Genomic DNA, 288,358 nt, shown 5'->3' on the forward strand with positions numbered 1-288,358 from the left:
CCAAAACGTTATTCTTGAGTAATCGTTACATATCGTAACTTCCAAGATCCCAAGAAATTCATCATACATTCCTACCACCTTATAATTCCGACATACTAAATATCTGACTCAGCAAATATCCGACTTAGCACATATCCGACTTACTACATATCGGACTTAGCAACATTCATCCTGAGAGAACTATGCCTTCAACATGCCACCCACTAATTTTTTACATAGTGCCCAAAGGGTCCTCTACACAAATAATAGCAGGTTTGGGTAGCGCATCATTATCATATGATGTTTGATGGTGGTGAAACTTTGCTAGAAGGTCCACAAGGCTTGTACTAGACCGCTCACAAAGTTTCACAGCCATCGGATACCAGATGTGCATGACGGTGTGTTGCCACCCGATATTTTTTCACATAGTGCCTAAAGTGTCCCCTATGCAAAATTAGCAGGTTTAGGTGGGGCGTCATTATCATATGGCATTCTATGGTGGTGAAACTTTGCAAGTGGGTCCACGAGGATCCTACCCCAGCCTCACAAAGTTTCACAACCATCGGACGTAAGATGGGTGGGACATATTGCCACCTGCTATTTTTTCACATAGTGCCCAAGGGGTCCCCTATGCAAAAAATAGCCGGTTTCGGTTGGGCATCATTATTATACGATGTCCAATGGTGGTGAAACTTTGCGAGTGGGTCCATGGGGCTCCCACCCCTCCACTCACAAATTTTAACCACCATCAGACGCCGTAAAAAAACTATCATACTGTAGTGTCAATATCCTTAGAGACAACAAATGGCGAGAGATTTACAGAAAGCATACTCATTGTAACATACCTCCAAGATTAACCAAGTTATGATTAAAGATAATCCTAAACTATGGATGCCATAGATTTTAGTAATGAATTCCAGTAGGTTTTTAGTGGTTTTTTCAGCAGTAAAGATTCAAAGTGTTAAAATTAAGTAAAAATTCAAGATTGAGTTTTGAATTAGTTAGTATACTCAAAGGAAGCCTTTAAGTGTGTAGATGGACATGCAAATCGAAATTTGATAAAAAAGTAAAACGTTACCTATTTTTGGAGTCAGCTTACTGATTTTGGCAATTCTGCTCGCGTAGGGTTGTAGACCGCATGCGTTTTGGTAATTGTAAGTACCCACACGACTAGTATCTAATAACTTTGGTAATTGTAAGTACCCACATGACTAGTATCTAATAACTTTGTGTGAAGTTATACCTATTGCAGATTGCAGCCCTGAAAGCAGATTTGAGGCTTGCCAAATATACAAAATAGCTATTTCACAACTTTTGGAGAGTAGACATGGATTCCCAATCAATCAAGAGATCAGCAAATATTTCAGGGAAGTACACAAATACTCTTTCTAGTATTTTGCTTTAAATTCTTTTGAGATTAAATAAAGATATCGATATTACGTGTGTATATGGGAGAATCTGAGTCGATGTATGGCATGTTTAACCATGGCAAAGATAGGTAAACACCGCAAGAAGAGGAGAGGGTTGGATTTCCAACCAATAACTATTGTTGATTACCTTAGTCCGACTCATAGAATAAACACTTTTGGAGTTAAAGAATTAGAAGATATAATATTTGACTAGTTTGTTACTAGATTTTAGGTATAACCTTCATTAGGGGTTGTTTTACAAAGCATTTATCTTTCCGTGTGTTTAGAATCAGATTTTGACATAAAAACAAAAGTTTTAGATGACAAAAAACTCTACAAGAGTGTATGAGATGTTAGAAAGTCAAATCTCTTTCATTTTCGAGTGCAAAGCGGGGCACTTGGCTGTTTTTGACAATTTTATGTGAAAACACAACTTTGGCCATTTTGAACGCTCTCAAAAGGATCTTAGAACTCATTGTTAGAGAGCCATTAGAGAGAGATATTTTATAGAGCATTACAAGTCCTAAAACTCTATAGTTTTGGCTTTTCTCTAATTTCAAATAGATTGGAAGATATTACTCTCCCAAAAAGAGATTGGTTATTAGGATTTGCCTTAGAAATTGCTGTCAAGATTGACTATCTTTTCTATATAGACCAGATGGACTAACGCGTAAGCATAGTTAAGACTTAGTTATAGTGACTAAAGATGACGTCGCTCGTTAGAACATGATAATTGATTATGTTAAAAACAAGGACTTCCATGTGACTTAAAAGATAAAGAGAAGTTAAAGACTATTAATTATACTTGAAATTGATTTTGATTGATTTGAATATGCATGTCTTGAAATATTATGGACTAGAAATGAGTGTGAGATATAATGCCTCAAGAGCTATCTAGTTTCTTATTTGAAATTAAGACGAGTTTAGGAGACCTGCTAAACTCTAGCATATACATGACTAGCTTAATATATAAAATCGTTTATCCAAGATAAGATCTATCGAAGATATGAATGAAAGAGAGCATAATACTGAGAGAAAATAATGTTATAATATTGAGAGTCTATTAGATGCAGTGATTATTGAGTATGTTGATTTCATCCAAGAGATAGGTAAGAAATGAAGAATCAAGTTATGAGCTTTTATATCAAGTAAAGATCTTAGACAAGCAAGTCCTTTGTTCCAAGGCTACTTGAAGAAATCTCAAGACGAAGACATATGGATATTTATAGTTTTCTTAAAAGTCAAAAGCATACGACTTCTCAAGTACTATATTAAGTATAATAGCCGAGTAAGAAAAATTATTTCTCAAGGTCTAATGATTGAGGATAAAATGCTTTTATCTTCGAGAATGACAATTTCTTAATGGGGAGAGAATGTAATATACCTCCGAGATTAAGCAAGTTATGATTAAAGATAATCCTAAGTTCTGGATGCTACAAATTTCAGTAATGAATTCCAGCAGGTTTTTAGCAGTTTTTCAGAGCATGCAAAAATTCTAAGTGTTGAAATTAAGTGAAAATTCAAGATTGATTTTTCAATTAGTTAGTGTGCTCAAAGAAAGACCTTAGTGTGTAGATGGACATGCAAATCGAAATTTGATAAAAAAGTAAAACGTGACCTATTTTTGGAGTCCACTGACCACTGACTTTCACATACCACTGATTTTGGCAATTCCGTTCGCGTAAGGTTGTAGACCACACACGTTTCGGTAATTCATGATCATAGCCACATAAGGCTTGAATAAAAACATAGATACATAAAGAAGATGAAAATTTAATCTTAGATCCAAGAAATTATCCATACATGATGGTAGCCACATGAGGCTTGAAAAAGAAACATAGTTGCATAAACCAAAACTATACATGACGAAAAACTACAAGCAAAAAGACTCGAAGTAGTCATCACTCTCTGAGTCATCTTGTCCACCTTATGCCTACACAAATTGAAGATATATATAAATAAAAATAGAAAGTATCATAAAGGTCGAAACATGTTTTGTAAATAAAAATAAAAAGTATTACATGCATTGGTGTTCTCCTTGCTCGATCGTATTGTTCTCGTCAGAGATGATCCCTTCATCCTAAAGGTAATCCCATGTATCTCCTCTACTGTGATGAATGATGTGTTCTCCTTGCATTGGTGTTCTCCTTGCTCGATTGTATTGTTCTCGTCAGAGATGATCCCTTCATCCTAAAGGTAATCCCATGTATCTCCTCTACTGTGATGAATGATGGTAGCCAGTCTCTTCTGGGGTAGGATCTCTACCCTCAATGTCACGCTACATCACAAGACAAACATTATAACACAACTCAAATAGAGAGAATACAAAGAAAAGACATGAAGTTGCACTATACATACAAACTCGGCCTCCCATGATGCACGACCTCCAGATCCGATATGCATTGATCCTTATCCCTCCATTTGTATTCGTGGCGCTTCTCTTTGTTGCTAGTTCACTACTCTTTCTAGGAGCTCCTTCTTGGCTTTCTTCCACTCGCCCCTATGAGCAGTAGATGGCTTGTCATCCATTTTGATCGGCATCTATTCAAGCTTTTTCCTCCTTTGCATGTCTCCTTACTAGAGACCTCCTATTCTTAAGTATGTCTTTGATTTTGTTCTGTGCCCATCTACTGTTAAACCTTTGGTTATGAGGATTATTATACTTCTTGGTGGATAGCTTTAATGCAATCATCCACTAGGCTCTTCCTTTGTTACTTAAAATGTATAAAGCAGTACTTATAGTGTGCAAAAACTACTTGGCGCAACCACCTCTTCCCACGAGAGTCATCAACTATGCCACCCACATATGTGATATCATAATATGATATATCACCATGATGTGGTGGTGACTCTAAAGAACTATCCCCACCCCCAAAGTACTGCCCTAGGCATCCTCTATCTCCGCTACCTCCACTCTCAGTGCTAGTGCGGCGTGAGGTACGAAAGCCACTATCTCCATGACTACCCTCCGTATACGACGATGGCTGCCACTCTCATGAGAGCCATGATGACTGTGAGGTGTCACATCTCCTAAAGGTGCAAGTGTAGGAGATGCTGTAGCACTAATTGGGATAAGGGGTGAATGTAAAGGCAGGTGAAGTGCCTAGCAAGGGTAAAGTGCTCGGGCAAGGTACTCTAAAGGGGTGCCTGCTACGTAGGCTGCCAACTGCTCGGGGGTGGGAGTATAGCCAAAGATGCCCTCTACCTCCCTAGCAAATCGTCGTTGACACTCGATGAGAGCCTCAACCTGTGGGTCTGTGGGACAAGAGGACGAGGACGCATGCCACATCTATATAAACAAAGAAAATATTTTAAAAATATTATGAAATGAAGACTTCCCGGCTCTTTAAGTCAATTGACCCCGAGAATCATCTCATTCTTCAAAACACAAAAAATAAACAAATATTAAGAAAGCATGTAAGCCGTTATGCAAGCCGGAAATCATCTCATTCCCGGTACTATATGCGTTATGAAAAAAGCCATGCATAAATCTTATGCATAAGGCCTTAAGCATGAGGCCTTATGCATAAAGCACTATGCATAAGGCCTTAAGCATAAAGCTATGCATGAGGCCTTATGCATAAAGCTACGCATGAGGTCTTAAAGCTATGCATGAGGCCTTATGCATAAAGCTATACATGAGGCCTTAAGTATGAGGCTTATGCATAAAGCTACGCATGAGGCCTTATGCATGAAGTTTATGCATGAGGCTTATGCATAAAGTACTATGCATGAGGCCTTAAGCATGATGCCTTAAGCATAAAACTATGCATGAGACCTTATGCATAAAGCTTATGCATAAAGCTATGTATGAGGCCTTTAGCATGAGGCTTTAAGCATAAACCTATGCATAAGGCCTTATGCAGAAAGCTTGTGCATAAGGCCTTAAGTATGCATAAAGCTTATGCGCAAACCTATAAAGCATTATGCATAAAGCTTATGCGCAAACCTATAAATCCCTAGCACCTAAGGGTGCAATAATAATAGAGGAAAGAGAGAAAAGATATGAAAGCACTTACCTCTTTTTTGTGATGTTGAAAGAGAGGATTAGAGGACCTACAAAACCAACAAAAGAGTGAGAAAAAGATTAGTAAAGCTTATGCATAAAGCGATTCATGAGGCATTATGTTTAAAGTACTATGCATAAGCTTAAAGTACTATGCCTTAAGCATAAAGCTTATGCATAAGGCCTTGAGCATAAATCTTATGCATAAAGCTTAAAGTATAAGGCTTATGCATAAAGCTTATGCATAAGGCCTTGAGCATAAATCTTATGCATAAAGCTTAAAGTATAAGGCTTATGCATAAAGCTTATGCATAAGGCCTTGAGCATAAATCTTATGCATAAGGCTTATGCATAAAGCTTAAAGTATATAGCTTATGCATAAAGCTTAAAGTATAAGGTTTATGCATAAAGCTTATGTAGCATAAGGCTTATGCATAAAGCTTATGCATGAGACCTTATGCATAAAGCTATGCCCTTAAGCATAAAACTATGTATGTGGCCTTATGCATGAGAGCTTATGCATAAAGATTCTTATGCATAAAGCTTATGTATAAGGCTTATGCGCAAACCTACAAAACAAATCCCTAGCACCCAAGGGTGCAATAATAATAGAGAAAAGAGAGAAAAGATATGAAAGCACTTATCTCTTTTTCGTGATGTTGAAAGAGAGGATTAGAGGATGTAAAAATCAACAAAAAGGTAAGCAAAAGATTAGTAAAGCTTATGCATAAGGCATTATATTTAAAGTACTATGCATAAGCTTAAAGTACTATGTCTTAAGCATAAATCTTAAGGCAAAAGTCGTTAAGCATAAAGCTTATGCATAAGCCTTATGCATAAGGCTTATGTATAAAGCTATGCATGAGGCCTTAAGCATAAAACTATGCATGAGGCCTTATGCATAAAGCTTATACATGAGGCCTTATGTATAAGGATTATGCATAAAGCTTATGCATAAGGCTTATGCACAAACCTACAAAATAAATCCCCAGCAGCATCAAGGGTGCAATAATAATAGAGAAAAGAGAGAAAAGATATGAAAGCACTTACCTTTTTTTCGTGATGTTGAAAGAGAGGATTAGAGGACCTACGCAACCAACAAAAGATTAGTAAAGCTTATGCATAAAGTGTTGCATGAGGCATTATTTTTAAAGTACTATGCATAAGGCATAAAGTACTAAAGCATAAAGCATAAAGCTTAAGCATAAGGCCTTAAGCATAAAGCATAAAGCTTATGCATAAAGCTATGTATGAGGTCTCAGGCATAAAGATATGCATGAGGCCTTATGCATTAAGCTTAGAATGAAGCTTTTGCATAAGGTATAAAGCTTATGCATAAAGCCTAAAGCTTAAGCATAAGGCCTTAAGCATAAAGCATAAAGCTTATACATAAGGCTTATGCATAAAGCTATGCATAAAGCATAAAGCTTATGTTTAAGGCTTATGCATAATGCTTATGCATGAGGCCTTATGCATAAAGCTATTAATAATTATGCATGAGGCCTTAAGCATAAAACTATGCATAAGCCCTTATGTATGAGAGCTTATGCATATATAAGGCTTATGTGCAAACCTACAAAACAAATCCCCACCACCCAAGGGTGTAATAATAATAGAGGGACTGCATCTATAAGCACGTAACTAGCGCTTATAGATGTGTTTATAGACGCTAGTATAGACACAGCCATACTGTATGCATCTATAAGAGCATCTAATTTCAAAGGAACTAGATGTGCTTATAAACGTGTTTATAGACACGAGTAAAAACGCCCTCGTAACTTGCACGTCTATGCTTGCTTTATGTTGTAGTGGCAACAACCACATGACACCTTTTTGATACATTATTCATGCAATCTTATAGACCTCTACTATTGCACAACATACACTTGGGAACAATATGGAAGCATGCTCATCTATATTCTCAGCTATTGTCCTTTTCTATGAAGCACTACATAGAGAAAACATTTTCTAATTCTTTATGATTGCCTCATCAATTTGAGAATGAGAACATATATGAAGCACTACTACATATTAGCCTAATACCGGGGCTTGTACCGGCGCTATTTAACGGGGTCTAAAAAAGCCTCGTCATCGGTATAAGCGCCGGTATAAGCGCCGGAACCGTAGCGTCGGTATAAGTGTCGGGTATTATTACCGGCGCATATAACGGCGCCTATACCGACGCTCACCGGGGGTAATACCGACGGTTAAACCGGCATCTATACCGTTTTATATACCGACGGATAAACCGGCCTCTATACCGGATTATATACCGAGGTGTAAATCGGCGTCTATACCAATGTATATACCGACTGTGGTACCGGGGCATATACCGACGCTGTAGCAGAAATTTTTTTTTGGGCAGAATAGTGCTGCCTGGCTGTTGCCTAGCTGCCTGCAATGAGCAGGATCAACAACAGCAAACAGACAGCACCATTCTGTCTACAATAGAGCACAAAAACAACCGTGCTCGTTTGCATATTTTCCTGATCGATAAACAAGAAATTAAATTAAACATTAATACTCAAGAATGTTTTGATCATATTTCATTAGTTTGAAGGTCATCTTACATCATGGTAATGCCTCCCAATTGACGGTCTCTCCTTCTTCTTCAAGCATCTCAAACAAGGCCACAAGGCCATGTTTGTGAGCGTACTTCTCCTCTCGCCTACTTGGTGGGCGATTCATGGCCAACTCCTGCACACACGATTAACAATTATAACTTTTAGAAATCAACATTTAGCCCACATACATACATTTAAATAAATAAAATTGCTACAAACACTTACGAATTCATGGCGCATGGTTTCGTAACCACTACTCCCGAGATGAGAAGCCCCTACTGTTTGGAGTCTTGCCCTTGCCGCCTCTCTTTGTTGTTGAAACCTGTATGGTGTCTCGGTGAGCTCCTGAGCAATGGCTGCCCACTCCCTGTCATCTAGCCAAACAGGTTTCTCCTTCCCCTCTCTGAATGCGTCCCTCGCCTCTGACCTACGATGCCCCATCAAAATGCGAGCTGTATACTGTATCCACTCATTAGAGACGACATTCATAGGGTCAGATGGCTGGAACTCTTGCTTTATCTTTGTGTTTATATAATTTTTCTTCCCCTTGTCTTGCTGATCCCATTTAGTCATGACAGAGTCATGAAACTGTATAGTGCACAATTGTCGAATGCGTGTCTTCATTGCCTTCCCTGCACTATCCATTATTGGTGCCCCATCCCTAATTGTGTAAATCTTGCTGTTGTCATGGTCATGTGCACCCCAGGGAGTGGAAGGTGACCCTATGGGTGTGCTATCAACAGATGAGAGCGAAGGACGACGCTCACGTGGTGGTGGTGTCACAGCATCTGTGGCACTACCACCACAACAACCTCCCCCTGAAGACCTACTACGTGAGCGCCGTCTATGTGAAGAGGTGGTAGATCGAGCTGTAAGAGGAGTGGAAGGCTGTGTGGTATGAGGTGTGGGAGCTGCTGTCATACCCACGGGTGTGGGAACTGGCATCGGGAAGCCAGATGGTGAGGCAGATGTCCCTGCTCCAGAACCCCAATAACTCTGAGCCATGGCTCTCTGCTCTAGAGTCATGGACGAAAGAAAACCATATAACTGCTGGGGACTCATGCCCTGCGGTGTAGGATTAAATGAGAAATCTGGACTGTAGTCGTAGGGCGGTGAGTCACCCATGGCCTGTTGGACAAAAAACCATATGACAAACTTGTACGGAATGAAAATTACACGGTAAACAATGAATGAAAGAACCATAAGATAAACATTAACAATGATAAACAACATTGGTAAAACTATATCAACTTGCTCCTACAGTAGTGATTATGATGGTAAACATTAACAATGGTAAACAATGAATGGACCTTCAATGTCATAAAACCATTACAAATATGTCATAACTATTTGCATAATCATTAAGATACATCATTTTAAAAATCATTATCTATTCTATCATCCTCATTAAGATCAGTAGCCCCAAAGAGATCTATGTCTATGTACATTTCAGCATCCTCATCATTAAAAGTCCCTTGATTAAGGATGTCTTCATCATCTATGTCTTCTTCCTCAACTTGTTTTTCAGCTTCCTTGGTTTGCACCTCTTCATTTGGATCTTGCTCTAGTTGCTCCTCTTCATTTGCTTGCTCCTCTTCATTGTTGATATCGGCTTGTTCTTGCTGCTCTCCATTACCCTGTGCATCCACATCACCTTGTTGTAGCTCAAATTCACAGGCGAGAATTCACAGGCGCAATGTTATCAAGATGCGGCTGCACACTTGCTTGGTTGTACGATTGAAACCGTAAATTTTGCAAGCGCTCCATTGGAAATATGCCAGCGTCATGAACATGCTCGTTGCAAATCCTTCGTTTTCGAAAGATTTGGTACTTACATCGCATGCATGGACACGCTATTCTCTCTTCAAGATTGAGAGGCTCCATCTAGCAGGATAACATGTATATGCAGCTCATTAAACACAAATCAGCTTATCTCCTCTCCATACAAAATTAAATAGAATTTGAACAAGGATGGAGAGAGAAGCTATCTCTATTCATAAATAGCTGTTTATAAAGGCCTTATGCAATAATCTAAATGCATATTATAAGTATAAGCTTGCATAATAAGGCTGCAAGACTTATGCATAAGCTCTATGCATAAGCCTTATGCATAAGTCTTATGCATAAGCCATATCCATAAGCTCTATGCATAAGCCATATGCATAAGTCTTATGCACACGCTCTATGCATAAGCCATATGCATAAGCTATATGCATAAGCCATATGCATAAGTCTTATGCACACACTCTATGCATAAGTCTTATGCATAAGCCATATGCACACGCTCTATGCACAAGTCTTATGCATAAGCCATAAGCTCGGACCTAATCCCAAAAACCCTAGGACTGAATTACGGTTTTGTAAGTCTTATGCACACGCTCTATGCATAAGCCTTATGCATAAGTCTTATGCATAAGCCATATGCATAAGCTCTATGCATAAGCCATATGCATAAGTCTTATGCACACGCTCTATGCATAAGTCTTATGCATAAGCCATATGCACACGCTCTATGCACAAGTCTTATGCATAAGCCATAAGCTCGGACCTAATCCCAAAAACCCTAGGTCTGAATTACGGTTTTGTAAATTCCGCCAGAGTCTCCTTTGTAATTGGAACCAAATCTCAAATGAAAATGCAACTTCTTAAAACTTGTACGCAATACTCTTTGTATCCCACAATGTCATGAAATATCATATGCATTTGCAATATCCACACAATATGACGGAAAAGGGGCCCCATTGCCCAAATGCATCCACAAAGTCGATGGTGAGGATTGTTGAGGACGCGCGTTGAAGCTTGCCGATCTCCCGGCCAAGCTCTTCTCACCCCTTCACCGAGTTTTCCTCCAAGGTGAAGGTTGAGGCCATTTCTTCACATCGGTGTACCTAATCCCCCTTCGTACCGCTTTACCAAGCAATCACGGCACAAAGAGTTCAAGCCATTCTCCCCTTGGCCTCTCCAACCAATGCCAAGGTACCCTCACACATTGCTAGATTCTATAGAAACTTGAAGTGGTTGCAATGGTGAGTGTAGGTACAAAATGATGTGGATAATATCAAATGATAGAACAAGTTTGTTGGCTTACAAGTATTGAGCATGACTCATGCCCTTTTACAATTTAGAACCCATCAAAAAAGCATGGACTCATGCCTCAATCCATCATCCAAATGCTCCAACACAAACCAACAATTCACAATGCCCTCACCATGGCATTTGCATAAGCATTTGTTAACCACAATCAAGGCATTTGCAATTGCATTTCAACAATCCCTTTCACATAAGCCTTATGCACATGCTCTATGCAATTACGCTCTATGCATAAGCCTTATGCACACGCTCTATGCATAAGCCTTATGCATAAGCTCTATGCATAAGCCATATGCATAAGTCTACCTGCGTACGCTCTATGCATAAGCCATATGCATAAGTCATATGCATAAGTCTTATGCATACGCTCTATGCATAAGTCTTATGCATACGCTCTATGCAAGACTTATGCATAAGCTCTATGCTATATGCCTTATGCACTATTATGCTAACCCTTAATCCCTTTCACATAAGCCTTATGCACATGCTCTATGCAATTACGCTCTATGCATAAGCCTTATGCACACGCTCTATGCATAAGCCTTATGCATAAGCTCTATGCATAAGCCATATGCATAAGCCATATGCATAAGTCTACCTGCGTACGCTCTATGCATAAGCCATATGCATAAGTCATATGCATAAGTCTTATGCATACGCTCTATGCATAAGTCTTATGCATACGCTCTATGCAAGACTTATGCATAAGCTCTATGCTATATGCCTTATGCACTATTATGCTAACCCTTAATCCCTTTCACATAAGCCTTATGCACACGCTCTATGCAATTACGCTCTATGCATAAGCCTTATGCACACGCTCTATGCATAAGCCTTATGCATAAGCTCTATGCATAAGCCATATGCATAAGTCTTATGCGTACGCTCTATGCATAAGCCATATGCATAAACTCTATGCATAAGTCATATGCATAAGTCTTATGCATACGCTCTATGCAAGACTTATGCATAAGCTCTATGCTATATGCCTTATGCACTATGCTAACCCTTAATCCCATCACCCAATGGTGTAATAAACATGATCTTGTTTTACGTACATGGATAATAGATCTTACCTTGATAACATATATAAACTCTATGAATAAAGAGAATACCTTATGCATAGAAAAACAGAGCATAAGACTTATATGTTATATGTATAAGAGAGTAAAAACATTCAAAAAGCTTTCAACAAGAAGGCTACGCAAGCTCTATGTACAATGTCCATGCAAGCTTTCAAGAAACCTATGCATAGAGATTTTATAAGCTTGTAAGAAACCCATGCATAGAGATTTTATAAGCTTGCAAACTCTATGCATAAAGCCTATGCATAGAGCTTATGCATAGAGATTTCACAAGCTCACAAGCTCTATGAATAGAGCTTATGCATAACGCTTGCAAGAAGGCTATGCATAGAGATTGCAAGCTTATTATAGGTTTTATGCATAGATATTAAATTAATCCTATGTGTAAGCTTACAAGAACCCAAAACTAACCCTAAACCATAAAACAGGGATGCAAAAATTCATAGAAAATAGCATAAACAAGAAAAATCGAAAGAGGATCTACCTCTTTTTTGCAAAGCTGAAGGAGAGGATTGGTGAAAGATTGGTGAGGTGAAAGAGCTGCAAAACAAAATATTAAACAAACTAATTAGTAAATTAAACACAAGAAAAAGAACTAATACAAAACCCTAAAATCTTTATGCATGCATTAGGAGATCTATGCATACATAGAGAGCTCTCAACATGCATAGAGAGCCAAAAAAACACAAAACCCTAAACGTCCTAATTCTTAAATTAAAAACTAAAAGCAATTGCAATAACATGTTAGGAGAAGGAGAAGAGGAGAAAAGAAGAAAGAAGGAGAAAAGAGGAGAGCGGAAAAAAGAGGAGAGAGAGAGAAAGAGAAGAGGGAGAGAAAGCACCTTCTTCGCTTGTGCTTGCGCTTCCTCTGCAAAAAAACCAGAAAATAGGCTCTCGGCTGTGAAAAACTTACGAGCGCCGGTATATGCTATGGAATATGCGTCGGAATATACATCGGTATATGCTACGGAATATGCGTCGGTATAGGCGTTGGAATAAGCGTCGGTATAGGCGTCGGTATACGCGACGGGACACGAAAATTTAAAAAAACCCCGCCATGCTTGTCTCCTCCAACATGACGACGGACATACCGACGTTCGACATTTGCGTCGGTATTTTAGCGTCGGTATGTCCTCAAGCTCTTGTAGTGAAGGGCAAAATATGTGCGATATGGAGGATGTTTAACTAACGTCAAGGAATAAGCTCCACTCTACAAGAGGAAGAAGCCATAGCCACATCCATAACGGTGTAACTAAAGGAAATTTAAAATCAAAAACATCTTAGGCACGGCTATATACACGATTTTACACGTGGGTAGGAGCATGCGATTGGAGCCGTGTCATGAAATAGCTATTGGTTTAGCCATGATGTAGTCTACTTTAAAAAATGGGACAAGGGCCATAATGGGAAGAAACAGATACTCTTCTCTCCCATTCTACCCTCGTCTCTTTTTTAAACCAATTAACACATGAAGAATACACTAACAACATATTTAAAAAAATTTAATAAAAATAAGTGTTATTCAAGAACACAAACATATATTGAGAGTCCACAATCCCTTATACATAAAATGAAAAAAAACATATTGCTTCTATTGTGAATAAATGAAGCATATACAAGGTGTTTCAAAATAGTGTAATTAAAAAAAGAAGCAGAAGATCTACTGGCATATACAAGGTGTTTCAAAATAGTGTATTAAAAACAAGACATAAGATCTACTATAGCGGGTTTATGTTCTCCTTTGGGAGTGGTGTTCTTACATGGAGCAACCAAAAGAAATGAATGGTTGCCTTATCGATGAGCATAGAGATAGAGTACAAGGCTGTTGTGATGGTAGTATGTGAGGTAGCTTTGTCATGTAAGGTACTTGGAGATTTGGGGCTGCAAGTGGACAAGCAGGTCATCATCTATCATGATAATCTTAGTAGCATAGAGTTGGCCAAGAGCCCAGTGTTTCATGCACGGACCAAACATATAGAGGTCCATTATCACTTTATCATACAGAACGTACTGAGACAAGAGTTGTTCATCTCATTTATGTTAGCATAAAGGAGCAGATGGTTGACATTTTCACCAAGGCCTTAGGAGCAGAGAAGCTTCACAGATTTTGCACTATGCTTGGAGTTTTGGAGATGGAGTTGAGCTTAAGGAGGAGTGTTGAGATGTCAAGCTCAACCTCGAGGGGTTCACCTTTAAGCAATCACCTAGACCTCTACTATTGCACAACATACACTTGGGAACAGTATGGAAGCATGCTCATCTATATTCTCAGCTATTGTCCTGATCTATGAAAAGCACTACATAAAGAAACCGCTTTTCATAGAGAAACTACATAGATTAAGAAAGAGAGAGCCGGATTGGGAGAGAGAAATCAAGAGAGAGAGAGAGAGAGAGAGAGAGAGAGAGAGAGAGAGAGAGAGAGAGAGAGGGATGGAGGGAGGGAGAGGGAAATTGAGAGAGACAAAGAGATTGAGAGAGAGAGAGAGAGAGAGAGAGAGAGGAAGATTGGTGGCAGCAACGGTGGTGGTGGTAGCGGCACTGCATCTTTGATATTTTGGCCTATTTCCAATAGGTATTTAATGATTTAATGATTATTGTGAACAGCCCCATACACATGCTATAACTACTGTGACTAATGATTTAAATGCTAGATTAATCCTTGGATAATGCTTGAATACCTTTGCTTAATGTCATAATTCTCTTGAATCAAACATTGAGAGACAAATACACGAGTGAGAAATACATAGGTGACATATTAATGACATGATATAGTTACATAGGCTCCATAATTTCATCAATCAAGTATATCCTCAATACATGCTTCTAAAGCATCCTCCTCCAGTACATCCCACTTTTGACATGGACCGAAGACATAAGAAGCCTCTTTCCTAGATATTAGCGAGAGGTTGCTATGCACATACACTAGTTCCTCAACTTTCTTATGATCTAGTCGATTGCGATTAACTAAATGAATAAATACATAAGTAGAATATTTGCGCTCACAAGCTTAGGCACTCGACACCTGAGACAACAACCGAATGGCCAATCTTAGTAGCGAATGTGAAGCATCTGTGCCATGATTCTCTCACCATGCAATAGGAGACATTGTCTGCATAGGGTCTACACTGTAACCAAAGTCCCCCTTGAATCCAATAAAATCAGACAACTGTTCATTATATTTTGACTTCAGAGCAAGATCTTTACCCACCCTATCCAATGTCTTTCTTCAGCCTCTTGTCACATCCTTGTCAGTATGCGGCCTCTTTGAAAACCATCTTGGATTGAAAAGGAAAGATATTGCATGAAGAGTTGAATGCAGCATTTCCCACCTTTCTTACGCAAGTGCTCGGATATCCTCATAATGAGAATCCCCCTCTTTCTCTTCTTTCAATACCTCCCTGATCTTGTCCATCATCTGATCAATGCCTTCATACACAACACCCATGCATGGCTCATCTTTCTCGACCATGCAAAGCATGGCCATAACTAGCCCCAAAACCTTTACATACTTCTCCACATTGGCCCAAAATTCATCTCACAAGATCCTATTTTCAATAACCTTGGCTGGCTCATTAAGGGCCTTCCAAGCATCCCACTGAAACCGGCCTTCAGTAAGAACCAAAGTGCGGTAGACTACTCTTGCAGTAACACAGCTATAAATCAACAAATAAAATACACAAAAGGGAGCTAGATAGCTCCTACAAGAAAACGACACTTGTTGGCCCCAAACCTTGGCACCTCTTTTGGTATTTATTTATTTACATTCAAGGAAGAGTCCAACTGTGAGTAGGCCAAACATGGCTGAAAGTAATTACATGCCCAAGATGTTCACACCTATGATCCTCTCAACATAGAAGTCCCACATATTCTTGTGCTAGTTAAAATACACAAACCTACATCCCTTTAACCAAGAAAATACATTCATGAGGCCTCAAACAACGTAGCTGAATTTCCCTTACTCGCTACCAAAGATCAAGCTGTGACATGATCCCACAAACTTGTCCAAAAGTGTCTTAGGTTGCCATGTTTCTGTCCTCTTGAGCTACAAATCCTTCCTCTCACAAAAAGGACCAAGAGAAGTACTCTTTAACATCCCATGAGCCAGAAGTAGCTATGAGCCCCAAACGTTTGGAGTCTCCATAGCCTTTATCACCATCCTCCACTACTAGCAATGAGAGAGAGAGAAGGAAGTTTATTCAGGCCTGCGCCTCCTCTGGTCGCTTGCAATCCTCCTATCACTACAAGGAAAAGCAACCATAGGCATGTTTATAGACATGTTTTGACAATGTGCTTTAAAATGTTACGAATGCATCTATAATCATGTCTACAGACACGCGTCTATATGCACGTCTATATGCGCATCTATAAGCGCATTTATACTAATATAAACGAGCTTATAGATGCGCATATAGACGCCTTTATAGCCTCTGTTATAGATGCACTCTGGAATTTTAAAAAAAAATCCAGAGAGCTGCTTGTGCAAATGTACAGCTACATTTTCTACACATGTAGCTGCATTTTCTGCACAGGCAACTCTCTGGTTTAAGGTTTTGCTTACTTGTACATAGACAAATCAAGATCAGCAAAGATATCAACATAAAAACTTAAATTAAAGATAGATATGCACAAAAAGATTTGTGAACACACTTCGAATATTGATTAAAGAAGATGAGAAATTACATTTTATATCCAAAAATTTCTCCATAGATGATCGTAGCCACATAAGGCTTGAATAAAAACATAGATACATAAAGAAGATGAAAAAATTAATCTTATATCCAAGAAATTGTCCATACATGATGGTAGCCACATGAGGCGAAAAAGAAACATAGTTGCATAAACCAAAACTATACATGAAGAAAAACTACAAGGAAAACTACTCGGAGGAGTCATCACTCTCTGAGTCATCTTGTCCTCCTTCTTGTCCACCCTGTGCCTACACAAAGTGAAGATATATATAAATAACAATAGAAAGTATTATAAAGGTCGAAACATGTTTTGTAAATAAAAATAAAAAGTATTACCTGCATTGGTGTTCTACTTGCTCGATTGTATTGTTTGTCAGAGATGATCCCTTCATCGTGAAGGTAATCCCATGTATCTCCTCTATTATGATGATGATAGTAGCCAGTCTCTGCTGGGGTAGGATCTCTACCCACAATGTCACTCTACATCACAAGACGATGATAGTAGCCAGTCTCTGCTGGGGTAGGATCTCTACCAACAATGTCACACTACATCACAAGACAAACATTATAACACAACTCAAATAGAGAGAATACAAAGAAAAGACATAAAGTTGCACTCTACATACAAACTCGGTCTCTCATGATGCATGACCTCCAGATCCGAAGTGCGACAATCCATATCGCTCCATTTGTATTCGTTGCGCTTCTCTTTGTTGCTGGTTCACTACTCCTTCTAGGAGCTTCTTCTAGGCTTTCTTCCACTCGCTCGTATGAGCAATAGATGTCTTGTCGTGTCCATTTTGACTAGCATCTAACTAAGAATACAGAAGGCGGTGTGAGACTTGTGTGAAAGGATCCTTAATTATGAATACTTCCACTGCATGTTACACTATCTGAGCCTCATTAATACACTTCGGCTTTCAATCTTAACCTTGAGCCGTAACTTCTTTGGTAGTAACACACAATCTACCATGCATCAACAAAAAGCCATCCCTGAGAGTATAATGATCATGCCGGTGACCCTCTGATCATAGATCCTTGCAAAGTCCTCATCCCATGTATACTACTCTTTCATATCATCAAGCTCATGATGGTATATACTGCTCTTTCATCTCAGATGCATTCCTTCAATGCGTGTAGGTTAAGAACTAGTGCATATTCATGGCAAGCTACATTGATAGTTATAAATAGAGTTCAATTAAGAACTAGTGCATATTCATGGCAAGCTACATTGAGAATTTTGGTTACATTGATAGTTATAAATAGAGTTCAATTAAGTTTACTTGTGTTTGATTCCTCTCTCACTACGGAATATGGGTGTAGTTCTTCCACTTCCTTGTGTACCCATGGCGGATCCCGAGGGAAGGCAGGCGCCGCTTTTGATAGCTATTGAGATGATATTACCATCATTAGGCCACTCGAGGAAGGAGATCGAGGAGGATTTGGCAGAGTATGCACAGTTAAGTACATTCGAGTTGGAGGCGACAGTAGGTCGCCTCACAATTATAGTACGTCTAGTCCAGCCTGCTGGTGAGGGTACATCAAGTCACCACGCATAGGGAGCTGGATCAGGACATGAGACAGCTCGTGATTTTGGCAAGTATCTTTTGTTTCTTCACCATTTAAAATTTTAGTCACTTATTTTGTAGAGCTACACATGATGGTACCATTGCACCACACACAGAGCCTTGTATTACTATGTAGAATTAGCACAATTAGGTGACTTTCAATGTTTGATTATATTAAGTGGTACGAGTAAGATATGATGTAACATACCTCCAAGATTAACCAAGTTATGATTAAAGATAATCCTAAGTTATGGATGCTACAGATTTCAGTAATGAATTCCAACAGGTTTTGAGTGGTTTTTCAGGAGTAAAGATTCTAAGTGTTAAAATTAAGTAAAAATTCAAGATTGAGTTTTCAATTAGTTAGTATACTTAAAGGAAGCCTTTAAGTGTTTAGATGGACATGTAAATCAAAATTTGATAAAAAAGTAAAACATGGCCTATTTTGGAGTCGAGTTTTACATAGAGCTGATTTTGGCGATGCCGCCTACGTTGGGTTATAGACCGCACGCGTTTTGGTAATTTTAAGTATCCACATGACTAGTATCTGATAACTGTGCTCGAAGTTATACCTATTGCAAATGGCAGCCCTGACAGTAGATCTAAGAGGCTTGCCAAATCTACAAACAGCTCTTCCATAACTTTTGGAGATAGACATGGATTCCAAATCAATCAAGACATCAGCAAATATATCACGGAAGTACACAAATACTCTTTCTAGTATTAACCATGGCAAAGATGGATAAACACCGTGGAGAGGAGGAGAGGGGGGATTTTCGGCCAAGAACTATTGTTGATTGCCTTAGTCCGACTCTTAGAATAAACAACTTTGGAGTTAAATAATTAGAAGATATAATATTTGACTAGTTTATAACCAGATTTTTGGTATAACTTTCATTAGGGCTTTTTTTATGAAGTATTTATCTTTCCGAGTGTTCAGAATCAGATTTTGACATAAAAACAAAAGTTTAAGATGAGATAAAACTCTACAAGAGTGTATGAGATGTTAGAAAGTCAAATCTCTTTCTTCATTTTGAGTTGGTTGAGTGCAAAGCGGGGCACTTGGCTGTTTTTGACAATTTTATGCTAAAAACACAACTTTGGCCATTTTGAATGCTCTCAAAAGGACCTTAGAACTCATTTTTAGAGAGACATTAGAGATATATATTTTATAGAATATTAGAAGTCCTAACACTCTGTAGTTTTGACTTTTCTCTAATTTCAAATAGATTGGAAGATATTACCGTCCCAAAGAGACTAGTTATTAGGCTTTGCCTTAGAAATTGCTATCAAGATTGACCATCTTATCTATATAGACTAGATGGCTAACGCGTAAGCATAGTTAAGACTTAGTTATGGTGACTAGAGATGACCTCACAATTAGAACATGATAATTGATTATGTTAAAAACAAGGACTCCCATGTGCCTTAAAAGATAAAGACAAGTTAAACACTGTTTATATTTAAATCTTGTTTTATACTTGAAATTGATTTTGATTAATTTGAATATGCATGCCTTGAAAGATTATGGACTAGAGATGAGTGTGAGATGATATGTATGTGTTATGATTGCTTTGTTTTGAGATAAGTGCTTTATATGCACGCATATGACTAATTGATATGCATGTGTATGATGAGACTCGACATGAGATTTTGAGATTCGGGCTAGCCGTCCTTAGACAAGGAATGGCAGACAAAGAATGTGATTTATGCCCTCAAGGAGCCATTTGGTAGAACCCATAGTGGACAAAATTTACTAGAGGCATACCCGAGATAGCCGCGATGTCCAGTGTGGAGGTTGGGTGGACGGGCATCGGAGAAAGCCCTAGATTGACTGGATTTTGGTCATTATGACTAACCATGTTGTCAAGCATGGTGATGATGATAGAATCTTTGAGATAGACACATACATGGTGATTGATTGAGATGCTATGTTTTAATTGATAGAGATTTCTATTATGTGAATGTTTGTTTGAGATTCTACAATTCTTTGCTCATGTGATAAGAATCTTGGAAATGGCATGCATGCTTATTTTGCTATTTAAGAAGGTTGATTTGATTGTGTTGGTATGTGGAAATAGTACGATTAAGTGATTTTAATCTTTTCTTAGAGTAAGTTGTACGATAAGATATGGCTAGATTCAGGACTGTCACTTTTATGCCGATTACATGTATAGGGTAACAGAGAATTTTGGTGAGAAATGCCTCTACTATTTCACCTTCTCATCAAGTTTATTTTGTTAAAGCTCACTTTTTCATGAGATAAAAGGATAGGCTTCACCTTGAACTTCCAAAGCAGATACCTAACCACATTTAACTTTTGATCAATAGCAAATGGTGGGGGGAAAGGTCAAGTAGAAAATTGAGGGGAGGATGCTAGGAATTTGGAAGCATTTTAGATCTTTTTACATACGTATAAGACAACAAGCTTTTTTGTGAAGCCTTAACTAGGAAGTCTTTTGCAAAATATTTGATGATTTATATAGCTTTTACAAAATCTGACCAATGATATAGCATTGGATGTTAATGTAGGCTTTGCGTTCTTGACCAGATAGTTAAGTGGTTTAATAATATTCTAAAAATTTTGATTTATAAGGTCTGCTTCATCCATTGTTGGGGACAATCAAAGGAGTTTGGCAAAGACTGGATTGTATTTCTGAAGGAAATATTTTAGGTCCATCTCACTTCTTAAAGATTGAATGTTAATTGAGTTTAAGCACAACACAAGAGTTGACACAAGTAGATTTACCATCAATTAAAGGTTGTAGCCTAATCCCTAGTTCTTGTTTGCAAGTGTCTCCTTGTTATGTGTAGTTATCTATCAATTATTGCATAATGGTGCCTAGTAAGGGTGACCATTTTTTAAGAAAAACAAGTTCCAACTTTAGAATCTTATTACATTTTTCAACCCATAGTAGTAGTCTCGCTTGATGGTAGCCTTCAAGATAGATCTCACCCAATAGTGCTCTATCCTCCTCACCCTTATTTTTGTTCAATCTTTCTCATCACAAAATGTGTTGCTCTTCCATGGTTAATGTAGTTAAGATTAGGAAAGTTTACTTGAACATTTTATGCACTCAGCTTTAAAACATAGTGAGTGATAAGGAAGCGTAGGCCTTTGTATCACACGAGAAATATTTGAATTAAGACTACCTAAATAGTCCTTATAATATATTTAGTAGGAGATTTAATGATCTAACTAGTCCTTATAATGTATTTGGTAGGAGGAGGTCTAACTAGTCCTCCATAATAATATTTTTGTGACACACACAAATGATAATTATCATCCTCGCAAATGGATTCTAACTAGTTCATTCGCTCATCTTTCTCATCATTTCCATTCTAAAATGGGTGCCAAATTCCTTTAAAAGTGCCATTCTTGGTAAGCTCTCAACTTTGTAAGCTTTCACATTAAGGGTTAGAGCACACGAAAATGAAAATAAACTCAATTCTTAAGTTGTATTGTGATGAATTGTTGCCAAAATCTATATAGGATTCCATGTGATCTTCTAGAGCTTTTTGGTAGCTCTCTCTAATCAATGTATTGAGCACTTTCAAGTTTGATGATAAACTCATTATCAAGGCTATAATCAAAGCATCACATCTATGTGCACACTGTATATGCAATAACTCTAGGCACATTAATAACTAGTAAAACATGAAAATGTATTGTGTGGCCCAAATTTATGGAGATAAAAAGAGCCTAGGATTTGCAAATTGAGAAAGTAAATTCTATAAATCAAAATGAATCAAATATTGTGGGTCCATTGCATTTTAAAAACTTATTCCTTTTCAAATTAAAAGTTTGACCATACATAAGAAATTTGCTCCTTGAAGAGGAAATATTATAGGTATGTTTCACTTCTTAAAGTTTGCACGTTGAAGTGATATATCATTGGCTCGTTGTATTTCTAGCACTATAGGTTTTTGTCTTTGAGTGTAAGCATGACACACTTGTTAATTTACCATCTATGAAAGGTTATATTCTATCATCAAAGTAAACCCACAAGTCATGGTTGGTTATGCTGCGTGAGATAAAAAAAACCTAAATAACATAGGAAAGACTTTTTGCCTGAATTTTCTTAGATAAAAGAGAAATGCTACCTAAAAATTTTACAAGGCATTTTGTAGTGTTTCCTCTTGCCACCATGATATCATCTTGTATGAAAATGATGCCCCACCCAAACCAACTATTTTTTGCATAGGGGACACCTTGGGCACTATGTAAGAATATGTTCGTGGAAGAATATGTTCTTCAAAGGAAACGTTTTTGTATCCTTCCTTAATCTAGTTGTCCTAAGAAGAAGCTTATGTAGTGGTTGAAATTTGAATTTAAAGAAATAACATTGTTAGGGTGGCCTATTAGAATCAGCAATAAATGACACATTGCTTTCACGATCCATGGATGGAGATCTAGCTGAGTTTGAGACCATACACTCTTCTTTTCTAAGTCATTAACAAGGACCCTTTCTAGTTGAGCAATTAGTGTAGGAGACTCAAATAATTGGAGCAACATGCTCAAGAGGTCCTTCAATCTTATGTTAAACGTCTTGGTTCAAGGAACGATTATGTTTGTGGGCATAAGGGGGGCACGATGGGGGGGGGAGGAAGGGCAGCACATGGAAGGGTGATGTGGATGATAAGAAGTTGGAAAATTTGAATTTATTTGATTAATTTGGGAGTTTATGGGAGTTCATTTTAGTGCACTAGAATAGTTAAGGTTTATTGCAATCAACACACACACACACACACACACACACACACATCTAGGCAAGCAATGACTACACTAAGAAGAGACAGAAAGAGAGTCCTTCTACTACTTCTATGTAAGAAAGAGACTAGCGACAATCGAGGGATCAAGCCATGTACTCCTTTGCGTGATTTAGATCCTTGCAGTGCTATGAGGATTAAATGATAACAATTGAGAAGGTGAGAACATTTCTAAACCACTAGTCGTGGTACTTGGTAGTTTACAAGATTTGATAAAAAGTCTATAAATAAAACCTCCATTTTGCCAAAAAAATGTCTTTATGTTGAGCATGTAAACATTACTATGGTTTCAATGAACTAGGCACATTTTAGGAATGGCTACAAATTAACTTAGTGAAGACTTTGCAAAATATTTTTTAATTTGAATGAAATTGTGTATGGTAAAGTGTCAAGAAGAAGTTGAAAAGTAAGAGAGAAATGAAATTGCCCGTGATGATGGGGGCTCTAAATTCATAAAAACAATGAAGGCACAATCATAACGACATATAAAGAACGAAAATCTTGTACTAAGGTAGATTAACGATGGCAAAAAACCTATTCCACAATTGTTAGTCTCCTTTACATTAGTGGGCCAAGCTTTGTTCTAGCTTATCTCTAGGTGAATGCTTCATTGTTTTCCTCCATTTTTCCCCTTTAGCCCCACAACTTCGAACTTTGTTTTCATGGTCTTGTGTTTTCCTTTAGTGGAAGATGTGGATGCTTGGACCAAAGGTCTCGATCCCCCCTCCCTAGAGGTTTTCCCATTTTTCATCTCAGATATGAGCTAGGATAATTCTTGTTGAGCATGTGCTATATATTTTTCTAATTTCAAGTTTCTACGGGACAACATTTCAAGTTGACCTTGCAAATCATTATGAGGAATGACTTCAAGGAGAAGAATTGGTACGATTGACTTATTATCCTCATGTGTTCCGCTCAACTTGGGTATTCTATCCATGGTGGCTAAAAAATGCATCATCAAATCATTCTTCCAACAAATATATATCATAAAAGGTTAGTTTGATAAAAGGGTCCTCAAATTCCAAGCCCTTCATTAGGCACACACTACGAGGATAAAGCGTCGTGCTACATTTCATAGTTTTGGATGCTCCACATGGTGATGACTCCAACTTTATAAATTAACCTTCATGATTGTGTCCTTCTTCCAAAGGTAAACATAGTAAATTCCCTAGTAGTGGATCATATGCTGTTATCTCATCAATGGCCGACCCAAAATCACATTGTATGGTGTTGCCATGCTGAAGTCCACAATTGCAAATATATGATCAAACTTCAACCAGAAAGTTGTGAGCTTGTTAATGTGCATGGTTCCTTTGTATTGTGATATATAGCCATCAGCTAACTTGATCTTGAGAATTATCTCACTTAGCTATGGAGAGCACCATTATTCCCATTGTGCTTTTGTAGTTGCACTGACACCAACACCACCACCAAGAATGGAAGTAAAACATACTATCCCTAATTTCAGAGGTAGAGTAGTGTTAAGCTCTCACCTTAAAAGTACTTGCCAAGCTTCTTGATAGGTACATCCTTGAATAATAAATGGGAATTCAATTTGTTCTCTTCTCCCTCAAAATCTGAATCAAATTTGTCCTCTTCTCCGTCAAAATCTGAATCAAATTTGTCTTCAAAAGTTACGATGCTCTGAGTCTAACCAATTTTTGATATAACATTATGATCTCGTCCTAGGAAAATAGTGGTAGGGGCGGAATGATTGCATGCATCCCTATATTCACCATAGATTGATGATAATATTTATCAATGTCGGTTATTTAATTTGTTATTATCTATTTTGCAAGGATACACAAGATCCCCCTGATGATCAGCCATCTAGAGAGGTGCAACATAGAGAGAGGTATGAAAATTGATTAACTTTGTTTTGTATTTGTTAATATTTAGGGATTCTCTTAGTATAATTTTTAATTGCATACGATATACATTGTAGTTCTAGTGTACATGGTTCTCGTCGCACCATGGAGACTCTACAGATCGTACCCGCTCCTCTGGTAGACACACCTCCAAGATGCACCTATATAGGTTACCTACACGTAGAGTGCATCATTGGACAATGGTAGCATCATGGCATCAGGGGGAGACATAGTCTTTCGTCATTGGATGAGAGGTCTTGTAGATCTCTACATGCCATGTATACACATATTATGGGCGTAAGTGAATTTGACTTGTTCTCTTTAGATGATGATAGTATTTTTTGTAATGTGATTAATAAACATAGTTTATGTTTAAATTCTAGCGATTAGGATGAGACAACAAAGAAATACGTGATCACCCAGTTGGAAAGAGAGTTTGGAGTGGGATGGAGCTGCAAGGGGCCCCTTTCAGAGATTACTATGTCATTGAGACAGCGACGCAATAATGCATGGTAAGATAATACTATTTTTTGGTTGGATATAGACATATACATATTTGGTGATTATATAATGTTTGTGGTTGAAAACGTATGGAAAAAAACTCTGGCCCTAGAATAGTATTGTACCTTTTTTGTATGTAGATATTTGAGCAAACTTTGGTCGAGTAAACTTTGCATGTAGTTTTCCCATTCATCTGTGCAAATTGTATCAAAACAACAGAGTCTATGGGGAATTAAACCCCAATACATAGCCAATACGGCTAGATCACCAAGAGACTCACAGACCCTAAGGTCCATGTTAGTAAATTTCTCAATAAAAAGAAAACATATATAAAAACACTTGAAATATCAGTTACCAACTTGTTAGATGTCATATCAAATTAAGGTTGCATTAGATGCCAACCTATTGAATTAAATCTTAAAGATAATTTTGAAGTCATTATATCATCCAAACATGATATTTGTTATCAATTAAAAGTTAATTCATAGAAACTTTTACCTTGGTTTCAAGGACTGTTCTCTGTAGGCAAGTCAACGAACAAGACAAAGTCATCGTTGTCTCATGTGGCTTCTTGTACTTCCTATATTGTGAGCTCTATGTCAGATTGGATAGGCATAGATATTACTGGCTCTAAGCCACTGTTCAATATATCTACATCTCTCTCATGCTCTTTGGATATATCTTCTTATTCGTATCCTTCTTTAGATTCATCTTGTTCATTTTCTTCTTCTACCTGATCTTCCTCGTCGTGTGATATTACATGTGCCTCCACTCTAGAATTTGCACTTGAATTCAGAGTTACTACAATATCTGACAATGAGAAGGTAGTGTCATCAAAAATTTGTTGACCACATGGATTCACATGCACTATCTGCCACCGTGGATTCCAATTTGGATCCTTGAAAAACAATGTTTGTTGACAGTGCTCTGGATGAACATAGGGTTATTTGGTGTTAAAAAACATGTGCATTCTTTTCTCATGGTAGCATCTCTATCTTTATATTAAGGTGCTAACATCCATCGCACCTCTTTATGAATTCCATAAATTCCCCAAACACAGTTGGCCCCACCATAAACCAACTTGTAGAATCTTATGATGCTTCTCCAGCAAAGTGCCCTCCCACAATTCCCTCCCATAATTATGCAATGTGCTTCCTCTAGAATAGAGAGAAATTTTTTCCCTCTTGTACAACATCTTAGCACATTATCCTTCCCAATTTATACAAATGTCCTACTATTAATTGATACAGTGCTGCCAACTTAATACGTCATCGCATCTTATCCTTGTTTTATCATTTTGAAATCTATAAGCGAGATACCCTAATTGTTTTTTGGCTCCATTCAAGCACCAAGTCTATCTTGAATAATGTTGTAGCTTGTAGTTCATTATCAACACCTATGGCGGGTTCTCTCTATTGGGAATCGTTAACATACAATCTACTAATACTTGTTGTTTTCCCTACCTTATTATGCATAAAATCAAACTCCATCAATAGAAGAAACCATCTAATGATTTGACTAGTTATACATGGTTTGTTGATAAGGTATACCAAGGCTTGATGATCTATTAAGAACACACATTCATTGGCTAGAAGGTAATGCCTACGCTTCTTAACTGCATAAACTATTACCAATCCCTCATGCTCTAAAGTAATGTAGTTAATTTCTAATTTGTTCAACTATCTACTTGTAAAGCACACTTGGGTTGTGAGACCCTTGCCCCCTCTGCGCATCGAACTCTGGAGTGCTGGTAGCGGAAGTAGCAACCTTGCATGTAGGGTAGAGCTTCCCACTCGGGGCCTCGCCCACGAATGTCCGAAAGAGACTAATCCAACGGTTCTTCCAAAACCAAACCTTACAAAAAACTTTCCTCACCCAGAAAGCATAGGTGATTCCTCTAGGAAAATATTCTAACGTAGTCAAGGGCCTTATCTATCCTTTGTTTTCTGACCATATCCATGGGTCACATGGCCGAATCAAGGAGAAACTTGCACTTGGTTCATACAAATCATCACTTTTTTTCCCTTAAGCGAGGCACAGCCCCATTGAATCTTTCCCATAGAACAAGAATCTTCCTGGGACTTACTTTGACTATCGTAACTTAAACCTAACTGAATTTTGTTATAGAAATCCACCGATCCAGCCTACGGCCCATGGGTTTTAGCCAACCGCCCAACCACTGTATTGGTGGGATCCCTTTTTATAAAAAATAGGGGATTTGTGGGCATGAGCACTCGTCCTGATATTCTGTTTGTAACAAATCTGTTAGGATAATACTTGTCCTCTCCATCTACAAGACATTGGTCTCAAGCTAAACGTGTTTTGAAGTACTTGAAGGGCACTGCAGATTTCGAACTTGTATATCACCGTCAGAAGAAGATATATCTTCATCAACTTCTCTTAATCTTTTGGGTTATTCAGATGCTCATTAGGCAAGCTCTAACCTCTCCATGCAATCCACCAATGGTAATTGCTTCTTTATCAATGGCTATTTGGTATCTTGGGCTAGCAAGAAACAACGCTGTATTACAGTTTCTACTACAGAGTCTGAATATGTAGCTGCATCTTTAGCAGCTCATGAAGTGGTTTGGCTTTGATAATTTCTTGTTGCTTGATATTGGTCATTCTCCTTCCTCAAACACTCCTCTTAGATGTGACAACCAAAGTGCTATTAGTCTAGCCAAGGACTATGTACAACATAGCAAGTCCAAGCATATTACAGTTCATTATCACTATGTTCGACATGAAGTAAGGAAAGGAGAAATAATGGTAGAACATTGTCCAACTGATCAAATGATTATAGACATTCTCACAAAGGACTCCATGAAGCTTGGTTTACACTTTTGCGATCAGAACTTGGAGTTGCGGCGGCCTCTCTTTTTGGAGATAAGCACACCTCACGTCATGTCAATTTTGTCTAGACTTATACATAGCCTATAGACTTTAGGACACTTCACACATTACTTCACATCATGCACATTTATTCTTTGTACTTTGTATATAGAAGCACATTGCACATGGACTTTAAGGTGGCATTGTACATTTATATGTAGGAGCTCGGGTTTTTCCCTTATGCTCCCAAGGGTTTTTTTACTTGCAACTAGAGACCTTTATTTGAGTGGGGGTGTTGGAGCTATATATAGCTAGCCCTAACTCACTCTAGGTCTTGCCTATATATATGTGACTTGTGACTAATATGATTCATTCTTGTGGAGCGTATGTGGTGTCTCTTGTCTCGTCTCTCTCTCTCTCTCAACATGTTTAAGACCTTTGAAATAAATTCCAATGTTATGAATTTAAAGGTAAATAATGCTAACCTTTGACAACAAACGTGAGTTTTGAATTTAAAGGTAAATAATGCTACTTCCTTTGAAAATGAATCTGAGTTTTGAATTTGTTATCAAAATTCAGAACATTGCATCCTAGAGTAGGGTTTTCTTGAGCTTTTTATTATGCATAGGGAAAACCATTTAAGGTATGGGTGGCATAGCAAACGTTTAAGTTTCTATTGAAGATGGTGATTTGATTGATGTCAACAAGAAATCACTTCAACTTCAAAAGCTACTATTTTTAGCCAAAGAAGAGGCCATTTCTAATATGATGGATGTTGTGCGTTGCGCTTGCAAAAAATGTCCCATGTATGGGAACCACTTCACTAATTGTAAGCTATTATTGCTGGAGTGGGAACCACTTCAATTTAACACAACATCAGGGCCCGTTCCGTTTTAAAAGTCTATTGTTGTGCAACAAAAGCAAAGAATAATTTATGTATTCTTTTGGAGTCGAAGCACCTCACTAGAACATAGTGATTCATGCTCAATTTGCCATTACACTAGTAAACATGTATGCCAAATATAGTGCACTTGTTGAGGCACACTTTATAATTACACATAAATACCATGTCGTGGAAAACTTTAAGAATAATCTACTTGTATATATATTTATATCATGTTTATATTAATACACATTGACGTATGTGTAGTTGTGTATGCGCACAAAACTTGTTTTAGTCCAAGATAGAGTGGACAAAGTATTGCCATTGGCAACTTGTTTTCATTTTTTGTTATTTATTTATTTGGGGGAAGACCTTCTATAGCATTTGTGAACCACAGAAAAGACCAATCAATAGATCAAAAAAGAGAGGATTGGGTCTTAGCGTGCAAAAAAATAAGCATGGATGATGGTACCAGTCTCCATAGCACATCAAAGGTGTGAGGGATGGGCTTGACAAGACCCAAGTTGTGAGGGCTTGATGCATATGCAATCAAGCATGTGATATATCGAGAAAAAAAATTGAAGACTAAATGTTGATCGGTAAAAGGGTCGGGTGGTATAAGGGTCGACTATAAGTTGAAGGCCAAATTCAATCTGAGATACACACTAGCGAGAATGGGTGCTTGGTGGGTGCTGAGCAGGTGGCCGCAGAAGAAGAGGAACCCTTCCAGGATGGATTGCACCTCAACTGGTGACGTACATTATTTCTCTCTCATAATTTCATTGGTGTTTTACCCTCAGGCTCACTTGTTGCAGGCCATGGACAATGCCTGCAGGTCCGGTTCCAGGACGCGTTTGAAACCAAACAATGATCTCTATCTATCTGATTTTGCCTTGTAGATGAAAGTTTTTTTTTGCCATTTTTAATCTACCTTAGTACAAGCCTTTCGTTCTTTATCTGTCTCTATGATTGCGTCTTCATTGTTAATGATTTAGAGCCTCCGTCATCACGGACACTTTTTTTTTCTCATAATTACTTACTTTTCAACTCCTCCTTGACCCTTTAGCATACACAATTTCTTTCAAATTCTAAAAAATCTTGAGTGCTCAGTCTTCACTACATTAGTTTGTTAGCTGTTCCTAAAATGTGTGTAGCTCATCGGAATCATAGTGATATTTACATGCTCAACATAAAGACATTCAACACTCAACACTCAACACTCCATATACAAGATAAGAGTACACATAATATGAAAGGTACTCAACCAATACATATAAGGGCTCTCTATAGTGTGAACCCAACTAAATGAGCTGGCACTATAACTATGCCAGTCTCTAGAATGGCTGTCACATAGCCTGTCATCCCACTGGCCGCATCACCCAAGATCTCACCAACCATGCCAGTGGTGTAAGTGTGGGCCCTATCCCCCAGGCGGGTCATCAATGTCCACTGCCTCACTAGATCAGCTCGATATCTCAACACTCCCCCTCGAGCTCAACTCCATCTCATGTACACCAAGCGAAGCCCTGAATCTGCAAAGCTTCTCTGTACCCAATGCTTTGGTGAAGATGTCAGCTACGTGATCCTGTGTGCTGACATATACAAGGTCAAGGTCTCCTGCCAAGACCTTCTCTCTGACATATACAAGGTCTCCTGCCAAGACCTTCTCTCTGACAAAATGGTAGTGGACCTCTATATGCTTACGAGCATGAAAAACTGGGTACCTAGCCAACAGTATACTACTAATGTTGCCACAGAAACTGACAACTTGTCTATCCATTGATAGACCCAAATCTGCAAGTAGCTTTCTCAACCAAGCTACCTCACATGCTGCCATAGTAGCTCCTCTGTACTCGGCCTCTGTACTAGATAGAGTAACCGTAGGCTGCTTCTTGCTGCTCCAAGTCACAGCAGCACTCCCCAAAGAAAACATGAAGCCACTAGTAGATCTTCTATCTGAGATACTACTAGCCCAATCAGCATCTGTGTATCCATGTATACATATCTCTGTCCCAGTGTCATAGAATAGTCCACAATGCAAAGTACACCTCACATACCTCAGTACGCGTCTGAATGCATCCAAATGCAATTTCCGTGAAACCTGCATAAACTGACTCACCAACCCAACAGCATAGCTCAAATCTCGTCTGGTGATCGTCATGTAGATCAAGCTTCCTACTATGCACCTATACATAGTAGGATCCTCTAAGATCTCTCCTGAATCTGCACTCAACTTGCCATTCTGATCCAATGGCACGGAAATAGGCTTACAGCCTGTCATACCATACTTGGACAACATGTCCAAGCCATACTGTCTCTGCAGTAATCCAATACCATGTGGTGACCTAATCACCTCAATGCCCAAGAAATATCTGAGCTCCCCCAAATCCTTCATCTCGAACTTCTGTCTAAGCAAGATCTTTACATCAAAGATCTCTGCATCATGGTCCCCCGTAATGATCAAGTCATCTACATAGATAACAACAAGCACAACCCCTCTATCACCATGTCTCACATACAACGAGAAATCTGCATTGGCTACATGAAAGCCAATAGTGACAAGATATTCAAAAATCTTGTCAGACCATGCTCTTGGTGCTTGTTTTAAGCCATACAAGGCTTTCTTCAACCTGCAAACATGCTCGGGGTGACTCACATCCTCATAACCAGGTGGCTGCAGCATATACACCTCTTCTTGCAAATCCCCATGCAAGAATGCATTCTTTACATCCATCTGATGTAAGGACCATTGCTTTGACGCAGCTACTACTATCACAACTCTCACTGTTGCTATCTTGGCAACTGGGCTGAAAGTTTTCTCATAATCAATGCCATATGTCTGCGCATACCCTTTGGCTACCAATCTAGCCTTGTACCTGTTTATGCTTCCGTCACTGTTATGTTTTACTTTGTACACCCACTTGCATCCAATGGCTTTCTTGCCTTCAGGCAATTGCACTAAATCCCAAGTTTCATTTCCATATAGTGCATCCATCTCCTCATCCATAGCTTTCTCTCAACACACATTTCCAACAGCCTCATGAATGCATGTGGGCTCTACAACCTGCACAACCTTTGCCATATATGCATAGTGATGTGCCACATAACCATCATAGGTAAACCTCTGCACAGGGTTTTTCACTCTCCCAGATCTTTGTAGCTTTTCATTCATGGCTTCCATAGCCTTCTTTACACCAGGTGTTCTCATAGATGGGATCCCAAGCTCCTCATCAAGGCTCATATCTGAGCCACTAGACTCTCCATCAACATGAGAATGCCCTGCAGAAATGTCAGGCATACCAAGGGGCTCAACCACTTTCTCTTTTCCTTTACGTGATGTACTAATCACATTTGCAAGACTGGTATTATGACGCAACCTGCCACTCCATGGTCTATCAACAAACCCACTAGATGAGGACTCTCCTCGTCCACTCAAAGACTGTGATTTTTGCTAACCTGCATTCTGTGCAACCACACTTCCACTCACATCAGCCCCAATAGCTTCTTTTTTAGCAGCATACCAGCTACTCATCTCATCAAAGACAACATCCCTGCTTACCCTCAACTCACATGTAGCAGGGTTATAACACCTGTATCCCTTTTGCTCAAGGGAATATCCAATAAACACACAATTTTTAGCTTTTGGAACCAGTTTAGTTCTCAGCTCATTTGGCACATGCACATATGCAATGAATCCAAAAACTTTCAGATGAGACAAATCAAGTTTTCTACCAGTAAACCTCTCCTCTGGAGTTACATCATGTATGGCTACAGTTGGAGTCCTGTTCATGATGTATACTGCTGTAGAAATAGCCTCAGCCCAATAGCTATGCAGTATATTTTTTCTCTTCCATCAATGCTCGCGCAATCTCAGCAATGTGCCTATTTTTTTGCTCAGCAACTCCATTTTGCTGCGGAGTGTATCTGCATGTAAACTATCTCTGAATACCATTCTTCTTCAAAAATTCAGAGAACTCATTGGAAAAGTACTCTCCCCCTCCATCTGACCTTAGGCACTTTACATATTTCCCTGTTTGCTTTTCAACCAAAACTCTGAAATTCTGAAAGTGAGTGAACACCTCACTCTTCTCCTTCATGAAATATACCCACTCTCCTTGTGTGGTCATCAATGAATGTCACATAATACTTGCAGCCTCCCATAGACATGGTCTTCGTAGGACCCCATACATCTGAATGCACAACATCTAGTGCATTTCTACTCACATATCTGTTACATGGAAATACATGCTTTGCTTGCTTTCCAAATTGGCATGCTTCACATACTCTCTGCATACCTTCCACTTTAAACTTTGGTAGCCCTGTCACAATTCCTTTAGTCTGCATAGACTTCATTCGCTGCACATTCACATGTCCAATTCTTTTATGCCAAATGTCTATGTCTGCAACAATTCCTGAACCATTTGCAAACATCGCAGCACTCATTTCAAGCATGTCTACATTCAACGTAAACATTCTTCCCACTCTGTTGCCTTTTGCAACCAACCTGCACTTGTCTTTAAAGTCTTCAACATAAAAACCATCAGGGTTAAACCGAACCTGCAAACCCTGCTCAATCATTTGGCCAACTGAAACCAGATTCTTTGTTATGTTCGGAACGTGAAGTACATCTACAAGGTACTTCACTTTGCCATCCTGCATAGACAATGGCAGATCTCCAACATGGGCAATTGGATGAGCAGTGTCGTCCCCTGTTTCCACAAAACCTGGTCATTCAAGGTTTTTAATCTCCTTGAACCACTCCCCATGACTTGTCATGTGGTTCGAAGCACTTGAATCCACATACCATACATCATCTTTTTGTGCTGCTTCAACATTTTCAGACATGGCATTCACGACATGTTGCATAACAAACAACCTTTCATTATCCTCATTGTTTCTACTTGAGGATGCATAGTTGTTCTGCTGCACTTTTTCATTTTGCATGTCAGCCTGCTTCTTATAACATTCTACCTGCACATGTCCACGCTTACCACAATAAAAGCATTCACGTGTATCATTATATTACCTTTGCCAATTTCCACATCCTCTTTGACTCCCCCTACCTCTGAATTTGCCTCTTCCACCTTTGTGTTGTGGATGTTGTTGTTGTGTATTCTGGGACTGTTGTTGCTGCTGCTGCTGGCCTTAATTCTGATTACCTATTCGGCCACCTCCTTGACCGCGTCCACCACGGCCTCCTCTACCTCGTCGTCTACGTGAACTTATGTAGAAGGCCTGTTGCTCTGAATTGTTTTTGTTTTGTGAAGACTGTTGTTCTTCACCCAAGCTCTTCTCTTCTATAATCAACATAGACACCAAATCTGTAAACTTGGGAATGTTTTCCTGAGTTTGAATAGACGTCTTGAACGCCTTGTATTGTGGCCCAAGACCACATAGACAGACTTCCACCTTATCATCATCATCTACTGACACACCAATAGATGCAAGGGATTCCACAATACCCTTTATCTTCAATGCATAGTCATTCATAGACATGCTCTTTTTCTCCATAGTATGAAGTTCATTCTTCAACTGTATCTTACGTGCCTTGGTATTTGTTTCATAGAGTTTTACCAAGGTGTCCCACGCCTCCTTGGGGGACTTGGCATCCTGAATGTGCCCAATCATAGTGTCCTGTATACTAATGGAGAGCCAATACATAACTTTCCTGGCTCCTTGGTTCCAATCTTTAAACTCTTTCACATCTGCAGCAGTCGGATTTATGTCCGGTATCTCCGGTGCCTCTTCATGCTCACCTTCTATGTAGTCCCAATAGCCCTTTCCCATCAGGAAATTCGTCAACCTGAACCTCCAAGCATGGAAGTTGTTCTTATCAAGCTTCTCAGCCACAATCTGGGTTATGCCATCATTGGACATCTTGCCAGACACACAATTTTACTAGAAACAACACTCTGGTTTGTCCTGCACAAACTGTCGTATTTTCTGTAGCGGTACTGTAGTACTCTCAAATGTCACAAGCAGTGACTTCAATATGCATACACACACCCAATGGTAACTTTTTACCTCTTTGCAGCACACACTGTGTCTGCACAAAGCCAATCTGTCTTCTTGCAGTTCTTAAAACAGAGTTCTACAGAGAATCGATGACTTACCCGCAGTGCTCGAAATCGCCTGCTTTCTGAAAAATGGAGGTCCAGACAAGCCCGAAACGCATTTTTGGCCTAGAATATTTTGTCTTGATAGGACAACAAATTTTCCCTATAGCTTTACTCCCACGAAGAAAGCTCCTCAATCAGAGATCGTTTGCCGGTGCCTCCCATAGAGCTCCCGACAAGGGTGTAGTCACCAACACAAATAGGAAGAGTAGTTGAAGCTCTTACCCTCGTATCGCTTCCTGTGGTTCTCTTCCTTGCAGCTCAGCCCTTAGCATGAACCAGGCTCTGATACCATGAAGAAAGGATGCAGGGGGGAAGAGAGCTTGAGCTCTTGCAAGCACACACACACTCACAAAACCCTAATAGAGAACACACAAGGTGAGAGGCCAAAAATCTTCTTCTTCTTCACTCATTACTCAACACTCCATATACAAGATAAGAGTACACATAATAAGAAAGGTACTCAACCAATACATACAAGGGTTCTCTATAGTGTGAACCCAACTAAATGAGCTGGCGCTATAACTATGCCAGTCTCTAGAATGGCTGTCACACAGCCTATCATCCCATTGGCCGCATATCACCCAAGATCTCACCAACCATGTCAGTGGTGTAAGTGTGGGGCCTATCCCCCAGGCGGGTCATCAGTGTCCACCGCCTCACTAGATGAGCTCGATATCTCAACAGGTCATATATCACAACCCAGTGGAACCGTGCAAATTAACAGGCTCACAACTTGTTGGTTGAAGTTTGATCATATATTTCCAACTGTGGACTTCAACAAGCCAACAACATAGAATATGATCTTGGATCAGCCATTTATAAGATAATTGTGTATGATCCATGACTGGGGAATGAACTATGTGTACCTTTGAAACAATGGCACAGCCATGAAGGTTAATTTCAAAAATGCGAGTCATCACCATGTGTCTAAGCATCCTATTGATAATGGAGTATCCAAAACTACCGAGTGTATCACCGAGCTTAATCCTCATAGTGTGTTTCTAATGGAGGGTTTGAAATCTGAGGACTCTTCCATCAAACTAGCCTTTGATGATATAAATTTTCTAGAACAATGCTTTGATGATGCATTTGTTAGCCACCATGGATACGATACCCGAAGGTGAGTGGATCACGTGAGGATAATAAGTAAATTGCACCAGTTCTTCTCCTTGAAGTCATACATCATAATGATTTGTAGGGTCAAATTAAATTATTGTCACGTAAAAACTTGAAATTATAAAAGTATATAGAACATGATCAACAAACGTTAGCCTAGTTCATATCTGAGATGAAAAATTAGAAAACCTCTAGGGAGGGGGAATCTTAACCTTTGGTCCAATCTTGCACATGTTTAACTAAAGGAAAACACAAGACCATGGAAACAAAGTTGGAAGTTGTGGCCTCAACGGGTCACTATGTATAAACTCTATATATCACGTGCATTCAAGTCCTATTTGTAGAGCCCCTTATCTGTCAATTTCTCATGAATAAATCACATCCTTTTTCTATTCAACCTATGAATATCCCCTTTAAAGGGTACCCTTATGTATGTTAAAAATTATGCAAAAAAGGAATTTAAAAAACATGTTCTCTTGAACCCACGTGCTATGCTTACATATTAATGAGTGACCCCCCCGAGGTTGTGGCTATAGAGGAAAAAATGGAAAAAAACTGCAAAGCCTTCACTTAAGAGATAAGCTAGGACAAAGTTTCGCCAACTAATGTAAATGATACTAAAAAGTGTGGAATAGAATTGGACACTAAACTTGAGAAATCTCAACATAAAGACATTTATATTTTGTTAAAAGTATGTTTCATTCATAGAACTTTTATCAAATCTTGCGGACTCCCAAGTATCATGACTAGTGGATTAGAACGTTCTCACAATTGTCATGATTTAATCCATATAGCACTGCAAGTGCTACATCATGCAAGGAGTACATGGATTGATCCCTCGATTGCTATTCTCTTTCTTACACATTAGTAGTAGAAGGACTCTCTCTCTCTCTCTCTCTTCTTAGTGTGGTCATTCCTTACCTAGATATGTGTATGTGTGTTGATTGCAGTAAATCTTAACTGTTCTAGTGCACTAAAATGAACTCCCAAAATAATTAAACAAATTGGAATTTTCCAATTTCGTATCATTCACATTATTCACCTATGTGCTGCCCTTTCTCCCCCACACCTCCCCATTGTGCCCCCCTCATGCCCACAAACATATTCATCCCTCAAACCAAGAAGTTCAACATAATATTAAAGGACCTCCTAAACATGTTTGCTCCAGTTATTTTAGTCTCTCACCCTCACTCCTCAGCTAGAAAATGTCCATGCTGACTTAGAAAAAAAGAGTGTAAGGTCTCAAGATGAGCTAGATCCCCATCGATGGATCCTAGAAGCAAAACCCAAACCATTAATGGAACCTATTCCCTTTGGGACCTATAAATGAATCAACACGTGTGAGTGAGAGTTAGAGATATCATGAACGCCAAGTTATCTCACAAGACCAGTTCTTTATCTTCCAATGTTGGCTCTGGTGGTGTAATATCTATAGCTATGACTACTATGAGAATGTCTCTAGATTGTAGATGAAGACATCAAAACAAATTTATAGGGATGCATGCAATCATCCCCTATCACTATTTCCCTAGGAGAATTCCTAGGATGAGATCATCAATATGTTTGGCACAATATTAAAAACTGGTTAGACTCGGAGCATCCTAACTTTTGAAGACAAATTTGATTCAAATTTTGAGGGAGAAGAGGACAAATTGAATCCCCATTTATTATTCAAGGATGTACCTATCCAACAAGCTTGGCAAGTACTTTGAAGGTGAGGAGCTTAACACTACTCTACCTTTGAAATTAGGGAGGGTATGTTTTACTTCCATTCTTAATGGTGGTGTTGGTGTTAGTACAAATACAAAAGCACAATGGGAATGATGGGACTCTCCATAGCTAAGTGAGATAACTCTCAAGATCAAGTGAGCTGATGGCTATATATCACAATACAAAGGAGCCATGCACATTAACAAGATCACAACTTTCTGGTTGAATTTTGATCATATATTTACAATTGTGGACTTCAGGACGGCAACACCACACAATATGATTTTGGGTCGGCCATTTATGAGATAAAAACATATGATCCACAACTAGGGAATTAACTATGTTTACCTTCGGAAGAAGGCCCTCACAGTGTGTACCTCTTCTGATATATATTTTCCAGAAGAATGATTTGATGATGCATTTGTTAGCCACCATGGATATGATACCCAAGTTGAGTGGAACACATGAGGATAATAAGTCAATTGCACCAATTGGTCTCCTTGAAGTGATACCTCATAAATGATTTGCAGGGTCAAATTGAAATGTTGTCACACAGAAACTTGAAATTAGAAAAGCATGTAGCACATGCTCAACAAGCATTATCCTAGCTCATATCTGAGATGAAAAATGGGAAAACCTCTAAGGAGGGGGGCATTAGGGCCAAAAACGGCTAGAAAAGGGCTCTTTGTTAATCTAAGGATTAAGAAATTGTCCAATTGTGAATTGACACGTATACAAAAGTATGGCATTCTTGTCTCCTCTAAATGTCTTCTTAACGGTTCTATTTTAGTGGCGAATGACTAAAACGGCTTAATTTAGACGTTTACGATGGCTAACATTAAAGTTTGGGTCCAAAATAGTGACATCTTGTTCCATTTTATATTTCAAAAAATCAAGCAGGAAGATACGAAATCCTCTTTTCAGGCTCTGAAAACAACGCTATTAATGACAAATCACCAAATTTTTTCAAACTTCTACTTTCCACCTTCCCTCCATTTTGGTATGGCTCATTCCCTTTTCCACCTTCCCTCCATTTTGGCATATGGTTTATTCTCCTTTCTTTGCATTTTCGAAAGACTCACTATTTTTCTCTCATTTATGAGCTTCTATGGCGTCCTCACGTCGTCCTTCTCATAATATAACTTCTTGTGATTTTCATAACACCAGAGAAGATGGTGTTTAGAAACCCATGTCTTTTCGTGTGAATGATTGGGTAACAATGCTTCCCTCTTGCAAAGGTGCCCACAGGGTGAAAAGAACAAAGCGAAATGAAGTGAAATCCCATTGGAAAGGTCGTGTTCTTGCCTTCAAAGTGACCGACAATGGCTGGCTTGCAAAAGTTCAACATGTCTACATGGCCAAAGAAATGGTGTTGAACTTGGATGAACATCCAATTCTCCATTCTTACTGTAATTCAACAAAACTTTATCTATTTGATACAACACAATATTTCTCCTTCTGATATATTTGTTGTTTGTTTAATTTCAGTTATCTTTCTGTCAACAGCTGTGGAGTGGCAGCCTGTTGAGAGCTTAAGTGGCACATTCAAAGCAATTCACAAGGAGATTGCAGATGTCATGTATGCAGACAAACCACCTTCATTTTACAAATCAGTGGATTTATTTGTGTATTTTGCAGAATACAGGGTTCCATCAAGAGAAGGTGTTCATGGAGAATTATATGACATACCTATTCCCACATTAATGTCACTGGAATGGGAAGTTCCTGATCCAAATACCATAACAAGCTTCAAATCCAAAATCAAAGATGATATTCTTAAAGCTATGTCTCCTGGAAGGATTTCAAGAAGGATAAAAATTCAATGGTTCTTGCCTATACATGTCTTTGTGGCATGTTTCAATACAATGGAATTGGAGAGGACAAGAACGATGTGGCTTAATAGAAGACTATCTCTGACTGATCTGGACACTGTACTTGGAGAAGGATGGAGTACCAAGGAAACTTTTCATATGGGGGACAATATCAGTTGTAGAGTAAGCCCAAATTCTTTGTCTATCTCATACCAACTATGTCGCCAATCCCTAGTTTTGGGCTATGACTATAGGAGATGGAAAAGCAAGCTTGGTAGTTGGGTCCCTTTAGATTCTGAAGAGAATTGTCCAAAGTTTGAATTTAACATCATAGTCCATCCATTCATAGATCCCAGGAAACTCATAGTAACATCAAACTGGCGACTACAACATGTAAGGGAGTCGCTTGAGTTTTTGGACGAAATATCACCAGAATATAGATTCAAAGTAGATGATATTGTTGTCAGTACAAGGATGGAGAGTGTAACCTCATGCATCACATGTCTCCCCCCAAAAAAAGTTGTATTTGAGCCACTTGCAAGGGTAAGTTTGTATAGCTGAAAAGAATTTCTCCAATAATGTAATCAATATATTCTGCTAAATTTCGTCTTGACTTCTTCACAAAAATGGTCAACATATTGTTCGCAACACAGAACAAGGTTTAACAGTTGAATATCAAATTATTGATACTCAATTTAAGTACAGAATATTGTCCCAAAAAGGGTGTGTTCATATGGATTAAATGAACAAAACAAAAGCCAATTTGTGGAATCACTCAACAAAATCAACTTTCCTTTTGGCATGAGATGACCCTGCATCTTTAGAGAATCTTTCTCTCTTCTATTTGCTTCGATCAAATTTTGCTGATTGAGGTTCAAGTTCTAGAGTTTTCAGCTCTTGAGGTGTTGGAGAGGAAGACTTTAGAGTGAATTCCTCAAATGGTGGTAAGTTGGGCTCTTCTATGAGATCTTTAGGTGTTGGCGAGGGAGATTTGGCAGTGGGGTCTGGTTTTGGAGAAGGTTCTTTAGAGGCTGGCCTTGGAGACTTGGCAGTCTTCTTGGGGAACATGAAAAATAAATTTAATGGAGAGCCAACATTTCCCCTCTTACTATCTTTGTTGGATAAATGACGCTTCTGAATTTTAAATTTCACTGGTGAGTGAAACGTAAGACCTTTAGTAGCACTCTTCTCTTTGACAGGGGTCTTCTCTTTGATAGGTGTCTTCTCTTGGGCTGGAGAAGAGCTCTTCTCTTTGGCACGAGGACTAGGGGTCTTCTCTTTGATAGGAGTCTTCTCTTGAGTTGGTGAAGAGCTCATCTCTTTGGCAGGAGGGCTAGGGGTCTTCTCTTTAGCAAGAGGGCTAGGGCTCTTCTCTTTAGCAGGAGGGCTAGGGCTCTTCTCTTTAGCAGGAGGGCTAGGGCTAGGGCTCTTCTCTTTAGCAGGAGGGATAGGGCTCTTCTCTGTAGCCTGAGGGATCTTTCCTTTAGAATGGGTCTTCTCTTTAGCAAGAGGGCTAGGGGTCTTCTCTTTAGCAAGAGGGCTAGGGCTCTTCTCTGTAGCCTGAGGGATCTTTCCTTTAGAATGGGTCCTCTTTAGAATGGCTCTTTTTTCCCTTGGAAGATCTGCTCTTAGTAGGGCTCTTCTTTCTTTTCTTCTTCTCTTTGGCAGAGGTCTTTTCCTTTTTGGATGAGCCATCCTTGACATTGCTTTCCTTCTCCTCCCTTTTCCTTTTCTTTGAAGTTGTATCCTTGGCTCCTTTATTAGGTGGAAAGGGGGAATCAGGATCATATGGATTGATGGATCTGTTCAAAACCATGGACACTGCCGTACCCAACTTACCCAAGAATCTGGATATTCATGCAACTTAGACAAAAGAAAATAAGAAAATAAGAAAATAGGTCACTAAATGTATTCACTAAATCAATCAATGGTTTTCATTCATGAACTTATAGTAAGTGTTGTCATTCTAAATCTTGACTCGAGATATCTCCAAGCATTAGCAAGCACCATCCATCCACAAGATGTTGAGTCTTTCTGCAAAGGAACTTCCTGATTGTAGTACTTAAAATCTTCAAGTTTGTAGTCTACATAGGTAGAACCTAGAAAACTCAAGATAAGTTTGGCAGCACTGCAAGCATAAAATATTGAGGGTCAACCAAATAATTGAAAACATACAAAATATTGTTCTAGAACATAAACCATGGAAAAGTTGATTCTTACATTTTACTTCTCCCATGAATGGATGCTAAAGAATTCATAAAGATTACATCTCTATCCAATAGATTGAAGATAATAAGACTCCAATGGCCTCTGTGATAAGATGAATACTGCAATTAGTTGTAAATAGTGTAATGTCTATTATAGGCAAAAGATAATTGAGTGTGAGTCTTACACTTCAACATAAGGGTATACAATGTAATTGCAGGTAAGCATATCAAAGTTTTTGAGAAAACTTGCAAGATCCCCTTGCCTATTGAAAAGGCACTGTGTAACAAGGGGATCAAGAATGGTCACTTGCATAGCCATTGAGTCATGAAGATCCCTCATAAGACATCTGGAGACATAAACAAAACATGTCAACAAAATATGGAATCTGAGAAATTCATCAAGAAAGCAAAAGCAAATCCACACAAACCTCAGACAGATGAAGAGGATTGTGTCAGATATCTCAATATTGTGATTCACAAGCATACTTGTGTCTTCAGGGGCAATGTCACAATAAACCTCATCCTCTCCATGCATGGACACATCTACTATCATTTGACCTGTCACATTCTGATAAAGCTTTGAATTGGATGCATGGAGAATTTCAGCTTACTGAGAAAGAATGTCATCCTCTGTAATCTTCTCCTGCTCTCTCTCTTTCTCAACTTCTTCTTTGATATCCTGAGCTTTTCTTGTACCATAAGTATGAGAAATATCTTCAATAACAACTGATTGTTTGGGTTGCCTTGCTGGAGGGATATTAAGAATTTCAAAAGCTCTCATATCTTGACTTGGAATGGGATCCAAAGCTTTGTCAAACTTATATCTAAGTCTGGACACAAGCACAAAATCTTTGCTCATAAGAGTGATCCTATGAGCAAATGCAGCAGCAATGTATCTATCATTCATAAAGTCGATTAAAAAATCTTCAGCAGCCTCTTGAAGACACATAAGGGCATGCGACTCCCATCGGACTTTATCAAGATTTGTGTTTCTCATTTTGCCAACTAACCTTTCTGATATGTCCCTGACAACCCGAGTAAATGGCAGTCGAGGGATGAGAAGACTAGTAGATTTCTGTGCTGCTCTAATCTCTCTTAAGGACTGATAGTTTAATCTCTTTCTTGCTGTCGCCCTCGCACGAGGCTTTGGAAGAGGCTTTTCTTGTTTTTCAAAGCTTACTGGCTTTTTGGAAGGTCCTGGTTTGTCCTCAGCTTTTTCAGTCTCCAAAGGTGGGTAGACTTTCCTTGCAGTCTGTTTTGTCCTCGCCATTGAAGTTAAAAAAAAGAGACCCGATGGAGGTGATTTGTGTAATAAGATAAAAAAAATAAAGTGGCTTGAACGAAGCGATAGAGCGGATCCGAAGGTCTTGGAAAGGGATAATCGCGTGATTCAGGAAATTACAAATGAAGGCTTCCAACTGTTCAGGAAATAAGCAATCGCTCAGCCAAGTGAAAAAGGAGGCCCGAACGAAGCGATGAGGCAAATCCAAAAATGTCGGATAAGCTTAATCGCTTGATTCGGGCAATCAAGATAAAGACGGAACGAAGCGATTGAAGGAATCCAAATGTAGTGGAAAGGTGCAATTGCTTGGTTTAAGCCTGATTCGGTCTGGCCAAGTGATAGGGGATGAGATCAACCGCCTGATATGGGTAAGAAATGTAAAAGTAGTTTTCGGAAAATAAGGTGGATTGATCTCGCTTGATACCGTGTCGGTGAAAAATAAGGTGGATTGATCTCGCTTGATACCGTGTCGGTGAAAAATAGAAATATTTTCAACAAAATTAACTTTTTATACCTCGAATCTGTCGTACAAAGGACCATTGGATACACGTGTCATGTAATCATTTTTGCCACGTGGCATAAACGGTCACTATTTAAGGTGTTTTTATCACGCTACAAATATTCTTAAAAACTCTCTTTCTATTTTTTTCCCGCTTTTGGACCACTTATTTTCGTCTAGTCAAGCTGTGCACTATAGTGTCTTCCTAGCCCTATTTTGCAAAACTCTATATTTTTTTGGGACCTTGGAATTGCCAAAGCCGGTACCAAGCGATAGAGGAATTCCAAAACTTTTGGACCATTCATTTTCGCTTCGTTCGGGCTCATCAGAATTATTCCAGCGTTTTTTTCAAATATCTCAATGAGTAAAAGTGTTGCGGGTCGACATGAACTTGTTGAAGAAAGCCCAAGTGAAAGACTCTTGAATGCTATTTTGCAAGATGGTCATGATATGAAGATATACGTAGATGCAGTGGAGATATTCAATCCAAGGTTTTCTCTTTCAGATGTTTTGTGGAAGCTTAAGGACATTCTTGAAGAGGAGTACAAACAATTTGAAATGGCAATTGAAGCTCATTGTTTTCATATCGGAGACAATGATTTTTGTCACCTTACCGATTTTACACAGCTGTCAGTGGAGAAAGCCAAAGTTACAAAGAGGTTCAGTAGATTTTCAAATAGAATCTCTTTCACATGCCCTTCATCCATTTCTTGTCCAATCCATAAAAAGCATTGCAACCTTGTCCCCAAGGATGTCTCCTTTCTTTTCTTCCTATTTTTGAAAGCAGAAATACAAGATAAAGAGCAACAACCAGAAATTGATGCAGAGAATGAGGAAGAAAACTTAAATGTCACCACAGTCTCAAAGCTAGAGAAAAGTGAGATTTTAGAAGAGGAAGAAATTGATGTTCAAGCTGAGGAGAGAGAAAGTGCCAATCTTTATGTTGCAAAATTTAGGGCTTTCACTATTACTGAAGAGCCCTCAGAGGAAGCAAGCATATCTGAATCCTCTGTTACTGTTCCAAACCTTCCTTTCTTCTATATCAATGAGAAAGATTTTATTCCTTTGTCCTATCTTCAATGTCTCTTCAATATCAGGGAAGACTACTGTATTGCAGCAATTTTAGAAGCTTGTGAGGTGACCAAAGACTTTATTGATATAGAAGTAGAGTCAAAGGAAGAGTTTTTGGCACTTGATTTGCAAACATCTAACCACTCATTTATCCCTGCTACTACTGATGCACTTGCCTTGTGCCTTAAAAAAGTGGATGAGGGGAAACCTTCCCTTAGAGATGAGGATTTTGAGAACAGGCTTATTGAGTTAGGTATTGAGTCTTTTGGCAGAGATTTCAAGCTTCAGGCAGATTCTGATAAAGTGGAAAGGGTTGGCTCATGCAACTTGATGAAAGACAAAGTAGTAATTGAGGATGAGTTGCAGAAGGTAGCTTCCATTTAATCTTTTGTAAAATGTTATTGTGATTGTAATTTTTTTAAAGTGAGGTTTTTGTCTTGCAGATTGAATTGCTTGATAAGGATGATTTTCTAGGAAGAGCTAGAGGCAGCAGAGTGAAAGCTACAGACACTAGGTCAAGAAGGCCTTCATCTGCTCTCATGCACTACTTACCTAAATTGGAAAAGGCTGTGTTCTGTGCATTCCACATGAACTTCTCTGAAGATGCTAAGTTGCCAATATTTGCCTTGAAGGTGTTGTCAAGGTTCATGGGATACACTCCCCTTCAAATAAATGCTAACAAGGTTTTGCTTCTAGAGAGAGCTGCTGCTCTTAGAATCTTTGGATATGCTGCAGGTTTCAATGCCTCAAGAGCAGGATACTTTCTTTGCTACTCTAGCTATGCAGCTGAGGAGTCAGATATCAATCTTCTTGGAGGTTATAGAAGGAGAAAATTTTTGAGATACAGAGGTGACATGCCAAATAGTCCCAAGAGAATCAAAAACTAATGTACACAATATTTTGCAAGGACTAATTATATTTCAGCAAATATTTTGTAAGAGGTACACATGTGTTAGTAAATCATTAGTCTCTGTCTTGAGGTGTTTGTGTAGTTTCAGATTGCCGGGTCTTTGATCTCATCCTTTGTAATTGCCTCCTGTAGAACCAATTGAATAATTCTTTAAGTGCATTGCTTCTTCTTTGACCACCTCCTCTTCTGGTACATCTAAAAAAGGAAGTTCTCGCTTGATAGTGAGACTTTTCCATTCCTTGTCCATGTTGCAAGGGGTCCTTCTGTAGCAAAATATGGTCCATGCAAATAAAGAATATGCTACAAAGACAATTTTTTGTTAGTAAATTTAAGAAATTACACTTTAATTTTCACTGTTTTGATAAGTCTAAACACTCACCAAGTAATAAGTTATGTCTTTTTCTCCCCAGGCATCTATGATAGCTTTGATCAAAAGCTTTATTGCTTTTTTGAAATCATCTGCATAAGTATTTAAACCAACTTGTTGTCTAAGGACTTTGAAAAAATTGTCGAGTTTTTTCCAAACTTCCATACGTTTGTTGGCTACATCTGGTCTACTTTTGACATTTGTGGTGATGACACATAGCTGTTTCCAGCAGTTCCACATTGCATTGACTTGTTTGGTGTCATGGTTGCTCAAAAATCTTCTCTCTTTTGCTCCTCCCATTGAAACATCTTGTAGAACATCACCTGTACCTCCAGAAAGAACAGGATCTTTTTTAAGATGCACTTCCCCACCATGGAAACCCATTTGAGAGAGCAAGGCTTCGCATTTTTCTATGCACTCATCTGCAAGTTTAGTCGGCTTAATAGAATATGCATAGTCTAGATGAAGTCTGAGCAGTTTGTCCAAGATTCTTATCTCTGCATGCAATGTACATATATGCACATTTTTTAAATGTATTGGTAGAATTGGATCCCATATTTTAATAGAAGTTGGATAATCGACAACATTCACATTATTTCTGGATGATGGTTTTCCAATCTCATTTTTTGCAAGCCATTCTCTTGTCCATGTGCTTGCCATGCAATAAAGACATGGATATTTGGTATTTGCTCCTCCACATACACCAAACATACACTTCAACGCCTTGAGGTCGGCACTCAAATGCCATTCCACAATGAAATCACCTATGTTGTCTACATGAAGGTGTTCACCTGTATTTTGGCTCTAAATAACTGAAGGAATGTCTGTTTGTGAGAAGAGCCACTTTAATGTTTCATAACTCTCTACTGGTATATGAGCTGATCCAATCCACCATAGCTCCATTTCTGATTGAGTTTTGTGGTATGGAGAATCAAGCTTACCTTGACTATAGTCCAATGCTTTATTCATTAGGGATATAGATATTCTTTCCATTTTTTGACATTTTTGGATTTGAGCTTCATCTAATTTTAAAACAAATACAAGTTTTCCTTTCACAATCTATTTCTCTTATGTTGTAATATCTCACCATAAAAGATTGGACTTTTCTAATGTTCATCCAAATATTATTATAAACGTTGTATTCAAAAGACGATTTTTTTTTGTCTCTCATATGGCATTGTTCCCGCAATATGGAAATACTCTCCGAAATGTTTAGAAATTTCCTCATTTAACAGAGTTCTATATTTTCCAACGTTGTGAGGTCTAGGCAACCCAAAAGCTTTGATTTTGTAATACTTAAGGACCCTGAACCAGGTTTTAGAGATGGCTCTGTATCCCTTTCTACTCACTCCCACTGTGTCACAAACTTCTTGCATTTGGGAACGCTGGACTAATAAGTCCATATCTTTTAGTAGATGTTGAAAGACTAGTTTTTTTTGAGTTTGATTTTCAGGAAGTTTCAAAAGTTTCAAGATATCTGACCTATTCATAAGCTCATTCAAAAATCTTACCCTTTCCTGAGCATTAGACATGTCAAATCCTAGAAGGTTAGTAACATGATCTCTTACAAGTTTTAACCTTTTTTTTCTTTGTCCAGATCTCTCTGTTAAGTTAACTACATCCCGCATTCGTTTTACTCGTGCTCTTAACCCTATTGGAGTTTCTTTTAAGGTTTTCAATTGATCATTTTTTTGTTTCAAAGACACTATTTTGTTTTCAAGTTCTATAATTTTTGTTGCATTTAAAGATGAAGTATTTTGAAGATATGTAATATATTCTGCATAATTAATATGTGATTGAGATAGTCTTGAACTATAACCAAGTAAGCCATCCACCCCATCACCAACAAATCTAATCAAATCATGTGGTGTGTGAAAAGAAGGATACCTTCCTGTTCTGGGATCCGGTGGATATAGACTTCCATCTGTCCATAGGTCAATATGCTTCTTTCCTTCGTTGCGAAGATGTTGAGCTTCATTCGCACATGAAAGGGATCTTTGGTAGACACTCCGTGTAGTTGCATACTCTTGGTTGAGCTTGATATTCAAATGAAACTTACGATTAGATGTATAACTCATTACTAACAAAGCTAAAAATATTAGCAGAGCTATTAGAACATGAGAGACACAGAAGAATGAGAATGAGGTGTAGCTTGTGAAATTCTTAGAGAAGCAGAGGAGTGAAATTTTTTTGGAGAATGGATGAGAGCGCGTTTGGAGGGAATGGTTATTTTGCCGCGAAGTCACTAAAAGAGGACAAATTTCGAGACGAGCCATTAAAGAGTAGCATGAAAACGATATATTTTTTTAGATTTTAAAATATGTACTTAAATACGTGTTCAATCAGATAGATACGCTTTAAATATCCAAAACAGCCAAATTTGGAGCCAATTTTGACCGTCAACATTCTACTAATTAGCAAGTTAGCGAAATTCCTTACACAGCCCATTTTGAGACGTTTTTGGCCCTAATGGATTAGAACCTTTGGTCCAAGCTGATGCTTTGCCTTTAGCCTTGCTAATGAACTTATCATTAAATTTGAAAAAGCTGTACATGTTGAGGAGAGAGGTGCCGACTACGTAGAAGAGTTCACTGGCGCGCGGATGGGTGTGGGGGGTGTTTTGGGCGGCGGAGATGCCCAGGTAGATGCCCAGGCCGGTCAGTGCCGGGAAGGCGTCCGCGAAGGCCTTGATGGGCTTGAAGGCGTCGGCGACCGCGTTGGGCCCCCCACGGAAGCCCGTGAAGGTGAAGAAGTGGCCATCCAACATACTAGCGTTCATCCAACATGCACTGAGAAGTCCGTGGTTGGCTCCGGGTTGCTAGCGCCTACCATCTGGGATCTCTACCCTCAACATCACGCTACATCACAAGACAAACATTATAACACAACTCAAATGGAGAGAATGCAAAGAAAAGACATTGAGGCAGTCCGAGGCGGGCAACAAGAAGAGCGGCCTCTAAGCACTCCTCAAGGCTCCCGTGTTACTCAATGGGCTTGGGGCACAATGCAACACAAACATAAGAACCCCAAAACCACACACCCAACAAGAAAAGGGGCACCACCTAGTTATGTGTGTGAACTAGGACACCAAAGATCTTTCCTTGTAGCCAATCAATACAAGTTAACCATATACATCAATCAAAAGACACACACACTCTCAACAAACACTCATAACATATGGTATTATGTGTGGAGGAGACTAGCATAACACAAATAGATGCACACCAAACTTGGAGAAGAACTTAGAGAGACAATATAAGCTTGATTTTATTGTCGCTATGCACTTGGTCTTAAGGTTACGGGAGCCCTCTCACCATACAACCCTCTTACCATGAATTGAAAGGCAACAAATAAAAAACAAGCCCTCAAGCCTCCAAGCATAAAATCACACCACAAAATTCAAAGATCAAATTTACCTTAAATCAAAATCGGACCGCTTCGCGACATAAACTTTGGAGATGTAGGGGTCCAAGATTTTGTACACAATTGCACCCAAACTACTAATCTTATTGATGCACAAAGGCAAGATACAATTATGATAGGGAGTATGGCATCACTCAAGCCCTCACAATGACATAACTAGCTTCAAGCTTCAAGATTCACTATCTCCTTACACACTAGAGTTAGGAGTGGTGTACAATGTGTGTAATCTCTCTTTTTCAAGGAATGGAAGGGGCTCTATTTATAGGTTTGAGAAGCCACAATTAGGATTAAGCCTAATCAATCTTATTATGGGAAATCATAGATTATGGATTTTTTATTTTGAAATGAGAGTGGGCCTCTTCTTATCCCTTGAGTCACATGGATGTGGGCTCAAGGTGAGAGAATTATTGAAGATGAGAGGAGAGTGTGATGTAGAGGTTTGAGCAAATAACTTGTAGTAATGCCTACTCCAAAAGTAGTAGAGTGGGTGCTTATTTACAAATGTTAGTGGTTAGTAGTTAGTAATCACTATAAAAGGTTAGTAATACAATGTACAACATGAGTGTGAGGAGTAAAGATTTGGAAAGATCCTTTGTGTGGTTGAAAGCTCGAAGAAGCTTGGGTTCTCCCATGTGTAGATCTTTAAGTTAACCGCCGGTCTCCTTCTTGCATTTGAGGCCACAAAGGTTGATTGAGGTGAAGAACATGGGGGTTTTATTAGATGGAAACCTATATTTGCAGAGGTTAATATGGTACATTCATGCTTAATTTTATGTATTTTTTGAGATTGGAAAAAATAATTTAGTAATATGGGAGTAGTAGGGAGAAAAATGGAGATGAGGTATGGGTGTAGAGTAGATATGAGAGCAAATGGAGAGGAAAGGAGAGGGCAAAGGTGGAGAGGGTAAGAGAGGACATGAAGTTTGCAGGTTTGATGGAGTGAGAAAGGAATGAGTAAGTATGTAGGTGATGAATGTGTAAGGGAGGTGAGAAGAGTCTAGGTGTACCTTGCCAAAAAGTGGGCAGACTGGGGTCCAATAAAAAATTCATATCTCACCGCCATTAGCTCCAAAAACTCTCAAAAAAATTGAGCATATTCCTGAGCTCCCGATCTAACTTTTGTCTTTTGATGACCAGTCCAAATTCGGAGTGGAGGCGGGCGCAAAAAATTCAGCAGAATCATGTATTTTCTGAATTTTTAAAATCTTTGTGTGGGTCCCCATTGGTGGAATTTCTTGATAGCTCCAAGAGTGAGCCCCCCAATACATCATACCCTGACCTTAGAGACTCAAGTGTATGTGGACACTTACATGGAGGAGATTTTTTCCATTTTATAAAGGATTTACATAATAAGAAAAAACAAACTAGTATTTAACTAGTCAACATATCATGACAATATGGTTATTATGATAGGAAAATAAATAAAGAGATCTAATTGTGAATAAAATATATAAAAATAATTGATATATAAAAAATTATTTAATAAAAATATATAAAATATTTAATAGTAAAAAATATATACAAAAATACTAAACTATGGAAGTCAAAAGGGAGGGAGACCCTCATTATTTTAGGGTAGATGAGAGAATAAAAGATGAAATAGTCTAAGGGAAAAAGTGATTTGGGTAGTAGGCTTTCTACATGGTGTGGATAGAAATGTGAGGGCATAGGATTTACTTATGTATGGTGAAGTTGAAGCATATGTACAATGATGGTCCAAAAGTATTATGAAGAAATAATAATAATAATAATAATAAATAAAATATACTTAGGTTTTATAATACACACACCTAATGAAGTATTTACATATTTGAGAAAATAGAGACCCCCATATTTAGGCCCTTATATGAAATGAAATATTTACACAAAATGGGCCATAATAATTTTATTTATTTTTGATGAGTAGCTAGCGAATTTTTTTTATATAATAAAAATATATAGAAGATATGGGTAAAGTCCCTAACGCACACACACCTATTTACAGAGTGAAAAGGTATTTATGACAAAGAGTTTATGTGATTTTCCTTGGCCGAGGTAGCTCCTTATGGTAATGTGGATAGCCGAAAAATGGCTATCATTTAGCCCTCCCCCTAGATGATGGTATATTCATGTACCATCATAATGTAGGCCTTCTAAAGCAAGTGGTGTAATGTGGTTCTCTTGTCCATCTTTCTTCTGTTCCTTGTGTTTTGCACCACATCCATTACTCAAACCACATAACTTACATGCCCTTTTATCTCCTTTTTGTGGTTGCTTTTGTAAGTCTGTCGGTAGAATGCGACTCAAGTATGGCTTGAGTCTGTAGCCATTAACCCTCTTAGAATGTTCTTTGCCATCCAAATCCATGAGCTGATAATAGCTAGAGTTGAAAACCTTCTTGACAATGTATGGTCCCTGCCATCTAGTTTCAAACTTGGCATCAAACCGATTATCAAGTCGATTGTCATACCTTAGCACAAGATCTCCTTCTTTGATGCCCTTGTCTTTCAAAGTTGCATTGAACTTCTCTGCTGCTTGCATGGCTTTTCTTCTATAACACTCGTATGCAGCTTCTCTTTTCCACTCTAGCTCAACTAAAGTGAGAAGTTGATCTACCCATGCATCTTGATCTCCTAGTCCACCTTTTCCATGTAGCCGCATTGTTGGAATGTTGAGCTCAATAGGCTGCAATGCTTCTTGACCATAAACCAAGTGAAAGGGCGTAAACCCCATTGCTTCTCGGTAGGTAGTCCGGTATGCCCATAGTGCTCCATCAAGAAACTCGTTCCAAAGCTTCGTCTTGTTCTCCACCATCTTCCTTATAATTCCTGTAATGACACCATTAGCCTTCTCTACTAACCCATTTGATTGGGGATAGTAGGGTGTGCTACGACAATGTGAAATATGAAGCTCTTCACAAACTTCGGTGAGCAAACCTTTTCTAAAACCTGGACCATTGTCACAAACAATCTCCAAGGGTGTGCCAAATCTGCAACATATATGAGTATAAACAAATCTGCTTACAGTCTTTTCATTCACCCTTGCCACACTTTGAGCCTCCACCCACCTAGTCATGTAGTCTATGGCCACTAAGATGTACAATTTTCCATTTTTAGTCCTAGGTAGTGGACCCATAGCATCAATGCCCCATTTTTCAAATGGACCACTTGCAATGACTAATTGGCGTGGACCATGTAGCTACCTCTTATTACCATTGACTTGGCAGTTATGACAGCTCCTACACCAATGTTGGACATCCACATGTAAGCTTGGCCAAACATACCCAGCAAGCAAAATCTTTTTCACAGTTAGTTCTTGAGCAAAATGGCCACCACATGCTTCTTCATGCAAACCCTCTAAAATGGCTGGAATCTCCTTGGTTATTGGTGCTCTTCTGCACACTTGATCTTTTCCTTTTTGGTAGAGGGCACCTTCTAAGAACAAGAAAGAACTTGCCCTCTTCATGAGCCTCCTCTTTTGTGCCCTTGTGAAGTCTTGTGGGAATTCACCTTCCAAGATGTAGCTCACTATGGGAGCCAGTGCCTCCATTCCTTGGTACCGTGGTTGCTTAATAGCCGCTGCAGCCAAGACTACTACTTGCATTTCCTTCTGAACACAGGCAACAACTTGTTGTGCAAGTAGATCAGCATCCTCATTTTGTTTCCTAGGAATATGATACAATTGCACCTCCTCAAATTGATTAAACAGCCTACGAATAGCATGAACCTTTTGCCTTAATCTTTCATTCTTGCATGCCCAAATGCCTAAAATTTGCCTTACAATAAGAAGTGCATCCCCTTTTACCAAGAGACGTTGTATCCCTTGATTGATGCACACTTTCAAACCATGAAGTAGTATGTCGTACTCTGCTTCATTGTTGCTAGTAGAACTTGGCAAGTTGACCTTCTCCTTCATAACCACCTCTCCATTTGGGTTGAGCAGCACCAGCCCTCCCCCTACTTTACCTGTGGCTTTTCTAAAAGCTCCATCAAAGAACAAGGTGAATGCATTAGGTATAGTTTTGGGTGGTGGCAATGGTAGGGTCTTTACTTCAGGCACCTTAATCTCCTTTTCATGCACTCTATAAGTGAGAATCCCTGCCAATTGTGCACGCACACTATCTTCTACCTTGAAAGAGTATTGGAATTCTTGCAATTCCATAACCCACTTTGTGATTCTAGCACTGATAGTCATTTGAGAAGACACCCAAGAAAACAAATTTTCTGTAGTGAGAATTACAAAAGGTTTTGGTAACAAGTAGGATCTAAATTTTCTCACCGCAAAGATGAGAGCAAGCATCATGAGTTCCGCCTCTGTGTAGCCTTTCTCCAAGACATTCATGACCCTACTAACAAAGTAGATGGGTCGCATCCTAGTACTGTGGGGATCTTGCTGTAACAAAACTGCACCCACTGTTTCCTTTCCAACACTAGAGCTAACAAAGAAAGTGTACTCCCAATGAGGAGGCATGAGTGTTGGTAGCTCTGACAAAATGACTTTAATGTTACAAAAGTACTCCTCAAGCTCATTAGACCATGCAAACTCTACTTGTTGAGTCAATTTTTGCAAGGGGTGAAGTAACTCTGAGGCTAAGTGAATGAAGTGTGACATGTACTTCACCTTTTGAATGAATGAGGTGGCCTCCTTGAGACTCGTTGGAGATGGTAGGTTGATAAGAGCCTTTGCCTTTGTAGGATCCACCTCAATGCCTTTGGAAGAAACCTTATGACCAAGCAAGATTACTTCATCCTCACCAATATGACATTTGTCGGGATTGAGTTGGCCCCCCATGTCATAGAGTTTCTTCAAGCCTTCTTCCACCCTCTGCACATGTAATGACTTAGAGCTATAGATGCAAAAATCATCTATGAACACTCTAATGGATTTCCCAAAGAATGCTTGAAACACCATGTTCATGAAACGTTGAAATGTCGCTGGAGCATTGGTTAAACCAAACGGCATGACTCTGAAAGCATAACAACCCCAAGGAGTGATGAAGGTTGTTTTCAATTGATCCTCCAATGCAATCCCAATTTGAAAGTAACCCGAGTAGCCATCACATATTGTATACTTCTCATGACCTGCTACCTCATTTAGAATCTCATCTTGAAATGGGAGAGGAAAGTGGTGCCTTTTTGTCGCCTCATTGGACGATAGTCCACACACACCCTCCATTTGCCGTTCTTCTTGGGAGTGACCACGACGGGAGAGACCCACTCTGAATTTTCTACAGGATATATGAATCCTGCTACTAGAAGCTTCCTCACCTCTTTGAGTAGTGCTTGCTCCTTGATGACTCCTAGTCTTCGTAGCTTTTGTGCCTTAGGTTTGGCTTCTGGCTTTAGCTCAATCTTGTGTTGAATGGCCTCTACTCCACGCACATCTGTGTAATCTTTAGCAAAAAACCTAGGAAATTTCCTTAGTACACATTTAAACTCCTCTCCTTCCTCCAATGTAAGCGTTTTTGAGAGCATAGCATCAAACATTTCTTCATCATGCACAATTTGGTCTTCTTGAGAGCCTACCTCCTCCAAACCTTGACAGGGTGTCTCTTTGTCTTTTGCTCTGAATCTTACCCCCATGACTTCAATGGAAGACTCCTCTTCCATAGTGCTACTGCTGCTTTCTTCCTTTGAGGCGTCATCGGTCCAATCCTCCTCTGTTTCGCCTTGAGAAGATTCTTCATTTATCTCCTCTTGTCGTTGCTCCTTCATGTCAAAGATAATCTTCTTACGATTTTCATTCGTGCAAATTAACTTTCCATTTTCCCAATCCTGCAAAGCTCGCATTCTCATTAGCCATGGTCTACCTAGGATAAATGGATAACCACTTCCCTTGGTAGACATAACATAAAAATCAACAACCTTCTTAATGCCAAAAACTTCCACAGAAACATTCTTACAAATCCCAAGACACTTTGCTTTGCTATTGTTTGCCGTTTTCACCTTAATTTCAGGTGTTTCATGAATATGCATGCCTAGTTTTTGCATAAGGTCCTCTGTCATGATGCAAATTTGTGCACCCCCATCTACTAGACCCTTCTTAACTAGCCTTCCCTTGATGTAGCAATCTAATATAGGTGTAATGTCCTCATCCATCTCGGCTTGTGAAATTTTTACAACAGGCACATTCTCTTTTGTTTTTCTCCTAGTGCTCACGGCCTTTGTTAATTCCCTCCTAACTTGTGGACATAAGGCTAGAAATTGAGGCCACGAGATATCAGGACCCTTACCTCTCATATCTTCCAAAAGGTTGTATGGAGCCATACCATGTCCGAGGGGGAAATCTTGGAGGTTTATACGACGTCGTCTCCTCTTGACTTCCTTGTTTTCCTTCACTTTCTTTCCTCGTCCATGGTCACTTTGTGATGCCACACCCTCCTTTTCCTTCTCTTTTCCACGCCCTCGTTTGACACCATTTGCTTCAATGTCTACCTCCTTGGTCTTTGTTACCTCTACCACATGTACATTTGGGTCCGGCAAAGGTGGCATTCCTTCCACTCCTCGTGGAGGTGGTCTTGTTGCATTGGGCCTTTGCAAAATCATCGGTTGTTGTTGACTAGTGCCTTCACCTGCATTCATCACTGGATAATTCATGTTAGGCTTCCCTGGCTCCCCACGAGGCCAAGGACAATTATACATCCCATGCCCTGACTCTCCGCAATTCCAACATTGCAAGAGTCGCCTAGGTCATTGCTCTCGTTCTTCAACCCTTTTAGCTTGGCCCTTCTGTTCCACAGCTTGTGCAAAGTGGATAGACAAGTTATTTAAAGACTCATTTAACTTTTCTATCACCTCGACTGTGACCTCAGGTAATTCTCTACGAGTGCAAGACTGTACCTCTTCCCTAGGCTTTGAGTCATCAAAGATAAAGCCCCCCCCAAGCATACACCCAAGCATACACCTCATCTTTCGGAGTTTCTTGGTAGCCCTAGCCTCAGAAGCATCAAATGTTGTGGGCTCTCCTGACTCTACTTGCAGTTTTAGTGATGGGTACATCCCTGCAATAAATCTCTCCTTCTTCAAGAATTCAGCACCATCTCCAGGGTTAGGAAGACTACGCAACCAAAGAGTCCAAAGACGTAAGAATTCTTGCTTATAACTCAAGTAGTCCTCTAGATCCTTTTTCTTATGAGCAACTATTTCTTGCCATAGCTTTTGTGTGTTCAAAGGAGTGAAGTAATTGTCTCTAAAAAGTTGCATGACCCCCTTGTAATCTACTCGTGCGGGTGCAGGTAGAGATTGAAACCAAGTGGAAGCATCTCTTCGTATGACCAACTCAAACATGTCTAAGCATTCTTGGTCTCCTACCACTCTCTTTATGTGGAGTGCCATTCTAAAGTTTGATAAGAATAACTCGGCATCCTCGCCGGGCTCTCCAAAGAATAAGGGATAGCCACTCATTTGCCTAGTGGTATCCATGCTTGAGAAGAAGGAAGCACAAATATGATTGCACAAAGGTCTTCCTTCACTCTCTTTCTCTCTCACTCCTTTTTTCTTTTTTCTTTTTCTTTTTTTTTTCTTTTTCAAAGTAGAATGAAAATGTAGACGTCAAAGCTTATGTCATAACGAATCAAAGGCAAAATAAATGGATTAACTGAGGCATTAATGGCTGCTACTTGCCTAGGTCCAAACATACGACGAATGACACGCTGAAATTGTAACTTACTACCAACAACTATGTGTATTTCTTGCCTAGCATAAGAGATTGGCCTACGGTATAAGTCTTCTTGATTCATAAAACTAAACTAAAACAAGATGAAAATATGCACATCAAAGGAAATGGTGTAATCTACAATGGGAAGTATGACAGGATTAGGTGATGCTAAAATCTCACTTAGTCTTTCTGGACCAAAAAGAAGAACCATGCGTTGTTGGTAGAAAATTTTTCTATCAATGCAAACATTCACTCTAATGGAGTGCACCCAATGAAACTGGTTGAATTGAATCCCAAGAGGATTAGGAGGAGGTGGATTGTTCATGAAAGATCACACAAAAGTACCACTTTCCTTCTTAAAATATGATACCCAACAAGCAAACAAGGAAATTTATGTGTTAGAGAGATCGATGTACCTTAAATACCCGTTTAAAACCTGCTCCCTCCTCAGTGGGGGCACCAAAATTGAGGCAGTCCGGGGCGGGCAACAAGAAGAGCGGCCTCTAAGCACTCCTCAAGGCTCCCGTGTTGCTCAATGGGCTTGGGGCACAATGCAACACAAATATAAGAACCCCAAAACCACACACCCAACAAGAAAAGGGGCACCACCTAGTTATGTGTGTGAACTAGGACACCAAAGATCTTTCCTTGTAGCCAATCAATACAAGTTAACCATATACATCAATCAAAAGACACACACACTCTCAACAAACACTCATAACATATGGTATTATGTGTGGAGGAGACTAGCATAACACAAATAGATGCACACCAAACTTGGAGAAGAACTTCGAGAGACAATATAAGCTTGATTTTATTGTCGCTATGCACTTGGTCTTAAGGTTACGGGAGCCCTCTCACCATACAACCCTCTTACCATGAATTGAAAGGCAACAAATAAAAAACAAGCCCTCAAGCCTCCAAGCATAAAATCACACCACAAAATTCAAAGATCAAATTTACCTTAAATCAAAATCGGACCGCTTCGCGACATAAACTTTGGAGATGTAGGAGTCCAAGATTTTGTACACAATTGCACCCAAACTACTAATCTTATTGATGCACAAAGGCAAGATACAATTATGATAGGGAGTATGGCATCACTCAAGCCCTCACAATGACATAACTAGCTTCAAGCTTCAAGATTCACTATCTCCTTACACACTAGAGTTAGGAGTGGTGTACAATGTGTGTAATCTCTCTTTTTCAAGGAATGGAAGGGGCTCTATTTATAGGTTTGAGAAGCCACAATTAGGATTAAGCCTAATCAATCTTATTATGAGAAATCATAGATTATGGATTTTTTATTTTGAAATGAGAGTGGGCCTCTTCTTATCCCTTGAGTCACATGGATGTGGGCTCAAGGTGAGAGAATTATTGAAGATGAGAGGAGAGTGTGATGTAGAGGTTTGAGCAAATAACTTGTAGTAATGCCTACTCCAAAAGTAGTAGAGTGGGTGCTTATTTACAAATGTTAATGGTTAGTAGTTAGTAATCACTATAAAAGGTTAGTAATACAATGTACAACATGAGTGTGAGGAGTAAAGATTTGGAAAGATCCCTTGTGTGGTTGAAAGCTCGAAGAAGCTTGGGTTCTCCCATGTGTAGATCTTTAAGTTAACCGCCGGTCTCCTTCTTGCATTTGAGGCCACAAAGGTTGATTGAGGTGAAGAACATGGGGGTTTTTGTAGATGGAAACCCATATTTGCAGAGGTTATATATGGTACATTCATGCTTAATTTTATGTATTTTTTGAGATTGGAAAAAATAATTTAGTAATATGGGAGTAGTAGGGAGAAAAATGGAGATGAGGTATGGGTGTAGAGTAGATATGAGAGCAAATGGAGAGGAAAGGAGAGGGCAAAGGTGGAGAGGGTAAGAGAGGACATGAAGTTTTCAGGTTTGATGGAGTGAGAAAGGAATGAGTAAGTATGTAGATGATGAATGTGTAAGGGAGGTGAGAAGAGTCTAGGTGTACCTTGCCAAAAAGTGGGCAGACTGGGGTCCAATAAAAAATTCATATCTCACTGCCATTAGCTCCAAAAACTCTCAAAAAAATTGAGCATATTCCTGAGCTCCCGATCTAACTTTTGTCTTTTTATGACCAGTCCAAATTCGGAGTGGAGGCGGGCGCAAAAAATTCAGCAGAATCATGTATTTTCTGAATTTTTAAAATCTTTGTGTGGGTCCCCATTGGTGGAATTTCTTGATAGCTCCAAGAGTGAGCCCCCCAATACATCATACCCTGACCTTAGAGACTCAAGTGTATGTGGACACTTGCATGGAGGAGATTTTTTCCATTTTATAAAGGATTTACATAATAAGAAAAAACAAACTAGTATTTAACTACTCAACATATCATGACAATATGGTTATTATGATAGGAAAATAAATAAAGAGATCTAATTGTGAATAAAATATATAAAAATAATTGATATATAAAAAAGTATTTAATAAAAATATATAAAATATTTAATAGTAAAAAATATATACAAAAATACTAAACTATGGAAGTCAAAAGGGAGGGAGACCCTCATTATTTTAGGGTAGATGAGAGAATAAAAGATGAAATAGTCTAAGGGAAAAAGTGATTTGGGTAGTAGGCTTTCTACATGGTGTGGATAGAAATGTGAGGGCATAGGATTTACTTATGTATGGTGAAGTTGAAGCATATGTACAATGATGGTCCAAAAGTATTATGAAGAAATAATAATAATAATAATAATAAATAAAATATACTTAGGTTTTGTAATACACACACCTAATGAAGTATTTACATATTTGAGAAAATAGAGACCCCCATATTTAGGCCCTTATATGAAATGAAATATTTACACAAAATGGGCCATAATAATTTTATTTATTTTTGATGAGTAGCTAGCGAATTTTTTTTATATAATAAAAATATATAGAAGATATGGGTAAAGTCCCTAACGCACACACGCCTATTTACAAAGTGAAAAGGTATTTATGACAAAGAGTTTATGTGATTTTCCTTGGCCGAGGTAGCTCCTTATGGTAATGTGGATAGCCGAAAAATGGCTATCAACATGAAGTTGCACTATACATACAAACTCGGCCTCCCATGATGCAGGACCTCCAGATCCGATGTGCGTTGATCCCTATCGCTCCATTTGTATTTGCGGCGCTTCTCTTTGTTGCTGGTTCACTACTCTCTCTAGGAGCTCCTTCTTGGCTTTCTTCCACTCGCCCCTATGAGCAGTAGATGGCTTGCCATCCATTTTGATCGGCATCTATTCGAGCTTTTTCCTCCTTTGCATGTCTCCTTACTAGAGACCTCCTATTCTTAAGTATGTCTTTGATTTTGTTTTGCACCCATCTACTATTAAACCTTTGGTTGTGAGGATTATTATACTTCTTGATGGAGAGCTTTAATGCAATCATCCACTAGGCTCTTCCTTTTTTACTTAAAATGTATAAAGCAGTACTTATTATAGTGTGCAAAAACTACTTGGCGCAAGTAGTTTACCACCTCCTTCCCACGAGAGTCATCAACTATGCTGCCCACATATGTGATATCATAATATGATATATCACCATGATGTGGTGGTGACTAACTATCCCCACCCCCAAAGCACTGCCCTAGGCATCCTCTATCTCCTCTACCTCCACTCTCAGTGCTAGTGCGGCGTGAGGTACTGTAAGATTCCTCCCCAGTCTCTCAAGATATCCAGCATCTTTTCCTATAATCAATTCCCTCTTCAGAATTATAAGAGATCTCATCTCTGCCTGTTTTGTCATAGAGAGAGAAAATATTCTAGAGAGAGAATATTCAGATTTTTAATATTTTTGGATAGAAAATTATCTCATTTTATTAAAATAAGTTCCTCTGAAACAGAAATTCAAAAAAAACTTCCAATGTGCAATTGGAATTAATTGAAAATGGGTATAAAGGACCTTAGCCTAAGGGTCTAGATTTTCAGAAATTTTTGGATTATGGTCCAATTAAGGTTCCTATGGGCCAATAGCATCAATCCATGTGTGGGGAGGAGATAAATCCAATTTTTGTAAAAGAAGTTACCCAAAAATGAGTAAATGCTCACATAAGGTGAAGAGTTGAATATGTACAAGGTTTATTAATAAGAAACTATGAGTAATTTTAATAATGTGAGATATTTTGGGTATAATGATTTCATTTTGACACATATGTAAGGAAGGGGAGTCACTTCAATGCTCACATAAGGTGAAGAGTTGAAAATGTACAAGGTTTATTAGTAAGAAACTATGAGTGATATTAAAAATATGAGATATTTTGGGTATCCAAAAATGAGTAAATGCTCACATAAGATGAAGAGTTGAAAATGTACAAGGGTTTATTAGTAAAAAACTATGAGCAATATTAAAAATATGAGATATTTTGGATATCCAAAAATGAGTAAATGCTCACATAAGATGAAGAGTTAAAAATGTACAACGTTTATTAGTAAAAAACTATGAGCAATATTAAAAATATGAGATATTTTGGGTATAATCATTCCATTTTGACACATATGTAAGGAAGGGGAGTCCATTAAAGGAGGTGCATATTTCACATGCTTGAATGAGTTTTAAACTCATAAATAATGAGATATTTTATCTCTCCTCTCTCCTAATTCAAGTCTAGTTGCAAAAAGTTAGCTCAACTGACCTAAAAATGGTCAAAAATTGACCAAACTGATTTGGAAAATACTAGAATCAGTTTGTTGGTTAGGAGCTCACTTTTTCCTATAAATAGAGTCCTTCTCCTTTGTTGGAACTTTACAATGTTTAATGCATTGTTACTCTACTCCACCCAAGTCAAGAACTATGAATTTCTTAATAATTCATTAGTTTTTGACATTTCCCTCTTCCAAAGATTGGTGGCCACTCTTGTCCAAACAAGAGTTGAACCCTCAAACCATCAAGCCAAAGGAAAGCTATCAAAGTCATTTTAGTAAGTTGGTGATTCTTCGTTCTTTTAATTATTTTATGGTTTTTTATGGTTTAAATGGTTTCTATGCTTTATGTCTTCTCTATAATGTTAGGCCTCATTACAAAAGGCATTCCCCTCTCTTCTCTAACAAAACCAACCATTCTCTATCCTAGGTGAAGGGTTAAGTGATTAATGTCAAATTTTTATAATGTTTATCTCAATTAAGTGGAAAAAAAATGTTTACTTTAGGATAATTTCAATATTGGTGTACTTTAATTAGTTTTAAAGACATAGAAAATTGAAAAATGGTCAACCATACAAAGGAGGTTATGGCGAAATTTTTAGAATTTAGAAAAAGAAAATTTATTTTTTATTATAAAAAAGTTACTTTTAGCATGATTTAATTTCATGCATAGAGGTATGCATAAGAGATGAATATTTTATTATAAAAGTGTTACTTTCAGCATAATTGAATTTCATGCATAGAGGTATGCATAAGAGATGAATATTTTATTATAAAAGTGTTACTTTTAGCATAATTGAATTTCATGCATAGAGGTATGCATGAGATTACTATTTTATTATAAAAGTGTTACTTTTAGCATAATTGAATTTCATGCATAGAGGTATGCATAAGAGATGATTATTTTATTATAAAAGTGTTACTTTTAGCATAATTGAATTTCATGCATAGAGGTATGCATAAGAGATGAATATTTTATTATAAAAGTGTTACTTTTAGCATAATTGAATTTCATGCATAGAGGTATGCATAAGAGATGATTATTTTATTATAAAAGTGTTACTTTTAGCATAATTAAATTTCATGCATAGAGGTATGCATAAGAGATGAATATTTTATTATAAAAGTGTTACTTTTAACATAATTGAATTTCATGCATAGAGGTATGCATAAGAGATGATTATCTTATTATAAAAGTGTTACTTTTAGCATAATTGAATTTCATGCATAGAGGTATGCATAAAAGATATGGGAAGTGATAAGATCCATATGAGATGAGTTAGGATGTGATAAGATGAGTTAAGAAGTGACAGGATGTGTATGGGATGAGGTAAGAAGTGTATGTGATGGGATAAGATGTATATGGGTTGTGATAGGGTGAGAATATGGATGTGAATGTGAATGTGGATGTATGGATATGAATGAGGATGTGGATGTAGATGCATGGATGTAGAGGTGGATGTATGCATGTAGATGTAGATGTATGGATGTGAATGTGAATGTGGATGTGGATGTATGCATGGAGATGTGGATGTATGCATGTAGATGTAGATGTATGGATGTGAATGTGAATGTGGATGTGGATGTATGTATGGAGATGTGGATGTATGCATGTAGATGTAGATATATAGATGTGGATGTGAATGTGGAGGTGGATGTATGCATGTAGATGTAGATGTATAGATGTGGATGTGAATGTGGAGGTGGATGTATGCATGTAGATGTAGATTTATGGATGTGAATGTGAATGTGGATGTGGATGTATGCATGGAGATGTGGATGTATGCATGTTGATGTAGATGTATGAATGAGGATGTGGATGTATGCATGTAGATGTGAATGTACGCATATAGATGTGGATGTATGGATGTGAATGTGCATGTAGATGTGGATGTATGGATGAGGATGCATGAATGTGCATGTAGATGTGGATGTATGGATGAGGATGCATGAATGTGCATGTAGATGTGGATGTGAAAATAGATGCATCGATGTAGATGTGGATGTATGGATGAGGATGCATGAATGTGCATGTAGATGTGGATGTGAAAATAGATGCATCGATGTAGATGTGGATGTATGGATGTGAATGTGGATGTGGATGTGGATGTATGGATGTGAATGTGGATGTGGATGTGGAAATATGTATGGATGTGAATATATGATATGTGATGTGAAGGAATATGAAGTGATGAGTTGGAAAATGATGTGATGGGATGAGTACACATATAAATGGAATGTGGAATAAGTAATGTGGATTGATGAGGAATAATGTGGAAAAATGAGAGTTAATATAGAAACTGTATTTGTAAACTGTTTGTAAATGCTGTTTGTAAATGGCTGTTTTATGTTAAGAATGCTGGGGAAGCATTTTGACCGTCTTGTGATGATTAAGGTCGTGGAGACCCTGATAAAGTTACAACTGCTGACGAAGAGTCAATGGAGGACGTCTCGTGTAGCAAAGTCGGCCGAGGTCTTGACCAGCCTCGGTTCGATTAAAATGGTGAGCTTCCGGTACGGTGGATGAGGGACCAAGGAAGCGGCCTATGAGTGAAGCGCTAGGTAACTTGCGAAGGATCCTAGAGGGTGCTGACCATACGGTGCTCGGGCTCTGGGTCACATAGGATACCCACGCGTGCGTCGAGGAAGATATTGGAACAAGGAGTAAGAGATATTTTGTGAAACCGGGCATGGATCTGGTTGATTGACCTTGCTGGTCTTCAATGGATGAGTCCATGGCTCTTTATATGGATCTGTTGGTTGATCTTGCTGATCTTCAACGAGAGTCCATCTTGATTTTTATAAGTGATTATATTGCCGAGTATTATGGGCTAGGAACTATTGAAAAGGCCCCTGAGTGGACAGGTGGTGAGCGTTCTAGTTGCCAATGATGCCATAGATACTCTGATGAAGGAATGATGGGAAATTCAGAATCAACCGGATAATTTGGAAGATTGTGATCAGTGGTACTATGGTTTCATTAAAGGATTGTTTTAAAGTTAGCTGATGCTAAGAAAAAGGCAATTTCATATTGGGTGTGTAAGTGGTGTGGCTAGTTTTATGTTTGCATGAACTTCCGGCTAGGGAGCCTTGGAACTCTTTTCCTTGGTACCCGGGACGAAACCTAACCAAATTCCAAATTGGATCCCATCACTACAGTGGTTGGGCAGTTGGCTAACCCATGGGATCGGATGGGGTTAGGCTAGACTGATGGATCCGTAAATCGAGACTCAATTTTTATTATTACGATAGATGAAGTAAATCCCGGATAGTAATTGTTCTATGGATAGGAATCAATGGCTGTGCCTCTTGATGGGGAAAAAAGCGTTGATCCCAATGATCCAAGTGCAAGTTTCTTCCTTGATCTGACCGAGTATCTTATAAGTGCAGTCGGATCAGTTTGATCAGTAATGGTCTTGACTACGTTAGAGAAAAAAGTTATCCTGGTGGAATCGTCCGTGCTTTCCGGATAAAGGAAGTTTCCGGGTTCGGTTTTGGAAAAACCAACAGATTAGTCTCCTATCCGGATATCCGTGGATGAGGCCCCGAGTGTGGGACCCTGCCCTGCACAAGAAGTGCTACTTCCGCTGCTAGTACCCCGAATCCGTTGCGCGGTGGGGACAGGGATCTCACAGTTGGTATCAGAGCCATTAAAGATCAACTGAGAAGATAAATATGTCAAAACTTTATCAAGAAACACAAAAAGGTTGTAATTGTGTGATATAATTCATACAATTTGATATTCAAACTGAAATTCGTAATTTGGTATTTGGTCTTCAGATGGAAGTACCGCAATTATATAGAATCCCTGACTTACTTGAGGCCTAGACATGATGGTATTTATCTTATAATTCCAAGGGCCGTGACTACCCGTATATACCGAGAGTATAACTGCAGCTCTTTACTGACAATATATACGAGTAAATCTAAGACTTTAAATTATAAGTGTTAATGCTATCCAGATGATGATTTCGAATGTGGTTGATATGATTTTTAATTCTGTTTGAGAATTGATGAATTGATTTGGATTTTGATTGAAAAATGATGATTTCTGAAATTTAGTTGAGATATAATAACCTGAGCGAAACCACAATGAGGATGAATGGGACGAGTCCCTGTGATGATATTCATAACTAGAATGATGATAATGATTTCAGCAAATCACTATGAGATTAGTGGGTTGTGCTGTCAAATTGTTACTGTTAACACTTGACCGGTAGATCAAGTTAAGTGATGACAAATTGAGAACTTACTTGACTGAAATTCCCGTGGAGGAATGTTCAGAAGGAAATTTTTTGGTCTAATGGACCATTATCATGTTAAAGATATGAATGATATGATCTGAATGAATTGTTATTTAATGATGAGTTCTATATAAGGGATATTTATCCCGCTATTCTGTTGGGTTGACCAGAATATAAGGAACCCCATAATAAAATTGGATCTTAAGAAAAAGAGTTGTCCTCTACCTTGCGAGATGTGGGATCCCTGTTCCCCACCGAGCAACGGATTCGGGGTACTAGCAGCGGAAGTAGGACTTCTCGCGCGAGACAGGGGTCCCATATTCGGGGCCTCGTCCACGGATATCCGGACAAGAGACTAATCCGTCGGTTTTTCAAAAACCGAACCCGAAAAAACTTCCCTTACCCGGAAAGCATGGGCGATTCCACCAGGATAACTCTTTACTCTAACGTAGTCAAGATCATTACTGATCAAACCAATCCGACTGCACCTCTAACGGTACTTGGTCAGATCAAGGAAGAAACTTGCACTTGGATCATTGGGATCAACGCTTTTTTTCCCCATCAAGAGGCACAGCCGTTGATTCCTATCCATAGAACAATTTACTATCCGGGATTTACTTCATCTATCGTAATAATAGAATTTAAATCTCGATTTACGGATCCATCAATCCAGCCTAACCCCATCCGATCCCATGGGTTAGCCAACCGCCCAACCACTGTAGTGATGAGATCCAATTTGGAATTTGGTTAGGTTTTGTCCCGGGTACCAAGGAAAAGAGTTCCAAGGCCCCCTAGCCGGAATTTCATGCAAACATAAAACTAGCCACACCACTTACACACCCAATATGAAATTGCCTTTTTCTTAGCATCAGCTAACTTTAAAACAATCCTTTAATGAAACCATAGTACCACTGATCACAATCTTCCAATTTATCCAGTTGATTCATAATTTCCCATCATTCCTTCATCAGAGTATCTATGGCATCATTGGCAACTAGAACGCTCACCACCTGTCCACACAGGGGACTTTTCAATAGTTCCTAGCCCATAATACTCGGCAATATAATCACTTATAAAAATCAAGATGGACTCTCGTTGAAGATCAGCAAGATCAACCAACAGATCCATATAAAGAGCCATGGACTCATCCATTGAAGACCAGCAAGGTCAATCAACCAGATCCATGCCCGGTTTCACAAAACAACTCTTACTCCTTGTTCCAATATCTTCCTCGATGCACGCGTGGGTATCCTGGGTGACCCAGAGCCCGAGCACCGTATGGTCAGCACCCTCTAGGATCCTTCGCAGGTGACCTAGCGCTTCACTCATAGGCCGCTTCCTTGGTCCCTCATTCACCGTACCGGAAGCTCACCATTTAAATCGAACCGAGGCTGGTCAAGACCTCGGTCGACCTTGCTACGCGAGACGTCCTCCATTGACTCTCCGTCAGCAGTTGCAACTTTAACAGTTAGGTCTTCATGACCTTAATCCACAAGATGGTCAAAATGCTTCCCCAGCATTCTTGACATAAAACAGTCATTTACAAACAGTCACAAAATACAGTTTCTAAATCGAACTCTCGTCTTTCCACATTATCCCTCCTTAGTCCACATTACTTATTCCACATTCCATTCAATGTGTACTCATTCTCATCCATTTCCTCATATCGACGACACATTAATTCACATACACATTCACATTCACATCCATACATCCACATTTACATGCATACATCCATTTTCACATCCTCATTTATACATCCACATCCCATATCCACATTCATACATACACATCCATATCCACATCCATACATCCACATCCATATCCACATTCACATCCATACATCCACATTCACATCCATACATCCATATCTACATGTATACCTCCATTTTCACATCCTCATTTATACATCCATATCCCATATCTACATTCATACATACACATCCATACATCCACATCCACATCCACATTCATATTCACATCCATATATCCACCTTTACATGCATACATCCATTATCACGTCCTCATTCATACATCCACATCCACATTCATATCCATATATCCACATCTACATGCATACATCCATTATCACGTCCTCATTCATACATCCACATCCACATTCCCATTCACATCTATACATCCACATTCACATACATCCATATCCACATTCCCATTCACATCTATACATCCACATCTACATCCACATACATACATACATCCACATACATACATACATACATCCACATCCACATTCCCATTCACATCCATACATCCACATCTACATCCACATTCCCATTCACATCTATACATCCACATCTACATCCACATTCACATCTATGCATATACATCTTCATGCATACATCCATTTTCACATTCATACATCCATACTCCCATCTCCACATCCACACATCCACATACATACATACATTTCCACATTCCCATTCATATAACCCCATATGCCTTCACATCTAATCTTTTACATCACATCCATTCTTGCCCTATCACAACCCATATACATCTTATCCTATCACATACACTTCTTACCTCATCCCATACACATCTTATCACATCTTAATTCATCTTATCACCTCTTATCACCTCTTATACACATCTTATCACCTCTTATACACCTCTTATCACATCCTATCACATCTCATATCTATTTATAGAATACAAGAGAATTCTTATATTTGATATAAGATTTCTTTACACATTTACTTATCCATAAATTCCATTTAAGGAGATTAATACTTCCGAAGTAAAATCAATCTTTTATGCATCTTCCTATGCATAAATTTATTTTAAATGAAAATGACACTTTTGAATTAAAATTCAATCTTTTATGCATCTTCCTATGCATAAATTCAATTTAGATGAGAATGATACTTTTGAATTAAAAATCAATTTTTTATGCATCTTCTTATGCATAAATTCAATTTAGTAGGAATTACACTTTTAGAATAAAAGAATTTCTCTTATGCATCTAAGTTATGCATAAAATCCATTTATGAGAAAAATCACACTTTTAGTATAAAAAGAATATCTTTTATGCATACCTCTATGCATGAAATCCAATATGATAAAAGTAACACTCTTACAATAAAATAATCAGCTTTTTATGCATACCTCTATGCATGAAATTCAATTATGATAAAAGTCACACTTTTATAATAAAATAATCAACCTTTATGCATAGCTCTATGCATGAAATTCAATATAATAAAAGACACACTTTTATAATAAAATAATCAACTTTTATGCATACCTTTATGCATGAAATTCAAATATGATAAAAGTAACACTTTTGATATAAAAAAATTATCTTTTATGCATACTTCTATGCATGAAAATTAAAAATGATAAAAGTAACACTTTTGATATAAAAAGTTTTCCTTTATACATACTTCTATGCATGAAAATTAAAAATGATAAAAGTAACACTTTTAATATAAAAAAATTATCTTTTATGCATACTTCTATGCATGAAAATTAAAAATGATAAAAGTAACACTTTTGATATAAAAAATTTTCCTTTATACATACTTCTATGCATGAAAATTAAAAATGATAAAAGTAACACTTTTAATATAAAAAATTTATCTTTTATGCATACTTCTATGCATGAAAATCAATTATGCATAATATAAAAATCAATTTCTCTATGATTACAATGAATATCTTTCAATTAATCTAGGATGATAATTCCTAGAATATGGTAGGAAGTCCTCTTTTTATGCTTTGAATGAAATTATTTTATGCATAATTTTTATAAAAATTTTGCCATAGCTCCGCTGCTATGACTGATAAATCTCAATTTTTCTAAGGGATAAAGCTTATCATTAAGAAAATAATTAAAATGATCTCTAATTGGATTATCAATCCATAATGGATTGAATCATTAATATACATAAACTAAAAGCATAGAAAAAAGCCATTAATTTGGCCTCAAGCATAGCTTAATCTTGGGTTAAGAAAAAGCTTTGTGAAAAGCTTGATTTGGATTGAGAATGGGTCATGAGTATGACCATTTCTTAAGTGAGAGAGAGAAATTACATAAAAACCATAAACATAAATGAAAATTAACTTCAATAGTATTTATTAAATTATGTAACTCTTCACTACTATTCAACAATTAACTTTAATAGCATTTAAAAAACCATACCAATTAAGCTTCTCAAGCTTGAGAGGGGTTGAGAAGAGAGAAACATTGAGAAATTATAGAAAAGATTAATATTCACTAATTACCTTACAAATTGCTTGATTCTTTGTTCACGGTAGAGGCCCCCAACCAATCAATTGGTTAAGTATGTTGATGGAGCCACTAATGGGGATTGAAGAAAGAGGGAAGCTCCAAAAACTAGTGAATTATTAAATGAATTCACAGTTCTTGGCTTAGGTGGAGTAGAGTAACGATGCATAAACACTATATATTTTTCAACAAGGGGGAGGCTTCTATTTATAGGAAAAATTGAGCTCCTAACCAAACAAACTGATTCTAGAATTTTCCAAATCAGTTTGGTCAATGTTTGACCATTTTTAGGTCAGTCAAGCTAACTTTTTGGAACTAGACTTGAATGAGGAGAGAGGAGAGATGAAATATCTCAATTTTTATGAGTTTAAAACTCATTCAAGCATGTGAAATATGCACCTCCTTTAAAGAACTCCCCTTCCTTACATATGTGTCATAATGGAATCATTATACCCAAAATATCTCATATTTTTAATATTGCTCATAGTTTTTTACTAATAAACCTTGTACATTTTCAACTCTTCATTATGTGAAATATGCACCTCCTTTAAAGAACTCCCCTTCCTTACATATGTGTCATAATGGAATCATTTTAATATTGCTCATAGTTTTTTACTAATAAACCTTGTACATTTTCAACTCTTCATCTTATGTGAGCATTTACTCATTTTTGGATACCCAAAATATCTCATATTTTTAATATTGCTCATAATTTTTTACTAATAAACCTTGTACATTTTCAACTCTTCACCTTATGTGAGCATTTACTCATTTTTGGGTATCTTCTTTTTACAAATTGGATTTATCTCCTCCCTACACATGGATTGATGCTATTGGCCCATAGGAACCTTAATTGGACCATAGTCTAAAGATTTCTGAAAATCTAGACCCTTAGACTAAGGTTCTTTATACCTATTTCCAATTAATTCCAATTGCACATTGAAAATTTCTTTTTGAATTTCTGTTTCAGGGGAACTCATCTGAATTATAAGAGATATTTTTCTATCCAAAAATATTCAAAATCTGAATATTCTCTCTCTAGAATAATTTTTCTCTCTCTAGGCTAAAATAGTTAGCAACAAGGTCTTTATATCTCTGAAGAGGGCTGATTACAGGGGAAGATAGTAGACATCAAAAAGGGGTTGGGGGAGGAATCTTACATTCTACCCCACTTAAAAAACGCGAGATGTCCTCATCTCGCAGTTGGAGTATGATTTCTTTCATCATCTTCTTCTTCTTCAATCACATTCAACTTTACGCCTTGGAAGTGAACGGTCGATTTTTCCCTGGTATTCTACTGGAGTATGGATGACTTGAGAATTGTCGGTTAAGCCCTTGGCTTTTCAATTGCAGTAAAGATCTGCCCTTCTTTCCTCTTCTACTTCTTCTGAAATTGTGACTGCTCTGGCTGCTGCAGTCTGAGGTGGAATTCTTTCTCTTTGGTTGCCCCTGTTCTGGAAAGGAGTTCTGAGGTTACTCTAGGTAGAGGCAGACGGTTGATTTGGAGTTCTTCTGGGGTTACCCTGGCTTGGGTGAGACGGACCCTGATTAGACTGGTATGAAGGAATTGGTCTCTAAATTCGGGGTCCTAGACTTCCCTGTCCCCTTGACATGGCAGGAGTTGGGCAGTCTTTTAACCGATGACCAAAACCTTGGCATCCAAAACACCGGTTCTCACTTCTGGGCTCATTGTTTTGCATCCTTAAAATAGATGGTCCTCCTAAGAAAGTATTTTGGGGGAAGGATCTTCCTTCACTTTGGAGTCTTCCTGCATCTTGATTCTGAATCAGTCCTTGCTGCCTCTTTGGAGGTGGAAAGTTTGAAGTACCTTCCTGGGCTTGGAATCTTTTAAAGTTAGAGGGTGCAGGTTTTGGCGGGACCTTTACTACAAAGGCTTTGGCAAAATCCTTTGCCATTTTTACTGCTTCAGCCATGGACACTGGTTTGGCATTTTTGACCAGTGTGTCCAAAGGTTCATTCATTGCCCGAATGAACCTGGCCATGAGCTGTTCTTCATCTAGAGGTGGTGAATATTTGAGTAGAAGAGCAAAGGCCTGGTGATATTCTTCAATGGTTTTGTTCTCCTGCTTTAGTTCTAAAAATTCGTTCATTTTGGTTTCCAAAAATCCAGGGGGACAAAATCTCTTTCTCAAATAGGTTTTTAGGTCATTCCAAGATTGGGTATTTCTATTTAGACGGTTGGTGTCACAGTGGTTCCTCCATGCTACCCTGGTTGTTTCCACTATTTTCAACCGGCCAAGAGCTATTTTGCTCAGCTCATTATAACCTGTGACGTCAAAATACTCTTCCATGGCTTCCACCCATTTCTCCACAGTCTCACCCAGGTTCTCCCCTTCTCCTTTGAAGGGTCCTGGTTGAGTCCTATGAAGAGCCTTGTGAACATCAGGATCAAGTTCGTTATCTTCAGTGAGTGACAGGGTCTGGCTGCTGCTGACGGCTACAATTTCCTCGTCTCATGATTCTGTCAAAAATTTATATATTAGAGAGAGAATAGTTATAAGATTAGAGAGGAGATTCTTATTTTTGAATACCTCAAAAACTGGAAGAATTCTTACATTCTACCCCACTTTAAAAAAAAGCGCGAGATGTCCTCATCTCATAGGAAGAGAACAACTCTTTTTCTTACGACCCAATTTATTCTGGGGTTCCTTACATTCTGGTCAACCAAACAGAATACCTTCTGAACATTCCTCCACGGAAATTTTAGTTAAGCAAGTTCTCAATTTGTCATCCCTTAACTTGATCTACCGGTCAAGTGTTAACAGTAGCAATCTGACAGCACAACCCACTAATCTCATAGTGATTTGCTGAAATCATTATCATCATTCCAGTTATGAATATCATCACTGGGACTCGTCCCATTCATCCTCATTGTGGTTTCGCTCAGCTTATTACATTTCAACTAAATTTCGGAAATCATCATTTTTCAATCAGAATCCAAATCAATTCATCGATTCTCAAACAGAATTAAAAATCATATCAACCACATTCGAATTCATCATCTAGATAGCATTAACGCTTATAATTTCAAGTCTTAGATTTACTTCTATATACTATCAGTAAAGAGCTGCAGTATACTCTCGGTATATACGGTAGTCAAGGCCCTTGGAATTATAAGGTAAATACCATCATGTCTAGGCCTCAAGCAAGTCAGGATTCTATATAATTGCGGTACTTCCATTTGAAGACACAATCACTAAATTATGAATTTTCAGATTGAATATCAATTTGTATGAATTATATCACACAATTACAACCTTTTTGATTCTTGATAAATTTTTGATATATTTGGCTTCTCGGTTGATCCTTATTAACCAAAAAGCTTTGATACCAACTGTGAGATCCCTGTTCCCACCGAGCAACGGATTCGGGGTACTAGCAGCGGAAGTAGCACTTCTCGCGCGAGACAGGGGTTCCACATTCGGGGCCTCGTCCACGGATATCCGGACAAGAGACTAATCCATCGGTTTTTCAAAAACCGAACCCGAAAAAACTTCCCTTACCCGGAAAGCATGGGCGATTCCACCAGGATAACTCTTTACTCTAACGTAGTCAAGATCATTACTGATCAAACCGATCCGACTGCACCTCTAACGGTACTTGGTCAGATCAAGGAAGAAACTTGCACTTGGATCATTGGGATCAACGCTTTTTTTCCCCATCAAGAGGCACAGCCGTTGATTCCTATCCATAGAACAATTTACTATCCGGGATTTACTTCATCTATCGTAATAATAGAATTTAAATCTCGATTTACGGATCCATCAATCCAGCCTAACCCATCCGATCCCATGGGTTAACCAACCGCCCAACCACTGTAGTGATGAGATCCAATTTGGAATTTGGTTAGGTTTTGTCCCGGGTACCAAGGAAAAGAGTTCCAAGGCCCCCTAGCCGGAATTTCATGCAAACATAAAACTAGCCACACCACTTACACACCCAATATGAAATTGCCTTTTTCTTAGCATCAGCTAACTTTAAAACAATCCTTTAATGAAACCATAGGACCACTGATCACAATCTTCCAATTTATCCAGTTGATTCATAATTTCCCATCATTCCTTCATCAGAGTATCTATGGCATCATTGGCAACTAGAACGCTCACCACCTGTCCACACAGGGGCCTTTTCAATAGTTCCTAGCCCATAATACTCGGCAATATAATCACTTATAAAAATCAAGATGGACTCTCGTTGAAGATCAGCAAGATCAACCAACAGATCCATATAAAGAGCCATGGACTCATCCATTGAAGACCAGCAAGGTCAATCAACCAGATCCATGCCCGGTTTCACAAAACAACTCTTACTCCTTGTTCCAATATCTTCCTCGACGCACGCGTGGGTATCCTGGGTGACCCAGAGCCCGAGCACCGTATGGTCAGCACCCTCTAGGATCCTTCGCAGGTGACCTAGCGCTTCACTCATAGGCCGCTTCCTTGGTCCCTCATCCACCGTACCGGAAGCTCACCATTTAAATCGAACCGAGGCTGGTCAAGACCTCGGTCGACCTTGCTACGCGAGACGTCCTCCATTGACTCTCCGTCAGCAGTTGCAACTTTAACAGTTAGGTCTTCATGACCTTAATCCACAAGATGGTCAAAATGCTTCCCCAGCATTCTTGACATAAAACAGTCATTTACAAACAGTCACAAAATACAGTTTCTAAATCGAACTCTCGTCTTTCCACATTATCCCTCCTTAGTCCACATTACTTATTCCACATTCCATTCAATGTGTACTCATTCTCATCCATTTCCTCATATCGACGACACATTAATTCACATACACATTCACATTCACATCCATACATCCACATTTACATGCATACATCCATTTTCACATCCTCATTTATACATCCACATCCCATATCCACATTCATACATACACATCCATATCCACATCCATACATCCACATCCATATCCACATTCACATCCATACATCCACATTCACATCCATACATCCATATCTACATGTATACCTCCATTTTCACATCCTCATTTATACATCCATATCCCATATCTACATTCATACATACACATCCATATCGACATCCATACATCCACATCCACATCCACATTCATATTCACATCCATATATCCACCTTTACATGCATACATCCATTATCACGTCCTCATTCATACATCCACATCCACATTCATATCCATATATCCACATCTACATGCATACATCCATTATCACGTCCTCATTCATACATCCACATCCACATTCCCATTCACATCTATACATCCACATCTACATCCACATTCACATACATCCATATCCACATTCCCATTCACATCTATACATCCACATCTACATCCACATACATACATACATCCACATACATACATACATACATCCACATCCACATTCCCATTCACATCCATACATCCACATCTACATCCACATTCCCATTCACATCTATACATCCACATCTACATCCACATTCACATCTATGCATATACATCTTCATGCATACATCCATTTTCACATTCATACATCCATACTCCCATCTCCACATCCACACATCCATATATATACATCCATTTCCACATTCCCATTCATATAACCCCATATGCCTTCACATCTAATCTTTTACATCACATCCATTCTTGCCCTATCACAACCCATATACATCTTATCCCATCACATACACTTCTTACCTCATCCCATACACATCTTATCACATCTTAATTCATCTTATCACCTCTTATCACCTCTTATACACATCTTATCACCTCTTATACACCTCTTATCACATCCTATCACATCTCATATCTATTTATAGAATACAAGAGAATTCTTATATTTGATATAAGATTTCTTTACACATTTACTTATCCATAAATTCCATTTAAGGAGATTAATACTTCCGAAGTAAAATCAATCTTTTATGCATCTTCCTATGCATAAATTCATTTTAAATGAAAATGACACTTTTGAATTAAAATTCAATCTTTTATGCATCTTCCTATGCATAAATTCAATTTAGATGAGAATGACACTTTTGAATTAAAAATCAATTTTTTATGCATCTTCTTATGCATAAATTCAATTTAGTAGGAATTACACTTTTAGAATAAAAGAATTTCTCTTATGCATCTAAGTTATGCATAAAATCCATTTATGAGAAAAAAAAGAATATCTTTTATGCATACCTCTATGCATGAAATCCAATATGATAAAAGTAACACTCTTACAATAAAATAATCAGCTTTTTATGCATACCTCTATGCATGAAATTCAATTATGATAAAAGTCACACTTTTATAATAAAATAATCAACCTTTATGCATAGCTCTATGCATGAAATTCAATATAATAAAAGACACACTTTTATAATAAAATAATCAACTTTTATGCATACCTTTATGCATGAAATTCAAATATGATAAAAGTAACACTTTTGATATAAAAAAATTATCTTTTATGCATACTTCTATGCATGAAAATTAAAAATGATAAAAGTAACACTTTTGATATAAAAAATTTTCCTTTATACATACTTCTATGCATGAAAATTAAAAATGATAAAAGTAACACTTTTAATATAAAAAAATTATCTTTTATGCATACTTCTATGCATGAAAATTAAAAATGATAAAAGTAACACTTTTGATATAAAAAATTTTCCTTTATACATACTTCTATGCATGAAAATTAAAAATGATAAAAGTAACACTTTTAATATAAAAAAATTATCTTTTATGCATACTTCTATGCATGAAAATCAATTATGCATAATATAAAAATCAATTTCTCTATGATTACAATGAATATCTTTCAATTAATCTAGGATGATAATTCCTAGAATATGGTAGGAAGTACTCTTTTTATGCTTTGAATGAAATTATTTTATGAATAATTTTTATAAAAATTTTGCCATAGCTTCGCTGCTATGAGACTGATAAATCTCAATTTTTCTAAGGGATAAAGCTTATCATTAAGAAAATAATTAAAATGATCTCTAATTGGATTATCAATCCATAATGGATTGAATCATTAATATACATAAACTAAAAGCATAGAAAAAAGCCATTAATTTGGCCTCAAGCATAGCTTAATCTTGGATTAAGGAAAAGCTTTATGAAAAGCTTGATTTGGATTGAGAATGGGTCATGAGTATGACCATTTCTTGAGTGAGAGAGAGAAATTACATAAAAACCATAAACATAAATGAAAATTAACTTCAATAGTATTTATTAAATTATGTAACTCTTCACTACTATTCAACAATTAACTTTAATAGCATTTAAAAAACCATACCAATTAAGCTTCTCAAGCTTGAGAGGGGTTGAGAAGAGAGAAACATTGAGAAATTATAGAAAAGATCAATATTCACTAATTACCTTACAAATTGCTTGATTCTTTGTTCACGGTAGAGGCCCCCAACCAATCAATTGGTTAAGTATGTTGATGGAGCCACTAATGGGGATTGAAGAAAGAGGGAAGCTCCAAAAACTAGTGAATTATTAAATGAATTCACAGTTCTTGGCTTAGGTGGAGTAGAGTAACGATGCATAAACACTATATATTTTTCAACAAGGGGGAGGCTTCTATTTATAGGAAAAATTGAGCTCCTAACCAAACAAACTGATTCTAGAATTTTCCAAATCAGTTTGGTCAATTATTGACCATTTTTAGGTCAGTCAAGCTAGCTTTTTGGAACTAGACTTGAATGAGGAGAGAGAAGAGATGAAATATCTCAATTTTTATGAGTTTAAAACTCATTCAAGCATGTGAAATATGCACCTCCTTTAAAGAACTCCCCTTCCTTACATATGTGTCATAATGGAATCATTATACCCAAAATATCTCATATTTTTAATATTGCTCATAGTTTTTTACTAATAAACCTTGTACATTTTCAACTCTTCATTATGTGAAATATGCACCTCCTTTAAAGAACTCCCCTTCCTTACATATGTGTCATAATGGAATCATTTTAATATTGCTCATAGTTTTTTACTAATAAACCTTGTACATTTTCAACTCTTCATCTTATGTGAAATATGCACCTCCTTTAAAGAACTCCCCTTCCTTACATATGTGTCATAATGGAATCATTTTAATATTGCTCATAGTTTTTTACTAATAAACCTTGTACATTTTCAACTCTTCATCTTATGTGAAATATGCACCTCCTTTAAAGAACTCCCCTTCCTTACATATGTGTCATAATGGAATCATTTTAATATTTCTCATAGTTTTTTACTAATAAACCTTGTACATTTTCAACTCTTCATCTTATGTGAGCATTTACTCATTTTTGGATACCCAAAATATCTCATATTTTTAATATTGCTCATAATTTTTTACTAATAAACCTTGTACATTTTCAACTCTTCACCTTATGTGAGCATTTACTCATTTTTGGGTATCTTCTTTTTACAAATTGGATTTATCTCCTCCCTACACATGGATTGATGCTATTGGCCCATAGGAACCTTAATTGGACCATAGTCTAAAGATTTCTGAAAATCTAGACCCTTAGACTAAGGTTCTTTATACCTATTTCCAATTAATTCCAATTGCACATTGGAAATTTCTTTTTGAATTTCTGTTTCAGGGAAACTCATCTGAATTATAAGATATATTTTTCTATCCAAAAATATTCAAAATCTGAATATTCTCTCTCTAGAATAATTTTTCTCTCTCTAGGCTAAAATAGTTAGCAACAAGGTCTTTATATTTCTGAAGAGGGTTGATTACAGGGGAAGATAGTAGACATCAAAAAGGGGTTGGGGGAGGAATCTTACACGAGATGAGGACATCTCGCACTTTTTTAAGTGGGGTAGAATGTAAGATTCCTCCCCAGCCTTCGAGGTATTCAGGAGTAAGAATCTCCCTTTTTGATCTTATAATTATTCCGTCTCTAAAATAAAAGAAAGATTCTGTTTAAAAAAGGAAGACCCTTTCCCTAGAATACTTCTTAGGAGTCCCACCTATTTTAAGGATTCAGAACAATGAGTTCAGAAGTGAAAATTGGTGTTTTGAATACCAAGGTTTTGGTCTTCATTCGAGTACGGCCCAAAAGAAGTTCTTTATCTCTTGGGGAGTATAAGAAGTTATCCCCCAGTTATTGTGAGCCTTATCTCAATTCAAAGAAAGTAAGTGACTTAGCCAACGAGCTTCTTTTACCTCCTCATCTCAAAGTTCATAATGTATTTCATGTAAGCCTTCTATAGAAATATGTGCCAAACCCAAATCATGGAACGACAGTAAAACTTCAGTTGCAAGATACCATTGGCTTCTAGGTTATGCTAGCTCCTTCCTTTATATAAGTCATAACTTTTACTTATCGCTCACAGTAATCTTACTTCCATCGGTCCCCTTTCTTTCTTAATCTCCTTCATGGCTTGGCAGCAGGAATTGGTTTTATCCATGATGATTTCTCACCTTCAAGACGCAAGCGAGTCAGTAAAGAAGAATTTTATAGAACTGTATGAGCGCTCACTTTTCCCTCACTTGGGAACTTCTGTAGCTCAGACCAAATGGCGGACCTGTTCGAGACATCACTAGGGTAACACTGTGGGGTCAGCAGCACTTTCGTAACAATGTCCGCTTGGCCATGGTTATTGAAGCTTTGGGTTTGGGTCCCCGATACTACTGCGTGATGAGATCAAGGCATGGTGGATTTTCTGAGCGGGTCTTCTTACTAGCGTGCTTTCTTCCTCACCAAAAGATATGACTTTATCCCATTTTTGGCTTGCCTCTCAGAGTTCCTTTTAATAGGTCACCTCATACCAATGAGATAGGTACTGCAATAACCAGCCGAATTATTCCCATAGATGAGTTACCTTATACGTGTGCAGCTTGTGAGTGTTGCTTTTGTGACCATATGATGGACGGGCTTATGGAATTGTAAAAAGTTCTTCTATCTTGCTGCATATGTTCCAAGAGTGAATAAAGTTGAAATCTTTGTTCTTGTCTTAAGTCTTGCTCTCTTTAGGACTTCTCTTGGTGGTTAATCTTAATTAAAATTTTCTCTCAGTGCATCTTACGAAATTACCCTAGTTTGCGAGATGAGGGCGTCTCGCGTTTTTCAAGTGGGAGAGAATGTAAGATTCCTCCCCATTCTCTTAAGATATCCAGCATCTTTCCTTATAATCAATTCCCTCTTCAGAATTATAAGAGATCTCGTCTCTGCCTGTTTTGTCATAGAGAGAGAAAATATTCTAGAGAGAGAATATTCAGATTTTTAATATTTTTGGATAGAAAAGTATCTCATCTTATTAAAATAATTTTCCTTGAAACATAAATTCAAAAAGAACTTCCAATGTGCAATTGGAATTAATTAGAAATGGGTATAAAGGACCTTAGCCTAAGGGTCTAGATTTTCAGAAATTTTTGGATTATGGTCCAATTAAGGTTCCTATGGGCCAATAGCATGGTCCAATTAAGGTTCCTATGGGCCAATAGCATGGTCCAATTAAGGTTCCTATGGGCCAATAGCATCAATCCATGTGTGGAGATTATGGTCCAATTAAGGTTCCTATGGGCCAATAGCATCAATCCATGTGTGGGGAGGAGATAAATCCAATTTTTGTAAAAGAAGTTACCCAAAAATGAGTAAATTCTCACATAAGGTGAAGAGTTGAATATGTACAAGGTTTATTAATAAGAAACTATGAGTAATTTTAATAATGTGAGATATTTTGGGTATAATGATTTCATTTTGACACATATGTAAGGAAGGGGAGTCCCTTCAATGCTCACATAAGGTGAAGAGTTGAAAATGTACAAGGTTTATTAGTAAGAAACTGAGTGATATTAAAAATATGAGATATTTTGGGTATCCAAAAATGAGTAAATGCTCACATAAGATGAAGAGTTGAAAATGTACAAGGTTTATTAGTAAAAAACTATGAGCAATATTAAAAATATAAGATATTTTGGATATCCAAAAATGAGTAAATGCTCACATAAGATGAAGAGTTGAAAATGTACAAGGTTTATTAGTAAAAAACTATGAGCAATATTAAAAATATGAGATATTTTGGGTATAATCATTCCATTTTGATACATATGTAAGGAAGGGGAGTCCATTAAAGGAGGTGCATATTTCACATGCTCGAATGAGTTTTAAACTCATAAATAATGAGATATTTTATCTCTCCTCTCTCCTAATTCAAGTCTAGTTACCTAAAAGTTAGCTCAACTGACCTAAAAATGGTTAAAAATTGACCAAACTGATTTGGAAAATTCTAGAATCAGTTTGTTGGTTAGGAGCTAACTTTTTCCTATAAATAGAGGCCTTCTCCTTTGTTGGAACTTTACAATGTTTAATGCATTGTTACTCTACTCCACCCAAGCCAAGAACTATGAATTTCTTAATAATTCATTAGTTTTTGACATTTCCCTCTTCCAAAGATTGGTGGCCACTCTTGTTCAAACAAGAGTTGAACCCTCAAACCATCAAGCCAAAGGAAAGCTATCAAAGTCATTTTAGTAAGTTGGTGATTCTTCGTTCTTTCAATTATTTTATGGATTTTCATGGTTTAAATGGTTTCTATGCTTTATGTCTTCTCTATAATGTTAGGCCTCATTACAAAAGGCATTCCCCTCTCTTCTCTAACAAAACCAACCATTCTCTATCCTAGGTGAAGGGTTAAGTGATTAATGTCAAATTTTTATAATGTTTATCTCAATTAAGTGGAAAAAAAAATGTTTACTTTAGGATAATTTCAATATTGGTGTACTTTAATTAGTTTTAAAGACGTAGAAAAATAAAAAATGGTCAACCATTCAAAGGAGGTTATGGCGAAATTTTTAGAATTTAGTAAAAGAAAATTCATCTTTTATTATAAAAGTGTTACTTTTGGCATAATGTAATTTCATGCATAGAGGTATGCATAAGAGATGAATATTTTATTATAAAAGTGTTACTTTTAACATAATTGAATTTCATGCATAGAGGTATGCATAAGAGATGAATATTTTATTATAAAAGTGTTACTTTTAGCATAATTGAATTTCATGCATAGAGGTATGCATAAGAGATGATTATTTTATTATAAAAGTGTTAGTTTTAGCATAATTGAATTTCATGCATAGGGGTATGCATAAGAGATGAATATTTTATTATAAAAGTGTTACTTTTAGCATAATTGAATTTCATGCATAGAGGTAGGCATAAGAGATGAATATTTTATTATAAAAGTGTTACTTTTAGCATAATTGAATTTCATGCATAGAGGTATGCATAAGAGATGAATATTTTATTATAAAAGTGTTACTTTTAGCATAATTGAATTTCATGCATAGAGGTATGCATGAGATTACTATTTTATTATAAAAATGTTACTTTTAGCATAATTGAATTTCATGCATAGAGGTATGCATAAGAGATGAATATTTTATTATAAAAGTGTTACTTTTAGCATCATTGAATTTCATGCATAGAGGTATGCATAAGAGATGAATATTTTATTATAAAAGTGTTACTTTTAGCATAATTGAATTTCATGCATAGAGGTATGCATAAGAGATGAATATTTTATTATAAAAGTGTTACTTTTAGCATAATTGAATTTCATGCATAGAGGTATGCATAAGAGATGATCATCTTATTATAAAAGTGTTACTTTTAGCATAATTGAATTTCACGCATAGAGGTATGCATAAAAGATATGGGAAGTGATAAGATGTGATAAGATGCATATGAGATGAGTTAGGATGTGATAAGATGAGTTAAGAAGTGATAGGATGTGTATGGGATGAGGGAAGAAGTGTAGGTGATGGGATAAGATGTATATGGGTTGTGATAGGGTGAGAATATGGATGTGAATGTGAATGTGGATGTATGGATGTGAATGAGGATGTGGATGTAGATGCATGGATGTAGAGGTGGATGTATGCATGTAGATGTAGATGTATGGATGTGAATGTGAATGTGGATGTGGATGTATGCATGGAGATGTGGATGTATGCATGTAGATGTAGATGTATGGATGTGAATGTGAATGTGGATGTGGATGTATGTATGGAGATGTGGATGTATGCATGTAGATGTAGATGTATAGATGTGGATGTGAATGTGGAGGTGGATGTATGCATGTAGATGTAGATGTATAGATGTGGATGTGAATGTGGAGGTGGATGTATGCATGTAGATGTAGATGTATGGATGTGAATGTGAATGTGGATGTGGATGTATGCATGGAGATGTGGATGTATGCATGTAGATGTAAATGTATGAATGAGGATGTGGATGTATGCATGTAGATGTGAATGTACGCATATAGATGTGGATGTATGGATGTGAATGTGCATGTAGATGTGGATGTATGGATGAGGATGCATGAATGTGCATGTAGATGTGGATGTGAAAATAGATGCATCGATGTAGATGTGGATGTATGGATGTGAATGTGGATGTGGATGTGGATATATGTATGGATGTGAATATATGATATGTGATGTGAAGGAATCTAAAGTGATGAGTTGGAAAATGATGTGATGGGATGAGTACACATATAAATGGAATGTGGAATAAGTAATGTGGATTGATGAGGGATAATGTGGAAAAATGAGAGTTAATATAGAAACTATATTTGTAAACTGTTTGTAAATGCTGTTTGTAAATGGCTGTTTTATGTCAAGAATGCTGGGGAAGCATTTTGACCGTCTTGTGATTAAGGTCGTGGAGACCTAACTGATAAAGTTACAACTGCGACGGAGAGTCAATGGAGGACATCTCATGTAGCAAAGTCGGCCGAGGTCTTGGTGAGCTTCCGGTACGGTGGATGAGGGACCAAGGAAGCGGCCTATGAGTGAAGCGCTAGGTCACCTGCGAAGGATCCTAGAGGGTACTGACCATACAGTGCTCGGGCTCTCGGTCGCCTAGGATACCCACGCGTGCATCGAGGAAGATATTGGAACAAGGAGTAAGAGTTGTTTTATGAAACCGGGCATGGATCTGGTTGATTGACCTTGCTGGTCTTCAATGGATGAGTCCATGGCTCTTTATATGGATCTGTTGGTTGATCTTGCTGATCTTCAACGAGAGTCCATCTTGATTTTTATAAGTGATTATATTGCCGAGTATTATGGGCTAGGAACTATTGAAAAGGCCCCTGAGTGGACAGGTGGTGAGCGTTCTAGTTGCCAATGATGCCATAGATACTCTGATGAAGGAATGATGGGAAATTAAGAATCAACCGGATAATTTGGAAGATTGTGATCAGTGGTACTATGGTTTCATTAAAGGATTGTTTTAAAGTTAGCTGATGCTAAGAAAAAGGCAATTTCATATTGGGTGTGTAAGTGGTGTGGCTAGTTTTATGTTTGCATGAACTTCCGGCTAGGGGGCCTTGGAACTCTTTTCCTTGGTACCCGGGACAAAACCTAACCAAATTCCAAATTGGATCCCATCACTACAGTGGTTGGGCAGCTGGCTAACCCATGGGATCGGATGGGGTTAGGTTGGACTGATGGATCTGTAAATCGAGACTCAATTTCTATTATTACGATAGATGAAGTAAATCCCGGATAGTAATTGTTCTATGGATAGGAATCAACGGCTGCGCCTCTTGATGGGGAAAAAAGTGTTGATCCCAATGATCCAAGTGCAAGATTCTTCCTTGATCTGACCGAGTATCTTATAGGTGCAGTCGGATCAGTTTGATCAGTAATGGTCTTGACTACGTTAGAGTAAAAAGTTATCCTGGTGGAATCGTTCGTGCTTTCCGAATAAAGGAAGTTTTTTCGCGTTCGGTTTTGGAAAAACCAATAGATTAGCCTCTTATCCGGATATCCGTGGATGAGGCCCCGAGTGTGGGACCCTGCCCCGCGCAAGAAGTGCTACTTCCGTTGCTAGTACCCCGAATCCGTTGCGCGGTGGGGACAGGGATCTCACAGGTACGAAAGCCATTATCTCCATGACTACCCTCCCTATACGACGATGGCTGCCACTGTCATGAGAGCCATGATGACTGTGAGGTGTCACATCTCCTAAAGGTGCAAGTGTAGGAGACGTTGTAGCACTAATTGGGATAAGGGGTGAATGTAAAGGCAGGTGAAGTGCCTAGCAAGGGTAAATTGCTCGGGCAAGGTACTCGAAAGGAGTGCCTGCTACGTAGGCTGCCAACTGCTCAGGGGTGGGAGTATAGCCAAAGATGCCCTCTACCTCCCTAGCAAATTGTTGTTGACACTCGATGAGAGCTTCAACCTGTGGGTCTGTGGACAAGAGGATGAGGATGCATGCCACATCTATATAAACAAAGAAAATATTTTAAAAATATTATGAAATGAAGACTTCCCGGCTCTTTAAGTCAATTGACCCCGAGGATCATCTCATTCTTCAAAACACAAAAAATAAACAAATATTAAGAAAGCATGTAAGCCGTTATGCAAGCCGGAAATCATCTCATTCCCGGCACTATATGCGTTATGCAAAAAGCCTTGCATAAAGCATTATGCATTAGGCCTTATGCATAAATCTTATGCATAAGGCCTTAAGCATGAGGCCTTATGCATAAAGCACTATGCATAAGGCCTTAAGCATAAAGCTATGCATGAGGCCTTATGCATAAAGCTACGCATGAGGTCTTAAAGCTACGCATGAGGTCTTAAAGCTATGCATGAGGCCTTATGCATAAAGCTATACATGAGGCCTTAAGTATGAGGCTTATGCATAAAGCTACGCATGAGGCCTTATGCATAAAGTTTATGCATAAAGCACTGTGCATGAGGCCTTAAGCATAAAACTATGCATGAGACCTTATGCATAAAGCACTATGCATGAGGCCTTAAGCATAAAACTATGCATGAGACCTTATGCGTAAAGCTTATGCATAAAGCTATGCATGAGGCCTTTAGCATGAGGCTTTAAGCATAAACCTATGCATAAGGCCTTATGCAGAAAGCTTGTGCATAAGGCCTTAAGTATACATAAATCTTATGCGAAAACCTATAAAGCATTATGCATAAAGCTTATGCGAAAACCTATAAATCCCTAGCACCTAAGGGTGCAAATAACAATAGAGGAAAGAGAGAAAAGATATGAAAGCACTTACCTCTTTTTCGTGATGTTGACAGAGAGGATTAGAGGACCTACAAAACCAACAAAAGGGTGAGAAAAATATTAGTAAAGCTTATGCATAAAGCGATTCATGAGGCATTATGTTTAAAGTACTATGCATAAGCTTAAAATACTATGCCTTAAGCATAAAGCTTATGCATAAGGCCTTGAGCATAAATCTTATGCATAAAGCTTAAAGTATAAGGCTTATGCATAAAGCTTATGCATAAGGCCTTGAGCATAAATCTTATGCATAAGGCTTATGCATATTTAAGCTTAAAGTATAAGGTTTATGCATAAAGCTTATGCATAAGGCTTATACATGAGTCCTTATGCATAAAGATATGCATGAGGTCTTAAGCATGAGGCCTTAAGCATAAAACTATGTATGTGGCCTTATGCATGAGAGCTTATGCATAAAGCTTATGCGCAAACCTACAAAACAAATCCCTAACTAGCACCCAAGGGTGCAATAATAATAGAGGAAAGAGAGAAAAGATATGAAAGCACTTATCTCTTTTTCGTGATGTTGAAAGAGAGGATTAGAGGATGTAAAAAATCAACAAAAAGGTGAGCAAAAGATTAGTAAAGCTTATGCATAAAGTGATGCATAAGGCATTATATTTAAAGTACTATGCATAAGCTTAAAGTACTATGCCTTAAGCATAAATCTTAAGGCATAAGTTGTTAAGCATAAAGCTTATGCATAAGCCTTATGCATAAGGCTTATGTATAAAGCTATGCATGAGGCATTAAGCATAAAACTATGCATGAGGCCTTATGCATAAAGCTTATACATGAGGCCTTATGTATAAGGATTATGCATAAAGCTTATGCATAAGGCTTATGCACAAACCTACAAAATAAATCCCCAGCAGCATCAAGGGTGCAATAATAATAGAGAAAAGAGAGAAAAGATATGAAAGCACTTACCTCTTTTTGTGATGTTGAAAGAGAGGATTAGAGGACCTACGAAACCAACAAAAGAGTGAGCAAAATATTAGTAAAGCTTATGCATAAAGCGATGCATGAGGCATTATGTTTAAAGTACTATGCATACGACATAAAGTACTAAAGCATAAAGCATAAAGCTTAAGCATAGGCCTTAAGCATAAAGCATAAAGCCTATGCATAAAGCTATGTATGAGGTCTCATGCATAAAGATATGCGTAAGGCCTTATGCATTAAGCTTAGCATGAGGCTTATGCGCATAAGGCATAAAGCTTATGCCTAAGGCTTACGCATAAAGCCTAAAGCTTAAGCATAAGGCCTTAAGCATAAAGCATAGAGCTTATACATAAGGCTTATGCATAAATCTTATGCATAAAGCTATGCATAAAGCATAAAGCTTATGTTTAAGGCTTATGCATAAAGCTTAAAGCATAAGGCTTATGCATAAAGCTATCATTAATCTATCTTAGGATAAGACTTTCGTTCTTTATATGTCGCTATGATTGTGCCTTCATTGTTTATGATTTAGAGCCACCATCATCATGGCCTGTTTTGTTTCTCTTACTTTTCAACTCCTTCTCGACACTTTACCATACACAATTTCATGTTATAAAACATTTTGCAAAGTCTTCACTAAGCTAATTTGTAGCCATTCCTAAAATGTGCATAGTTCATTGGAAACACAGTGATGTTTACATGCTCAACATAAAGAAAATTTTTGAGAAAAATGTGGGTTTCATTTATAAACCTTCTATCAAATCTTGCAGACTATCAAGTACCACGACTAGTGGTTTAGAAATGTTCTCACCTTCTCAATTGTTATCATTTAATCCACATAGCACTACAAGGCTCTACATCATGCAAGGAGTACATGACTTGATTCCTTGATCGTCGCTAGTTTCTTTCTTACACGGGAGTAGTAGAAGGACTCTCTCTCTCTCCCTCTCTCTCTCTCTCTCTCTCTCTCTCTCTTCTTAGAGTGGTTTTTGCTTACCTAGATATGTATGTGTGTGTGTGTGTGCTAATTATAATAAACCTTATCTATTCTAGTGCACTAAAATGAACTCCCATAAACTCCCAAATTAATCAAACAAATTGGATTTTTTTGAATTTTGAATCATCCACATTGCCCATCCATGTGCTTCCCTTTCTCCCCCCCCATCGCGCCCCCCTTATGACCACAAACATAATCGTCCCTCGAACCAAGAAGTTTAACAGAAGATTGAAGGACCTCTTGAGCCTCTTGATCCAATTATTTGAGTCTCCCAAACTAACTCTTGAACTAGAAAAGGTCACTTTTGATGACTTAGAAAAGAAGAGTGTATGGTCTCAAGCTCAGCTAGATCTCCATCCATGGAAGCACTTTTGATGACTTAGAAAAGAAGAGTGTATGGTCGTTTTGATGACTTAGAAAAGAAGAGTGTATGGTCTCAAGATCAGCTAGATCTCCATCCATAGAAGCAATTCACAAACCATTAATGGAACCTAAACCTCTGGAACCTATAAATGAATCAACAATGAGAGAGTGAGAGTTAGAGATATCATGACCACCAAGTTATGTCATAAAATCCATCTGTTATCTTTAAATGTTGGCTCTGATATGTAAAGGCTAAAGCTATGAGAATGCATGTGGTTTACAAATGAAGACATCAAAAGTACTTTTAAAGGAAGCATGCATTAATGTCTGCCCTTATCACTATTTCCCTAGGAGAATTCCTAGAATGCATCCTCGTGTTTCGCATAATATCAAAGACTAGTTGGACTTGAAGTATCATAACTTTCAAAGACAAAGTTAATTCAAATTTCGACAGAGAAGAGGAAAAAATGAATCCCCATTTATCATTCAAGGATGTACCTATAAACAAGCTTGGAAAATACTTTGAAGGTGAGAAGATTAACACTACTCTAGTTCTAAAATTAGGGAGAGTATCTTGTACATCCATTCTTGATGGTGGTGTTGGTGTCAGTGTAGCTACAAAATCAGAATGGGAATGATGGCGTTGTCCATAGCTAAGTGAGATAATTCTTAAGATCAAGTTAGCTTATGGTTATATATGACAACCCATAGGAACCATGCATATTAGCAAGCTCACAAGTTGTTGGTTGAAGTTTGATCATATATTTCCAATTGTGGACTTCACGAGGCCAACAACACACAATGTGATTTTGGGTCAGCCATTTATGAGATAATTGTGAATGATCCACGACTGGGGAATCCACCACACAATCATGGAGGTTAATTTGAAAAATTGGAATCATCACCCTATGTCTAAGCATTTTGTTGATAATGGAGCATCCAAAACTACGGAGTGTAGCATCAAGCTTGATCCTCGTAGTGTGTTTGTAATGGAGGGATTGAAATATGAGACTCTTCCATCAAACTATCCTTTGATGATATAAATTTGCTAGAAGAATGGTTTGATGATGCATTTATTAGCCACCATGGACATGATACCCAAGGTTAGCGGATCGCATGAAGATAATAAGTAAATCACACCAATTCTTCTCCTTGATGTCTTACCTCATAATGATTTGTAGGGTCAAATTGAAATGTTGTCACACAGAAAATTGGAATCATAAAAGTATATAGCACATGATGAACAAACACTAGCCTAGCTCATATTTGAGATGAAAAATGGGAAAACATCTAGGGAGGGGGGCTTTGAACCTTTGTTCCAAGCTTCCACATCTTCCAATAAAGGAAAACACAAGACCATGGAAACAAAGTTCAAAGTTATGGCTAAAGGGGGAAAAATGTACGGAAACTACAAAGCATTCACCTAGAGAAAAGCTAAGACAAAGCTTATCTAGTAATGTAAAGGATATTAACAAATGTGGAATAGAATTTAACACTAAAATTGAGCAGTCTCAAAATGAGACTCTTGCGTGCATATGGTTAATTGTATCCAATGAGATTGGCTACATTCAAATGTTAGAAAACCTTGATTTGAATGCCACTTACAATCTGATGTCTCATGAAGCATGGATGTCTTTAGGTTCATCGCACTTGCACATCATGGATTCCTTAGGAAAGGGGCTACACAAAGCATTGAGCCCTTGTTTGGTGGTGTGCTATAACATATTTTCTTGAAGGTAACCTTGTAGAAGGAAGATTTGTGGTCTTGTCTATAGGACAAATGAACGAAGAATTGTATTTGAGAGTAGAAACTAGATTTAATGAGTCCAATGTGTCATTGATTACCGATTCTAATCCACCCTAATGATGGTATTTCTTTAAATTCAAATTTCAACCAGTACATAAGCTTCTTCCAAGAAAACCCTGCTTAAGGAAGATATGTGTGTCTCAAATTGAAGTGTTGTCATGTAGAAACTTGAAATTATAAAAGTATATAGCACATGATCAAAAAACACTAGCCTAGCTCATATCTAATATGAAAAACGGGAAAACCTCTAGGGAGGGGGGCTCTAAACCTTTGGTCCAAGCTTCCATATCTTCCAATAAAGGAAAACACAAGACCATGGAAACAAAGTTCAAAGTTATGGCTAAGGGGAAAAATGGAGGAAAACTACAAAGCATTCACCTAGATATAAGCTAGGACAAAACTTCTCCACTAATGTAAAGGATACTAACAAGTGTGGAATAAAATTCGACACTAAACTTGAGTAGTCTCAGAATGAGACTCTAGCATGCATATGGTTATTTGTATCCAATGAGATTGGCCACATTCAAATGTTAGAAAACCTTGATTTGAATGCCAATTACAATCAGATGTCTCATGAAGCATGGATGTCTTTAGGTTCACGTCACTTGCACATCATGGATTCATTAGGAAAGGGGTTATGGAAAGCATTCAGCCCTTGTTTCGTGGTTTGTTTAATAACTTATTTTGTTGAAGATAACCTTGTAGAAGGAAGATTTGTGGTCTTGTCTGTAGGGCAAATGAATAAAGAATTGTATTTAAGAGTAGAAACTAGATTTAACAAATGCAATGTGATATTGATTACCGATTCTAATAGGCAACCCTAACGATGTTATTTCTTTAAATCAAAATTTCAACCACTACATAACCTTCTTATAAGGAAACCTCGCTTAGGGAAGAATACAAAATCCTTTCCCTTGAAGAAGATATTCTTCCACGGATGTTGTGTTGCCACCCGTGCATAGTGCCTAATGGGTCCCCTCTGCAACAAATAGTGGGTATGATGTACTATGGTGGTGGTAAAACTTTGTGGACATGGTGAGCATGTCCACCGAGCTCCTATCCTGCCACTCACTCCCCTATGCAAAAAATAGTGGGTTTGGGTGGGGCATCATTATCATACGATGTCCGATGGTGGTGAAACTTTCCAACCGGGTCCACGGGGCTCCTACCCCACCACTCCCACAATTTCACCACCATCTGATGCCTGATGGGTGGGATGTTGTGTTGCCAACCACTATATAGTGCCCAAGTGGTCCCCTATGCAAAAAATAGCGAGTTTGGGTGGGGCATTGTAAGATCCCTGTTCCCACCGAGCAACGGATTCGGGGTACTGGCAGCGGAAGTAGCGCTTCTCGCGCGGGATAGGGGTCCCACACTCGGGGCCTCGCCCACGGATATCCGGATAAGAGACTAGTCCGTCGGTTGTTCCAAAACCGAACCCAGAAAAACTTCCTTTACCGGAAAGCACGGGCGATTCCACCAGGATAACTTTTTACTCTAACGTAGTCAAGATCATTTCTGATCGAGATGATCCAATTACATCTATAAGGTACTTAGTCAGTTCAAGGAAGAAACTTGCACTTGGATCATTGGGATCAACGCTTTTTTCCCCATTCAAGAGGCACAGCCGTTGATTCCTATCCATAGAACAGTTACTATCCGGGATTTATTTTTTTTCTATCGTAAAAACAAAAGTTTGAGTCTCGATTTACGGATCCATCAGTCCAGCCTAACCCCATCCAATCCCATGGGTTAGCCAACCGCCCAACCACTGTAGTGATGGGATCCAATTAAAAATTTGGTTAGGTTTTGTCCCGGGTACCAAGGAAAAGAGTTCCAAGGCCCCCTAGCCGGATGTTCATGCAAAATAAAACTAGTCACACCACTCACACACCCAATATGAAATTGCCTTTTTCAACCAGATTCAACCAGTTTAAAACAATCCTTTAATAAAACCATAGTATCATTGATCACCATCTTCCAATTTATCCAATTGATTCTTAATTTCCCATCATTCCTTCATCAGAGTATCTATGGCATCATTGGCAACTAGAACGCTCAGGAGCCGTTTCGATAGTTCCTAGCCCATAATACTTGGCAATATAATCACTTAACAAGATGGACTCTCGTTGAAGATCAGCAAGATCAACCAACAGATCCATATAAGGAGCCATGGACTCATCCATTGAAGACCAGCAAGGTCAATCAACCAGATCCATGCTCGATTTCAGAAAACAACTCCAACTCTGTTCCAATATCTTCCTCGACGCACGCGTGGGTATCCTAGGCAACCCAGAGCCCGAGCACCGTATGGTCAGCACCCTCTAGGATCCTTCGCAGGTAACCTAGCGCTTCACGCATAGGCCGCTTCCTTGGCCCCTCATCCACCGTACCGGAAGCTCACCATTTTAATCGCACCGAGGCTGGTCAAGACCTCGGCCGACCTTGCTACGCGAGACGTCCTTCATTGACTCCCCGTCAGCAGTTGCAACTTTCTCATCACGACCTTAATCACAAGACGGTCAAAATGCTCCCCCCAGCATTCTTGACATAAAACAATCATTTACAGACAGCATTTACAAACAGTTTACAATACAATTTCTATTTTAACTTTCATTTTTCCACATTATCCCTCCTCAATCTACATTACTTATTCCATATTCCATTTATATGTATACTCATCCCATCACATCATTTCCATCTCATCACTTCAGATTCCCTCACATCACAATCGTATATTCACATCCATACATCCACAACTATATGCGTACATTCACATCTACATGCATACATCTACATCCCTATGCATACATCCACATCCACATTCACATTCACCTCTATACATCTACATCTACATGCATACATCCACCTCTACATCCATATCTACGTCTATACACCTACATCTACATGCATACATCCCCATCCACATCCACATCTACATCTATACATCTACATCTACATGTATACATATACATCTCCATTCACAACTACATCTACATGCATACATCCATATCTCCATTCCCATCTACATCTATACATCTACATCTACATGCATCCATCCACCTCCACATCCACATCTACATCTATACATCTACATCTACATGTATACATCCACATCTCCATTCACATCTACATCTATACCTCTACATCTACATGCATCCATCCACATCTCCATTTACATCCTCATCTACACATCTATTTCTACATGCATACATCCACATCCACATTCACATTCACCTCTATACATCTACATCTACATGCATACATCCACCTCTACATCCATATCTACGTCTATACACCTACATCTACATGCATACATCCCCATCCACATCCACATCTACATCTATACATCTACATCTACATGCAACATCCACATCTCCATGCATAATAAAATTCTTTTAATTAATCTAGGATGATAGTTCCTAGAATATGGTAGGAATTCCTCTTTTTATACTTTGAATGAATTTATTTTATGCGTAATTTCTATAAAAATTTTGCCATAGCTCCGCTACTATGACTGATAAATCTCAATTTTTTTTTCTAAGGGATAAAGCTCATTATTAAAGAAATAATTAGAATGGTCTCTAATTGGATCATCAATCCATAATGGTCTCTAATTGGATCATCAATCCATAATGGTCTCTAATTGGATCATTAAGAAAACAATTAGAATGGTCTCTAATTGGATCATCAATCCATAATGGATTGAATCATCAATGTGCATAAACTAAAAGCATAGCAAAAAGCCATTAATTTGGCCTCAAGCATAGCTTAATCTTAGATTAAGGAAAGGCTTTATGAAAAGCTTCATTTGGATTGAGAATGGTTCATGAGTATGACCATTTCTTGAGTGAGAGAGAGAAATTACATAAAAACCATTAGAATTTAAACATAAATGGAATTTAACTTCTATAGCATTTATTAAATTATGTAACTCTTCACTACTATTCACCAATTAACTTCAATAGCATTTAAAAAACCATACCAATTAAACTTCTCAAGCTTGAGAGGGGTTGAGAAGAGAGAATCATTGAGAAATTATAGAAAGATCAAAATTCAATATACTTACCTTATAATTTGCTTGATTCTTTATTCACGGTAGAGGCCCCCAACCAATCAATTGGTTTAGTATGTTGATGGAGCCACCAATGGGGATTGAAGAAAGAGAGAAGTATCAAAACTAGTGAATTATTAAAGAATTCACAACTCTTGGCTTAGGTAGAGTAGAGTAACAATGCATAAGACACTCTATATTTTGGCTTAGGTGGAGTAGAGTAACAAGCATAAGACTCTATCTAATTTGGCTTAGGTGGAGTAGAGTAACAAGGCATAAGACTCTATCTAATTTGGCTTAGGTGGAGTAGAGTAACAAAGCATAAGACTCTATCTAATTTGGCTTAGGTGGAGTAGAGTGACAAAGCATAAGACACTATATTTTTTTCAACAAGGGAAGGCTTCTATTTATAGGAAAATTTGAGCTCCTAACCAAACAAACTGATTCTAGAATTTTCCAAGTCAGTTTGGTTGAATTTGGACTAGATTTGGACCTAGTTTGGTTACTTTTTGATTCGGTTTGGTTCCATTTTGATTTGGTTTGGTTCAAGAGAGATGAGAGATAAAAATATCACATTATTTTTGAGTTTAAAACTCATTCAAGCATGTGAAATATGCACCTCCTTTAAAGAATTCCCCTTCCTTACATATGTGTCAAAATTTTATTGCTCATAGTTTTTTACTAATAAACCTTGTACATTTTCAACTCTTCATCTTATGTGAAATATGCACCTCCTTTAAAGAACTCCTCTTCCTTACATATGTGTCATAGTTTTTTTTACTAATAAGCCTTGTACATTTTCAACTCTTCATTTTATGTGAAATATGCACCTCCTTTAAAGAACTCCCCTTCCTTACATATGTGTTTATTTACTAATAAACCTTGTACATTTTCAACTCTTCATCTTATGTGAAATATGCACCTCCTTTAAAGAACTCCCCTTCCTTATATATGTGTTTATTTACTAATAAACCTTGTACATTTTCAACTCTTCATCTTATGTGAGCATTTACTCATTTTTGGATACCCAAAATATCTCATATTTTTAATATTGCTCATAGTTTTTTTACTAATAAATCTTGTACATTTTCAACTCTTCATCTTATGTGAGCATTTACTCATTTTTGGGTATCTTCTTTTACAAATTGGATTTATCTCCTCCCTACACATGGATTGATGCTATTGGCCCATAGGAACCTTAATTGGACCATAATCTAAAAATTTCTGAAAATCTAGACCCTTAGACTAAGGTTCTTTATACTTATCTCCATTTAATTCCAATTGCACATTGGAAAATTCTTTTTGAATTTCTATTTCAGGGGAACTTATTTTAATAAGATGAGTTAATTTTCTATCCAAAAATATTCATAATCTGAATATTCTCTCTCTAGCATATTTTCTCTCTCTAGGTTAAAACAGCCACAAACAAGATCTCTTATATTTCAGAAAAGGAATTGATTACAGGGGAATATACTAGACATCAAAAAGGGGTTGGGGGAGGAATCTTACATTCTACCCCACTTAAAAAACGCGAGATGTCCTCATCTCGCAACTTGGGATAATTTCGCAAGGTGAACGAATATGAGACTTAGAGGAAAATTTTAATCAAGATTAACCACCAAGAAAAGTCTTAAAGAGAGCAAGATTCAAAATAAGAACAAGATTTAAACTTTATTCATTCTCGGAACTTATACAGTAAAGATAGAAGAACTCTTTACACTTCCATAAGCCCGTCCATCATATGGTCACAAAAGCAGTCCTCACAAGCTGCACAAGTATAGGGTAACTCATCTATGGGAATGATTCTGCTGGTTATTGCCGCACCTATCTCAGTGGTATGAGGTGATCTAACAAAAGGACCTCTGAGAGGCAAGCCAAAAACGGGATAAAGGCATATCTTCTCATGAGGAAGAAAACACGCCAATAAGAAGACCCGCTTAGAAAACCCAAGATGCCTTGATCTCATGACGTAGTAGTATCGGGGACCCAAACCCAAAGCTTCAATAACCATGGCCAAGCAGACATTGTTACGAAAGTGCTGCTGACCCCAGGGTGTTACCCTAGTTATGTTTTGATAGGTCCGCCATTTGGTCTGCGCTACAGAAGTTCCTAGGTGAGGAAAAAGTGAGCGCTCATACTGTTCTATAAAGTCTTTCTTCACAGACTCTCTTGCGTCTTGAAGGTGAGAAATCATCAGGGATAAAACTAATTCCTGTTGCCAAGCCATGAAGGAGATTAAGAAAGAAAGGAGATTGATAGGAGTAAGATTACTGTGCGCGGCAAGTAAAAATTACGACTTATATAACGGAAGGAGCTAGCGTAACCTAGAAGCCAACGGTAACTTGCCACTGAAGTTTTACCGTCTTTCCATGATTTGAGTTTGACACATTTTTCTATAGAAGGCATTAAGAATTTTGAGATGAGGGAATAAAAGAAACTTGTAGGCTAAGTCACCTACTTTCATTGAATTCAGATATAAGGGTCACAATATCTGGGGGATAACTTCTTATACTCCCCAAGAGATAAAGAACTTCTTTTGGGCCGTACTCGAATGAAAACCAAAACCTTGGTATCCCAAAACACCGATTCTCACTTCTGGACTCATTGTTCTAAAGCCTTAAAACAGGTGGGACTCCTGAGAAGTATTCTAGGGAAAGGGTCTTCCTTTTTTAAACAGAAACTTTCTTTTATTTTAGAGAGGGAATAATTATAAGATCAGAAAGGAAGATTCTTACCCCTGTATGCTTCGAATGTTGGGGAGGAATCTTACATTCTACCCCACTTAAAAAGTGCGAGATGTCCTCATCTCGCAAGGTAGAGGACAGCTCTTTTTCTTAAGATCCAATTTTATTCTGGGGTTCCTTATATTCTAGTCAACCCAACAGAACACTGGGATAAATATCCCTTATATAGAACTCATCATTAAATAACAATTCATTCAGATTATATCATTCATATCTTTAACATGATAATGGTCCATTAGACCGCAAAGTTTCCTTCGGAACATTCCTCCACGGAAATTTCAGTCAAGTAAGTTCTCAATTTGACATCCCTTAACTCGATCTACCGGTCAAGTATTAACAGTAGCAATCTGACAGCACAACCCACTAATCTCATAGTGATTTGCTGAATTCGTTTTCATCATCCTAGTTATGAATATCATCACAAGGACTCGTCCCATTCCCCCTCATTGTGGTTTCATTATATTTCAACTAATTTTTAAAAATCAACATTTTTCAATCAGCATTTTCAATCAGAATCCAAATCAATTCATTCATTCTCAAACAGAATTAAAAATCATATCAATCACATTCGAAATCATCATCTAGATAGCATTAACGCTTATAATTTCAAGTCTTAGATTTACTCGTATATACTGTCAGTAAAGAGCTGCAGTATACTCTCGGTATATACGGGTAATCACGGCCCTTGGAATTATAAGGTAAATACTATCATGTCTAGGCCTCAAGCAAGTCAGGGATTCTATATAATTGTGGTACTTCCATCTGAAGACCCAATTACCAAATTACGAGTTTCAGTTTGAATATCAAATTGTATGAATTATCTCACACAATTATAATCTTTTTGTGTCTCTTGATAAATTTTTGATATATTTGTCTTCTCAATTGATCTTTATTAACCAAATGCTCTGATACCAACTGTAAGATCCCTGTTCCCACCGAGCAACGGATTCGGGGTACTGGCAGCGGAAGTAGCGCTTCTCGCGCGGGACAGGGGTCCCACACTCGGGGCCTCGCCCACGGATATCCGGATAAGAGACTAGTCCGTCGGTTGTTCCAAAACCGAACCTGGAAAAACTTCCTTTACCGAAAAGCACGGGCGATTCCACCAGGATAACTTTTTACTCTAACGTAGTCAAGATCATTTCTGATCGAGATGATCCAATTACATCTATAAGGTACTTAGTCAGTTCAAGGAAGAAACTTGCACTTGGATCATTGGGATCAACGCTTTTTTTCCCATTCAAGAGGCACAGCCGTTGATTCCTATCCATAGAACAGTTACTATCCGGGATTTATTTTTTTTCTATTGTAAAAACAAAAGTTTGAGTCTCGATTTACGGATCCATCAGTCCAGCCTAACCCCATCCAATCCCATGGGTTAGCCAACCGCCCAACCACTGTAGTGATGGGATCCAATTAAAAATTTGGTTAGGTTTTGTCCCAGGTACCAAGGAAAAGAGTTCCAAGGCCCCCTAGCCGGATGTTCATGCAAAATAAAACTAGTCACACCACTCACACACCCAATATGAAATTGCCTTTTTCAACCAGATTCAACCAGTTTAAAACAATCCTTTAATAAAACCATAGTATCATTGATCACCATCTTCCAATTTATCCAATTGATTCTTAATTTCCCATCATTCCTTCATCAGAGTATCTATGGCATCATTGGCAACTAGAACGCTCAGGAGCCGTTTCGATAGTTCCTAGCCCATAATACTTGGCAATATAATCACTTAACAAGATGGACTCTCGTTGAAGATCAGCAAGATCAACCAACAGATCCATATAAGGAGCCATGGACTCATCCATTGAAGACCAGCAAGGTCAATCAACCAGATCCATGCTCGATTTCAGAAAACAACTCCAACTCTGTTCCAATATCTTCCTCGACGCACGCGTGGGTATCCTAGGCAACCCAGAGCCCGAGCACCGTATGGTCAGCACCCTCTAGGATCCTTCGCAGGTAACCTAGCGCTTCACGCATAGGCCGCTTCCTTGGCCCCTCATCCACCGTACCGGAAGCTCACCATTTTAATCGCACCGAGGCTGGTCAAGACCTCGGCCGACCTTGCTACGCGAGACGTCCTTCATTGACTCCCCGTCAGCAGTTGCAACTTTCTCATCACGACCTTAATCACAAGACGGTCAAAATGCTCCCCCCAGCATTCTTGACATAAAACAATCATTTACAGATAGCATTTACAAACAGCATTTACAAACAGTTTACAATACAATTTCTATTTTAACTTTCATTTTTCCACATTATCCCTCCTCAATCTACATTACTTATTCCATATTCCATTTAGATGTATACTCATCCCATCACATCATTTCCATCTCATCACTTCAGATTCCCTCACATCACAATCGTATATTCACATCCATACATCCACAACTATATGCGTACATTCACATCTACATGCATACATCTACATCCCTATGCATACATCCACATCCACATTCACATTCACCTCTATACATCTACATCTACATGCATACATCCACCTCTACATCCATATCTACGTCTATACACCTACATCTACATGCATACATCCCCATCCACATCCACATCTACATCTATACATCTACATCTACATGTATACATATACATCTCCATTCACAACTACATCTACATGCATACATCCATATCTCCATTCCCATCTACATCTATACATCTACATCTACATGCATCCATCCACCTCCACATCCACATCTACATCTATACATCTACATCTACATGTATACATCCACATCTCCATTCACATCTACATCTATACCTCTACATCTACATGCATCCATCCACATCTCCATTTACATCCTCATCTACACATCTATTTCTACATGCATACATCCACATCCACATTCACATTCACCTCTATACATCTACATCTACATGCATACATCCACCTCTACATCCATATCTACGTCTATACACCTACATCTACATGCATACATCCCCATCCACATCCACATCTACATCTATACATCTACATCTACATGCAACATCCACATCTCCATGCATAATAAAATTCTTTTAATTAATCTAGGATGATAGTTCCTAGAATATGGTAGGAATTCCTCTTTTTATACTTTGAATGAATTTATTTTATGCGTAATTTCTATAAAAATTTTGCCATAGCTCCGCTACTATGACTGATAAATCTCAATTTTTTTTTCTAAGGGATAAAGCTCATTATTAAAGAAATAATTAGAATGGTCTCTAATTGGATCATCAATCCATAATGGTCTCTAATTGGATCATCAATCCATAATGGTCTCTAATTGGATCATTAAGAAAACAATTAGAATGGTCTCTAATTGGGTCATCAATCCATAATGGATTGAATCATCAATGTGCATAAACTAAAAGCATAGCAAAAAGCCATTAATTTGGCCTCAAGCATAGCTTAATCTTGGATTAAGGAAAGGCTTTATGAAAAGCTTCATTTGGATTGAGAATGGTTCATGAGTATGACCATTTCTTGAGTGAGAGAGAGAAATTACATAAAAACCATTAGAATTTAAACATAAATGGAATTTAACTTCTATAGCATTTATTAAATTATGTAACTCTTCACTACTATTCACCAATTAACTTCAATAGCATTTAAAAAACCATACCAATTAAACTTCTCAAGCTTGAGAGGGGTTGAGAAGAGAGAATCATTGAGAAATTATAGAAAGATCAAAATTCAATATACTTACCTTATAATTTGCTTGATTCTTTATTCACGGTAGAGGCCCCCAACCAATCAATTGGTTTAGTATGTTGATGGAGCCACCAATGGGGATTGAAGAAAGAGAGAAGTATCAAAACTAGTGAATTATTAAAGAATTCACAACTCTTGGCTTAGGTAGAGTAGAGTAACAATGCATAAGACACTCTATATTTTGGCTTAGGTGGAGTAGAGTAACAAGCATAAGACTCTATCTAATTTGGCTTAGGTGGAGTAGAGTAACAAGGCATAAGACTCTATCTAATTTGGCTTAGGTGGAGTAGAGTAACAAAGCATAAGACTCTATCTAATTTGGCTTAGGTGGAGTAGAGTGACAAAGCATAAGACACTATATTTTTTTCAACAAGGGAAGGCTTCTATTTATAGGAAAATTTGAGCTCCTAACCAAACAAACTGATTCTAGAATTTTCCAAGTCAGTTTGGTTGAATTTGGACTAGATTTGGACCTAGTTTGGTTACTTTTTGATTCGGTTTGGTTCCATTTTGATTTGGTTTGGTTCAAGAGAGATGAGAGATAAAAATATCACATTATTTTTGAGTTTAAAACTCATTCAAGCATGTGAAATATGCACCTCCTTTAAAGAATTCCCCTTCCTTACATATGTGTCAAAATTTTATTGCTCATAGTTTTTTACTAATAAACCTTGTACATTTTCAACTCTTCATCTTATGTGAAATATGCACCTCCTTTAAAGAACTCCTCTTCCTTACATATGTGTCATAGTTTTTTTTACTAATAAGCCTTGTACATTTTCAACTCTTCATCTTATGTGAAATATGCACCTCCTTTAAAGAACTCCCCTTCCTTACATATGTGTTTATTTACTAATAAACCTTGTACATTTTCAACTCTTCATCTTATGTGAAATATGCACCTCCTTTAAAGAACTCCCCTTCCTTACATATGTGTTTATTTACTAATAAACCTTGTACATTTTCAACTCTTCATCTTATGTGAGCATTTACTCATTTTTGGATACCCAAAATATCTCATATTTTTAATATTGCTCATAGTTTTTTTACTAATAAATCTTGTACATTTTCAACTCTTCATCTTATGTGAGCATTTACTCATTTTTGGGTATCTTCTTTTACAAATTGGATTTATCTTCTCCCTACACATGGATTGATGCTATTGGCCCATAGGAACCTTAATTGGACCATAATCTAAAAATTTCTGAAAATCTAGACCCTTAGACTAAGGTTCTTTATACTTATCTCCATTTAATTCCAATTGCACATTGGAAAATTCTTTTTGAATTTCTATTTCAGGGGAACTTATTTTAATAAGATGAGTTAATTTTCTATCCAAAAATATTCATAATCTGAATATTCTCTCTCTAGCATATTTTCTCTCTCTAGGTTAAAACAGCCACAAACAAGATCTCTTATATTTCAGAAAAGGAATTGATTACAGGGGAATATACTAGACATCAAAAAGGGGTTGGGGGAGGAATCTTACAGGCATCATTATCATACGATGTTTGATGGTGGTGAGACTTTGTGAAAGAATGGTTCCAAGGGGCTCCTATCCTGCCACTTGCAAAGTTTCACCACCATCGAACGTCAGATGGGCGGGACGCTATGTTCTCACCTGCTATTTTTTCAGAGTGTCCAAAGGGTCCTCTAAGCAAAAAATAGCCGGTTTGGGTGGGGCACATTATTATATGATGTCCAATGGTGATGAAACTTTGCAAGCGAGTATACCGGGCTCCTACCCTCCTACACCTTGCAAAGTTTCACCACCATCAGATGTCATATGGTCGGGACGGTGTGTTGCCACCCGCTATTTTTTAACATAGTGCCAAAAGTGTGCCCCGTGCAAAAAAATGGCAGGTTTGGGTGTGGTATCATTATCATACAGCATCCAATGGTGATGAAACGTTTCTAGTGAGTGCACAGGGCTCCTACCATGCCACTCACATAGTTTCACCACCATCAAAGGATGGATGGGTAGGACATTGTGTTGCAACCTGCTATTTTTTGCATAGTGCCCAAGGGGTCCCCTATACAAGAAATAACGAGATTAGGTGAGGCATTATTATCATACAATGTCTGATGGTGGTGAAACTTTGCGAGTGGGTCCATGCGGCTCCTACCCCGCTACTCGCGAAGTTTTTCCACCCGCTATTTTTTCACGTAGCGCCCAAAGGTCCCGTATGCAAAAAATAGCGAGTTTGGGTGGTATCATTATCATATGATGTCCGATGGTTGTGAAACTTTGCAAGCAGGTCCATAGGGCTTGTACCCCACAGCTCGTATATTTTCACCACCATCAGACGTCGGGTGGGCGGGATGGTGTATTGCCACCCGCTATTTTTTCACATAGTGCCCAAAGGGTCCCTCATGCAAAGAATAGCAGGTTTGGGTGGAGCATCATTTTCATTAGGCATCCAATGGTGGCGAAACTTTGCGAGAGGGTACACGGAGCTTCTACCCCACCACTCACAAAGTCTCACCACTATCCGACGTCGGATGGGCAGGATGTTGTGTTCCCACCCGCTATTTTTTCACATAGTGCGTAAGGGGTCCCCTATGCAAAAAATAGTGGGTTTCGGTTGGCCATCATTATTATACAATGTCCAATGGTGGTGAAACTTTACAAGAGGGTCTACCTGGCTCTTACCCTACACCTTGCAAAGTTTCACCACCATCGAACGCTGGATGGGTAGGATAGTGTGTTACCACCCGCTATTTTTTTTACATAGTGCCCAAAGGATCCCCTATGCAAATAATAGCACGTTTGGGTGGAGCCTCATCATCATCATATAGTGTCTAATGGTGGTGAAACTTTGCGAGTGGGTCCACGGGGCTTCCACACTGGCACTCGCAATGTTTCACCACCACTAGATGCCATATGGGTGGGACGTTGTGTTGCCACTTGCTATTTTTTGCATAGCGTCCAAGCGGTCCCCTATGCAAAAAAATAGCGAGTTTGTGTTGGGCATCATTATCATACAATGTACGATGGTGGTAAAACTTTGTGAATGGGTCCATAGGGATCCTATGCCACCACTCACAAAGTTTCACCACCATCAGACGTCGTATAGGTGGAACGGTGTGTTGCCACCCTTTTGCAAAGTCTTCACTAAGTTAATTTGTAGCCATTCCTAAAATATGTGTAGTTCATTGGAAACATAGTGATGTTTACATGCTCAACATAAATAAAATTTTTAAGAAAAATGTGGGTTTCATTTATAGACCTTTTATCAAATCTTGCAAACTACCAAGTACCATGACTAGTGGTTTAGAAATGTTCTCACCTTCTCAATTGTTATCATTTAATCCACATAGCACCGCAAGGCTCTACATCATGCAAGGAGTACATAACTTGATCCCTTGATTGTCACTAGTCTCTTTCTTACATGGGAGTAGTAGAAGGACTCTCTCTCTCTCTCTCTCTCTCTCTCTCTCTCTCTCTCTCTCTTCTTAGTGTGGTTGTTGCTTACCTAGATATGTATGTGTGTGTGTGTGTGTGTGTGTGTTGATTACAATAAACCTTATCTATTCTAGTGCACTAAAATGAACTCCCAGAAACTCCCAAATTAATCAAACAAATTGGATTTTTGGAGTTCTGTATCATCCATGTGCTTCCCTTTATCCCCCCCCATCACGCCCCCCTTATACCCACAAACATAATCGTCCCTCGAACCAAGAAGTTTAACAGAAGATTGAAGGACCTCTTGAGCCTCTTGATCCAATTATTTGAGTCTCCCACTAACTCCTGAACTAGAAAAGTTCTCTTTTGATGACTTAGAAAAGAAGAGTGTATGGTCTCAAGCTCAGCTAGATCTCCATCCATGGATCGTGGAAGCAATTCACAAACCATTAATGGAACCTTAATCTCCAAAACCTATAAATGAATCAACACTTGAGAGAGTGAGAGTTAGAGATATCATGCCCACCAACTTATATCATAAAATCAATCCGTTATCTTTCAATGTTGTCTCTCATATGCAAAGGCTAAAGCTATGACTACTATGAGAATGCATGTGGTTTGCAAATGAAGACATCAAAAGTATTTTTAAAGGAAGAATGCAATCATGTCTTCCCTTATCACTATTTCCCTAGGAGAATTCCTAGGATGATATCCTCATGTTTTGCAGAATATTAAAGACTAGTTGGACTTGAAGTATCATAACTTCTAAAGACAAAGTTAATTAAAATTTCGATGGAGAAGAGGAAAAAATGAATCCCCATTTATTATTCAAGGATGTACCTTTAAACAAGCTTGGAAAATACTTTAAAGGTGAGAAGATTAACACTACTCTAGTTCTAAAATTAGGGAGAGTATCTTGTACATCCATTCTTGATGGTGGTGTTGGTTTTAGTGTAGCTACAAAAGCATAATGCGAATGATGGCGTTGTCCATAGATAAGTGAGATATTTCTTAAGATCAAGTTAGCTAATGGTTATATATCACAACCCATAGGAACCATGCAAATTAACAAGCTCACAAGTTGTTGGTTGAAGTTTGATCATATATTTCCAATTATGGACTTCAAGAGGCCAACAACACACAATGTGAATTTGAGTCAGCCATTTATGAGATAATTGTGAATGATCCACGATTGGGGAATCCACCACACAATCATGAAGCTTAATTTGAAAAATTGGAGTCATCACCCTATGTCTAAGCATTTTGTTGATAATGGAGCATCCAAAACTACGGAGTGTAGCATTGAGCTTTATCCTCGTAGTGTGTTTATAATGCAGGGCTTGAAATGTGAGACTCTTCCATCAAACGATCCTTTGATGATATAAAATTTCTAGAAGAATGGTTTGATGATGCATTTGTTAGCCACCATGGACATGATACCCAAGGTGAGTGGATCACATGAAGATAATAAGTGAATCGCACCAATTCTTCTCCTTGATGTCTTACATCATAATGATTTTAGGGTCAAATTGAGATGTTGTCATGCAAAAAATTGGAATTATAAAAGTATATAGCACATGATGAACACACATTAGCCTAGCTCATATTTGAGATGAAAACAAGAAAACCTCTAGGGAGGGGGGCTTAGAACCTTTGTTTCAAGCTTCCACATCTTCCAATAAAGGAAAACACAAGACCATGGAAACAAAGTTCAAATTTATGGCTAAAGGGGGAAAAATGTACGGAAACTACAAAGCATTCACCTAGAGAAAAGCTAAGACAAAGCTTATCTAGTAATGTAAAGGATATTAACAAATGTGGAATAGAATTTAACACTAAAATTGAGCAGTCTCAAAATGAGACTCTTGCGTGCATATGGTTAATTGTATCCAATGAGATTGGCTACATTCAAATGTTAGAAAACCTTGATTTGAATGTCACTTACAATCTGATCTCATGCAGCATGGATGTCTTTAGGTTCATCGCACTTGCACATCATGGATTCGTTAGGAAAGGGGTTACGCAAAGCAATGAGCCCTTGTTTAGTGGTTTGTTTAATAACATATTTTCTTGAAGGTAACCTTGTAGAAGGAAGATTTGTGGTCTTGTCTATAGGACAAATGAACTAAGAATCATTTTTGAGAGTAGAAACTAGATTTAATGATTCCAATGTGTCGTTGATTACCGATTCTAATAGGCCACCCTAACGATGTTATTTCTTTAAATTCAAATTTCAACCACTACATAAGCTTCTTCTAAGGAAACCCTACTTAAGGAAGATATGTGTGTATCGAATTGAAATTTTGTCATGAAAAACTTGAAATTATAAAAGTATATAGCACATGATCAAAAAACATTAGCCTAGCTCATATCTAATATAAACCTCTAGGGAGGGGGGCTCTGAACCTTTGGTCCAAGCTTCCACATCTTCCAATAAAGGAAAACACAAGACCATGGAAACAAAGTTCAAAGTTATGGCTAAAGGGGGAAAAAATGGAGGACAACTACAAAGCATTCACCTAGAGATAAGCTAGGACAAAGCTTCTCCACTAATGTAAAGGATACTAACAAGTGTGGAATAGAATTCGACATTAAACTCGAGTAGTCTCAGAATGAGACTCTTGCGTGTAAATGGTTAATTGTATCCAATGAGATTGGCTACATTCAAATGTTACCAAACCTTGATTTCAATGCCACTTACAATCTGATGTCTCATGAAGCATGGATATCTTTAGGTTCACCTCCTCACTTGCACATCATGGATTTTTAGGAAAGGGGTTTTGCAAATCATTGAGCCCTTGTCTTGTGGTTTGTTTAATAACATATTTTCTTGAAGATAACCTTGTAGAAGGAAGATTTGTGGTCTTTCCCATAGGACAAATGAATGCAGAATTGTATTGAGAGTAGAAACGAGATTTAATGATTGCAATGTGTCATTGATAATCGATTCTAATAGGCCACCTTAACGATGTTATTTCTTTAAATTAAAAATCCAACCACTACATAACCTTCTTATTTATAAGGAAACCTCGCTTAAGGAAGAATACAAAATCCTTTCCCTTGAAGAAGATATTCTTCCACGGACGTTGTGTTGCCACCCGCTATTTTTTGCATAGTGCCTGAGGGGTGCCCTATGCAACAAATAGTGGGATTGGGTGGGGGCATCATTATCCTACAACGTACGACGGTGGTAAGACTTTGTGAGCGTGTCCAAAAAGCTCCTACCCCGCCACTCACAAAGTTACTCCACCATCGGACCCTAAATGGGAAGGACGGTGTGTTGCCACCCGCTATTTTTTCACATAGTGTCCAGAGGGTCCCCTATGTAAACAATAGTGGGTTTGGGTGGGGCATCATTGTCATACGATGTCCAATGTTGGTGAAACTTTCCAAGAAGGTCCATGGGGCTCCTACCCTACCACTTTCATAGTTTCACCACCATCTAATGCCTGATGGGTGGGACGGTGTGTTGCCACCCGCTATTTTTTGCATAGTGCCGAAGGTGTCCCCTATGCAAAAAATAGCGGGTTTGGGTGGGGCATCATTATCATACAATGTTTGATAGTGGTTAAACTTAGTGAGTGGGTCCAAAGGGCTTTTATCCCACCACTCCCAAAGTTTCACCACCAGCGGACGCCGGATGGCCGAGACGGTATGTTCTCACACTCGCTATTTTTTCGCAGTGTCCAAAGGGTCCTCTAAGCAAAAAATAGCGGGTTCGGGTGGGGCATCATTAATATACGATGTCCGATGGTGGTGGAACTTTGCGAGCAGGTATATGGGCCTCCTACCCTATGCCTTGCAAAGTTTTACCACCATCAGATGCCGTTTGGTCGAGACGGTGTGTTGCCACCCGCTATTTTTTAACATAGTGCCAAAAGGGTACCCTGAGCAAAATACAACAGGTTTGGGTGTGGCATCATTATAATATGACATCCAATGGTGGTGAAACTTTTAGAGAGAGTGCACGGGGCTCCTACCTTGCCACTCACATAGTTTCACCACCATCGGATGATGGATGGGTAGGACATTGTGTTGTAACCTGCTATTTTTTACAGTGTGCCCAAGGGGTCCTCTATACAAGAAATAACGAGATTAGGTGAGGCATTATTATCATATGATGTTTGATGGTGGTGAAACTTTGCGCGTGGGTCCATGCGGCTCCTACCCTGCTACTCGCGAAGTTTTGCCCAAAGGTCCCATATGCAAAAAATAGCAGATTTGAGTGGGGTATCATTATCATATTATGTCTGATGTTTGTGAAACTTTGCGAGTAGGTCCACAGGGCTTGTACCCCATAGCTCGCAAATTTTCACCACCACCGTCGGACGCCGGGTGGGTGGGATGGTGTATTGCCACCTACTATTTTTTCACATAGTGCCCAAAGGGTCCCTCATGCAAAGAATAGCAGGTTTGGGTGGAGCATCATTTTCATTAGGCATCCGATGGTGGTAAAACTTTGCAAGAGGGTTCACGGGGCTTCTACCCCACCACTCACAAAGCCTCACCACCATCCTATGCCCGGTCCGATGGTGGTGAAACTTTACGAGCGGGTCCAAAAGGTGCCTACCCATGACCTTGCAAAGTTTCACCACCATCACATGCCAGATGGGTGGGACGGTTTGTTGCCACCCGTTATTTTTCCACATAATGCCCAAAGGATCCCCTATATGCAAAAAATAGCAGGTTTGGGTTGGGCATCATTATCATCATACGATGTTTGATGGAGGTGAAACAACTTGGCAAGTGGCTCCATGAAGCTCTTACCCCACCACTCACAAAGTTTCACCACCATCGTGCGCTGTATGGATAGGACATTGTGTTTCCACCCGCCGTTTTTTGCATAGTGCTCGATGGGTCCCCTATGTAAAAAATAGCAGGTTTGGGTTGGGCATCATTATCATACTATATCCAATGGTGCTGAAAATTTGGAAGTTGGTTCAAGGGACTCCTACACCACCACTGCTAAAGTCTCACCACCATCATCAGATGCAGGATAGAAGGGACGGTGTGTTGCCACCCACTATTTTTTTACATAGTGCCCAAAGGGTCCCCTATGCAAATAATAGCGAGTTTGGGTGGGGCATCATTATCATACGATGTCTGATGGTGGTGAAACTTTGTGAGCGGGTTCAGAGGTCTTTTACACTTGACCGCTCACAAAGTTTCATAACCATCAGATGCCGGATGTGCATGATGGTGTGTTACCACCCAATATTTTTTCAAAATGTCCAAAGTGTCTCCTATGCAAAAAATAGCAGGTTTAGGTGGGGCGTCATTATCATATATGGTGCTCGATGGTGGTGAAAATTTGCAAGCAGATCCATGGGGATCCTACCCTACCCTTGAAAAGTTTCACCACCATTGGACAAGAAAAGTAAGAGAAACAAGACTGGCCATGATGATGGTGGCTCTAAATCATAACTATAACGACATATAAAGAACGAAAGTCTTCTCCTAAGGTAGATTAACGATCGAAAATAAACTATTCCATAGTTGATAGTCTCCCCTCCTTAGAGGTTTTCCTGTTTTTCATCTCAGATATGAGCTACGCTAATGTTTGTTGATCATGTGCTATATACTTTTCTAATTTCAAGTCTCTGTGTGTGACAACATTTCAATTTGACCTTGAAAATCATTACGAGGCATGCTTTAAGGAGAAGAATTGGTGCAATTAACTTATTATCCTCATGTTTTCCTCTCAACTTGGGTATCGTATCCATGGTGGTTAACAACTACATCATGAAAGCATTCTTCAAGCAAAATTATATCATCAACGGTTAGTTTGATGGAAGAGTCCTCGAATTTCAAGCCCTTCATTAGTCACACACTACAAGGATCAAGCGCGGTGATACATTTCATAGTTTTGGATGCTCCACAGGGCCAATTTTTTAAATTAACCTTCATGACTGTGTCCTTCAGAAACATAGTTAATTCCCCAGTTGTGGATCATATGCTGTTATCTCATAAATGGCCGACCCAAAATCACATTGTATGGTGTTGCCCTCTTGAAGTCCACAATTGCAAATATATGATGAAACTTCAACTAGAGAGTTGCGATCTTGTTAATTTGCATGGTTCGTTTGTATTGTGATATATGGCCGTCAGCTAACTTGATCTTGAGAATTATCTCACTTAGCTATGGACAACCCCACCATCAAGAATGGAAGTAAAGCATTCTCTCCCTAATTTCAGTGCTAGAGTAGTGTTAAGCTCCTCACCTTCAAATTACTTGCCAATCTTGTTGATAGGTACATCCTTGAATAATAAATGGGTATTCAATTTGTCCTCTTCTCCCTCAAAATCTGAATCAAATTTGTCTTCAAAAGTTAGGATATTTCGAGTCTAACCAGTTTTTAATATTGTGCCAAACATTATGATCTCGTGCTAGGAATTCTCTTAGTGAAATAGTGATAGGGAAGGAATGCATCCGTGTAAATTTGTTTTGATGTCTTCGTCTACAATCTACATACATTCTCATAGTAGTCATAGCTGTAGATATTACATCAGAGCCAGCATTGGAAGATAAAGAATTTGTTCTGTGAGATAACTTGGCGGTCATGATATCTCTAACTGTCACTTTCTCAAGTGTTGATTCATTTATAGGTTCCATTAATGGTTTGGGATTTGCTTCCACATGATCCATGGATGGATATCTAGCTCATCTTGAGACCATACACCCTTTTTTTCTAAGTCATTAGCAAGGACCTTTTCTGGCCGAGGAGTAAGTGTGAGAGACTAAAATAATTGGAGCAACAGGTTCAGGAGGTCCTTCAATATCACGTTGAACTTCTTGGTTCGAGGGATGACTATGTTTGTGGGCATCAGCAGAGCATGGTGGGGGGGTGTGGGGGAGAAAGGGCAACACACAGGTGAGCAATGTGAATGATATGAAACTTGAGAATTCTTAATTTGTTTGATTATTTTGGGAGTTTACATGACTTCATTTTAGTGCACTAGAACAATTAAGATTTATTGCAATCAACACACATACACATATCTAGGCAAGGAAAGACCACACTAAGAAGAGAGAGAGAGAGTCTTTCTACTACTACTACTGTGTAAGAAAGAGAATAGAGATCGTGGGATCAAGCCATGTACTCCTTGCATGATGTAGCACATGTGATGCTATATGGATTAAATCATAACAATTAAGACGGTGAGAACATTTCTAATCCACTAGTCATGATACTTGGCAGTCTGCAAGATTTGATAAAAGTTGAGATTGCTCAAGTTTAGTGTCCAATTCTATTCCACACTTTTTAGTCTCCTTTACATTAGTGGAGAAGCTTTGTCCTAACTTATCTCTAGGTGAACACTTTGTAGTTTTCCTCCATTTTTTCCCCTTTAGCCACAACCTCGAGGGGGTCACTCATAAATATGTAAGTGTAGTACGTGTGTTCAAAAAAACGGGTTTTTTAAATCCTTTTTTTGCACATTTTTTACATACATAAGGGTACCCTCTAGAGGGGGTATTCACAGGTTGAATAGAAAAAGGGTGTGATTTATTCATGAGAAATTCATAGATAAGGGGTCACTCATAAATATGTAAGTGTAGTACGTGGGTTCAACAAAATGGGTTTTTTAAATCCCTTTTTTTCACATTTTTTATATACATAAGGGTTCACATATTGAGTAGAAAAAGGGTGTGATTTATTCATGAGAAATTCACAGATAAGGGGTTTTACAAATAGGCCTTGAATGCACCTGGTATATATAGTTTATACATAGTGACCCCCTGAGGCCACAACTTCCAACTTTGTTTCCATGGTCTTGTGTTTTCCTTAAGTGAAACATGTGGAATCTTGGACCAAACGTTCATATCCCCCCTCCTTAGAGGTTTTTGCATTTTTCATCTCACTGCAACGGCGATATAGGCTCAAAATTTGCACTGTTCTGGCACTTCTCCCCTAGCCACTCAGGATCATTTCGGATGCATTTATAATGAAGTTGAGCACACTAATTGTGAGAAACATTAGTTTATAAGATAAAAACACCTTTAATCGTGTGTAAAAATATAGTGTTTATCATCCAATGCATCAGAATTGCTCCTAGAAGACTGAGGAAACTATGCCAAAACAGTACGAATTTAGGCTCCACAGCAGCGGTGGTGCACGCTCAAAATTTGCACTGTTCTGGCAGCACTGCTCCCCCAGCCACTCAGGATCATTTCTGATGCATTTATAATGAAGTTGAGCACACTAATTGTGAGAAACAGTAGTTTATAAGATAAAAACACCTTTAATCATGTGTAGAAATGTAGTGTTTATCATCCATGCATCAGAATTACTTCTGAAGGACTGGGGAAGCTATGCCAGAACAATGCGAATTTAGGCTCTGTAGAGCAGCAGTGCAGGCTCAAAATTTGCACTGTTTTGGCACTGCTCCCCTAGCCACTCAGGATAATTTCTGATGCATTTATAATGAAGTTGAGCACACTAATTGTGAGAAACAATAGTTTGTAAGATAAAAACACCTTTAATCATGTGTAAAAATATAGTGTTTATCATCCAATGCATCAGCATTGCTCCTGGGGAAGCTATGCCAGAACAATGCAAATTTAGGCTCTACAGCAGTGGTGCAGGCTCAAAATTCGCACTATTCTGGCAATGCTCCCCCAGCCACTCATCACGATCATTTATGATGCATTTATAATGAAGTTGAGCACACTAATTGTGAGAAACAGTAGTTTATAAGATAAAAACACCTTTAATCATGTGTAAAAATATAGTGTTTATCATCCAATGCATCAGAATTACTCCTGGAGGACTGGGGAAGCTTTGCCAGAACAGTGCGAACTTAGGCTCTATAGCGGTGGTGCAGTCTCAAAATTCGCTCTGTTCTAGCACTGCTCCCCTAGCCACTCAAGATCATTTTTGGTGCATTTATAATGAAGTTGAGTACACTAATTGTGAGAAACAATAGTTTATAAGATAAAAACAGCTTTTAATCATGTGTAAAATTACATTGTTTATCATCCAATGCATCAGAATTACTCTTGGAGGACTGGGAAAGCTATGCTAGAATAGTGCGAATTTAGGCCGTGCAGTGGCGGTGCAGGCTCAAAACTCGCACTGTTCTAGCATTGCTCCCCCATCCACTCAGGATCATTTCTGATACAATGAAGTTGAGTACATTAATTATAAAAACAGTAATTTACAAAATAAAAATACCTTTAATCATGTATAAAAATACATTATTTATCATCCAATGCATTAGAATTGCTCCTGGAGGGCTAGGGAAGTTATGCCAGAATAGTGCCAATTTGGGCTCTACAACAACGTTGCAGGCTTAAAATTTGCACTATTCTAGCACTGCTCCCCCAACCACTCAGAATCATTTTTGATGCATTTATAATCAAGTTGAGTACATTGATTATGAGAAAGAGTAATTTACAAGATAAAAGTACCTTTAATCATATGTAAAAATACATTATTTGTCATCCAATGTATCAGAATTGCTCCTGAAGGGCTGGGAAAGCTGTGCCAAAATAGTACAAATTTGGGCTCTACAACAGCAGCGGTGCAGGCTCAAAATTTGCAGTGTTCTAGCACTGCTCCCCTAGGCTCCCAGGGTCATTTCTGATGCATTCACAAAAACATTAATGGTACAAACTAGAAAAAACAATGATGGTACAAACTAGAAAAAACAATGATGCATTCACAAAAACATTGATGGTACAAACTAGAAAAAACAATGATATTCTTGATGAAAATAAATTTGTAAAAATTGTATTGTATTCATAATAAGAAGTGATACATCATCTTTACAAAAGCTTTCTTACAATATTGAGCTTTCTTCTCTTGTTACTGGGCAGAGTGTGCTCAAGGAGTGATTGGGCTATTTCTTGAGGATCCTCTATGCCTATGCTTTTGGCTATACCTATACGAGCAAGAAGCTTACCCCTAAATCTAGAACCAAAAATATCAAAGGCAAGGGATTTTTTAATCAAAACTATACATTTGGTGCTCTGTGCATAGAGGCTACACAGAGCACCTTAGAGAGGTCTTTCAAAAAGAAGAGAGTGAAGGCAGATTGAGGGGTGTAGTCCCTGTGGTGGATAATGGCGATGCCATCCACACAGGAAGTCGACCAAGATAGTGCACCAATGCAGCATCATGTCCATGGACCTTGGCCTGGTCTTAGCTGCCGCCGCCTCTCCCAACAAATGTGTCAATTTCAACCACCCTCTGCAATCAAAGGAAAAATTAAAATATTTTCCCATACATAATTACAAATGTTTCTAGGTTGTAAAAGGTCGATTATTACCTCTTGCTCAATGTCTTCTTTTGCTAAAGTGCTGGTGGGGGCGGAGAGGTCAATCGAGGACTTAGCCTCATCCTTCTTTGGTGCTTTGGTCTCCTCCATTACTCCAGTAGCAAGGGTATCCTTTTCAGCCTCTAGCTTGTCTTGTAAGGTTGTGAATTCCTCCTCTAGAACTAGGACTTTCTCCACAGTCTCAACCACAGTTTCCTTGACCAAAGCAACTTTCTCTGCGATAGATTCTCCAAGGGGTAATATAGCACTATCTAGGTCAGGACCAAGGTTGGACGTATCAAGGTCCACCTCGCATCGCGTGCATATAATGCCCAAGCATTCATCCATTCTCAAGCCAGCTACCTTTTCAAGGTCATGAAGAAATAAGTATTCTTCACCTTCCACCACAATGGTGCTCATGAGATTGGTCTCAAGCTCTGGCAGCACCTTGCTCTCCTCGCTTGCTCTCCTCGTGTGGGGAAGATGGCCTCACATCTTCTACTACAGCGGGCTATTCAGCTGTAGATTGTGCACCCTCTGGAAAGTGCTCTGATGCAAGCTGCACTTCTACACCAGCACTCGTTCCTCTTGCCTTCACTTCCTTGTCATCCCTCAAATACCTTGCCAACTGCAATGCAGGCATCTCTACCTCCTCATCTGAATCCTCATCGCGTTGATGAGGAACGCAAAAGTGGCGAGCCACGGGAGGAACCTAGTTCCTAAAGTGCCCTTCCCCAACCTCTTCACCTCCTGCTTATTGAAGGTACAGTAAGCTCCTGTGGGGATGCAGATGTTGATGAAGTGTTCAAGGCACTGGATGTAGGGGCGGGCATATTGTTGAATGTACTTAAGCACAGCTCAACAGGCACCCATTGATCATTGGGGCAATGGGGAAAGGAGATGGAGTGGGGAGCCAAGTATTGCTCCATGTATGCAGTCTGTGTCTCATAATGTTGGGATGCAAGAGTGAGCAACTTTTCAAAGTCGACTTCCTGAGAGAGCATGACAAACAGCTCGCTCTTGCCCGCCCACAGGGTGGTGGAGAGGAACTCACAGAAGTTGTCAAAGTGGGTAGCCATGTGAATGCAAAGAGATAGTGTGAGCTCGTGCTTGGTTTCTATCGCGTGAAAATGAGAAAGAAGGCACCTCTGGCTATTTATAGTATAAATTTAAAGTTTGGGCTTTTCACACTAGACCGCTAGACGAAAAAATATAGTTTGTAAAAACATTAAGATTTCAATTAAATAAAGATTGGTTAAAAAAGAGCCTGCTACAAAATTACAAGCATGTCATCTAATCTAAAATTGTTTTAATGTCTTCATTTTGTGCCCCCATTGTGACATTTACTTCATGTTGATCTCCATCTCCTTGTTGACTTGAAAGCTTGTCATTGCCTTCACCTAGATCCTGAAACTCTTGCCCCTCACGTGCATCAAAACACAGGCTATTTTCCCATATTCTCAGTTCATTTTCAAGCTCTTCCACATGCCTACTATGTGTTGGGGTAAGGCTATGCACCTTGCTGAAAATTCAAGGTCCCCCATTTGCCATGATTCTAAGACCATCGTTGTGCGCTCCTTACGCTTCCTAATCTTTAAAAATATAGAAAGTGGCACAATAACCAGAAAGTGTAAGGGTTAATTCTAGACATGTAGTGGAATCAGATATACCTTTCTTCTCATAAACTTGAAACTTGACTCTTCCACATTGTCAAAGCCCATGATGCTAAAGTGTTGACGCAGGTGTGCTAGACTCCAATTCTTGCTTGCTCCCACTCGCTCAATCCATCCATTTTCCATCATCACAGCTACCTCAATAGGCATAATTTCTTCTTCTGAGGCTTGAAGTGTGATCCATGTCCCGTGCTTTTGCATCCATCTTTGGTAGTGCAGACGCATGTATAAAATAGAGCGTGCCTTCAAGAACCTGAAAGACACTGTAGAATCTACTACATTGCACTTGTACACATCACCTTGATGTGACCCTGCATTAACCTCTCAACCCTCTCCTAGTAATCCTTGAATGAGGTTAGACCGTACCTCCTTACAAATATACATTGCTTTTTTTTGGTGCATTGGCATGGAATTGAACATGTGCACAAAAACATGTAAAGGACAAAACCAATTTAGCCCTACTGACCTAGATGCCTTTGAGTGATGTCTTGATATCACTTACCATCTTAAACTTTAAGCGTAAGATGGTCCAAGCATCAGGTTTGGGCCATTCGGGATTGTTAAGAGGGGGGTTGCGGATCTCTTCTAGCTTGCTAAATAAACCTAGTTTTTTATCTACAAAATATGAGTGAGAAAAGAAAAAGATATTGTTCTGTACAAGATCACTTGGGCTTTGAGATACAAACATTGCCTCTCTAATGGATGCATGCATAGAAAACTCTAGTGAGACTTTGGAGTGGTTGTTTCTCAACATAATTAGAGGGGAAAATATCTGAAGAGAGATAAAAAATGGAGAATCATAAGAAAATTTGAAACAAAAATCCAATATTAGCATGTTGTTAAAGCTGTGTTTATGTTACACCGACAATTTGAAGGAAACCTTGGTCGTTGGCCTTGAATGTACAGGTCTCCAAGGGTATACACATGTTGCACTATGGCAACCAGTCCTTCCTTCTCAGTATGCTTGAAGCCTTGTACTGCCCCTTCCAATGATGTAGCATATTCCCCAGTTGATGCACTCGATGTGGTCCCTTATTAGAGCTTGGCTGCATGTAGACCCAAGCCCCAACCCTGAATCTTGTTGGAGCCCAAACTCCATTCTCATCTCTTGTGTTATGCAGCACAAGCTCTTCCACCTTCTCCCTAGGTCTTCTCACATTACTGGAAGAGGCTATGGTGGCAAGAAAAGAGAAGAAGCGAAAAGAAAAGTTTGTTTTACAATAGAGGAGTGGAGAGGAGAGAAAGTTTGGGGTTTAAGCTTAAAAGAGGGTTAGAGTTTGAGAATAGGCTTCCTGAACCTAGAGTAAACTAAAGCGGGATAGAGTTTCTGCAGCAATGTAGAGGGGGGGAGAGCTTGAGAGAAAAAGAGAGAGGGAGATTGAGAGGGAGGGATCTTGAGAAGGAGGGAGAGCTTGAGAGGGATGGAGTTTCTGCAGCAATGGAGAGCTTAGAAAAGGAAGAAAGAGGGAGAGGGAGCTTGAGACTGAGGGAGCTTGACAAGGAGGGAGAGCTTGAGAGGTATGGAGTTTCTACAGCAATGGAGAGCTTAGAAGAGGAAGAAAGAGGTTCAAAATGAGCTTTCCAAACCTAGAGTATGTTGGGGCGAAGTTTGAGAGGGAAAACACACTTTTGGGAAAAAATTAAAAATTTTCAATTTTAAGGGTTTTTAATCTGCGCGATTCTAGGTGGGGAGACCTCTAAGTTAGGGCCCAAGAGGTAGGGGGACAAGAGTAGTAATTAGGCCCCATTAGCAAACCAAAGCCTAGGCCCCCTAGGGTTCACTAATATCTAGGAAAGAGGCTTCTTATGTCTCAGGTCCATGTCAAAAGTGGGATGTATTGGGAGGAGGATGCTTTAGAAGCATGTATTGAGGATATACTTGATTGATGAAATTGTGGAGCCTATGTAACTATATCATGTCATTAATATTTCACCTATGTATTTCTCACTCGTGTATTTGTCTCTCAAGGTTTGATTCAAGAGAATTATCACATTAAGCAAAGGTATTCAAGCATTATCCAAGGATTAATCTAGCATTTAAATCATTAGTCACAGTAGTTATAGCATGTGTATGGGGCTGTTCACAATAATCATTAAATACCTATTGGAAATAGGCCAAAATATCAGAGATGCACTGCCGCTACCACCACCACCATTGCTGCCACCAATCTTCCTCTCTCTCTCTCTCTCTCTCTCTCTCTCTCTCTCTCAATCTCTTTGTCTCTCTCAATTTCCCTCTCCCTCCCTCCATCCCTCTCTCTCCCTCCCTCCCTCCATCCCTCTCTCTCTCTCCCTCTCTCTCTCTCTCTCTCTCTCTCTCTCTCTCTCTCTCTCTCTCTCTCTCTCGATTTCTCTCTCCCAATCTGGCTCTCTCTTTCTTAATCTATGTAGTTTCTCTATGAAAAGCGGTTTCTTTATGTATTGCTTCATAGATCAGGACAATAGCTGAGAATATAGATGAGCATGCTTTCATATTGTTCCCAAGTGTATGTTGTGCAATAATAGAGGTCTAGGTGATTGCTTAAAGGTGAACCCCTCGAGGTTGAGCTTGACATCTCAACACTCCTCCTTAAGCTCAACTCCATCTCCAAAACTCCAAGCATAGTGCAAAATCTGTGAAGCTTCTCTGCTCCTAAGGCCTTGGTGAAAATGTCAACCATCTGCTCCTTTATGCTAACATAAATGAGATGAACACCTCTTGTCAATACGTTCTGTCTGATAAAGTGATAATGGACCTCTATATGTTTGGTCCGTGCATGAAACACTGGGCTCTTGGCCAACTCTATGCTACTAAGATTATCACGATAGATGATGACCTGCTCGTCCACTTGCAGCCCCAAATCTCCAAGTACCTTACATAACAAAGCTACCTGACATACTACCATCACAACAGCCTTGTACTCTATCTCTATGCTCATCGATAAGGCAACCATTCATTGCTTCTGGTTGCTCCATGTAAAAACACCACTCCCAAAGGAGAACATAAACCCGCTATAGTAGATCTTATGTCTTGTTTTTATTACACTATTTTGAAACACCATGCATATGCTAGTAGATCTTCTGCTTCTTTTTTTAATTACACTATTTTGAAACACCTTGTATATGCTTCATTTATTCACAATAGAAACAATATGTTTTTTTTCATTTTATGTATAAGGGATTGTGGACTCTCAATATATGTTTATGTTCTTGAATAACACTTATTTTTATAAATGTATTTTAAGTTTTTTTAAATATGTTGTTAGTGTATTCTTCATGTGTTAATTGTTTTAAAAAAGAGACGAGGGTAGAATGGGAGAGAAGAGTATCTATTTCTTCCCATTATGGCCCTTGTCCCATTTTTTTAAGTAGACTACATCATGGCTAAACCAATAGCGATTTCATGACACGGCTCCAATCGCATGCTCCTACCCACGTGTAAAATTGTGTATATAGCCGTGCCTAAGATGTTTTTGATTTTAACTTTCCTTTAGTTACACCGTTATGGATGCGGCTATGGCTTCTTCCTCTTGTAGAGTGGAGCTTATTCCTTGACGTTAGTTAAACATCCTCCATATCGCACATATTTTGCCCTTCATATATGTTCTCGTTCTCAAATTGATGAGGCAATCATAAAGAATTGGAAAGTGTTTTCTCTATGTAGTGCTTCATAGAACAGGACAATAGCTGAGAATATAGATGAGCATTCTTCCATATTGTTTCTAAGTGTATGTTCTGCAATAGTAGAGGTCTATAAGATTGCATGAATGATGTATCAAAAAGGTGTCATGTGGTTGTTGCCACTACAACATAAAGCAAGCATAGACGCGCAAGTTACGAGGGCATTTTTACTTGTGTCTATAAACACGTTTATAAGCGCATCTAGTTCCTTTGAAATTAGACGCTCTTATAAATGCATACAGTATGGTTGTGTCTATACTAGCGTCTATAAACACATCTATAAGCGCGTCTAGTTACGTGCTTATAGATGCAGTCTGAATAATTTCCTATGCAGTTGCAATTGTGGATCTTGCAAAGAAAAATAGAATCTTCAATCTCCAAAAATATCAGTTCCTGAACTATCTGCACAAGATTTTGATAATATGCATGATTTTTTGGTGCATTTATATACAAATTAATCTCTAGAAAGCATATTTGCAAGCAAAAATAAGCAAGCTTTTAAAAAAAATCTTGAACCTCCATGAAAAGTAGTCCAAAGGTGAATGATTAAGTAATGCCACAAAAAGCAACATATCACAATAAATCTATACATGTAATCTCAAAAAGGCATGAATCTATACATGTAATCTCAATCAATCAATCACCAATAACAAACAACCAAAAGGAAGACCATAGCCATGATAAAAGTACAATGAAAGAACTAGAGTTCAACCTCATCTTCAATGAGGTTAACCCTTGCTAAAGTATCTATCTCAATGTCCATGCTTATATCTAAATCTACAAAGAGATCTATCCCACTACTAGAATCATCACTATGAGAGATTATATTATCATCTCCAATAGCACAATCATCATCTCCAATGGCACGATCATCTCATAAATGTTTTCCAAGCTATCTCCCTCCATAGTTGAGTTGACATGCTCCTCCATATGCTCAATGTGGGTGAATGTACTATAAATGGCTCTTGAATGTGGTGAGATTGGGATTATATGCCACCATCTCTTATTTTCAATTATTGGTTGATACTCAACCTATTCAAGCACAAAGGTACATCATACAAAAAAATTACATCTCTACTATCTGTAAATGCATATATTGTAATTACCAATAATTTTATGTACCTGTTCACAATGTTGTGGTAGCACTAGAGTCCCATCCTTTCCTTGCCAAAACTTTGTAGAGTCAATGGTCACAAAGCCACTTGCATGACACTTGATTGTTGCATTAGGACCTCTTTCCACCACATCCTTAAACCACTTGACATCCAAAATATATACAAAGAAGCTTCGAAAGTCAAGCTTAATGATATTTTGGATCAATCCACAATAATCATCCATGAAGTCAGTATTAGGTAATTTGGAAAAAATCTCACATTTTGGGAATCAACTACTCCATATAGTTTTGGACCGCAAACAAACTATTCCATAGTTGATACTCTCCTTTACATTAATGGGCCAAACTTTGTTCTAGCTTATCTCTAGGTGAACGCTTTGTAGTTTTCCTCCATTTTTCCCCCTTTAGCCACAATTCCTAACTTTTTCTTCATGGTCTTGTGTTTTTCTTTAGTGGAAAATGTGGAAGCTTGGACCAAAAGTTCTCATCCCCCCTCCTTAGAGTTTTTCCTGTTTTTCATCTCAGATATGAGCTAGGCTAATGCTTGTTGATCATGTGCTATATACTTTTCTAATTTCAAGTTTCTGTGTGACAACATTTCAATTTGACCTTGCAAATCATTATGAGGCATGCTTCAAGGAGAAGAATTGGTGCAATTAACTTATTATCCTCATGTGTTCCACTCAACTTGGGTATCGTATCCATGGTGGTTAACAACTACATCATGAAAGAATTCTTCAAGAAAATTTATATCATCAAAGGTTAGGTTGATGGAAGAGTCCTCTAATTTCAAGCCCTTCATTAGGCACAAACTACGAGGATCAAGTGCAATGCTACATTTCATAGTTTTGGATGCTCCAAAGGGTGATGGCTCCAATTTTTTAAATTAACCTTCATGATTGTGTCCTTCTTCCGAAGGTAAACATAGTTAATTTCCCAGTCGTGGATCATATGTTGTTATCTCATAAATGGACGACCTAAAATCACATTGTATGTTGTTTCCTCTTGAAGTCCAAAATTGCAAATATATGATCAAACTTCAACTAGAAAGTTGCGATCTTGTTAATTTGCATGGTTCCTTTGTATTGTGATATATGGATGTTGTGGAGTGGAAAAAAGAACAAGGAGACAGGCCTCTATAGCTTCCCACTCCCCCAACCTTGGAATCACTAGCACAAAACATGGGCACCATAGTCAAAGCAAACACATACACTTCCACTGTGTGCATGATGAGGTAATCGAAGGCTGGCACAAAGTGCGCTGTGAGAGTGTAAACCCGTGGACTACACTCGAGGGGGTCACTCGTATAAATATGTAAGTATCACATGGGTTCAACAGAAGGACATTTTAAATATTTAAAACTTACAGAAATATATTTACAGAGGGGATTTATTTTTTGTATTTTAAAAAAAATCTACAGATTTGAATAGGAAAGGATACATTATATTCACTAAAAAATTCATAGATAAGGGACTTTTTAAATAGGCCTTGAACGCACGTGATATAGAGGATTTACATATAGTGACCCCCCCGAGGGACTACACCACCAAACACGTCAATCACGCCTTCTCCTGCAAATCAACACACACAAGATACAAACACACAACCATAGCCAGATACATCACTAGTATCATTCATCCTTGAATTCCCAACCAACACTTCCATACAAGCTTCAGTCAACACACATAAGCTTTTGCTTCACACCATCTTACATACACGACACCTTCACATCAACGCACAAGATGTATACTCACAAGGCTGTCCCCATTCATCTTGGCTAATCCCCCTCTCACCTTTTATTAGAACTTCATCACCTCAGCCCTCGAGCTACCTTCAGACACCAGCTGTGCAGCTAATCAACGAAACCAACACCCTTACCCTAAGACACCAGGAGGCAGTAACCCAAAAAACCACACGCACACACTCTCTCTCTCTCTGGTCAGCCAGCTCTGCATAGCTAAACACAACAAACCTCCTCGCCACTAGCCACCGCAGAGCAGCGCACCAAAACCCAACAAGATCACCCTGCGCATGAACAGCCACCCTATTTTCCACGATCATAAGAACCTGAATGATCTCAGGAACCTCCATGACAACCATGATCCAGCAAAAAGAGGAGAGAAAATGCTACCAGTTGAAAAGCTGATGTCACAGCAAACGCGTACATGTGTCCAGGGAAGCAAAACTCCAAGGATCAGACTCCCAATTGCGAGAGAGGAAGAGGGCGAAGTTTTCAACCTGTCTTCTCCTGCGCTGCCTTCCATGGGAGAGAGAGAACAGTCTTGCTCTTCCTAGAGCCCACCTCTCCCTCGACTCATCATGATGTCGAGCCCACGAGCTGTTCAAAGACGCCAGCAAAGCAGCACCACCAAAAAACACACTGTAGTCCGCTCCCTCTCACTCTCCTTGCTACCAGCTTCTCCGGGTGGCAAAAAACAGAGAAACCCCTAGAAAACTCCCACGAACACAACCAGTCGAGGTCTCTCTTGTGCTTGGCAAAGCTGTAGTCCGAATAGCAGGCGGCCAGGACCTGAAAGTCAACTTGCCGGCCACGTTGGTATCTCGGAAGGCCTGGAGGATGGCCACGGCAGCATCCCGACTGGTGGCCTTAATGCATTACGCCCACGATGCCAAGAGGGTCTTTGCAATCCCTCGTGCTTCACCTTTATGTGCGGCACCCACGACTTTCCAAAATGAATGCAAGAGCTGCCACATTGCCATCGTCAGCCAACCTGCAAAGGTTCTCGATCAGCTATAATTTACTAAACACTTCAATTGCCCATGCGCATTGAAACTTTTCAAGAGGGTCCATGAGGCTCTTACCCCACCACTCACAAATTTTCACCGTCATTGAATGCCGTATGGATAGGACGTTGTGTTTCCACCCGCCATTTTTTGCATAGTATCCAATGGGTGCCCTATGCAAAAAATAGCGGGTTTGGGTTGGGAATCATTATCATACAATGTCCAATTGTGGTGAAAATTTGAAAGTTAGTCAACGGGACTCCTACCTGGCCACTCGCAAAGTCTCATCACCACCCGCTATTTTTTTACATAGTGCGCAAAGGGTTCCCTATGCAAATAAGAGCAGGTTTGGGAGGGGCATCATTATCCTACAATGTCTGATGGTGGTGAAACTTTGCGAGCGAGTCCACGAGGCTTGTACTTTACCACTCAAGAATTTTCACAACCATCTGATACCGGGTGTGCGCGACGGTGGATTGCCACCTGATATTTTTTAACATACTGCCCACAAAGTGTCCCCTATGCAAAAAATAGCAGGTTTAGGTGGGGCGTCATTATCATATGGCATTCGATGCTAGTGAAACTTTGCAAGTAGGTCCACGGGGATCCTACCCCACCCTTGAAAAGTTTCACCACCATCTGGGTGGGGCGTATTGCCACCCGCTATTTTTTCACATAGTGCCCAAGGGGTCCACTATGCAAAAAATAGCCGGTTTCGGCTAGGCATCATTATTATACGATGTCCAATGGTGGTGAAATTTTTCAAGAGAGTCCATGGGGCTCCCACCTCTCCAGTTACAAAGTTTCACCACCATCGGACGCCGTATGGGAGGAACGGTGTGGTGCCACCATTTTTTCACATAGTGCCAAAAGGGTCCCCTATTCAAAGAATAGTAGGTTTGGGTGGAGCTTCATTATCTTATGGCCTCCGATGGTGGTAAAATTTACGAGTTGTTCCACAGGGTTTCTATCCTACCACTCACAAAGTTTCACCACCATCCCAGATGGGCGGGACGATGTGTTCCGACTCTCTATTTTTTCACATAGTGTGCAAGGGATCCCCTATGCAAAAAATAGCAGGTTTGGGTGGGCATCATTATTATATGATGTCCGATGGTGTTGTCCGATGGTGGTGAAACTTTATGAGCAGGTCCACGTGGCTCCTACCCTATATCTTGCAAAATTTCACCACCACCATCTAATGCCAGGATAGGCGGGACGGTGTGTTGCCACCCGCTATTTTTTCACAAAGTGCCCAAAGGGTCCCCTATGTAAAGAATAGCAGGTTTGGGTGGAGCATCATTATCATACGACGTCTGATGGTGGTGAAAATTTATGAGCAGGTCCACATGGCTCCTACCCTGCACCTTGCAAAGTTTCACCACCATTGGATGGTGGGACGGTGTATTGCCACCCGTTTTTTTATCACATAGTACCCAAAGGTCCCCTATGCAAAGAATGCCAGGTTTGGGTGGAGCATCATTATTATACGATGTCTGATGGTGGTGGTGAAATTTTTTGAGCCACTCCATGGGGAGCCTACCTCACCACGTGCAAAGTTTCACCACCACCATTGGAGGTTGGATGGGCAGGACATTGTGTTCCTACTTGCTATTTTTTCACATAGTGTGCAAGGGGTCCCCTATGCAGAAATAGCGGGTTTGGGTGCGGCATCATTATCATACGATATCGGATGCTAGTGAAACTTTTCAAGTTAGTTCATGGCACTCTTACCCCTCCACTCACAAAGTTTCACCACCATCACATGGCGGATGGGCGCGGGACAGTGTGTTGACACTTGCTATTTTTTCACATAGTGCCCAAAGGGTCCCCTATGCATAAAATAGCGGATTTGGGTGTGGCATCATTATCATATGGTGTCTGTTATGGTGGTGAAACTTTTTGAGTGGGTGTAGAGGGCTCCTACCCTACTATGTGAAAAGTTTAACCATCGAATGCCCGATATGTGGGAAATTGTGTTGCCACAAGCTATTTTTTGCATAGTGTCCAAGGAGTCCCCTATGCAACAAATAGCAGGTTTGGGTGGGGCATCATTATCATATGATATTAGATGGTGGTGAAACTTTGCGAGCATGTCCAAGGGTTCCTAACTCTCTACTTGTAAAGTTTTACCACCGTTGGATGCCCGATGGGCGGGATGGTGTCACTATTTTTGCATAGCGCTCAAGGGATCCCCTATGCTAAAAATAGCGGGTTTGAGTGGGACATCATTATCATACGGTGTCCAATGGTGGGGTGAAACTTTGCAAGTAGGTCCATGTTACTCCTACCCTACAATCACAAAGTTTCACCACTATCAGACGCCATATGGGCAGGACCTTGTAGTGCCATCTGCTATTTTTTCACATAGTGCCCACCCAACGGTCCCCTATGCAAAAACTAGCGGGTTTGGGTTGGACATCATGATCATACGATGTCCGATCGTGGTTAAAATTTGCATGCAGTTCTAGGGGGCTCCTACTCCACCACTCGCAAAGCTTTACCACCATCCGACACCGGATGAGAGGGACATTGTGTTGCCACCGCTAATTTTTGCATAGTGCCCAAGGGGTCCCCTATGCAAAAAATAGCGGGTTTGAGTGGGGCATCGTTATCATACAATGTCCAATGGTGGTAAAACTTGTGAGCGGGTCCACACGACTCCTACCCCGCTACTCCCAAATTTTCACCACCATTGGATGCCGGATGGGTGGGATGGTGTATTGCAATCCGCTATTTTTTCACATGGTGCCCAAAGGGTCCCCTATGCAAAGAATAGCAGGTTTGGGTAGAGAATCGTTATCATATGGCATGCGATGGTAGTGAAACTTTGTGATTGGGTCCAAGGGGCTCCTACCCAACCACTCACAAAGTTTCACCACCATTGGATTCCGGATGATGGTAGTGAAACTTTGTGATTGGGTTGAAGGGGCTCCTACCCAACCACTCACAAAGTTTCACCACCATTGGATTTCGGATGATGGGCGCACAAGGGGTACCCTATCCATATTAATACAATGTCAGATGTCAGTGAAACTTTGCGAGCGGGTCCTACCCCTCCACTCACAAAGTCTCACCACCATTGGACGCCGGATGTGCGGGATGCTGTGCTGCCAGCTCACTATTTTTTACATAGTGCCCAAGGGGTCTCCTATGCAAAAAATAGTGGATTTGGGTGGGGCATCATTATCATATGGGGTCTGGTGGTGGTCTTGAAAGTTTGTGAGCGGGTCTATGCAACTCCTATGCCATCACTCCCGTACTTTCACCACCATCGAATGCCGCATGGGCGGGACGTTATGTTGCCACCCGCTATTTTTTGCATAGTGTGCCCAAGGGGTCCCCTATGCAAAAAATAGTGGGTTTGGGTAGGGGCATTATTATCATACGATGTCCGATGGTGGTAAAACTATCCAAAGGGGGCCCTATGCAAAAAATAGTGGGTTTGGGTGGGGCATCATTATCCTAGGATGTTTGATGGTGTGAAACTTTGTGAGCAGGTCCACGATGAGGCCCCTACCTCGCCACTCGCAAAGTTTCACCACCATATGACACCGGATGGGCGGGATGTTGTGTTGCCACCCGCTATTGTTTGCATAGTGCCTAGGGGGTCCCCTATGCAAAAAATCATGGGTTTGGATGGGTATGCAAAAAATCGTGGGTTTGGATGGGGCATCATTATCATACGATATTCAATGGTGGTTTGGGTGGGCATCATTATTATATGATGTCCGATGGTGGTGAAACTTTACAAGCAGGTCCACGTGGCTCCTATCCTATACCTGGCATAGTTTCAACACCATCAGATGCCAAATGGGCGGGACAGTGTGGTGGCACCCGCTATGTTTTCAAAGAGTGTCCAAAGAGTCCCCTATACAAAGAATAGCAGGTTTGGGTGGAGCATCATTATTATACTATGTCCGATGGTAGTGAAACTTTACAAGAAGGTTCACGTGGCTCCTACCCTACACCTTGCAAATTTTCACTACCATCGGACGGTGTATTGCCACTTGCTATTTTTTCACATAGTGCCAAAAGGGTCCCCTATGCAAAGAATAGTGGATCTGGGTGGTGGGACATCATTATTATATGATGTCTGATGGTGGTGTAACTTTGCGAGTGGGTCTATGTCGATCCTACACTACACATCGCAAAGTTTCACCACCACTAGAGGTCGGATGGGTGGGACGGTCCACGAGGCTCCTACCCCGCTACTCGCAACGTTTTACCACCATCGGATGTAGGATGGGCGGGACGGTGCGTTGCCACACGCTATTTTTCATAGTGTCCAAATGTCTCGAATGCAAAATATAGTGGGTTTGGGTGGGGTATCATCATCATATAATGTCCAATGGTGGTAAAACTTTGCACAATGGGAATGATGGGGTTGTCCATAGCTAAGTGAGATAGTTCGTAAGATTTATTTAGCTAATGGTTATATATCGCAACCCATAGGAACCGTACAAAAATTAAGCAGCTCAAAACTTGTTGGTTGAAGTTTGATCATATATTTCCAATTGTGGACTTCAAGAGGCCAACAACATACAATGTGATTTTGAGTCGGCCATTTATGAGATAATTGTGTATGATCCATGACTGGGGAATTAACTATGTGTACCTTTGGAACAATGACATAATCATGAAGGTTAATTTGAAAAATTGGAGTCATCACCCCTGTGTCTAAGCATCCCATTAATAATGGAACATCCAAAACTACCGAGTGTATCACCGAGCTTGATCCTTGTAGTGTGTGCCTGATGAAGGTTTAAAAATGTGAGGACTCTTCCATCAAACTGACCTTTAATGATATAAATTTGCTAGAAAAATGCTTTGATGATGCATTTGTTAGCCACCATGGATATGATACTCAAGGTGAGCGGATCACGTGCGAATAATAAGTAAATCGCATCATTTCTTCTCCTTGAATTCATACATCATAATGATTTGCAGGGTTAAATTGAATTTTTGTCACGTGGAAACTTGAAATCATAAAAGTATATAGCACATGATCAACAAACATTAGCCTAGCTCATATTTGAGATGAAAAACCAGAAAACCTCTAGGGAGGGGGGATTTGAACCTTTGTTCCAAGCTGCCATTCACAAATTAGGAGGCTCTTTCCTTTTCTGTTAATGGGGGTGAATATTTCTACAAGTCCCAAAATTTATCATGATATTCTGGAATAGTAAGTGCCCTCTATTCCAAGTTTAAAAACTTATTCATTTCCTCCATATGGTATTCTAGTGGACAATAATGCTGAATCATATGCCTTTTTATTAGAGGCCACGTGATTTCCTCATTCCGTAAGTCCCTATTGCACATAATAGACTTCCACCATAATTTTGCAGAACCTTCAAAAAGAAGTATTGCTGTCTTTGCCTTAGCATTCTCATTGAAGTTACATGTTTGAAAATAATCTTCAAGCTACTCAATCTATACTTCTTCTTCTTCACTCCTCTTCCCCTTTCCATTAAGGTTGTCTGAGGGAAAAATCATCTACATGTCCTGATTTAAATTGACAGTTTTCATGGCCTACACTGTATCTTGTAACTCCTTAATAGCTTGATGAACTGAAAGGTCGAAATCAACTTGTGCAACAACTCTTGGTTAAGGGCTTATAGAAATTTCACCACATTCTTCTTGCTACTCATCATCAAAATTTCTTTCTCCTTGCCATTCTCGTTGACCCTGTCTATCACATCAAAATTTAGACGATCTTCCATCACCCCATCTTCTCAGCCATCTATGTCTTCTTTAGTCAAATTCATGGAAGCTCGAGTGCGCATGACTCTCATTCTTTCCTCCAATTCTTGATTCCTATCAATAAGTCTGATGACTTCCTCTGGAGTTACACCCACACGCAATAATCCTTCTAAAAGCTCCTCTTCATGCCCCATCTTGTGACTATAAATCAAAATTGCAAAACAATTCTCAAGAGAAAGAAATTCCTAGCTGTATCACAAAAATTGAAAATAATATTAGTCATCCAAGACCTGCAATATCCGCAATCAAGTGCGGATTCCCTAACCTAGGCTCTAATACCAACTGAAATGTACCCATATTCTGTTGTATGTTCCAACACAAAATTTCTCAAATCTTATAGAAAAACTCACTCATACTGTGGACGTTGTGGCTATCCCGGGTATGCCTCTAGTAAATCTCGTCCACTCTGGGTTCTACCAAATGGCTCCCAGTGGGCATAAATCACAATCTCTTTCCAACGTTCCCTGTCTAAGGACGGCCGGCCCGAATCTTAAAATCTCTCTCTCTATATCCTGCACAGAAAATCCTCAAGGCTCTGGAAGAAGCTTAAAAAAAACTTCCCACAAGAATTAGTAGATTATCATGCATGAAATCATCAAAGATAGAAAATATTTTCTAAAAACATGCGTTCGAACCAAATTAGAGAAGATACATTTTTTTAATAATAACAAAAACACTAAAAAGTGGTGTCGGATTCGTTTCACCGAATACTAGCCACCCCATGTGGAATCTCCCAATTATCTGAACATGGACTTTATTCGTTGTCTTGTGATGCACTAACTTTATTTAATTCACCTCTATGACAAATAAAGTTATCTTCACCCTCATGCGAGGCCGTTACTAAAAATTAAGGGCCAAATTAGTGTCCGAGCCCCATTTCAGGTGCTTGTTCGGTTATATTTATTATGTAAACTCCCATATGAGTTTCCTTTAGGTTAAACCACTCACTAACGATCCTCTTATATATTATCTAACATGGTTAAGTATAGAATAGAAATCGCATACAAATGACACCACAAAACATGCATAAAAGGTCCCAAAATTGACCCAAAATCGACATATCTAAATTACTAAATTTTTGACCAAACTTAATCTTTTATGTCCTCTTAGTATTTCCTACTTTTCAACATTAAATATAGATGCTAAAAATCTCCCCAAAAAAATGGATCCAAAAATACGTACATATGAGTACGTTACATAAGAATACTTTTGATGTCTCATTTGCAAACCACATACATTCTCATTTGCAAACCACATACATTCTCATAGTAGTCATAGCTTTAGCCTTTACATATCAGACCCAACATTGACAAATAATGGATTGATTTTGTGACGTAACTTGGTGGTCATGATATGTCTAACTCTCACTCTCTTAGGTGTTCATTCATTTATAGGTTTTGGAGGTTTAGGCCGTTCCGTTAATGGTTTGTGAATTTCTTCCATGATCCATGGATGGAGATCTAACTGAGCTTGAGACCATACACTCTTCTTTTCTAAGTCATCAACAGGGTCCTTTTCTAGTTGAGGGGCTAGGAGTTAGTGTGAGAGACTCAAATAATTGGAGCAAGAGGCTCAAGAGGTCCTTTAATCTTCTGTTAAACTTCTTGGTTTGAGGGACGATTATGTTTTTGTTCATAGGGGGGCGTGATGGGGAGGAGAAAGGATACTATGCATAGAAAGATGCATGATGGAAATATTTATAAAAGTGTTGTTTTCATTGAATTTAATTTCTATGCATAGAAAGATGCATAATGAAAATATTTTTATTATAAAAGTGTTATTTTCATTGAATTTAACTTCTATGCATAGAAAGATGCATAATGGAAATACTTTTAATTATGAAAGTGTTGTTTTCATTGAATTTAATTTCTATGCATAGAAAGATGCATAATGGAAAAAATTTTATTATAAAAGTGTTATTCTCATTAGAATTGATTTTATGCATAGAAAGGTGCATAAATGATTTATTTTTATTTCAAAAGTGTTATCCTCATTAAAATTGATTTTATGCATAGAAAGATGCATAAAGAATTTATTTTAATTTCAAAAGTGTTATTCCCATTAAAATTGATTTTATGCATAGAAAGATGCATAAGGGATTTATTTTTAATTCAAAAGCGTTATTTTCCTTAAAATTGAATTTATGCATAAAAGGATTTTTATAAAAGTGTTATTCCCACTGAAGTTGATTTTTATGCATAAATAGATGCGTAAAGAATCTTTATATCAAAATTAGAATTCTCTTAAATTCTATGAAATAGATGTGAATGAATGTGATGTGATGTGATGTGAATCGGGATGTGAATGAAGGAGATGTGATATCATGTGAATCAGGATGTAAATAAATGATATGGGATGTAAATGGATGTGATGTAAATGAATGTGATGGACGTGAATTGATGTGATGTGATGTGATGTGAATGAAGAAGATGTGATGTCAGGTGAATGAGGATGTAAATGAATGATATGGGATATGAGTGAATGTATGTGAAAGAATGGATATGAAAGAATGTGACGTGGATGTGTATGCGAAAGAATGTTATGTGATGAAAAGAGATGTGATGTGACATGAATATATGTGGATGTGAAGTGATAGATATGAATGTATGGATAGATGTGGGTAGTAGTACAGGTGAACAATTGGATGGATGTGTATGAATGAGACATGATGTGGGATAGAAGTGATGTGATATAATGTGGATAGAATGTATGTGATGGGATAGTTATGAGAATGTATGTGGTGGATATGAATGAACAAATGTGATGGATATGAATGAATGTGGAGTAAGAGTTGTTTTCTCTGAATTCCGGCATGGATCTGATTGATTGACCTTGCTGGTCCTCAACGAATGAGTCCATGGCTCTTTTATATAGGTCTGTTGGTTGATCTTGCTGATCTTCAACCAGGATTTCATTTTGATTTTTATAAGTCAAAATATTACCGGTTACTATGAGCTAGGAACTATCGAAAAGGCCCTTGAGCGGACAGGTGGTGAGCGTTCTGGTTTCCAATGATGCCATAGGTACACCAATGAAGGGAAAATTGGAAATTAGGATTCAACCAGATATTGTGGAGGTTTATGATCAGTGACACTATGATTTTATTTAATGATTGTTTTAAAGACAGCTGAATATGTGAAAAAGGCAATTTCATATTGGGTGTGTAAGTGGTGTGACTAGTTTTAAGTTTGCATGAATATCCGGCTAGGGGGCCTGGGAACTCTTTTCCCTGGTACCTAGGACAAAACCTAACCAAATTCTTAATTGAATCCCATCACTACAGTGGTGGTTGGGCGGTTGGCTAACCCACGGGACTTAGGCTAGACTGATGGATCCCTAAATTGAGACTCAATTCTGTTATGGTACGATAGATGAAGTAAATCCTAGACAAAAATTGTTCTATGGAAAAGAATCAACGGCTATGCCTCTCAATGAGGAAAAAAGTGTTGGTCTCTATGATCCAAGTGCAATCTTTTTCCTGATCTGACTATGGGATTTATGGGTTCGATCAGATTAGTTCACTTAGTTAAGGCTTTTGACTACGTTAGAGAAAAATTATCCTGGAGGAATCGCCCGTGCTTTCCGTGAAAGGGAATATTTTTCGGGTTCGTCGGTTTTGGAAGAACCAATGGATTAGTCTCTTGTCCGGATATCCGTGGTGGGCGAGGCCCCAAGTGAGGGACCCTACCGTGCCACGCAAGAAGTGCTACTTCGACTGCTAGCACCCCTGAATTCGTTGCACGGTGGGGATAGGGATCTTTCAGAGGGGATGCATTTGAGGCCAAGTGTATTCATTAGTGGGGAGTAATCACATGCTTTCTTTTTGGGGGCTTGTTCATATGATTTCAGTGTTGTGGAGGTGGTTAGTGTGCTATGTGGTCGATTTGGTGCATTTTGGGCATCCACGTGCATACTTTTGTCCATTTAGTGTATTTTGGGCATTCACACGTGCATCTTAGCCCTTGTTCATGCAGGGGTGGTCATTCTGAGCATTTTAGTCATTGTTTTGGCTTTTGTTCATGTTCAAGTGACCATTTGAGCATATTGGTGCCTTTCCAAACACAATGTGGGATTCTTGAGCACATTTAGAGATGTTTCCACACTTTTGGGCTTTGGCGGAACGACATGAGTTCCCATCACTACTTCTACCCCGCCTACGATCACCGTGCTACCTACCATCTTCGTCTCGTCGACATCACTATGTCTCCATCCCCCAGACGCTGATCGTGCGATATCTGCTCGTATCCTATCACTCTAGCTTCATGGCTCGTATCCTATCACTCTAGCTTCATGGCCGTTATCTTGATTTGCCATTTTAGCCTTTAGGTGATAAGTGACATATCATTTTCCGAGTTCAAACATACATTATTGGCACATCGTGGCTTCAACTTCTAGATCCTTCTTCATCGACATGATGCTATGATGACACATCATATTCATGTCACATATGGATGTTTGAGCTTCAGATGTTATTACCTAGCAAGTTTAGACATTTATTTGATGAGGAGGATGTTTGTTCTAGATAGTCTAGATGTTCTACACATGGTGATTTTGTTGAGGATCTATGTAGGTATCTTTACATGGATGGTTCAACATTGATTGCATGGAAGGATGTATGTGGGGATTGGATTGAGTGCCCTACATTTGTGAGCAAAGATGACTATATACCTGAGGATGGGTATCATCATGACATGCATTCAGGGATGATGATGATCATCATCATGTTGATGATGATATTGATGTTGATACATTTACACATGGTGATGGTCATACACATACATGTGATGGCATTGATGTATCATACCCACATACCTATGATGATGTATCATGCACACACACACACATGATGATATTGATGTATCACACACATGTACACATGATGATAGTGATACACGTGCACATGATGCCACTGACACATATGTACATGATGATGATGTATGTGATAGTGATAGTGAGAGTGATGTGTGTGAGTCAGATCATGTGGGCATGATCTTGATGGGAGGGATGGCAGCGCGCGCATTGAGCATTGCGAGCATCATAGAGCTACCTATCTCTATTCCTAGTGATCATAGGGATACATTAGATGACCATAGTGATGCATTCCATGATCCTGATGGGCATTTGAATAGTCATGATCATTTCGCTAGTCATAGATCTTTAATTACACATGGGATTGACACTTCACATGTAGTTGAGCACATCATAGATCATGAGGAGCATAGAATCGAGGTTCTAGTATTAGATGTGTTGGGCTAATCCTCTAGATTTTTTACATGTGGAGAGATTTTGGATACAACCACCACTACTTCTAGTTTTCATAGCAATTCTGGCAGCATTCAAGTGGATCGAGTTGTTGTGATTGAGCAATCAGGGATATTGCATGAGTAGTGACGTGTTCTGGAGGTGGGACATCGTAGGAGTATGCATATTGACTATATTTCTAGCATATCATATGACATTGACTTTGAGAGTTTTACAATTGATCTAGGTATTTACTTAGATCCAGTACTATTAGAGATTGATCTATCTTCGGTTTTAGGTCATATAGGGACATCAGTGATGGAGTTGTTTTATACCTTTGGGGATGACCTTAGTGGCCTTGGAGATTCCATTGATAGTGCTTAGTGATGACGATCTTTATGATGAACCAGTTTCTATTCTAGAGGGACACCCATGTATAGAATGTCATACACATGGAGATATTGTGCATGGGTCAGATCATACTCATACATACATAGATATGGTGGATCAAGCTTTTGACTTCTTGATTGGTGCTACATATGACAAAGGCATGAGTTCACATTTGACTCTACATGATGAGGTTGACCTTGAGCTATGTTCATTTGTCTCCTTTTGGATATCAACATGATCCTATGTTCTTTGGAGTTAAGACATTTTTCTTTGCATGCATTATTTGCCATTTGAGGAGCATAGTTTTTGGATATGTGGATCCACATTCAGGTGCATCTACAACATATTCCAATCTCGGCATACACAATGATTCTTTTGTGTTAGGACCACTTGACATTTTGGCCAGGAGTTTTGAGCTTCTTCGGTGAATACCTGTCATGCCGCCAGATTCACAGTGTGGTCATGAGAGGATGGACTTATGAGTTTTCCTTTTGACCCTGGGACTACTATCTCTTTGGAGTCGAGCTTTCCTTTCGATCCAAGAGCTACTACCATTCTAGCTTCGACGGTTCAGGGTGTATACCATACATATCCCTTTGATCCTGGAGGATACTCGACTAGATTCGTCATCCAACAGTGTTTCCTTGTCTACTCCACTTGCACCAGATTATCATGTGACCATTTCCTTGAATTTTGCATGCCTCGGATTTTCTTTTGATCCAAGAGGTTGCATATATAGCCTCATCATGAGACGGGAGCCCTCTATCCTTTCCATTTGATCTAGGGGGTTATATGATTCATATACGGGTCTTCCGCTACATTTAGTCATGGATGTGATTATTTCTGGCTTTTGTAAATAGCCTCTTCTATATGTTTTATGAACGACCACCCTTGATTTCGAGGGCGAAGTCATTGTAGGAGGGGATGGTTTGTAAACAAAGTGTCCTAGTGGTGCACATGCACATGGGGACGGGCCTAGGCACATGGGGTTAGGGTCCATTTACACATGTGGGGCACATGGGACCCTAGGGGTATAAATAGGAGATTAATACTTGTACTAGGATCTTTTACTCACTTTATGACATTTGGTCATCTATTCTCCTTAGAACATGTGTTCTCTTGGATATGGTGTAAACTCCCATGATTGCTCTAGGTATTGCTCCCTATGATGAGCTTCCTCTAGGTGAGAGGTTAACACACCACACTTCCATAGTTTCTTGCAGAAGAGGGAGATGGAAGAGAAGAGTGAGGCTAAGAGAGATATAGAAATAGTGAGTAAGGTTGGAGAGAGAGAGAGAGAGAGAGAGAGAGAGAGGTTTTTTAGAAGAAGGCACTTAAGGTGATACATTAGGGATAGCCCCTATTAATTTCACAACCCCAACTTAGATTTAAGGGAGGGTGGGGAGGTGAGAGGAGGGAAGGAAAGGGAAACACATGAATGATATGATGGGTGGTGGAATTGCAAGGCCTTGTCACTATTAGGTAGCCCTTGCTAGCCCTACGAGTGCTATAGACTCATAGTACCTTTGCTATGCCACCCACACCTTGAACGGTTTTTCCTATGCATAATAAAAAGCTCAAGAAAACCTTGCTCTAGGATGCATTGTTCTAAATTTTGATAACCAATTTAAAACTCACATTCATTTTCAAAGGAACTAGCATCATTTACCTTTAAATTCAAAACTCACATTTGTTTTCAAAGGTTAGCATTATTTACCTTTAAATTCATAACATTGGAATTTATTTCAAAGGTCCTAAAGAGTCCTTCAATAATCATCCCTCTCTCTCTCTCTCTCTCTCTCTCTCTCTCCCTCACTCTCTCTCCCTCTTCGTCGCTCTCTCTCTCACTCTCTCTCTCTCTCTCTCTCACTCTCTCTCCATCTCCATGTGTCTCACTCACACACTCTTTTATGACATTAAAAAAATTCTTCTTCTTCTCACTCAGTCACTTTCTCTCTCTCTCTCTCTCTCTCTCTCTCTCTCTCTCTCTCTATCTATCTATCTATCTATCTATCTCTCTCTCTCTCTCTAACACACACATACACACACACACACACACATTCATCAGTGGGAAACAATGGTTGGCTGATTAAGTTTAGAGTAAGTCTTGTGTTTGATTATTACTCCCATCAATTAGATTGATTTGGCCCTTTGGGATTGTTCCTATGACATTAAAAACATTCTTCTTCTTCTTCTTCTTCTTCTTCAGCCAAGGAGCTTGACTTGACCATTTGTGTACACAAAGTGGAAGGAAATAAAATCTCTCACTCTCTCTAAAGCTCTCCAGCACTACATGCATGTAGATAGAAGTGGAGCATAAGCCTTGCAAGATAGCAGTGTGTAACTTTCAATATGTGGATACTCCTTCGATATTTGGTTTTTTATATGGTGCAATTCTTTTTGTTGTAAGCTTAAGTTGTAAGTGCAAGGCACAACATCCATCATATTAGAAATGGCCTCTTCTTTGGCTGAAAATAATAGCCTTTGAATTTGAAGTGATTTCTTGTTTGACATCAATCAAATCACCACCTTCAATAGAAACTTAAACTTTGTTAGGTGCAAGGACTACTCTCTCTCGTTTACACATGCACACACACACACACACTTGAGTTTAATGCGGTAGAGAGAGAGGGAGTGATCCTAAGAGAGAGAGAGAGAGAGAGAGAGAGAGAGAGAGAGAGAGAGAGAGAGAGAGAGAGAATAGGGATAGGGATATGGAAGAGAAGAGTGAGGGTAAGAGAGATATAGAAATAGTGAGTGAGGGCGGGGAGAGAGAGAGAGAGAGAGAGAGAGAGAGAGAGAGAGGTTTTTTAGAAGAAGGCACTTAAGATGTTACATTAGGGATAGCCCCTATTAATTTCACAACCGAAACTTAGTTTAAAGGGAGGGTGGGGAGGTGAGAGGAGGGAAGGGAAGGGAAACACATGAATGATATGATGGGAGGCCGAGTATGTATGTATATTGCAACTTTATGTCTTTTCTTTATATTCTCTCTATTTGAGTTATGTTATAATGTTTGTCTTGTGATGTAGCATGACATTGTGGCTAGAGATCCTACCCCTGCAGAGACTGGCTACCATCGTCGCCAGTAGAGGAGATACATGGGGTTACCTTCACGAGATGAAGGGATTATCTACGATGCACAATACAATCGAGCAAGGAGAACACCAATGAAGGTAATAATTTTTATTTTTATTTACAAAACATGTTTTGACATTTATAATACTTTCTATTTTTATTTATATATATCTTCACTTTGTGTAGGCACAAGGTGGACAAGGAGGAGGACAAGATGACTCGGAGGAGGACAAGATGTCCACCTTGTGTAGGCACAAGGTGGACAAGGAGGAGGACAAGATGACTCGGAGAGTGATGACTCCTCGGAGTAGTCGCCCACTAGTTTTTCTTCATGTATAGTTTTGGTTTATGCAACTATGTTTCTTTTTCAAGCCTCATGTGGCTACCATCATGTATGGAGAACTTCTTGGATATAAGATGAAATTTTTCATCTTCTTTATGTATCTATGTTTTTATTCAAGCCTTATGTGGCTACGATCATGTGTGGATAAATTTTTGGATATAAAATCTAATTTCTCATCTTCTTTAATCAATATTCGAAGTGTGTTCACAAATCTTTTTGTGTATATCTATCTTTAATTTAAGTTTTTATGTTGATATCTTTGCTGATCTTGATTTGTCTATGCACAAGTAAGCAAAACCTTAAACCAGAGAGCGCCTGTGTAGAAAATGCAATTGTACATCTGCACGAGCAGCTCTCTAGAATTTTTTTTGAATTTCAGAGTGCGTCTATATGCGAGGCTATAAGTACGTGTAAGCGCATCTATAGGCACGTCTATAAGCTTATGGACACGCATATAGATGTGCTTATAGATGCAAATATAGACGTGCTTATAGACGCGCATATAGATGCACATATAGATGCGCATATAGACGCCTGTCGGTAGATGTGATTTTAGACACGCTCATAAACGCGTCCATAACATTTTAAACCACGTTCTCAAAACGCACCTACGATCACTTTTCCTTGTAGTGTTTGTGCATATCTATCTTTAATTTAAGTTTTTATGTTGATATCTTTGCTAATCTTGATTCGTCTATGTACAAGTAAGCAAAACCTTAAACCAGAGAGCTGCCTGTGTAGAAAATGCACCTGCATGTGCACAAAATGCAACTGCATGTGCACAAAATGCAACTGTACATTTGCACAGGCAGCTCTCTGGAATTTTTTTAAGCACGTCTATTATGCAGTATATACGTGCATATAGACGTGTATATAGATGCGCTTATAGCCTCTATTATAGATGCGCTTATAGCCTCTATTATAGACGCATGTCGATAGATGCGCTTTATAAACGTGCCCGCGTTATCAAAATGCATCTATAAACATACTTACGAGTTTCTTTTCCTTGTAGTGTTGCATATGATGTGTTATGTCATGATTACTATGTTTCAAAGAATTGCACCATATAGAAAAAGAAAATACATACGTGTATATAGATGCGCTTATAGCCTCTATTTTAGATGCGCTTATAGCCTCTATTATAGACGCATGTCGATAGACGTGATTTTAGATGCGCTTAATAAACGCGCCCGTAACATTTTAAACCACGTTGTCAAAACGCATCTATAAACATGCCTACGGGTTTCTTTTCCTTGTAGTGTTGCATATGATGTGTTATGTCATGATGACTATGTTTCAAAGAATTGCACCATATAAAAAAAGGAAATACAGAAGGGCTGTCCACATATTGAAAGGTACACACCTCTGTCTTGCAAGGCTTATGCTCCACTTCTATCTACATGCATGTTGTGGTGGAGGGCTTTAGAGAGACAAAGAGAGAGAGAGAGAGAGAGAGAGAGAGAGATTTTATTTCCTTCCACTTTGTGCACACAAATTGTCAAGTCAAGCTCCTGGGCTGAAGAAGAAGAAGAAGAAGAATGCTTTTAACGTCATAGAAACAATCCCAAGGGGACTGAATCAATCTAACTAATGAGAGTAATATTCGAACACAAGACTTACTCTCAACTTGATCAGCCAACCATTTTTTCCCACTCATGAATGTGTGTATGTGTGTGTGTGTGTGTGTGAGAGAGGGAGAGACACAGAGAGAGAGAGAGAGAGAGAGTGAGTGAGTGAGAGAGAGAGAGAGAGAGAGAGAGAGAGAGAGAGAGAGAGAGAGACTCAGTGAGAAGATGAAGATTTTTTTTAATGTTGTAAGAGTGCGTGAGTGAGACAGAGGGAGATGGAGAGAGAGTGACGAAGAAGGAGAGAGAGTGAGTGAGAGAGAGAGAGGGATGATTATTGAAGGGCTCTTTAAGACCTTTGAAAAAAAACGTGAGTTTTGAATTCAAAGGTAAATAATGCTAGTTCCTTTGAAAACGAATGTGAGTTTTGAATTTGTTATCAAAATTTAGAACATTGCATCCTAGAGTACGCTTTTCTTGAGCTTTTTATTATGCATAGGGAAAACCGTTCAAGGTGTGGGTGGCATTGCAAAGGTTGTATGAGTATATAGCTCTCGTAGGGCTAGCAAGGGCTACCTAATAGTGACAAGGCCTTGCAATTCCACCACCCATCATATCATTCATGTGTTTTCCTTTCCTTCCCTCCTCTCACCTCCCCATCCTCCCTTAAATCTAAGTCGAGGTTAGGAAATTAATAGGGGCTATCCCTAATGTATCAGCTTAAGTGCCTTCTTCTAAAAAACCTCCCTCTCTCCCTCTCCCTCTCTCTCTCTCTCTCTCTCTCTTTCCACCCTCACTCACTATTTCTATATCTCTCTTACCCTCACCCTTCTCTTCCATCTCCCTCTTCCTATTCTCTCTCTCTCTCTCTCTCTCAAGCTCACTTCCTAATATGATGGATGATGTATCTTGCACTTGCAACACATGTCTAGGATGCACCATGTATGCATTAGATACTATTAACTTCACTAATTGTAAGCTATTATTGCGAGAGTGGGAACCACTTCAATTTAACACAACATCGGGGCCTCCCCAAATGTAGTGACCGTTCCGTTTTAATAGTCTATGGTAGTGCAACGAAAGCAAAGAATGATTTATGTATTATTTTGAACTCGAAGCACCTCACTAGGGTATATTGATGCATGCTCAATTTGCCATTGCATTAGTGAACATGTATGCCAAATATAGTGCACTTGTTGAGGCACAATTAATAATTACACATACATAACATGTCGTGGACCACTTTAAGAAAAATCTACTTGTGTCTCTATGTTTATATTAATATGCATCGATGTATGTGTAGTTGTGTGTGCGTGCAAAACCTGTCAGTCCAAGATGGAGTGAACAAAGTATTGAGCCACTAGAAGCAAGACTCTTTGCCATTGGCAACTTGTTTTTGTTTTTTGTTATTTTATTATGTGGGGGGGAGACCTTTTATAGCATCTATGCACCACAGAAAAGACCAATCAATAGATCAAAAAGGAGAGGACTGGGTCTTAGCGTGCAAAAAATCAAGCATGGATGATGGTACCAGTCTCCATAGCACATCAAAGGTGTGAGGGATGGGCTTGGCGAGACCCAAGGTGTGAGGGATGGGCTTGATGCATATGCAATCGAGCATGTGAGCAAATGATTGAAGACTAAATGTTGATCGGTATAAGGGTCGGCAGGTATGCGAATGACAAACTATAAAAGCCATCGAGTTGAAGGCCAACTTCAATCTGAGATACAGCAGCAGCGTTTACGGCGTGTGCGTTCTAGTGTTTACGGCGTGTGCGTTCTAGTGTATGTGGTGGTGCTAGTGGCAGGCGCAGAAGTAGAGGAACCCTTCGACTGCAGCTCAACTGGTGGCCAAACTGCGACAAATGCACCGGGGGAAACGGGCGCTGCTACTGCACGAAGCTCCCCTTTTCTCCAGCGCTGCAAGTCTGGTAACTTATATATTAGCGCTGCAAGTCTGGTAACTTATATATTAACGCTAGCTGGCACCTCTCGTAGCTAATTATGCGATCTAATTCTGAATTGTGGCCGGTGGCTCAGAATATGGCGACCCCGCAGCAGCTAGAGGGCGCCCCCCTGCTGCCCGATCACAATGCTTGCTACGCCATCTCAAATCCCGCCGGCTCTTGCTACTTCCCGAACACCCTCTACGGCCACGTCTCCTACGCCTTGAACCTCTTCTGGCAAAACCGCTTCCGCCCCCTCGGCCTCGCGTGTGACTTCGGCGGCATCGCACAGCTCATCACCCGTGTTGTTTATATGACGTACATTATTTCTCTCTCGTAATTTCATTGTTGCAGGCACTTCCCTGCAGGTCCGGCTCCAGGACGCATAAGCATAAGCATAAACCGTGGCCACGACCATAAGCATTGCAATTTATCACCAAACAATGATCTATCTATCTGATTTTGCCTTCTAGATGGAAGTTTTTTTTTGCCATTGTTAATCTACCTTAGTACAGGCTTTTCTCGTTCTTAATCTGTCTCTATGATTGCGCCTTCATTGTTAATGATTTAGAGCCACCGTCATCACGCATAGTTTCATTTATAGACCTTTTATCAAATCTTGCGGACTACCAAGTAGCACTACTAGTGGTTTAGAAAAGTTCCCACCTTTTCAGTTGTTATCATTTAATCCACATAGCACCGCAAGCGCTACATCTTGCAAGGAGTACATGGCTTCATCCCTGCAAGGAGTACATGGCTTCATCCCTCGATCATCGCTAGTCTCTTTCTTACATAGGAGCAATAGAAGGACTCTCTCTTTCTCTCTCTCTCTTTCTCTCTCTCTCTCTCTCTTCTTAGTGTGGTCATTGCTTACCTAGATATATGTGTGTTGATTGCAATAAATCTTAACTATTCTAGTGCACTAAAATGAACTCCCGTAAACTCCCAAACTAGTCAAACAAATTGAAATTTTCCAATTTCATGTATCATCCACATTGCCCATCCATGTGCTACGCTTTCTCTCCCCCCCCATCACGCCCCCCTTGAAGCCACAAACATTATCGTGCCTCAAACAAGTAAGTTTAATAGAAGATCGAAGCACCTCTTGAACCTGTTGCTCCAATTATTTGAGTCTCCCATAGTTGGTATCTCGTTCGAGATATCTCACTTTAGGCTTGGGAGGCACGTGTCGTGTTTTAATTGATGACGATATCACGATCGAGGTACTCGGCCCGAGATGCGTGGATGTCCCAATTTTAGAGAGAGTGAACGAAAGTGAGTACCCTCATCTTGCAACCGCCCATGATTAAGATATGGTTCGATTCGGGCATCACAATTGGTATCAGAGCATAGGTTGGGCAGTCCGCACTCAATTGCAGATGTTGCAGGTCTTGAGTGGTTGATATTTTTTTTTCTGTGATACAGCCAGAAGTTTATTTTCTTTGAAAAAGCTTTTGTAATTTTGTTGTATGGTCACAAGATGGCTCACAAATCTATTTTATGATGAGAAGGGAAATTTTATGTAGAATAAGAGAACGCAGATGGGTCACATATTTATTCCCACAGATGATAAGAAAGGTGCGGCGTGATTTCCATTGTGTACAAAAGGTTCAAAAAACTTTTGAGTGTAAAAACAAGCTAGAATCACGTGAGGTATGTGAGGGATTAACTATGAGAGATCAAAAAATAAGGCAGAGTATGCAAGAGAATGTATGTTGATTTTCAAGTAATGACAACGCTCAGAGCAAGAAGAAAAGCTACTGCAACTATGGGCGAGGAGATTGAAGAATATGCACATGTCAATACCACCGTTCAAGCAGGTAAGTCCAAAAACCAAGCTTCAATTATTAAAATTCCTATCAAGATTACGGATAATATATTTCAAGTGTTGATTGACTCGGGAAGCACTTATAGTTTTCAATCACCCACATGGTAAAAAAAGTTAGGAATAACTAAATTTTACCAAAAGAATCGTATGGTAGAGCGTGCTTCAAGAAAGCAACAGACACGTAAGGATTATGTCAAGAATATGCCTTTCGTCAAGCAGATTTTCATGTGTTGGCTTTGGGAAGATATGACACCATATTAGGAATAGATTGGTTAGTGCCTAGAAAGACCAAGATATTATGTCATGAAAAAAAGGTTTGCATGATTGGAGATGATGGTAAGATTATTTCTCTTACAGTGTCAAAGATATGATGTAGAATTTAGAATAATGTCTGCTTTGCAGTAGTAGCAGCAGAGCAAGAAAAGTATTTCATGTAGTATACTATTTTCTTATTAAGTAGTAAATTATCATCGTGAAGTAAATAAGTGTAGATTGGAAAATCCATATCTATTGTGGAGATTGCAAGTGCGTCAATACAAAGATTGTGTAACCTCATTTGTCATAAAGTTTGAAAGTGTTTCTCTTTGTAAGCTCCTTAAGTGAAGAAAGAATAGAGGATCCCTCTCTTGAGGAAGAAATTTGACTAAGTCTAAAGATGTAAGCACAGTGAAAATAAGAGTTTGCAAATTGTTTGATTACCTTGCAGTTTAAGACAATACGATGATAATGTTTTTCATCAGATTTATTATTGTTTATTAAGTTGTGATTCCAAGAAGGCTTGTTTATGACATGGATGGTGACTGATTTACAAGATCAAGATATTTTGTGTAATGCCTCAAGATCTATCTAGTTTATGACATGGATAGTGATTGATTTACAAGAGCAAGATATTTTGTGTAATGCCTCAAGATCTATCTAGTTTCTTATTTGGAGTTAAATTTTATGGAAGTAAGACCAGTATGCTCTTACTCTAGAGTTTAGGAGACCTACTAAACTCTAGTGTATACATCACTAGCTTAACATAAAATCATGTATCCAAGATAAGATGTATCAAAGATATGAATGAAAGAGAGCACAATACCGAGAGAAAAGAATGCTATAGTATTGAGATTCTAATAGATACAGTGATTACCGCGTATGTTGATTCTAATAGATACCGTGATTACCGAGTATGTTGATTTTACGCAAGAGATAGCTGAGAAAAGAAAAATCAAGTTAAGAGCTTATTATATCAAGTTAAGATCTTAGACAAGCAAGTTGTCAAGTCGTTCTTTCTAAGGCTACTTTGAAGAAATCTCAAGACGAAGACATATGGATATTTATAGTTTTCTTGAAAGTCAAAAGCATATGACTTCAAGTACTATATCAAGTGTAATAGATGAGTAAGAAAAACTATTTCTCAAGGTCTAATGATGATTGAGGATAAGATGCTTTTATCGTCGAGGACGACGATTTCTTAATGGGGAGAGAATGTAACATGCCTTCGAGATTAACCAAGTTATGATTAAATATAATCCTAAGTTTTTGATGCTACAGATTTTAGTAATGAATTCTAGGAGGTTTTCAGTGAGTTTTTCAACAGTAAAGATTCTAAGTGTTAAATTAAGTGAAAATTCAAGATTGAGTTTTCAATTAGTTAGAATACATACTCAAAGGAAGCCTTTAAGTGTGTAGATGGACATACAAATCGAAATTTGATAAAAAAGAAAAAATGTGACCTAATTTTGGAGTCGACTTTCACATACATCAGATTTTAGTGATTCCGCCCGCGAGGGATTTTAGACCGCACACAATTTGGTAACTTTAAGTACCCACATGACTAGTATCTGATAATTGTGTGCAAAGTTATAAGCCCTTACAGCATATCTAAGAGGCTTGCCAAATCTACAAACAGCTCTTCCACAACTTCTAGAGAGTAGACATGGATTCCCAATCAATCAAGACATCAGCAAATATATCGCGGAAGTAAACAAACTCTCTTTCTATTATTTTGATTTAAATTCTTTTGAGATTAAATAAATATATCGATAAGCATGTATATGGGGGAATCTGAGTCAATATATGGCATGCTTAACAATGGCAATGATGAGGAAACACTGCGAGAAGAGGAGAGGGGGGGTTTCCCGCCAAGAGTTATTGTTGTTTGCCTTGGTCGGCTCGGACTCATAGAATAAACACTTTTGGAATTATTTGACGAGCTTGTGACTAGATTTTAGGTATAACCTTCATTAGGGACTGTTTTGCAAAGCATTTATCTTTCCATGTATTTAGAATCAGATTTTAACATAAAGACAAAAGTTTTAGATGATAAAAAACTCTACAAGAGTGTATGAGATGCTAGAAAGGTAAATCCCTTTCGTTTTTGAGTTATTCAACTGCAAAGTAGGGCACTTGGGTGTTTTTTATAGTTTTATGCTGAAAACACAACTTTGGTTGTTTTGAATGCTCTCAAAGATACCTTAGAACTCATTTTTGGAGAACCATCACTGAGACGTGCTTTATAGAGCATTAGAACTCCTAAAACTTTATAGTTTTGGCCTTTCTCTAATTCTACATAGATTGAAAGATATTACTCTCCCAAAGAGACCAGTTATTATTAGGCTTTACCTTAGAAATTGCTATCAAGATTAACTACCTTGTCTATATAGACCAGATGGACTAATGCATAACCATAGTTAAGCCTTAGTTATAGTGACCAGAGATGACCTCACTCATTAGAACATGATAATTGATTATGTTAAAATCAAGGATTCCCATGTGACTTAAAAGATAAAGAGAAGTTAAAGATTGTTTAAATTAAAAGCTTGTTTTATACTTAAAATTGATTGTGAGATTGATTTGAATATGCATGCGTTGAAACATTATGAACTAGAGATAATATGTATGAGTTATGATTTCTTTATTTTTTGAGATGAATGATTGATATGCACTCATATGACTGATTGATATGCATGTGTAGTATGATGAGACTTGACATGAGATTTTGAGATTCGAGCCGGCAGTCCTTAGATAGGGAACGCCGGACAGAGAACGAGGAAAAATGCATTGGTCTCTATAATCCAAGTACAAGTTCCTCCCTTGATCCAACCATGTGATCCACGGGTTCGGTCGGAATGCAAAAGGGAAGTAATGTTGGAATTAGGGTTGCAGGAAAGCACACAAAGCTTGGAAAAGAAGAAGCAAGAATGCACACAACACAAAGTGTATTAGATTATGTCAATGTACAAAGATAAGTTAGCCCTAGAAGGATGGGCGTATATACAAGCCGGTGGAAAAAACCTCCTAAAGAGGGAAAAAGTGCCCCGGCGGTCCTAAGTGTGTTCACACACATCACTGCCTATATATATGGCAACAAATCCCCCCTAGGAGTGATGGTGTTAACGAGAGCTGGCACTCATGTATAGGGGAGTGCCATGCCCGAAGTAGATCAATCCACAAAGGGGAGCAAGCCCAAAGCTTTGCGGAAAGCTTCGAACTTCTCACGAGGAAGCGCCTTTGTGAAAAGATCGGCGAGGTTGTCCTGTGTTGGCACATAGGCCAAGCTGATCTCTCCTGCTGAGAGTCTCTCCCTGACATAGTGATAATGCACCTCAATGTGCTTTGTGCGAGCATGAAAAACTGGGTTTCTCGCAACTGCCAATGCGCTCTGACTGTCAGTGAAGATAGAGGTGGCAGACTCCTGTCCAACACCCAAGTCAGCCATAGGCCGTCTGAGCCACACACACTCAACCGTAGCTGTGAAAGCTGCCCTGTACTCAGCTTCACAACTAGAAGTGGCCACAGTAGGTTGCTTCTTGCTCAACCAAGATATGCATGAGCTACCGAGCATGAAACAAAAACCACTTGTGGACACTCTTGTGTCATAGCAACCAGCCCAATCTGAGTCCGAAAAAGCATGTAAATCTGGCGGCAATGATCCCCCCTTGGGATAAAACAACCCAAGATGTATTGTGCCACTCAAGTAGCGAAAGATGCGTTTAACTGCCTTCCAATGCTGAGACCCTGGGCTATGCATAAACCTGCTCACCTGTGAGACTACAAACTGAATGTCTGGCCTCGTAATGCATACATAAATGAGGCAACCAATAGCTGTCTGATAGAGTGTGACATCAAAGTGATCTCCAGCATCATGAAGACTCAACTTCAAACCTGTCTCCATTGGAGTAGCAATAGGCTTGCAGTCTTCAAGGCCAAATCTCCGCAACAATGTCTCAATATACTTTGTCTGACACAAAGCAATACCTCCATCACACTGCTTAAATTGTATCCCCAAATAATGATGCAAATGCCCCAAATCTGACATCTCAAAAGAGGCATTCAAATCAGCCTTAAAATCAGCAATATGACTCTCATTTGGTCCTGTGAGCAGCATGTCATCGACATAGAGAGCAATGATTAGATGTACACCATCCACACGTTTAACATACAAAGTGCTTTCTGTTGGACCATTCTGAAACCCATGTGCAGTCAAATATGCATGTATCTGTTCATACCAAGCTCGTGGAGCTTGCTTTAAACCATATAAAGCCTTTTTCAACCTGCACACTTTGTTTTCCTGCCCTCTTTGAACAAAACCACGAGGCTGCGATACATACACCTCCTCATGCAAATCTCCATTCAAGAACGCAGTCTTTATGTCCAACTGATGTACATTCCAACCATTATGAGCTGCCAATGCACAAATGCTACGAATGGTAGTCATACGACAAGTGGGAGCAAAGGTCTCATCAAAATCAATGCCCTTTTCTTGAGCATAACCCTTTGCAACAACTCTAGCCTTATAGCGATCAACACTACCATCTGGCTTTCATTTCAATTTAAAAACCCACTTACATCCAATGGCCTTTTTACCAATAGGCAAATCACACAAAGACCATGTACCATTCTTCATTATAGCATCATATTCACTTTGCATTGCAGCCAACCAATTTTCTGAATTTTGTGCCTCATCAAATGAAAGAGGTTCTTCCTCTTCACACATACTAGACACAGCCAAAGCATAACAATCTGATGCATAAGAGGCATGCTGAAAACCTGAACGAGTACGACTAGTAATAGGTGCATCAATCTTACTATCACGTAAGGTTTGCACCAGCCATTTAGGCATACCTCTAGCCTGCTCATTTTCAGCCCTATCCTCATGAATTACATCCTGTAAATCTGCATCAGAAATAGGCTGATCTATGATGTGGTTTGAAATCTGCATAGGCTGAATATTTGCCTCATTAGGACTTACATTTGAATTCCCACCTGTAAAGAGAGGCAACAACGTATCAAATACATCCCGTGAGCTTACACCTGTCTCTTTGGTACATGATAACAAGGGCTGCACAGCATCTTCCACAAAAACAACATCTCGACTAATCAAGATACGCTTTGACTGCGGATGATACAATCTGTAACCCTTGCTCTCAGCACTGTAACCAACAAAAATGCATTTGACAGCCTTATCATCCAATTTTTTGCGTTGTTGCACAGGCACTAAAGCATAGGCCAAGCAACCAAAGACACGCAAGTGACCAATAGAAGGCTTCCTGCCATGCCAAGCTTCGTATGGAGTAATAGACTGCAAGGCCTTAGTGGGACACCTGTTGAGTACATATGCAGCACACATGACAGCCTCAAGCCAAAACGCATGTGGCAAAGCTTGGCTCTTGACCATACATCGTGCCATCTCCATAAGTGACCTGTTCTTCCTCTCAGCAACACCATTTTGCTGAGGGGTATACGGCACTGTACATTGGTGTTTTATCCCACGACTAGCCAGAAATGCATCAAACTCTTTAGACATGTACTCCCCCCCTCGATCAGTATGGAGGGTGCCCACAGTACAATTGGATACATTTTCAACCATAAAAAAAAACTGTTTGAAGCACAAAAACACTTCGGACTTTGCCTTTAGTGAATACACCCATGCATGCCTTGAGTAATCATCAATGAAAGTCACGAAGTACAAGTGTTTACCAAATGACGGAGTTTGCATAGGCCCACATACATCACTATGTACAAGCTGCAATTTGCGAGTGGCCCGCACAGAACCATCCTTTGGAAACGTAGAACGCTGCATTTTGCCCAAAATACAGCCTTCACAAACATGTTTCAATGGTGCCTCAAGAGGGGGCAATGAAGCAACCATATCAAATTTCTGCAAACGCAGCAAACTAGCAAAGTTCAGATGACCAAAACGAGCATGCCATAGTTTTGCATCTGAAACTGCCTTTTCATCAGAAACTGCATTTGCTGAATCTTCCACACACTTGTCATAAGAATTGAGCCTATACAGCCCACGAAACAAGGTGCCAGATACAATAATCGTATCACCAGAAGTCAAATCATGAGCAGTACATCTGTCATCCACAAATTTGATTACAAATCCAAGTCTAGCAAGCGCAGAGACAGACAATAGATTCTTCTTTATCCCTGGCACATACAAAGCATCTGAAAGTGTGAAAGCGCTGCCATTTGCAGCAGTAAGCATAATTTTACCAATGCCCTTCACTGGGTAAGAAGCATTATTGGCACATGTGACAGTATTCCCATTAGGGACAGCCTCAAGAGAAGTGAACATATCACGATGCGAGGTAATGTGCTTTGTAGCACCACTGTCAAAATACCAAACATGAGAGTCAACAGAAACTGCCAAACATGCATCATGTACAGATGGGTCATACTGGCAATACACGCTAAACGCCCATTCTGTATCCTGCACAACATTTGCAGAATCTGCATTTGTAGAAGCATCCGCTATTGTGGCTGCATTTGACTCTTTCTTCTTTGCCTCTTTAGCCTTTAGCTTAGGGCAATTCTTAATGACATGATCATTTGCCTTACAATAGTTGCACCTGGTCTTTTTCTTGCCTTTATCAAGAGCCTTCTCAGACTTATTATTGCTACCTGTGGAAGGAGAAGAAGTTGCAGACCTACTAATAGGAGAAGAAACAGTGGAAGGGGCTGCCTTACCACTTCTTCTCTGTTGCTGGGCAGCAATAAATGCTTGATCAACTGCACGCTGCCTGGCCCTATTTTGCCTGGACTGCGCTTCTTGCAAGAGCTTGTTGACTAAAGTATCATACTTGACAGCATCAGGTTTGTCCTCATGAAGAAGTCTCCACGTGGAAGCAAAAGTCTGATATGTCTCAGGTAAAGCATCAAGAACAGTCTGCACAAGAGAATGATCAGGAATAATCTCACCTGCAGAAATCAACTGTTCTTTGAGATCTTTAATCTCAGGAAGAAAAACATTCATGTCATCATCTTCTTGCATAATCTTCAATTCTAGCTCTTTACGCAGGTAAGCGATTTTTGCCTCGTTACGACCTGCATACAAACCAGCTAGAATATCCCAAGCCTGTTTTGTTGTTTTAGCTGAACGAATATGTGGGGTGATGTTACGTTTGACAGAAAGTGCAATCAAGGCATGAGCCTACGCATCTTTACCATCCCAATGAGCTTGTTCAGCAGTGGGTAAAACAGCAGCAACAGTAGAGCTGCTAGAACCTGCAACATCCTCAACAGATCCTACATCCACAGAACTTGGACGTACATCTGTACCCTGCACAATGTTCCACACTCCTTTTGCAACCAAAACATGCTGCATCATGTATGCCCAAAGTGGGTAGTTGCTATCTCCATCCAGTTTGTCTTCAGCAGACAACATGCGAAATACATCATTGCTATTATCAGCCATGGCCACTGACTGAAACTAATGCAAAAGCTGCCTGTAATGAAGCAAAGACTGAATAGAAAACAACTCGTGCTATGTAGCACGGTCCACAATAGAGTACGTATGTCTGTTTTGCAGAAAACTGCACTGTCGAAATTTCTGCAGAAAATGACAAAAACACCTGTGCAGAACTTGAAATGCAAAAACGGAGCCCGAAACGACCTCAGATGCAAATTCTGAGGTGAGTTTTCACGAGCGCTTGCAGGTCCCTATACCCTGCAAGCGCTCGTGAAAACTCACCTCAATCGGAGAACGTGAGTCGGAGGGTGCTGGCGGTGTTGCCCTGGGAGCCGATGCCTGCTCTGATACCAATTGTTGGAATTAGGGTTGCAGGAAAGCACACAAAGCTTGGAAAAGAAGAAGCAAGAATGCACACAACACAAAGTGTATTAGATTATGTCAATGTACAAAGATAAGTTAGCCCTAGAAGGATGGGCGTATATACAAGCCGGGGGAAAAAACCTCCTAAAGAGGGAAAAAGTGCCCCGGCGGTCCTAAGTGTGTTCACACACATCACTGCCTATATATATGGCAACAAGTAAAGGCTCTTGACTACGTTAGATTTTTTTTTTGGCGAAATTCCCTATGCCTTCTGGGCAAGGAAAATTTTTTTTGGGTTCGGTTTTGGAAGAACCGAGGGATTAGTCTCTTGTTGAGACATTCATGGGGGGAGGCCCCAAGTGGGAAGCTCTTGCATGCGTAAGAAGTTGTTACTTCCGCTGCTAGCTCCCTGGATTCCAGTGCGCAGAGGGGGCAGGAGTCTTACACAACTTTTTTTCCATGGTCTTGTGTGTTCCTTTAGTGAAACATGTGGAAGCTTGGCCCAAAGGTCGAGATCCCCCCTCCTAGAGGTTTTCTTGTTTTCCATCTCAGATATGAGCTAGGCTAATGTCTCTTGATCATGTGCTATATAATTTTATAATTTCAAGTTTCTACGTGACAACAATTCAATTTGCTGCAAATCATTATGATGTATGACCTTCAAGGAGAAGAATTGATGGGATTTACTTATTATCCTCACGTGATCAACTCACCTCGAGTATCGTATCCATGGTGGCTAACAAATGCATCGTCAAAGCATTCTTCTAGCAAATTTATATCATCAAAGGTTAGTATGATGGAAGAGCCCTTAGATTTCCAGCCCTCCATTAGGCACACACTACGAGAATCAAGCTCAGTGATACACTCGGTAGTTTCAGATGCTCCATTATCAATGGGATGCTTAGACACAGGGTGATGACTCCAATTTTTCAAATGAACCTTCATGATTGTGTCATTGTTCCAAAGGTACACATAGTTGATTCCCCAGTCATGGATCATACACAATTATCTCATAAATGGCCGACTCAAAATCACATTGTATGTTGTTGGCCTCTTGAAGTCCACAATTGGAAATATATGATCAAACTTTAACCAACAAGTTGTGAGCTTCTTAATTTGCATGATTCCTATGGGTTATGATATATGACCATTAGCTAAATCAATCTTAAGAATTATCTCACTTAGCTATAGACAACCCCATCATTCCCATTGTGCTTTCGTAGCTACATTGACACCAACACTACCATCAAGAATAGATGTACAAGATACTCTCCCTAATTTTAAAGCTGGAGTAGTGTTAATATTCTCACCTTCAAACTATTTTCCAAGCTTGTTTATGGGTACGTCCTTGAATAATAAATGGGGATTTATTTTTTCCTCTTCTCCCTTGAAATCTGAATTAACTTTGTCTTCAATAGTTAGGCTACTTCGAGTCCAACTAGTCTTTGATATTGTGCTACACATGAGAATCGGGTCTTATTAGGAATTCCCCTAGGGAAATAGTGATAGGGGTGGACATGATTGCATGCATCTTTTAAAAATCCTTTTGATGTCTTCATTTACAAACCACAGATATTCTCATAGCAGTCATAGCTTTAGCCTTTACATTAGAGCCAACATTGAAAGATAAGAAATTGATTTTGTAACATAACTTAGCGGTCATGATATCTCTAACTCTCACTCTCTCAGGTGTTGATTCATTTATAGGTTCCAGAGGATTAGGTTCCATTAATGGTTTGGGAATTGCTTCCATGATCCATGGATGGAGATTTAGCTAAGCTTGCAACCATGCACTCTTCTTCTCTAAGTCATCAACAAGGACCTTTTCTAATTGAGGAGTTAGTAATAAAGGAAAGTTAAAATCAAAAAAATCTTAGGCGCGGCTATATACACGTGGCTAAGGGCATGCAGTTGGAGCCGTGTCATGCAATAGCTATGGGTTTAGTCGTGATGTAGTTTGCTTTAAAAATGGGACAGGGGCCATTATGGGAAAGAAACAGATATTCTTCTCTCTCCCATGCTACCCTCGTCTAATTTTTAAAACAATTAACACATGAAGAATACATTAACACATATTTAAAAAACTTAAAATACATTTATATAAATAAGTGTTATTCAAGAACACAAACATATATTGAGAGTCCACAATCACTTATACATAAGATGAAAAAAACACATTGTTTATATTGTGAGTAAATGAAGCGTATACAAAGTGTTTCATAATAGTGTAATAAAAAAAGAAGCAGAGTGCAATAAAAACAAGACGGAAGATCTACTATAGCGGGTTTATGTTCTCTTTTGGGAGTGATGTTTTTACATGGAGCAACAAGATGCACAAATGGTTGCCTTATTGATGAGCATAGAGATAGAGTACAAGGGTGTTGTGATGGCAGTATGTGAGGTAGCTTTGTTATGTAAGCTACTTGGAGATTTGAGGCTGCAAGTGGATAGGCAGGTCATCATATATCCTGATAATCTTAGTAGCATAGAGTTGGCCAAGATCCCAATGTTTTATGTATGGACCAAACATATAGAGGTCCATGATCACTTTATCAGAGAAAAGGTATTGGCAAGAGATGTTCATCTCATATATGTTAGCATAGAGGAGCAGGTGGCTGACATTTTCATTAAGGCCTTAGGATCAAAGAAGCTTCATAGATTTTGCACTATGCTTTGAGTCTTGGAGATGGAGATGAGCTTAAGGAGGAGTGTTGAAATGTCAAGCTCAAGCTCGGGGTTCACCTCTAAGAAATTTAATGTATCACGTACGCTCAAGGGATATTTGAAAAACCCTTACACTATGAACCACTTGTACATAGTACTGTAGTACTTATGTTGGGTTTTCACTTATCTTTTGTAGCCTTCTTATGAGAGTAAGAAGAAAAAGAAGATTTAAACCTTCCATATTTGTGTTTGTGATCCATTGTTGTGTGAGTGTGGGTGTGCTTGCAAGAGATCAAGCTCTCTCTCTTTCCCCAATCTTTTTAGCATGGACCTAGTTTCAAAGCCAATACAAGACCAAAAAATCCCTTAAGGATTCAGAATCAAAAATTGAGCTTTAACAAAAGAAGTTTGATGATGGTGAAATACTAGAGGCGTTTCTCACCAAAGTTCTTTGTGACCATATGGTTGCAATCAACATGAGTATGCTCCATAGATCATCTCGCTCATATTTGTTGTCTAACGGTATTGCCACTACAAAATGATAGTTTTGTTACGTCTTTGAATGTTGGTGTCAAGCCTACTACTTTCACATTTGAGAGTTCAACTCATTGCTGTGGAATGAGGAGATGAGGATATAGAGCCTCAATTGTCAATTTTGCTCATGATAGAGGCACTCAAGATTCAAGAGCCTACCACCTTTGTTGAAGCACACAAAGGGATTTGAAGTGAATTGCCATGAAAATAAAATATGGCTCCGTCCTAAAGAATCACACTTGGGACCTTGTAGATCATCCTATAAGGCGTAAGGTAATTGGATCTAAGTGGCTAGAGATTGAGAAAAACCTTTTACACAAGTTAAAGGTTTTGACTTTCGAGAAACTTTTGCTCCTACACTCAGGTTAACCACCATAACCCGCTCCATGCTTGAATTGGTAGCTCACGGGGGATGGCTTGGCAAAGAGATATAGCTAGGTCAATGAGCCGAATCATTCAAGCTCTTGAGGGAGCTCCGCCAAGCCTGTCTTGAATCTTGAGCTTTGTAAAGAAGGGTAAGTTAAAACATGGACGTAAGGCTATTGCAAATCCACCATCTTTGGCATTATATATATACTAAATCATTGCATATCATGTGATGTGTCATTACTACTATGTTTCAAAGAAGAGCACCATATAAAAAAAGAAAATACAAAAGGACTTTATCCACATATTGAAAGGTACACACCTCTATCTTGCAAGGTTTGTGCTCCACTTCTATCTACATGCATGAAGTGGTGGAGATCTTTAGAGAGAGGGAGAGAGATTTTATTTCCTTCCACTTTGTGCACATAAACTCTCAAGTCAAGATCCTTGACTAAAGAAGAAGAAGAATGTTTTTAACGTCATTGGAACAATTCCCAAGGGACCAAATCAATCTAATTGATGGGTGTAATATCCAAACACAAGACTTAATCTCAAGTTGATGAGCCAACCATAAATGTGTGTGTGTGTGTGTATGTCACAAAGAGAGAGAGAGAGATAGAGAGAGAGAGAGAGAGAGAAAGAGAAAGAGAGAGAGGAATATTTTTTTAATGTCATAAGAGTATGTGAGTGAGAAAGAGGGAGGTGGAAAGAAGGGGAGGGAGAAGGAGAGAGAGAGAGAGTGAGTGTGAGTGTGAGTGTGAGAGAGAGGGATGATTATTGAAGGGCTCTTTAAGACTTTTGAAATAAATTCCAATGTCATGAATTTACTAACCTTTGAAAACTAATGTGAGTTTTGAATTTAAAGATTAATAATGCTAACCTTTGAAAACAAATGTGTTTTGTTCTTGTTATCCAAATTGGGAACATTACATCCTGGAGTAGGGTTTTCTTGAGCCATTTATTATGCATAAGGAAAAATGTTCAAGGTTTGGGTGGCATATCAAGGATACTATGAGTGTGTAGCTCTCCTAGGGCTAGCAAGGGCTACCTACTATTGACAAGGCCCCACAATTACACCACACATCATATCCTTCCTATGTTTCCCTTCCCTTCTCTCCCCTCCCCACCCTCCCTTAAATCTAAGTTAGGGTAAGGAAATTAATAGGGGCTATCCCTAATGTATGAGCTTGAGCGCCTCCTTATTTGGTGTTGTGTTGCTATCCCTAATGTATGAGCTTAAGCGCCTCCTTATTTGGTGTTGTGTTGCTATCCCTCCTTTTGTTGCAAGTCCATGCATGGCTCCTCCTTGAGATCCCATGGCTTGTACTCCTTGAGATGATGTTCTTGAGATCTACACTCCTTGTGATCGAGCTTCGGTCCTTCGTTGAGCACCCTAACTTTTTGCAACCAAAACTCCATGAATTAAACCACGAAATTTTCCCTCCTTGTGATAAAAAACAAACCAACCTACTTAATATGTTTTCTCTTCTTAAAATAATGCACAACATGTTGGGTCCTTCAATTGATCCAATGGAGCATCTTACACTTGTGAACAATTGTATTCCACCACCATCCACAATTTAAATGAAATTAATTAACTCCTTGGACCATAATACATAACCTCTAACTTGATTATGATAAAAGTAAATAGATAGCTCCATATAGATGGTTTGCATAATAGTATCTTTGCATGCTTTATATGGACTTTATTTTCAAGCCATTTGGTCACCTATAAACGTAGCATTCTTGACTATATTCTACTAGGCAAAAATATTAGATTCAAAACAATTTAAAACATTTAAAATAAAAGCAATTTTGCACTTGTGACCCAACACTCTTTATATATGATGTTTACGAAAGAAAATTAGAAGTTCAATGCTTACATAGATGATATAATGGATGAAAAGTGCATTTACAAAGGATGATGATCTTAGTGACCTCAAGAGTCATGATTGGCACAAGTTTCTACAATTTGTGCTACCCATAGCAATAAAAGATTGCCTCACTGAAGACATTAGAGCTACTATCTATAAGATTGGCACATTGGTGCGCTGGATTTCTTCAAAAGAGATAAAGAGAGACACTTTGGAGACAGCACGTTTAAACTCCATAGAGGCAGTCTGCATGGTAGAGAAGTTTTTCCCTACAAGTTTATTAACAATCCAGATGCATCTGCTAGTTCATGTTGTAGATGAGATTGCAGTTGCTGGAACAGTCCATTCAAGATGGATGTTCTTTTTGGAGAGGTTTATGAAGACATTAAAGGGATTTGTTTGCCAAATGGCTCGCCCAGAGGGTAGTATGTCAGAAGGGTGGCTGATACAAGAGTCCCTTGTTTACATCACTAAATATTTAAGTTCTTCGGATCCAGAGATACCTCGACTATGGTCTCAAGAGTCTAACAGGCGAGTCATTGGTGAGGAACCTCAAGGCCAAGGCATTAAGAGAAAGATGGATAACAATTTGAGAGAAAAAATCAACAAATTTTGCATCTTGAACTCTCATGTAATGGAGAAGTGGATTGAGACATATGAAGCTCTCAAGTGACAGCGAGTACAAGATCGCTTAAGTTTCAGAAGGAATCGCACTACAAGAAATCTCCCATATCCAAAAGGTATGCAAGCTCTTCTGGACTTTCCCACAGGTAGATGGCTAGAAGCTACAATTTTAGAAGCCAAACGTGCTGGTTTAACTATAAGAGAGGAGGAGGAGGAGCTTACAAGAGGATGCGATTGGCATGTAAGTGTTTAAGTTCTACATGTCTCTCTTTTTTTTCTCTACATGTCTCAGTGTTTGTTTGTCCATCAACAATCTTTATGTGCTATTTGTAGTATCACAAATATGGGACGTTTTGGTCACATGGACGCCATTTTTGAGTAGAACGAATAGACCAAAGAAGAGCAACCTTTGATTGTGGTGTCACAGCACAGTTTGTTCAAGAAAGTCGTGCAAGTGCAAGTGATGATAACACAATTACTAGAATGCTTGATTACTTTGGAACCATTCAAGACATATTAAAGGTTGGCTTCAGAAGTTTTGAGTTGTTTATCTTTGATGTGAAGTGGTTCAAGGTAATCACGAATGGGCCACATGCAACTGTACGTAGAGAGATAACACAATTACTGGAATGCTTGATTACTTTGGAACCATTCAAGACATATTAAAGGTTGGCTTCAAAAGTTTTGAGTTGTTTATCTTTGATGTGAAGTGGTTCAAGGTAATCACGAATGGGCCACATGCAACTATACGTAGAGACAAGAGTGGCCTCATCCAAGTGGACTCCACAAAGGTATGGACCGATCAGCAAGATACTTTTGTGCGCCCAAAGCATTGTAAGCACGTTGTCTTTAAAGCGGATCCAAAAGATCCACGCTGGCTATTTGTGGTTCAAGTCTCCCCCCGCAATAAGCAAATTTTTGAAGAATTTGAGCTACAACAGGGTGATGTGGATTCACAGGGTGGTGGGGAGCAGCAAGAACAAGCCGATATCAACAATGAAGAGGAGCAAGCAAATGAAGAGGAGCAACTAGAGCAAGCTCCAAATGAAGAGGTGCAAACCAATGAAGCTGAAAAACATGTTGAGGAAGAAGACATAGATGATGAGGACATCCTTCATCAAGGGACTTTTAATGATGAGGATGCTGAAATGTACATAGACATAGATCTCTTTGGGGCTACTGATCTTAATGAGGATGATAGAATAGATAATGATTTTTAAAATGATGTATCTTAATGATTATGCAAATAGTTATGACATATTTGTAATGATTTTATGACATTGAAGGTGCAAAGTGATATGGTTTACCATTGATGTTTAGGAAAGTTAATGCTTGTCATATGGTCCTTTCATTGTTTACCATTGTTAATGTTTACCGTCATAATCACTAGTGCAGGTGCAAATTGATATGGTTTTACCATTGTTGTTTATCATTGTTAATGTTTGTCATATGGTTCTTTCATTGTTTACCGTGTAATTTTCATTTTGCACAAGTTTGTCATATGGTTTTTTGTCCAACAGGCCATGGGTGATGACTCACTGCCGCTCGACTACAGTCCTGATTTCTCATTTAACCCTACACCGCAGGGCATGAGTCCCCAGCAGTTATATGGTTTTCTCTCGTCCATGACTCCAGAGCAGAGAGCCATGGCTCAGAGTTATTGGGGTTCTGGAGCAGGGACATCTGCCTCACCATCTGGCTTCCCGATGCCAGTTCCCACACCCGTAGTAGGTACGATAGCAGCTCCCACACCTCATACCACACAGCTTTCCACTCCTCTTACAGCTCGATCTACCACCTCTTCACATAGACGTCGCTCACGTAGTAGGTCTTTAGGGGGAGGTTGTTGTGGTGGTAGTGCCACAGATGCTGTGACACCACCACCACGTGAGCGTCATCCTTTGCTCTCATCTGTTGATAGCACACCCATAGGTTCACCTTCCACTCCCTGGGGTGCACATGACCATGACAACAGCAAGATATACACAATTAGGGATGGGGCACTAATAATGAATAGTGCAGGGAAGGCAATGAAGACACGCATTCGACAATTGTGCACTATACAGTTTCACAACTCTGTCATGACTAAATGGGATCAGTAAGATAAGGAGAAGAAAAATTATATAAATACAAAGATAAAGCAAGAGTTTCAGCCATCTGACCCTATGAATGTCGTCTCTAATGAGTGGATACAGTATACAGCTCGCATTTTGATGGGGCGTCGTATGTCAGAGGCGAGGGATGCATTTAGAGAGGGGAAAGAGAAACCTGTTTGGCTAGATGACAGGGAGTGGGAAGCCATTGCTCAGGAGCTCATAGAGACACCAAAGAGGTTTCAACAACAAAGAGAGGCAACAAGGGCAAGACTCCAAACAGTAGGGGCTTGTCATCTTGGGAGTGGTGGTTACGAAACCATGCGCCATGATTTTGTAAGTATTTGTAGCAATTTTTATTAATCTAAATGTATGTATGTGGGCTAAATGTTGATTTCTAAAAGTTGTAATTGTTAATCGTTTGTGTAGGAGTTGGCCATGAATCACCCACCAAGTAGGCGAGAGGAGAAGTACGCTCACAAACATGGCCTTGTGGCCTTATTTGAGATGCTTGAAGAAGAACGAGAGACCGTCAATTGGGAGGCATTACCATGATGTAAGATGACCTTCAAACTATTGGTATATGATCAAAAGATTCTTGAGTATTCATGTTTAATTTAATTTCTTGTTGATTTGAAAATACAAAAACGAGCACGGTTGTTTTTGTGCTCTATTTTAGACAGAATGGTGCTGTCTGTTTGCTGTTGTTAAGTCCTGTTCATTGCAGGCAGCCAGGCAACACTATTCTATCTAAATTTTTTTTTTGCTATAGCGTCGGTATATTCCTCGGTATAGACGCCGGTATAGTTGCCGGTATATGTGTTGGTATACATGCCGGTATTTATGCTGGTATTGTCGTCGATATAGATGCCGGTGAAACGTCGGTATAGACACAGGTATAAACCCCGGTATAAGTGCCGGTGTAGAAGCTGGTATAGACACCGGTATGCTCGTCGGTATAGGCACCAGTGTAACGTCGGTATAGACACCGGTATAGGCGCCAGTATTTTTCCCTGATGCTTATACCGATGTCGTCGTTCCGGCACAGATACCGACGTTTATACCGATGACGGGGCTTTTTTAGACCCCGTTCAATGACGTCGGTATAAGCGCCGGTATTAGGCTACCATGTAGTAGTGTATATCAATTATCAAATATTTTGCAAAAGCCTTCCTTGAGGCTCCACAAAAAAGATTGTTTTCTCATACCCATGTTTAAAGATCTAAAATGCTTCCGAATTCCCAGCATCCTCCCCTCACCTTTCTATACTTGACCTTGCCCACCATCATTTGTTATTGATCAAAAGCTAAACGTTATTAGGTATCCTCTTTCAAAGTTCAAGGTCAAGCCTATCCTTTTATCTCGTGAGAAAATGAGCTTCAACAAAAGAAGCTTGATGAAGGTCAAATAGTAGAGACGTTTCTCACCAAAATTCCTTGTGACCATACGGTGGTAATCAGCATGAGTATGCTCTCCCACAGATCTCGCTCCTATTTGTTGTCTAAGGGTAATGACACCAAAGTATGATAGTTTTGTTACTCCTTTGAATGTTAGTGTCAAGCCTACTCCTCTCACATTTTAGAGTTCAACTCATTGCTTTGGGATGAGTAGATGAGGATATAGAGCCTTATCTCATGAGAGAGGCTTAAGCTCCTACCACCTTTACTGACGTACACAAGAGGATTTGAAGTGAATTGCCATGAAAATAGAATATGACTATATCTCAAAAAACCATAATTAGTACCTTGTAGATTATCCTCTAAGGCGTAAGGCAATTGGAACTAAGTGGTTGCACATCGTCAAACCTTTTACACAAGTTAAAGGTTTTGACTTTTAGTAAACGTTTTCTCCTACACTCAGGTTACCCATAATCCCCTCCATTCTTGCATCGGTAGTCTTAAGGAAATTGGACTAAGCCTATCTCGAATCTTGAGCTTTGTAATGAAGGGTAGGGTGAAACATGGAGATAAGGCTATTGCAAGTGCACCAGCTTTGGCATTGCATATATACTAAATCATTGCATATCATGTGATGTATCATTACTACTATGTTTCAAAGAAGAGCACTATGTTTCAAAATCTATTATTTTTCAACCAAAGAAGAGGCCATTTCTAATATGATGGATGTTATGCCTTGCGCTTGCAACAAAAAGAATTGCAACATATAAAAAAAGAAAATACATAAGGGCTATCCACATATTGAAAGGTGCACACCTCTATCTTCTTGCAAGGCTTATGCTCCACTTCTATCTACCTGCATGGAGTGGTGGAGAGCTTGAGAGATAGAGAGAGAGAGAGAGAGAGAGAGAGATTTTATTTCCTTCCACTTTGTGCACACAAATGGTCAAGTCAAGCTCGTTGGCTAAAGGAGAAGAAGAAGAATGCTTTTAACGTCATCGGAACAATCCCAAGGGACCGAATGAATCTACCTTAAGGGAGTAATAGTCAAACACAAGACTTAATCTCAACTTAACTAGCCAACCATTTTTCCCCACTCATGAATGCATGTGTGTGTGTCAGAGAGAGAGAGAGAGAGAGAGAGAGAGATAGAGAGAGAGAGAGATAAATATACATATAGATAGATAGATAGATAGATATATATATATATAGAGAGAGAGAGAGAGACTGAGTGAGAAGAAGAATTTTTTAATGTCGTAAGAGTGTCTGAGTGAGACACAGGGAGACGGAGAGAGAGTGATGAAGAGGGAGAGAGAGTGAGAGAGAGGGATGATTATTGAAGGGCTCTTTAACACTAGTTCTGTAATTGGACACTAAAGTGTCCTGAGAGGACACTAAAGTGTCCTAAAAGTTAGCATTTTTCTTGAATTTTTGTGGGCAATCTATTAAGAGTTTTGAAATGCTTAACATCCACAGATGTTCCTCAAGACCCAAAAAAAATTTGAGATTTTTTAAATTGCACTTTTCTTAGCTTTTGCAAGGCAATATTTTAATTTTCTTAGACACATGCTGATAAAACGCATGATTTTTGCTGTTTTCAAAATAGTAGTAATTTGTACATAACTTTTAGAAGGGACATAGTTTGATCATGAAACTTGGCTTGATGGAAAGCCCATGATGTAAACTAAATCTTGGAATCATCAAACGATAATTATTGGATAAATTTTTGACTCGCTAATATAAAAATAATGTTTTTTATACAGGTGGAGCATGAATTTTTCTCCTTCCATATGCAAGCTAATAATGTAAAACTTGAGGTGCACCCATGTTATATAGGGTAAATACTACTTTTTTTTGAATTTTCCAAAACTTTAGAGCCACTTTTTGCGCCTCTTCTCATACATGGCCTTTTGCGCAACCTGTTTTTAATACGTAAAATGTCTAATTATGAGCCTAATTTTGATTTTCATCAAAGGGGAAAGCTGTGTAAGTGCATTATTTGTTGTAACTATAGGTGTAGACTACTTGTGCAAGCATAGTTATGATTAGTTTTTGAAAAAAGATGATCAAATTTTGTATTTTTATTTTTTACAGTTTTTTTAGAACTAGGCGATAAGAACCTACTTAAGTGGAGGCTAAGTTAGTGCCATACACATCAAATTATGGCTTATTTATCTCATCTCAAGCATGAAAATCAATAATCAACATTCTCATTGATAGGGCTACAATTTTTTTTAGTGGCGTGATTGAGTTTTGATAATACGCGTTACTTTTGCTGATTTTATACAACTTTTTTGGAAAAAATTCTAGGAAAGGAAAATGATTTTTTTGGTGAACTTCTACCTCCTTGGACTGATGTATGCTATCAAAATATCTTGGGAAAAATGCTATTGATATCATTGGATTTTTTTTTTGAGAGAATGATGCTTGCATATTTGGAAAAATCCTGAAAAATCCTGAAAAATGTTCATTTTCAAGACATATGCTACTTTGTTGCTTATGTACTTCCAAATAAAAAGGCATTTTATATGTTTAGCATTTTTTACATAAGCATAGAGTTATGTTCTACATGCCCAATGAAGCATTTTGGTTTTTAAAGCCTACATTAGGAGTTTGATTTTTTTTCGCAACCCCCAAAAAAGGACACTCAAGTGTCCTGTTTTGGTACCAAACTAGTGTTAAGACCTTTAAAACAAATTCCAATGTTATGAATTTAAAAGTAAATAATGCTAACCTTTGAAAACAAATGTGAGTTTTGAATTTAAAGGTAAATAATGCTAGCTTGTTTGAAAATGAATCAAAGTTTTAAATTAATTATAAAAATTTCAAACATTGCATCCTAGAGCAGGGTTTTCTTGAGCTTTTTATTATGCATAGGGAAAACCATTCAAGGTGTGGGTGGCATAGCAAAGGTTCTATGAGTATGTAGCTCTCGTATGGCTACCAAGGGCTACCTAATAGTGACAAGGCCTTGCAATTCCACCAACCATCATACCATTCATGTGTTTCCCTTCCCTTCCCTCCTCTCACCTCCCCATTCTCCCTTAAATCTAAGTTGGGGTTAGGAAATTAATAGAGGCTATCCCTAATGTATCAGCTTAAGTGTCTTCTTCTAAAACCTCTCTCTCTCTCTCCACCCTCACTCACTATTTCTATATCTCTCTTACCCTCACTCTTCTCTTCCATCTCCCTCTTGCTATTATCTCTCTCTATCTCTGTCTCTCTCTCTTAGGCTCACTCCCTCTCTCTCTCTACCACATTAAACTCAAGTGTGTGTGTGTGTGTGTGTGTGTGTGTGTGTGTGTGTAAATAAGAGAGAGTAGTCGTTGCACTTAACAAGGTTTAAGTTTCTGTTGAAGGAAGTGATTTGATTGATGTCAACAAGAAATCACTTCAAATTCAAAATCTACTATTTTCAACCAAAGAAGAGGCCATTTCTAATGTGATGGATGTTGTATCTTGCGCTTGCAACAAATGTCTAGGATGCAGCATGTATGCGTTAGACACTATTAACTTCACTAGTTGTAAGCTATTATTGCTAGAGTGGGAACCACTTCAATTTAACACAACATCGGGGCCTCCCCGGGGCCTCCCCAAATGTAGTGACCGTTCCATTTTAAAAGTCTACGGTAGTGCAACGAAAGCAAACAATAATTTATGTATTGTTTTGGACTCGAAGCACCTCACTGGGGTATATTGATTCATTGTCAAATTGCCATTGCATTAGTGAACATGTATGCCAAATATAGTGCACTTGTTGAGGCACACTTAATAGTACACATACATAACATGTCCTAGACCACTTTAAGCAAAATCTACTTGTGTCTCTATATTTATATTATGTTTATATTAATATGCATCAACGTATGTGTAGTTGTGTGTGCAAGCAAAACTTTTCTTAGTCCAAGATGGAGTGAACAAAGTATTGAACCACTAGAAGCAGGACTCTTTGCCATTTGCAACTTGTTCTTATTTTTTGTTAATTATTTTTGTGGGGGAAAGACCTTTTATAGCATCTATGCACCACAGAAAAGACCTTTTATAGCATCTATGCATCATAGAAAAGACCAATCAATAGATAAAAAAGGAGAGGACTGGGTCTTAGCATGCAAAAAATCAAGCATGGACGATGGTACCAGTCTCCATAGCACATGAAAAGTGTGTGTGTGTGTGTGTGTGTGTGTGTGTGTGTGTGTGTGTGTGTGAGAGAGAGAGAGAGAGAGAGAGAGAGGTTTTTTAGAAGAAGGCACTTAAGCTGATACATTAGGCATAGCCCCTATCAATTTCCTAACCCCAACTTAGATTTAAGGGAGGGTGGGGTGGTGAGAGGAGGGAAGGGAAGGGAAACATATGAATGATATGATGGGTGGTTGAATTGCAAGGCCTTGTCACTATTAGTAGCCCTTGCTAGCCCTTCTCTCTCTCTCTCTCTCTTTCTCTCTCCCCCCCCCCTTAGTCATTATTTCTTTATCTCTCTTACCCTCACTCTTCTCTTCCATCTCCCTCTTCCTATTATCTCTCTCTCCTCTCATGCTCACTCCCTCTCTCTCTACCACATTAAACTCAAATGTGTGTCTGTGTATGTGCATATGTAAACAAGAGAGAGCAGTCCTTGCAGCTAATAAATTATAACTTTCTGTTGAAGATGGTGATTTGATTGATGTCAACAAGAAATTAATTTAAATTGAAAATCTATTTTTTTCAACCAAATCTACTAATATGATGGATGTTGTACCTTGCTCTTGCAAACAAATGCCTAGCTTAAGTGCCTTCTTCTAAAAAACCTCTCTCTCTCTCTCTCTCTCTATTTTTATATCTCTTTTCCCCCCTCACTCTTATCTTCCATCTCCCTCTCCCTCTTCCTCTTCCTGCTCTCTCTCTCTCTCTCTCTCTCTCTCTCTCTCTCTCTCTCTCTCTCTCTGCGCTAGATCTTTTGTTGGTGATTTCTCTCTCTGATTTTGAGATTTTTGTATTGACGAATATTATTGTTACTTTGGATTTGTCTTAAATCTAAGTTGGGGTTAGGAAATTAATAGAGGCTATCCCTAATGTATCAGCTTAAGTGTCTTCTTCTAAAAAAACTCTCTCTCTCTCCACCCTCACTCACTATTTCTATAGCTCTCTTACCATCACTCTTCTCTTGCATCTCCCTCTTGCTATTATCTCTCTCTATCTCTATCTCTCTCTCTTAGGCTCACTCCCTCTCTCTCTCTAACACATTAAACTCAAGTGTGTGTGTGTGTGTGTGCGTGTGCAAACAAGAGAGAGTAGTCATTGCACCTAACAAGGTTTAAGTTTCTGTTGAAGTGTTTTGATTGATGTCAACAAGAAATCACTTCAAATTCAAAATCTACTATTTTCAACCAAAGAAGAGGCCATCTCTAATGTGATGGATGTTGTATTTTGCACTTGCAACAAATGTCTAGGATGCACCATGTATGCGTTAGATACTATTAACTTCACTAGTTGTAAGCTATTATTGCTAGAGTGGGAACCACTTGAATTAACACATCATCGGAGCCTCCCCAAATGTAGTGACCGTTCTGTTTTAACAGTCTACAGTAGTGCAATGAAAGCAAACAATAATTTATGTATTACTTTGGACTCGAAGCACCTGGGTATATTGATTCATGCTCAAATTGCCATTGCATTAGTGAACATGTATGCCAAATATAATGCACTTGTTGAGGCACACTTAATAATTACACATACATAACATGTCGTGGACCACTTTAAGAAAAATCTACTTGTGTCTCTATATTTATATTATGTTTATATTAATATGCATCGACCTATGCGCGCAAAACTTGTCTTAGTCTAAGATGGAGTAAACAAAGTATTGAACCACTAGAAGCAAGAGTCTTTGCCATTGGCAACTTGTTCTTATTTTTTGTTATTTATTTATGTGGGAGGAAGACCTTTTATAGCATCTATGCACCATAGAAAAGACCTTTTATAGCATCTATGCACGACAGAAAAGGCCAATCAATAGATCAAAAAGGTGAGGACTGGGTCTTAGCATGCAAAAAATCAAGCATGGACGATGGTATGAGTCTCCATAGCACATCAAAAGTGTGTGTGTGTGTGTGTGTGTGTGTGAGAGAGAGAGAGAGAGAGAGAGAGAGAGAGAGAGAGAGAGAGGTTTTTTAGAAGAAGGCACTTAAGCTAATACATCAGGCATAGCCCTATCAATTTCCTAACCCCAACTTAGATTTAAGGGAGGGTGGGGTGTTGAGAGGAGGGAAGGGAAAGGAAACATATGAATGATATTTTGGGTGGTTGAATTGCAAAGCCTTGGCACTATTAGTAGCCCTTCCTAGCCCTTCTTTCTCTCTCTCTCTCTCTCTCTCCACCCTTAGTCACTATTTCTATATCTCTCTTACCCTCACTTTTCTCTTCCATCTCCCTCTTCCACTTTGTGCACACAAATGGTCAAGTCAAGTACTTGGCTAAAGAAGAAGAAGAAGAAGAATGCTTTTAACGTCATCCGAACAATCCCAAGGGACCAAATCAATCTACCTGAGGGGAGTAATAGTCAAACACAAGACTTAATCTCAACTTAATTAGCCAACCATTTTCCCCCACTCATGAATGCGTGTGTGTGTGTCAGAGAGAGAGAGAGAGAGAGAGAGAGAGAGAGATAAATATACATATAGATAGATAGATAGATAGATAGATATATAAATAGAGAGAGAGAGAGAGACCAAGTGAGAAGAAGAAGAATTTTTTTAATGTCGTAAGAGTGTCTGAGTGAGACACAGGAAGATGGAGAGAGAGTGACGAAGAGGGAGAGAGAGTGAGAGAGAGGGATGATTATTGAAGGGCTCTTTAAGACCTTTGAAATAAATTCCAATGTTATGAATTTAAAAGTAAATAATGCTAACCTTTGAAAACAAATGTGAGTTTTGAATTTAAAGGTAAATAATGCTAGTTCGTTTGAAAATGAATGTAAGTTTTAAATTAATTATAAAAATTTCAAACATTGCATCCTAGAGCAGGGTCTTCTTGAGCTTTTTATTATGCATAGGGAAAACCATTCAAGGTGTGGGTGGCATAGCAAAGGTTCTATGAGTATGTAGCTCTCGTACGACTGCCAAGGGCTATCTAATAGTGACAAGGCCTTGCAATTCCACCACCCATAATATCATTCATGTGTTTCCCTTCCCTTTCCTCCTCTCACCTCCCCATTCTCCCTTAAATCTAAGTTGGGGTTAGGAAATTAATAGAGGCTATCCCTAATGTATCAGCTTAAGTGTTTTCTAAAAAACCTCTCTCTCTCTCTCTCCACCCTCACTCACTATTTCTATATCTCTCTTACCCTCACTCTTCTCTTCCATCTCCCTCTTGCTATTATCTCTCTCTATCTCTATCTCTATCTCTTAGGATCACTCCCTCTCTCTCTGTACCATATTAAACTCAAGTGTGTGTGTGTGTGTGTGTGTGTGTGTGTATGTGTGCGTGTGTAAACAAGAGAGAGTAGTCGTTGCACCTAACAAGGTTTAAGTTTCTGTTGAAGGAAGTGATTTGATTGATGTCAACAAGAAATCACTTCAAATTCAAATTCTACTATTTTCAACCAAAGGAGAGGCCATTTCTAATGTGATGGATGTCAAGTGTGTGTGTGTGTGTGGGTGTGTAAACAAGAGAGAGTAGTCATTGCACCTAACAAGGTTTAAGTTTCTATTGAAGGAAGTGATTTGATTGATGTCAACAAGAAATCACTTCAAATTCAAATTCTACTATTTTCAAGCAAAGGAGAGGCCATTTCTAATGTGATGGATGTTGTATCATGCGCTTGCAAAACAGATGTCTAGGATGCACCATGTATGATACTATTAACTTCACTAGTTGTAAGCTATTATTGCTAGAGTGGGAACTGTTGTATCATGCGCTTGCAAAACAGATGTCTAGGATGCACCATGTATGCGTTAGATACTATTAACTTCACTAGTTGTAAGCTATTATTGCTAGAGTGGGAACCACTTCAATTTAACACAACATCGAGGCCTCCCCAAATGTAGTGACCGTTCTGTTTTAACAGTCTACGGTAGTGCAACGAAAGCAAACAATAATTTATGTATTATTTTGGACTCGAGGCACCTCACTGGGGTATATTGATTCATGCTCAAATTGCCATTGCATTATTGAACATGTATGCCAAATATAGTGCACTTGTTGAGGCACACTTAATTATTACACATACATAACATGTCGTGGACCACTTTAAGAAAAATCTACTTGTGTCGTCTCTATATTTATATTATGTTTATATTAATATGCATCGACGTATGTGTAGTTGTGTGTGCGCGCAAAACCTATCTTAGTCCAAGATGGAGTGAACAAAGTATTGAACCACTAGAAGCAGGACTCTTTGCCATTGGCAACTTGTTCCTATTTTTTGTTATTTATTTATGTGGGGGGAAGACCTTTTATAGCATCTATGCACCACAGATAAGACCTTTTATAGCATCTATGCACCACAGAAAAGACCAATCAATAGATCAAAAAGGAGAGGATTGGGTCTTAGCGTGCAAAAAATCAAGCATGGACGATGGTACCACTGAAAAGACCTTTTATAGCATTTATGCACCACAGAAAAGACCAATCAATAGATCAAAAAGGAGAGGATTGGGTCTTATCTCTCTCTCCTCTCATGCTCACTCCCTCTCTCTCTACCACATTAAACTCGAATGTGTGTCTCTGTATATGCGTGTGTAAACAAGAGAGAGAAGTCCATGCACCTAATAAATTATAACTTTTTGTTGAAGGTGGTGATTTGATTGATTTCAACAAGAAATTACTTTAAATTAAAAATCTATTATTTTCAAGCAAATCTACTAATATGATAGATGTTGTACCTTGCTCTTGCAACAAATGTCTAGCTTAAGTGCCTTCTTCTAAAAAACCTCTCTCTCTCTCTCTCTCTCTCTCTCTCTCTCTCTCTCTCTCTCTATTTTTATATCTCTCTTACCCCCGTCACTCTTATCTTCCATCTCCCTCTTTCTCTTCCTCCTCTCTCTCTCTCTCTCTATTGGCTAGATCTTTTGTTGGTGATTTCTCTCTCTGATTTTGAGATTTTAGTATTGACGAATATTATTGTTACTTTGGATTTGTCTTAAATCTAAGTTGGGGTTAGGAAATTAATAGAGGCTATCCCTAATGTATTAGCTTAAGTGTCTTCTTCTAAAAAACCTCTGTCTCTCTCTCTCCACCCTCACTCACTATTTCTATATCTCTCTTACCATCACTCTTCTCTTCCATCTCCCTCTTGCAATTATCTCTCTCTATCTCTGTCTCTCTCTCTTCGGCTCACTCCCTATCTCTCTCTACCACATTAAACTCAAGGGTTGTCGTGCCACGGCACGTCTATGGTGTGAAACCATGCATGTGAGGCCATTAAATGCAAATCCAGATGCATGGATTAAGTGCCTGTGTACATATGGGATGTATGGCGTGTGGAGGGTTTTGCTTTTGAGGGCGTCGCCAGGTGTACAGGTGAAATGGTTTGGTGTGGAGCTTGTTACAAGCCTGTCTGGAGTAAGGTTCACTGCTGGAAGAGTATCAGCTGCTCGATGGCTCTGGAAATGTATACGCGTCCCCAAGGATACAATGGGCAATTAAAGGCTGCATTTGAAGAAGGTGTGGAAGGCATGGGCAATTTAAAGGTTAAAGGATAGTGTTGCCTTGGAGCATAGGTGTAAAAAGGATGTTATGGTGGCCATTTTTCAAAACAAATAAATAAATAAAATAAGGATTAACGTGGCCAATCTGTGCAAAGCCACATGGAAAGGTTGGTTGGCCGCCAGCAAATATTCGAGAAGGTGGCGAAGCACTTCGAAGAGTAGAGAAGAGGCGGCCTTGAAGTTGAGAGAGAGGGGGGGGGGATGCAGAAAAAGAGGAGGCTGGATGAAGGTGGAAAATGAGAACAATTTACCTGTAACCACGTTACTCCACGTTACTTAGGATTTTCGGAGTTCAGATACAACTTGGATAGAGAGTACCCGGATCTTTATGTGAAAAGAGGAAGGCCAGCCTGTAGTTTCTGGTGGGGTTGAATCGCCAGGTTTCTGAAAGCTGGAAAATACGCAGAGAAGGGGAAGGAGGCTGCCTGTGGAAAGCTAGAGGAGCTGGCGAAGACTGGGGCAGCGAAAAATGCTGGCGCAGACAAAAGGGGAGTTGGTTTAATAGCCCTCCCTCTAGCGCCGTTGAGGTGATTCAGGCTGCAGGTGCAAGAGGAGAAAGCCCTTAAGTGATGAGGTGGTGTGGCGTGGTGAGAGACCTGTGGGGAGGCCGCCTTTGGTGGCTGCAGGCTGAAGCTAGCAGATGCGTGGGAGACCAGAGGCAGCCGTTGAGGTGATGCGCAACTGACTGGCGCAAATGCAGAAAACGGAGAGAAGTGTGAAGAAAAATCAAGACCAGAGAGCAGATGAACCAGAGATTCTAAAAAGTGGAGAATATCTTCTGTTCATGCCATGTAGGGTTTCGAATTACAAAGGAAATCAAGCTGCTTCTATTGATACGCCTCCTGAAGCTTCCGTCAAGTGAAGGTGACTGCTGTTAAATTCATGCGATGGGCGATTCGTTGGACACTCTGGTGATAAAGCCTTCATTGCTCAAGGACTAAAAGGGAGCTCAAGAGAATGCGCTGTTGTTGGCTGAGTCTCAGAAGCTATGGTGTGAGCCCATAGAGTGTACAAAGAGCTCAAGCATCTTCGAAATATTAATGGTGATTGAAGCTTTAAGGTCCAGGAGTCGTGGCCTTCCCAATCGTACTGGTGCTCATGACCAGCCTCGAGCTACCAGTATCTAGTATGTTGGTGTTTCTTTGGGGTATGCTCCAATAGGCTGTGCATTTGTTGATGAGCTGATTTCTACCTCTTGATCTGGAGCTCTGTTGTTCTCTGCTAGTATGTGTGTTATGATTATGATGGTAAATGTGTGTGTGATTTTGGGAGTGCATGTGTGATGATGAACTTGTAACCAAGGAAGAGAAAGGGAGAATGATACTAATTTCAAAGCTTCAAGAATTGAAATGATTTGGGACATGTACATGTCAACAAAAATGGTGATGTCTTATGCTCCTTGAGGAGCTATCTATTTTGTTTCCTTGCTGGGATTTTGGAAGTTACTCTTATAGCTAGAAGTCCCGCGCTTTCCCAGCAACACCGCCCACGTCACGACAGCTTTGGTGAACTCGACGTGAAACCGCTGGGGTGAGAGTACGTAGAGATGGCTAGCAAAATGGAGCATTTATATGCAGAGATGAAAGAGCTTGAAGAGCACTTCAGGAAGATTGAAGAAGAAAAGCGAATTCAAGAAGCGATGGAAATTGCGGTGCAATTGGTATATGACAGGGTCAATATATTTGATGGTTTCGATCTAGAAAGCTATCTAAGGTGTTACGAGACAGAGATGAAGAATCAAGGGGTTCCAGAAAACATGATGATTGCATCTTTTGCACACCTTATAAGTCCTGATTTAAAAGATGAAGTGCTGGAACTAGCAGAGTATCACTCCAAACGATGGAGTGATTTTGCAGATGCACTTATTTATGCGAGTTCCATGAACCTAAAGCAGGAGCAACTTACTTGGGAAAAGAAAAAGCAAAAGGGTGATGAAATGAGGTATAATGTGAGCTGTGATAGTGTTCCAGCAACAATCCGGGCCAATTTAGAAGCAGTCGTGGAATTATGTCATATGGAGGATAATCAATTGCTATTCAAGACTGATGCAGAGATCATTGAGGCTGTCTATGCTAAATTGGAACTGCAAGTAGCCGTTAGTGAACAGCAAGACATTCACAGTGCTAAAAGGGATGCTTTGCTGCAACCTAGAAAGGATACAGTGGGTGAACTCTCATGTAAGCTTTCTAAACTCATGGATTCGCATGACAAAAGCACCCATTCAAAGGGTATTCCTCAGGTGACATATCGTATGTGCGAAGAGCTATAAGAACCAATGTTTTTTGCTGAAAGCATGATTGCAGAGTTTGAAGATCTAGGACAAGAAGAAGATGCTATCATTACTGCATTCTTATCTGGTTATGATGCTTATAAGCAGGATGATGTGAGTGGCTTTTATGATGAAGGTTTGGATCAAGATTTTGAACTTGAAGACGAGGGACCAACTACTTTGCTAATTGAAGAGCAGGTTTTAATAGAGGGTATACATGAATATGCATGTGAGGAAAATAAAATATTACAAGATGGGCCACAAATATGTGTGATTGATTTAGAAGGAGTGAGTGATATGGGTGATTCCAACAGTGATGTTGCTTCTGAAGCTGGTTGCCAAGGTTCTTTGGATTTGGGTTATCCTGGAATGCTAACTGGGTGTTCCAACAATAAACAGGGTGATGCTATGTCATCAGTGTCAAGGTTACCTTGCAACCACATTTGTGAGCAACAATCTCAAGCTTGGAAGCCTGTTTATGACGATGATTTGGAGAGGGAAATTGAATTTGTCTTTTTGGATCATACAGGGTTCAATGACATACAGATTCAAGGGTACTCGGGTGAGGGACCCATAATTCTAAGCCCATCTGCAGACAGGTATCAAGAAATACTAGGAGATAACATGCAGGATATGCAAAGTGTGGTCACAGAGCCTCATGAGGCTGCATATGAGCAATCAAATGGATATAGCTATGGGGGTATGAATGTTCATGATAATCAACATGTGGGATTGCAAGATGATAATGGCTTCAATGCGATTGATCCTGAATTGGATGCTATCCTAGATGATGCATTGGATGATTTCATGATATATAATAGATCCCCATCAGCTTTGGGCTCTTCTATGCTTGAAGCTAGTCAACTGTCGGTTGCAAGTGAGGATGTGCAGGTGTTATGTAAGCCAAATGATTGTGATGAGATTGATCCAAAGCTGGAGGCTATTCTCGATGATGCCTTGTTGGATTTTGTATGTGTTGATGGTGTGGATGCTTTGCATACTTTGCAACAGCCTAAAGAAGAGGTATATAATAGTATAGAGGAAGCCAATGAAGACCATGCTTTTCCGTCTTTGGATGAGAAGAATGAATGTTTGTCAGTGGATGAGCTAGATCCGAGTAAGGTAGATTTGGATGGGATGTTACCAAGTGTGTGTTCCATGCTGTTAATGCAGTTGTTACTTGGTGTGGCCATACAATACGTGGTGCAAAGGCTTCAAACATGGCCTGAGGAAAATTTTGAAGGAGATTATTTTGAAGAGCATCCCACTTTGAATGATGAGGGTAATTATGCATATGCAGAGAATCTAAGTGAGCAAAGGATAGGGCTTCATATGAGCAGAGGATAGGGCTTCATATGAGCAAAGGATATGGCACATATGCCAAAAGCGGTTGGTATTTGATCCAGGTGGGAAAGCAGAACCATTCAGATGTGATTGCTAAGATATAAATATCTTGCAGGCTAGGGGGGTAGGTTAAGATGTCATGCTATGTTTCAACAAAGGATAACCCCTTGTGAGTTGCACTATGTATATTCTTCTACTGTTTCATGTTTACTAGGGTGATACCAACTGGGTCAAGTTTGACAGGGTTTAAGATGCCTAGTTGGATGCTTGTACATATACCAATGTTGGTGTGCAAATAATGCATGGACACTGAATTCTAGGACCTGTGTGGCACATACCGGAGGATGTGCAGGTTTAGAGGGGGTGGATGTCGTGCCACGGCACGTCTATGGTGTGAAACCATGCATGTGAGGCCATTAAATGCAAATCCAGATGCATGGATTAAGTGCCTGTGTACATATGGGATGTATGGCGTGTGGAGGGTTTTGCTTTTGAGGGCGTCGCCAGATGTACAGGTGAAATGGTTTGGTGTTGAGCTTGTTACAAGCCTGTCTGGAGTAAGGTTCACTGCTGGAAAAGTATCAGCTGCGCGATGGCTCTGGAAATGTATACGCGTCCCCAAGGATACAATGGGCAATTAAAGGTTGCATTTGAAGAAGGTGTGGAAGGCATGGGCAATTTAAAGGTTAAAGGATAGTGTTGCCTTGGAGCATAGGTGTAAAAAGGATGTTATGGTGGCCATTTTTCAAAACAAATAAATAAATAAAATAAGGATTAACGTGGCCAATCTGTGCAAAGCCACATGGAAAGGTTGGTTGGCCGCCAGCAAATATTCGAGAAGGTGGCGAAGCGCTTCGAAGAGTAGAGAAGAGGCGGCCTTGAAGTTGAGAGAGAGGGGGGGGGATGCAGAAAAAGAGGAGGCTGGATGAAGGTGGAAAATGAGAACAATTTACCTGTAACCAGGTTACTTAGGATTTTCGGAGTTCAGATACAACTTGGATAGAGAGTACCCGGATCTTTATGTGAAAAGTGGAAGGCCAGCCTGTAGTTTCTGGTGGGGTGGAATCGCCAGGTTTTTGAAAGCTGGAAAATATGCAGAGAAGGGGAAGGAGGCCGCCTGTGGAAAGCTAGAGGAGCTGGCGAAGACTGGGGCAGCGAAAAATGCTGGCGCAGACAAAAGGGGAGTTGGTTTAATAGCCCTCCCTCTAGCGCCATTGAGGTGATTCAGGCTGCAGGTGCAAGAGGAGAAATCCCTTAAGTGATGAGGTGGTGTGGCGTGGTGAGAGACCTGTGGGGAGGCCGCCTTTGGTGGCTGCAGGCTGAAGCTAGCAGACGCGTGGGAGAGCAGAGGCAGCCGTTGAGGTGATGCGCAACTGACTGGCGCAAATGCAGAAAACGGAGAGAAGTGTGAAGAAAAATCAAGACCAGAGAGCAGATGAACCAGAGATTCTAAAAAGTGGAGAATATCTTCTGTTCATGCCATGTAGGGTTTCGAATTACAAAGGAAATCAAGCTGCTTCTATTGATACGCCTCCTGAAGCTTCCGTCAAGTGAAGGTGACTGCTGTTAAATTCATGCGATGGGCGATTCGTTGGACACTCTGGTGATAAAGCCTTCATTGCCCAAGGACTAAAAGGGAGCTCAAGAGAATGCGCTGCTGTTGACTGAGTCTCAGAAGCTATGGTGTGAGCCCATAGAGTGTACAAAGAGCTCAAGCATCTTCGAAATATTAATGGTGATTGAAGCTTTAAGGTCCAGGAGTCGTGGCCTTTCCAATCGTGCTGGTGCTCATGACTAGCCTCGAGCTACCAGTATCTAGTATGTTGGTGTTTCTTTGGGGTATGCTCCAATAGGCTGTGCATTTGTTGATGAGCTGATTTCTACCTCTTGATCCGGAGTTCGGTTGTTCTCTGCTAGTATGTGTGTTATGATTATGATGGTAAATGTGAGTGTGATTTTGGGAGTGCATGTGTGATGATGAACTTGTAACCAAGGAAGAGAAAGGAAGAATGATACTAATTTCAAAGCTTCAAGAATTGAAATGATTTGGGACATGTACATGTCAACAAAAATGGTGATGTCTTATGCTCCTTGAGGAGCTATCTATTTTGTTTCCTTGCTGGGATTTTGGAAGTTACTCTCACATCTAGAAGTCCCGCGCTTTCCCAGCAACACCGCCCACGTCACGACAGCATGTGTGTGTGTGTGTGTGTGTGCGTGTGTAAACAAGAGATAGTAGTCATTGCACCTAACAAGGTTTAAGTTTCTGTTGAAGGAAGTGATTTGATTGATGTCAACAAGAAACCACTTCAAATTCAAAATCTACTATTTTTAACCAAAGAAGAGGCCATTTCTAATGTGATGCATGTTGTATCATGCGCTTGCAACAAATGTCTAGGATGCACCATGTATGTAATAGATACTATTAACTTCACTAGTTGTATAAGCTATTATTGCTAGAGTGGGAACCACTTCAATTTAACACAACATCGGGGCCTCCCCAAATGTAGTGACCGTTCCGTTTTAACAGTCTACAGTAGTGCAACAAAAGCAAACTATAATTTATGTATTATTTTGGACTCGAAGCACCTCACTGGGGTATATTGATTCATGCTCAAATTGCCATTGCATTAGTGAACATGTATCCCAAATATAGTGCACTTGTTGAAGCACACTTAATATTTACACATACATAACATGTGGTGGACCACTTTAAGAAAAATCTACTTGTGTCTCTACATTTATATTATGTTTATATTAATATGCATCGACCTATGTGTAGTTGTGTGTGCGTGCAAAACCTGTCTTAGTCCAAGATGGAGTGAACAAAGTATTGAACCACTAGAAGCAGGACTCTTTGCCATTGGCAACTTGTTCTTATTTTTTGTTATTTATTTATGTGGGGGAAGACCTTTTATAGCATCTATGCACCACAGAAAAGACCTTTTATAGCATCTATGCACCACAGAAAAGACCAATCAATAGATCAAAAAGGAGAGGACTGGGTCTTAGCGTGCAAAAAATCAAGCATGGACGATGGTACCAATCTTCATAGCACATTAAAAGTGTGTGTGTGTGTGTGTGTGTGTGTGTGTGTGTGTGTGAGAGAGAGAGAGAGAGAGAGAGAGAGAGAGAGAGAGAGAGAGGTTTTTTAGAAGAAGGCACTTAAGCTGATACATTAGGCATAGCCCCTATCAATTTCCTAACCCCAACTTAGATTTAAGGGAGGGTGGGGTGGTGAGAGGAGGGAAGGGAAGGGAAACATATGAATGATATTTTGGGTGGTTGAATTGCAAGGCCTTGTCACTATTAGTAGCCCTTGCTAGCCCTTCTCTCTCTTTCTCTCTCTCTCCACCCTTACTCACTATTTCTATATCTCTCTTACCCTCACTCTTCTCTTCCATCTCCCTCTTCCTATTATCTCTCTCTCCTCTCACGCTCACTCCCTCTCTCTCTACCACGTTAAACTCAAATGTTTGTCTGTGTATGTGCGTGTGTAAATAAGAGAGAGCAGTCGTTGCACCTTATAAATTATAACTTTCTGTTGAAGGTGGTGATTTGATTGATGTCAACAAGAAATTACTTTAAATTAAAAATCTATTATTTTCAACCAAATCTACTAATATGATGGATGTTGTACCTTGCTCTTGCAACAAATGTCTAGCTTAAGTGCCTTCTCCTAAAAAACCTCTCTCTCTCTCTCTCTCTCTCTCTCTCTCTCTCTATTTTTATATCTCTCTTACCCCCTCACTCTTATTTTCCATCTCCCTCCTCCTCTTCCTCCTCTCTCTCTCTCTCTCTCTCTCTCTCTCTCTCTTTCTCCTTTTGATAATCTCGCACTCATCAAGCTTGATGACAAACTGAAGTACACCTCCTATCTCCTCAAATGTAATATCATAGAACTCCACCATTCTCTTTTGCAAGAGCTCCAAGTCCATATCTTATTGTGTTCATAATAGAATATGATGCCACCTTCTCCCTTAAAGTCTCCTACAATGTGGTATGAGTGACCAACATAGTGAAGCTGTTCTATGTTTAATTCCTCCCTATGTCTCTAAACTTTTGTAGGTGTTGGAAGTAGCTTTGCTTTAATGCCTTTGGCCTCAAGGAGGGATAACCGTCTGACTTGTGGATGGCACTATAACATTTACGATGACTGACTCCACTTGAATCCATGGCGGATTGAATATCCACAGCAGCAGAGCTGAAACTGTATTAATGGTTACAAATTCATCCACTATATCTCGTTGAACCACCTTGAACTTCTTCTCTTTTATCATTTCTCTTGCCATTCTTGATTTCACGAATGGTCTTAGTTGCTTTGCTAGATTAAGATTGGGATTGATATTCTCTTTGTCTGGATGTATAATAACCCTACAAGTACAACACTACTCATTACTAATGTAGAGAACATGTAAATCACCAAAGACGCCCAACAAATAAAATAATATTAACCGCTAACACAAAAGACATGTAAATAGGAATGCACTCAGTGCAGTCTTACCTTATGGCTTGGATTCTCTTCTTCATCAGGCCTCTAGAACCGAGTTTCAAGTTCTCGATGTTTTTGAGCTTTCTTTTTTGTATGCGTCGTCCAATGATTGTCTCTTTTTCTCTATATTTGCAGAGGGAACTTCTTAGTTTATTGATTTAACAGTCTTGTTCTTCCAATCTAACTTTCTGTGTCTTACATTCACTAGACAAGCCAAGAAGCATTTGCTAAGTGTTGTGAATAATGCCTTTCTCTTTCTTGCATGTAAGAAATTGACTTGCAACACCCACTATTTTTTCACATAATGTCCAAAGGGTCCTCTAAGCAAAAAATAGCGGGTCTGGGTGGGGCAGCATTATTATACGATGTCTGATGGTGGTGAAACTTTACGAGTGGGTCTATGCAGATCCTATACTACTACACCTCACAAAGTTTCACCACCATTAGAGGCTGGATGGGCGGGACGGTGTGTTGCCACACCCACTATCTTTTAACATAGTGCCAAAAGGGTCCCCTATGCAAAAAATAGCGGGTTTGGGTGGCATCATTATCATACGACTTCCGATGGTGGTGAAACTTTGCGAGCAAGTGCACGGGGCTCCTACCCTGCCATTTACAAAGTTTCACCACCGTCAGAGGATGGATGGGTAGGAGATTGTGTTGCAACTCGCTAATTTTTGCATAGCACCCAATGGGTCCCTAATACAAGAAATAGTGGGATTGGGTGAGGCATTATTATCATACGATGTCCGATGGCGGCGAAACTTTACGAGCGGGTCCAAAAGGCTCTTACCCCACTACTCGCAAACATTTTACCACCATCGGATGTCGGATGGGCAGGACGGTGTGTTTCCACCCACTATTTTTTCACATAGTGCCCAAAGGTCCCAAATGCAAAAAATAGCGGGTTTGGGTGGGGTATCATTATCATACGATGTTCGATGGTGGTAAAAATTTGCACAATGGGAACGATGGGGTTTTGCATAGCTAAGTGAGATAATTGTTAAGATTAATTTAGCTAATGGTAATATATCACAACCATCGGACGCCGGATGTGCATGACACTGTGTTGCCACCTGATATTTTTTCACATAGTACCCAAAGTGTCCCTTATGCAAAAAATAGTAGGTTTAGGTAGGGCATCATTATTAGATGGCGTTCGATGGTGGTGAAACTTTGCAAGAGGGTCCATGGGGATCCTACCCTGTCCTCGCAAAGTTTCACCACCATCAAGATGGGGGGGATGTATTGCCACCTGCTATTTTTTCACATAGTGCCCAAGGAGTCCCCTATGCAAAAAATAGTCGATTTCGGTTGGGCATCATTATTATACAATGTCCAATCGTGGTGAAACTTTGCAAGCGGGTCCACAGGGCTCCCACCCCTCCACTCGTAAATTTTCACCACCATCGGACATCGGATGGGCGGAACGGTGTGGTGCCAGCCACTATTTTTTCACATAGTGCCAAAAGGGTCCCCTCTTCACAGAATAGCAGGTTCGGGTGGAGCATCCTTATCTTATGGCCTCTGATGGTGGTAAAATTTGTGAGGGGTTCCACAGGGTTCCTAGCCCACCACTCACAAATTTTCACCACCATCTGACGCCAGATGGGCGGGACGGTGTGTTCCCACCCACTATTTTTTCACATAGTGTGTAGGGGTCCCCTACGCAAAAAATAGCAGGTTTGGGTAGGCATCATTATTATACGATGTGAGATGGTGGTGAAACTTTACGAGCAGGTCCATGTGGCTCCTACCCTACACCTTGCATAGTTTCAACACCATCAGATGCCGAATGGGTGGGACGGTGTGTTGCCACCCACTATTTTTTCACAGAGTGGCCAAAGAGTCCCCTATGCAAAGAATAGTAGGTTTCGGTGGAGCATCATTATTATACGGCATTTGGTGGTGGTGAAACTTTACAAGAAGGTTCACGTGGATCCTATACTGCACCTTGCAAATTTTCACCACCATCGAATGGTGTATTGCCACCCACTATTTTTTCACATAGTGCCCAAAGGGTCCCCTATGCAAAGAATAGTGGATCTGGGAGGGACATCATTATTATACTATGTCCGATGGTGGTGAAACTTTGCAAGTGGGTCTATGCGGATCCTACACTACACCTCGCAAAGTTTCACCACCATTAGAGGTTGGATGGGCAGGACGGTGTGTTGCCACCCGCTATTTTTTAACATAGTGCCAAAAGGGTCCCCTATGCAAAAAATAGCAGGTTTGGGTGTGGCATCATGATCATACGATGGATGGGTAGGACATTGTGTTGCAACCGGCTATTTTTTACATAGCGCCCAAGGGGTCCCCTATACAAAAAATAGCGGGATTGGGTGAGGCATTATTAACATACGATGTCCGATGGTGGTGAAACGTTACGAGCAGGTCCATGAGGCTCCTACCCCGCTACTCACAACGTTTTACGACCTTTAGACGCTAGATGGGCAGGACGGTGTGTTGCCACCTGCTATTTTTCACAGTGTCCAAAGGTCCCGAATGCAAAATATAGCGGGTTTGGGTGGAGTATCATTATCATACGATGTCCGATGTTGGAAAAACTTTGCAAAATGGGAATGATGGGGATCTCCATAGCTAAATGAGATATTCTTAAGATTAATTTAGCTAATGGTCATATATCACAACCCATAGGAACCGTACAAATTAAGAAGCTCACAACTTGTTTGGTTGAAGTTTGATCATATATTTCCAATTGTGGACTTCAAGAGGCCAACAACATATAATGTGATTTTGAGTCTGCCATTTATGAGATAATTGTGTATGGGGGAATTAACTGTGTACCTTTGGAACAATGACATAATCATGAAGGCTAATTTGAGAAATTGGAGTCATCACCCTGTTTCTAAGCATCCCATTAATAATGGAACATCCATAACTATCGAGTGTATCACCGATCCTTATAGTGTGTGCATGATGAAAGTCTTAAAATCCGAGGACTCTTCCATCAAACTAACCTTCGATAATATAAATTTACTAGAAGAATGCTTTCATGATGCATTTGTTAGCCACCATGTGGATATGATACTCGAGATGAGTGGATCACGTGAGGATAATAAGTAAATCGCATCATTTCTTCTCCTTGAATTCATACATCATAATGCTTTGTAGGGTCAAATTGAATTGTTGTCACGTAGAAACTTGAAATCATAAAAGTATATAGTAGATGATCAACAAACATTAGCCTAGCTCATATCTGAGATGAAAAACGAGTCAAAACCTCTAGGGAGGGGGGATCGGAACCTTTGTTCCAAGCTTCCACATATTTCACTAAAGGAAAACACAAGAACACGGAAACAAAGTTGGAAGTTGTGGGCTTGGGGGGTTCAATATGTATAAACTATATATATCACATGTGGTCAAGGCCTATTTGTAAAACCCCTTATCTGTAAATTTCTCATGAATAAATCACACCCTTTTTCTATTCAACTTGTGAATACCCCTTTAGAGGGTACTCCTATGTATTCAACCTTGGCACCTAATTATATGGGCAAACCATGGTGCAAGCATCTACATTGTGATTGAACCACATGCCTATGCCCTTTCTTTCTATTATTACTCACGCTAAAAATCCATCTTGGAATTTCAATGTTAAGGCTAATTATTAACCTGAAAGTTCACTCACACTTGGATGGCAATATCATTAATGCAACTTCAAAGTTCACTCAACACTTGAGTGGCAACCACGTGACACCTTTTTGATACATCATTCCTGCAATTTGCTAGACCTCTACTATTGCACAACATACACTTGGGAACATATGGAATCATGATCATTTGTACTTTTAGCTATTGTCCTCTTAGTGTGAGTGGCAACCACATGACCTACATCATGCATGCAATCTTCTAGACCTCTACTATTGCACAACATACACTTGGGAACAATATGGAAGCATGCTCATCTATATTCTCCGCTATTTTCCTCTTCTATGAAGCACTACATAGAGAAACCACTTTTCAATTCTTTTTGATTGCCTCATCAATTTGAGAATGAGAACATATCTGAAGGGAAAAATATGTGCGATATGGAGGATATTTGACTAAGGTCAAGGAATAAGCTCCATCCTACAAGAGGATGAAGGCATAGCTGCATCCATAATGGTGTTGTAATAAAGGAAAGTTAAAATCAAAAAAATCTTAGGTGCGGCCATATACACGACTTTACACGTGGCTAAGGGCATGTGGTTGGAGCCGTGTCATGCAATAGCTATGGCTTTAGCCGTGATGTAGTTTGCTTTAAAAAATGGGACAGGGGCCATTATGGGAAAGAAATGGATATTCTTGTCTCCCATGCTACGCTCGTCTATTTTTTAAAACAAAGAACACATGAAGAGTACATAAACACATATTAAAAAAACTTAAAATACATTTATATAAATAAGTGTTATTCAGGAACACAAACATACATTGAGAGTCCACAATCACTTATACATAAGATGAAAAAAACACATTGTTTATATTGTGAATAAATGAAGCGTATACAAGGTGTTTCAGAATAGTGTAATAAAAAAAGAAGCAGAAGATCTAGCATATACAAAGTGTTTCAAAATAGTGTAATAAAAATAAGACGGAAGATCTACTATAGCGGGTATATGTTCTCCTTTGGGAGTGATGTTTTTACATGGAGCAACAAGATGCACGAATGGTTGGCTTATCGACGAGCATAGAGACAGAGTATAAGGGTGTTGTGATGGCAGTATGTGAGGTAGCTTTGTTATGTAAGCTACTTGGAGATTTGAGGCTGCTAGTGGATAGGCAGGTCATCATATATCCTGAGTGAGGTAGCTTTGTTATGTAAGCTACTTGGAGATTTGAGGCTGCCAGTGGATAGGCAGGTCATCATATATCCTGATAATCTTAGTAGCATAGAGTTGGCCAAGATCCCAATGTTTCACGTATGGACCAAACATATAGAGGTCCATTATCACTCTATCAGAGAGAAGGTATTGGCAAGAGATGTTCATCTCATATATGTTAGCATAGAGGAGTAGGTGGCTGACATTTTCACTAAGGCCTTAGGATCAAAGGACCCTCATAGATTTTGCACTATGCTTGGAGTCTTGGAGATGGAGTTGAGCTTAAGGAGGAGTGTTGAGATGTCAAGCTCAAGCTCGAGGGTTCACCTCTAAGAAATTTAATGTATCACATGCGTTCAAGGGGTATTTGAAAAACCCTTACACTATGAACCACTTGTACATAGTACTCTAGTACTTATGTTGGGTTTTCAATTATCTTTTGTAGCCTTCTTATGAGAGTAAGAAGAAAAAGAAGATTTTATCCTTCCATCTTTGTGTTTGTGATCCATTGTTGTGTGAGTGTGGGTGTGCTTGCAAGAGATCAAGCTCTCTCTCTTTCCCCAATCTTTTTAGCATGGACCTAGTTTCAAAGCCAATACAAGACCAAAAAATCCCTTAAGGATTCAGAATATAAAATTGAGCTTCAACAAAAGAAGTTTGATGATGGTGAAATACTAGAGGCGTTTCTCACCAAATTTCTTTGTGACCATATGGTTGCAATCAACATGAGTACGCTCCGCAGATCTCACATTTGTTGTCTAACGGTATTGCCACTAAAAAATGATAGTTTTGTTATGTCTTTGAATGTTGGTGTCAAGCCTACTACTTTCACATTTGAAAGTTCAACTCATTGCTTTGGAATGAGGAGATGAGGATATAGAGCCTCAATTGTCAATTTTGCTCATGATAGAGGCACTCAAGATTCAAGAGCCTACCACCTTTATTGAAGCACACAAAGGGATTTGAAGTGAATTGCCATGAAAATATCCTACACTCACGTTAACCATAACCTGCTCCATGCTTGAATTGGTATCACACGGAGGATGGCTTGCCAAAGAGATATAGCTAGGTCAATGAGCCGTGTCTTGAATCGTGAGCTTTGTAAAGAAGGGTAAGTTTAAACATGGACGTAAGGCTATTGCAAGTGCACCATCTTTGGCATTATATATATACTAAATCATTGCATATCATGTGATGTGTCATTACTACTATGTTTCAAAGAAGAGCACCATATAAAAAAAGCAAATACAAAAGGACTATATCCACATATTGAAAGGTACACACCTCTATCTTGCAAGGTTTGTGCTCCACTTCTATCTACATCCATGAAGTGGTGGAGATCTTTAGAGAGAGGGAGAGAGATTTTATTTCCTTCCACTTTGTGCACATAAATGCTCAAGTCAAGATCCTTGACTAAAGAAGAAGAAGAATGTTTTTAACATCATTGGAACAATCCCAAGGGACCAAATCAATCTAATTGATGGGTGTAATATTCAAACACAAGACTTAATCTCAAGTTGATGGGCCAACCATGAATGTGTGTGTGTGTGAGTGTGTGTGTGTATGTCAGAGAGAGAGAGAGAGAGAGAGAGAGAGAGAGAGAGACAGACAGGAATATTTTTTTAATGTCGTAAGAGCATGTGAGTGAGAAAGAGAGAGATGGAGAGAAGGGGAGGGAGAAGGAGAGGGAGAGAGAGTGAGTGTGAATGTGAGAGAGAGGGATGATTATTGAAGGGGTCTTTAAGAATTTTGAAATAAATTCCAATGTCATGAATTTAAAGGTAAATAATACTAACCTTTGAAAACTAATGTGAGTTTTGAATTTAAAGATTAATAATGCTAACCTTTGAAAACAAATGTGCATTTTGTTCTTGTTATCCAAATTGGGAACATTACATCCTGGAGTAGGGTTTTCTTGAGCTATTTATTATGCATAAGGGAAAATGTTCAAGGTTTGGGTGGCATATCAAGGATACTATGAGTGTGTAGCTCTCCTAGGGCTAGCAAGGGCTACCTAATATTGACAAGGACTTACAATTACACCACACATCATATCCTTCCTATGTTTCCCTTCCCTTCTCTCCCCTCCCCACCCTTCCTTAAATCTAAGTTAGGGTAACGAAATTAATAGGGGTTATCCCTAATGTATGAGCTTAAGCACCTCCTTATTTGGTGTTGTGCTGCAGGTCCATGCATGGCTCCTCCTTGAGATCCCATGGCTTGTACTCCTTGAGATGATGTTCTTGAAATCTACACCCCTTGTGATCGAGAGCTTCGGTCCTTCGTTGAGCACCCTAACTTTTTGCAACCAAAACTCCATGAATTAAACCACTAAAATTTCCCTCCTTGTGATAAAAACCAACCAACCTCCTTAATTAATATTTTTTCTCTTCTTAAAATAATGCACAACATGTTGGGTCCTTCAATTGATCCAATGGAGCATCTTACACTCGTGAACAATTGTGAACAATTGTATTCCACCACCATCCACAATTTAAATGGAATTAATTAACTCCTTGGACCATAATACATAACCTCTAACTTGATTATGATAAAAGTAAATAGATAGCTCCATATAGATGGTTTGCATAGTATCTTTGCATGCTTTATACGGACTTTATTTTCAAGCCATTTGGTCACCTATAAACGTACGATTCTTGACTATATTCTAATAGTCAAAAATATTAGATTCAAAACAATTTAAAACATTTTAAAAAAACCAATTTTGCACTTGTGACCCAACACTCTTTATATATGATGTTTTACGAAAGAAAATTAGAAGTTCAATGCTTACATAGACGATATAATCTTTTTTTAAGACAAAGAATTGAATGTAAAAGAGATGTAGAATATTACTAAATGATACAAATTGATGGCATCTTCCCAAAGTGTGCTTGGCAAGGAGCTTTGCAATTTAGGTGTAGACTATAGATAGAGAGATGTCACACACTACCAAGGGTCCACACACAATATAGTGAAGTAAGATCTTTGATGATCTAAGTTGCATTATACATTATTTGAATATGTGTTTATATGTGAATAATGTTCATTTAATATGTCTGATATATTCATGAGAAAAAAAATGAACGAGTCCATGGAGCAAGCCCAAGAAGGTAAGACCATTAAGGAATACAATCAAGCCTTTGCCAAACTCTTGTGATTGTCCCCAACAATGGATGAAGCAGACCTTCTAAATAAGTATTTTTGGAAGATTATTAAACCACTTAACTATCTGGTCAAGAATGCAAAGCCTACAGTAAACTCCAATGCTATATCATCAGTCAGAGGCTTTGTAAAAGCTATATCAATCATCAAATATTTTGCAAAAGCCTTCCTAGTTGAGGCTCCACAAAAAATCTTGTTGTCTCATACCCATGTTAAAAGATCTAAAATTCTTCAAAATTCCAAGCATCCTCCCCTCACTTTTCTACTTGACCTTGCCCACCACCATTTGTTATTGATCAAAAGCTAAAAATCATTAGGTATCCTCTTTTGAAGTTCAAGGTCAAGCCTATCCTTTTATCTCATGAGAAAATGAGCTTCAACAAAAGAAGCTTGATGAAGGACAAATAGTAGAGACGTTTCTCACCAAAATTCATTGTGACCATACGGTGGTAAGCAGCATGAGTATGCTCTCCACAGATCTCGCTCCCATTTGTTGTCTAAGGGTATTGACACTAAAGTATGATAGTTTTGTTACTTCTTTGAATGTTAGTGTCAAGCCTACTCCTCTCACATTTTAGAGTTCAACTCATTGCTTTGGGATGAGGAGATGAGGATATAGAGCCTTATCTCATGAGAGAGGCTTAAGCTCCTACCACCTTTACTGACGTACACAAGAGGATTTGAAGTGAATTGCCATGAAAATAGAATATGACTATATCTCAAAAAACCATAATTAGTACCTTGTAGAACTAAGTGGTTGCACATCGTCAAACCTTTTACACAAGTTAAAGGTTTTGACTTTTAGTAAACATTTTCTCCTACACTCAGGTTACCCATAATCCCGTCCATTCTTGCATCGGTAGTCTTGAGGAACTGGACTAAGCCTATCTCGAATCTTGAGCTTTGTAATGAAGGGTAGGGTGAAACATGGACATAAGGCTATTGCAAGTGCATCAGCTTTAGCGTTACATATATACTAAAGCATTGCATATCATGTGATGTATCATTACTACTATGTTTCAAAGAAGAGCACGATATAAAAAAAGCAAATACAAAAGGACTATATCCACATATTGAAAGGTACACACCTCTATCTTGCAAGGTTTGTGCTCCACTTCTATCTACATGCATGAAGTGGTGGAGATCTTTAGAGAGAGAGAGATTTTATTTCCTTACACTTTGTGCACACAAATTCTCAAATCAAGATCCTTGACTAAAGAAGAAGAAGAAGAAGAAGAAGAAGAAGAAGAAGAAGAAGAAGAATGTTTTTAAAATCATTAAAACAACCCCAAGGGACTGAATAAATCAAAGTGATGGGAGTAATATTCAAACACAAGACTTAATCTCAAGTTGATGAGCCAACCACTTTTCCCCACTCATGAATGTGTATGTGTGTGTGTGTCAGAGAGAGAGAGAGAGAGAGAGAGAGAGAGAGAGAGGGAGAGAGAGAGAGAGAGAGAGAGAGAGTGACTAAGTGGTGAGAGAGAGAGAGAGAGAGAGATTGTGTGACTGACTAAGTGAGAAGAGATTTTAATGTCGTAAGAGTATGTGAGTGAGAAAGAGGGAGAGGGAGACAAGGAGAGAGAGATGGAGAGAAAGTGAGAGTGAGAGTGAGAGAGAGGGATGATTATTGAAGGGCTCTTTAAGACCTTTGAATTAAACTCCAATGTTATGAGTTTAAAGGTAAGTAATACTAACCTTTGAAAACAAATGTGAGTTTGGAACTTGTCATCAAAATTGGGAACATTGCACACTGGAGTAGGGTTTCTTGATCTATTTATTATGCATAGGGGAAAATGTTGAAGGTTTGGGTGGCATAGTAAAGCTCGGGGGCATCACTCATAAATATGTAAGTGTAGCACATGGGTTCAACAAAATGGGGTTTTAAAATACCTTTTTTACACATTTTTTACATATAGAATAGTACCATTTAAACGGGGCATTTACAAATTGAATAGAAAAAGGGTGTGTTTTATTTATTTTACGAAAAACTTATAGATAAGGGGTTTAAATTAGGCCTTGAATGCACGTGATATAGAGAGTTTACATATATTGAACCCCCCGAGTAGCAAAGTTACTATGAGTGTGTAGCTCTCCTAGGGCTAGCAAGGGCTACTTAATATTGACAAGGCCTTACAATTGCACCACCCATCATATCCTTCATATGTTTACCTTCCCTTCTCTCCCCACCCCACCCTCCCTGAAATCTAAGTTGGGGTAAGGAATTTAGTAGGGGCTATCCCTAATGTATAAGCTTAAGCGCCTCCTTCTTTGGTGTTGTGTTTCTATCCCTCCTTTTTTTGCAGGTCTATGTGTTGCTACTCCTTGGGATCCCATGGCTTGTACTCCTTGCGAGATGATGTTCTTGAGATCTACACCCCTTGTGATCGAGCTTCAATCCTTGTATGAGAACCCTAACTTTTTGCAACAAAAACTCCATGAATTGAACCACTAAAATTTCCCTCCTTGTGAGCAAAAACCAACCAACCTTCTTAATGACGTTTTCTCTTCTTCAAATAATGCACAACATATTGGGTCCTTCAATTGATCCAATGTAATATCTTACACATGTGAACAATTGTATTCCACCACCATCTAAAATTTAAATGAAATTAATTAACTCCTTGGACCATAATACTTAACCAATAGCTTGATTGTGATAAGAAGTAAATAGATCCCTCCTTATGGGTTCTTTGCATAGTATCTTTGCTTGCTTTATACGGACTTCATTTTCAAGCCATTTGGTCAACTATAAACTTAGCATTCTTGAGTACATTCTACTAGACAAAATATTAGATTCCAAACAATTTAAAAATTTTCAAATAAAACCAATTTTGCACTTGTGACCCAACACTCTTTATATATGATGTTTACGAAAGAAAGTTAAAACTTCAATGCGTACATAGACGATAGAATCTTTTTTTAAGACAAATAATTGAATGCAAAAGAGATGGAGAATATTACTAAATGATACAAATTGATCTCATCTTCCCACAATGTGCTTTGGCAGAAGGAGCTTCACAATTTAGGTAGACTATAGATAGAGAGATGTCACACACTACCATGGGTCCACAATGTCGTGAAGTAAGATCTTCGATGAGCTAAGTTGCATTATACATTACTCGAGTAGTTGTTTATACGTGAATAATGTCCGTTTAATACATCTGATATATTCATGAGAAAAAAAATGAATGAGTCCATGGAGTTAGCCTAAGAAGTTAAAACCATTAAGCAATACAATCAAGTATTTGCCAAAATCCTCTTATTCTACCCAACAATGGATGAAGCATACCTTAGAAATCAATTTTTTTGGAAGATTATTAAACCACTTAACTATCTAGTAAAGAATGCAAAGCCCACATTAAACTCCAATGCTATATCATTGGTTAGAGATTTTGTAAAAGCTATATGATTGATCAAATATTTTTAAAAGCCTTCCCAACTAAGGCTCCACAAAAAAGCTTCTTGTCTTATACCCATTTTAAAAGATCTTAAATGCTTCCAAATTCCTAGCATCCTCCCCTCACTTTTCTACTTGACCTTGCCCACCACCATTTGTTATTGATTAAAATCTAAACGTCATTAGGTATCCACTTTGGAAGTTCAAGGTCAAGCCTATCCTCTTCTCTGATGAAAAAGTGAGCTTCAACAAAAGAAAAAGTGAGCTTCAACAAAAGAAACTTGATGAAGGTGAAATAGTAGTGGCATGTCTCACCAAAATTCTCTATAACCATATGGTTGCAATCAGCATGAGTAAGCTCTCTGTAGATCTTGCTTGCCATTTATTGTCTAAGGGTATTGACACTAAAGTATTATAGTTTTTTTTACTTCTTTGAATGTTGGTGTCAGGCCTACTCTTCTCAGATTTGAGAGTTCAACTCATTGCTTTGGGATGAGGAGATGAGGATATAGAGCCTTGTCTCATGAGAGAGGCTTAAGAGCCTACCACCTTTAATTGAAGCACACACAAGGATTTGAAGTGAATTGCCATGAAAACAGAATATGAATCTATCCTAAAAAACCACACTTGAGACCTTGTAGATCATGCTTTAAGGTGTACTGGAAATCGCCAAACGTTTTACACAATAAAACGGTTTTAACTTTCAAGAAACGTTTGCTACTACATTCAGGTTAACCATAATCTGCTAAGTTCTTGCATTGGTAGGCACAAAGGGTAGGGCTTGCCAGAGAGATATAGCTAGATCAATGAGCCCAATCGCGTGAGCTCTTGAGGGAGCTGCACCAAGCCCATCTCAAATCCTAAGCTTTGTAATGAACGGTAGGGTGAAACCCATGCGTAATGCTATTGCGAGTGCACCATCTTTGGCATTAGATATCTACTAAAGCATTGCATATGATGTGTTATGTCATGACTACTATGTTTCAAGGAATTGCACCATATAAAAAAAGGAAATACAGAAGGGCTATGCACTTATTGAAAGTTACACACCTCTATCTTGCAAGGCTTATGCTCCGCTTTTATCTACATGCATGTAGTAGTGGAGAGCTTTAGAAAGAGAGAGAGAGAGAGAGAGAGAGAGAGAGAGAGAGATTTCATTTCCTTCCACTTTGTGCACACAAATGGTCAAGTCAAGCTCCTTGGCTTAAGAAGAAGAAGAAGAATGCTTTAAACGTCATAGGAACAATCCCAAGGGACCGAATCAATCTAACTGATGGGAGTAATATTCAAACAAAAGATTTACTCTCAACTTGATCAGCCAACCATTTTTCCCCTCATGAATGTGTGTGTGTGTGTGTGAGAGAGAGAGAGAGAGAGAGAAGAAGAAGAAGAAGATTTTTTTTAATATCGTTAGAGTGCGCGAGTGAGATGAAGGGAGATGGAGAGAGAGTGATGAAGAAGGAGAGAGAGTGAGAGTGAGAGAGAGGGATGATTATTGAAGGGCTCTTTAAGACCTTTGAAATAAATTCTAATGTTATGAATTTAAAACTAAATAGTGCTAACCTTTGAAAAAAAATGTGAGTTTAGAATTTAAAGGTAAATAATGCTAGTTCCTTTGAAAACTAATGTGAAATTTGTTATCAAAATTTAGAACATTACATCCTAGGGTAGGGTTTTCTTGACCTTTTTATTATGGATAGGGAAAACTGTTCAAGTTGTGGGTGGCATAGCGAAGGTACTATGAGTATGTTGCTCTCATAGGGCTAGCAAGGGATACCTACTAAGAATGACAAGGCCTTACAATTGTCCCACCCATCATATCATTCCCTCCTCTCACCTCCCCACCCTCCCTTAAATGTAAGTTGGGGTTGGGAAATTAATAGGGGCTATCCCTAGTGTATCAGCTTAAGTGCCTTCTTCTAAAAAACCTCTCTCTCTCTCTCTCTCTCTCTCTCTCTCTCTCTCTCTTTCTATATCTCTCTTACCCTCACTTTTCTCTTCCGTCTCCCTCTCCCGCTCCCTCTTCTCTCTCTGTCTCTCTCTCTCTCTCTCTCTCTCTCTCTCTCTTTGTCTCTCTCTCTCTATCGTCTCAGGCTAACTCCCTCTCCCTCTACCACATCAAACTCAAGCATATGTGTGTGTGTGTGTGTGTGTGCGCATGCGTGTGTAAACGAGAGAGAGCAGTCCTTGCACCTAACAAAGTTTAAGTTTATGTTGAAGGTGGTGATTTGATTTTGATGTCAAGCAAAAATCACTTCAAATTCAAAATCTACTATTTTCAGCCAAAGAAAAGTTCATTTCTAATATGATGGATGTTGTTTCTTGTGCTTGCACAACAAAAAGAATTGCACCATATAAGAAAACCAAATATAGAAGGACTATACACATATTGAAAGTTACACACCTCTATCTTGCAAGGCTTACGCTCCACCTCTATCTACATGCATGCAGTGGTGGAGAGGTTTAGAGAGATGAGAGATTTTATTTCCTTCCACTTTGTGCACACAAATGGTCAAGTCAAGCTCCTTGGCTAGTAAAGAAGAAGAAGAAGAATGTTTTTAACATCATAGGAACAATCCCAATGGACTGAATCAATCTACCTGATAGGGGTAATAGTCAAACACAAGACTTACTCTCATCTTAATCAGCCAACCATTTTTCCCCACTCATGAATGTGTGTGTGTGTGTGTGTCAGATATATATATATATATATATATATATATATATAGAGAGAGAGAGAGAGAGAGAGAGAGAGAGAGAGAGGTTTTTTAGAAGAAGGCACCTAAGCTGATACATTAGGCATAGCCCCTATTAATTTCCTAACCCCAGCTTAGATTTAAGGGAGGGTGGGGTGGTGAGATGAGGGAAGGGAAGGAAAACATATGAATCATATGATGGGTGGTGGAATTGCAAGGCCTTGTCACTATTAGTAGCACTTGCTAGCCCTTCTCTCTCTCTCTCTCTCTCTCTCTCTCTCTCCACCCTCAGTCACTATTTCTATCTCTCTTTTACCCTCACTCTTCTCTTCCATCTCCCTCTTCCTATTATCTCTCTCTCCTCTCATGCTCACTCCCTCTCTCTCTACCACATTAAACTCAAATGTGTGTCTGTGTGTATGTGCGTGTGTAAACAAGAAAGAGCAGTCCTTGCACCTAACAAATTATAACTTTCTGTTGAAGGTGGTGATTTGATTGATGTCAACAAGAAATTACTTTAAATTAAAAATTTGTTGTACCTTGCTCTTGCAACAAATGTCTAGCTTAAGTGCCTTCTTCTAAAAAACCTCTCTCTCTCTCTCTCTCTCTCTCTCTCTCTCTCTCTCTCTCTCTCTGCCTGCCCTCACTCACTATTTTTATATCTCTCTTACCCTCCTCACTCTTATCTTCCATCTCCCTCTTCCTCTTCCTCCTCTATCTCTCTCTCTCTCTCTCTCTCTCTCTCTCTCTCATGCTAACTACCTCTCTCTCTACCACATTAAAAATCAAGCATGTGTGTGTGTGCATGTGTAAATGAGAGACCAGTCCTTGCACCTAACAAAGTTTAAGTTTATGTTGAAGGTTGTGATTTGATTGATGTCAACAAGAAATCACTTCAAATTATAAAAAAAGGAAATACATAAGGGCTATCCACATATTGAAAGGTGCACATCTCTATCTTGCAAGGCTTATGCTCCACTTCTATCTACCTGCATGCAGTGGTGGAGAGCTTTAGAGAGAGAGAGAGAGAGAGAGAGAGATTTTATTTCCTTACACTTTGTGCACACAAATGGTCAAGTAAACCTCCTTGGCTAAAGAAGAAGAAGAAGAATGCTTTTAACGTCATCGGAATAATCCCAAGGGATCAAATCAATCTACCTGAGGGGAGTAATAGTCAAACACAAGACTTACTCTCAACTTAATTAGCCAACCATTTTTCCCCACTTATGAATGCGTGTGTGTGTGTCAGAGAGAGAGAGAGAGAGAGAGAGAGAGAGAGAGAGAGAGAGAGAAAGAGATAAATATACATATAGATAGAAAGATAGATATATATATATATGAATGGTTGGGACATGATGGCGGCGATATAGTGTAAGCAATTATCGGGATGGTTCTCATTTTGGTTTTTTTTGTTGTAGTATCTACTACAAGATTTATTAATAATATTGGCCGCCCCATTTTGATGTATTCGGGCATGGACCTATTGAGCTGCCCACTTTTGAGAGAGAGAGAGAGAGAGAGAGAGAGAGAGAGAGAGAGAGGGAGAGAAAGAGAGAGAGAGAGAGAGGGAGAGAGGGGGAGAGAGAGAGAGAGAGAGATATAAACATGGTTTCTCTTTTCTCACTCATGAAATAATTCAACCATATAAGGAAAACAATAAGAGAACTAATACTCCCTGTAGACGTTTGCCTGTCTTAGCGTATCTTGGCTCCGTGTATACAAGTACAGGCCTGCAACTTGCAACCATTGTATCTCTCTGGTTTTTTGTCATAATATAGTTGAGTTGGTACTTAAAATTATGGGAATAGGCCTGGTCTACAACTCATTGTGGGACGTTTTGCTAAACTCAACCATATGCAAAAATCGACCTCCTTTTGGGGATCTTTATCATAAATATGCTATTTTTCTCATAAATTTATTTTCTTTATAATTCTCTAATTGTTTGTAGATATTCATGTACTCTCATCTCTAACTATAATTTTTTTGAATAAATATAATTATATTCTCAAGAAAGTTCATTCACATAACAGTGTGTGTGTGTGTGTGTGTTGATTGCAAAAAACCTTAACTATTCTAGTGCACTAAAATGAACTCCCATAAACTCCCAAATTAATCAAACAAATTGGAATTTTCCAATTTCATATCATCCACATTGCCCATCCATGTGCTGCCCTTTCTCCTCCCCATCGCGCCCCTCTTACGCCCAAAAACATAATCGTCCCTCGAACCAAGAGGTTTAACAAAAGATTAAAGGACCTCTTGAGCCTCTTGCTCCAATTATTTGAGTCTCCCACACTAACACCTCTACTAGAAAAGGTCACTGTTGATGACTTAGAAAAGAAGAGTGTATGGTCTCAATTTCAGCTAGATCTCCATCCATGGATCATGGAAGAAATTCACATACCATTAATGGAACCTAAACCTCCAAAACCTATAAATGAATCAACACCTGAGAGAGTGAGAGTTAGAGATATCATGACCACCAAGTTACGTCACAAAATCAATCCATTATTTGTCAATGTTGGCTCTGATATGTAAAGGCTAAAGCTATGACTACTATGAGAATGTATGTGGTTTGCAAATGAGACATCAAAAGTATTCTTATGTAACGTACTCATATGTACGTATTTTTGGATCCATTTTTTTGGGAGATTTTTAGCATCTATATTTAATGTTGAAAAGTAGGAAATACTTAGAGGACATAAAAGATTAAGTTTGGTAAAAAATTTAGTAATTTAGATATGTCGATTTTGGGTCAATTTTGGGACTTTTTATGCATGTTTTGTGGTGTCATTTGTATGCAATTTCTATTATATACTTAACCATGTTAGATAATATATAAGAGGATCGTAGTTAGTGGTTTAACCTAAAGGAAACTCATATGGGAGTTTACATAATAAATATAACCGCAACGAGCGCCCGAAACGGGGCCCGACACTAATTTGACCCTTAATTTTTAGTAACGACCTCGCATGAGGGTGAAGAAAACTTTATTTATCATAGAGGTGAATTAAATAAAGTTAGTTCATCACAAGACGACAAATAAAGTCCGTGTTTAGATAATTAGGAGATTTCGCATGGGGTGGCTGGTATTCAGCGAAACAAATCCGACACCACTTTTTAGTGTTTTTTTTATTATTAAAAAAATGTATCTTCTCTAATTTGGTTCAAACGCATGTTTTTAGAAAAGATTTTCTATTTTTGATGATTTCATGCATGATAATCTACTAGTTCTTGTGGGATGTTCTTTTTTAGCTTCTTCCAGAGCCTTGAGGATTTTCTGTGCAGGATTTAGAGAGAGAGATTTTAAGATTCGGGCCGGCCGTCCTTAGTTAGGGAACATTGGACAGAGATTGTGATTTATGCCCACTGGGAGCCACTTGGTAGAGCCCATAGTGGACAAGATTTACTAGAGGCATACCCAGGATAGCCACGACGTCCAGAGTATGAGTAATTTTTCCTATAAGATTTGAGAAATTTTGTGTTAGAACATACGACAGAATATGGGTACATTTCAATTGGTATCAGAGCCTAGGTTAAGCAATCCGTACTTGATTGCGGATATTGCAGGTCTTGGATGACTAATATTATTTTCAAATTTGGTGATACAGCTAGGAATTTCTTTCTCTTGAGAATTGTTTGCAATTTTGATGTATAGTCACAAGATGGGGTAAGAAGAGGAGCTTTTAGAAGGATTATTGCATGTGGGTGTAACTCCAGAGGAAGTTATCAGACTTATTGACAGGAATCAAGAATTAGAGGAAAGAATGAGAGTCACGCGCACTCGAGCTTCCATGAATTTGAATGAAGAAGACATAGATGACTAAGAAGATGGGGTGATGGAAGGTCGTCTAAATTTTGATGATAGACAGGGTCAACGAGAACGACAAGGAGTAAGAAATTCTTATTTTGAGCAGCAAGAAGAATGTGGTGAATTTCCTATAAGCCCTCAACCAAGAGTTGTTGCACAAGTTGATTTCGACCTTTCAGTTCATCAAGCTATTAAGGAATTGCAAGATACAGTGCAGGCCATGAAAACTGCTATGGGCACAGGATTTAAATCGGGACATGTAGATGATTTTGCCCTCAAACAACCTTTAATGGAAAGGGGAAGAGGAGTAAAGAAGAAGAAGTATAGATTGAGTAGCTTGAAGATTATTTTCAAACATGTAACTTCAGTGAGAATGCTAAGGCAAAGACAACAATACTTCTTTTTGAAGGCTCTGCAAAATTATGGTGGAAGTCTATTATGTGCAATAGGGACTTACGGAATGAGGAATTCATAGGGCCTCTAATAAAAAGGCATATGATTCAGCATTATTGTCCACTAGAATACCATATGGAGAAAATGAAAAAAAAAACTTGGAATAGAGGGCACTTACTGTTCCAGAATATCATGATAAATTTTGGGACTTGTAGAAATATTCACCCCCATTAACAGAAAAGGAAAGAGCCTCCTAATTTTTTAATGGCTTAAACAGGCAAATCAAATTTGCTATTCGTTCCTAAAATGTGCATAGCTCATTGGAATTATAGTGATGTTTACATGCTCAACATGAGACATTTTTGTGGGGCAAAATGTAAGTTTCATTTATAGATCTTTTATCAAATCTTGTGGACTACCAAGTAGCACCACTAGTGGTTTATAAAAGTTCCCACCTTCTGAATTGTTATCATTTAATCCACATAGCACCGCAAACAAGCACTACATCTTGCAAGGAGTACATAGCTTCATCCCTTGATCGTCGCTAGTCTCTTTCTTACACAACAGTTAATAGAAGGACTCTCTCTTTCTCTCTCTCTCTCTCTTTTATTAGTGTGGTCATTACTTACCTAGATATGTGTGTGTTTTGATTGCAATAAATCTTAACTATTCTAGTGCACTAAAATGAACTCCTATAAACTCCCAAACTAGTCAAACAAATTGGAATTTTCCAATTTTATGTATCATCCACATTGCCCATCCATGTGCTACGATTTCTCTCCCCCCCCATTGAGCCCCCCTTATGGCCACAAACATTATCATCTCTCTAACAAGTAAGTTTAATAGAAGATCAAAGCACCTCTTGAACGTGTTGCTCCAATTATTTGAGTCTCCCAACTCTAACTCCTCAATTAGCCTGAAAAGGTCCCTGTTGATGACTTAGAAAAGAAGAGTGCATGGTCGCAAGGCTAGAACTCCATCCATGGATTGTGGAAGAAATTCTCAAACCATTAATGGAACCTAATCTTCGAGAACCTATAAATGAATCAACACCTGAGAGAGTGAGAGTTAGAGATGTTATGACCGCTACGTTATGTCACAAAATCAATTTCTTATCTTTCAATGCTGGCTCTGATGTAAAGCTAAAGCTATGACTACTATGAGAATGTCTGTTGTCTGCAAATGAAGACATCAAAAGGATTCTTAAAGGATGCATGCAATCATGTCCACCCCTATCACAATTTCCCTAGGAGAATTCCTAAGCCCAGCTCCTCGTGTGTGGCACTATATCAAAGACTAGTTGGACTCGAAGTACAAAGTTAATTTAGATTTCGAGGGAGAAGAGGAAAAAATGAATCCCCATTTATTATTCAAGGACGTACCCATAAACAAGCTTGGCGATAGTTTGAAGGTGAGAAGATTAACACTACTCTAGCTCTAAAATTAGGGAGAGTATCTTGTACATCTATTCTTGTTGGTAGTGTTGGTGTCAGTGTGGTTACAGAAACACAATGGGAATGATGGGGTTGTCCCTAGCTAAGTGAGATAACTCTTAAGATTAATTTAGCTAATGGTCATATATCACAACCCATAGGAATCGTGCAAATTAAGAAGCTCACAACTTGTTGGTTAAAGTTTGATTATATATTTCCAATTGTGGACTTCAAGAGTCCAACAACATACAATGTGATTTTTAGTCGGCCATTTATGAGATAATTGTGTATGATCCATGACTGGGGAATTAACTATGTGTACCTTTGGAACAATGACACAATCATGAAGGTTCATTTGAAAAACTGGAGTCATCACCCTGTGTCTAAGCATCCCATTGATAAAGGAGCATTCAAAACTACCGAGTGTATCATCGGCTTGATCCTTGTAGTGTGTGCCTAAAAGAGGGCTTAAAATCTAAGGACTCTTCCATCAAACTAACCTTTGATGATATAAATTTGCTAGAAGAATGCTTTGATGATGCATTTGTTAGCCACCATGGATACGATACTCGAGGTCAGCAGATCACATGAGGATAATAAGTAAAACGCATCAATTCTTCTCCTTGAAGTCGTACATCATAAGGATTTGTAGGGTCAAATTAAATTGTTGTCATGTAGAAACTTGAAATTATAAAAGTATATAGCACATGATCAACAAACATTTAGCCTAGCTCATATCTAAGATGGAAAACAAGAAAACCTCTAGGGAGGGGGGATCTAAACCTTTAGTCCAAGCTTCCACATGTTTCACTAAAGGAAAACACAAGACCATGGAAACAAAGTTGGAAGTTGTGGCCTGGGGGGTCACTATTTATAAACTATATATATCACGTGCATTCAAGACCTATTTGTAAAACCCCTTATCTATGAATTTCTCATGAACAAATTACACCCTTTTTCTATTCAACCTATGAATACCCCCTTTAGAGGGTACCCTTATGTATGTAAAAAATGTGCAAACAGGGATTTGAAAAACCTGTTCTGTTGTACCCACATACTACACTTACATATTTATGAGTGACCCTCCTGAGGTTATGGCTAAAGGGGTAAAAATGGAGGAAAACTACAAAGGGTTCACCTAGACATAAGCTAGGACAAAGCTTCTCCACTAAATGTAAAGGAGACTAAAAAGTGCGGAATAGAATTCGACACTAAACTTGAGAAATCTCAACTTTTATCAAATCTTGCGGACTACCAAGTATCATAACTAGTGGATTAGAAACGTTCTCACCTTCTTAATTGTTATGATTTGATAGCACTGCAATATGTCAAAAAGGGATTTGAAAAACGCGTTCTATTGTACCCACATACTACCCTTACATATTTATGAGTGACCCCCCCCCCCCCCTTGAGGTTGTGGCTAAAGGGGAAAAAATGGAGGAAAACTACAAAGGGTTGACCTAGACATAAGCTAGGACAAAGCTTCTCCACTAAATGTAAAGGAGACTAAAAAGTGTGGAATAGAATTCGACACTAAACTTGAGAAATCTCAACTTTTATCAAATCTTGCGGACTGCCAAGTATCATGACTAGTGGATTAAAAACGTTCACACCTTAATTGTTATGATTTGATCCATATAGCACTGAAAGTGCTACATCATGCAAGGTTTACATGGCTTGATGCCCCGACCTCTATTCTCTTTCTTACACAATAGTAGCAGAAGAACTCTCGCTCTCTCTCTTCTAAGTGTGGTCATTCATTACCTAGATATGTGTATGTGTGTTAATTGCAATAAATCTTAAATGTTCTAGTGCACTAAAATGAACTCTTGTAAACTCCCAAACTAATCAAACAAATTGGAAATTTCAAATTTTGTATCATTCACATTGCTCACCTATGTGTTGCCCTCTCCCCACACCCCCCCACCACGCCCCCCTCATGCCCACAAACATAATCATCCCTCGAACCAAGAAGTTCAACATGATATTGAAGGACCTCCTAAACCTGTTGCTCTAATTATTTTAGTCTCTCACACTCACTCCTCGGCTCGAAAAGGTCCCTGCTGATGACTTAGAAAAAAAGGGTGTATGGTCTCAAGATGAGCTAGATCTCCATCCACGGATCATGGAAGAAAATCCCACCACTAATGGAACCTATTCCTTTGAAACCTATAAATGAATCAACACTTGAGAGAGTGAAAGTTAGAGATATCATGATCGCCAAGTTATGTCACAAAACCAATTCTTTATCTTTAAATATTAGCTCGGATATAATGACTACAGCTATGACTACTATGAGAATGTACGTAGATTGTAGACGAAGACATCAAAACAAATTTTTAGGGATGCATTCCTCCCCTATCACTATTTCACTAACAGAATTCCTAGGACGAGATCATCATGTTTTGCACAATATCAAAAACTGGTTAGACTCGGAATATCTTAACTTTTGAAGAAAAATATGATTCAGATTTTGAGGGAGAAGAGGAAAAATTGAATACCCATTTATTATTCAAGGATGTACCTTTCAACAAGCTTGGCAATACTTTGAATGTGAGGAGCTTAACACTACTCTAGCTCTCAAATTAGGGAGAGTATGTTTTACTTCCATTCTTGATGGTGGTGTTGGTGTCAGTGCAACTACAAGAGCACAATGGGAATGATGGGGCTGACCATAGCTAAGTGAGATAATTCTCAAGATCTAGTTAGTTGATGGGGCCATATATCACAATACAAAGGAACCATGCAAATTAACAAACTCACAACTTTTTGGTTGAAGTTTGATCATATATTTGCAACTTTGGACTTCAAGAGGGCAATAAAATACAATGTGATTTTGGGTCAGCCCTTTATGAGAGAATAGCATATGATCCATGACTGGGGAATTAGCTATGCTTACCTTCGGAAGAAGGACACAATCATAAAGGTTAATTTAAAAAATTAGAGTCATCACCCTGTGGAGCATCCAAAACTATTAAATGTACCACCGCGCTTGATCGTCGTAATGTGTGCCTAATGAGAAGGGCTTGAAATTCGAGGACTCTTCCATCAAACTAACCTTTGATGATATAAATTTGCTTGAAGAATGCTTTCAAGATGTAGTTGTTAACCACCATGGATACGATACCCAAGTTGAGCGGAACACATGAGAATAATAAGTTATTGCACCAATTCTTCTCCTTGAAGCATACCTCATAATGATTTGCAGGGTCAAATTGAAATGTTGTCACACAGAAACTTGAAATTAGAAATGTATATAGCACATGCTCAACAAACATTAGCCTAGCTCATATCTGAGATGAAAAACATGAAAACCTATAAGGAGGGGGGATCAGAACCTTTGGTCCAAGCTTCCACATCTTCCACTAAAGAAAAACACAAGACCATGAAAAAAAAGTTGGAAGTTGTGGCTAAAGGGGAAAAAATGGACGAAACTACAAAGCATTCACTTAGACATAAGCTAGAACAAAACTTGGCCCATTAATGTAAAGGAGACTATCAATTGTGGAATAGTTTGTTTATGATCGTTAATCTACCTTAGGACAAGACTTTCGTTCTTTATATGTCGCTATGATTGTGCCTTCATTGTTTATGACTCAGAGCCACCATCATCATGGCCAGTTTTGTATCTCTTACTTTTTAACTCCTCCTGGACACTTCACCATACACAATTTCATTCAAATTATAAAACATTTTGCAAAGTCTTCACTAAGTTAATTTGTAGCCATTGCTAAAATGTGCGTACTTCATTGGAATCATAGTGATGTTTACACGCTCAACATAAAGAAATTTGTTGAGCAAAATGTGGGTTTCATTTATAGACCTTTTATCAAATCTTGTCGACTACCAAGTACCATGACTAGTGGTTTAGAAATTTTCTCACCTTCTCAATTGTTATCATTTAATCCACATAGCACAGCAAGGCTCTACATCATGCAAGGGGTACATGACTTGATCCCTCGATCGGCGCTAGTCTCTTTCTTACACGGGAGCAGTAGAAGGACTATCTCTCTCTCTCTCTCTCTTCTAAGTGTGGTTGTTGCTTACCTAGATACGTGTGTGTGTCATGTTTTGTCCGTCCATCTTTCTGTGGTTAATTGGGGATGCCTAATTAACACTATGTTCATAGCACAGTACTTGGGTGATTCGGAATATTCCATGTGTAGGACATATGAAATTAGCGATGGCTGGAACTAAGTGTTGGATTTAATGCTTATGTGATGTCAAGTAACTTTAGAATGTATTGCTAACTTGTAGTGTGTTTGAATGGACAACCTTGTAGGTTGGTGAGATTGATGGGATTTGTGCTCAGTAAGCCGGAATGGCTACGACGTGATGGCGGCGATATGGTGCGAGCTATTACCGGGATGGTTCTCATTTTGGTTTTTTTTGCCGTAGTATCTACTACGAGATTTATTATTATTATTGGCCACCCCATTTTGATGTATTCAGGCGTGGACCTATTGAGCTGCCCACTTTTGAGAGAGAGAGAGAGAGAGAGATTAAACATGGTTTCTCTTTTCTCACTCATGAAATCATTAAACCATATAAGGAAAACAATAAGAGAACTAATACTCCCTGTAGACGTTTGCCTGTCTTAGCCTATCTTGGCTCCGTGTATACAAGTACAGGCCTGCAACTTGCAGCCACTGTATTTCTCTGGTTGTTCGTCATAATATAGTTGAGTTGGTACCTAAAATTATGGTAATAGGCTTGGTCTACAACTCATCGTGGGACATTTTGCTAAACTCAACCGTATGCGAAAACTAACCTACTTTTGGGGATCTTTATCATAAATATGCTATTTTTATCATAAATTTATTTTCTTTATATTTCTCTAATTGTTTAGAGATATTCATGTACTCTCATCTCTAACTATATTTTTTTGAATAAATATAAATAAATTTCTCAAGAAATTTCACTCACATAACAGTGTGTGTGTGTGTGTGTGTTGATGGCAATAAACCTTAACTATTCTAGTGCACTAAAATGAACTCCCATAAACTCCCAAATTAATCAAACAAATTGGAATTTTCCAATTTCATATCATCCACATTTCCCATCCATGTGCTACCCTTTCTCCTCTCCATCGCGCCTCCCTTATGCCCAAAAACATATTCGTCCCTCGAACCAAGAAGTTTAATAAAAGATTAAAGGACTTCTTGAGCCTCTTGCTCCAATTATTTGAGTCTCCCACACTAACTCCACAACTAGAAAAGGTCCCTGTTGTTGATGACCTAGAAAAGAAGAGTGTACGGTCTCAAGTTCGGTCTCAAGCTCAGCTAGATCTCCATCCATGGATCATGGAAGAAATTCACAAATCATTAATGGAACCTAAACGTCCAAACCCTATAAATGAATCAACACCTGAGAGAGTGAGAGTTAGAGATATCATGACCACCAAGTTACCTCACAAAATCAATCCATTATTTGTCAATGTTGGCTCTGATATGTAAAGGAGAAAGCTATGACTACTATGAGAATGTATGTGGTTTGCAAATGAGACATCAAAAGTATTCTTATGTAACGTACTCATATGTACGTATTTTTGGATCCTTTTTTTGGAGATTTTTAGCATCTATATTTAATGTTGAAAAGTAGGAAATACTTAGAGGACATAAAAGATTAAGTTTGGTCAAAATTTTAGTAATTTAGATATGTCCATTTTGGGTCAATTTTGGGACTTTTTATGCACGTTTTGTGGTGTCATTTGTATGTGATTTCTATTTATACTTAACCATGTTAGATAATATATAAGAGGATTGTAGTGAGTGGTTTAACTAAAGGAAACTCATATGGGGGTTTACATAATAAATATAACCGCAACGAGCGCCCGAAATGGGGCTCGGACACTAATTTGACCCTTAATTTTTAGTAACGGCCTGGCATGAGGGTGAAGATAACTTTAGTTGTCATAGAGGTGAATTAAATAAAGTTAGCTCATCACAAGATGACGAATGAAGTCCGTGTTGTTCAGATAATTGGGAGATTCCGCATGGGGTGGCTGGTATTTGGTGAAACGAATCCGACACAACTTTTTAGTGTTTTTTTTATTAATAAAAAAATGTATCTTCTCTAATTTGGTTCGAACGCATGTTTTTAGAAAAGATTGTCTATCTTTGATGATTTCATGCATGATAATCTACTAATTCTTGTGGGATGTTTTTTTTGAGCTTCTTCCAGAGCCTGGAGGATTTTCTGTGCAGGATAGAGAGAGAGAGAGAGATTTTAAGATTCAGGTCGGCCATCCTTAGACAGGGAATGTTGGATAGAGATTGTGATTTATGCCCACTGGGAGCTATTTGGTAGAACCCAAAGTGGATGAGATTTACTAAAGGCATACCCGGGATAGCCGCGACATCCACAGTATGAGTGATTTTTTCTATAAGATTTGAGAAATTTTGTGTTAGAACATACAACAGATTACGGGTACATTTTAGTTGGTATCAGAGCCTAGGTTAGGCAATCCGCACTTGATTGCGGATATTGCAGGTCTTGGATGACTAATATTATTTTCAATTTTTGTGAAACATCTAGGAATTTCTTTCTCTTGAGAATTGTTTTGCAATTTTCATGTATAGTCACAAGAAGGGGCAAGAAGAGGAGCTTTTAGAAGGATTATTGCATGTGGGTGTAACTCCAGAGGAAGTTATCAGACTTATTGACAAGAATCAAGAATTGGAGGAAAGAATGAGAGTCATGGGTGCTCGATCTTCCATGAATTTGAATGAAGAAGACATAGATGATTGAGAAGATTGGGTGATGGAAGATCGTCTAAATTTTGATGATAGACAGGGTCAACGAGAATGGAAAGGAGTAAGAAATTCTGATGAGCACCAAGAAGAATGTGGTAAAATTCCTATAAGCCCTCAACCAAGAGTTGTTGCACAAGTTGATTTCAACCTTTCAGTTCATCAAGCTATTAAGGAGTTGCAAGATACAGTGTGAGGGCAATAAAATACAACGTGATTTTGGGTCAACCATTTATGAGAGAATAACATATGATCCCTGATTGGGGAATCAACTATGTTTACCTTCAGAAGAAGGACACAATTGTGAAGGTTAATTTAAAAAATTAGAGTCATCACCCTATGGAGCATCCAAAACTATTAAATGTAGCACCATGCTTGATCCTCGTAGTGTGTGCCTAATGAAGGGCTTGAAATTTGAGGACTATTCCATCAAACTAACCTTTGATGATATAAATTTGCTTGAAGAATGCTTTCATGATGTAGTTGTTAACCACCATGGATACGATACCCAAGTTGAGCGTCACACATGAGGATAATAAGTTAATTGCACCAATTATTCTCCTTGAAGCATACCTCATAATGATTTGCAAGGTCAAATTGAAATGTTGTCACGCACAAACTTGAAATTAAAAAAGTATATAGCACATGCTCAGCAAACATTAGCCTAGCTCATATTTGAGATGAAAAACGGGAAAACCTTCAAGGAGGGGGGATCAAAACCTTTGGTACAAACTTCCACATCTTCCACTAAAGAAAAACACAAGACCATAAAAAAAACGTTGGAATTTGTGGCTAAAGAGGAGAAAATGGAGGAAAACTACAAAGCATTCACCTAGAGATAAGCTAGAACAAAACTTGGCCCATTAATGTAAAGGAGACTATCGACTGTGGAATAGTTTGTTTGTGATCATTAATCTACCTTAGGACAAGACTTTCATTCTTTATATGTCCCTATAAGACAAGTTTTGTTTCTCTTACTTTTCAACTCCTCCTCGACACTTCACCATACACAATTTCATTCAAATTATAAAACATTTTGCAAAGTCTTCACTAAGTTAATTTGTAGCCATTTCTAAAATGTGCATAGTTCATTGGAATCATAGTGATGTTTACACGCTCAACATACAGATTTTTTTTGAGCAAAATGTGGGTTTCATTTATAGACCTTTTATTAAATTTTGCAGACTACCAAGTACCATGACTAGTGGTTTAGAAATGTTATCACCTTCTCAATTGTTATTATTTAATCCACATAGCATCGCACGGCTCTACATCATGCAAGGAGTACATGACTTGATCCCTGGATCGTCGCTAGTCTCTTTCTTACACGGGAGTAGTAGAAGGACTCTCCCTCTCTCTCTCTCTCTCTCTCTCTCTCTCTCTCTCTCTCTCTCTCGCTCTCTTCTTAGTGTGGTTGTTGCTTACCTAGATATGTGTGTGTGTCATGGTTTGTCCGTCCATGTTTCTGTGTTTGATTGGGGATACCTAATTACCACTATGTTTGTAGCACAACACTTGGGTGATTCTGAATATTCCATGTGTAGGACATATGAAATTAGGGATGGCTGGAGCTAAGTGTTGGATTTAATGCTTATGTGATGTCGTGTAACTTTAGCATATATTGATAACTTGTAGTGTGTTTGAATGGACAACCTTGTAGGTTGGTGAGATTGACGGGCTTTGTGCTCATAAGCCGGAGTGGCTGGGACGTGATGGCGATGATATGGTGCGAGCTATTACCGGGATGGTTCTCATTTTGGTATTTTTTGCCATACTATCTACTACGAGATTTATTCATTTTGATGTATTCGAGTGTTGACCTACTGAGCCACCCACTTTTGAGAGAGAGAGAGAGAGAGAGAGATTAAACATGGTTTCTCTTTTCTCACTCATGAAATAATTAAACCGTATAAGGAAAACAATAAGAGACCTATTACTCTCTGTAGATGTTTGCCTGTCTTAGCATGTCTTGGCTCCCTCTATATACAAGTACAGGCCTGCAACCTGCAGCCACTGTATCTCTCGAGTTTTTTGTCATAATATAGTTGAGTTGGTACTTAAAATTATGGGAATAGGCCTGGTCTACAACTCTACGTGGGACGTTTCGCTAAACTCAACCATATGCAAAAACCGACCTACTTTTTGGGGATCTTTATCATAAATATGGTATTTTTATCATAAATTTATTTTCTTTATATTTCTCTAATTTTTTAGAGATATTCATATACTCTCATCTACATCTATAATGTTTATTGAATAAACATAATTAAATTCTCAAGAAAGTTCACTCACATAATAGTGTGTGTGTGTGTGTGTGTGTTGATTGCAATAAACCTTAACTATTCTACTGCACGAAAATGAACTCCCATAAACTCCCAAATTAATCAAACAAATTGAATTTTTCCAATTTTGTATCATCCACATTGCCCATCCATGTGCTGCCCTTTCTCCCACCCCCATTGCGCTCCCTTATGCCCAGAAACATAAGTGTCCCTCAAACCAAGAAGTTTAACAAAAGATTAAAGGACCTCTTGAGCCTCTTGCTCCAATTATTTGAGTCTCCCACACTAACTCCTCAACTAGAAAAGGTCCGTCTTGATGACTTAGAAAATAAGAGTGTATGGTCTCAAGCTCAGCTAGATCTCCATCCATGGATCATGGAAGAAATTCACAAACCATTAATGGAACCTAAATCTCCAAAACCTATAAATGAATCAACACCTGAGAGAGTGAGAGTTAGAGATATCATGACCACCAAGTTACGTCACAAAATCAATCCATTATCTGTCAATGTTGGCTCTACTATGTAAAGGCTAAAGCTATGACTACTATTAGAATGTATGTGGTTTGCAAATGAAGACATCAAAAGTATTTTTATGTAACGTACCCATATGTATATATTTTTGGATCCATTTGTTTTCGGAGATTTTTAGCATCTATATTTAATGTTGAAATGTAGGAAATACTTAGAGGACATAAAAGATTAAGTTTGGTCACAAATTTAGTAATTTGGATATGTTGATTTTGGGACTTCTTGTGCATGTTTTATGGTGTCATTTGTATGATGAAGAGTGGTTCTCTCTACCGATCAACAGACCATGGATACAGTTAAGCTTGAAGTGTTGATATTTTCAAAATCCAACATTAAACCTTGGAAAAATTTAGAGTAGGGTCAAGTTCAGGCACTAGGGTTTCAAGCTCCATGGTTTTATTTGGTAAAGGTTCTATTTATAGCAACACCTCCTCTTCTTGTTAGAGTATTATAAATATAATCAGTGGGTTTTTCTAAGGTGACATTTCACATTGATTGGTAAATAGAGTACTGAAAACTACTTATCCAAAATCCACCCAAGATGATTTCATCAAGGTCATCAAGAGTAATCTGGAACTTCCATTATATGTTAATCTCTTCAATGAGAATGGTGAAATAACTGTATATTTCCATGTATTCCCCACTAGTATCTATTACATCATTGTGTCTAGGGGTGATTTGGGTTTTAGGGCCATTATCATCCCTTCTCCACCAATTTTTATGGCTTGGAAGGGATTAGAGAGGTGGAGGTTAAGCGCACAGTGGTGTGAACACTACTTGGATGGGTGACCTCCCAAGAAGTGGCCCCTAATTTCCAACAATCATTAGTGATAGTACACCCACATAGCTAGTCCTATTTGATCCCTAAGAAATGATCTTTAGTTGGCACAGATATAGGGAAAATTTTGTTACTATGTTTTTATTGAAAAAATAGGTGGTGTCAGGCAACCTTGCATGGTGTCTTCGTAAAATTTTGCCTTGAAATATATTGAGGTCACTAGTTTAAATTTCAATCACTTACTCACATGGGAGTTGGTACCGAGGCCCTCGAAACGGTCTGTCTCATTGGTGCCAAGTGGGTCTTTAAGACCAAGTATATGTCAGATGGGTCGGTGGACAAACACAAAGCCAAACTTGTGGCCAAGGGTTATGCTCAATGGCCTGGCATCGTCTACGAGGATACCTTTGCACCGACAGCGAGGATGACCATGATTCGGACCGTTCTTGCCCTTGCTTCTTCTCAGCGGTGGCCCGTATATCAGATGGATGTTAAGTCTGTGTTCCTTAATGGTGACCTGCAGGAGGAGGTGTATGTTGAGTAGCCTCCGGGCTTTGAGGTTACAGGATCAGAAGCGAGTAAAGACTAGTCAAAGTGAGACGAAGTGGTAGATAGTGCTATGCAAAGGCAAGTGTGCTTGTACACGGCAGGTTATGACCGCAGTCTCAATGTCCTACAAGTGTTTAAGTTATTCCTAAGTGGCAACCCTACTCCTAAATATAAGTTATGGTGATTGGACCTGTCTTCTTTTTTTTTCTTTCTTTCTTTCTTAATTTTTTTTTGTGTAAAGAGCAGAAGATTAAAGAGAATTATCATTTTTAGCTTGATAAAGAGGAAGGTTCCATCCTAATGAGACCCAAGCAATGGCCAAGAGACCTCCGCCAAGAGAATCTAAAGGCCGCTAAGTATCTCAAGGGCGACAGACCCTTTTGTTTCTTTTTGACATAAGGAGTACCCCATGAAGATGAGGGCATCGGTCTTGAGGGCCCATAATGTACCCAAGAGTCCTACCAGCATCTATCAAGGCGATAGAGTCCTTGTAGGTCTTCTTCTTAATCTTTTAGACGTCAGTGTTCACCCCATGGAAACCAAGGCATCGGCCCCAAGGTGCTAAAACAACCCAAGGTCCTACCAAGCATTCCACATGACCGTAGACACGTCATGTCTCAAGTCACTTCTATATATTTTTTAGGGCATGTGTTTCGTGAATTTTTGTTTATCGTAGCACCTAGCCCATACCTAAGAGATAGCTACCACTAGGGATAACTAATATACTTCTAGAGCATAAGAACTTGGCATACTCCATTGGTATATGTCTTACACCGTCTTCAAATAGAAATAACTTCTACTAAGTCCTCTAAGAATCTAGAAATCACTTGCCACATAGTAACAACTAATTTAAAACTTAAACCAGCCAACTGTTTGTGAGCATGCAAACAATATATGCAAAAGTGAAAAGCACATAAAGAACAAAAGATTATGATTTGAATACACCTGTTGTAGTGCTCGTTGATGTGGCGCGTTTGTCTTGATGCATTGCTGATGTGCAGATTGCTTCTTTTGCTCTTTGTAGGCATTGCATGTCTCCCCCCTTCCTAATTTGTGTGCACAGTAGGTGGACTGTTGGAGCTTGTTTGTATGCTCTTGTTTAGTTGAGATCTCTTCAAAATGTCTTATTAACAAACAAGAAAAGAAAAGAATAAAATTTGTTATTGGTGCCAATCAGCGAATATAGCCGAGGGGAAAAACCCAATGGGAGAAAAGAGCCCTGGCTTGTTGATCTTATTGTGGAGTTGATGAGCTTATTCTTGCACTGGCAGTGAATCTGTGTCCACTTCTGCTGGAAAGATTGTATCAATCACTTCAAGATGCAAGGACAACCCTGTACACCTGTACAAAAGCCGGCCTCTGGAGAAGGTGGTAGAGGAAGGAGTGCTTCCTCGCTGAAATATGGCATTGGTTCTATGGAAAGATTAAGCAGACAATTTTGATTTTGGAATTGCTCAACATAGGTGCTCATAGTGATCCAAAATTGACATGTTGAGGCTGGGGGAAGAAGGGCTTGCAAGATAGGTGGTTGCAAGTCATTTATGCATGTATCCCTCCATTGTTGTGCTTGAACCTCCTCAGGTAATCTACATTGATTTGGTCCTCGGTCTGGTACTCTCACATCAAGAAGGTTATGGCATTGGGGTGTAATTCCCACAATTTGTTTCATTAAGCCCGTGCCATATCGTCGAAAGTAAGAGCGGCATAGCCAACAAATGTGTGAAGCTTCCCCTAATACAAGTCGTGCACATTCTTGACAATGTGAAAATGGATGATGCTGTTGATAGAATAAAGTGACAAAGTGATGCCCACAGCAAATTTCACCTAAGAAAGCATAAAAGTACCTAGAATGAGTTTGAAAAGGAGGAGCACTATAACCCTGCGATGTTCAGGTTGAGTACTATCAGGGTCAATGCATGGTGGACATTATCTCGCCAAGTATCCATCAGGAGGTATCTGGGCGTAGAACAATGAAATTTAGAAACTTTAAACTTTATACACTTATATCCATCATTACAATTTCTATAAAAAACAATGTAGTTAAGATCATCTCAAAAAGAACACAATCCTCTAAAGGTAGAAGGAACCACATTAGTAAAAGTGAGACTATTCAAACACTGATCTACCAAAGAGCTGCAATTGTAGTGTTAATGCCTTACCTTTGGTTTTGGGTATGTCCTTCTTAAGAGGTGGGAAGGATAGCAATTGTCAAGGAATTTGAGAAAGATATGAGGATTTAGGTAGTGAAGTGCTAGAATCTATGCTCAAAGGAGACTCATGTAAAGTTGGATTTGTCTTAGGTACACAAGTTGATGGTGGATTTTGTCTTAGGTACACAAGTTGATGGTGGAAGTGTGTAACAAGGAGAAGTTGGGACAACTAGTGATTCAATACATGTTTGGGGAAGGTCAACACAAGGAGATTTGTAGGTGCTATCACAACCACCTATCCTATCTTGAAGAGGTTGTGTTGATTTCCTTTGCACCCACCACTGATATGAAAAACCAAGAGTGGCTTTTGGAATCTTATTGATACACTCTTTTGGCTCTAGCAAACCATGGCATTTGGGAAGCCAAAGTGCTGTTGCACCCTCATAATAGCCTTGTGCTTTAAGAACATGCTTTGGGACCCAATGAGTAACAATCTTTGGTTTAGGCTTGGAAAAGATATGCTTTTCAGGAGGTTTAGCAACTAGGCTAGATGGTACAAGTTTGTACGCATCTTTGGGTAGCCAAATTGACAATTCCTTCTTGCCTGGCCTTCTTCGAGCAGTGACTAGAGTAGTTGGAACACGCCAGCCACCATGGCCCTCATTTGAGGGTTCATCGATTATCCACATCATTTGTCTTGGAGCTTGAAGAGCAAATGTTGAAAGTGGGTTGTGTAAGGTAGAACTACCACCCTTTTGACATGATAAAACTCGTGGAGCAGTAGATCCCAAGATGCAATCAGAATCAATTTGTAATTTGTATTGTCTAGTCTTCCAATCTAATGAACAATTGGAAGCACTTAACCATGATCGACCAAGAACAACCTCTACCACTGCCTTGGACTTACTAGCCACATAAAAGGGAACTGACATCTGGTGATCCTAAATGGACATCATAATGACACATTTTTCCTCTATAGGGTTATCTTCAACCGAGAAGCTTCGTAAGTCAATAGGAATGTGCACAAGTGTTGGTTGTCCCAAGGCTACCCATGTGTCAAATGAGACAACATTATAATCTGCACTAGAGTCAATTAAGGCAGAGACAAAGTAGGTAGTCTCATGAAGATGAAGACACACGTGAATATTGAAAGGATCGACATATTGTTCATCAGTAGCTAACTGTAAGGTCCACACAGAAGCCTTGCGACGCTCCTTGGCTTTTGCAACCCTAGCTTTAGCTTCTTCTTGAGCCTGACGCTTAAGTAGGTCATGTGCTTCTTTCTGTGTGTGGGCAGCATGCATTTGTTGAAGCATGGCTTCAGTTATTAATGGTTCATTGTATTTCTTGAGATGACTTCCATTAATGAAGTTAGGCATTTGCTCACCTTCTAGTGTCTCTAAACGCACTGCACCACTAGGAGTAAGTGTGTACAAGAGCACAAGGTCCCCTTTTTTGAATTGGCCAGCTGTTACATTTCGATCATACCATTGCTTTTCTCTCCTCCTCTTGGCATACATCCCCATTACCGCCAATAAGCGGGTCTCATCAAGCTTTTCGTGTGTTGAGAAAGCTCATGACCAGTCCAGTCCAATTGTTTAGCAGCTCGTAGAGTAGCAAGAAATTCAATGGGAAGAATTGCATCTAGCCCAAAAGGAAGCTCAAATGGGATTGTGCCCACAGATGTTTTATAGGCTGTTCTATATGCCCAAAGAACTGAGTGCAACTTTTGCTCCCAATCAGTCCTATGTCCCTCAACAATCTTTGTGAGTGCTGTGGAGAGAATCTTGTTAGTACTCTCAACTTGACCATTGGTCTCTGCTGGGGATGATAGGGTGCAGAACACTTGTGAATACCATAAATTCTTGAAGTAAAAACTCTATGACTTTATTCACAAAGTGCACACCTTGATCACTAACGATTTCAATAGGTAAGCCATAGCGTGTAAACACGTACTCATACAAGAACTTGGCTGTGGTTCTGGCATCATTTTTTACTATAGCATTTGCCTCTATCCATTTGGTCAAATAGTCAGTTGCGACTATAATATATTCGGCATGCGTGTGATGAGCTGGAGGTTTAATGGGACCGACAAAATCAATACCCTATTTGGCAAAAGCACGTGTGCTTAACATAGGCCGCAATGGCATATTGTCCTTTGTGATGGGAGGTTTGGTCCTTTGACAATCGTCACAATGTTTTACATATTCTTCGGCATCCATTTGTAAGGTTGGCCACCAAAGCCCAGACCACCTAATCAACTTAGCTGTGGTATTGTCCGAAAAGTGTCCACCCCCAACACCTGCATGTGCATGAGTCAAGATTTTCAAGTAGTCAGCTTCACATACACAACACATGCGCAAGTTGCCATCCTTGCCCCTCTTGTAGAGTTGACCCTCTATCAGCATATAGTTGGCCGCTTCAACTTCAATAGCATGCTTTCGATATTTAGGAATTGTTCGATCAGTATGACCTACTGAAGATAGTCCACAATATACTTACTCCAACTTGGTGTAGTTGAAATTTAGAATAATGTGAAATTATGAATTGGTTGTTCAATTTGACATAAAGCACAGTTACGAATAAATTTTTCAGCATCCGCATGCATGGTAGGCCACCATTGCCCATCCTGAGTTATACGTCGCACACAAGTAGTAGTTGATGCATGGATTTCACCAATACCCTCATGTGCCCATTCCAAGATCTCCTCATATTGGTCAGGGTTAGGTATAAGCCGCAACACTCCATCATTACCCTGACGATATAATCTCCCTGAGATTAACGTGAATGGTCGCCATAGGTCCACATTAGGACCCGCTAGTTGTATATGCCCACTTGTCGAAATTTCTAAGATGGGTTCAGACCATTTAGGAGCTATCTCTATACAAGGAAAAGTGTTGAATTTAACATATCATCATCCACACCCACACGAGCTTCTCCACAGGTGATTCGAGACAAATGATCTGCCCTAAGATGAGTTGTTCCTTTTCGGATTGCCACTTCAAAATCAAACTCAAGAAGGATGACAAACCACCTCACAATCCTTCCAGTTGCACAAGGCTTATTCACCAAATATAGCAGTGCTTGATGGTCCACAAAAAATATAAATTTGTTTGCCAAAAGGTAATGGAGAAACTTTTTCACTGCATATATCATGGACAAACCTTCTCTTTTTGTTGTGGTATAATTCTTCTTAGCATTGTTCAACTGTTGAGACTAGCATATGAGATTGGGAAATCCTTATTATGTTCTCCCGATTGAGCCAAAATACATCCAATTGCAAAGTTTGAAGCATCAATATGGCCATGAAAGATTTGGTTCCAATTTGGTGCCCGTAAGATGGGTGCAGACACTAATGCTTGCTTCAACTTTTCAAAGGATTCCTCACACTCGTCAGTCCAATTAAACTTTACAAGAAGAGCATATAATGGTCTGGCTAGGACAACATACATGTAAATGAATCGACGATAATAGCCACAAATTTCCATTAATATTTGTACCCCTTTAGGGTTGATAGGCCGAGGTAATGAGACAATGACATCAATTTTATCCATATCTATTGAAATACCATTGCGAGAAACAAAATGGCCCAAAATCTTCCCTTGTCTTACCATGGATTTGCACTTGTCATCAGGATTCAAGCATATACGATAAACTTGACACTTTTGAAACACAAGTCTGAGGTGTTCTATATGATCATCACGCTCTTGTGAGTGAACACATAAATCATCCATGAAGATCTCAAGAAATAGCTTGAGGTACTCCTTGAATACATGACTCATTAACCACTGAAAGGTTGCAGGTGCATTTGTTAGACCAAATGGCATAACATGATAGACAAAGATGCCATCTTCAGTAGCAAAGGCTGTCTTGTGTTGATCCTTTAGATCAATTGACACTTGATTGTAACCGGAGAATCCATCCAAGAAACTATATGCCTTTTTCCCTGCAACACGTTCCAAAACATGATCCGTGATTGGAAGTGGGTAATGATCACATACAGTAGCTGCATTTACCTTCTTGAGGTTTACACATACTAGAAGTTTTCCATTTTTCTTGGGCACCACTACAATAGGGGAGACCCATTTAGTGTGTTCAATCTCATAGATAAATTTTGCCTCTAAGAGCTTGTCTATTTCTTCTTTTATCTTTCCTGCAAAATTCTCATTGTAAGTATAAGGACGTTGCTTGGAAGGCTTTGCATCCTCTCGCAATGGAATTGTATGCTGACATATGCTTGGATCAATTCCTTTGAGGTCTTTATAACTCCAAGAAAAAACATCGCGATACTCCTTTATTGTTTGAATTAATAACTTCTCCTCATCTAAGGACAAGTCTGTGGCAATCCACACATAGCGAGACTCTTCTCTTGGCTTAGTGATATCAATTTTTTTTGCATCTTCTAGACCATCATATGAAATCCCTTGGCATGCTTGGCTTTTATTGCATGGACTGTTGAAGAACAATCTTCCGATCTTGAAGAGTGTATTGTGTGAAGTTGGGGGGAACATTGAGACCTTGTTCTTGTCCACTCTTGAGTCATCACTAATTAAAGACCATGCAGTTTTGAGCTCTCTTTTGCAATCTTGCATCGGAGTTTTTCGTTCAACCTTTATCTTTGCACTTCCGACACTCTCTTTTGAATCTGTTTGAGACTTGAGTTTTGAATCTGTTTGAGACTTGAGTTTTATTTTGGTCTCTTTGTTTTTTTACGATTTTTGCTAACAGTTTTTAGCTTTTCTCCTGGTTGGAATCCATCTAATCGTTTTACTTGGTCTTTGATACTATCTTGTGCTTGGACATAGTAAAGATATCCATTCTTTCCTGAGAAGTGAGGTGGTGGTCGAGAGTGTTCATTCTTAAACTCCTCATCTTCTTTTTATATTCTCTCACGTCGTTCCCTCTCATCTTGTTTACAGATTCTCTTATGGCTCTTACAGCATTTATGTTTGTTACCATATGGTTGTAATCAACATGAGTAAGCTCTCTGTAGATCTTGCTTGCCATTTGTTGTCTAAGGGTATTGACACTAAAGTATTATAGTTTTTTTTACTAATGTTGGTGTCAGGCCTACTCCTCTCAGATTTGAGAGTTCAACTCATTGCTTTGGGATGAGGAGATGAGGATATAGAGCCTTGTCTCATGAGAGAGGCTTAAGAGCCTACCACCTTTACTGAACAACACACGAGGATTTGAAGTGAATTGCCATTAAAACAGAATATGAATCTATCCTAAAAAACCACACTTGAGACCTTGTAGATCATGCTTTAAGGTGTAAGGTAATGTGAACTAAGTTGCTGGAAATCGCCAAACGTTTTACACAAGTTAATGGTTTTAACTTTCAAGAAACGTTTGCTCCTACATTCAGGTTCACCATAGTCCGCTAAATTCTTGCATTGGTAGAACAAAGGGCACGGCTTGCCAGAGAGATATAGCTAGATCAATGAGCCCAATCGCGTGAGCTCTTGAGGGAGCTGCACCAAGCACATCCTAAGCTTTGTAATGAAGGGTAGGGTGAAACACATACGTAAGGCTATTGCGAGTGCACCATCTTTGGCATTAGATATCTACTAAAGCATTGCATATGATGTGTTATGTCATGACTACTATGTTTCAAAGAATTGCACCATATAAAAAAAGGAAATACAAAAGGGCTATGCACTTATTGAAAGTTACACACCTCTATCTTACAAGGCTTATGCTCCGCTTCTATCTACATGCATGTAGTAGTGGAGAGCTTTAGAGAGAGAGAGAGAGAGAGAGAGAGAGAGAGAGATTTCATTTCCTTCCACTTTGTGCACACAAATGGTCAAGTCAAGCTAGTGGAGAGCTTTAGAGAGAGAGAGAGAGAGAGAGAGAGAGAGATTTCATTTCCTTTCACTTTGTGCACACAAATGGTCAAGTCAAGCTCCTTGGCTTAAGAAGAAGAAGAAGAATGCTTTAAATATCATAGGAACAATCCCAAGGGACCGAATCAATCTAACTGATGGGAGTAATATTCAAACAAAAGACTTACTCTCAACTTGATCAGCCATTCATTTTTCTACACTCATAAATGTGTGTGTGTGTGTGTGTGTGTGTGTGAGAGAGAGAGAGAGAGAGAGAGAGAGAGAGAGAGAGAAAAAGAAGAAGAAGATTTTTTTTAATATCTTTAGAGTGTGTGAATAAGACAGAGGGAGATGGAGAGAGAGTGACAAAGAGGGAGAGAGAGTGAGAGTGAGAGAGAGGGATGATTATTGAAGGGCTCTTTAGGACCTTTGAAATAAATTCCAATGTTATGAATTTACAAGTAAATAATGCTAACCTTTGAAAAAAAATGTGAGTTTAGAATTTAAAGGTAAATAATGCTAGTTCCTTTGAAAACGAATGTAAGTTTTGAATTTGTTATCAAAATTTAGAACATTGCATCCTAGGGTAGGGTTTTCTTGACCTTTTTATTATGGATAGGGAAAACCGTTCAAGGTGTGGGTGGCATAGCAAAAGTACTATGAGTATGTAGCTCTCATAGGGCTAGCAAGGGCTACTTACTAAGAATGATAAGGCCTTACAATTGCACCACCCATCATATCATTCCCTCCTCTCACCTCCCCACCCTCCCTTAAATCTAAGTTGGGGTTGGGAAATTAATAGGGGCTATCCCTAATGTATCAGCTTAAGTGCCTTCTTCTAAAAAACCTCTCTCTCTCTCTCTCTATTTCTATATCTCTCTCACCCTCACTTTTCTCTTCCATCTCCCTCTCCCTCTCCCTCTTCTCTCCCTCTCTCTCTCTCTCCCTCTCTCTCTCTCTCAGGCTAACTCCCTCTCTCCCTACCACATCAAACTCAAGCATCTGTGTGTGTGTGTGTGTGCACGCTGTCGTGCCATGGCACGTCTAAGGTGTAAAACCATGCATATGAGACTATCAAATGCAAATCTAGATGCATGGGATTAAGTGCTATGACGAGTCATTATATGATGCCTATGTACATATGTTCATATTGTAAATGAGGTTCCATAAGACAAGCTAAAGCTGAGCCAGGTCTCGAAGCCTCAGTACATGAGTGTGGTGTGTGGGTGGTTGCTAAATGCAGGGTACTAAACTGGGAAATGGCCGTGCCTTGGTAATAATGGTGCTGATGATTATGGGATGTGGGCAGCATTGTTTTTTGGAAGGTCGTTGGTGCAGTTTGATGGTTATGGGAAAGGGTGTTGATTCCTTTTGATCCAAGAGGTGGGCTAAATGTGTGTTGAATCCTTGGCCCCATTAAAGCATGGTATGTAGGTAGATGATGTGTACATAATGTGGTATGTGATGGATCCCGGATGGCAAAAGACAACGCATGGACAAATGGATAAGAACGCATGCATCAAATGAATATAGAAACTATATGGCAACCACGAGGAGTGGGGTGACACAGGTTCCAGTGTTTACATGGTTGCACCCTCGCTTTGGAACACCTTGGATGGCTATTTTGGCTACATCAATTTTGACGCTTCTACTCGCAAAATTAGCAACGGATAGACTTGGTGATTGCAAAAGAGTTCAAGGTGCTGCAATCCGAGGGACCCTCCAACACTACTTGCATTGAAATGTGTACCAAGCAAGAGAATAGAACCATTAACATGGGTGAATGTGAGGATAATTAATGTGGCCATAAAAAAAAAATATTGGGCCGCCAGCGCATCTTCTGGAAAGATGGCGAAGCTGGCGAAGGCGCAAGTGTCTTGGAAACTTTGGGAAACACGAGAATTCAGCTGCAAAAAGGTGGGGTGTGCCTGATTTCCTGGCGGGAAAGGGAAAGAAAAACCAGGGAAGGAGCGCATATTGCAAGGTGTGCAGAAAACGAGAACCAGGGTCGTCATCTACTTGAGAATTTTAAATCAAAACAGTGTCTACTGTTTACAGCTTGTTGGGGTTACAATTAAAGACAAATTTGAGCACTATCTAAGGATGTGATTTTCAGATCATACATAATCTCTTCTTGGCGCAGTCTGCAGAGCGAAGCGGCCATATAGAGATTAGCGAAAAATCAAAGAAAAATTCGCTTGTTTTACTTTCAGATAAGTGGGTTTTTTTTATTTTTGTTTACTATTAGCTATGATTTGGAAAATCGTATAGTTTATAAACCTTTTAAGGTTTTGGAGAATGAGAAAAATCCGGATTTGGAGAATCGTGGATTAAAAGCATCAAAAATACAGTAAGGTTTCTGGAAATTGGGTTTTGTTTTCTACTCAAATGGATTTTGGAATGCAAGTCATGGAGTTTCCTAAAATCACATGAGCATGTTATAGATATGCCATATGTCATCTTTTGTTTGTGAGTTGTTGGAATTTAAAAGCAGGTTTTCAGGAGATAAAGAGACACCTTGAAATGATGGAATTGGTGTCACTTGATGTATGGAATGTAAATGGTCACATGTATGTGGGAAATTTTTGAAGATTATGTTATGCCTACATGTGATTGGTTTGAGGGATTTGGAAAGGGAAGCCAGTAAATCTATGCTTGGAAAGGGACAAGCACTTGATACACAATTTATGTGCAATCATCAGGCTGAATTCAGAGATGTATTGAGGTGAATTTGCACATGTTTATGACATCAAAAAATGGAGATGGCTTATGCTCCTTGGAGAGTTATGTGTGTGAGTTTCCTTGTGGGGAATAGAAACTACTCTCACAGCTAGAAGTCCCGCACTTTCCCAGCGACACCGACCACGTCACGACGACAGCTCTTTTGGTGAACCCGACGTGAAACTATTGGGGTGAGAGTGTGGTGAAATATATAGGGAAGCTATGGCTGAGAATTCTGAGGGTCAGGGGGTTCATTTTGACCCCGGGGTTATGCAAATGTTTCAGATGTTTACTATGTATATGCAACAGCAGCAAGCTGCTGAGAGGGGACAAATTTCCATGACCAAAGCACTGCAATCAATTGTGAAAAAGGTGGATCAATTTGATGGTAAGGATATCACAAAGTACCTGCGCAATTACACAAAGGAAATGGAGCTAAACAGGGTGACTAAGGAGGATATGCTTCGAAGCTTTGAGCTGGTATGCGTTCCTGAAATAAGAGAGCGCATAAGAGGATTGCAGACAGCACATGGTGGCAGAAATTGGGAGGAGTTCAAGCTTGCTTTAAAGGATGAATATTTCATGGAGGATTCCGAGCGAGTGACCAAACGAACTTTTTTGGAATGGGTCACAAAACCCAAAATGGAAATTTCTGCCACAGAGTTGCTAAGAGAGTTTGAGAAGTGCTATGCCCAGTTGTCAAGGATAGAGCGCACAACTTTGGACAGAGAAAAAACAGAGCTCTTCTTACAAGCAGCTGGGAAAGATCTCTAAGAGAAACTGGAAATCCTCCTTGAGGATAAGGATACAGAGCAGGGGCTAAAGAATGATTGGAATGATGTCGAAGATGCGATCACCATGCTAGCAAAGCGGCAGCGAAGGAGGGATAAAATGGTGATGAGCTCGGCAACTCCAATAACTGTTGTTACCCCTGAGAATCTACCAAAACCAGCTACTATAATCCCAAAGGTAGAAGGGCCGATGGATGAGCTTATTAAGGGTATGCGAGACCTAAAATTGAAAATGACCAGGATTGAGGAAAAAGGGCTACCATTAGGGCAGGCTTCTATGCAAAGGCCTCAAAGCAAAGAAGGGTTTACATACAGATGCATATGGTGTGATTACCCAGAACATGCAAAGAAAGATTGTGCTAGCTATAAAGAAGCCCTCAGAAATCAACTTGTGTTTTTCAAAGATGGGAAAATCCACCTTACAGAGACTGGTCTTCCATTAAGCACAAACTTTGGGAAAGGAGGGATGAAAAAGCTGGTTGAGGATATGGCTGCTAGTCATGCCATCTCTATGGTTGAGGCAGCAACCTATGGATTAAAGGCTGGACAATCAAAGCAAGGATCTGAGAATGATGAAGATTATGAGAATGAAGATTTTTGGCCATCAACAATGGAATTAATTGCGTCAAAGAAGGTGTCTAAGCAAGCTTTGCATGAGGCAGGTGACTGTATACGTCTTGAGACTGGCTGGGAGGAGCCTGTGGATTCTTTATCTGTTCATGCCTACATTGCAAAATGCCAGAATAATGAGGCACAGGTAGAGGAAAAGCGTAAGAGGGAAAATGAGGAAGGAGGGCCATCAAAAAGGGTCACTCGTGGTAGTGAAAAGAAGGATCCTGGGCCATCACATATGCCTCCACCCGCAGACCTCCACAGGAAGTATCAATGGAAGAAGTGCCAGCAAAAATGAAGCATGAGAAGGAGAAGGGTAAAGGGAAAAGTCCACTCTACAAGCTTCAATCTGATATTGAAGCCGCAACAGATCTCAAAAAGGTGCTTGAAGAGAGGATTCTAAACACCAGGGTAGAATTTACACTAGGGGAAGTCTTGGGGATTGCAAAGAAAGAATTCCATGATGAGATAATTGATATTATACGAAGGAAAAGGCAGTCCATAATTGAATCTATTCCATCACAAGGGGAGGCAAGCACTTCCAAGACTCATGGAGTACAGGTACAGCAAAAGGAAGAGAGAGAAAATGTGGTGGAATGTAATCACTCTGCTGAAGGGGCACGACAAGTGCGCTTTGTGGATGAGGATGATGAAAAAGAAGTTCTTACAAAGAGTCATTATTCCAGGAGCCATTGGGCAAGAGCAACCACTGAAACCCTTGTCAAGATAGGTGACTTAGAAGAGCCGTATGTCGCTCTAATCGACCATGGGTCTGAGATAAATCTTATGGCTAAAAATCTCTACAACAAATATAAGTGGCCAATGGATGTAGATCATGGGTGGATGATTAAAGCAGCTAATAACTCATCTGGAGAGCTCTATGCAGCCTGTCCAAATGTAAGGGTAACTATAGGGGATGTGAAAGATGATCAGAACTTCTTTGTTCAGGAGATGTCATCGTACCCCCTTATCCTTGGGCAACCTTACATTACAGCTGTGAGGATGGAAACAAAAGTTTTGGATGATGGATCGGCATATGCAAGAATAAGGAGTAAAGATGGCAAGAAAGCTGTTCAGTTCTTGACAGTTTGCATTAACCATGAAAGGAACCGTGAGTCTCTTCGAGCACAGTCACTCCCAAAGATAAATAGAGAATTCATGAACTACAGGGAGATGAGGGATTTTGGCCAGGTGCCATTGTAAAGCGCGATTCCAATGGTACAAGGGAAAATGAGTTCTCGCAGGACTCAATCAATGTAAATAACTTTTCAGTAAATTTTTCAGGGATTTTCTAGCTATGGGTCACTGGTCTTTGTAAAAAGCAAGGATTTGAAGCGTGGCATGCGTAGACATGTACAAAATGAACAAAAAAGTCTTGAGCAGTGTGGTCTTTTGGAGAAGAATGAGTTTATTTCAGGGGTGCTTGATGAGGTGTCATTTGTAGATACTATGGATGTGCTTTCTGATATGGGAAGAGCATGCTTACAGGGTGGAAATGAGATGATAGAGGTGTCATCTGTGGAGATGTATAATATAATCCGGGAATTTGAGGGGGTGGAATGTAAAAACATGAATTGCGAGATGGATGCTCATGTTGATACAAAGTATAAAACAATTGCAAAGAAGGTGAAACCAGTTGCCTTGCCCTTGCCACTAGGAAGCAAGGAAAAATTAGATGAAGCCTCTATGCAACCGAATCTCAGAGATCCGAAGAAAATTGGGCATAAGTTTACACAGGAAACCCTAAAAGAGCTGAAGATTGGTGAAAAGGATTTTCTGTTGCCAGTTGAAAGGGAATGCTTTGAGGAGATGCTTGTAAAACATGGGAAAGCCTTTGCTTTTCAGCCGCATGAGATAGGCTGTGTTGATCCAAGTGTAACAGCACCAATGGTGATCTTCACTGTACCACATGTACCCTGGAACCTGCGGCCGATTCTAGTACCAAAGGCTCTCTTGCCAAAGCTGATGGAATTACTAAAAGAAAAGATCAGAATGGGAATTTTGGAGCCATCATGTGCTCCATATTCCAACTGATGGTTTACCGTGCCAAAGAAAAATGGAACATTGCGCTTTATTCAAGACATGTAACCTGTAAACAAAGTCATAATCAGGAATGTGGGAGCAGGTCCGATTGTGGATGAGTTTGCAGAAGCATTTGCAGGGAAAGCTATATACTCTATGGGTGATCTGTATTCGGGATATGATCAGTTCCAGCTGGATATACAAAGTAGGGACTTGACCACAATGAAAACTCCCTTGGGATTGGTAAGAATGTGTACCTTACCACAAGGAGCCACCAACTCAGTGGCACATATGATGAATGGAATGAATAAAGTCTTGCGAGACTTCATACCACAAATAACTATGCCTTTTCTGGATGATGTGCCAATAAAGGGCTGTGATGAGAAAAATAAAAATGAGAATTTGGATTCAAAGGGGTGCCGCAAGTTTGTGGCGAATCATATAAAGGATTGTGATATGATTTTATCCAGGCTTGAAGAGGTGAATCTTACTTTATCTGGACTGAAATCAGTGTTTGGAGTTGGTGAAGTGCTAATAGTGGGACATCTTTGTAGTACTAGTGGACGCCGACCTTGTCCACCCAAGATAGATGCAATACAAAGAATGAAAGAGATATGCATTAATGTTACAGAGCTGAGGAGATTTCTTGGTGCATGTGTCTTTTATGTTATATGGATCCCACATTATGCACATGTAGCAGATCCACTTTATCAACTTTTGAGGAAAAATCAAAAATTTTTAAGGAGTGCAGCACATACTAAAGCTATGCGGAAGCTGAAATATCTGCTTCAACATCACCTACTCTAAGGAAGGCAAATTATGAGTGTGGCAGGCCTGTGATTGTTACAGTTGATACTAGTCCTACTGGGATAGGATGGGCAGTAGGGCAAGATGATGAGGATGATCACAGGTATGTAATTAGATTTGGAGCAAAGGTATTAAGCATTTGACAACGAAAATATCCGCAGATCAAGAGAGAGTTATGGGGAATAGTCACTGCTCTAAAATGTGAAAAAGAATATCTTATTGGGGCATCTGTACTTGTGGAAACTGATTGCTTGCCACTCCTTGGGATGATAGCAAGCTGTACCACTCCAGATATTGCTATGCTTAGGTGGATTGCCTATATCAAGTCACTAAATCTTGAGTTTGAGCATATTGCAGGAAAAGATAATCCAGTTGTTGCAGATATGCTATCAAGAGCCAGGTATGAAGATGAAAAAGAGATGATTAGTGACATTGATGATGTGGGTACAAAGTTCTACACTACTGCATATGCAAAGCGGGACCATACTTGCCTATCAAATGCACTTGAGTCTTTTACTGAGGAAATGCATGAAGGAGATTGGTTGCTTATTGGTCAATACTTGAGTACTCTGACAAGACAGGAAAATTGGTCTGACTCAGAATTTAAGAGGATCCGCAGAAAAGCATATGGTTATTTTCTAAAGGATGGGTACCTCTGGAAGCATCCTAAGCAGAGGAATGCTATGCCACAGAGAGTCATATGTGATAAAAAGACTCAAGGGAAGCTTGTGAAAGAATTCCATGAGAGTCTCTGGGCTGGACATCGAAGTGTGTGGGCCACCTTTACCAAAATAAAGGAAAGATATTGGTGGGAAGGAATGTACAAGGATATTTCCCAATATGTGGAAACATGCATGGTATGTCAAATGTCCTCAAATGTGCGACATCGTGATGGCTTGCAACCAACCTACCCACCTGCCATGCACTACAAATGGGTAGTGGATCTAGTTACAATGCCTTTGGGAATTTGGCAGATGCGGTACATAGCACTTGCAAGAGAAGATTTGACAAATCAGGTAGAGGGGCGTGCTCTTAGAACAAAGAGTACGGAAACAGTATGCAAATTTCTTTTGGAAGATGTGATTTGCCGGTATGGTTGTGTTGGGAAAATAACAGCTGATAGGGGTGAGCTAGATGTTGAAGAAGCAAGGGAATTCTTCTCTAGAATTGGCATCAAACTGTCCCTAACATGTGCTTACAATCCTGAGGGCAATGGTAAAAGTGAGCGAGGACATCCTCCAATCATTAAAGCTTTGGCTAAGGCATGCAGAGAAAGAATGCGAGAGTGGCCAAGGCTGCTACCATATGCTTTGTGGGCTGACCGTACAACTCATAGCTCAGTGACAGGATACATGCCTGCAGAATTAATGTATGGTCAGAAGCCAGTAATGCCAGTTGAAGAAGTAGTTCCAACTTGGAATGTATTGCCCTGGGTGGAAGGATTGAGCAGGGAAGACCTCCTTGCATTGCGAATAAGGCAGCTGGAGAAGAGGCCTGAAGATGTAGAGCTTGCTAAAGCTCGTTTGAAAGATGCAAGGTTGAAAAATAAAGAAAGATTTGATAGAAGACACAGACTCCGGCCAAAACCTATTGAAGAAGGTGATTGGGTCCTAATGTATGATAGTAGCCTTGACAACCAATTCACTGTTCAAAGAAAATTTGCAAAAAGATGGTTTGGCCCTTACATTGTCAAGCATGTGCATGGAAATGCCATGTATACCCTGTGTGAGCTTGATGGAACAGAGATAAAGAATCTTGTAGCAGGCAAAAGGATCAAGATGTTTAAAAGAAGGCTTGACAGTGATCCTTTTGATTCACAGGGAACTCAGGATGAAAGGCTTGACAGCGATAGTATGGATATGGTTGAAGAGGAAGAGGATGATCTTCCTGGAAATGTAGAAGAAGAAGATGACATCCAGTTATATGTGGATCTTGATGATGATTTGGCACATACCAGAGGATGTGCAGGTTTAGAGGGGTTGGATGTCGTGCCATGGCACGTCTAAGGTGTAAAACCATGCATATGAGACTATCAAATGCAAATCTAGATGCATGGGATTAAGTGCTATGACGAGTCATTATATGATGCCTATGTACATATGTTCATATTGTAAATGAGGTTCAATAAGACAAGCTGAAGCTGAGCCAGGTCTCGAAGCCTCAGTACATGAGTGTGGTGTGCGGGTGGTTGCTAAATGCAGGGTACTAAACTGGGAAATGGCCGTGCCTTGGTAATAATGGTGCTGATGATTATGGGATGTGGGCAGCATTGTTTTTTGGAAGGTCGTTGGTGCAGTTTGATGGTTATGGGAAAGGGTGTTGATTCCTTTTGATCCAAGAGGTGGGCTAAATGTGTGATGAATCCATGGCCCCATTAAAGCATGGTATGTAGGTAGATGATGTGTACATAATGTGGTATGTGATGGATCCCGGATGGCAAAAGACAGCGCATGGACAAATGGATAAGAACGCATGCATCAAATGAATATAGAAACTATATGGCAACCACGAGGAGTGGGGTGACACAGGTTCCAGTGTTTACATGGTTGCACCCTCGCTTTGGAACACCTTGGATAGCTATTTTGGCTACATCAATTTTGACGCTTCTACTCACAAAATTAGCAACGGATAGACTTGGTGATTGCAAAAAAGTTCAAGGTGCTGCAATCCGAGGGACCCTCCAACACTACTTGCGTTGAAATGTGTACCAAGCAAGAGAATAGAACCATTAACATGGGTGAATGTGAGGATAATTAATGTGGCCATAAAAAAAAAATATTGGGCCGCCAGCGCATCTTCTGGAAAGATGGCGAAGGCGCAAGTGTCTTGGAAACTTTGGGAAACACGAGAATTCAGCTAGAAAAAGGTGGGGTGCGCCCGATTTCCTAGCGGGAAAGGGAAAGAAAAACCAGGGAAGGAGCGCATATTGCAAGGTGTGCAGAAAACGAGAACCAGGGTCGTCATCTACTTGAGAATTTTAAATCAAAACAGTGTCTACTGTTTACAGCTTGTTGGGGTTAGAATTAAAGACGAATTTGAGCACTATCTAAGGATGTGATTTTCAGATCATACATAATCTCTTCCTGGCGCAGTTTGCAGCGAAGCGGCCATATAGAGATTAGCGAAAAATCAAAGAAAAATTCGCTTGTTTTACTTTCAGATAAGTGGGTTTTTTTTTATTTTTGTTTACTATTAGCTACGATTTGGAAAATCGTATAGTTTGTAAACCTTTTAAGGTTTTCGAGAATGAGAAAAATCCGGATTTGGAGAATCGTGGATTGTAAGGTTTCTGGAAATTGGGTTTTGTTTTCTACTCAAATGGATTTTGGAATGCAAGTCATGGAGTTTCCTAAAATCACATGAGCATGTTATAGATATGCCATATGTCATCTTTTGTTTGTGAGTTGTTGGAATTTAAAAGCAGGTTTTCAGGAGATAAGAGACACCTTGAAATGATGGAATTGGTGTCACTTGATGTATGGAATGTAAATGGTCACATGTATGTGGGAAATTTTTGAAGATTATGTTATGCCTACATGTGATTGGTTTGAGGGATTTGGAAAGGGGAGCCAGTAAATCTATGCTTGGAAAGGGACAAGCACTTGATACACAATTTATGTGCAATCATCAGGCTGAATTCAGAGATGTATTTAGGTGAATTTGCACATGTTTATGACATCAAAAAATGGAGATGGCTTATGCTCCTTGGAGAGTTATGTGTGTGAGTTTCCTTGTGGGGAATAGAAACTACTCTCACAGCTAGAAGTCCCGCACTTTCCCAGCGACACCGACCATGTCACGACAACGCGTGCGTGTGTAAACGAGAGAGAGCAGTCCTTGCACCTAACAAAGTTTAAGTTTCTGTTGAAGGTGGTGATTTGATTTTGATGTCAAGTAAAAATCACTTCAAATTAAAAATCTACTATTTTCAGCCAAAGAAAAGTCCATTTTTGATGGATGTTGTTTCTTGCACTTGCACAGCAAAAGGAATTGCACCATATAAGAAAACCAAATATAGAAGGACTATACACATATTGAAAGTTACACACCTCTATCTTGCAAGGCTTATGCTCCACTTCTATCTACATGCATGCAGTGGTGGAGAGGTTTAGAGAGAGTGAGAGATTTTATTTCCTTCCACTTTGTGCACACAAATGGTCAAGTCAAGCTCCTTGTCTAGTGAAGAAGAAGAAGAAGAATGTTTTTAACATCATAAGAACAATCCCAATGGACAGAATCAATCAACCTGATGGGAGTAATAGTCAAACACAAGACTTACTCTCATCTTAATTAGCCAACCATTTTTCCCCACTCATGAATGTGTGTGTGTATGTGTCACAGAGATAGATAGATATATATATATATATATATATATATATATATATATATATATATAGAGAGAGAGAGAGAGAGAGAGAGAGAGAGAGAGAGGTTTTCTTAGAAGAAGGCACTTAAGCTAATACATTAGGCATAGCCCCTATCAATTTCCTAACCCCAACTTAGATTTAAGGGAGGGTGGTGTTGTGAGAGGAGGGGAGGGAAGGGAAACATATGAATGATATGATGGGTGGTGGAATTGCAAGTCCTTGTCTCACTATTAGTAATGCCTGCTAGCCCTTTGCTCTCTCTCTCTGTCTCTCTCTCTCTCTCTCTCTCTCTCTCTCTCTCTCTCCACCCTCAGTCACTATTTCTATATCTCTCTTACCCTCAATCTTCTCTTCCATCTCCCTCTTCCTATTATCTCTCTCTCCTCTCATGCTCTCTCCCCCTCTCTCTACCACATTAAACTTAAATGTGTGTCTGTGTATGTGCATGTGTAAACAAGAGAGAGCAGTCCTTGCACCTAACAAATTATAACTTTCTGTTGAAGGTGGTGATTTGATTGATGTCAACAAGAAATTACTTTAAATTAAAAATTTGTTGTACCTTGCTCTTGCAACAAATGTCTAGCTTAAGTGCCTTCTTCTTAAAAACCTCTCTCTCTCTCTCTCTCTCTCTCTCTCTCTCTCTCTCTCTCTCTCTCTCTGCCCTCACTCACTATTTTTATCTTTCTTACCCCCCTCACTCTTATCTTCCATCTCCCTCTCTCTCTCTCTCTCTCTCTCTCTCTCTCTCACGCTAACTACCTCTCTCTCTACCACATTAAAATCAAGCATGTGTGTGTGTGCATGTGTAAACGAGAGAGCAATCCTTGCACCTAACAAAGTTTAAGTTTATATTGAAGGTGGTGATTTGATTGATGTCAACAAGAAATCACTTCAAAATTAAAATCTACTATTTTTCAACCAAAGAAGAGGCCATTTCTATTATAATGGATGTTGTGCCTTGCGCCTACAACAAAAAGAATTGCAACATATAAAAAAAGGAAATACATAAGGGCTATCCACATATTGAAAGGTGCACACCTCTATCTTGCAAGGCTTATGCTCCACTTCTATCTACCTGCACACCTCTATCTTGCAAGGCTTACGCTCCACTTCTATCTACCTACATGCAATGGTGGAGAGCTTTAGAGAGAGAGAGAGAGAGAGAGAGAGAGAGAGAGAGATTTTATTTCCTTCCACTTTGTGCACACAAATGGTAAAGTCAAGCTCCTTGGCTAAAGAAGAAGAAGAAGAATGCTTTTAACGTCATCGGAACAATCCCAAGGAACCGAATCAATTTACCTGAGGGGAGTAATGGTCAAACACAAGACTTACTCTCAACTTAATTAGCCAACCATTTTCCCCCACTCATGAATGCATGTGTGTGTGTCAAAGAGAGAGAGAGAGAGAGAGAGTGAGTGACAGAGTGAGAAGAAGAAGAATTTTTTTTATGTCGTAAGAGTGTGTGAGTGAGACACAGGGAGATGGAGAGAGAGTGACGAAGAGGGTGAGAGAGTGAGAGTGAGAGCGAGAGAGAGGGATGATTATTGAAGGGCTCTTTAAGACCTTTGAAATAAACTCCAATGTTATGAATTTAAATGTAAAAAATGCTAACTTTTGAAAACAAATGTGAGTTTTGAATTTGAAGGTAAATAATGCTAGTTCCTTTGAAAATGAATGTGAGTTTTAAATTAATTATCAAAATTTAAAACATTGCATCCTAGAGCAGGGTTTTCTTGAGCTTTTTGTTATGCATAGGGAAAACCATTCAAGATGTGGGTTCCATAGCAAAGGGTCTATGAGTAAGTAGCTCTCATACGGCTAGCAAGGGCTACCTAATAGTGACAAGGCCTTGCAATTCCACCACCTATCATATCATTCATGTGTTTCCCTTCCCTTCCCTCCTCTCACCTCCCCATCCTCCCTTAAATCTAAGTTGGGGTTAGGAAATTAATAGGGGCTATCCCTAATGTATCAGCTTAAGTGTCTTCTTCTAAAAAACCTCTCTCTCTCTCTCCACCCTCACTCACTATTTCTATATCTCTCTTACCCTCACTCTTCTCTTCCATCTCCCTCTTGCTATTATCTCTCTCTATCTCTGTCTCTCTCTCTTAGGCTCACTCCCTCTCTCTCTCTACCACATTAAACTCAAGTGTGTGTGTGTGTGTGCGTGTAAACAAGAGAGAGTAGTCGTTGCACCTAACAAGGTTTAAGTTTCTGTTGAAGGAAGTGATTTGATTGATGTCAACAAGAAATCACTTCAAATTCAAAATCTACTATTTTCAACCAAAGAAGAGGCCATTTCTAATGTGATGGATGTTGTATCTTGCGCTTGCAACAAATGTCTAGGATGCACCATGTATGCGTTAGATACTATTAACTTCACTAGTTAAGCTATTATTGCTAGAGTGGGAAACCACTTCAATTTAACACAACATCGGGGGGCCTCCCCAAATGTAGTGACCGTTCCGTTTTAACAGTCTACGGTAGTGCAACGAAAGCAAACAATAATCTTTGTATTATTTTGGACTCGAAGCACCTCACTGGGGTATATTGATTCATTCTCAATCTGCCATTGCATTAGTGAACATGTATGCCAAATATAGTGCACTTGTTGAGGCACACTTAATAATTACACATACATAACATGTCGTGGACCACTTTAAGAAAAATCTACTTGTGTCTCTATATTTATATTATGTTTATATTAATATGCATCGACGTATGTGTAGTTGTGTGTGCACGCAAAACCTGTCTTAGTCCAAGATGGAGTGAACAAAGTATTCAACCACTAGAAGCAGGACTCTTTGCCATTGGCAACTTGTTTTTATTTTTTTGTTATTTATTTATGTGGGGGGAAGACCTTTTATAGCATCTATGCACCACAGAAAAAGACCAATCAATAGATCAAAAAGGAGAGGATTGGGTCTTAGCGTGCAAAAAATCAAGCATGGATGATGGTACCAGTCTCCATAGCACATCAAAGGTGTAAGGGATGGGCTTGGGAAGACCCAAGATGTGAGGGCTTGATGCATATGCAATAGAGCATGTGAAATATATTGAGCAAATGATTGAAGACTAAATGTTGATCTGTATAAGGGTCGGGTGGTGATTGTATGTCCTTGTTAAGACGTGGGAAGGATAGCAATTGTCAAGGAATTTGAGAAAGATAAGAGGATTTAGGCAGTGAAGTGCTAGAATCTATGCTCAAAGTAGACTCATGTAAAGTTGGATTTGTCTTAGGTACACAAGTTGATGGTGGAAGTGTGTAACAAGGAGAAGTTGGGACAACTGGTGATTCAATACATGTTTGGGGAAGGTCAACACAAGGAGATTTGTAGGTGCTATCACAACCACCTATCCTATCTTGAAGAGGTTGTGTTGATTTCCTTTGCACACCCACCACTGATATGAAAAACCAAGAGTGGCTTTTGGAATCTTATTGATACACTCTTCTGGCTCTAGCAAACCATGGCATTTGGGAAGCCAAAGTGCTGTTGCACCCTCATAATACCTTGTGCTTTAAGAACATGCTTTGGGACCCAATGAGTAACAATCTTTGGTTTAGGCTTAGAAAAGATATGCTTTTTAGGAGGTTTAGCAACTAGGCTAGATGGTACAAGTTTGTACGCATCTTTGGGTAGCCAAATCGACAATTCCTTCTTGCTTGGACTTCTTTGAGCAGTGACTAGAGTAGTTGGAACATGCCAGCCATGGCCCTCATTTGAGGACTCATCGATTATCCACATCATTTGTCTTGGAGCTTGAAGAGCAGATGTTGAAAGTGGGTTGTGTAAGGTAGAACTACCACCCTTTTGACATGATAAAACTCATGGAGCAGTAGATCCCAAGATGCAATCAGAATCAATTTGCAATTTGTATTGTCTAGTCTTCCAATCTAATAAACAATTGGTAGCACTTGACCACGATCAACCAAGAACAACCTCTACCACTGCCTTGGACTTACTAGCCACATAAAAGGGAACTGACATCTGGTGATCCTGAATGGACATCATAATGACACATTTTCCCTCTATAGGGTTATCTTCACCCGAGAAGCTTCGTAAGGATTTGTATTGCATCAAAGGTATTCCATCACTCATATAAAACCTGAATTGCAATGGCTTTGAATGTCCAATCAAGCTATCGGCTCCATCATGTAAGCATCCCTTGACAAAGCCTTTGAAGTCTGCCACCTTTTGTAGAAGAAAGGGTGCTGGTGGATGCATGCTAACACACTCATTAAAGATCTTCATCAAATGTGGAAATGTGAAAATGGTTTGTTTCCTCAACTTCTTAGAGAAGTGATTGAACAATGCATCAATATCTTCATGAGTATGACCAACCATAAGAAAACCAAGCTGCACCATGTCAAACACTCCTCGTGCAACCAATAGGGATAGATAGGCAAATACATAACGGTTCTTATTTTCAGAACCACAATTGTCAAGTTGCAACAACAACGTCCTTGGCAATCTCTTAAAAAATGTCCTTGAATTTGATGGCATTAAACTTGAGGCATTTCCATTGTCCCTATCTTGCACATGTGTGTTAGTATGAAAGACTGACTGCATATGTGAAGAACAATTTTCCTCTATATCCACATTTGTTTCTGTCTCTACATCTGCATCCTCAATGCTCTGCTTGCAATATGCATTTCTCTCCTTCAGCACTTCCATATGCTGATACAGGGCCATAGTAGACAAAACACAATCAAAAAGATCTGTTCGTGGTTCAGCATCTGAGTTTTGTGAGCTCAAGTCACCATACATGTGTTGCTCTCCTCTTTCTAAGTTTCTTAAACATTTTGAGAGAGATGGAATTGTGAAGTTGGGATCACTTGGCCATAACCCCAAGGCAAAGTGACCATAAGCTGTTTGTCCATGTCCATGAGTGAGCATTCCTATTAAGGATACTGGAAGCCTCTCAACCCTCTCAACCCCATTGAGAGATTTAGGAACTGGTTTAATTTGTGGTATGGCAGCCTTGCTCTGGTCCATCTTATCATGTATAATACACAAATACCTGTTTGGGTTCATTTCGGAAGAGCACCTCCAAGCATAGTATAGATTTCTACAACTCATTTGTTGCAACATGTGTGCCCTTCTTTGTGCCATGTATCTGGCATGCTCCTCTTGATTTTTTGTTAATTCCAACTTGACCTTGATTGCCGTACAAATGTCGCGTTTTGAGAAGGTGCTGGTTTTTGATAAACTAACTGTCTTGAACTCTGTGTTCCACAATCTTGAGAATGATGCTTGTGACAGGTGGCCGGTATTCGAACGAGACAAGTGTGTTATTCACTTCACGCAATATGTCCACTTGTTTGTACATTGTTGGTAGAACACGTTGGGTCTCGCGGGCTCCATGCATAGTTGTCCTTCACCTATGTGGCATTTGATCGGCATTATTATCTATGAAGCCCTGTATGATTGATTTTGCCATCTCAACATGTGTCATGCCCTTCCGTATTATCCCACTGTTGCCATGACTGACATTACATGCACCATTCAAGAACTTCTTTCTAAGCCTATAGAACGTTGAGTTACCGATGCCATGTGTCAGGCATTTTTCTGAGTGGTCTTTCGGGCTCGTGTACATATGGATGCGTGGCGTGTGTAAGAATTTGGCCGTGGAATGCCTGGCCAGGTGTTTAGTGTGGACAGATTTGGTTTGAGCTGTTGGCAGGCTTGTCCAAAGTGAAGTCAGATGCAGATGGTTCCAGCTACTCGATGACCTTGAAGTGTGTGGGCGTCAAAGAAAAGAATGGGCACTAGCCGGTTTGTGTTGAAGGTATGGAAGGCATGGGCAAACAATTAATGATGGGGCCAAGGCCATGGGCATATGAGTGTGAAAAGGTGAGGGTGGCCATCTTAGGTGAAATAAATATATAAAAATTTAATGGCCAAAAAGGAAAGCAAAGCGTGGAGCGCTGAAGGGCTGCCAACGTACACCCTCCAGAAGCTGGTCGAAGGTGGCGAAGTCGGCAGCTACAGATAGAAAAAGGTGAGATGGTCGTGTTGAACAGTGGGGGTTCCCAGGCGAGCTGCAGTTTCGAGCCAGAGGGAGCGCAGCTGTGGTGGCCGTCGTGTAGCAGCTGGAGACGCTGTTGTGGAGAGGCTGACGGGCTAGAGAAACCAGTGGGCTATGGAGCGCAGCTGGTCAGCGCAGAAGTGTGGGAGCCTCCCAGGTGAAATGACAGATGGTGTAAGGCCATCGTGTACAGAAAGCTGAAGTGAAACGCAGCTGGTCAAGGAAACTGGCGGCTTGCAGAGAGCAAGAGGGCGCAGCCAGGTGAGCGCTGTGGCGTGGCTGAAGCACCGGAGGGTGTGGGACAGGTTTACAAAGAGGACGGCCTTGGTGAAGCCGCCTATGGGCAAGGAAGATGCTGAAGGCGAGCATGGAGGACATGCGTGTTGGAGAAGGCAGAGGCTGGGTGGGGCGCTGCCTGTAGATAAGAGAGCGGGTGCTGGCATCAAAGGGAGCTGCTAGCGAGGACAAAAGGGATGCAGATAAGCTGCAAGTGACAGGCTGGCTGGTGTGGGCCGCCTTGGAGACAGGACAGTGGACAGAGTGGGTGCCTAGTGAGGCAGAGACAGAGATGAAGTGTTGCTGCTTGGTGGTGGGCCGGTAGCAAGGCAGATAAGCTACCTGGGTTTTTGCGAGCTGACAGAGGATCAGCACAGAGACTGAGAGAGAGATGATGGTGTAGCTGCTGCTGACGACACATGCAGAAGTGATGGGCTGCAGAGGACTCGAGGGTTAGCTGGTGTGGGCGCCTTCTGGAGCGAGAGTGGCCGGGTTCATTCTGATGTGGTTGGTACAGCAGGCAGGCAGTGGATTTCGTGGTGATCAGGGATGTGGTGTATCCTCGGCTGACAGGCCTGAGTGTTGTTTTGTGGGTTGTGTGAGTAAAGCTTCTGTGTCGGGAGAAGCTTGTAAAATGTTTTGATCTGGGAATATATTGCTGGGTGTTTGCTTGGTCTACGGTGCCCCTGTTTTTGCTGTCTGTTCTGGCGTGGGTTGGGTGGTGAAGCGTGAGAGAATTGTTCCAGCCGGTGGCTGGTGGTGCCCCCGCCGTTCGTGTGTGTTATTCCAAGTTTGCGAGGTGGAAGGGCTATAGAGGCAGGTATTTCTTTCTTTTTTTCACCTCACATCCTTCTGGTGCCCCCACTGAGGAGTGGCTCTTTCTGGTATAGTGTGACTGAGGGTGGCTCAGGCGTTGTTCGTTGCCTAGAAGGGCGTGTGTTCCACTGAGGAGAGCTCAGGGATTGGTATAGGCTGTCATGATGTGGTCCTATCCGGAGTTTCATGGCAGGAAAGGTAAGGATGTTTGTGACTTTTTGGAGCAGATGGAGTTGGCATGCATTAGCAATCATGTCACGGATGAAGAGCAGGTTCTGAAAAGCTGATAAGGATTTTTTTGAAGGGAGATGCCCGAAGCTGGCTCAAGGATTTTGAAGCACAGGATGCTGGTGTCTTGACCTTAGACAGGTTGAAGGAAGGCCTTTTGGAACGTTTTCAGCAAGTGGAGGATTCTAGTGTGATTTGGCAGGAGCTGAACATCTTGAAGCAGGTACATGGACAATCATTGGATGATTTTGTGAAGGTATTTACATGTTTGTGGAGTAAGTGGTGTGTGACATTAAAGCAGGAAGTTCCTCCAATGTTTCTGAAGAAGAGCTTGTTTATTGATGGTTTGCTACCCCATTTAAGGATCAGGGTTGAGTTGAAGAATCCCAGGTCATTTGATGATGCTGTTAGCATTGCTAGGGAAAAGGAAAGCAAGGTTTTGAAGCAGATGGAAATGGGTATTTATCTGTATGAACGTGTTGTGTCTGTAAGGGATAAGCAGGTGAATTTGGTTGAGGTGGATAGGAGTCCTATGCAAGGTTTGATTAGACAGGAGCCTCAAAGGCCGATACAGGTGCAAAGGGGTATGTTCTATATGCCTTTTGATTTTTTTCCAAAGTTTGAAAAGCATGTGCAGGTGGATGAAAAGCAGGTGAAGGAGCAAAGTGAAGATAAGGAGTTGCCAGTGGATTCTTCTTTGGATGGGGAGGTCGTGGCTATTCATGACAGGGATCTGGAGGATATGCATGCACATGGAAGTAACGAGGATGATGCCTTGGGATTGGCTGATAGTGAGAAGGAAAAGGAGCTGGATACAGGATGCTGTGAGGATGATTCTTTGTCAGGTTCTACAAGGGAGGAGGATGGGGTAGAGACTTCTGATGAAGTGAAGACGGATGCGGATGTGGAGAGCGTGGAGGAAGACTCCATTATTATGGATTTTCTTGGACAGCTGGATGGTGATCTGGTACCTGCGATGGATGATGTGGATGCATTATGTGCTGAGGAGTCTATGGACGATGATACCAGGGGGGTTGGCAACACTGAAGAAGGTATGCATGTGGATTTGGCTGATGAAGAGCGTTGTGAGGAGAGTATTGTGCCTGAGGATGATATCTGGGAAATTGCTAGCCTGGATGAGCAAGAGCCAGAGGTGGAGATGGATGCTGACATGGTCGAGAATGTAGCTAAGGCTACTTTACGTATTACTGAGATGCTGAAGGCAAAGTCCAAGGATGACAAGGATTCTGGGCCAGTTGAGGTGTATGGTTGTGATGAGATGCCTGAGGTGCAAGAGCTGGAAGTGCTTGTAGACGCTGATTGGGAAGGATATGGATTTCGGTGTGCAGAAAGGTCAAGATGCTGAAACTTGGCCTTCACAGGTGTTAATGGATGGGATGCTAAATGCTGGAATGCCACAGGTTTTGAAGACATGGAGGTTTGTTGTGGATGAAGTGGATGTGGATGATTTGGTGGTACATATGGTGAATGTTTGGTGTGCAGTGATGCAGCCATGGTGTTTGAGGAATGCTGGGGAATGGGATGGTGAGGAGATGTTCCCTTTTGATCCTGGTGGATGACTACTGGACTATGCTGAATGCTGCTGAGCATGAATGCTCTAGCAGATGGGGGGGGTGGCAAAGTATGTCAGGCTAAAATCTGAGTGGTCTTTTTGCTCGTGTATATACGGTGTGCATGGCAGTTGTGAAGGATTTGCTTTGAAATGCGTCTTCAGGTGTTCAGGGTGAACAGTTGGGTGTTGAGCTTGTTGCCGGCTTGTCTGGTGAGAGGTCAGACGGAGGTGATATCAGCTGCTTGATGGTCTCGGTGTGTACGTGTCTCCAAAGAAAAGAGCGGACACTAAGTGGCATTTGAAGAGGTATGGCATGATGGGCAAATAAATATGAAGGGGCCATGTGCCATGGACATAGTGTGAAAGGTGAGGGTGGCCATCTTAGGCAAAATAGAAAACAAATACATAATATTAAATGGCCAAAAAAAGTAGAGTAGGCGTGGAGCTTTACTATGCTGCCAACGCTACGTTCTGGAAGGAAGGCGAGCTGGCGAGTCGGCAGCCTGCAGATGAAGAAAAGGCGTCGACCGTGTTGTATTGAAGTGGGGGGGCTCTCTAGCGCAGCTGAGGAGTGCAGTGCGGCAGCTCTGCAGGTACGTAGCAAGGGTTCGCGAGGCTGACAGGCTGTAGAGGAGGGGCCCTCCCGTGTGAAAAGGTGAGATGCAGAGTGTGCAGCCGGACTGGTGAAGAGGCCGACTGTGACCTGGTGAAGAGTGCGTGGAGTGCAGCTGGTGAGACGCTGACGTGTGGGCCGTGTGGAAGCCGTCGAAGAGCTGCAAGGTAGCTGGTCAAGCACAGACAGAGTGTGGTCGAAGGTTGACAGGTGGCTGCAGCGTGGGTGAAGGCGTGTAGGAGGCCGCCTATGTGGGAAGCTTGGTGGGATGAGCCGTGGAGAGAGAGCAAGGCAGTGTTGACAGGGGACTCTCGGGCGTGTGCAACCGCTGGAGTAGACAGAGAGCCTTGTGTCGACTGGAGGCTGGAGCGTAGCTGCTGGTGTGGATAGCGTGGCCAAGTCGCCTTGGGGTGTGGCTGGTGTAGAGGCTGCCTATGAGCAAGACAAGCGCAGTTGACTCTTGTGAGTGGATAGAGCCAAGGGAAGAGCTGCAGCTGAGGCAGACTGGCTAACAGTGTTTGAGAGAAGCAAAGAGGCAGAAGAGCTGCCTTGATGAGGAAAGCCGTGTGGGCTGTAAGTGAGGAGGGCTTGCGTGTTGGAGTAGGCAGAGGCTGGTGGGGCGCTGCCTGTAGATAAGAGAGCGGGTGCTGGCATCAAAGGGAGCTGCTAGCGAGGACAAAAGGGATGCAGATAAGCTGCAAGTGACAGGTTGGCTGGTGTGGGCCGCCTAGAAGACAGGACAGTGGACAGAGAGGGTGCCGAGTGAGGCAGAGATAGAGAAGTGTTGCTGCTTGGTGGTGGGCCGGTAGCAGGGCAGATAAGCTGCCTGGGTTTGTGTGAGCTGACACAGGATCAGCACAGAGACTGAGAGAGAGATGATGGTGTAGCTGCTGCTGACGACACATGCAGAAGTGATGGGTCGCAGAGGACTCGAGGGTTAGCTGGTGTGGGTGCCTTCTGGAGCGAGAGTGGCCGGGTTCATTCTGGTGTGATTGGTACAGCAGGCAGGCGAGTGGTTCGTGGTGATCAGGGATGTGGTGTATCCTCGGCTGATAGGCCTGAGTGTTTTGTTTGTGAGTTGTGTGAGTAAGGCTTCTGTGTCGGGAGAAGCTTGTATGAAATGTTTTGATCTGGAAATATATTGCTGGGTGTTTGCTTTTGTCTATGGTGCCCCTGTTTTTGGCTGTCTGTCTGGCGTGGGTTGGGTGGTGAAGTGCGAGAATTGTTCCAGCCGGTGGCTGGTGGTGCCCCCGTTCGTGTGTGTTATTCCAAGTTTGCGAGGTGGAAGGGCTATAGAGGCAGGGTTTTCTTTCTTTTTTTCACCTCACACCATGCATTACATACCATGCTTTACTACAAACCTTCTTCCCATCAAATGTGAACTCAAAGCACTCGTCATCTTGACCTTGTCTATAGGCCATGCCCATGCAATCTAGTACAAATGTGTATCGCGTACTATAGCTCTGTCCCCAAAAGTGTACCCTAGCTTGCATGATTTTGGATCTATCTCCAATTTGACATCGGTTCTCGCAACAATCAATGGTTGCGACATTGTGAATGTTTGCAACATCACATTTTTTGCCAGCTCCATGGGTTTTATCGTAATTTTTCATTATCCTTACCCTATGGACATAGCTCCTTTTCTTATTTGTCCCTTCAATGATATCATAGTCAGTGATCATGGCATCATGGTGTTTGTCATCAGAACTATCGCCATCATTGCCCTCTACATCATCATCCTCTTTTTCATCACTTGAATTGTTTAGGCTTTCAATATTTTTTTGCATGAATTGATCTTGAATACCCTCATCAATAGAAGAAGATTCTGTGTCCTTCACTAATGGTTCACCATTCTCAAATGTGAGTTGCCTGATCGGCCAACTAACCAAATTCAAACCTGAAACACAAGTTGAACTTGGATGCAAAGATCCTTCTAATGACACCCAAGCTACTCACCACTAGTTCTCTACAATTTATAGCCTCGTATGGGTGGACCAGCAATACTACTCCATTGCCAAGTTTTGTAGATCTGTTGTCATCCCAGAGGATGAAACTTTTCTCTTTCCAGCTCTCCCTATCTATAAAGTAATCTTCTTGATCAACAAGAAGTTTCGTAAAATTATTCTCTTTGGTATTAGTAATGTATGTGTCCATAACAAGGTTGACCAATGGCCATTTGATGATGCTTCCAATTGCTTGAGACATTGTTCTTGCATCCATTGTGGCAAATGGAATGAGAAATGTGTCATCAAAGCTTTGTTGAACATGTATTACTGCACATGTCTCACCAATGAAGTGAAAACCACATGTTTGAGATGCATCAATGGAATGAATAACCCCGCATGCCTTCCTTGCAGAACCATCAATGAGAAACACTGAAGCACCTTGTTTTAAACCCTGCAATCCCTGAGAAAAATCAAAATCTCAATAAGAAAGACTAAAGCGATGTTTTTGCGGTAGTACACAAAACTATAAATGTAATTCAATCTCAACATGAGTTCAGGCTCCAACCAAAGTTTGAATCTCACCTATCAATGCTAATTTGCTAGAAGGCTAGGCTCCATCTAAAGCTTGAGCCTTTGCCTGCATATACTAGCTTGTTAGTAGGAGGCTCCATGAGGCTCACCATCATATGTTAGTTTCCTAGGAGGAACCAGTTAAAGTTATCATCCTCACTTGCATCATATATTAGTTTGCATATGTTAGCTAGAATGGTAGGCTCCTCCAACAAAAGTTAAAGCCTCACCTACGGATGCTAGTTCGCTTCTAGGAAGCTGCAAAAGTAAAGTTTGAACCTGACCCTTGCTTGGAGGCTCCAACCAAAGTTTGAGCCTCACCTTCATATGCTAGTTTGCTATTAAGAGGTCCCAATTGAAGTGATAATCCTCACCTCATGTATATGCTAGTTTCCCAAGAGGTAGGCTTCATCACCCTCTGCATCTGGCCACACCGTTTCATTGGGATATTGAGTCAAGATATGGTGTCAATTAGCCATCAATGTTTCATAGCTACAAAAGGCAGAGGTGAGCGGTTACAATAGCAGTAAAGGCAAAGAGAAAGCAATAGAGAGAAACGATATGCTAGTGAAGAGAATGTGACATGGAAATGAGCAAATGGACATTGGATTTGAGACTCTTCTCCTTCGTGAGACTCAAACTCAAGTTTGAGCCATTGTGCATTATATAGATTTTAGTTGAATTTTTAATCGCATAGTTCATAAGTATATTTGGGTGTATGGGGAGAGAGGGAAGAAAACAAGAAATCTCAAGCTCAAGGCTCAAACTTGAGTTTGAGCCTTGTCTATTACACAAGTAGGAATAGAGAGGGAAGCTAGGATAATCCAATAGAACAAGTGGGGTGTGGGTGAAGATGGGTATATAACCAAAAGTGAAAGTAACTATAATCAAAAGACCTGGGACCTGGGCCTGGGCTTGGGCTTGGGCTTGGGCTTGGGGAATGAGCCATTGTGCATTATATAGATTTTAGTTGAATTTTTAATCGCATAGTTTATAAGTATATTTGGGTGTATGGAAAAAATAGGGAAGAAAACAACAAATCTCAAACTCAAGGTCAAGCTCAAGGCTCGAACTTGAGTTTGAGCCTTTTCTATTACACAAGTAAGTAGGAATAGAGAGGGAAACTAGCCTAATCCCATAGAACAAGTGGGGTGTGGGTGAAGATGAGTATATAACCAAAAGTGAAAGTAACTATTATCAAAAGACCTGGGACCTGGGGCCTGGGCTTGGACTTGGGCTTGGGCTTGGGCTTGGGCTTGGGGAATGAAACTGAAACCTGGCTTTCTATCGCGTCATCCCGACGCTCCTTCGTCGACGTCCTCCTCTCCCGGCATCAGCGCAGCCAGCCCCCCTTACCTCCTCTCGACGTAGCCCAGCCTCTCCTGGTGACCAGCCCCCCCTTTCTCCTCTCCCGACGCAGCAAAACCCCCCTCCTCCTCTTCCGGTGCAGCAGAACCCCCCTTCCTCCTCTCCCGGCAACCAGCCCCCTCCCTCCTCTCCCGGCTGCCAACCCCCCCTCCCTTCTCTCCCGGCATAGTAGAACCCCCCCTTCCTCCTCTCCCGACGCAACCAGCCCCCACCCCCTTCCTCCTCTCCCGGCGACCAGCCCCCTCCCTCCTCTCTCAGCGCAGCAGAAACCCCCCCTTCCTCCTCTCCCGGTGCAAACTCCCCCTTCCTCCTCTCCCGGCGACCAGCCTCCTCCCTCCTCTCCCGGCGCAGCAGAACCCCCCCTTCCTCCTCTCCGTCGGCGCACCGCAACCAGCCCGCTCCTCCTCTCCCGTCGTGCACGTGCACGCCCCCCCAAATTCAAATTCAAACTTCCCCCCCTAATTCAGACCTCCAAAATTTTGAAATCCCCCCCAACGACAGTCGATTCCCCCCAACGAAATTCCGCCTGCACCCCGAAATTCCCCGCCGACCCTAAAAAATTTTTCGCCTTCCCTCACCGATCAAAAAAAATTACCTTCGCCTTCCCTCACCGATAAAAAAAAAATCGCCTTCACTTCCCTCGCAAAAAGAAGAAACGACCGACCTCGCATTTCGCCCAAACAAAAACCTGCGCACCCTGGAGCAAATCTCTCGCAACAATAATCTCCGCTTCTTGTGTCTCTACAGCTCTGCATTTCAAGCAGTTGTTCTTTGTGCGCGATAATCTTGGATCTTGAAGGCTTCCTGTGTCTCTGCAGCCCTGCGTTTCTAATAGTTTCTTTTCCTCGGATACTTCAAGCATCCATCAAGACTGTGCAACATCGGAGACTCCAGCAAGTAAGTCCTTCTTTAATTGATTGTCTACACCGATATAAACACTTACTTGATTGCACGCTAAGTGTGCCATTTGTCAATTGTTGCTCATCGTAGATTGTTTGCACCTCTTGTTGCTCTCTTTTGTATCTTCACATATGTCGAGAACCTGTAAAACTTATCCAAGATAGACTCCACAACTTGGATATAGACTCCACCTTAAGTTCGAGCCTCCCCTACATAGAACTTATGTGTTAATGCTCGACCTAGATTGAGTCTTTGTTCTCCATGTTAGTGCACCGGCCTTAAGGCTCGAACTTGAGTTTGAGCCTTTGCTCTCCGTGCTAGTGTACCCTGCCAGCCTTAAGGCTCGAACTTGAGTTGGAGCCTTGGCTCTCGATGCTAGTGTACACCGGCCTTAAGGCTTAAACTTGAGTTGGAGTCTTTGTTCTCTGATCTAGTGTACACCGGCCTTAAGGCTCGAACTTGAGTTTGAGCCTTGGCTCTCGATGCTAGTGTACACTGGCCTTAAGGCTTGAACTTCATATTGAGCCTTAAGGCTCGAACTTGAGTTGGAGCCTTGGCTCTCGATGCTAGTGTACACTGGCCTTAAGGCTTGAACTTCAGATTGAGCCTTTGTTCTCCATGCTAGTGTACTCTGGTCTTAAGGCTCGAACTTGAGTTTGAGCCTTTGCTCTCCATGCTAGTGCATCCCGGTCCTTTAAGGCTCGAACTTCAGATTGAGCCTTTGCTCTCCATGCTAGTGCACCTCGGCCCCTTAAGGCTCGAACTTGAGTTGGAGCCTTTGTTCTCCATGCCAGTGTACACCAGTCTTAAGGCTCAAACTTGAGTTGGAGCCTTGGCTCTCGATGGTAGTGTACACCGGCCTTAAGGCTCAAACTTGAGTTGGAGCCTTCGCTCTCCATGCTAGTGTACACCGGCCTTAAGGCTCGAACTTGAGTTGGAGCCTTGGCTCTCGATGCTAGTGTACACCGGCCTTAAGGCTCGAACTTCAGATTGAGCCTTTGCTCTCCATGCTAGTGTACTCTGGCCTCAAGGATTGAACTTGAGTTTGAGCATTTACTCATCATGCTAGTACATCCCGGTCCTTTAAGGCTTGAACTTCAAATTGAGCCTTTGCTCTCCATGCTAGTGCACCCTGGCCCCTTAAGGCTCGAACTTGAGTTGGAGCCTTTGTTCTCCATGCTAGTGTACACCTGTCTTAAGGCTTGAACTTGAGTTGGAGCCTTAGCTCTCGATGCTAGTGTACATCGGCCTTAAGGCTCGAACTTAAGTTGGAGCCTTTGTTCTCAATGCTAGTGTACACCAGCCTTAAGGCTCAAACTTGAGTTGGAGCCATGGCTCTCGATGCTAGTGTACACTAGCCTTAAGGCTCGAACTTCAGATTGAGCCTTTGTTCTCCATGCTAGTGTACTGTGGCCTTAAGGCTCGAACTTGAGTTTAAGCCTTTGCTCTCCATGCTAGTGCACCCCGGCCCCTTAAGGCTCAAACTTCGGATTGAGCCTTTACTCTCCATGCTAGTGCATCCCGGTCCCTTAAGGCTCGAACTTCAGATTGAGCCTTTGCTCTCCATGCTAGTGCACCCCGGCCCCTTAAGGCTTGAACTCCAGTTTGAGCCTTTGCTCTCCATGCTAGTGCATCTCGGTCCCTTAAGGCTCGAACTTCAGATTGAGCCTTTGATCTCCATGCTAGTACACCCCGGCTCCTTAAGGCTTGAACTCCAGTTTGAGCCTTTGCTCTCCATGCTAGTGCATCCCGGTCCCTTAAGGCTCGAACTTCAGATTGAGCCTTTGCTCTCCATGCTAATGCACCCCGGCCCCTTAAGCCTTGAACTTAAGTTTGAGTCTTTGCTCTCCATGCTAGTGCACCTCGGCCTTAAGGCTCGAACTTGAGTTGGAGCCTTTGTTCTCCATGCTAGTGCACCTCGGCCTTAAGGCTCGAACTTGAGTTGGAGCCTTTGTTCTCCATGCTAGTGTACACCAACCTTAAGGCTCGAACTTGAGTTGGAGCCTTGGCTCTCGATGCTAGTGTACACTGGCCTTAAGGCTCGAACTTCAGATTGAGCCTTTAATCTCCATGCTAGTGTACTCTGGCCTCAAGGCTTGAACTTGAGTTTGAACCTTTTCTCTCCATGCTAGTGCATCCCGGTCCCTTAAGGCTCAAACTTCAGATTGAGCCTTTGCTCTCCATGCTAGTGCACTCCGGCCCCTTAAGACTCCAACTTAAGTTCAAGACTCCCATACATGGAACTTCGGGCCTTAAGGCTCAAACTTGAGTTTGAGCCTTGTCTCTCTATGCTAGCGTACCCCTAGCATATGAGTGCACAACTTGGATCTAGGCTCCAGCTTAAGTCGAGCTTTTGTATAGATTAAGTAAATGCAAGTGAGGTTCTTTCTATTCAAGAAAATTTTTTATAGCATGCATTAATTTTCTTAAGTTTGATAGGTTTTGATTTGATATGTAGCATTTAAATCCATTTTTTTCTAAGGTTTTGAAACTTTTTTTTTGCTTCACAGGAATGGAAGCTAGCAGAGCGCCCGCTACCTCGCAACCACATGGTGTACCAATCTTTACTCTGGATGCTCTTGAAACAACAACTCAAGCTAAAAGTGTCACTCCTACAATTAAGGTGGATAAAACCTTCGAATTGAGTAACAAAGAAGGAGTAAAATGGTTTGTGGATAGCTATGATACTAGTGCAAACTTCAAAGAAGTCCTCCATTTGTTTCTGTCTCAAGGTGATACATCATATGGAGATATGGGGATTGTGGTAGGTGCTAAGGATGATGTGGATGCAAGAGCAAACCCATGCTTCACATGCACTGTATTACCAGAAGGAGAAACTACAAAAGCAAATAAGTTTTGCTTATCATTGGAAACTTTTCACCCAGTAGACATGACTGGCAGTAAACTAGGAAAGGACAATTCTATTGTAAAGTTAGGATTGAAGATCATTGACTTTTCCAATCAAGAAGACTCAGGGGTGGATAATGTGGAGGACCTGGTGAAAGCAGTGAGGCATGCAAAGAAGGCTTTGGATTCACAAAAAAAGTCCATACCTGAAAAGGAGACAACAACCACTCAAGTTAGGAAAATTATGGAGAAAAAAGGCAGGGCCATAGTGAAGAGTGCACTTGAAGCATCTACAAATGCTGGTGCAACTTCTTCAAAACATAAAAAGGAGGGTGACAAAATAAAAGTCCTTGATGTAAGTACAATAGCAGCTGAAGACATGGCAGGCTCTTAGGTGCAAGAAGAGGAGCAAGCACTTGCAAAGAAGAGAAAGGCAAAGCACTCTACAAAGGTTCAAGAAATCTCTTTAAAGAGGCAAAGGACAAAACCAGCAAGTGGTTCAAAGGAGATAGATGCATCCGATGACGAGCTAATGGAGGTTGAGACTCTAAACAAGGGCAGCAAAGCAATTATCTCATTAGAAATAAAGAAGGGATATTATCCCTTTGGTCTAAATGAGGTCTTCAGCATTGATGTGATGAAATGTTATCCTGCTCCTTCAAACTATGTGTATAGAAGGTTAAATAACGATTGGGTTTGTATTTTGACCCAAGACTTTATTGAGGACCCAAAGCAAGAGGAGATACTTGCAATTTTGATGCCCTGTAATCATGCTACAAAACAACCCCTTTATAAACTCGCAAAAGAAGATATTCATAAAGTTGAATATTGGATTATCTGTGGTCAACACTCCATTAGTGCTGCAAAAAGCTTGCAAGCTCTAAATATGGCTAAAGTGACCCCTCCACTACGTCAGCAATTCAGGTTTATTAGATCAAAGATAATTGTAAATTGCCTGCCCAAGATTTCTCGTGACATTTCCAAGGATGCGAATTTATCTATTGCAAAGTCAATGCAAAAGGAGCCATTCCTCGATCAATTTCTACAAGCTCGAGCACAATGGCATGCAAACGGTCGTCCTAGTAAACCTTTGCCTGGTCTCAATCAACCCAAGATGGACGAGTCTTGGAAGGTACTCTTTTGATTCTTTGCTATATCTTGGTAAATCATAGACCTACATTACTTCTTCATAGATCTATAGTTTTAAGTATAGCAGTAGCATAAGAAAGATGCATGTAATGCTTCTTCTCAAACTACATAAACTTAATAGTTTGGTTTAAAATTGAACTTCAAGCCTCACCTCTCTGTGATGGTGTAGCACTTGCATATCTAATTATGGCTCGAACTTAAGTTGGAGCCTCACTTGCAAGTGCTAGATTTGCATACGGAGGTGATGCTCAAACCTAAGATCGAGCATCACCATTATATACTAGTTTAGCACTACAAGTGAGGCTCAAACTCAAGTTTGAGCATAATCTCCAAATGATTGAAAACCCATAGATGCATAATTCCTCCTAATATTTTGTGATATCTATAGTGAGGGGACTAACTTCTTACTTTGCAACTTTGCAGGCCTTTGTGGAGACCACGGAGCACACACTACATAAGAATTTTTTCAAAAATGATTTACACTTGCTTCTATGTGATGATGATGTATGGCAAAACTGGGTTAAGATCATGAGGCTTTATGCAAAAGGCTTGCTACCAAATACAAAGGGTGAAACTCAAACTAAAGGTCTTGATCAAAATCCCAGACTTCCAACTTTGAAGAGTGGGCAAATTCAGCATGCACCAGGAACAGTCACACTAGGCCCAACGTTGTTTAGGTGCATTTTAGGCCTTCAAAAGAGTGAAGTTTTGGACATTCAAACATCACTTCTTGACAAGAGAATATTGCTTAAAAAGGGAAAGCAAACCCATTAAAGAATGGATATGGAGGAGATGGCTTGGAAGCTAAAAATAGATCGAGTTCTCAAAGATGGAATAACCGCCTTCTATTTTGATCTGACAAGGGAAAAGATGACTTGGGAACAGGTGTGTGAGACATATAAGCTAGGGGAGTATGAGTATAATCAATTGAGGAGCTACAACTAGTCCTTTGTTAGGGATGCTCTCAATCATTCAAAAAAAAATCCTTCACTTCCAAAAAGTGTCTACAGTAACTTTACTGAATCACCTATATAGAGCATCTATGGGTATTGTATCTCAACAAGAGTCTATTCCTTGGAAAATTAGGGGGTGGGTTTTGATATGACAAAGATTATAGCCTTTTGTAGTGAAGAGCATGTACCATTTCAACTGGCAATCATGGACCTACATGGTACAAAGGAGCAGCTCTCATCAGAATTTTTCTCCAAGTTGGCACTTGCTTTGAACACACTAAACTCACAATATGAATATATTCTTGTGTGTTTTGTTGATTTCATCACCATTGGAATGCTTATTGAAGGGATTTCTAGCCAGTCAACAAAGGTGCACTATGAATTTGGCATGATCCACACACAAAAAGATGATGCGTGGACATCTGGAACAATTGAGATTGCAACTGTTATTCTTTTCATCAGCAAGGTTGACAAGTTTGAGGCCATTGATAAGGTTCTCACAAAAAATGTATTCATCTCAGGCTCTAGTGGCCAAAATAGAGAATTCATCGACAAAGGCTTTATTGATGGTCTCATCATAGGGTTTTGTCGTGAACAGAGCTATGTTGTAGAGATATATTGTGGTGGAGTTGTGCTAGAGGAGAGCTTGCTAAAGAAGAGATGATGTATAGTTTTTTGCAAAGATGATTTGGAAGCGATGGCATTAGAATCAAAGTGCTCTGCTCTTTTTAGATGGTCACCCGTCCTTGCAAGAGTGGTGTGGTGCAAGTGGCGGCACAAAAAAGCAAACACTAGATGATGCAGAAAAAGAGAACCTTCAAAATCTTCACATTAATGACCCACCAAGTACAGAGGACGAAGAGGAAGGTGATGATATTGACAACAAAAATGACACAGATGATGATAAAGAAGTTGGGGATGCTATAGACTTTGAAGATGCAGGGCAAAGGAATGAAGAGGACCAAGGGAATGATGCTCTATTCAATGAGGATGCCGAAGACAATTTTGAAGATATTGGAAGGCATGAAAATGATGATGAAGGTGGGAATGGTGATGATATATTGGATTCTGCAAAAGCCATGGAAGCTACAAATGTTGGGGTTGCTATGGCCATTGAGAAGATTGGGGATACAGTTTTCAACAAGGCTTTCCATGCTCATAGCCCATCAAGCTCTCAACCAAAGAAAGGTAGAAAAGTGCATTGATAGTGCTTATTATGAATGTACAACGAATGGTGATCATTAAAAGGAGCTTATCAACAACTAATATTAGCATAGGTTTTGTTCAAAGTGTGGATTTGTTGAAATAATTATTTATTTTTTGATTAATATATTAGCTTTTTTGGATTCACTTTTAACATTTTTCTATTAAAGTGAATATTTCTATTCTATTTATCCTTTATTTCATGCCAACGTCTAGTACAAATGATGATGCACACTTACTATATTAAGAAATTACTCCATATCCTAGTGTAGCAGGCTCAAAATTAAGTTTGAGCCTAATACAAATGATGACCCACACTTCCTATTAAGAAATTACACTTGCTCCATATCCTAGTGTAGCGGTGAGGCTCAAACTTAAGTTTCAACTATACCTCCACTTATGTCCAACCTTGGGGATGTCTTCCAACACAAAGCACAATCTCAAGTTGAGCGATCTTTACGTTGCCCTTGTAAGTGAGGCTCAAACTCAAGTTTGACTCTTATGTTATGGTTCCTAATTCATTATGGTACATCAGTCCAAGTTTAGTAATCTAAGTTTGGATACAAAGTATATGTGTAGATATAAAAATGACTAGTATTGTATTAGCCTTGGTGTATTATTTAAATCCTAAAAGTAATAGCATTTTATTTTAATCTTACAGATATATTCAAAGAAGGGAAAGACGAAGATAACATTGCTCAACTAGAACATCATCATGAAAGCCCTACTAGAGAGATCAACTCTCATGATTTAAATGCTAGAAATAATGAAGACAACATGGTGGAGGTAGATCACATCGATGATTCAGCTTTGCAAACATCTTCAAGGCCTTCAAGTGATAGGACTAAAGAGACTAAGGACATTCCTAATTTGCAAGTTAATGTTGAGGTTAGTGAGAATAAAGATAAAGTTAATGAAGAGCTTGAAGAGACTTTTGCAACCAAGGTGAGACAAGAAGAGATTGTTGAACAAATGGATGAGGCTACATATGCTACAAATAAAGAGAAAATAGTTGAAATCAAGGACTATGTGGGACAGAGGGTGTTGAAGAAATTAATGAGGCTACATATGCTACGAATAAAGAGAGAATAGTTGAAATCAAGGACTCTCTGGTGGCAGAGGGTGCCAAGAAAACTAAAGGTATATCTTTTTCAATAGGATGTTATTTAAGATGATTTACTCAGCAATTTTGTGTATTAAAAAGTATGTTTCTTAGCGAGAGTTCTTTTTGTAGGTATAGCTGCTTCTAACAATCACAAGTTAAGTACACAAGAAATAGAGCAATGTGTTGAGGAGCTACGTTCCGATACACAAAAGAGTAGGCCTCTAGGAAGTTTATATTCTTTTGAGAGAGATGGAGATAGATTAGTATTTCAATCTTCACCAATCAATAGGGAAATGCAATCAAGTCTAGGAGCCATCATCATAGATGAGTATGGGAGCATGAAACGAAAGTAAACTTGTGGATGTTTTGTTGTAATTAGATCTCATTGATAATATAGGATCACTTGTTTTAATATTGTTAAGTATGTAAACACATTAAAGTGTTATCATTCTTCTGTATTGTATGCAGAAAATATTCCTCGTGCAATCACTATAAAGAAACATGCACTTATACTTGATCTTAATGGAGTAATTTTACTCAACATTAGGAAGTGAATGGGGTCTTCTTGGGCCCTTTAATTTGCCCAAGCCTAATCAAGGTGGTTAAGGAATAGCCAAATGGGGGATTGCCATGTGGACTGAAATGTTGGGTTTTTAAGAGAGGTGTAAGAGTGGTCAAAGGGTGCACTTTTTCCCCAAAAGGGGGAGGGGGGGCAATTTTACAATTTTCAGACCTCCATAACTTCTACATACAAGCTCCAATTTGAGCAGAGATTACAGATCCGTGATCTACGCATCAAGAGCTTTCCATAGATATGTTACATGATATGGTTTTATCCGCTAGATTTTAAATTCCATTTTCCCCCCAAAATTCTAATTCGAATAAAGTAGCCGTTTTGAAGCTTCTAATTAGAAAACGTTTTTTCTTAAGAGAAAAGGTTTGACTCCCTTAAACTGCCAAATAAAAGGGCCCAAGAAGCCTTCTATTGAGGTCCTAATGCAAGGAAGAGAAGAGGCATCCACAAACAAATTGTATTCGAATTGATATTGGTCGCACCACAGTTGTTATTCTCCTTGGGTGTTTTGAATTTTTGGATGAGATTTGCGAGTAATTTCATGTTGGTATTTGGTCCACCATGCTACAAAAGAATGTTTGTGCCTATGTAAACACTCTTGAACAGTATGCACAAAAGAAATATCATTTCTTTATGGTGTGGGGACAAGAAGAATGTTATATCCATAATCTTCGAAAAGTGTATAGGCCAGATAAGCCTACTGTTGCTATGTTTAAACCTTTACTCAAGGTTTGGAATCAGTTCCAAGATATTTGCAATAAGAAGAATACATTGCTTATTGATAATAGCCCTTTCAAGGGATGTGTTAATCCAAAAGACAACTGTCTCTTCCCTGAAAGTTTTCAAGGAGGGCACGACTACGTACTGTGCAATGACCTTCTACCCTACCTTTTAAATCTAAATAATACAAATGACATTAGGTCTATTATTTTGCTTAATCGGCTAGGTCAATCTCCTATCACACATGGCCAAAATTTATTTATCGATTTTCAAGATGTACTGGAAAAATGGCTCCAATTCACCTCCCTATTTTTGCGAGAAGAAGTGGAAAACTCATCTTCTGCATCTTCACACTTACCATTGTATGGTGATAAGCTAAAGTATGTCCAATCAAGAGGGGGAAAAAGAGAAGTAGAATCTATAAGCAAGGATCTAGCAATGTTGGCATCCAAAGCTGGAGTACCATTACTATCCAAAGACCAGCTAAGCTTGTTAAAAGTGTGTTACAAAAGAAGGATTTTGAGTGATCAACATGCTATTGCTTATGCTACTTGCTTGGGATATGATCGTGGTCATCTCATAAGTGGAGTTGTAGCAAAAGCATACATATCAAGGCTACAAAAGGCTTACTTGAGTTTATGGGTAGGATAATGTCTGGTTTCATTAAACATTGAGTGATAGTATAATCAGATTCCAACCTAACCCATACTAGTTGTTGCTGCTGCAGGTCGAAGGAAACCATTTCTGAGGTCTAAACATGCAGTTTGAAGTATGGGATCTGCACAAATATCAAGACTTGTTGGGTGCAGAATGTTTGGAGCCATTTTGTACCTAAAAGACCATAAGATAGACTTAGGCTTTGGCCAAAACAATGTGCTTAGATGGGTTTAATTTTTGTATTGTACGAGCCAAATCTTTACACTATTGTATCAAGAAATCAAATGCCTTCAAACTTACTGTCATTTGATTATCTCTTTTGTCAATATTTGCAATTCAATTGCAATAAAGATGTGTTTGTTTTTTATTGAAGATATTGCCTTGTCAAGGTCTAATGCTATGAATATCATAATAATTTAATTTGGATAGAGTCAATTATCTCAATAGTGAAAATCTTTTATACATCATATTCAATAAATTTGATGAAATTTAGCATTGACAATATACTCGCTCTTTTATTTTTTTGGTTGAACTAATGAGGTATTGGAGCATTTGTCTATGAAGGTTTAAGACCATCCATATCATGGATGAATTTATGTTGTTGGTACATAATATATTTATTCAAAATTTTGAATGTACATTAACCAAACATTTTGTTTTCAAGAGGATATGTTGAAGCATATAGCTTTGATTTCAAGTGTACAGAAAACTTACTATTGAGGTGGCACCAATCATTGGTGACTTATGTACCTAGAGGCAAAAGAGTCTCACCACCCCCAAATACAATAAGGAAACAAAGAAGAGTATTGATACTTGAACTCAATGGTGTTTTACTTAAGACCATTGAGATGCAACATGGTGATGTATGTCTAGAGACTGTGCCAAACATATGCATCTTGTGGAAGAGAATAGAAGTGTTTGGCATTTGATTCGCAAAGATGCATTCACTTTCCTTGATTTTTGTATGCAATGGTTTGAGGTATGGATCTGGAGTACTAATAGACTACAAAGGACTCGACGCATTCTTGAGTTGTGCTTTCCTCGGCACCATCAAAAGTTTAAGGTCGTAGCAGGGCATGCAGCATGTCAAAAGACGGATCTTCTTATTGAATATCGATTTGTATACCACAAAAACTTGGATGTAGCATGGAGAATTTTTCATGACCTGGATGGAAATAACACACTAAGTTTTGATGATACCCTCTACAATGTAATGTGGAATATGCCTGGAACCTACTTGATTTTTCCAAAGATGTGGAATCAAAATATAGAGGAGCTTCAAAGTTTTTTGGAGACAACAATCAGCGCATGGTTACTTGGTTGGATTTATGCAAAGAACAAACGGGAGTATACTTGCAACACTTTAGTAAATGAAGCAGCTTACGATAGAGAAACTTTGTATGTATTGGAGCAATACATGAGAAAACGCTATGTTTGAGATACAATTTGTACTCAATTATTATCTTGACGAAGGGTTTTTGTCTTCGGATGAATTGTAAACTTGAATGTAACAATCTCATTGAATGTAACAAGTGTTCTTTGGCATTATCATCCCATGTTTTTACTTCAATGTCCTTCAAATTTGAGCATATATATCATGATTTATAATCTTGATATAGTGTCTAAGATGGGTTTTTATCTATGGATCAATCATAAACTTAGAATATTGTTACTGTCATTGAGATTTACTTTTTGTTTTGTTGTTTCTAACACCACACCCTTTAGAGATTTCTCATTTCTAAGGTTCCTTTTTATAATGATATTTGGAATTCTTTTGGCAAATTAAATAAACCCCATGTTTTTACTTCAATGTCTCAAAGTGGAGATAGTATTTTAACATTATCTTCTTCATATGAAAGGTGTTGTATAATCTCAATTAAGTTTAGTGTCATGTTTCCCTTGTCCTTCCAATATTGTTCCATTGATGTATGTATCTATACAACTACAAACAAATACGCCAAATAGTTGTGTCAAGATATAATCTATTGGCACAAAGAGTGCACCAACAAATAGATGTTAGCTCAAACTACACAAAAATACCGAGTTTCCAACCAATCCTATAAGAAATGGGACTCGAATAATTCCCAAAATTCCTAAATTTGTCTTTTCTCTTGTGTATACTGCATGCTTGTAGTGTGTGTGTGTAAGATCCCTGTTCCCACCGAGCAACGGATTCGGGGTACTGGCAGCGGAAGTAGCGCTTCTCGCGCGGGACAGGGGTCCCACACTCGGGGCCTCGCCCACGGATATCCGGATAAGAGACTAATCCGTCGGTTGTTCCAAAACCGAACCCGAAAAAACTTTCTTAACCGGAAGCACGGGCGATTCCACCAGGATAACTTTTTACTCTAACGTAGTCAAGATCATTTCTGATCGAGATGATCCAATTACATCTATAAGATACTTAGTCAGTTCAAGGAAGAAACTTGCACTTGGATCATTGGGATCAACGCTTTTTTCCCCATTCAAGAGGCACAGCCGTTGATTCCTATCCATAGAACAGTTACTGTCCGGGATTTTTTTTTTTCTATCGTAAAAACAAAAGTTTGAGTCTCGATTTACGGATCCATCAGTCCAGCCTAACCCCATCCAATCCCATGGGTTAGCCAACCGCCCAACCACTGTAGTGATGGGATCCAATTAAAAATTTGGTTTTGTCCCGGGTACCAAGGAAAAGAGTTCCAAGGCCCCCTAGCCGGATGTTCATGCAAAATAAAACTAGTCACACCACTCACACACCCAATATGAAATTGCCTTTTTCAACCAGATTCAACCAGTTTGAAACAATCCTTTAATAAAACCATAGTATCATTGATCACCATCTTCCAATTTATCCAATTGATTCTTAATTTCCCATCATTCCTTCATCAGAGTATCTATGGCATCATTGGCAACTAGAACGCTCAGGAGCCGTTTCGATAGTTCCTAGCCCATAATACTTGGCAATATAATCACTTAACATGATGGACTCTCGTTGAAGATCAGCAAGATCAACCAACAGATCCATATAAGGAGCCATGGACTCATCCATTGAAGACCAGCAAGGTCAATCAACCAGATCCATGCTCGATTTCAGAAAACAACTCCAACTCTGTTCCAATATCTTCCTCGACGCACGCGTGGGTATCCTAGGCGACCCAGAGCCCGAGCACCGTATGGTCAGCACCCTCTAGGATCCTTCGCAGGTAACCTAGCGCTTCACGCATAGGCCGCTTCCTTGGCCCCTCATCCACCGTACCGGAAGCTCACCATTTTAATCGCACCGAGGCTGGTCAAGACCTCGGCCGACCTTGCTACGCGAGACGTCCTTCATTGACTCCCCGTCAGCAGTTGCAACTTCCTCATCACGACCTTAATCACAAGACGGTCAAAATGCTCCCCCCAGCATTCTTGACATAAAACAATCATTTACAGACAGCATTTACAAACAGCATTTACAAACAGTTTACAATACAATTTCTATTTTAACTTTCATTTTTCCACATTATCCCTCCTCAATCTACATTACTTATTCCATATTCCATTTATATGTATACTCATCCCATCACATCATTTCCATCTCATCACTTCAGATTCCCTCACATCACAATCGTATATTCACATCCATACATCCACAACTATATGCGTACATTCACATCTACATGCATACATCTACATCCCTATGCATACATCCACATCCACATTCACATTCACCTCCATACATCTACATCTACATGCATACATCCACTCCACATTCACATCCACATCTATACATCTACATCTACATGCATACATCCACCTCTACATCCACATCTACGTCTATACACCTACATCTACATGCATACATCCCCCATCCACATCCACATCTACATCTATACATCTACATCTACATGTATACATATACATCTCCATTCACAACTACATCTACATGCATACATCCATATCTCCATTCACATCTACATCTATACTTCTACATCTACATGCATCCATCCACCTCCACATCCACATATACGTCTATACATCTACATCTACAAGTATACATCCACATCTCCATTCACATCTACATCTATACCTCTACATCTACATGCATCCATCCACATCTCCATTTACATCCTCATCTACCCATCTATTTCTACATGCATACATCCACGTCCCATGCATACATCCACCTCCACATTCACACTCACATCCATACATCTACATCTACATGCAACATCCACATCTCCATGCATAATAAAATTCTTTTAATTAATCTAGGATGATAGTTCCTAGAATATGGTAGGAATTCCTCTTTTTATACTTTGAATGAATTTATTTTATGCGTAATTTCTATAAAAATTTTGCCATAGCTCCGCTACTATGACTGATAAATCTCAATTTTTTTCTAAGGGATAAAGCTCATTATTAAAGAAATAATTAGAATGGTCTCTAATTGGATCATCAATCCATAATGGTCTCTAATTGGATCATTAAGAAAACATTTAGAATGGTCTCTAATTGGGTCATCAATCCATAATGGATTGAATCATCAATGTGCATAAACTAAAAGCATAGCAAAAAGCCATTAATTTGGCCTCAAGCATAGCTTAATCTTGGATTAAGGAAAGGCTTTATGAAAAGCTTCATTTGGATTGAGAATGGTTCATGAGTATGACCATTTCTTGAGTGAGAGAGAGAAATTACATAAAAACCATTAGAATTTAAACATAAATGGAAATTAACTTCTATAGCATTTATTAAATTATGTAACTCTTCACTACTATTCACCAATTAACTTCAATAGCATTTAAAAAACCATACCAATTAAACTTCTCAAGCTTGAGAGGGGTTGAGAAGAGAGAATCATTGAGAAATTATAGAAAGATCAAAATTCAATATACTTACCTTATAATTTGCTTGATTCTTTATTCACGGTAGAGGCCCCCAACCAATCAATTGGTTTAGTATGTTGATGGAGCCACCAATGGGGATTGAAGAAAGAGAGAAGTATCAAAAATTAGTGAATTATTAAAGAATTCACAACTCTTGGCTTAGGTAGAGTAGAGTAACAATGCATAAGACACTCTATATTTTGGCTTAGGTGGAGTAGAGTAACAAGCATAAGACTCTATCTAATTTGGCTTAGGTGGAGTAGAGTAACAAGGCATAAGACTCTATCTAATTTGGCTTAGGTGGAGTAGAGTAACAAGGCATAAGACACTATCTAATTTGGCTTAGGTGGAGTAGAGTAACAAGGCATAAGACACTATCTAATTTGGCTTAGGTGGAGTAGAGTAACAAAGCATAAGACACTATATATTTTGGCTTAGGTGGAGTAGAGTGACAAAGCATAAGACACTATATATTTTGGCTTAGGTGGAGTAGAGTGACAAAGCATAAGACACTATATTTTTTTCAACAAGGGGAGGCTTCTATTTATAGGAAAATTTGAGCTCCTAACCAAACAAACTGATTCTAGAATTTTCCAAGTCAGTTTGGTTGAATTTGGACTAGATTTGGACCTAGTTTGGTTACTTTTTGATTCGGTTTGGTTCCATTTTGATTTGGTTTGGTTCAAGAGAGATGAGAGATAAAAATATCACATTATTTTTGAGTTTAAAACTCATTCAAGCATGTGAAATATGCACCTCCTTTAAAGAATTCCCCTTCCTTACATATGTGTCAAAATTTTATTGCTCATAGTTTTTTACTAATAAACCTTGTACATTTTCAACTCTTCATCTTATGTGAAATATGCACCTCCTTTAAAGAACTCCTCTTCCTTACATATGTGTCATAGTTTTTTTACTAATAAACCTTGTACATTTTCAGCTCTTCATCTTATGTGAAATATGCACCTCCTTTAAAGAACTCCCTTTCCTTACATATGTGTTTATTTACTAATAAACCTTGTACATTTTCAACTCTTCATCTTATGTGAAATATGCACCTCCTTTAAAGAACTCCCCTTCCTTACATATGTGTTTATTTACTAATAAACCTTGTATATTTTCAACTCTTCATCTTATGTGAGCATTTACTCATTTTTGGATACCCAAAATATCTCATATTTTTAATATTGCTCATAGTTTTTTTTACTAATAAATCTTGTACATTTTCAACTCTTCATCTTATGTGAGCATTTACTCATTTTTGGGTATCTTCTTTTACAAATTGGATTTATCTCCTCCCTACACATGGATTGATGCTATTGGCCCATAGGAACCTTAATTGGACCATAATCTAAAAATTTCTGAAAATCTAGACCCTTAGACTAAGGTTCTTTATACTTATTTTCAATTAATTCCAATTGCACATTGGAAAATTCTTTTTGAATTTCTATTTCAGGGGAACTTATTTTAATAAGATGAGTTAATTTTCTATCCAAAAATATTCATAATCTGAATATTCTCCCTCTAGCATATTTTTCTCTCTCTAGGCTAAAACAATTAGAAACGAGGTCTTTATATTTCTGAAGAGGGATTGATTACAGGGGAAGATACTAGACATCAAAAAGGGGTTGGGGGAGGAATCTTACATTCTACCCCACTTAAAAAATGCGAGATGTCCTCATCTCGCAAACTGGGATAATTTTACAAGATGCACGAATATGAGATTTAGAGAAAAATTATAATCAAGATTAACCACCAAGAAAAGTCTTAAAGAGAGCAAGATTCAAAATAAGAACAAGATTTAAACTTTATTCATTCACGGAACTTATACAGTAAAGATAGAAGAACTCTTTACACTTCCATAAGCCCGTCCATCATATGGTCACAAAAGCAGTCCTCACAAGCTGCACAAGTATAGGGTAACTCATCTATGGGAATGATTCTGCTGGTTATTGCCGCACCTATCTCAGTGGTATGAGGTGATCTAACAAAAGGACCTCTGAGAGGCAAGCCAAAAACGGGATAAAGGCATATCTTCTCATGAGGAAGAAAACACGCCAGTAAGAAGACCCGCTCAGAAAACCCAAGATGCCTTGATCTCATGACGCAGTAGTATCGGGGACCCAAACCCAAAGCTTCAATAACCATGGCCAAGCGGACATTGTTACGAAAGTGCTGCTGACCCCAGGGTGTTACCCTAGTTATGTTTTGATAGGTCCGCCATTTGGTCTGCGCTACAGAAGTTCCTAGGTGAGGAAAAAGTGAGCGCTCATACTGTTCTATAAAGTCTTTCTTCACAGACTCTCTTGCGTCTTGAAGGTGAGAAATCATCAGGGATAAAACTGATTCCTGTTGCCAAGCCATGAAGGAGATTAAGAAAGAAAGGAGATTGATGGGAGTAAGATTACTGTGAGCGACAAGTAAAAGTTACGACTTATATAAAGGAAGGAGCTAGCGTAACCTAGAAGCCAACGGTAACTTGCCACTGAAGTTTTACCGTCTTTCCATGATTTGGGTTTGGCACATTTTTCTATAGAAGGCATTAAGAATTTTGAGATGAGGAGATAAAAGAAACTTGTAGGCTAAGTCACCTACTTTCATTGAATTCAGATATAAGGATCACAATATCTGGGGGATAACTTCTTATACTCCCAAGAGATAAAGAACTTCTTTTGGGCCGTGCTCGAATGAAAACCAAAACCTTGGTATCCAAAACACCGATTCTCACTTCTAAACTCATTGTTCTAAATCCTTAAAACAGGTGGGACTCCTGAGAGTATTCTAGGGAAAGGGTCTTCCTTTTTTTTAAACAGAAACTTTCTTTTATTTTAGAGAGGGAATAATTATAAGATCAAAAAGGGAGATTCTTACTCCTGTATACCTCGAAGGCTGGGGAGGAATCTTACATTCTACCCCACTTAAAAAGTGCGAGATGTCCTCATCTCGCAAGGTAGAGGACAGCTCTTTTTCTTAAGATCCAATTTTATTCTGGGGTTCCTTATATTCTGGTCAACCCAACAGAACACTGGGATAAATATCCCTTATATAGAACTCATCATTAAATAACAATTAATTCAGATCATATCATTCATATCTTTAACATGATAATGGTCCATTAGACCGCAAAGTTTCCTTCGAAACATTCCTCCACACGGAAATTTCAGTCAAGCAAGTTCTCAATTTGACATCCCTTAACTTGATCTACCGGTCAAGTATTAACAGTAGCAATCTGACAGCACAACCCACTAATCTCATAGTGATTTGCTGAATTCGTTATCATCATTCTAGTTATGAATATCATCACAGGGACTCGTCCCATTCCCCCTCATTGTGGTTTCATTATATTTCAACTAATTTTTAAAAATCAACATTTTTCAATCAGCATTTTCAATCAGAATCCAAATCAATTCATTCATTCTCAAACAGAATTAAAAATCATATCAATCACATTCAAAATCATCATCTAGATAGCATTAACGCTTATAATTTCAAGTCTTAGATTTACTCGTATATACTGTCAGTAAAGAGCTGCAGTATACTCTCGGTATATACGGGTAGTCACGGCCCTTGGAATTATAAGGTAAATACTATCATGTCTAGGCCTCAAGCAAGTCAGGGTTTCTATATAATTGCGGTACTTCCATCTGAAGACCCAATTACCAAAATTACGAATATCAAATGGTATGAATTATATCACACAATTATAACCTTTTTGTGTTTCTTGATAAATTTTTGATATATTTGTCTTCTCAGTTGATCTTTATTAACCAAATGCTCTGATACCAACTGTAAGATCCCTGTTCCCACCGAGCAACGAATTCGGGGTACTGGCAGCGGAAGTAGCGCTTCTCGCGCGGGACAGGGGTCCCACACTTGGGGCCTCGCCCACGGATATCCGGATAAGAGACTAATCCGTCGGTTGTTCCAAAACCGAACCCGAAAAAACTTTCTTAACCGGAAGCACGGGCGATTCCACCAGGATAACTTTTTACTCTAACGTAGTCAAGATCATTTCTGATCGAGATGATCCAATTACATCTATAAGATACTTAGTCAGTTCAAGGAAGAAACTTGCACTTGGATCATTGGGATCAACGCTTTTTTCCCCATTCAAGAGGCACAGCCGTTGATTCCTATCCATAGAACAGTTACTGTCCGGGATTTTTTTTTTCTATCGTAAAAACAAAAGTTTGAGTCTCGATTTACGGATCCATCAGTCCAGCCTAACCCCATCCAATCCCATGGGTTAGCCAACCGCCCAACCACTGTAGTGATGGGATCCAATTAAAAATTTGGTTAGGTTTTGTCCCGGGTACCAAGGAAAAGAGTTCCAAGGCCCCCTAGCCGGATGTTCATGCAAAATAAAACTAGTCACACCACTCACACACCCAATATGAAATTGCCTTTTTCAACCAGATTCAACCAGCTTAAAACAATCCTTTAATAAAACCATAGTATCATTGATCACCATCTTCCAATTTATCCAATTGATTCTTAATTTCCCATCATTCCTTCATCAGAGTATCTATGGCATCATTGGCAACTAGAACGCTCAGGAGCCGTTTCGATAGTTCCTAGCCCATAATACTTGGCAATATAATCACTTAACATGATGGACTCTCGTTGAAGATCAGCAAGATCAACCAACAGATCCATATAAGGAGCCATGGACTCATCCATTGAAGACCAGCAAGGTCAATCAACCAGATCCATGCTCGATTTCAGAAAACAACTCCAACTCTGTTCCAATATCTTCCTCGACGCACGCGTGGGTATCCTAGGCGACCCAGAGCCCGAGCACCGTATGGTCAGCACCCTCTAGGATCCTTCGCAGGTAACCTAGCGCTTCACGCATAGGCCGCTTCCTTGGCCCCTCATCCACCGTACCGGAAGCTCACCATTTTAATCGCACCGAGGCTGGTCAAGACCTCGGCCGACCTTGCTACGCGAGACGTCCTTCATTGACTCCCCGTCAGCAGTTGCAACTTCCTCATCACGACCTTAATCACAAGACGGTCAAAATGCTCCCCCCAGCATTCTTGACATAAAACAATCATTTACAGACAGCATTTACAAACAGCATTTACAAACAGTTTACAATACAATTTCTATTTTAACTTTCATTTTTCCACATTATCCCTCCTCAATCTACATTACTTATTCCATATTCCATTTATATGTATACTCATCCCATCACATCATTTCCATCTCATCACTTCAGATTCCCTCACATCACAATCGTATATTCACATCCATACATCCACAACTATATGCGTACATTCACATCTACATGCATACATCTACATCCCTATGCATACATCCACATCCACATTCACATTCACCTCCATACATCTACATCTACATGCATACATCCACTCCACATTCACATCCACATCTATACATCTACATCTACATGCATACATCCACCTCTACATCCACATCTACGTCTATACACCTACATCTACATGCATACATCCCCCATCCACATCCACATCTACATCTATACATCTACATCTACATGTATACATATACATCTCCATTCACAACTACATCTACATGCATACATCCATATCTCCATTCACATCTACATCTATACTTCTACATCTACATGCATCCATCCCCATCCACCTCCACATCCACATATACGTCTATACATCTACATCTACAAGTATACATCCACATCTCCATTCACATCTACATCTATACCTCTACATCTACATGCATCCATCCACATCTCCATTTACATCCTCATCTACCCATCTATTTCTACATGCATACATCCACGTCCCATGCATACATCCACACTCCATCTCCACATTCACACTCACATCCATACATCTACATCTACATGCAACATCCACATCTCCATGCATAATAAAATTCTTTTAATTAATCTAGGATGATAGTTCCTAGAATATGGTAGGAATTCCTCTTTTTATACTTTGAATGAATTTATTTTATGCGTAATTTCTATAAAAATTTTGCCATAGCTCCGCTACTATGACTGATAAATCTCAATTTTTTTCTAAGGGATAAAGCTCATTATTAAAGAAATAATTAGAATGGTCTCTAATTGGATCATCAATCCATAATGGTCTCTAATTGGATCATTAAGAAAACATTTAGAATGGTCTCTAATTGGGTCATCAATCCATAATGGATTGAATCATCAATGTGCATAAACTAAAAGCATAGCAAAAAGCCATTAATTTGGCCTCAAGCATAGCTTAATCTTGGATTAAGGAAAGGCTTTATGAAAAGCTTCATTTGGATTGAGAATGGTTCATGAGTATGACCATTTCTTGAGTGAGAGAGAGAAATTACATAAAAACCATTAGAATTTAAACATAAATGGAAATTAACTTCTATAGCATTTATTAAATTATGTAACTCTTCACTACTATTCACCAATTAACTTCAATAGCATTTAAAAAACCATACCAATTAAACTTCTCAAGCTTGAGAGGGGTTGAGAAGAGAGAATCATTGAGAAATTATAGAAAGATCAAAATTCAATATACTTACCTTATAATTTGCTTGATTCTTTATTCACGGTAGAGGCCCCCAACCAATCAATTGGTTTAGTATGTTGATGGAGCCACCAATGGGGATTGAAGAAAGAGAGAAGTATCAAAAACTAGTGAATTATTAAAGAATTCACAACTCTTGGCTTAGGTAGAGTAGAGTAACAATGCATAAGACACTCTATATTTTGGCTTAGGTGGAGTAGAGTAACAAGCATAAGACTCTATCTAATTTGGCTTAGGTGGAGTAGAGTAACAAGACATGAGACTCTATCTAATTTGGCTTAGGTGGAGTAGAGTAACAAGGCATAAGACACTATCTAATTTGGCTTAGGTGGAGTAGAGTAACAAGGCATAAGACACTATCTAATTTGGCTTAGGTGGAGTAGAGTAACAAGGCATAAGACACTATCTAATTTGGCTTAGGTGGAGTAGAGTGACAAAGCATAAGACACTATATATTTTGGCTTAGGTGGAGTAGAGTGACAAAGCATAAGACACTATATTTTTTTCAACAAGGGGAGGCTTCTATTTATAGGAAAATTTGAGCTCCTAACCAAACAAACTGATTCTAGAATTTTCCAAGTCAGTTTGGTTGAATTTGGACTAGATTTGGACCTAGTTTGGTTACTTTTTGATTCGGTTTGGTTCCATTTTGATTTGGTTTGGTTCAAGAGAGATGAGAGATAAAAATATCACATTATTTTTGAGTTTAAAACTCATTCAAGCATGTGAAATATGCACCTCCTTTAAAGAATTCCCCTTCCTTACATATGTGTCAAAATTTTATTGCTCATAGTTTTTTACTAATAAACCTTGTACATTTTCAACTCTTCATCTTATGTGAAATATGCACCTCCTTTAAAGAACTCCTCTTCCTTACATATGTGTCATAGTTTTTTTACTAATAAACCTTGTACATTTTCAGCTCTTCATCTTATGTGAAATATGCACCTCCTTTAAAGAACTCCCTTTCCTTACATATGTGTTTATTTACTAATAAACCTTGTACATTTTCAACTCTTCATCTTATGTGAAATATGCACCTCCTTTAAAGAACTCCCCTTCCTTACATATGTGTTTATTTACTAATAAACCTTGTATATTTTCAACTCTTCATCTTATGTGAGCATTTACTCATTTTTGGATACCCAAAATATCTCATATTTTTAATATTGCTCATAGTTTTTTTTACTAATAAATCTTGTACATTTTCAACTCTTCATCTTATGTGAGCATTTACTCATTTTTGGGTATCTTCTTTTACAAATTGGATTTATCTCCTCCCTACACATGGATTGATGCTATTGGCCCATAGGAACCTTAATTGGACCATAATCTAAAAATTTCTGAAAATCTAGACCCTTAGACTAAGGTTCTTTATACTTATTTTCAATTAATTCCAATTGCACATTGGAAAATTCTTTTTGAATTTCTATTTCAGGGGAACTTATTTTAATAAGATGAGTTAATTTTCTATCCAAAAATATTCATAATCTGAATATTCTCCCTCTAGCATATTTTTCTCTCTCTAGGCTAAAACAATTAGAAACGAGGTCTTTATATTTCTGAAGAGGGATTGATTACAGGGGAAGATACTAGACATCAAAAAGGGGTTGGGGGAGGAATCTTACATTCTACCCCACTTAAAAAATGCGAGATGTCCTCATCTCGCAAACTGGGATAATTTTACAAGATGCACGAATATGAGATTTAGAGAAAAATTATAATCAAGATTAACCACCAAGAAAAGTGTTAAAGAGAGCAAGATTCAAAATAAGAACAAGATTTAAACTTTATTCATTCACGGAACTTATACAGTAAAGATAGAAGAACTCTTTACACTTCCATAAGCCCGTCCATCATATGGTCACAAAAGCAGTCCTCACAAGCTGCACAAGTATAGGGTAACTCATCTATGGGAATGATTCCGCTGGTTATTGCCGCACCTATCTCAGTGGTATGAGGTGATCTAACAAAAGGACCTCTGAGAGGCAAGCCAAAAACGGGATAAAGGCATATCTTCTCATGAGGAAGAAAACACGCCAGTAAGAAGACCCGCTCAGAAAACCCAAGATGCCTTGATCTCATGACGCAGTAGTATCGGGGACCCAAACCCAAAGCTTCAATAACCATGGCCAAGCGGACATTGTTACGAAAGTGCTGCTGACCCCAGGGTGTTACCCTAGTTATGTTTTGATAGGTCCGCCATTTGGTCTGCGCTACAGAAGTTCCTAGGTGAGGAAAAAGTGAGCGCTCATACTGTTCTATAAAGTCTTTCTTCACAGACTCTCTTGCGTCTTGAAGGTGAGAAATCATCAGGGATAAAACTAATTCCTGTTGCCAAGCCATGAAGGAGATTAAGAAAGAAAGGAGATTGATGGGAGTAAGATTACTGTGAGCGACAAGTAAAAGTTACGACTTATATAAAGGAAGGAGCTAGCGTAACCTAGAAGCCAACGGTAACTTGCCACTGAAGTTTTACCGTCTTTCCATGATTTGGGTTTGGCACATTTTTCTATAGAAGGCATTAAGAATTTTGAGATGAGGAGATAAAAGAAACTTGTAGGCTAAGTCACCTACTTTCATTGAATTCAGATATAAGGATCACAATATCTGGGGGATAACTTCTTATACTCCCAAGAGATAAAGAACTTCTTTTGGGCCGTGCTCGAATGAAAACCAAAACCTTGGTATCCAAAACACCGATTCTCACTTCTAAACTCATTGTTCTAAATCCTTAAAACAGGTGGGACTCCTGAGAGTATTCTAGGGAAAGGGTCTTCCTTTTTTTTAAACAGAAACTTTCTTTTATTTTAGAGAGGGAATAATTATAAGATCAAAAAGGGAGATTCTTACTCCTGTATACCTCGAAGGCTGGGGAGGAATCTTACATTCTACCCCACTTAAAAAGTGCGAGATGTCCTCATCTCGCAAGGTAGAGGACAGCTCTTTTTCTTAAGATCCAATTTTATTCTGGGGTTCCTTATATTCTGGTCAACCCAACAGAACACTGGGATAAATATCCCTTATATAGAACTCATCATTAAATAACAATTAATTCAGATCATATCATTCATATCTTTAACATGATAATGGTCCATTAGACCGCAAAGTTTCCTTCGAAACATTCCTCCACACGGAAATTTCAGTCAAGCAAGTTCTCAATTTGACATCCCTTAACTTGATCTACCGGTCAAGTATTAACAGTAGCAATCTGACAGCACAACCCACTAATCTCATAGTGATTTGCTGAATTCGTTATCATCATTCTAGTTATGAATATCATCACAGGGACTCGTCCCATTCCCCCTCATTGTGGTTTCATTATATTTCAACTAATTTTTAAAAATCAACATTTTTCAATCAGCATTTTCAATCAGAATCCAAATCAATTCATTCATTCTCAAACAGAATTAAAAATCATATCAATCACATTCAAAATCATCATCTAGATAGCATTAACGCTTATAATTTCAAGTCTTAGATTTACTCGTATATACTGTCAGTAAAGAGCTGCAGTATACTCTCGGTATATACGGGTAGTCACGGCCCTTGGAATTATAAGGTAAATACTATCATGTCTAGGCCTCAAGCAAGTCAGGGTTTCTATATAATTGCGGTACTTCCATCTGAAGACCCAATTACCAAAATTACGAATATCAAATGGTATGAATTATATCACACAATTATAACCTTTTTGTGTTTCTTGATAAATTTTTGATATATTTGTCTTCTCAGTTGATCTTTATTAACCAAATGCTCTGATACCAACTGTAAGATCCCTGTTCCCACCGAGCAACGGATTCGGGGTACTGGCAGCGGAAGTAGCGCTTCTCGCGCGGGACAGGGGTCCCACACTTAGGGCCTCGCCCACGGATATCCGGATAAGAGACTAATCCGTCGGTTGTTCCAAAACCGAACCCGAAAAAACTTTCTTAACCGGAAGCACGGGCGATTCCACCAGGATAACTTTTTACTCTAACGTAGTCAAGATCATTTCTGATCGAGATGATCCAATTACATCTATAAGATACTTAGTCAGTTCAAGGAAGAAACTTGCACTTGGATCATTGGGATCAACGCTTTTTTTCCCATTCAAGAGGCACAGCCGTTGATTCCTATCCATAGAACAGTTACTGTCTGGGATTTTTTTTTTCTATCGTAAAAACAAAAGTTTGAGTCTCGATTTACGGATCCATCAGTCCAGCCTAACCCCATCCAATCCCATGGGTTAGCCAACCGCCCAACCACTGTAGTGATGGGATCCAATTAAAAATTTGGTTAGGTTTTGTCCCGGGTACCAAGGAAAAGAGTTCCAAGGCCCCCTAGCCGGATGTTCATGCAAAATAAAACTAGTCACACCACTCACACACCCAATATGAAATTGCCTTTTTCAACCAGATTCAACCAGTTTAAAACAATCCTTTAATAAAACCATAGTATCATTGATCACCATCTTCCAATTTATCCAATTGATTCTTAATTTCCCATCATTCCTTCATCAGAGTATCTATGGCATCATTGGCAACTAGAACGCTCAGGAGCCGTTTCGATAGTTCCTAGCCCATAATACTTGGCAATATAATCACTTAACATGATGGACTCTCGTTGAAGATCAGCAAGATCAACCAACAGATCCATATAAGGAGCCATGGACTCATCCATTGAAGACCAGCAAGGTCAATCAACCAGATCCATGCTCGATTTCAGAAAACAACTCCAACTCTGTTCCAATATCTTCCTCGACGCACGCGTGGGTATCCTAGGCGACCCAGAGCCCGAGCACCGTATGGTCAGCACCCTCTAGGATCCTTCGCAGGTAACCTAGCGCTTCACGCATAGGCCGCTTCCTTGGCCCCTCATCCACCGTACCGGAAGCTCACCATTTTAATCGCACCGAGGCTGGTCAAGACCTCGGCCGACCTTGCTACGCGAGACGTCCTTCATTGACTCCCCGTCAGCAGTTGCAACTTCCTCATCACGACCTTAATCACAAGACGATCAAAATGCTCCCCCCAGCATTCTTGACATAAAACAATCATTTACAGACAGCATTTACAAACAGCATTTACAAACAGTTTACAATACAATTTCTATTTTAACTTTCATTTTTCCACATTATCCCTCCTCAATCTACATTACTTATTCCATATTCCATTTATATGTATACTCATCCCATCACATCATTTCCATCTCATCACTTCAGATTCCCTCACATCACAATCGTATATTCACATCCATACATCCACAACTATATGCGTACATTCACATCTACATGCATACATCTACATCCCTATGCATACATCCACATCCACATTCACATTCACCTCCATACATCTACATCTACATGCATACATCCACTCCACATTCACATCCACATCTATACATCTACATCTACATGCATACATCCACCTCTACATCCACATCTACGTCTATACACCTACATCTACATGCATACATCCCCCATCCACATCCACATCTACATCTATACATCTACATCTACATGTATACATATACATCTCCATTCACAACTACATCTACATGCATACATCCATATCTCCATTCACATCTACATCTATACTTCTACATCTACATGCATCCATCCACCTCCACATCCACATATACGTCTATACATCTACATCTACAAGTATACATCCACATCTCCATTCACATCTACATCTATACCTCTACATCTACATGCATCCATCCACATCTCCATTTACATCCTCATCTACCCATCTATTTCTACATGCATACATCCACGTCCCATGCATACATCCACCTCCACATTCACACTCACATCCATACATCTACATCTACATGCAACATCCACATCTCCATGCATAATAAAATTCTTTTAATTAATCTAGGATGATAGTTCCTAGAATATGGTAGGAATTCCTCTTTTTATACTTTGAATGAATTTATTTTATGCGTAATTTCTATAAAAATTTTGCCATAGCTCCGCTACTATGACTGATAAATCTCAATTTTTTTCTAAGGGATAAAGCTCATTATTAAAGAAATAATTAGAATGGTCTCTAATTGGATCATCAATCCATAATGGTCTCTAATTGGATCATTAAGAAAACATTTAGAATGGTCTCTAATTGGGTCATCAATCCATAATGGATTGAATCATCAATGTGCATAAACTAAAAGCATAGCAAAAAGCCATTAATTTGGCCTCAAGCATAGCTTAATCTTGGATTAAGGAAAGGCTTTATAAAAAGCTTCATTTGGATTGAGAATGGTTCATGAGTATGACCATTTCTTGAGTGAGAGAGAGAAATTACATAAAAACCATTAGAATTTAAACATAAATGGAAATTAACTTCTATAGCATTTATTAAATTATGTAACTCTTCACTACTATTCACCAATTAACTTCAATAGCATTTAAAAAACCATACCAATTAAACTTCTCAAGCTTGAGAGGGGTTGAGAAGAGAGAATCATTGAGAAATTATAGAAAGATCAAAATTCAATATACTTACCTTATAATTTGCTTGATTCTTTATTCACGCTAGAGGCCCCCAACCAATCAATTGGTTTAGTATGTTGATGGAGCCACCAATGGGGATTGAAGAAAGAGAGAAGTATCAAAAACTAGTGAATTATTAAAGAATTCACAACTCTTGGCTTAGGTAGAGTAGAGTAACAATGCATAAGACACTCTATATTTTGGCTTAGGTGGAGTAGAGTAACAAGCATAAGACTCTATCTAATTTGGCTTAGGTGGAGTAGAGTAACAAGGCATAAGACTCTATCTAATTTGGCTTAGGTGGAGTAGAGTAACAAGGCATAAGACACTATCTAATTTGGCTTAGGTGGAGTAGAGTAACAAAGCATAAGACACTATATATTTTGGCTTAGGTGGAGTAGAGTGACAAAGCATAAGACACTATATATTTTGGCTTAGGTGGAGTAGAGTGACAAAGCATAAGACACTATATTTTTTTCAACAAGGGGAGGCTTCTATTTATAGGAAAATTTGAGCTCCTAACCAAACAAACTGATTCTAGAATTTTCCAAGTCAGTTTGGTTGAATTTGGACTAGATTTGGACCTAGTTTGGTTACTTTTTGATTCGGTTTGGTTCCATTTTGATTTGGTTTGGTTCAAGAGAGATGAGAGATAAAAATATCACATTATTTTTGAGTTTAAAACTCATTCAAGCATGTGAAATATGCACCTCCTTTAAAGAATTCCCCTTTTGATTTGGTTCCATTTTGATTTGGTTCCATTTTGATTTGGTTTGATTTTGGTTTGGTTCAAGAGAGATGAGAGATAAAAATATCACATTATTTTTGAGTTTAAAACTCATTCAAGCATGTGAAATATGCACCTCCTTTAAAGAATTCCCCTTCCTTACATATGTGTCAAAATTTTATTGCTCATAGTTTTTTACTAATAAACCTTGTACATTTTCAACTCTTCATCTTATGTGAAATATGCACCTCCTTTAAAGAACTCCTCTTCCTTACATATGTGTCATAGTTTTTTTACTAATAAACCTTATACATTTTCAGCTCTTCATCTTATGTGAAATATGCACCTCCTTTAAAGAACTCCCTTTCCTTACATATGTGTTTATTTACTAATAAACCTTGTACATTTTCAACTCTTCATCTTATGTGAAATATGCACCTCCTTTAAAGAACTCCCCTTCCTTACATATGTGTTTATTTACTAATAAACCTTGTATATTTTCAACTCTTCATCTTATGTGAGCATTTACTCATTTTTGGATACCCAAAATATCTCATATTTTTAATATTGCTCATAGTTTTTTTTACTAATAAATCTTGTACATTTTCAACTCTTCATCTTATGTGAGCATTTACTCATTTTTGGGTATCTTCTTTTACAAATTGGATTTATCTCCTCCCTACACATGGATTGATGCTATTGGCCCATAGGAACCTTAATTGGACCATAATCTAAAAATTTCTGAAAATCTAGACCCTTAGACTAAGGTTCTTTATACTTATTTCCAATTAATTCCAATTGCACATTGGAAAATTCTTTTTGAATTTCTATTTCAGGGGAACTTATTTTAATAAGATGAGTTAATTTTCTATCCAAAAATATTCATAATCTGAATATTCTCTCTCTAGCATATTTTTCTCTCTCTAGGCTAAAACAATTAGAAACGAGGTCTTTATATTTCTGAAGAGGGATTGATTACAGGGGAAGATACTAGACATCAAAAAGGGGTTGGGGGAGGAATCTTACAGTGTGTGTGTGCAGTCTCCATTGATGTAAGCTCTTGCCCACTTCATTGGCAATGAGTTATTCATGGATAGACTCTCTTTATGAGCTTGTGGGTTTGTGAATGTTACATTCTATGCTTGCTTAATCTTGTGGGTTAGTAGATGCACACTTATGGGTTTGCTGGCATTAGGAAAAGCTAAGATTTAATCAATGTTTGAATGGGATTAAGAGATTGCCATGCATTGCTTGTTCTCGATTAATGTAGTGGATTTAAGGGATTGAGAGATTGATTGAGGTGTTGAATGGTTGAATCATTAAGTGGTGGTTCATGTATGTGAGCTCTCCCTCATGGGATAAGCCTTCATGCACTAATCGGGTTGAGTCCTCGGATTGACATTGTGTTTCTTAACACATTTGTTGATCGATAGAACTCTATGAGCACTATATTGCACGGTAGAGAGAACCACTCTACAACGTACCTTTGGCATCATTGGAAACTAGAACACAGGGGTCCTTTCAATAGTCCCTAGTCCATAGTACCGAGGAGTATAATCACATAAAATCTATATGGACTCTCTATTGAAGATCAGCTAGATCAAACAACAAGATCCATGTAAAAGAGCCATGAACTTCTCTGTTGAAGACCTACAAGGCCAATCAACCAGATCCATGCCCATGTTTAGAAAACAACTCCAACTCATTTTCTTCCTCGATGAACGAATGGGTATCCTAGGTGACCCAGAGGCCGAGCACCGTATGGTGCACTCTCTAGGTTCTTTCACAGGTCACCTATCGCTTCACTCATAGGACATTAACCGATACAGAAGTTTATCAGTCCTAGGAATAGGATACTTATTCTTAATTGTTAATTGATTCAGTCCTCTATAGTCAATACAAAGTCTTAACGTTCCATCTTTCTTCTTTTGAAAGAGAACAAGCGCACCCTAAGGTGAGACATTGGGTTTGACGAATCCTTGTTCTAATAGTTGTCTTAATTATTCCTTGAGTTCTATGGCTTCAGGGATTGGCATTTTGTATTCACACTGGGCTACTGGGCTGAGCTCCGCCGAGGGTTAATTTGATCTCATGATCTACTTCACGAGATGAAAGCATCTCAGTCAGCTCTTCAGGAAACACATCTGCATACTCACTTAACCACTCTGGTTCTTGAGCCTTGCATTTTATGTCTACTAGATTAATTTTAACGACATACATAGCTTGCCTCTTTCTGAGCCATTATAATAATTTGGAAGCCTTGACTAACTATAGCACTGGGGATCCGGAAATTCCAATTCCTTGAACTTTATTCCCGTGAAGGTCAAGGAAAGAGATGGTTCCTTTGTGAGAATGAATGTCAGTCTGATTCTTTTGGAGCCAATCCATTCCAAGGATTCCATCATATATTCCCAGAGGTAAGACTCTAAACTGGCACTCTGTTACATTCCCATCTAGGGTAAACTGAATAAGGTCAGTCGTCTCGCAAGGTGAGTGTAAAGAATCTTCCCATTGGCTAATTCCACTTGCATAGGTTTTCCTAATTTTTTTTTTTAGGACTAATTTACGCAAACATCCTAGGGAAATAAAAGAATGAGTACTACCTGATTCAATCAAAATCTTGAATTGCTTACCTTGGTACTCTGCTAGAGTCTAGAGGACTGAGAATTGACGGTTATTCCCCTGATGCTCTATTGTTGTGTATAGATCTGTCCTTTCTCTTCCTCTACTTCCTCAGGTATGGTTACTACTGTGGCTGCTGCTACAGTCTGAGGCGGAACTCTCTCTCTTTGGTTATTCTATTTCTGGGAGGGAGTTTGGAGACTGCTTTGCATGGAGGCTGCAAGCTGAGCTGGCACTCTTCCTGGGTTACCCTGATTCTAGCGCGGGGGATCGTGATTGGACTAATAAGAAGGAGTCGGTCGTCTCTGAACTTTGGGACCCTGGCTTCCTTGACCCACCGAAGGAGATGGGCAATCCTTGAGCTTTTGCCCAAATCCCTGACATCTGAAGCATTTGTTGTCGCTTCGAAGTTCTTCCCTTTGCATTCTAGAGAGAGCCATAGTTCCTGAGAATATACTTCGGGGGTAAGGTCTTCTTTCATTTTGGAAGCTTCCCATCTCCATATTCTGGTTAGGACCTTCGTGTCTCTTTGGAGGCGGAAAGTTGGAAGAACTTCTCGGTGTGTCTGAAATCTTTTAAAGGATGAGGGAGCTGGCTTTGGCGGGACTTTCACGCGATGAAGGCTTTGGCAAAGTCCTTTCGCCATTCTGACAGCTTCAGCCATGGACACACTGGCTTGGCATTCTCTTGACCAGTGTGTCCAAGGGTTTGTTCATTCCCCGAACGAACCTGGCCATGAGTTGCTCTTCATCTAGAGGTAGTGAATATTTGAGTAGAAGAGTGAAGGCCTGGTGATATTCCTCGATGGTTTTGCTCCCCTGCTACTTTAGCTCTAAGAATTCGTTCATTTTGGTTTCCAAAAACCGAGGGGGACAAAATATCTTCCTCTAATAGGTTTTAAGGTCGTTCTAGGACTGAGTATTCCTGTCTAGACGATTGGTGTCACAATGGTTCCTCCATGCCACCCTAGCTGTTTCCACTATTTTCAGCCTGGCAAGAGCCATTTTGCTTTGCTCATTGTAGCCTATGACGTCAAAATATTCTTCCATAGCTTCCACCCATTTCTCCACAGCCTCGCCTAGGTTCTCCCCTTCTCCTTTGAAGGGTCCTCGCTGAGTTCTATGAAGAGCATTACGAACGCCAGGGTCAAGCTCGCTGAGTTCTATGAAGAGCCTTGCGAACGCCGGGGTCAAGCTCATCATATTCAGAGAGAGGGTCTGGCTGACGGCTAGGATTTTCTCCAAGATGTATGGCGCAGCGGAAGCGTGGTGGGCCCATAATCTTTGTTGCCATATATATAGGCAGTGATGTGTGTGAACACAATTAGGACCACTGGGGCACTTTTTCTCTCTTTAGGAGGTTTTTTCCCTCGGCTTGTATATACACCCATTATTCTAGGGCTAACTTATCTTTTGTACATTGACATAGTCTAATACACTTTGTGTTGTAAGCATTCTTGCTTCTTCTTCTCCAAGCTTTGTGTGCTTTCCTGCAACCCTAATTCCAACAATTGGTATTAGAGTAGGCATCGGCTCCCAGGGCTACACCGCCAGCACCCTCCGACTCACGTTCTCCGTTTGAGGTGAGCTTTTAGAAAACGTTTCGGGCTCCATTTTTGCATTTCAAGTTTTGCACAGGTGTTTTCGTCATTTTGTGCAGAAATTTTGACAGTGCAGTTTTCTACAAAACAGCCATATGTATTCTATTATGGGCCATGCTACATAGCACGAGTTGTTTTCTGTTCAGTCTTTGCTTCATTACAGGTAGCTTTTGCATTAGTTTCAGTCAGTGGCCATGGCTGATAACAGCAATGATGTATTTCTCATGTTGTCTGCTGAAGACAAACTAGATGGAGACAGCAACTACCCACTTTGGGCAAACATGATGCAGCATGTTTTGGTTGCAAAAGGAGTATGGAACATTGTGCAGGGTATGGATGTACGTCCAAGTTCTGTGGATGTAGGATCTGTTGAGAATGTTGCAGGTTCTAGCAGCTCTACTGTTGCTGCTATTTTACCCACTGCTGAAAGCTCGTTTGGGATGGTAAAGATGCGCAAGCTCATGCCTTGATTGCACCTTCTGTCAAACGTAACATCACCCCACATATTCGTTTAGCTAAAATAGTAAAACAAGCTTGGGATATTCTAGCTGGTTTATATGCAGGTCGTAACGAGGCAAAAATCTCTTACCTGCGTAAAGAGCTAGAATCGAAGATTATGTAGGAAGATGATGACATGAATGTTTTTCTTGCTAGGATTAAAGATCTCAAAGGAACAGTTGATTTTTGCAGGTGAGATTATTCTTGATCATTCTCTTGTGCAGACTGTTCTTGATGCTTTACCTGAGTCATATCAGACTTTTGCTTCCATAGTCAACAAGCTCTTGCAAGAAGCGCAGTCCAAGAAAAACAGGGCTAGGCAGCGTGCAGTTGATTAGGCATTTATTGTTGCCCACTAGCAGAGAAGGAGTGGTAAGGCAGCCCCTTCCACTGTTTCTTCTGCTATTAATAGGTCTGCAACTTCTTCTCCTTCCACAGGTAGCAACAATAAAGGCAAGAAAAAGATCAGGTGCAACTATTGTAAGGCAAATGATAATGTCATTAAGAATTGCCCTGCTAAAGGCTAAAGAGGCAAAGAAGAAAGAGTCAAATGCAGCCACAATAGCGGCGGATGCTTCTACAAATGCAGATTCTACAAATGTTGTGCAGGATACAGAATGGGCGTTTAGCGTGTATTGCCAGTGTGACCCATCTGTACATGATGCATGTTTGGCAGTTTCTGTTGACTCTCATGTTTGGTATTTTGACAGTGATGCTACAGAGCACATTACCTCGCATCGTGATATATTCACTTCTCTTGAGGCTGTCCCTAATGGGAATACTGTCACATGTGCCAATAATGCTTCTTACCCAGTGTGAAGGGCATTGGTAAAATTATGCTTACCACTGCAAATGGCAGCGCTTTCACACTTTCAGATACTTTGTATGTGCCAGGGATAAAGAAGAATCTATTGTCTGTCTCTGAGCTTGCTGGACTTGGACTTGTAGCCAAATTTGTGGATGACAGATGTACTATTCATGATTTGACTTCTTCTGGTGATACAATTATTGTATCTGGCACCTTGTTTCGTGGGCTGTATAGGCTCAATTCTTATGACAAGTGTGTGGAAGATTCAGCAAATGTAGTTTCTGATGAAAAGGCAGTTTCAAATGCAAAACTATGGCATGCTCGTTTTGGTCATCTGAACTTTGCTAGTTTGCTGTGTGAAATTTGATATGGTTGCTTCATTGCCCCCTCTTGAGGCACCATTGAAACATGTTTGTGAAGGCTGTATTTTGGGCAAAATGCAGCGTTCTACGTTTTCATACGTTTCTAAAGGATGGTTTTGTGCGGGCCAATCGCAAATTACAACTTGTACATAGTGATGTATGTGGGCCTATGCAAACTCCGTCATTTGGTAAACACTTGTACTTCGTGACTTTCATTGATGATTACTCAAGGCATGCATGGGTATATCCACTGAAGGCAAAGTCCGAAGTGTTTTTGTGCTTCAAACAGTTTCTGCTTATGGTTGAAAATGTATCCAATTGTAATGTGGGCACCCTCCGTTTTGATCGAGGGGGGAAGTGCATGTCTAAAGAGTTTGATGCATTTCTAGCTAGTCGTGGGATAAAACACCAATGTACAGTGCCGTATACCTCTCAATAAAATGGTGTTGCTGAGAGGAAAAACAGTTCACTTATGGAGATGGCACGATGTATGGTCAAGAGCCAAGCTTTGCCACATGCGTTTTGGCTTGAGGCTGCCATGTCACACTGCATATGTACTCAACAGGCGTCCCACTAAGGCCTTGCAATCTATTACTCCATATGAAGCTTGGCATGGTAGGAAGCCTTCTATTGGTCACTTGCGTGTCTTTGGTTGCTTGGCCTATGCTTTAGTGCCTGTGCAACAACGCAGAAAGACATAAAGACTGTGTTCTTGAATGGAGAGTTGCATGAGGAGGTGTATGTATCGTAGCCTCGTGGTTTTGTTCAAAGAGGGCAGGAAAACAAAGTGTGCAGGTTGAAAAAGGCTTTATATGGTTTAAAGCAAGCTCCACGAGCTTGGTATGAAAAGATACATGCATATTTGAATGCACATGGTTTTTAGAATAGTCCAACAGAAAGCACTTTGTATGTTAAACATGTGGATGATAACGTGTGGATGATGTACATCTAATCATTGCTCTCTATGTCGATGACATGCTGCTCACAAGACCAAATGAGAGTCATATTGCTGATTTTAAGGCTGATTTGAATTCCTCTTTTGAGATGTCAGATTTGGGGCATTTGCATCATTATTTGGGGATACAGTTTAAGCACTGTGATGGAGGTATTGCTTTGTGTCAAACAAAGTATATTGAGACATTGTTGCGGAGATTTTGCCTTGAAGACTACAAGCCTATTGCTACTCCAATGGAGACAGGTTTGAAGTTGAGTCTTCATGATGCTAGAGATCACTTTGATGTCACACTCTATCAGACAGCTGTTAGTTACCTCATCTATGTATGCATTACGAGGCCGAACATTCAGTTTGCAGTCTCACAGGTGAGCAGGTTTATGCATAGTCCAGGGTCTCAGCATTGGAAGGCAGTAAAATGCATCTTTCGCTTACTTGAGTGGCACCATACATCTTGGGTTATTTTATCCCAAGGGGGGATTGTTGCCGCCAGATTTACATGCTTTTTCGGACTCAGATTGGGCTGGTTGCTATGACACAAGAGTGTCCACAAAGTGGTTTTTGTTTCATGCTCGGTAGCTCATACATATCTTGGTTGAGCAAGAAGCAACCTACTGTGGCCACTTCTAGTTGTGAAGCTGAGTACAGGGCAGCTTTCATAGCTACGTTGAGTGTGTGTGGCTCAGACGGCTTATGGCTGACTTGGGTGTTGGACAGGAGTCTACCACCTCTATATTCACTGACAATCAGAGCGCATTGGCAGTTGCGAGAAACCCAATTTTTCATGCTCGCACAAAGCACATTGAGGTGCATTATCACTATGTCAGGGAGAGACTCTCAGCAGAAGAGATCAGCTTGGCCTATATGCCAACACAGGACAACCTCGCCGATCTTTTCACAAAGGCGCTTCCTCGTGAGAAGTTCAAAGCCTTCCACAAAGCTTTGGGCTTGCTCCCCTTTGTGGATTGATCTACTTCGGGCATATGGCACTCCCCTACACATGAGTGCCAGCTCTCGTTCACACCATCACTCCCAGGGGAAATTTGTTGCCATATATATAGGCATTGATGTGTGTGAACACAATTAGGACCGTCGGGACACTTTTTCCCTCTTTAGGAGGTTTTTCCCCCCGGCTTGTATATACACCCATTATTCTAGGGCTAACTTATCTTTTGTACATTGACACAGTCTAATACACTATTATTCTAGGGTTAACTTATCTTTTGTACATTGACACAGTCTAATACACTTTGTGTTGTGTGCATTCTTGCTTCTTCTTCTCCAAGCTTTGTGTGCTTTCCTGCAACCCTAATTCCAACAGTCTCATGATTCTACCAAAAATGATATATTATTTAATTTTTATTTTGATATCATCCATGAGATCCCAAGACTTAAGGGATTTGGAAAACAATTTCTTAAACAAGATAAATGATCTTATTGGAGATTTATGACATATGTCGGTAACAAATTTTTCTTTCTCACTTCCTCCAGAAACAATCACTTATACAATAGAAAATTTTTCTCCAAAAAACATTTCTTTATTTATATAAAAGTTGCAATATGTACATAAAGCAGCTCGGCTCCAGAAATTAAAATCTCCTCGGGAGACGCATAAGACGGTGGTATTGGGACATAGCCATGCCCTAATACAAATGTTCACTTACTGCCAAGGGAGCTATTATCTTCTCCTTAGGAATAAAGCGACTAAGGAGTTTATAGATTTGGCATGAAAGTTTGAAATTTCGAGGCGTTGAATGATATAGAATGACACCATGTACCACTTTCAACTTTATCAGAATCATGGCCACCAATGAGAGGTTCTGCCTCAGCATTGCACGTCGGTCACAAGAGGCGTGGACATACTGCCTTGCAAACCACTTATGCTGTCATCTCTCCACTGGGTCGGGAAAATATAAATCCTCGAAATGGTGTGTGAGTCTGACTTGGCTTGTTTGAGTTGCAGTGGAAGAGATGAGATGTTTGAAGGCGAAGGCAGTCATGTCTTGTGACTGGGTGAGGTTGGGAATACGAGATAAGTATGGAACTTCCATCTACAATAACAATTTCTTTGATTAAAAATTATTTATTAATGAGATTTGTAGAATGAAAATACATTATGAAAAAATCATTTTCTGAGTTTTTTTTTTAATTTCTCATAAGAATTCGTTTATCCTTATTAGCTTTCAACAAAGCTCTAATACTAGCTGTGAGGTCCCTGCCCCCTCCGCGGTGCCCTGCATGCTGGGGCAGTGAGGTCCCTGCCCCGTCCCCGCGGTGCCCTGCATGCTGGGGCAGTGAAAGCGACGCCAGCCTCCCATGAAGGGGGCAGGAATCCACACTCAAGGCCTCGCCCACGGATGTCCGGGACGAGAGTCTAGCCCGGGGGGCAGTCTCTCCGAGGCCAGGACCAGAAGACTCCCCTTGCCTCTAGAAGGTACGTGCCATTCCACCATGGGAAAAATATTCTAATGGGGGACCTACTAACGAGTCAAAGTCTTAACTAGTTAAACTGATGTAACTGAACCTGAAGTCACATAGTCAGATCAGAGAAGAGACTTGCACTTGGTCCATGGAATCATCGCTTTTTTCCTCATTTACGAGCCACACCTACTGATCCCCTCCCACAGAACAAGATCTTCTTAGGATTTTAAACTAATTAACGTAACTAATCATATCTAGTTGTTTGTTAGGAATCCTCCGATCTAGCCTAACCCCATCCGGCCCATGGGTTAGGCAACCACCCGACCACTGTTTTTGTCAGATTCCTTTATAAAGATTTGGTTGTGTTTTTTTGCTCGGGTACCGAGGAAAAGAGTTCCCAGACCCCCTAGTCAGCGATTTATGCAAAAATTAAGGTAGTCATACCACGTACACACCCAATATGAAATTACCACTTATAACAGATTCGACTGGCTTTAAAACAATCCTTTAATAGAAATCATAATATTTCTGATCATCATTTTCTAAAATTTCGAGTCCTTTGTATTACAATAATATTCTCTGGACTCTCCATTGAAGACTAGCTAGCCAACCAATGAGATCCAGTATTAGAGTTTGGCTCCCAAAAATCTTTCCTTTTTGTCCGTCCAAAATCTTCCTCGACGTACGCATGGGTGTCCTAGCAAAACCGCGAGCCCCTGCATCGCCTCGTCAAAACCCTGTAGGATCCTCCTTAGGTGTCCTAGCACTTCACTCAGGGACCGCTTCATTGGTCCTCACCCACTATACCCGAAGCGCACCATTTTAACTGTATCGAGGCTCGTCAAGACCTTGACAGGTTTTGCCGCGAGCGACGTCCCTTGACGACTCCCCACCGGCTGTTCCAATGAACCTCCTCTTAGAAAAACATAAGCCAAATACTCCCTCCATCATTCTGGCATAAAATAGTCCTTTGAATTAAAAAAAACAGAGGTTCCAATGCAAGTATAATTCCAGTTTGAGATTCATTCCAAAAACCCTTTTTCCATAATTCCTAGTTTCATAATAATGAGGATCCTTGATCTCTCATCAGGGTAATCTACCCATCATTCAGTCTAATTGTCCAACTAGATTCTTGGTGAGTTCGGTCAGGAGGAAAACTAGTTTAGTTTCGATAGTCTATTCTTTGTGATTACAAACTGGAATTGGTCACAAAGTTTTAACTTGATTCTGATCGAGAGATGGAAAAGTAGGTTTACTATCCGTCCTTCTCGTAATCTAACCAAATTCATTCAGCTTAGCTCTACAAGGATTCCCTTCAGATAGACATCTAGTTTTTGGGTAAATATCCTTGTAGTGATTTTACCAATTAAAATATCCAAAGATATTCCTTCTATCACATAATTTCTCAACCTTAATTCATTAGGTAGAATTATGGTGGAAATTCATCTTTTGACACAAAGATTGAATTCAAATCCCTCTTTAAATATCATAAAATTTCTTCTTTTAACTCAATACCAATACCTATTTTGTTTGAATAAACTTAAAATCCCTCTTTTTCTCATTTTAATGAGTGCAATCCAATTATCATGGGAATTCCTCTTTTACCATAAATTAAATTTATTTAAGATCCTTCTTAAAAATTACATAAAAATATCCATTAATTCCATTAAGCTAGAAATTCCACTTTTTTTATTCAAATGATTGAATTCCAAATATGGTGGGAATTCCTCTTTCATCATTTAAACTTATGTATGCAAAAAGACAAATTTAAGCAAATTTTCTCTTATAATTTAAATAAAAATTAATTCCTTTGCATAGATATTACACTTTCCTCATTTAAATATTTGAATTCCAATATGGTGGGAATTTCTCTTTCATCATTTAAACTTATCTATGCAAAAAAATAAATTTAACTAAATTTTCTCTTAAAAGTTAAATAAAAATCTCCATTAATTCCTTTACACTAGGACTTACTTTCCTCATTTAAATATTTTAATTCCAATATGGTGGGAATTTCTCTTTCATCATTTAAATTTATCTATGCAAAGAGATAAATTTAACTAGAATCCTTCTTTAAATTTTAAATAAAATATACATTATTTTAGCATCATAATTTTTCTCTTATTTCATTGGAATGCATGGATTTCCATTGTCATGGAGATTACTCTTTTAACATAAAAATGGATTACTAGAAATTCCTCTTTTCCCTATTTAACTATTTATGTATAAACATAAATATCAAATTTTCCATGATTATAATGAGAATCATTCAAATGAATCAACACTTGAGAGATTGACAGCTAGAGATATCATGACTGCCAATGTATGTCACAAAACCAATTCTTTATCTTCAAATATTGGCTCTGATATAATATCTGCAACTATGACTACTATGAGAATGTATGTAGATTGTAGACGAAGACATCAAAACAAATTTATAGGAATGCATTCCTCCCCTATCACTATTTCACTAAGAGAATTCCTAGGACGAGATCATCATCTCTCACACAATATCAAAAACTGGTTAGACTCGAAATATCCTAACTTTTTTTAAAAAATGGATTCAAATTTTGAGGGAGAAGAGGAAAAATTGAATACCCATTTATTATTCAAGGATGTACCTGTCAACAAGCTTGGTAGTACTTTGAAGGTGAGGAGCTTAACACTACTCTAGCTCTAAAACTAGGGAGAGTATGTTTTACTTCCATTCCTGATGGTGGTGTTGGTGTCAGTGCAACTACAAGAGCACAATGGGAATGATGGGGCTATCCATAGCTTAGTGATATAATTCTCAAGATCTAGTTAGCTGATGGCCATATATATCACAATACAAAGGAACCATGCAAATTAACAAGCTCACAACTTTTTGGTTGAAGTTTGATCATGTATTTGTTACTTTGGACTTCAAGAGGGAAATAAAATACAATGTGATTCTGGGTCAGCCATTTATGAGAATAGCATATGATCCATGACTTCGAAAGAAGGACACAATCATGAAGGTTAATGTATGCATTACTAATCTTTTCCTCACCCTTTTGTTGGTTTTGTAGGTCCTCTAATCCTCTCTTTCAACCTCATGAAAAAGAGGTAAGTGCTTTCATATATTTCCTCTCTTTCCACTGTTATTATTGCACCCTTGGGTGCTGGGGATTTGTTTTGTAGGTTTGTGCATAAGCTTTATGCATAATGCTCATGCATGCTTTATGCGTAAGCCCTCATGCATAAGCTTTAGGCATAAGCCCCCATGCATAAGCTTTATACATAAAGCCTCATGCATAGTTTTATGCATAAGGCCTCATGAATAGCTTTAGGCATAAGCCTTATGGATAAGCTTTATGCATAAGGCCTCATGAATAGCTTTATGCTTAAGGCCTCATGAATAGCTTTAGGCATAAGCCTTATGCATAAGGCTTAAGGCTTCATGCATAGCTTTATGCATAAGGCCTCATGAATAGCTTTAGGCATAAGCCTTATGGATAAGCTTTATGCATAAGGCCTCATGAATAGTTTTATGCTTAAGGCCTCATGATTAAGGCCTTATGCATAGTACTTGATGCATAAGCCTTATGCATAAACTTTATGCATAATTGCATAAGGCCTCGTGCATAGATTTATGCTTAAGGCCTCATGCGCTTAAGACCTTATGCATAGTGCTTTATACATAAGCCTTCTGCATAAGGCCTCATGCATAGTTTTATGCTTAAGGCCTCATGCTTAAGGCCTTATGGATAGTTCTTTATGAATAAGGCCTCATACAAAGAATTATGCTTAAAGCTTGATGCATAAGGCCTCATGCATGCTTTATGCATAAGGCCTAATGCATATTGCTTTGTGCAAGGCTTACATGACGGCTGGTATAAGGCTTGCATAACTCATAGTGCTTTAAACATAACGTATAGTGTTTTAAGCTTATGCATAGTACTTTAAACATAATGCTTTCATAAGGCTTCTCTAGCTTGCATAAGGCTTGCATAGCGGCTTGCATTGGGCTTTCAAGGCGGCTTGCATAGCTTATGCATAGTGCTTTAAACCTAATGCTTGCATAGTAGCTTGCATATTTGTGTAGTAGCTTGCATAGTGGCTTACATAGCTTGCGTAGCGGCTTGCATAGCTTGTGGAGCTTAAATAGCGGGGTCATCTGACTTAAAGAGCCGGGAAGTGTTCATTTAATAATATGTTCTTAATATTTGTTTTTTTTTGTGTTTTGAGGAATGAGATGATTCTCGGGGTCAATTGATTTAAAGAGTCAAGAAGTCTTCATTTCATAATATTTTTTAATATTTTCTTTGTTTGTACAGATGTGGCATGGGTCCTCGTCCTCTAGACCCACAGGTTGAGGCTCTCATCGAGTGTCTTAATGACGGTTTGCTAGGGAGGTAGTGTCAGAATTTGAACGTGGAAGCATACACGAGATAGGGAGGAGAGAGAGAGAGAGAGAGAGAGAGAGAGAGAGAGAGAGAGAGAGAGAGAGAGAATTGATAGTAGGCAAAGCGGCCTTTGATTAATGCAAAATGTGTGTGGGTGCAACTCCAGAGGAAGTTATGAGACTTATTGAGACAAGAATCAAGAATTGGAGGAAAGAATGAGAGTCATGCACGCTCGAGCTTCCATGAGTTTGAATGAAGAAGACAGAGATGACTGACAAGATAGGGAGATGGTCCATGCTGCATGACGTGCTGGTCCTGTGCCAGTTTTCCACTTTAGTGATCTTCTCTGTTTGGCATTATTTCGTGTTGCCCTTGCTAGATTACTCATACGTGCCCTTTCCATGGATAATTTTTGCCCAAAAGTGTATTTATAAAACCAGTTAAACGTCTCCTTGAGGTGAGTCTTCCCTCCTCCATGCATCGCCTGGTCAGAACCCTCAAGGATCCTCCTGGCACTTCACTTAGGGACCGCTTCGTCGGCCCTCTACCATCGTATCGGAAGCACACCATTTTTTACCATACCGAGGTTGGTCAAGACTTGAGCAGGTTTTTGCCGCATGAGCTGTCCTTTGACACTCCTCGCCAGCTGTTCTAACCGAACTTCCCTTAGAAAAACACATATACCAAATGCTCCCTCCAGCATTTTGGCATAAGACTGCCCTTTAAGAAAACAGGGTTTCTATGCAAGTTTTCAATTTTGAATTTCTTTTGAATACAATGAGTATATCTTAAATCCGTATTATCCAAGACTTCTAGATCGCAGGTCTAAATTCCAAACAGAATTCCTCGAATTCTATAACCTTGATCCTTAGATCAAAATCAAAGGGTCTCAACTTAGTTTCAGATTCGGTGGGTGATTGGAGTGTATTTTTCTTGAATTGGTCACATCGTCTTTCCTTGAAACTGACGAAGGAGTTTGGTCTTGGTCATAGCCTGATTCAGGATTTGAGTCTAGTAAGGTTCTTCCTGAACTATCTTTCTCAAAAGGGGGTGATATTTCAATCACTATTTTACTGAATTTCATTCATTGAATACTCACTTAACTGATTTCTAGACTAATCACGAATTCCTATGAGGAGTAAATTAATCAATTTATCTAAATTTCCGACTTCGATAGATTTTCTGAATTTTCTAATTACCATCTTAGTGAATATGAAACGATAGGATTTTTCTCTCACAAGGTATTTACTTATTCACTTATCAATTATTCATGGAAATTAAACATAGAATTAAAGAGAACCCTAATTTTGTTATAAAAACCATTTATGCATCACTTTATGCATAAAAATCAATATGGGTGAAAGTAACACTTTTATAATTAAAAAAATCCTTTTATGCATAAAAATCAATTTTGATGAAAGTAATAATTTTATAATAAAAAAATTCTTTTATGCATCATTTAATGCATAAAAATCAATATTGATGAAAGTAACACTTTTATGATAAAAAAAACTTCTTTTATGCATCACTTTATGCATCAAAATCAATTTTGATGAAAGTAACACTTTCATATTAAAAAATATGTAATATGCATCTTTCTATGCATAGAATTTAAATCTAATGAAAATCACACTTTTTTTTACTAAAATGAAAATAACACTTTAAGAATACACAAACGGAGGGGATTACTCTTTTTAAATAACATAAAGATAAAACTTATTTCCACAAAGTTTAAGAAATTTTTGCCACCATAACGTCCTTTGTAGGAGGCTCGCCATTTTTCAATTTTTACATTCTAAATCTACTTAGAATTTACTCAAAGATGAATTTAGCACTCTAAATCAATTCTCATTTTTTTAAAGAGAAAACAATATGAAAAGTTTAACTCTATTTATTTATTCACACATCTAGGATAAAGAAGGGCTGAATTCAATGAAGAGAAGGGGGAAGCCTTTTCATCAAGGCAAAACATCCAATTTCAATTTAAAAGACGCAAGAAAACATCCAAGCAACCCTGGCCGTTTCCACAATCTTTAACCTGGTGAGAGCCATCTTGCTTCTCTCATTGTAGCCAGTTACATCAAAGTATTCTTCCATAGCCTCAATCCACTTTTTCACTACTTCACCTAACTGCCCCCCTTCACCCTTGAAGGGACCAGGTTGGGATCTGTGCAGTGCTTTTCGAACATCCGGATTTAACTCTTCGTCATCGATTAGAGGATGCGGTTGCCTTGCATGGGCCGCGTGACTCATGATAACGATAAAATGAGATTTTAGCAGCTTAATTTTGACAATAGATTTATGATTATTTAATTTTTAAGATTTATCTTTAAACAGATAATTATTTCATCATACTTCTTGAACAAGATTAACCATATTCACAATCATGAAAGCAATTTGGTTTTTTTTTTTTTTTTGCAAAATCTCATTTATCAAAAGTTTGAGATATGATACATAGAGCATCATGGCTCCAAAGTCACTGCCTTAATCGCGTAACATTAGGAAGTGAATGGGGTGTTCTTGGGCCCTTTAATTTGCCCAAGCCTAATCAAGGTGATTAAGGAATAGCCAAATGGGGGGTTGCCATGTGGACTGAAATGTTGGGTTTGTAAGAGAGGTGTAAGAGTGGTCAAAGGGTGCACTTTTCTCCCCAAAAAGGGGGGGAGGCAATTTTACAATTTTCGGACCTCCATAACTTCTACATACAAGCTCCAATTTGAGCAGAGATTATAGATCCGTGATCTACGCATCAAGAGCTTTCCATAGATATTTTACATGATATGGTTTTGTCCGCTAGATTTTAAATTCCATTTTTCCCCCAAAATTCAAATTCGGATAAAGTAGCCGTTTTGAAGCTTCTAATTAGAAAACGTTTCTTCTTAAGAGAAAAGGTTTGACTCCTTAAACTGCCAAATAAAAGGGCCCAGGAAGCCTTCCATTGAGGTCCTAATGAGAAGCGAAACTACGAAGGAGACATGGTATGGTACACAAAATTCATTATAGAAAAAGGCTGTACTTCTACTTCTAGGGATAAAGTGGCTAAGAAGCCTAAAAACTCGACATGAAATTCTGAAGTTCCTGGGTGAGCAATTA

The sequence above is a fragment of the Cibotium barometz genome, chromosome 45 (genome assembly GCF_041138505.1).
Source record: "Cibotium barometz isolate CiBa-2024 chromosome 45, ASM4113850v1, whole genome shotgun sequence".
In the NCBI taxonomy this organism is placed as follows: Eukaryota; Viridiplantae; Streptophyta; class Polypodiopsida; order Cyatheales; family Cibotiaceae; genus Cibotium; species Cibotium barometz.